This window comes from Polyodon spathula, chromosome 17 (genome assembly GCF_017654505.1).
Source record: "Polyodon spathula isolate WHYD16114869_AA chromosome 17, ASM1765450v1, whole genome shotgun sequence".
Lineage (NCBI taxonomy): Eukaryota > Metazoa > Chordata > Actinopteri > Acipenseriformes > Polyodontidae > Polyodon > Polyodon spathula.
This window is the reverse complement of record NC_054550.1, coordinates 36297496-36584628: the sequence shown is the minus strand read 5'-3', so window position 1 is coordinate 36584628 and position 287133 is coordinate 36297496. Positions and strand designations below refer to the sequence as shown.

Sequence of the window (287133 nt, the reverse complement as noted above, 5' to 3'; positions counted from 1 at the left end):
TCTGAGTTGTCTGCACACAGCGAGGCTCCCTGTACAGATGACAGAATAAATCAGAATCGCTGTTTTGTCGGTTAACTACAGCTGGAAGTGAGATGGCGGCTGCAGTCAGTGTTAGCTTTTCAATGCTGAGCCATTGCGCCTCTTAGCAGAACAAGGAGAAGCAGACAGAGCAAGCCTCCAACTGGCGAGATGGACTTTTTAATCTTACCAGTTGGCAAGTCTGTGGACGGAAACTCAGCAAAAAGCACCTTCAGAACGTAGCGCTCCAGTCTCTGGTATAATGTAAATCTTATTAAAAAGAGGTGAAAGACAATATAGAAAAACTCCCATCACATTAGCAGAATCATTCTGCATAAATTCCTTTATAATGACTGCATATGGCCAGTAAATACATTTAATCCGCCAATCATTTTGTGGAAATTGTCCCTTCTGTTAATGTTTGTGTTTTTACACAATCTAGGACAAGCAGAGGCTGTGCCGTGTGTTACAGAACAGATGCAGATTGGATTTAATGAGCCAGGTGTGCCAATTCCATCTTTATCTGCCTTGAGAGAGCGCCGGTTCTATTGGAACGGACTCCACTTATCCACGGAGCTTTGGCGTGCTTCCTTATTGAACACCACACTGTGCACTGAGGGGGTGTTGCTGCCTGAGAGAAGAGGAAGGTGGAAACCTATACTTTTTCCCCACTTGCATGCAGAAGTCTCTCTTTTTTTTTAAACTTCTTCAGTCTTTATTCTATTACTGAATGCAGACCTAGAATCTATCAAATAAACTGAAGATTTATTGACAAAAACTTGTGTATGCAATTGGGGAGCAGTGCAGTTCTCCTGTTCTCTTCTCTCAGACAGCAACCCCCTCACCTTATACCTGCTGGAGTTGCAATGCCCAATGCTGAATTCTCAATAAGTGGCATCTCCAAGCAGAAGGTGTAGGGTGCCCTCCAAATTACAGCGCCAAACTTCAACGTGATGAAGATTAAACTTACCAAATATAAAAACTGATCGCATAATTCATCCTTAACAAACACCTCATAGCTATGCTATTTATAGTAATCTGGGAAATAAACCATTGCATAACCAGCCATGCTTCACTAGAAGGGCCACTTTTTTAGTTTATTAACTGTTAACAAATGTTATTCTTTTTGAGCTAAGCGTTCTACATGAAGATCTGTATAAAGAGCCACAAGCAGTGTTGTGTGATGCAACATGCAATGCTTAAGATTTGTAGATTTAAAAGACATCTGATTAGAAACAAAAGATAAAGGCACACCCTGAATGACTTGTACTTTTAGAACAGATTGAATTATAAAATAAATAAATAAAGGAGATCACATGGGTAGAGATGACTTGAAGCCCTGCCTGCTTCTTCTACAGCCCTACACATGGGTAGAGATGACTAGGAGTCCTGCCTGCTGCTTCTACAGCCCTACACATGGGTAGAGAGGACTGGGAGTCCTGCCTGCTTCTTCTACAGCCCTACACATGGGTAGAGATGACTAGGAGCCCTGCCTGCTGCTTCTACAGCCCTACACATGGGTAGAGAGGACTGGGAGTCCTGCCTGCTGCTTCTACAGCCCTACACATGGGTAGAGAGGACTGGGAGTCCTGCCTGCTGCTTCTACAGCCCTACACATGGCTAACATGTTGAGATACCACAGCACTTGTAAGATGGCAAAACCATTATTTTAACCGCCAGTGTAAAAGCACCACATTTCAAAATCCATGCATTTCATTTCCCATGTTAAGAACAATTAAAAAAAAAAAATGAACTGGTCCTCCACCTGTATTGTCAATCGGCTGAACAGATCAATTTTCATGAAGCCGTTTCTGTGCAAGGTTTCTCCCAGCAAAGCTGGTTCTTCTTGTTGTTCAGCATGCTTGGCTCATCCCAGGCTCTGCATTGTGATTGAACCTTCCTACCTGCCCGCTATGCCTGTGTATCTCCAAAATGTTATCCCTGTGTCTCATTTACTTACATCTATTAATCATAGCTCCGTCTTTACTCCACGAAAAAATCAATGAGAACAAGTCCATAGTGCTCCGAACTGATTCCTGTTATTCCTCATTATTCTCATTGTTCCAAACCCCTGCTTCCAGTCTGGGGTTAGATATTGAGACACTGCATTTAAACAGTCCTTCCTCTTTGTTTGGACAGCTATCCTTTAATTCTGCAATCAATTAGATAAGAAACACACCACCGGTTTAAATGCTTTTTCTCACAGGCAATTTTATTAAGCATGTCCTGGTAACACAGCAACCCCCTCCCCTCCCCCCCAACCACCCCATAAACAGAAACGAGGAGGATTAGGGCTGCTGGGCAGATCAATAGCTCTGATATCCTGATCGTTTCACCATATAAATATTGACAGGGCCTATGGGTTCTCACCCCAGAGCTGGCGCTTTAGCAATCCTGAGAGCGCTGTGAAATCTGAATCCAAGTTTATACTTGCAGATTGCATTATCCCCGCTGTGGCCCCTTGCATACCCCGTGGATCCTATCAGAGAAGGACGTCCTTGCAGAACAGAACCCTCTTGAGAAAGCTTTCTTTGTTGGTCTTGAAATGAAGCCTTCTCCTGGAGCCCTTGTCAACAGGTCATTGATTTTTCATTGGTTCAGTGAGCAGCTATTCCTTTCAATTAGAGGACGAGATTAGGTTCGCTCTCATTAACTTTTAACAACCCATCTGCGACAGCAACAGGCAACACAGTGTTAGTTTCAATTAGATTTAATGCATGGAGGTCCTGTATTGTCAACATGTTATATACTGTATATAATTCACCACCTGATCTATATAGAATTCCTGTTTATATCAACTGCACAACTGCTTTCCCATTCTTGAAACATCAGAAACACTACAGAACATTCCTCTGGGGAGGCCAGTCTCTCATTGTCCCTGTTTAGAGAAGAGGAACACTGTCAGCTGTAGCTGTGATACAGAACATTCCTCTGGAGAGGCCAGTCTCTCATTGTCCCTGTTTAGAGAAGATATCAGCAGAGACAAGGTTGTGAAAGTCATTCTAACCTAGAAAATAGTTCCATTACTTTTCTCCTCCATGCACATCTATCTATGGTATGGTCTCAAACAGCAAGTATGTATTTCCCAGCAGCGAGAAGGCTTCTGTGTTGCAGAACTCTGTTAAGCATGAACGATGATCAAGGACACTGCCATTCTCTTTACATAAACCACCTTCTGCACACCACTAATAATAATAATCTTTTAAAAACAAGTTGCAGTGGCTGGATAATAAATCTAAAACAGTGACTAAAACAAAAAAAAGCCCTCTGGGTTTCACCCTGACAGCTATTGCTATCAAATTCAATGTTGGGTGATCTGGCTCATGAGTCACTGTGTTCTCGTATTGTCTTCCTCTGCTGTATTAATGGCAAGGGGATACTGTTGTCTTTTGGGCTCGTCCTATCTGTCAGGATTTTTTTTTTCAAAGGCAATGGTACATAAAATACTGTGTCTTCTGTGCAGCCACAATGAAAACGGCTGCATTTTTCAGTCTGATAGGCATCCAGCAAGTGGTTTGCGCTCTTTCTTCTGTTACCGGCTCCACTCAGATACAGCGAGGGATAGCTTTGTTTGTGCAGATATATATCCATTGTGTCCCAGCAGCCATTTAAAGATCAGAGGATCACTTCTCACCTCTCCCTTCCTCCCTCCTCCCCTTCAGGGTTATTGATGGAGTTTGCGATTGGAAAATGAATACCTTCTGTCCTCTACGCTTTCATAAGATTTCATTTTATTTGTGCGTTCCGTCCTTTCCGTTTATTTATCACAATGTTCTTTTTCCAACTTCTCAGTTGTCCCTTCTGAAATTTGTGATTTTTTTTATTGAGATTTTTTTTTCTATAAAACAGGAATTCTGCAGAAAAAAAATATTTACTTTAACATTGTTTCACCTTTAAAGAAACTACCATAAGTTTAAAATAAAAATTGCCCCATTCCTATCTGTGTCTATGTGTATTTAGTTCCATGTGTATCTAGTTCCATGTGTATCTAGTTCCATGTGTATTTAGTTCCATGTGTATCTAGTTCCATGTGTATTTAGTTCCATATGTATTTAGTTCCATGTGTATCTAGTTCCATGTGTATTTAGTTCCATGTGTATCTAGTTCCATGTGTATTTAGTTCCATGTGTATTTAGTTCCATGTGTATCTAGTTCCATATGTATCTAGTTCCATATGTATCTAGTTCCATGTGTATCTAGTTCCATGTGTATTTAGTTCCATGTGTATTTAGTTCCATGTGTATTTAGTTCCATGTGTATCTAGTTCCATGTGTATTTAGTTCCATGTGTATCTAGTTCCATGTGTATTTTGTTCCATGTGTATCTAGTTCCATGTGTATCTAATTCCATGTGTATCTCGTTCCATGTGTGCTCAGATGTGAATGTCTGCTCATTTTGAGATCATTCTTCCTGCTTTGCATCCATTCTGGAATTCTTTGCCCATGTTTTAGTATTTGTCTCATAATGGCCAGCAGCACACTGAATGTGTTTCTGAAGACAGCAATCCCATTTAACAATGGATGCATAACCACTGAGCCGTCCTGGTCAGGCAGGCCCCTCGATGTTTCTAACACTAACACCTGAAAGAGAATGCCATTGTGTTAATGAGGGCCGAGGTGACTATGAGCTGGGCTCAATCCATTATAAACAAGCCTACTTAGACTAGAAGGGACCTTGAGCCCGGGCTTCGTACTCAACCAGGGTACTACCTGCTGCTGTGGAAACAGCGGAATCTCTTCTCTCGTCCTTTGTGTCTGAGCTGCTTTGAGTCATGTGCTGTTTAAATTAACTTCAGCGAGAGAGATAAGGCAAAGATGGACTTGAAGACGTTAATACTGGAAGATGAAATTGTGGCAAGTGTCTCTTTTCTGTTCTCATTATTCGTTAACCCTAATAATATCCAGCTCTGTGTATAAAGCCAACGGGAGGTGAGGATAGGAAGGGTAATGCTGGCCCATAACATTATCTTCATTACTGAAATTTACAAAAGAGGATTGCAGATTCAATACAAACCCTAACTCAGGCAATGCTAGCCAGATAGCAAAGCCATTCTGTATCACCCTATGCAATGATGCCCTACAGACAGAAAGCCAGCAAGATGCTATTTGGTTTAGCGTATCCGCTTTACAGTAAACAAAGATTATGATATCTTTTTGTGAACGCTTTGTTTTGTGCTCAGCATGTGAAATCCTGTTAATTTCTTCCCCAGCCCTGCAGTTTGTGAATAGCAAAGCCCTGGTTATATAAACTGTCTCTTGGCTGCAGAGAATGCAAGCCCTGAGTCAGCATCAGAAACAACAGCAGCGTTCCCAATAAAGAGCCTTTTAGAGTCCCAGTGCATCGGCTGGCATTCACGTGGAATCGAGGCGGTCCGTCACGGACAGCCAAACACGGCCGCATCTCCAAGAAGCTTTAAAGTTTGAAAGCCTTCTTTTTTTACTACTTCCTTAGGGCCTGGGGGATTTTAAAAGGGAGGGCTGCCTCTCTTCATACAGACACAGACCAGCTCTCTCACGGCTCAGCTTCTGTCTTTCCTGAATCTGCATTCACTGTGGCAGTCTCTGAAACAACTTACTGCAGCTTAGCCTTAGGAACCAAAGCGATTGCTTCATTCATTGATGAATTCATCGTTTGATTGACTTCTTGTCCAACCCATCAGGATCCCAATTTGTTCTGTGCTCCGCCCATATGGGAGGCTGTATTCTTATTCAGGGACAGGGGGTCTGAGCCCTGTCCCTGCCAAACCTCTTCTACACTGCAAAACCTGGCTAGGAACTAGATGCAATATTTTACAACAGTCCTGTCAGACTGACATTAACAATAAGTGAATAGCTTGTCAAAGGTACTTTGATCTTCTATTCACACTACCTGAATAGAGCCTGATCATCCCGATTGGAAAATGGACTGTGAATGAAGTGGATGGCAATCCCATGATTTCAACACGTGCTGATTGTGGATTATTTAAGTGTCGCCAGGGTAGTAGTCAGGAATGCATGTCACTTCAGCTACTGATCGTTCATTTGTCCTGTTCCAGTGAGCTTCTTATATAAAGGAATGCTGGAACCAGTTTAACTGATAAATATGGCTATACTGTTCTAAAAATAAATGCCCGAAGGATGGTGCCTGTATTTCAGCTTAGCACCCTTGTCACTGCGTGTAACCCTCTTTATGATCCCACTCCATGGTGTTCAAAAGTAGAAAAAGCTGCGCGGATCAGGGCGCTACTCAGTATAGAAATATATGCCAGTCAGGAAAGCGTCCAGCACAGGGCTGTGAAGGCAGGCAATACATGCTGCAAAAACTGAATTTCATCACTCGTGACAGTATTGACGCTTATAGACACACGGCTAGATTGACACCTGGCTAGATTGACACACGGCTAGATTGACACGCGGCCAGATTGACACGCGGCTAGATTGATTAAGTGAAATTCAGCAATAACGGCCTTTCTTGCTGGCTGTCACCTCTGTGGAAATCCAGCCACTGACACAATGAGACAAGGTGAGAGGATGTTTTTTTTGTAAACACCTTTCAGCATAACAAGTTTTGTGATTTCAAGCTAATGTGCACTGACTGTCGATAGGGAATGACTGGACTAAATACTAACAAGAAATTCTCTTGTGAAAATGCAGATCAATCGGAATACCTTCGAAAACATACAGAGTGGGATGACGAGTACTGCTCTAGCCCTTTTCTGAGATCATTATCGTTCCTTGTATTATGAGCTGGCAAAAAGCAGGAGAGGGTGCTTTTGCACAACTGCTGGAAACAAAAATGCGCCTTGAAGAATCCTGGCACTAGACTGCCCGCTATTGTAGAGCGAACAGCACAAGTGCAGCTAATGGTCTGAGCACCTGAGAGAAGCGTTCTTTAAAGGTCACAGCCAGGAGGGCTTAACTCTTTTTTTACCTGTCTGTTTATATCCTGCCAGCAAGAAATGCATCTGCTGCCTTTTCACGCCCACGTTATTTCAGCTCCTTCGTTTCCATACGCTTGTTTGCACTTTTCTTAATGTCTCTGGTAGTCTGTCAGGTTTGTAAAGCAAACGGCCTTCCAGACTCTGTAGAATCTATCCCCCCACAGTGCAGAAAGCATCTGGCTGATTAATTCAGTGCAGCTCGGTTTCAGATGTACGGGTCTATTGAAATTGGCATTGGGATGCATACTATTTTAAAACATGACGGTGTTAGGAGCGTGAATGAGAAAGTTACAGATTGACAAAATCAAGAGGAAACTTAGAAGAAAGGCAAGTAGATAAGCTAACAAATGTTTCGGCTAGTTTTTTCACCCGTAAATTCAAAGCTTTTCATCCAGTCCCATTTTTTTTTTAAATTAAAAAACATCTATTAAACAACATAGAGAGTTTTTAGCTATGTGTCTGTGATCACTCTGAGTGGTTCTGTGTTTTCTCTGCTGTTTCTATTGTGTTGTGTTGTGATCACTCTGAGTGGTTCTGTGTTTTCTCTGCTGTTTCTATTGTGTTGTGTTGTGATCACTCTGAGTGGTTCTGTGTTTTCTCTGCTGTTTCTATTGTGTTGTGATCACTCTGAGTGGTTCTGTGTTTTCTCTGCTGTTTCTATTGTGTTGTGTTGTGATCACTCTGAGTGGTTCTGTGTTTTCTCTGCTGTTTCTATTGTGTTGTGTTGTGATCACTCTGAGTGGTTCTGTGTTTTCTCTGCTGTTTCTATTGTGTTGTGTTGTGATCACTCTGAGTGGTTCTGTGTTTTCTCTGCTGTTTCTATTGTGTTGTGTTGTGATCACTCTGAGTGGTTCTGTGTTTTCTCTGCTGTTTCTATTGTGTTGTGTTGTGATCACTCTGAGTGGTTCTGTGTTTTCTCTGCTGTTTCTATTGTGTTGTGTTGTGATCACTCTGAGTGGTTCTGTGTTTTCTCTGCTGTTTCTATTGTGTTGTGTTGTGATCACTCTGAGTGGTTCTGTGTTTTCTCTGCTGTTTCTATTGTGTTGTGTTGTGATCACTCTGAGTGGTTCTGTGTTTTCTCTGCTGTTTCTATTGTGTTGTGTTGTGATCACTCTGAGTGGTTCTGTGTTTTCTCTGCTGTTTCTATTGTGTTGTGTTGTGATCACTCTGAGTGGTTCTGTGTTTTCTCTGCTGTTTCTATTGTGTTGTGTTGTGATCACTCTGAGTGGTTCTGTGTTTTCTCTGCTGTTTCTATTGTGTTGTGTTGTGATCACTCTGAGTGGTTCTGTGTTTTCTCTGCTGTTTCTATTGTGTTGTGTTGTGATCACTCTGAGTGGTTCTGTGTTTTCTCTGCTGTTTCTATTGTGTTGTGTTGTGATCACTCTGAGTGGTTCTGTGTTTTCTCTGCTGTTTCTATTGTGTTGTGTTGTGATCACTCTGAGTGGTTCTGTGTTTTCTCTGCTGTTTCTATTGTGTTGTGTTGTGATCACTCTGAGTGGTTCTGTGTTTTCTCTGCTGTTTCTATTGTGTTGTGTTGTGATCACTCTGAGTGGTTCTGTGTTTTCTCTGCTGTTTCTATTGTGTTGTGTTGTGATCACTCTGAGTGGTTCTGTGTTTTCTCTGCTGTTTCTATTGTGTTGTGTTGTGATCACTCTGAGTGGTTCTGTGTTTTCTCACTCTGAGTGGTTCTGTGTTTTCTCTGCTGTTTCTATTGTGTTGTGTTGTGATCACTCTGAGTGGTTCTGTGTTTTCTCTGCTGTTTCTATTGTGTTGTGTTGTGATCACTCTGAGTGGTTCTGTGTTTTCTCTGCTGTTTCTATTGTGTTGTGTTGTGATCACTCTGAGTGGTTCTGTGTTTTCTCTGCTGTTTCTATTGTGTTGTGTTGTGATCACTCTGAGTGGTTCTGTGTTTTCTCTGCTGTTTCTATTGTGTTGTGTTGTGATCACTCTGAGTGGTTCTGTGTTTTCTCTGCTGTTTCTATTGTGTTGTGTTGTGATCACTCTGAGTGGTTCTGTGTTTTCTCTGCTGTTTCTATTGTGTTGTGTTGTGATCACTCTGAGTGGTTCTGTGTTTTCTCTGCTGTTTCTATTGTGTTGTGTTGTGATCACTCTGAGTGGTTCTGTGTTTTCTCTGCTGTTTCTATTGTGTTGTGTTGTGATCACTCTGAGTGTTTCTGTGTTTTCTCTGCTGTTTCTATTGTGTTGTGTTGTGATCACTCGGAGTGGTTCTGTGTTTTCTCTGCTGTTTCTATTGTGTTGTGTTGTGATCACTCTGAGTGGTTCTGTGTTTTCTCTGCTGTTTCTATTGTGTTGTGTTGTGATCACTCTGAGTGGTTCTGTGTTTTCTCTGCTGTTTCTATTGTGTTGTGTTGTGATCACTCGGAGTGGTTCTGTGTTTTCTCTGCTGTTTCTATTGTGTTGTGTCTGTGATCACTCAGATGGTTCTGTGTTTTCTCTGCTGTTTCTATTGTGTTGTGTCTGTGATCACTCAGAGTGGTTCTGTGTTTTCTCTGCTGTTTCTATTGTGTTGTGTCTGTGATCACTCAGATGGTTCTGTGTTTTCTCTGCTGTTTTTATTGTGTTGTGTTGTGATCACTCTGAGTGGTTCTGTGTTTTCTCTGCTGTTTCTATTGTGTTGTGTTGTGGAGAATCTGTTAAGCTGAGCTTGTGTGGAGACTGAGAGCAGCCTTCCTCATCCATTCAAATCACGTGACAGTGTGACCTTTCAACCCTGCCAGCCCCTCCCACTCTCTGCTCATAGCAAGCTCCCAGCAGGTGAAGGCAGATTTATTTCAGATGGATTTCAAACACAATAAAACATAAAAGAAACACAAATAAAAGTTCGACACAGTATTTTTGCAGTTTTACCCGTGCTTTTGGCTATGCTATGCATGTACCATTGCTTACCCTGGTTTACTTCTTACCATGTGCATTAGTATGCTTTACCGTGCCTCTCTATTCTTTACAATGCTTACCCATGCTTTATCGAGCTTTCACTGTGCTTTATTACATTTTGCAGTGCTTTTACTATAGGATAGTTTTGCAATACCTACTTGCTTTTGCTGTAGTAGTATTAATGAATATGAACCTGAATCTGTAGTGGAATTCAGGGGTGTTTTTGATACACTAACACAGTGACAATGTGCAAAAAAAAAAAAAATAGATATCGAAAACAAATTAAAGTCACATAAGTTTCATTTCAGTAAACCCAGAGACTTCATTTAGTTGCTGGAAATAGAAAGCAAATAGGCATGTTGCCACATTGCCATGCCAACCTCTATATAAAATAACTCCACTGTATCCGCGTCAGCCCCAGAGGCAGCCTCTCATCAGCATGTTTAGCAGGGCCTGGCAGTGCAGTAGAGTGGCTGCTGAACTCTCCACTGCATGTCTAAACTCAAAAAGCCCATCAGTGCCAAAGTAGGGCTGCTTGATTAAACTCAACGGTGCACTGAATTCCTGCTTAAAGCTTCGGGAAGTGCAGCTAGCTCATTCTGGGCTGGGGTTAAGAGGGTGTGTGATAAGGAGTGTGGAGAGTGACATCGAGAAGGAGCTCACGTCAAGCAGAGATGTTTGAGTGCCGTTTAGAGAGCGTGACCTGCTTTCTGATTGTAGCTCACAAGGCTAACAAGAACCTTAAACTGGGGACAGGATTCCCATCAACGTCACCACTATTAGAAGAATGTGCATTGCACATATTAAAAATGGGATGTATTAAATACAGCGGTCACTTAAAAACTAAAAAAAAATCTTTGATCTAATAATCAAAACAAAAAATATTGAGTGGGGAAAAAAGGTAGAGTAACTGTGCAATAGAAAAACAGCAGAGTCTCCTTGCTCTGACTTATAAAACATCCTGTGCTAGTCAGTGGACCGTTACTGGAAATGTGCACAAATATAGACACATGTGACCTCTCTTCCACAGGGAGGAAACGTTGGATTTGATCACCTCTCTGCTAAACTTCACTGGTTCTTGACAAATTATATAGAAACGCAGAATGATAAACAATTCTGCTTCTGAGCTGGGAATCCAGACCCATAAATAAATGGCTGGACCTAGGGACCGCTGCCCTGAGTTTCGACATGAACTTCTTTCAAATCTTTTTCTAATTCCATCAGTGATGTACATTCCTCAAGAAGCATGGGCGGTCGCTTTCATTGAGCTTCATGCAAGCCTTTATTTGTGTTTATTACATTAAGAACATGTGACACGATCAATGATGATATAATGATGATACAAAAAATATGATATATCATTTCTACAGGTTTATGTCTTACTCTGTACTATGTACTAGAATATGTTTTTAGAATTGTGCATAAGTGGTCGGAACGGAACTAAAGATAGCATGAATTCTGAAGGCCTAATTAAATGACAAACCAAACTTATTAGATTTTTTTTTTTTTTTACATAAGAATGAACGCTGACAGTAGCCTTTTAATCCATGTCTTTTTGCCTCAACACATTCCTCTCACTGTCGTTCATGAGTGTTATTCCTGGGATGTGACTCTGCTGCCACCTAGCTGTAACCCTGTGCAAGCGGCCTGGACGCAGCCTTAGACCCGATTCTAGCAATGATTGAAAGCGAAGGATCTGTTCACATTGTCACCCTTTTGGGATTGCTCATCATCCGATCCAGTGCGTGTTGCTGCAGACCCAGCACACACAAACTGCTTCAGAATGTATAGTCTCTGTGCTCTTATGGTTTGCATCAGAAGCGGAGGTCCGTTTCAAAAGCCAATGTCCACCCTTTGCCACAAATCACCCTTCCTGGACAGACTGGTAGATTAGGCAGCCCATTAGATACTATCTGATACCTCAGCCGAACATTTAGTCAAGAGATTAATCAGCTCACAGCAGAATCGGCCAGATCTAAAGGGGATAAAGCAGTTCCTTACAAGAAAGTGAAACCTAAACGAAAGCCACAGCTGCCTATTCAGTGGCATTGCAAAAACACGCCGAGGGGTTACTGACTCATTAGAACGGCTCTGTTTCATCCAGATGACAGCTTTTACTGTTTGAAAAAAAAGGTTGTACCCCCTAGATAATGCATGCTTCCAGGAGGACCTACAACTAAACCTAATGCTGATGTTAAAGTATATCTTGTATATCTTACATACAGTAAAGGGGAAACCGTTCTCGGCCTGTATGTCTTTCCTACAGATTTGTGAGATAATAATAATAATAACAATAATAATAATAATATTGTGAATACATGCGTGTGCAGGGGTTGCATGAATGCCATCCTGTCAGGGCATTATCTGGATAAATAATTCAATCTTTACTGGATCGGAACATTTGTACCACTGGCGTAATGGTGAGTAAAGAAACGTTTATTGTTCCGTATTCACTGCTGAAGTTGTCTTATCTAATATAATGCCATCTTATCAATCCAATGTCTACTGTACATTACTGTAATGATTGTAATTTATCGTCTTTGAAGATTTCAATGTCGTGGCCTGTGATCAGACACAATATAACACGGGTATTACAGGCCATAACAGACAATCGCTAAACTAATATAAACTAATTACAGAGTACAGACATTGAAGCGTGTATTATTGGTAATCAACACATTAGTTTTGTTAATTACACTCCCCATGCAGTGTTGCCGATCCACACAGGTTTTGCGGGGTCGCTGCCTCTTTTGATCAGTGGGACCCCACTGCCTCACTGGCGGTTACAAACTGTAGGGTTGTGGCCCATTCCCTAAAATAAACTGGGTCTTCGATTTTATCTCATGTTTTCATCGGTAGTTGCCATGTGTGTTTACCTCTCCGGATGTAACTCGGTTTCATTCCGGCCAGCAGTTTTTGAGTGGGTGTGGCCATACGCCACACAAAATCCATCCTATCTTTGTAGTTTATTAATATTTTTTTTTTAACCGCATAAAAACTATTTTATTTCTACTGATGAAATCTATACAGAAATGTCTTGGTGTGTTTGACCTGCAAGATACACTTTAAATCACAATTCTACCCCAAAAACCACAACCTTGAAATCACGATCAGATTGCACTACTGCTATTCATTCTCCCAGTAGGACTGAATCGTTCTTCTCCATACAGCAATACTGCTAAGTGTGGAGGCTCCCAGAGCACTTAGGTCAGTCACAAAAACCCCTCTTACAGCTGATCTCTATACTTACTGCACAGCTCTGTCTGCTTTGTGGTTTCAAGGATGCTCTTGTAACACAACTCCAGAGCACCAGTTAATTGAGAATGTAATTTCAGTTTGACCCAATGCTTTTAGTGGGTGCTGTGTATCTTTATGCAATGTTCATGTTTAAGCCCTCATTTACTGCCTAGCAAGGGTGGCCACTCCAAATACAGGAGAGCCATTCCACTTCACCTATAACTGGTAACACTACTAGATAATCAACTATTTCAGGGTCTGGATGGTAGTTTATTTGGTTCAATTAAACAATTTAGAAGAGGGTTGGAACAAAAACCAGCACTGATATAGGCCTCCAGGACCATGATTGGCCACAACTGGCCTAGACTAGAAGGATGCATTAAAAAATCAGGGGTTCCCAATCCCGGCCCTGGGGACCCACTGTGCCTTCTGGTTTTCATTCCAGCAGAGTTCTCAATTACTTCTTTGAACTATCCACTAGCTTAATTAGACCTTTTTAATTCTGATCAGCTTGAAAACGCAAACTTTTTAGGAGCTGAGAACAATTAAAAAGGTCTAAATAAGCACATAATTAGCTGAAATGGATCTGATGAAGTAACTGAACTTGCGTTTGAATGAAAACCAGCTGACACAGGGGTCCCCAGGACCAGCATTGTGGAAACCCTGCATGCAGTAGTTCAGGTTTCCAATCCCCTTACCCTGGGGAAGAGAATGAACTAACCCTCCCCTCTTCCTGGAAAAGTTGGCATGTAAAATAACAAACCTTTGTTTTATGGTAAACAGCCATCACAGGAACATCATTTCACTGGTCACCCCTCATCCCCCCAGTTTTATCTCCATTGGTAAGCAAGCTAGAGAAGGATCTCCACTAACATCCAGACACACACACAGGATGCACCATTGGGCTGAAACAGTTTTATTTAATTAACAGAACGCAAAGTGTTAAATGCCCGTCATACAGATGATCCTTTCCATATTTCCATGCCACTCTGGAGCTGCAACTCATCCAGTCCATTCCTTGTATTTAGTCAAGCTGCAGGAGATCAAAAACAAAAAAATGGGTACACATCCAACACACGTACACAATGCAAACAGCTACAAAAAATACTAGACACATTCAGAAGCAAGATAGAGACTGAAATCTATCAGTGTGTCTCACACAAGAGCCACACAGTCCGTGTCTGGATGGAAACCTCTGAAATCACAATACTTGCTAGACAAATTCAAGTACACAGGACACTGCTGAAGCACTCTGAACTGTGCAGACTGTCACATCCCACACAGCTGCACCTGTACTGCATGAAGCAGAGCAGAATTGCGTTTAGATTCAGCATCCTGTTCAATTCATAAAGTTACATCCAGTGCATCAAGACAACACTTTACAAACACCACCACTTATACAGGGGCTCCTGAAATTGACCATTTAAAAAAAAAATAAATAAATTTAACCACTTTCAATAACTGTGCCACAGGTGTCAATCGTGGTCCTGGAGGGCTGTTCCACTCCCGGGTTAACATGTAAAATGAACAACTTCAGGGTCTGGATGAAGCTTTCCTTGGTTCAAGTAAACCATTTAGAATCCTGTCTGTGATGTTAAAACTTGACTGAACTAAAATTTGCCATTACCGTTTTAAAAAGGGTCAAGTTTGTAGCACTTTGACCCACGCAAAAACCTCTACAACCTAAGAAACATCTTCTAATAAAGAACCTCCCTTACCTTGACAAAGCCGATGTCCTTCGCATACTGTCTGAAGCACTGCCGGCACATGTTCAGACCATACTTGCGGATCAGACCGTGCCTGTTTGAGCACACTCGGCTACAAAAAAAAAAATAAAAACAAAAATCACATGAAACGACCACAAACATTTTTATTGTGCGATTTCAACGCTTTACTCTAGCTGGACTCGACATGTGGCTGTTACACACACACAGCCGCCCTCCCCCCGCAGTCCACATACAACGGCCATCACCCGTCCAGCTAAGCAGAGTCTAAAGCAAGCAGCCCGGGAATGCGCGGATCATATAGCCCGCTGTGGGCTGGGTAACACCGGTGCGTTTCAGATTCAGCACTACTGATCGTATCAGTGGTCCAGCCACACAGAAACGCGTCCTGTAGGGATTCAGCTCTGGCAGTGCAAAGCGCCGCCATGTTCCTGCTCCCCACGCGGCCCGGGGTTTTGTTAGTGTTAGCCGGGGTATTTATTAAATATCTGCCCCGGGTTCGAGCGCAGGGCTGTAAAGGGGGTTCATTCGGCGGTATTGACGGGGTAACTGACCAGGAGCGGGAGCCCTGGCCGTATTTGCGCGGGTGACTCCAGTAGAGCTGCTGGTGGCCCATCTCGTCTCTATCGCTCGGATATCGAAAAGGAAGGCCGACTCGCACGCATGCGCTACTCAACCGCCCAGCCCCGCTCACTTCCTCTCTCAAGACTCCCACGGTGCACTGCGGGACATGGGAATTGTAGTTTTTTGTGTGTTTTATTTGTAGTCTCTCAAGCAAGACACGGGTAACAGCTCTCCTTGCTGCGGCAGGTCCCACAATTCAAGTTTACACTTACATGGCATTCACTAGCGCATGCTTCGTACATTACTCCATAGTTTAGGCTTCTGTGCAATTGATCTAATTTACCAGACAGAAGAGCCCTTTGCTTGTCCGGTTTGTTTGCATCCAGCAGTTATTAGCTGTGAACAGCTCTGTCGTGTGATATTAAATAGACTGTAATTCTCTGTTCCTAACTCACTAGTAAAGAAAGTGACGCGCCTGCCTGTGCAATGAACCGTGATCTCAGTGCGCCTTTCAGCAGACCACTAGGTGACGCGCCTCTCTTTCAGATTTCTCCCTACGATTCACAGGGTTTTCAAGTGTTTGGGATATTTTCTTTTTTTATGTATACCTTCTAAACACAGATGAAACAAATACCTCAATAATCGAGGCAAACAGATCTGTTTTTAACCTTCCTGCGTCAATTCAGTTCTATAACTTTTCACCAATCAGATTACTATGTTCGCGGTGGTGGCGTCGAGCGGGGCTGTAGCCAATCACAGAGCGGTTTATTGTTTCCTTGGCGACGAGCCAGTTTTTAGGCGGGTGTTGGTGTTTTGAATCGTGGATGATCGCTCTGTGTAATAAACTGGAAAGCTTTCTGTACCCCGTGCTGTGGGTATCGGTGAGCGTAAAGGTGAGATCGAAGCTGCGAGTGGCGTGCTGGCATGATGCAGTGTTTTTCAGTGTGTGTTTTTACAGACCCATCACAGTCTGAGTTGCATGTGAACACGCACTGTGAGCTGTGTACGATGCAGTGTTTTTCAGTGTGTGTTTACAGACCCATCACAGTCTGAGTTGCATGTGAACACGCACTGTGAGCTGTGTACGATGCAGTGTTTTTCAGTGTGTGTTTTTACAGACCCATCACAGTCTGAGTTGCATGTGAACACGCACTGTGAGCTGTGTACGATGCAGTGTTTTTCAGTGTGTGTGTTTACAGACCCATCACAGTCTGAGTTGCATGTGAACACGCACTGTGAGCTGTGTACGATGCAGTGTTTTTCAGTGTGTGTTTTTACAGACCCATCACAGTCTGAGTTGCATGTGAACACGCACTGTGAGCTGTGTACGATGCAGTGTTTTTCAGTGTGTGTGTTTTACAGACCCATCACAGTCTGAGTTGCATGTGAACACGCACTGTGAGCTGTGTACGATGCAGTGTTTTTCAGTGTGTGTTTACAGACCCATCACAGTCTGAGTTGCATGTGAACACGCACTGTGAGCTGTGTACGATGCAGTGTTTTTCAGTGTGTGTGTTTACAGACCCATCACAGTCTGAGTTGCATGTGAACACGCACTGTGAGCTGTGTACGATGCAGTGTTTTTCAGTGTGTGTGTTTACAGACCCATCACAGTCTGAGTTGCATGTGAACACGCACTGTGAGCTGTGTACGATGCAGTGTTTTTCAGTGTGTGTTTTTACAGACCCATCACAGTCTGAGTTGCATGTGAACACGCACTGTGAGCTGTGTACGATGCAGTGTTTTTCAGTGTGTGTGTTTTACAGACCCATCACAGTCTGAGTTGCATGTGAACACGCACTGTGAGCTGTGTACGATGCAGTGTTTTTCAGTGTGTGTGTTTACAGACCCATCACAGTCTGAGTTGCATGTGAACACGCACTGTGAGCTGTGTACGATGCAGTGTTTTTCAGTGTGTGTTTTTACAGACCCATCACAGTCTGAGTTGCATGTGAACACGCACTGTGAGCTGTGTACGATGCAGTGTTTTTCAGTGTGTGTGTTTTACAGTCCCATCACAGTCTGAGTTGCATGTGAACACGCACTGTGAGCTGTGTACGATGCAGTGTTTTTCAGTGTGTGTGTTTACAGTCCCATCACAGTCTGAGTTGCATGTGAACACGCACTGTGAGCTGTGTACGATGCAGTGTTTTTCAGTGTGTGTGTTTTACAGTCCCATCACAGTCTGAGTTGCATGTGAACACGCACTGTGAGCTGTGTACGATGCAGTGTTTTTCAGTGTGTGTTTTTACAGACCCATCACAGTCTGAGTTGCATGTGAACACGCACTGTGAGCTGTGTACGATGCAGTGTTTTTCAGTGTGTGTGTTTTACAGACCCATCACAGTCTGAGTTGCATGTGAACACGCACTGTGAGCTGTGTACGATGCAGTGTTTTTCAGTGTGTGTTTTTACAGACCCATCACAGTCTGAGTTGCATGTGAACACGCACTGTGAGCTGTGTACGATGCAGTGTTTTTCAGTGTGTGTTTTTACAGACCCATCACAGTCTGAGTTGCATGTGAACACGCACTGTGAGCTGTGTACGATGCAGTGTTTTTCAGTGTGTGTGTTTTACAGACCCATCACAGTCTGAGTTGCATGTGAACACGCACTGTGAGCTGTGTACGATGCAGTGTTTTTCAGTGTGTGTGTTTTACAGACCCATCACAGTCTGAGTTGCATGTGAACACGCACTGTGAGCTGTGTACGATGCAGTGTTTTTCAGTGTGTGTGTTTTACAGACCCATCACAGTCTGAGTTGCATGTGAACACGCACTGTGAGCTGTGTACGATGCAGTGTTTTTCAGTGTGTGTGTTTACAGTCCCATCACAGTCTGAGTTGCATGTGAACACGCACTGTGAGCTGTGTACGATGCAGTGTTTTTCAGTGTGTGTGTTTTACAGACCCATCACAGTCTGAGTTGCATGTGAACACGCACTGTGAGCTGTGTACGATGCAGTGTTTTTCAGTGTGTGTTTTACAGACCCATCACAGTCTGAGTTGCATGTGAACACGCACTGTGAGCTGTGTACGATGCAGTGTTTTTCAGTGTGTGTGTTTACAGACCCATCACAGTCTGAGTTGCATGTGAACACGCACTGTGAGCTGTGTACGATGCAGTGTTTTTCAGTGTGTGTGTTTACAGACCCATCACAGTCTGAGTTGCATGTGAACACGCACTGTGAGCTGTGTACGATGCAGTGTTTTTCAGTGTGTGTGTTTTACAGACCCATCACAGTCTGAGTTGCATGTGAACACGCACTGTGAGCTGTGTACGATGCAGTGTTTTTCAGTGTGTGTGTTTACAGACCCATCACAGTCTGAGTTGCATGTGAACACGCACTGTGAGCTGTGTACGATGCAGTGTTTTTCAGTGTGTGTTTTTACAGACCCATCACAGTCTGAGTTGCATGTGAACACGCACTGTGAGCTGTGTACGATGCAGTGTTTTTCAGTGTGTGTGTTTTACAGACCCATCACAGTCTGAGTTGCATGTGAACACGCACTGTGAGCTGTGTACGATGCAGTGTTTTTCAGTGTGTGTGTTTTACAGTCCCATCACAGTCTGAGTTGCATGTGAACACGCACTGTGAGCTGTGTACGATGCAGTGTTTTTCAGTGTGTGTGTTTACAGACCCATCACAGTCTGAGTTGCATGTGAACACGCACTGTGAGCTGTGTACGATGCAGTGTTTTTCAGTGTGTGTGTTTACAGACCCATCACAGTCTGAGTTGCATGTGAACACGCACTGTGAGCTGTGTACGATGCAGTGTTTTTCAGTGTGTGTGTTTACAGACCCATCACAGTCTGAGTTGCATGTGAACACGCACTGTGAGCTGTGTACGATGCAGTGTTTTTCAGTGTGTGTGTTTACAGACCCATCACAGTCTGAGTTGCATGTGAACACGCACTGTGAGCTGTGTACGATGCAGTGTTTTTCAGTGTGTGTGTTTACAGACCCATCACAGTCTGAGCTGCATGTGAACACGCACTGTGAGCTGTGTACGATGCAGTGTTTTTCAGTGTGTGTGTTTACAGACCCATCACAGTCTGAGTTGCATGTGAACACGCACTGTGAGCTGTGTACGAGGTGCTTCGTGTTACTCTGATGAAGACATGCCGTGTTTAGTGTGTTAGAAATACTCTGATCAAAAGGATGCGTGTTTTGTTGAAACAGCCTTTGTGGTTTTAGGATTATTATAAGCGCTTGTTTTGTTTTGCAGTCACAACAGACAGGTTGTATAATAATAAATAAAGACTACGGTGGTGTGCTGTGTGGCTACAGAAATACAGCCCATAATGTACACATTTTCGCTGCTAAGACCCTTGACAGTGCTCAAAGATCTGATCTTGCAAAAAGCATCAAGGCTGGGTTTTTGTGCATGACCAGTCAGTTTAACGGGAAATGGATGAACTAGTCAACCAAACCCACGCTGCGTCAATGTGACTTAGAAAAACAAAGTTGAACTGTGATACTGCACCAACAGCTAACGCTGGTCGGGTATGGTTTCGAGGAGTTGATGGTTATATTTATCAATTAAAATCTCTACGAAATATGAGTCAGGACAACGCGGGCGAGTGTGTTCCTGCAGAAATGCCGACCGGATGCAGCGGCTGTTTGTGAAGTGATTGATACGTGCGTGTGATTGAGGCGCTGTCATGCTAGAGTTGCAGAAGTAAATCTTTTGGCTAGGGGATTTGTTTGTTTGTTTGTTGGTTTGTTTTATAGTGGCTTTCAGTTTCCCCCAGGGCCAATGGAAACTGTTAATACTAGGCTTGTTTCAAAACCCCAATGTTTGAGTCTGTGACGTGCTGGAAGAACGCACACAGAGTGTTTTCAATGTTGTTTTTCCCCTTTCTGTAATGTACCCTATACCAACTCTCGGCTCGTTTCTTTGAAGCGAGACTGACGATGAAGCTTCAGTGTGAGGTGGAAGTTATCAATCGGATGCTGCCGACCTTTGGAATGAGAAATCGAGGCAAGGCAGCGAGAGCAGTGCTGTCCATCGGGAGACATCTGGACAACACGACCAAGATACAGAACATATTTCTCATGATCTGCACCTTAAAGCACAAAGCGGGCTGCAAGTACAAGGTTAGTTGCTTTTGCTGGGCTTGTGTTAAGACCTTCAAGGCTTGGTTGAGTCAGTATCATAACGCAACCAGTACATCAACAGCATACTGTCAAGAGCTCTTACACCATAGCGACACTCCCAGCAAAACAATAGCTTGTACTGTACTGTCAAGAGCGCCTCACCATAGCGACACTTCCTGCTAAACAACCAATTGTTTACTGTAGGAGAAGTGAAAACAATACAAAAACAAAGAAAACAAACAAACACAGACTGAGAGGAGAGTCAGGGTTGTTTCCTGTTATGTTTTTGTTTCCAGATATTAAAGGCTGGTAGTGTGATACAGTCCAGGGGACTTGCTGTATTATAGCTTTGTGGTGACAGTACTCTCAGCATGTTCATGTAGCTGAGTTGGGAACGAACATTTAACTGTTTGGGGGAGTGGTGCTCATATGCCAGCATTCCTGTTTCTGCTGAAACTGGGTTGCCCTGGAAATGGAAGCTGTATACTAGAGATGTGACAGTGACTTCTGCTTTCTTCCCAATACAGCTGAAGGAGAACATAGAACAGTTTTTCACCAGATTCGTGGAAGAGGGAAAGGCCACAATAAGACTGAAGGAACCAGCAGTAGACGTCTGTCTCAGTAAGGTATGCTCAATTTAAAGAGATTCTTTATAGTTTTATACTTTTCAGAAGGTTGTTTAATTCCCTAATTCATAGCTTAATGTCAATAAACTTTTGGAAAGGTTTTGTTTTGAGTGCACTAAGAGCTGAAGAAGAATGCACAGTAGTGCATCGATGCACTAGCTATAGTGTACTATTGCACATGATGTGTGATACTGCAGATTGAATGCACTAGTTATATTGTAATATTGCACATGATGTGTGATACTGCAGATTAAATTCACAGTAGTGTACTATTGAACATGATGTGTGATACTGCAGATTGAATGCACAGTAGGCCGGGAGATTTAAAATGTAATTATTATTATTATTATTATTATTATTATTATTGTTATTATTAATTGCATATTTTGTTTGCTTTCAATCCCATCTTTTCGCATCTAGAAATGTGAGGGGTTACTATTTCTTGTGTTTTTTATGAAAGGTGTATTTCTATAGCAGTGATGCTGAATCTACAGCACAGCCTTTGTTAGACTGCAGACAATAGAGAGCATGCTGCTGATGTGCTTGGGGCTGCTGTAGGACTGGCGTGACCTTTCCTCCAGATTCCAGGAACACAGTCTCGTTTCTCAGCGGCGCAGTTTTACCCTGTGTGTCGTTACATTACAGAAAGGGCTGCCGGGGTCTGCAGGGCTTGCACTAGGAAAGGGTTCCTTCTTATCTTCAGCATTGCAGTCATGTACTCCCCCTCTGCCTTCTTCCCACTCCCCAACGCCAGACACTAATCTTTGCTGAGGTTCACTCATCTCCCCCGTATTGGACGTTGCTCCCCGAAACTCACTCTATCATTTCCCCCCTCCACCCTTTCCTCCTTCTCCTCCCAGCTCCTCTCCTGCCCGCCTGCCTCTTTCGCCGCCGTTTCTCCTCCTTTCGCTAGCCTCTCCTCCTCCCTTAGACGCATAGTATTTGGTCTCAACTTTTTTCACAAGCAATTGTACACCCCATTGTTACTCGGTTGCCTCCTTGCACCTCTATTCCCAATATCTTTTATAAGTTCGAATGAGTGACCTCTCGCGGCGGGTTAGGCCGTATTCCGCGCACGACTACGCCAATTTACCTGCAAGCCTCGGATGACAATCCAAGATGTACCGCGTAGAATGAAGGACGGCAATGCTCTTCCCTTCTTCCTTTGCGTTTCCCCTCTCTTCCTTCCTTTCTCGCCCTTTTGTTTGTTGCCCCTGTGCATCGCGATCCTGTCCCACTTCCCGATTGCCTCCCTTCCCTCGACTCGCTTGTCCGTCACGTCCCCCCCCTTACTTCTCTTCCCCCGCTTTTCCCTGTTCCTTTCTCTCCCCTCTCTCTCTCCCCGCCTCCATCTCCCTATCCTTCGCATTTCCTTGCTCGTTCCTTTTCCCTCCTCTTTTTCCCCTTCATTCTTTCTCCCCTGCCTCCTCCCCATGTCTTCTTCTCTCCTCCTCCGCCCTCGTCGTGTTTTGCTTTTCCCCCCTCTCTCTCGTCCGACTACACTTCCCTCCCTGCCCCTTTCTCCTTCTCTCTCGTCTCCTTTGCTTTATTTTATTTCTTTTTGTACTTCATAGCACAGCATTTCGATTTTGGTGTTGTGCATTTCTGGCTTGCAGATCTTCAGACCTACAGACCAGTTTAACTGAGATTTAAAAGGAGAATTCTCCCGGATGGAAGGGGGAGGTGATTCTCAAGTGAGAAACCCTGCCTGGTATTTCAGAGCTGCTTGCTCATGCCTCATAACGCTGATGAAAGCACGTCTTGTTCACTGGGGGAGTTTTGGCTAGGAGTGCTGTCTGGAAATGAAATATTTACCTTGGAACTATGGCAGGGTGTATGATCAGAAGTGAACATGGCTAGTATTGCCACATCGAATCCTGAGGCTCCTTTGAGCGATTTCACACATGTTATGTTTATCATAACCAGGGTTTGAAATAAGGCTCCTGTTGCAGAGCAGTTTCAGCTGTTTTAGCCTCATCACTTAGATACAGGGTGAAAGTGCAGTTTTATGCTTTGAATGAACTTTCCCTAGAAGAACTAGACACCAGGGGTCTAATTGTGTGATTTAAGAGCTGTGAAAGAATATGTCTAGAGGCAATGACCTTGTTATTCCTCTGCAGTCTGAACACACTCACATCACTCACGTACACACCACACTCATTCAAGCATTTGAGCTGGCTTCAGAATCATACAGGATTTTCGCCTGACCCTCAAAGGAAGCAGCATTACACAGCCTGCAACAAGTAATCTCGATTTTCTGTTTCCTGATGGCTAGTTCAGTAACAAGGTCACTACTGATTTTTACATTCTCCTTGGTCTTGGATTACTTTAACCTGTTCCCAGTTTTCAAACCAAATAGTTATGAGGCCTCACGTTTGTTTAGTCGGGGTTAGGGTGGAAATTCATTCCTTCACTAGTAAACAACAATGGATCCATTCAGATAGTAAAATGTGTCACATGGGTGACAGTCTTGTTTGGACAGGAAATAATCTGTGACTAAGATGTTCCCAGACACAGCAATATGATTGATACAGTGATATGACTTGCAGGATGAAAACCGTTTTCTTTAGACAATACCTTTCGGCCCTCTGAGGTACCAGGTAGTTTTGGCAAGGTGCCTTGTGTTGCAATCTCCTTTCTTATTCCTAATAATTGTGTACTTTCTTTTCTTGTCAAAAGAATACGCTGTTCTACAGCCACAGGCCAAACAACACAGGTGTGGCAAATACCATCCACCTGGCTAGGAGATAAGTGTGTGAATAATTCTCATTTTATAGGCGGATGCCAACAACTTGAAGAACTTCCTCTCCGCTGCCAGGCTGGCTCACAGAGGGAGTGAAGTCGACGCGTTAGCCTTGACTACTCTGGCTCCCGCCCGGACCCGCGATGTGGAGAAACCCAAGAGCAAGATGAGCATCACCTCCAAGAAGGACTATCCGCTCACGTCCTGCTTCCCCTACTCCCTGGAGCAGCTGCAGGTGTCCTACTGCAGGCTGTCTCGGGTGGACATGCGCATGCTGACCCTGAGGAAACTGAGGAAGCTGGACCTGAGCAACAACCACATCAAGAAGCTGCCAGCCACCATCGGGGACCTGTGCTGCCTCGCCGAGCTCGTTCTGCACAACAACCACCTGGAGACCTTCAGCACCGCCCTGTGCCAGTCCACTCTGCAGCACTCCCTGCAGTACCTGGACCTCGGCCAGAACAAACTCCGAGCCCTTCCCATTCAGTTCTGCCAACTCCGGGAACTCGTGCATCTGAAGCTGGACGACAATGAGATGCTCCGTCTCCCGGTCAAGATCGGGCAGCTCAGTAAACTGCGCTTCCTCTCCGCAGCCCGCAACCAGCTGCCCTACCTGCCCACCGACTTCCGCAGGCTGTCGCTGGAGAACCTGGACCTTTTTGGGAACCCTTTCAAGCAACCCAATCCCCTGGACCACACTATTCAGTTAAAATTCCCCTTGACTTTGCTGGAGATGGCTTCACGGGCAGCAGTCAACTACAGGTTGGTATTGCATGGATTATTTCAGCTTTCCTAAATAGAACATAAAAAAGGATTGCTAAGGGGGGGGGGGGGGGGCGGCTCCTAGCGGCTCCTCTTTAATTGTGTATGTTTGTGCCTTTCTTAAATTGAACATAGATCTTAAACAGAGGCTCTGTGGCTTGGAACTTTGTTTCAGGGGACATGGTTTCAGGCCACTGCACGGCACACTAAGGGAGACTTGGGGTTTGATGCAGCCAAACTAGGTATCCTGTCTCCTGGAGCCAGGTTTCAAGCCACTGTAACGTCACATATCTATATATTAATCTGAAAAAGTGGCTTTGTATTCCCTCAGCATTATAATATAGATTTGAAGCGATCTAAGCAAGACGGTCTGGTGTTTTAGGATCTGAGCTATTAAGAGTTATTAGTGTGTTCTGTTCATGTTACAGAAAGAGGAGAAGTTGCACCACACTTGCAGCTGTTTAAAGATGCATAACAGTGAAATAAAAAAGAAAAAATGGTTACAGCTGTTGTCAACTACTACTGCTTGTAGGTATCTCCACAGAGCCATTCTTTCATAGGGTTGATGGCGTTTGCACATTTGCTTTCTAGTTTATCCAGATGCTGTCACTCAAGTGGCAGTAGCTAAGTGACTGTGTTTCCAATGGTATCCTCTCTTCACTTTCTAACAGAATACCATACAGCCCTCAGCTCATTCCTGCGCACTTGTGCCAAGACCTGGAAGTTTCCAAAACCTGCGATTGTGGAAACGCTTGTCTGAACTTCTACATCCAGACCACCGTCAGCATGAACCTGCACCACGTGTCCCACACCGTCGTCCTGGTGGACAACATGGGAGGCACAGAGGCCCCCGTCCTCTGCTATTTCTGCTCCCTGACTTGCTACTCTGAATTCCTTGACAAATGCTTGCAGCGCAGCAGGTGATCGGAGGAGCAGAATGCATTGCTGATGCCCTTCCAGACGAGATGCAGCCACACGGGCCCAGGGCAGCAGGGATTGACGTAACTGTGTGGTGACGACCATGAGACAACCGGGGAAGGAAATCTCAATGTTGGCTTCTTGTGAAAGTATTTTTTCTGGTTTGTATTCTGTAGTGGATAGACATGAACCTAGGCTTGTGTTCTGTAGATCTGCCTGCCAGGAAATGGACGATCTGCTATTACAGTATCCATTTACAAGAGGGGGGGGGGGGGGGGGTCATGCTGAGTATCGTTGGTAGCTGAAACAAGGGTCTGGTGTAGGATGTAATGTATTGACTGGTCGTTCGGTTGCTTTTTAAAAGTATATATGTATGTTGAAAAAAATGTGTGCATTTGTAACTCGGGCTGTTCCTGATTCTATTTGACTGCAGGACTGTTTGGGTTAATAATACTGGGATGTAGTAAGTCTTAACCAAGCCAGCTTTACTTATTGAAGATCTGTGTTGTTTTAAATTGAATATGCAGATGGTGAGTCTGGCAGTGGTACATAAATTAGCAGCAAGCAACATGACAGCACAGCACAGGCAGTGTAGCTAGGAGACACAGCATTATACAGTATGTTTGCATTATTCAAATGCAAGGATAATGCAGCATTAGAAGATCACTGAAATTATCTCAGTTAATGTTCAATCACTGTGCTTTTAACTTGGTGGGGTGTATTGCATGGTATAGTATCATTTGAACTCTTTTGATAGTATTTTGAATTGCAAAGGGACACAGTATTATTGGATATTGGGGTATTTTTGGTTTTGTGAGTTGTTTTTGAGGCCCAGGGTAATTGCAGCACAAACCAGGCAAGCATTGTAAATGAAGCTCTTGGAGTTCTGTAATTTTGGAGCAGCAGAACATTCCCATTAAATGCAGCTTGTTGGAAAGGGTGCTTAATAAACTGAAGTACCACCAAAACCACCTAGGTGGTGCTCTTGCACTAGCACTGACCTCCTTACACTGGCCACAAGCTGTGTAAACCGGAGCCCTGTGGCTTACAGCAATCCGCCTTGCACTGAATCCACAAGCTGCTGTATCAGGAATCGCATCAACAGTCCTCTTGTGATACTGATCACCTCCAGTGCTATCAAATCAGACCATACTTCATATCAAATCACCTACTGCAATATCAAGCATTTAACTATTTCAGCAATGTAAAAATGCAAGGCATTTTTGATATCCAGCACCTCATATTTTGGCACTTGATGTTAAAAGCACATGTCAGTATTGATTGGATCCAGCTTTAAATCTCTTTAGCAGTAGGAATCCAGCTTGCCGAGTCCGGCTCTGAACGCCCCTCAGTGTAAGGGGGTGTGTGTGCTTCGGGAACAGAGCCACAGTGAGGACAAGGGCTGCTGGCTTTCTTTTTTTAGTTTAGTCGGTTCTTTCAATAATATCTTGTAGACTCACTGTTATATGGATTGTACTGTTTGCTCAAGGTCTTGTATTAATGTTTCGGGTTTTCAATGCACCTGATCATCTGCATGACAGCTGATGTACTGTGTGAGTCTTTGTAACCAAATGCATTTCACCTCCACTAGCCAGTCTTTTACTACAAATTGAATGTGTGCAACGTGTAGCCCTGGCAGTGAATTCAATTATTTAATAAAGATAATAAAATATACTGGGTTTCTGTTTTTAATATGGGTTTGTTTGTTTTTTTAATTACTGTAACTAAAATCGCTTTCTATTTTAACAATGCTTTTAAAAAAAATGACACTTTTTTTGTAACACATTTGAATGCAGTAGCAATTTCAGATCTTAAGTAAGTTCTGTAGCTTGGTGACCATAGCGTGGGTTTAAGGAACCATAGCGTGGGTTTAAGGGACCATAGCGTGGGTTTAAGGGACCATAGCGTGGGTTTAAGGGACCATAGCGTGGGTTTAAGGGACCATAGCGTGGGTTTAAGGGACCATAGCGTGGGTTTAAGGAACCATAGCGTGGATGTTTTAAGGAACCATAGCGTGGGTGTTTTAAGGGACCATAGCGTGGGTTTAAGGAACCATAGCGTGGGTTTAAGGGACCATAGCGTGGGTTTAAGGAACCATAGCGTGGGTTTAAGGAACCATAGCGTGGGTGTTTTAAGGGACCATAGCGTGGGTTTAAGGGACCATAGCGTGGGTTTAAGGAACCATAGCGTGGGTGTTTTAAGGGACCATAGCGTGGGTTTAAGGAACCATAGCGTGGGTTTAAGGAACCATAGCGTGGGTGTTTTAAGGGACCATAGCGTGGGTTTAAGGGACCATAGCGTGGGTTTAAGGAACCATAGCGTGGGTTTAAGGAACCATAGCGTGGGTGTTTTAAGGGACCATAGCGTGGGTTTAAGGGACCATAGCGTGGGTTTAAGGGACCATAGCGTGGGTTTAAGGAACCATAGCGTGGGTTTAAGGAACCATAGCGTGGGTGTTTTAAGGGACCATAGCGTGGGTTTAAGGAACCATAGCGTGGGTTTAAGAAACTATAGCGTGGGTGTTTTAAGGGACCATAGCGTGGGTTTAAGGGACCATAGCGTGGGTTTAAGGGACCATAGCGTGGGTTTAAGGAACCATAGCGTGGGTGTTTTAAGGGACCATAGCGTGGGTTTAAGGAACCATAGCGTGGGTGTTTTAAGGGACCATAGCGTGGGTGTTTTTCTTTCGATGTCTGTATAAAGAAGGAGTTTAATAATTGGAGTCACATCTGTGGAACGGTTTCAGTTGCACTGAATTACGTACCAGTAATGCTACCCCTTTAAAAACACAAGAGTTAAAATGCATCATAACCCTGGTTTAGACACTGCTGGAGAATCTTGCTATTTGGAGCTGTGCTAGGGTTGCCACCTGGCCTCATAATTCCAGAACTCTGAGACAGAACAGGATTTTGAAGTTGCCTTTAAACTGAAGGAAATCAACATGTGAATTGAGCCCTAAACCTTGGCTAAATTGATTCTGGTAATTAATTATCTTGAGGCAGCATGACAATACAATAATAGCTTTTAACAAATGAAATGAATAAATAAGTACATCATCAATATTTATTTTATTAATAGTTTTAAAAATATATATTTTAAAGTTTCTTTATCTAATAGTATATCACCTTCTCCCACTGAAATCATTAATACTGAGCAGCATGAACACTGGATCAGTGATGTTATTTAATTGGGATAGTCAATGTAAATTAGGGCTATATTTTACTAATTAATAGGATATAAATAGCATTTTTTAAATATTGAGAACTGAAATATCATTTTGTTCAAAATAAAAATAAATATCTTGAATAACCCTACACGCACGTTTATTCAAGATGCTTTTTTTTATTTTGTAAGATTTGTATGATCACAATGATTCGGGTAATTAGGAAGCAGTATAAATTAAGCAAGTGCTTAGCGCTCAGTTCACGTGTTTATTGCTTTCAGTTTAAGGGCAAGTTAAAAACCATGTCCCTTCCCACAGTGTTCTGGAATTATGGGGCCAGGTGGCAAAGGTAAGCTGTGCGCAGACATGTGCTTTTCCAAGGGCTGCAGCGGGATGTATCCAAGGGCCACTCTTCTTTACTCTGTACGTTAATTATTGAGCGTAACACAATACTGCAGACCGCGGGTGATCTGCCCCTGTCTGCTGCTACACTGGACCTACATTAACAGCTGCGCAATCTCCGGGAATGTGAACGCGAAGAGCACACGCAACGCCAACGTGCGAGTGCTATCTCCATGGTGCAAATGCAGCATGATGCACACCACGGGAGTTACGTGCTAGCAGCACAGTGCTGATAAGACATAAATACAAGATCAGAGTCCCTTTTCACGTTCTCCACGGCTCACTGCAGGCTGCATTAGCACAGCCGGGGGTCTGCACCGCGCCACACTGCCTCGCCGCTCCAGCGAGAAGCCGCGCTGTGACGTCACGGACGGGCGCGCTGCAATCCCGGGTTAGCGGAGAGGCCCCGGCGGGCGCGGTGCGTTGTGGGATAGTGGAGCCGCTCGCAGCGGAGAGGAAGGGAGAGAGCTATGGAGGAAAGCGAGGGTATAAATACATCGCTCTGTTAATCACGGCGGAGCTCGAATCGGAGACGAGCTGGGTTTAGAGGTACGTGCGGATGTGATAACACGACAGAGGGGCTGCGGCGCGCCGTTGTGAGAGTGTTATCAGGTGGGAGCGGTTCAGGGTGCGCTTGCTGTCTGGACTGCGGGCATGTTAATAATGCACGGGGGGGGGGGTTCTTAGCACTTATTGAAATTTATTGTAGATGAAATGGTTAGTTATGCTTTTCACGGATGTTTTTATTGAATTCCCTGCACATTGCTGATATGTATATGTAGGGAATGTGTAATTGTGCACAGTGAACGACGCGTCAGTCTAACATTGGAAAAGGGGCTTGGTTAGAAATGTTGCGCCGCTTTTGTAGTTCTTGTAATTGTTCTGTATTTATTTATTTATTTATTTTGCGACATTACTGCTGTGTTTTATTTTGTTTCAAGACCTGGAGCTTCCAGTCAGTTAAAGAGGAAATGGCAAGAAACAAAAACCACAGCTTTACTTAATCACGTTCCGTGACAAAGGATTTCTTATTGAAGAACCAGCGCATCACCGAAGAACCGCCGAGTGCAGAGAGAGCTAGGCAGATAGATGATGGATAGGTGTCACGTTACCAGCGAGGCAGTGCGCTGTGCTCATTTCCCGAGTAAGAACATTTTAGAGGTTCAGTGATGTGCGTGTTCATTGTTCAAATTAGTCTTTATGTACACGTGTAAATATGAAGCGTGTCAATGATATGATTGAGGGTTGTGTTTTTTTTTTTTTTTGTCTCTCCCAGTTGTATGCATTGTACACGTTTTGAATGACAATGTAGTTTCAAAGTCCATGCTTGGACAAAAATAAACACCTCCGTGTAATGTGGCTGCCCTTTGCGTATTGAGATGCGAAGAAGTCTAAGGTATTGAGATGGGATCCGCTTGCCTTGTGCACTGGTAGTAGCTGCTCGGCTGGCAGGTGCTTCTGTACAGCAGTCTGCACATGTTGGCAATGCCTGTTGTACATGGGTGAGTTCATCTCCACGCTGGGCCAGGTTTTATTACATTAGTGTTTGTACCAAACTGTGAGCCATGTTCAGAAGCTGTTGTAAATACACCCAACACTCTATCCTTCTAAAGCTGGTCAGAAACGGTACAAAAAGTCTCAATCTGATGAGCAGCCCTTCACTATCCAGTGCTGAAGGGCAGGGCAATCTCTGTATGAAATTGGCATGCTTCTGAGTGCCTTGCACAAGGGGAACTACATTGGATTTTCCAGTCATGGTAAATGCTCCCTGCTTGGTTGAGCTGAACCTGCTATTAGCAAGTGCTCAAATCCATCACTAGCTCATCCATTACTAGCGCCTTTCATAGTGGACCACCATCACAAAGCATTGTACTGAGGCAGGCTGTGAACTGCGCATTACATGCAAAGGTAAAACTAATGGTAAAGACACAGATTAGCCAGTTTGTACTTTTCTACTTGACATGGCTTCTTTATAGCTTTACATTGTGTGGTTGCATGTTGATAAATCCATGGAATTTCAATTCACATTCTGCCACACTGCTGGAGGGTGGTGACACAGCACAAACCTTTACCTGTGAAGAATGATCCATGTCTGTGTTTTGTTTTTCAGAAATCGTCTGGGACTGGGTTATTTTTGCAAGCTTGCCTAATTTAAAATGAAACGGACCATGGACAACTGGATATGTTTTGCATCAACAGCCTACTCAGGCAGTTGGAGTCAAGAGTGAAGAAAAAGCAAGGATAAGATCACCTGTTTTTTTGTTTGTTTCTTACCCCATGTTGTAAACAGTATCTTCCTCCTTTGAGTAGAGCACCGCTCACCCTGGATTAGGGTGCTCATCTGCCTTTCTTCTACGTTTTTTTTTTTTTTTCTTGTGCTCTATCACTGCCTGCCATGAGGTTCCGAATTTACAAGCGCAAGGTTTTTATATTAACTCTGATAGTTGTAGCCTGTGGCTTTGCCTTCTGGAGCAATGGGAGGCAAAGGAAAGGCGAGGTGTTCACCAGAGACACCGAGGTGGAGAGAAGTGACCGGGGACAAAGCACGTCTGTCCACAGAAAAGCATGGAACGAGACGCTACAGGACAAGGGGCAGAAACCCGAGGTGGACAACATGACCTTGGTTTATCGGGGGATCGTTTACCAGCTGAACTTTGACCAGACCATCAAGAATGCGGAGAAGTTCACCAGCCGTCCGAAAGATGACCTGGTCTTGGTGGTCCAAGTCCACAACCGACCCGAGTACCTGAGACTGCTAGTAGACTCTCTTAGGAAAGCCAGGGGCATTGAAAACGTGCTGCTGATATTCAGCCACGACTACTGGTCCCCGGATATTAATCAAGTGGTCGCTACCGTCGATTTTTGCCAAGTCCTTCAAATATTCTTCCCTTTTAGCATTCAGTTGTACCCTCAAGAGTTTCCCGGAAACGACCCTAAAGACTGCCCAAGAGACATCCCCAAGAAAGATGCCTTAAAACTGGGCTGCATCAACGCAGGTTTCCCGGATTCGTTCGGCCATTACCGAGAAGCAAAGTTCTCCCAGACTAAGCACCACTGGTGGTGGAAGCTGCATTTCGTCTGGGAACGGGTGAAAGCCTTGAAAGACCACAGCGGGTTGGTTTTGCTCATTGAAGAGGACCACTACCTGTCACCAGACTTCTACCACCTCCTCAAGAAGATGTGGAGCCTGAAGAATGAGCAGTGCCCTGACTGCGACGTTTTTTCACTGGGCACTTACGCCCACGCCAGCTTCTCCAACAAGGCTGATAAAGTGGAGGTGAAAGCGTGGAAGTCGACTGAGCACAACATGGGCATGGCGCTGAGCAGAGACACTTACCAGAAGCTGATGCAGTGCACAGACACGTTCTGCAGCTACGATGACTATAACTGGGACTGGTCCTTGCAGTACGTCACCGTCGCCTGCCTGCAGAGGTTCTGGAAGGTCATGGTAAGTGAAGCCCCAAGGATCTTCCATGCTGGAGACTGCGGGATGCACCACAGGGAAACCTGCATGCCCCAAACCCAGAAGACCAAAATCATGAGCATTCTGCAGAGCCATGACAACCTGTTGTTCCCCGAGACCATCCTCATATCCAAGAGGCTGCCGGTAGCTGCAGTTTCTCCGCACGTGAAAAACGGTGGCTGGGGAGACATCCGAGACCACGAACTTTGCAAAAGCTACCGCAGGCTGCAGTGACATTCCTTTCCAGAAACTTCCCACAAAAAACCTTTTGAATTGTGTTTTTTTTCTCTCTTTCTTTACAGACTGTTTCCATACTTATTGGGAGTGAAGCAAATAAAGTACAATGTGTCTTTTAATAACTAAGTAAAAACAAAACGTCTTGTGGAAGTTGACAGCGGTGTTGTGGTTTTATTATTACAAGCATGCTATATAGCCTTTTGCAGTACTAGACCCTCCACCCCCATAAGCGATCCTCCTACCTTTCTGAATCAAGAACCCAAAGGCTAATCCTAAGAGGAATGTGAGCTGTGGTTTGGAAAGCAAGCCTGTGTGCAGCATTCCCAGCCTTATACATGCGTAGCTCATGTCTATCATTTCGCAGCAGGGTAATTCCATGTTCTGCAGTTTAAAACAACATTCTATTTAAAATGGTAAAGCTGTAGGCTAATGCAATCAGACAAACACAGTGGCATGACCTGCTACTGATACAACAGATATGTGCATTACATAACTGTAGGGACTGCTGTTTTTCAGCGCTCTTTAAGGTACCAAACAATCTTATTGTATATTTAAAATGAGTTTTGAAAGCTGTTCAAGGGTGTTTTGGGGTAATGGAGAGCTTTCTGAATTGACTGGCCAGTCCTCACTGTGTTTCTTCAAGAAGTGCTAACCACAAGTCTGACTTGATTTCTTCTTTCCACTCATCCTTCCTGCCTTTCTTTTTCTTGTGTTTTATACTTTAGTTTGGAATGTGCAAGCGGGTCAAAGACTATGAAACAGTAAAGCTGCTGCTACTTCCTGGTGTGAAATTGTCTGTCTGCAAGCCGGTCCAGTGACCAAACACCCAGGAAATGATTAAACACAGGGATGAACCCAAGACTCCCATTGTATAGCAGCTTGATCCATTTCCCAGTGTTGCTAGGAGTTTAATCAGACACACCTGAGATTGTTACATGCTGTGGCTGATCAGGCTCATGTGAAAACCTGGAATGGGGTGGAAAGTGCTATGCAATATGAGTCTTATTGCCATCCCTGAAGAAACCGTTCAGTTTGTTTTGATGCACGCATTGTTTCTGGAAAAATATCTGTTTATTAAAATATAAAATGCAACAAAGAAACAAAAGATCTTTAATACAGGAAACTAATGAGGGCAAATTAAAACCTTGAGTAGCACTCCTTTTCTGAGAGCTAACAGCTTACAGACCACTGAGAAAGAATAGCACTAAACAAACAACAGTGCAGTTCAAGTAAGCAAAAGGATAATCAACATTAACGTTAACAGTTTTCCACTGTGGGCTAATTACCAATGTCATACATGAGCTATAGTGGGGCCATTTTAGCTTTGATTTGCCCGTAGGGGAAAATAAAGGGCCATGTGTCTTGAATGTCAGCTGCTGACTCGAGAGCTACAGCTGAAGACTGGGTGAAACGTGGGAGAGAGGGAGTTGTGACCTAACCCAGGGACTGTGTGTGGTGAAATGGGGTAAGGAAAAAACACAAAGCAAAACAAGTCAGCTTTGCGCTATAGAACACTGTGGAAAATGACTGAATGTAGCATGACCTGTTCTGGAAAATACAATAGGATTCTAAATTCTGCACAAGCTTTCAGCCTTGAAGGATGGTAAGAAGCAAACGTTTTACCAGGAATTACGATGCCTGCTGTTCACAATGAGTTCAGGGTAAATTCTGAAGCTATTATGATATGGATGATTAACTCTATAGGACCAAATTGATACAATGCTGTTTAGAGAACATTACACAATGGGAGCTTCCTTTTCATTCATTTTTTATTATTAATATTATTGTAAATCAACACTAAGAACAATTACAAGGTAAGCTTTCTTTCATATCCATGGCTCACCAGTGAATTCACACTTTGTATTCTATGCAGTGTTTTGCCAACAGCTTGTATTTTCTCATTATATAAGACTTCAACATTTGTCACTACAAAGATTTTTTTTTTTTTTCACGCTTAGTCCAGTTCAAATAAAAGGCTATTTTGTAAAGAGAATGCAGAGCAGGTGGTGTGATTGCTTATAATCGTTACACTTCCATCTCTGTTAGTTTCCTTAAGGACGGGCAGGGCAGACATGCAGACCTCTGAACCCTCCTTCTGCTCCGTGGGCAGGTCATCCTCGTCCAGCCCACTCCCATCTCCCACTGCCAGCCTCTCCTCCAACCGGACCCCTTTCTGGGCTTTACTAGCTGTGCCAGTGTCTAATGCAGCGTCATGGGGAGGTGAGTCCTTGCTTACAGATACTGGCTCCCTTGGTGTTGCTGCATCCATGGTGTTTGGCACTGCAGGTGGGTCAGCTGTTGCAGAGCTGTTAGTTAACAATGGACCCTTTCCATTGGCTATTTGAGACCCTGGCGTAATTGCAGTGTCAGAGTTGGCAAGTCCGTCTGCTATGTGTGTGTGGTCCTCTTGCCCCGTCTCTTGGGTGAGTGCACTAGAGGATGATCCCTTGTCGTTCACATTGCCGCTGCTATTAGACATGACCACAGAGGCAGCTTTAGGTGTTTCATCAAGTATTATGTTATACTTGTTCGGAGATTGGTAGCAGATGCCAGGCTCTTGCTGAAAAATAAGTTATTAAAATGACTAATCTGGGAGACGGATAAAAACAGGATCATAATGCATCACACGTGATTTATAAATACAGACCAAAAGCTATAACGCTTGTACTTAAGTTTTGAATAGAAAATGTATTATTTATTTATTTATTTAAGTACCAAAGGGGTGCCAAGTCAGACAGCAATCTCTAGCATATCCAGTGTGTGGTATACTTTAGTGTTACCTGGGTTTTAAGGTTGTCTTTTGGGAACACTTCACTTGCAGCTTGGCAGTTTAGACTTGTCTGCGTGTCCACAGATGGTTTCAATGCATTTGCAGTTTCAATGTTGCTAAAAGAACACTCCTTAAATAGAAAAGGCACATGCAAGATTTAATAAAATACAACACATGCAAAAAAAAAAAAAATCAGCACTTCAACTTAAAAAAAAAAATTCAAACTGAAACTAAACTGGGCACAATGCCCTGAAGGTTAATTTGCACCCTTTCCTTCCTAAAAGCTCCTAACACCAAGGGCTTGGCGATGCAGTTGGGGCCAGTTCACAGTCCTCTAACACTGCCATGGTGGATTGCTTGCAAGCGCTCTCTCAACTTGTGATTTGATTGAAAGGCTGTAAGAGCAGAGGTCATTGCTTCAGATAGCTCCACTCACTTTAGGGGGAAAGAATGTGCTGACAAGGAAAGGAAAAGTTTAATTAACTACCAGGGGAACTAACTTTTCAAAGCAACATAAAATAAACCCAAGCCCAGAGAAGATAAAACATACATAGCACCAAAAGTTACTACTGAATGAAAAAACTTAAAGATCAACGATGTTTCCACAATTTCTCATTGTAACTTGAAGCATGTCAGTATTGTGTATCACACGGGTGCTGTTAATGCTGGCTTGGTAACTCTGGGTTTTAACTTACACAACAATAGCAGGTACAGTGAGCCAAGCCAGAAAGCCATTAAGTATTGAAATACTGTTAATCCAATACACTGGCACCTGTCTACCACACTGCATAAAACAATTACTGCAAAGCACATCTATCCCAAAACTACCAACCTTCATGTGTGTGTGTGTTTTATGAAACTAGCATGCAGGATTAAGATAGTTTTTTACAAGAAAAGTGCTTTCACCACAGGAACTGTAGGCTAATTATTACAGATTCCACTTGCCAACAGACCTTTCAAGGTTTAAGAAAAGTCTTTGCCAACCTCTTAAACAGATGGGTTTTGCACATCACTTTACAGCAATTACTCTGGCTAAGCAAAGTGGTAATTTAATGACAGCTGCTGAAGGGACTTTACTGCCTGGAAGCAGAAGCAGGACCCAGTCAATGCATTCTCACAAGATGAGTGGCATTAATGCTATTATTACTCCACAGCTGCATCACATGCCATTTACAGGGCATCAATAATCTCATCACTAGATTCTAGTGGGTTGATCAGTGACTGGAGTGAGAATAAAGGAATGCAGTAGATTAGGATCTACAGACACTCTTCTCAATGTCAGGGGATATTGCACCAGCCTGACAGGTGTTCAATAACTGCAGTATTGGTTTTCCTGGGTCTTGGGCTTCACCCTGCATTGCCAGTATCATTTGTAGAAATTGTAAGTATTTGGCCAAAGAAAGGGGGATGGAGTTTAATGAAATGTTTTCAATTTTTTTCTGGTTTCATATTTTGAGAGAGCTGTTTGTTTTAATTATATTGAACACATTTTGGTCTTGATAGGTGACTAACATAATAAATAGTGACCAGGCAGGGCACAGTTTGACCAGTCATTTTTACTATGACACATCTGAGCACAGTTTCCTGTCCAGATTTGAATTCAGCTTTGTTATTAATATTATTGGTTATATTTGTATAATTACCTGCAAGTCACTTTCCGTTATGCCAAAGCGAAAGGTTTGCCACAACCCAACGCTGTGTGGAGACTTGGACAACACCACACACACCGGAGCGTCGTGCTCACACCCAGCCGGAGCACTGTGACTGCTTTCTAAACGGCATGCTGGGGGGAACTGCAGAACCAGTGAATAGGAGGCCTTCTCCCACTCGCTTCCTCCAAAAGTAACTGTATACGCTGTAGCTGTAAGTGTGCTATTGAAGCTCTCGCTGACAATGCCTTTAACATCTATTAACAGAGTTACTGACGTATCGTCTTGACTCAGATGGAAAGGAGGGCATCGAGGCTCGCTATGAGACGGGCAGTCTTCCAAACTCTTAATATCAGAACCTTCAGCTTTAATTGGAGTCTGCAAATGATTGGGCTGTGCGTGGACGTGTTCAGAGGGGTGGGAGTAATGAGCCCTGCCCGCTGCCTCTTCGCTTTTCTTAACCGGGGTAAAGGCTTGTGTTTCATCACTTTCATATGTCGTATTAAACAGACACTTTACTCCGTCTGAACAGATCACTTCCACAGAGCCCTCGCTAAAGTCCACTTCCCCACCTCGGGCGAGCCCGCCTGTAGGGAAGGCAGGAAGCTCGCTTGTGTTTTGGTTTTTATTTTCAGGGGATGTGAGATTGTCGTGCACCTGGGAATCACAGGCAGGGGTTGTGTCACCGCTTCGAGATCCCGCCGTGTCGTTGCTGTCGCTCTGATCCTCCTCCACAGTATCGCCGGATTCACTTTGCACTTCACAAACCACCTGCCTGCTGGCTTCGGGGACCGCCGGCAGGACAGGTAACGTGACCACCAGCTGCTTCCTGGCTTTGATGAATGCAGCTGTGCCTTGGTTTTCATTAACAGGATAAGGCAGTGGGAAGTCCAGTCTATAAGCCGGTTTCTGGGACTGCAATAAGAAGCGGTTCTCGGTCACATCCAGATCTGCGTCCCCAGCACATTTAAGCAAAGGCAAGTCAATGGTAATGACCAACTCTCTGGGTCTGGTGCTGGGCGCAGAGTCTCTGGAGTACCGGTAATCTTGAAAGTCAACGAAAGTCCTGTATTTGATCGCGTGAGTTGGGGTGGTGGGTTTGTTTGGCTTGTCCGAGTCTAATTTAATTTTGCCCTTCGCGTTCCCCTCTTCATTTCGGCTATCCTTCACTCCATTGCCAGCAGCACTATTTGTATCACTGCCATAGGGGTACGGGAATTGCAAAGGGTCCTCGTCACTCGGCTCAGTTGACGGCTCCGCTTCTCTAGCACCGGGCAGCGGCTTGCGAATGACAGTCGGGTGGGGGGCGCCTTTGTAGTTCGTTTTCAAGGTCTTGGTGTTTTTCTTGTCTAGTTTGACATTGAATTGCTTCTGGATAGCCTCGATGGCCGTCTGATCGACCATTTTCTTAAACCTCTCGTTTTTCCCAGCCATGTACAGAGTATCCGGGTGAAAAACGACATCATAAATCATGCACCTCTCGCCTTTGGCGCCCATGTCTTCTCTCCCTGGCGCCAGACTGTATGGCAGAGACCACAGTTGCCCTGCTTTCCCGTCGCCCGCCTTCCCCGGTTTACAAACCGGCTTGCTGATAATGTCGTTGCTGCAGATGTTAACGAAGCACTTCTGAGCCCCGTTGAGACTGGTTTTCAGTGCGTGGCCCGGCTGCGGGTGAATGAATTTTACATCCACGCCTCTCTCCTGCTCCATCATCGCAATTTCTTGTTCGTATTTTTTTCTATTCTCCGGACTGGAGATTTCTTCAGCGTAGTCGCGCAGCAGCGCTCTGAATTTCTCATCTTTGAAGGCTTTGCTGAAGCGGTCTATTTCATCAGAGGTTAGGTTTAAATCTTCCAGTTTTGAACTCGAACTCATCGCTGCTCAGTTTACTTTCTATTCCCACTTCATTAGTCTGAAGACGCTTGACAGTTTAAACTTCCCTTCTTTTCAATGTACGCATATTCATCCGCCACCGCATAGGCGCACCTAATTTACGTATATAAACATAGCCATTAAAATATACTTAAACAATTTTGATTTATTACTTGATACAGCAAACCGATAATTCGGATAACAATGCAATTTTGTAACGTAATAATGGTATGATTTCAAAATATTTTCCATCAAATCGGGTGTCTATTTTCTAATGACGAAACTGCACTGCGACTGGGATCGGATTAATATTAGGCTAGCTAAGGAGTAACACGGTTTTGTGTTTACGTTGCCATGGTAGCAGCGCACCGCTCTTCGTTGCTAGGATAATCACGTGGTTGTGAAGGGCTTTCTTTTAATAAGAGAATGCATTTTATCTGACGTTGTCATTTTCCATTTAAAACACATTAATTGAAATACTATTTCTGAATTGACATTTCATAACGAGGTTACAGAGACCCTATCTGCATTTTTATTTATTTGACGGTTTTAATTAAGTTTCGTGAAGGGCTTGTTTTAAACCCCTATGTGTTTAATCAAACCACGTTTGCAGGTTATTAAACTTGTTTTACTGTTTTAGATGGGGTTGACAGTCTATCCTTGTTTAACCGAACAGACTGTTGACACGGGATTATATGGATCAGACAGTTCATGGCACAGAAAGAAGAGCCGTCTGAGAGAATACTGAGTTTAATATTTAAATCCGTTCTTAACCCTAACGGCTCAAAGACAACGGTTCGTTTCTTTGAAAGATCTTAACCTCTGTCAAATAGTTTTATACCTATCAATCTGTTCTAGACTGCAATTTGATCTACACATTTCCATCCATACAAAACGTTATTTAATATTTTATATAATCTAGTAACAAGTATAGTTTAATAACTTTTCATAGATATTCAAAACAGTATAGAGTCTGCCACATCGAAACAAAAAAAAAAGTGTTTTGTATAGTTTGTTTGTTTTGGGGTTTTTTTTGGGAGGGGGTACAGATAAACCGCCAGGCCTCTCAGGGTACTCTGTGTGTGTGTGTGTGTGTATATATATATAAAGTCGACGTGCACTTACAATGCAACAGTAAACACACAGGCACTTGTTTGGTCTGGTTCCTGGTGGTAGCAAAGCAGAGTGCATTGCATGTTGCATTACCAAAGACTGTTGAAAACCGTCGCCCAGAAATCAATGCTAGACATGCGGCCGGAGTCAGATTTCCATACCCTGCGGCATCATCATTAATAAAACGCTAATGTTCATTAAAATCACAGAGCAGAGACACGAGACCAAGCCTACCCCTTTCATTCATGGCGAACTAATATGGGCAACAGATTTTTTCAGTCTTTAAAAGTCTTCTTTATAGTCTTTATATTGGGACATACGGAAGACGCAAATACGTAACAGCCTAATATGAGCCCATATAAAGCAATGGAAAAAAAACATCTGAAAACACGTTTCAGTGAAAACACGTTTATTATGTGTCTAAAACTACTTTAAATGTTTGTTTTCAGTTATTTTCAATATTTCATGCGTGAAAGGGTTGAAACCAAAAAAAAATAAAACAGAAAATAAATAACCTATCTCCCTCAACAGCACGCTGATGGAGACAGGCAATGCAGTGCAAGCTATCGAGAGTGGTGGGAGGTGTCTGAAATGAGGGTAACCCGCTGGGACATGTGAAACAGATGATCTGGGGCAGTGGAACGCATGAAGGAGGGACTGCCTGGGGCCAGAGTGTAGAATTTCAAATCAGTAAGAAAATGAAAGTCATTACTTGGCAAGGCTCCTGTTCCAACTTCCAACTCATATCCTCACACAAACCTTGATTATGAAACTGCAGAGGGTCTTTCTTCATGTCAGTCTGGGTTACGTTTGTCATTGCAATGTGTCCTCGCTGATCATTAGCGTTGAGGAGTAAGTGTTTAGTTTATTATGAATAATGTACACGGTTTTGTCATTTTTCTGATTATTTCCAGCGTGTATGTTGTGTTGTGTTTAATAGTCTCTGGGTGTAAACATTCTCATTTTTGTTCTCAGTTTCGACTGGCCAGGCTGTTACTGCATGTCTGATCTTGGGAGTTCTCAAAATGTTTCCCTACAAGCATCCTACTGTATGACCCTTGGTAACATATATGCAACAGCACAACCTGTTGGTCTCACAGTTCTGTCCCAGGCAGTTTCATGTTATTCGTGGGGTTTCCCGGCACCAGTCCACAATGAAATCTTGTCCTGAACTTTGTGAGAAAGCTTCGGTGGTAACCAGGATAGCTGTTCCTGAAGAAGTCTGCCATTTTTTACCACGTAGTCCAAACACAATCTGTAACCGGAACAAAGAAACAGCCCCAGTCAGGCTCTGAAGCAGGCATGCTGCAGGCATAGAACCTCTTGTGGAACCTGGACAGGAATCTCGAGCATGTCAGAGAAACTGATTTCCATGTGACACCTTGTCACGTGCTTAATGGATATGAATTATAGTCATATCAGCCGTCTGGTCTGCATGACAACTCCAACACCACCCGAGCAGCTCTGTCTCACTGAATTAAACACAGCAACAGTGCACGCACTTCAATACAAACAAATCAGAGAACTACGAAATGATCTGTTACAATGTGAGTGAAGCCCAGGCAGCCTGCCCTGCAGTGACCTCCATGAAGAGCGTGTGAACTTTGCATGACTGTCATTTAATAAGGTTGCATCTCCTTTTCCCAGCCCCCTCCTACTCATACACTGTTCATTTGTAATACAGACAGTGCTCCCTCTATAACTCCCCATTCAACAGCTCACTGTTGCGGTTCATTCGCTGTGAGGCCAGCAGCTGTATTCGCCTGCTAAAGTGCCATCAGTAATCCACTGTGCTCTGACGCGCGAGTCAGACAGTGCAACGACGAGGGAGAGCCTGTGCTCTGACGCGCGAGTCAGACAGTGCAACGACGAGGGAGAGCCTGTGCTCTGACGCGCGAGTCAGACAGTGCAACGACGAGGGAGAGCCTGTGCTCTGACGCGCGAGTCAGACAGTGCAACGACGAGGGAGAGCCTGTGCTCTGACGCGCGAGTCAGACAGTGCAACGACGAGGGAGAGCCTGTGCTCTGACGCGCGAGTCAGACAGTGCAACGACGAGGGAGAGCCTGTGCACGCGCGAGTCAGACAGTGCACGACGAGGGAGAGCCTGTGCTCTGACGCGCGAGTCAGACAGTGCAACGACGAGGGAGAGCCTGTGCTCTGACGCGCGAGTCAGACAGTGCAACGACGAGGGAGAGCCTGTGCTCTGACGCGCGAGTCAGACAGTGCAACGACGAGGGAGAGCCTGTGCTCTGACGCGCGAGTCAGACAGTGCAACGACGAGGGAGAGCCTGTGCTCTGACGCGCGAGTCAGACAGTGCAACGACGAGGGAGAGCCTGTGCTCTGACGCGCGAGTCAGACAGTGCAACGACGAGGGAGAGCCTGTGCTCTGACGCGCGAGTCAGACAGTGCAACGACGAGGGAGAGCCTGTGCTCTGACGCGCGAGTCAGACAGTGCAACGACGAGGGAGAGCCTGTGCTCTGACGCGCGAGTCAGACAGTGCAACGACGAGGGAGAGCCTGTGCTCTGACGCGCGAGTCAGACAGTGCAACGACGAGGGAGAGCCTGTGCTCTGACGCGCGAGTCAGACAGTGCAACGACGAGGGAGAGCCTGTGCTCTGACGCGCGAGTCAGACAGTGCAACGACGAGGGAGAGCCTGTGCCCTGACGCGCGAGTCAGACAGTGCAACGACGAGGGAGAGCCTGTGCTCTGACGCGCGTGATGAGGCAGTGCTGTAGTTTGAACCACAACCACACAGCTGTGCAGCACGCAGCTCCAGGTTATTCAATCTGCTGTCTGTTACTGAAGTACAGTACTTGCCTGAGCAGGGTGCAAGGCTGGGTTTGGAAGACGAGTAAATCATTGCAGTGGCCCTGTTAAAAAATAACAAGTGCATAGACAGTGTTTAGATTCAAAACACTTTTTCAAACAATTTAATGCTCGCTGCTGGCATGAAAACAAGCTTACATTCTACTGACAGCGAGAAGGAACAGTTACAAGTGAATTATTCACTCAAAACTACAATTGCTTAAGGCCAAACGACATTCAGATTAGCAATGACATCAACAGTATGCTAGCTTATTGTACTTTATCACAATTTAACCATATTTAATGCAGTAAAAGGTAGCCAGAAGGTATCAGCATGCAACAATCTATGAATCTTGCATTTCTGTCACAACTATGCTGTGTATCCCAGATAAAGAAGCCATCCTGGGGTCTTTCTATACCAAGCCCATGTACAAGCATGCTTGCGCAAGCTGGACCATGCTAGATTTAGGAGAGCACTCTGGTGAAGAAGAACTACTGCTGTATTGGGGAGATGTTTTGCTTACTCTGTCCACTGAAAGTATGTCATCCTGGCTTCCTCCAAAAACAAACACTTCAGACTCTGTTCCTAGGCAGGCGGTATGCCACAGCCTGTAGGGTCAACATACACTTCAAAATAGTGGCATTCCTATGAATTCCTGTTGCTACCTGTCACATTGCAATCTACAGTTCCATCTGATAAATGACAGTTATATCGAGACACCCACACTGCAATGTCAGGATCGATCTAGTGATCTAGAGAAACATTGTGGAATACGGAGATCTATCTTGAGATTATCATATCAGAACCAAACTGAAATGTTTCGGTTCTGAACCCTAATACCTTGTGATCGCGATGTAACCAAACTGGAATGTAGAGCTAAGACTGCTGATCAATAATGTCTTTTTAAATAATGGATGTTATTTCTTACCTTGGCTTATTCTTGGGTAAATGTTGAAGTTGGGTCCATTTTTTCGTCTGGACATCAAATAACCAGCCATCATCTATAACAAAGTATTGGAATATTTTTTGTCTGTTACAAAAAAAGATTAATTAATAATAATAATAATAATAATAATAATAATAATAATAATAATAATAATAAAGCGTTTTGCATCAAAGACATTTCTATCAGAAGCTTTTAATGTTACTTGCCTAGAGGTTCGCTGTTAGCACTTAATCCACCGAATAAGAAGATCATGCAATCAGATACTGTGGTCACGGTGTGCCAGGAGCGGCCAACTGGCCTTCTGATAGAAGAGTGAATTCTACAAGGAGAGAGAGAGAGAATTCAAAAACAGCAAGCAGCTCTACATCCAAGAAGGATCAGGATCCAACAGGGTACTCATCAGTCACTAGAAATACTGAATGAAGAAGAAAAGGACCTGAACTCACTATTGTAATAATTAGTTGCAATGTTTTGGCTACTGCCTTCTTTAAGCAGCAAGGTAGAAATAGTTAGATTGACTGTTGATCTTTGCTCTGCACCTATTAATAACTTAATAGATATGCAAAGAAAACAAAGATCAAAATAGTTTGGTACTCTCAAAGTTTTAAAATCCACTACACTGTAATGAGATTCAATATTAGTCACTTATAATTTTGCATAAAGAAGGTATACAGGATACAGCACACAGGCTTATATATCATTTAACAAAAAAAAATAAAAATATCGTAAAACACTCTGTCATTTGTTGAAAATCTATTCAATTTATCAGAATCTGGTCTTCAAAAATGACACTGAGATTATTTCAATTTGAAAACGGAAAGTTATGAAAATCGCCTGCCTGTTACACATGACCTATGAAACGTATGTTACACATGTTAGACATACAAAGAAAGAGAAACGGGGCACTTACATTTCTGACCAAGCCCAGGTATCAAGGTCCAGACAGTGTATGTCATTAGTTCTGGTCCCCTAGTGTATAAAAACAGATGCCATTCTTTAGCAGGTTGCATAAGTAAAGTGCACAGAGAAATCGTGCTCTGGTCGTCCCCCCCGTTCAAATTCTATTTCTTTTTGTATACAGAATTCTCAAGTACAACATTGTAGATGGATCTTTTGTAAAATTAAATGATATCTGATATCTTTTCACATCCTGTATAGCAGCAAGATAGAGCCAGAAGACACAGCTTATAAGAGGTAAGTTTAAACCTGGTTAGAACACTGTAATGCTTCCTTCGGTGGATCTGCACCTACCAGCACTCTCCCTCCAAACACACAGCCTTTAATCTGCACCTACCAGCACTCTCCCTCCAAACACACAGCCTTTGATCTGCACCTACCAGCACTCTCCCTCCAAACACACAGCCTTTGATCTGCACCTACCAGCACTCTCCCTCCAAACACATAGCCTTTGTTGCCCATGGTTGTGCCTGCATGGGCAGCTCTAGGTGCTGGGTGAGTGCCCTGGGAATAAAATACAACTTTTCAGACATTACTCTATCTATCTACATAACCATGCCTTTCTTGCCCCTGTGCTTTTGACAGTACAGTATTTATTTTTTCTCTTTCTCAAAAACAATTTGATTTATTAATTTTTTTGATTGAATGAGTTTTGTTTTTTACTGTAATTTATATATATATATATATATATATATATATATATATATATATATATATATATATATATATATATATATATAATAGTCCAAGTCCAACATGAAAAACCCATGTCTGTTCCTGCACTTAAAAATAAACATTTAAAAATGAAGTACCTGAAGACACTGACTCCTGCTTATCTCCAAACAGACCCTGTACCCACACAGACAGAACCACTCCGGCCAGCTCAGTAAGAAATGAATTTCTCTCTGTGTGAGGACTTCTTTAGCTTCTAACTTGATAACAAAAATCTTTCCGTTAGCTTACTTGTGTTACTGGCTGGGTCCAGGTCTCTGTGGCGGGGTTGAAAACATGCACTTCATTATTCCACCCCCAAAACATCTCCCCCACCTGCAAGAGTGACGTGAAAGAGCACTGCAGTCAGCATGCTGTGAATGGCTGCTGATTTGCGAAGGGAACAGCAAGCTGTCATGGATAGAAAGAGCTGTGGAGACTCGTTACCCAAGACACTTCGTCTGTGTAGAAGCTCATGGAGTCGTTCACTTCATTCAGCTTCTTGCAGCCATAGCCACCGAAGTAGATAATCCTAAAAAAATAAATAACGGATTCGAGGCTCCTTAACCCTTTCATGCGCTGGGCCTTCATATTTATATACTGCATTTATATAGCACTTTGTATACAAAATAATCACAAAGCACTGTACAGTATATAGCAGAAAAAAAGAACAAATCACAATACATTTGTATAGTATGTTACACATACAATTGCCACAGTCAGACCATTTAAATAACAGATTTAAATAACAGTATACACTTAATGCAAAAGCAGCAATTTTAAAATTACACTAAAACCCACTAAGATTCGAATTTTATAAACGTGTGTATTTTAATCTTGACTTGAAAACTGTAACAGTCCCAGCTTCCCTGACAAATGAAGGCAGAGCATAATTTAGGAGCTCTAGAAGAAACAGCCCTCCCTCCTCCCATGTTGCTGACCCAAGGAATACCCAGCAACCCGCATCCTGGGGGATGGATTTTGCTGATGATAGCTATGTTAAATATACAGTGACGTTTTGTTATTCTGTTGATTTTACAGGCGTACCTGTTATCATACACCCAGCAGGACAGTTTGTCTCTTGGTGTTGGAGGACATCCCTTGAAATCTGTGACTTTCGTCCATGTGAATTTGCCATTTTTATCCTTTAGGTTAACACAGTAGAGCTGCAAAAAAAACAGGCAAATACCCCATCAATACTGAACTGAGCTTTACAACCCTTTACATCACATCACATCAATGTAGGAAGTACCTGCTTCTCTGGAAAAAGGGCCCTAGCTCAGCCCTGCCACTGACACCCTGCCTCATTGTGATGCCCTGCCACTGGCACCCTGCCTCATTGTGACGCCCTGCCACTGGCACCCTGCCTCATTGTGACGCCCTGCCACTGGCGCCCTGCCTCATTGTGACGCCCTGCCACTGGCGCCCTGCCTCATTGTGACGCCCTGCCCTGGCACACTGGCGCCCTGCCTCATTGTGACGCCCTGTGACGCACTGGCGCCCTGCCTCATTGTGACGCCCTGCCCTGCCACTGGCCTCCCTGCCTCATTGTGACGCCCTGCCACTGGCTGCCTCATTGTGACCCACTGGCCCCTGCCTCATTGTGACGCCCTGCCACTGGCGCCCTGCCTCATTGTGACGCCCTGCCACTGGCGCCCTGCCTCATTGTGACGCCCTGCCACTGGCACCCTGCCTCATTGTGACGCCCTGCCACTGGCGCCCTGCCTCATTGTGACGCCCTGCCACTGGCGCCCTGCCTCATTGTGACGCCCTGCCACTGGCGCCCTGCCTCATTGTGACGCCCTGCCACTGGCGCCCTGCCTCATTGTGACGCCCTGCCACTGGCGCCCTGCCTCATTGTGACGCCCTGCCACTGGCGCCCTGCCTCATTGTGACGCCCTGCCACTGGCGCCCTGCCTCATTGTGACGCCCTGCCACTGGCGCCCTGCCTCATTGTGACGCCCTGCCACTGACACCCTGCCTCATTGTGATGCCCAGGAGTCCCTCTATCAGGACGCTGGTTTAGGGTCATTGGCGTTGCCCACTTAAGCTCAACTAGGCTTGTTTGCATAACCTCTTTGAAGAGATAATCGTCCCCTCTTCAAAAAAACAGGCAAAGGGTTTTTCTAAGCAGTCACCCACTCGTGTGCACTGACTGCCGATGTAGAAGGAGTGCCTCAACAGAAGAGATTCCTTCATGTAATGTGGCAGCCAAGACAGCTATCATGTTCAGTACCCTACCAGTTTTGGGGGTATATAGTGTTCTATACAGCGTGTCACACTAATGTGATGTTGCTGCTCACTTTACATGCCAGTGTGTGTCTGCTACCCACACATTCCTACCTGGTTTGTATAGCCATTGTCATCATATCCACCAAAGATGTACATGACTCCATTCAGACAGGCTTCACAACCCCCAGACATTGGGGGTGGGATGTCTCCTTCCATCGAATGGGTTTCCCTACACAAATCCGCAAGCAACAATTTCAATCGTTGACTTAGTTCTTTTAAATCTCCTTGATTTCTGAACATCCAGAGTGCTGCTCCAGGGTGGAGGAGGTGTGTGTGCAGTACAGTGAATGCTCACATCAAGTCAAGTCCTGAAGTAACCAGCATGGGGGCTGCAGTACGACAGATCTGAGCCCCCCTGGTGTTTCCATGGACCTGCTTCAACATGCATCCTCCCAGCATGCCGGGGGTATGATGCACAGACACTGACAAGCTTGTACCACACCACCAGAACCAAGGGAGAAACCAGCCAATGCTACAGCAGGGGTGCACCACTCTGGCCTTGAGGGCAATTCTACTTCAGGTTTTAGAGGGAGGTTATCGGTTTTAAATAACAAACTGACTACTGATTTTTGCAATGCTTTTTGCTACCATGTAGGAATGAAGTTTCATTACCAGGTACGTCTTTTTAGTGTCCATTTTCAGAGTTTAAAGAACAGGCCAAAGAGGAGCTAGGGGGGCACCTGTGGGATGAGCTTGGGGGTACCTTTGAGGCAGGCACCCCCAGAATCTACATAGTGCGAAGAGGCATGCATCTGCAGTTAAAGGGGAACAACCTGGAATTGAGAGCAAGCAGCTTCGGCTTAATTAATGCTAATATTGGACACAGCCATCCAGGCCAGCAGGTCTTCCTAAGAAAAATTAATACAGCTACAGCTACAAACTACTGCCAGACAAAAAACAAATGATGGCAAAGAATCCGTTAAGCAATTTCTAAAACATTAGCAAAAAAGAGAAAGGGAGATTGCTAAAAAGAGCAGGAGACAGGACACTGTTAAGCACTAAGGAAACCTTTTTATTATTGATGATATCGTGGATCATTGTTAAATCTTTATTGTTAAAACAGATTAAACACTATGCTTGTATTCAGCTCTTACCCATACAAAAGTTTACTATGGTAAATGTGCATGGTAACTTTGTAATTATGTATATGCTTTACCAAACCTCTCTGTGCTTTACAATACTGAGCTGTGATGTGGTTTACCATGCCTTCACTGTGCTTTACTACACTTTGCCCTGCTTTCAATGTAGGAAGCTGTAATAAGGTTGATGACCCTCTGATATCTAAGCATGGCCTCGGATCTTGGGGCTTGTGTGGAAGATGGGGGCCAGTCCATGGGCATGGAGTTAATATGTATTAGCTTACCATATCCCCATGTCAATATCATAGGTCCATATTTCATCACTGGGTAGATACACTTCATTCTCAGCAATCGACTGCAGAAAACATGAAATGTGTTATTATTAATGAACCGATGTCACCGAGAAAGATTATACACATGTCAATGCATATATATATATACACACATACACACACACACATACACACACACACACATACACACACACACACACACACACACACACACACACACACACACACACACACACACACACACACACACACACACACACACACACACACACACACACACACATACACACACACACACACACACACACACACACACACACACACACACACACACACACACACACACACACACACACACACACACACACACACACACACACACACACACACACACACACACACACACACACACACACACACACACACACACACACACACACACACACACACACACACACACACACACACACACACACACACACACACACACACACACACACACACACACACACACACACACAAGTTTTATTTTAGTTATTTATTATTATTTTGCTGAAACATTTCATAACATTCGACCGTCACATTTGGAACAGTCCCCGCGACTTCAAGTTCTTCCTGTAGTGTAAAATATAATATTTAAGAAATGATATCCATTGCAAAAACGACCAAAACGTATAATATCGTTCTATTTTAGTTCTTTTTTTAACTGAAACTTGTCATCGTTTCAACAGACGAGTGACTTCTGCAATACCACCTAGATGCGTCTATAAGCTCTTCCTTATTGTGACAAAACTGTTCCGGTAACAATTATGAAACATTTGAAAACTTACCATATATCCCCCCCAAACATAAAGACAATTCCCATCTACAACGGCACAGTGGCCGCTTCTCTCCTCGGCTATCATGCGCTGCGACTCGGCCATTAAGACACTCAGCCCTGCGTGCAAGTTCAAACACACTGAACTGTACAATGCGCTGCTGTTAAGGTCAGGGCTGCAAAGAAAGATAAAGATTTTATTAATAATAATAATAATAATAATAATAATAATAATAATAATAATAATAACCCATCTGTGTGTGGAACCAGACTAGAACTCATTCATTTCATTACGCGCTCAACACAGCCTGCAGAAACCCGACCTGCTTTAGGACCGCGCCACGCCCGCTGACTCCGCGGGTTGCCTAGTAACGTGGACACGTGGTGGGATGCTGACTGATGCAAACGGAAGTGCAGAATTTAGCGCGAACTGTTTAAGATGGCGAGTAGCAAAGTAAAGGTTAAAGTTTCTTCATCTTTCAAAATGCGGGGTCTAGTGCTTAGACCGTGAGTATAACCGAGTCTGTGAAATGGCGGAACAGTGTGGGGGGGGTCAGTGCGCACGACGCGGTCTTACCTGGTGGTCAATGCAGGCGGCAGAGCAGAATGACTGGGCAGAGACAGAGCGGCGCCGCCCGTCATTGCACTACTAGCGGGTGTGCCTGTGATCGAGCCCGAACCCTTTGATAAACTCTGTTTAAACTAGCTTACACCGTTTGCTATCAGAGTTATTGTGGCAGGTGCATTGCCAGGTATTTAACTTGACCATCACTCACAAGATTGATTCACTTTTTATACAAATGCATGTCAGGCTGGTTTCACTGGCCATGCTTGGTGAGCTTCGGTGAAACCAGTCGATTAAGTAAGATCTGAAAGCACAGCCCAGGTTCTCATGTGCTAGTGTAACGTGTTCTCGTGTTGTTCCCAGCGAGGCCAGTAGGTACCTTGTGGAGGTTCTGGTGTCGGTCAGTGATCTGGAACTCGAAGATGTGATCGAACGCATCACCGATGTTGTTGAAAAGCAGCCCTGTGAGTACTATATAAAACACACAATATATATAGATATATATATATATATATATATATATATATATATATATATTCAATTTTAAGATATATATATAAGCGCAAAATCGTCAATGTGATTGTTGAACTGCTTTCACAGTTTAAAGTTTTGTTGCCTCTGTGAGAATTGAACGGAATACTGCTCATTGTGATCAGTGATGTGCTGGAATTGATTAGAAGGGGATTGGAACAGGGAATTGATTTTAAAAATGACCTGGAATTGAAAACCAGGAATTGACCCCAACTCTGCCTAAAGCGTTTTTATTTTTCATATTTCACTGGCTAGATGCAGTGTTTATGTCTTCCCTCCCCCATTGATTATCTTTGTATTACCCACTTAGAACCACTGTGTACCCTCTCTTTCTACCAAGATCCTGCTGATCGGTTCACACAGGACAGCACTGAATGATATTTACAGTGACAGCCTAGTTATGAGCACCTAATCCATTTAGCTAATTTCAACACACACTTTGATTACTTCTGTCAAAGTTGCATTTTGCCTTGACTCGGCACAAGTACTTAACTACCCCTCTTGCCCTGTATAAAGAGCTCTCTTATTTAACCTGCACTTGTGTAGTTTGATTTCAGCATTTTGTGTTTGTATTTGTCTGTAGTCTCGATTCTCTATTAATTTCTGTATGCGGTTGCTTTTCTAAGTGACCTCTAATATGATCGAGCTGTCGATGGTCGAGTCTGCTGTCCAGGAATGCAGTCAGTCTTGTGATGAAACCATGTGAGTAAAAGATTCCTTCTCTGCTTTCTGTTTTTCTTTGTATATTTTTGGACAGCTCTGTTTGTCAAACCTGCAACTGTTTGCATCCCTGTGTTTCAGAGACCACGTCTTCAATATCATTGGAGCGTTTGATGTACCCCGATACCTCTACAGTTCAGAAAGGAAGAAATTTGTACCGTAAGTACAGCAGTGCTCACATTGTAAGCAGAGCTCTCATTGCATGTGTGCTGCTGTTATTTATTAGTCATGTTAACGAATCATGACGAATAAGTCAGTGTTGTATTGAGAATCTAATTTACAGTTTTAAATGTATGCTAACAAATTGTTCATGTATTGTGATTATAAACACACCTCTTGTTCTTATCTTAGCATTGCTATGACCAGCCATCCTGCACCAAAGATATGTGGGGCAGCCAGGGACAAGGCTGAACTGTTCAGGGAGCGCTACACTATCCTGCAACAAGTGAGACCTTATTCAATTACTACAGAATTCAGCAGAACCAGTGCATGCACATACAGGGGGCCCCCATAATCTCGTAATAACCGCACAGGAATGGAAAGGCTGCTATTATTGGATTGCAGCCGAAATGCAAGCCTAGTGTGTCAGACAGACGGAGGTAGGGACTGACTGACGGGATCAGGGTGCATGGATCCCCAAAAGCAGAACTAAAACTCAACACTTTTTGCTAAAAGGCACTCGAGCAGTTCAAAGATATTCTGGATGGGGGGGGTGACAGTATGCTCTTTAAAGCATGACGAGCGACAGCTTCATAAATAATATCCAGGTTGTTTCCGTCAGCTGTTTTACACAAACAGGTCAGTCTGCTGTCTCACCCATGGCCTGCTGTTGCTCCCTGCCAGGTCTCATTGCCCTGCAGTGTATTCGTTCTGCCTGCCGGATCTGTGAACTGGTAGAGGTGCTTCTGAGTTGGCCTGTGCTCTTGTTACTCTAGATGTATTTCAAATTCAAGTTGTTGTTTCTTTTTGCTCCTCGCACCAGAGAACTCACAGACATGAACTGTTTACACCTCCGGTCATCGGCTCAGATCCTGATGAGGGCAGGAACAAATTCCAGGTGAGATGAAACCAGCATTGTGTTTCAGTGCATAAACATACGAGATAAAAAAACTATTTCCCCAACAGTTGAATCCCAGCTGATGTCAGCTACTTTAAACATTATAAAACCACGAAGCCAGATTTCAGAACAGTCTGGTACATCTTGCATAGCTACAAATGTGGCCTTGTAAACGATAGACTGTCACTTCCAACTGGAAAAAGAGCATGGATAAAGGCGTTGACTATACTAATGCTTTTAATATAACCCTGTCAGTCCCGTGTTATGTTTGTAGAGCTGAAAGAATGCAAAATTAAGTTATATCATTCAAAAAGGCACTCCTTTATCGAGTGTACATGAAAACAGGACAAAATTCTTGCATATATTTTGTTAAATTGGACCAGTTGCACAGTACTGTAAGAACTCCAAGCAGCTTGACGTCAAGGTGGGACCCGGAGGTTCTGCCAGGACTGAAGGGTTCGTGTGTACAGTTGACAGGACTGAAGGGTTTGTGTGTACATTTGACAGGACTGAAGGGTTCGTGTGTACAGTTGACCTGGTCTCTTGCAGTATAACAGCGTATATGTCCGTGACTGTTAAAGTCAGGTTTGTTAGAGTCGTTTTCACACTTCACATTTTGTTTTGTTTTTGGTTGCAGTTGAAGACAGTGGAAGCCCTGCTAGGCAGCACAGCTAAGCTTGGGGAAGTCATTGTTCTGGGTATGATCACACAGTTGAAAGAGGTTCGTCAGAACACATAGTGTAACAACACTCAAACAAGACACTGGACACAGTGTAACAGCACTCAAACAAGACACTAGAGACAGTGTAACAACACTCAAACAAGACACTGGCCATAGTGTAACAACACTCAAACAAGACACTGGACACAGTGTAACAACACTCAAACAAGATACTAGAGACAGTGTAACAACACTCAAACAAGATACCGGACACAGTGTAACAGCACTCGAACAAGATACTAGAGACAGTGTAACAACACTCAAACAAGACACTAGAGACAGTGTAACAACACTCGAACAAGACACTGGCCACAGTGTAACAACACTCAAACAAGACACTGGCCATAGTGTAACAACACTCAAACAAGACACTGGACACAGTGTAACAACACTCAAACAAGATACTAGAGACAGTGTAACAACACTCAAACAAGACACTAGAGACAGTGTAACAACACTCAAACAAGACACTAGAGACAGTGTAACAACACTCAAACAAGATACCGGACACAGTGTAACAGCACTCGAACAAGATACTAGAGACAGTGTAACAACACTCAAACAAGACACTAGAGACAGTGTAACAACACTCGAACAAGACACTAGAGACAGTGTAACAACACTCAAACAAGACACTAGAGACAGTGTAACAACACTCAAACAAGACACTAGAGACAGTGTAACAACACTCGAACAAGACACTGGACACAGTGTAACAACACTCAAACAAGACACTGGCCATAGTGTAACAACACTCAAACAAGACACTGACACCTGTCTCCTAGTCTTATATGAGGTCATCATTTAGTAAAGGTAACGCACTGTCTCCTAGTCTCATATGAGGTCATCATGCATTTGCATCTGCAAATGTCCCCATGTAAAGACTGGAGTTTTTTGTATCCACCTCCATGTGAGGTTGCTGTGCATGAAAGGGTTAAGGTTACCGAGTTTACCGAACGTACAGAAGATGATCTCATTAAATATATTTCTTGCTTCTAATGTGTGTTTCTGTTAAGATCCTGCTGACCAGTAATTAACACAGCCAGCATTGAATGATCTTTATATCTGCACCCTGTTCTTAGTACTAAATCATACATAGCTGTTGTATAAATATTTACCGGTGAAGCAATATTTCCTTAATTTAACAGTATAACTATTTTTAATGACAAATGATTATAAATTAAAACATCAATAGTTATTATATTTGATTATAATTTCTGGTTGGCATCACAATTGTGTAATCTATATATATATATATATCATATTATATATATATATATATATATATTATATTATATATATTATTTTATAAAAAATTTTTTTTTTTTAAAGGGGAAAGTTCTACCTGGAGGACCCCACAGGCACAATCCAGCTGAACCTCAGCAAAGCAATATCCTTTCCATGTGTGCATTCAAACCCCACACTTACCAACTGAGACCAGAGACAGGGTCCTGGCTGCTGTCAGACACGACGCTCGGATTAAACACAGCGCTCCTGCCTGGTTTCTTTATTATTGTCATTTCAGATTATTGGGGGTTTGAATTGATTAATCACACCTGTGACTGTGGCTGTGTTAATGCTTTGTGTTGGAGTTGTCTTTCAGTACAATTTCATATCACAGCAAACATGTCTTATTGTTATTTATTTCTTCAGTCTTGTGAACTTAACTGTGTTGGTAAATTTGGGGTCCTGCTGAATCTCACAATATTGAAGCCAGTGTTTACTGCATTTACTAAAAAAAAAAAAAAAAAAAGAAAAGAAATTGCCTTCTAAAGTATATTGTATTGGAAAAACCTCCAAACCTAACTTGTCAATTTGTTTGCTTTTGACTGTTGTTTCTTCTGTAATGAAAATAATATAGATTCTTTTCCTTAGCCTTAGTTCACCAGTTTCATAGTGGATTATATACTGAAGCTTGTTTTGTTCTAGCAGAAGGTAATGTGATTCACTTATATTTGATATACAGCATGTCTAGGCAGCCCATTCCATACCCTGGCCAGTATCTGAGTGAAGAAATGTCTCCTTCCCTCTTTTCTGAGTCTCCACTTCATTTCTAACTGTTTTCTCTGCTCCCGGTTTCTGTACTGCGCTTAAAGTAATGGGTTCAGGTTCAAGTTAACTAAGCCAACTACTTTTTAAGATGTCAAAAACTTCAGTCATGCTCCCCCTAGCTTGCATTCTCGGTGTGCAGTGGTAAAGGGCAGTCGTGTGAGGGGGGATCTAGGTGGCAGTCGTGTGAGGGGTGATCTAGGTGTGCACTGGTAAAGGGCAGTCGTGTGAGGGGGGATCTAGGTGTGCAATGGTAAAGGGCAGTCGTGTGAGGGGGGATCTAGGTGTGCAGTGGTAAAGGGCAGTCGTGTGAGGGGGGGATCTAGGTGTGCAGTGGTAAAGGGCAGTCGTGTGAGGGGTGATCTAGGTGTGCAGTGGTAAAGGGCAGTCGTGTGAGGGGTGATCTAGGTGTGCAGTGGTAAAGGGCAGTCGTGTGAGGGGTGATCTAGGTGTGCAGTGGTAAAGGGCAGTCGTGTGAGGGGTGATCTAGGTGGCAGTCATGTGAGGGGGGAACTAGGTGTGAAGTGGTAAAGAGCAGTCGTGTGAGGGGTGATCTAGGTGTGCAGTGGTAAAGGGCAGTCGTGTGAGGGGTGATCTAGGTGGCAGTCGTGTGAGGGGGGAACTAGGTGTGCAGTGGTAAAGGGCAGTCGTGTGAGGGGGGGATCTAGGTGTGCAGTGGTAAAGGGCAGTCGTGTGAGGGGGGATCTAGGTGTGCAGTGGTAAGGGGCAGTCGTGTGAGGGGGGATCTAGGTGTGCAGTGGTAAAGGGCAGTCGTGTGAGGGGTGATCTAGGTGGCAGTCGTGTGAGGGGGGATCTAGGTGGCAGTCGTGTGAGGGGGGATTTAGGTGTGCACTGGTAAAGGGCAGTCGTGTGAGGGGGGATCTAGGTGTGCAGTGGTAAAGGGCAGTCGTGTGAGGGATGATCGTCTCTTCTGCTGTTACAGGGTGGTACGAAGACGCTGTGTTTCATATCAATGCTTTTGGATTTCCACCGACTGAGCCCTCCAGCACAACAAGGTTGTTGTTTTATTCATGTCCCTTATCTTACTGTAGTATTTAAAATGATCTTGAATATGTGTTGTTAGCAATGTAAAATGATTGTGACCGGTTTAGTCATTTTGTTTGCAGAGCTTACTATGGCGATGTGAATTTCTTCGGCGGTCCCTCTCCCGCGTCGGTGAAGTCCTCGGCGAAGCTGAAGCAGCTGGAGGAGGAGAACGAAGATGCCATGTTCGTCTTTGTGTCTGATGTGTGGCTGGACAGCGTGGAGGTGCTGGAGAAAATCCACACCATGTTCTCGGGTACTTGCACTTAAACTGGCACAGCTCTGAAATATCCAGGCATGGAAATAAGCCTGCTCTTACATTGGCAGTTTCACCCATTCCAGATTTTAATACGAGCTTGATTAGTCGCAGTGTATAGGTAGCAAGCGCAGGTGTGTCTTATTAAGCTCCTGGTAAAACCAGGAATGGATGAGACTGCTATGCTGTGGGAGTCTTCTTTCCATCCCTGATGGAAAGTATCTGAACTAATGCACTGTTCTTCTTGTTTGGATTTGCTTTGTATCTCTGGTGCCTTTTTGAATCTCAGAAGTTTAAAGCACTCCTGTGACTCAACAGGGCTCTCGGACATTCTCTCTAAGTGCAGCCGGTACACCAGAGTGTAGCTGTCAACCTGCCTCTGCAACAGGACTGAAGCTCATGTTGTTGTGTTCCCTGCTGTGTCCCACAGGTTACTCAGCAATGCCACCAACCTGCTTCATTTTCTGTGGAAACTTCTCTTCTGCCCCCTATGGAAGAAACCAGATACAAGCTCTTAGAGGTGAGTTGGAAAGCCAGTCACTGCTTCCGTGTCAACACTGGACAGCTTGAGTTATACTAAACAACTTAGCTCTTCCAAAAAGTCCTCTTCTATCAGAGCTTTTTGCTGTCGTGCTCTTCGTTTGTGGAACTCTATTCCGGTTGACATTCGGCAGCATGAAACATTGAAAACATACTTTTATTTTGAATGTGCTTTTAAATAATTGGTTGCAGCTAGAGTGCATTGTACATATGAGCTCTCTTACTTTGTACAGCGCTCCGGGATGCCATGGCATGAAGGGTGATATATATATATATATATATATATATATATATATATATATATATATATATATATATATATATATATATATATATATATATATATATATATATAAAATATAACATTTGTACCGTAAATCACTAGGATGCTTATTGAATTGATTTCAGATTCACTGAAAGCCTTAGCAGATGTCATCTGTGAATACCCCAACATCCATAAAAGGTAGGTTCTTAAGCTGGTAATATTTGATTGCAGCTGCTGTGTTGGAGCTGGTTGTTGGACTGTCGTATTGTCCCGTGATTGGACTGGAATTGCTTAGGATCTCCAGCCCATCTCTAGGCAAGCTGCAAGCCAGGCAAAGGCAGCTTTCTGTTAAAATGACATTTGAAGTTGCATGCTCTTTAAGAAAGAAGTGTGGAAGAATCACATTCATATTTAGATGTTGGTGAACACTCTGCTTCTTGTTTAAAATGGGAATGAGGGGTGAGCAGTCCGCCGCTCCCTTGCTTGGCTGGCTCTGCAGTATTCCTGTGTTCTAATTCAGGGGGAATCGGAGGCAGGTCTGTGAAGGCTCACACCAGCTGCGACTGTCATCAGCTGTTTGCTGTCCGCAGCTTTCATGATTGATTTTTATACACCAGCAACGACAGGCTGCTCTCCAGATGAGCTTTTACATGTCTTACATTGACATGGATGGAAATAAGACTCCTATTGCATAGCGATTTCACCCATTTTGGGTTTTACGACAAGCTTGATTCGCCGCAGTGTATAGGTAACAAGCTCAGGTGTGTTCTATTAAATCAAGGAATGGATCAAACCACTATATAACGGGAATCTGATTTCCAGGCTTCATTTCACATTAATCTCGCCTTCTCCGTTCACAGCAGTCGATTTGTGTTCGTTCCCGGTCCCGAAGATCCGGGTCCCAGTACAATTTTACCCAGGTAATAATAATAATAATAATAATAATAAACGCATGCAAATAATTCTAAACAGACTCAGTTCCTTGAAGTGGATTTCATTATTCTGAACACTTGGCTCCCCTGCCATGTGCTTCCTTATTTTCTGCTTGGGCCACAAGTTAAAATGCTGCCTGCTGATTACTGGATTCAGACCATCTGTTTGTAAACCAGCACACATGTGCCATGCTTTCAGATGAGCTGCTCCATTGATTAAAAAAAAAAAAAAAGTGAAAGACTAAAAGAAACTCAGTAAGTTCCATGAGAAAGTTGAGACTGGAAGCCTTTCACAGTCTCTTCAATAGCATTGAAGTTCATTTCAGTATTGCTAAATTCAGCACACTGTTAATTGTTTTCATAGTTATGGAAAATAATAACATAAAATGTATTTGCAAACGTTAGGAGGAGGAGGAGGAAGAGGAGATGTTTTTTAAGATGTGACTCATAAGTATTGCTGTGTCTAATATGGCAAGTTTCAGTTGGCATCTTCCAGAACAGTTCGAGTTCTAGAGTGCAGGGCATCGCTCCGTGATGGATTTCATTGGAATATACAACATTCCGATCCTGTCAAGCCATGGCGTGCACTTGAGTAATTGAATGAAAGATTGCTCTGTTTAGCTGCTGTGTGTGTGCAGCCTGTGGCCAGTGTTGTAAACCTGCTCCATTCTGTTTATTTCTTTAAGGCCCCCGCTGGCAGAGCACATTACAGAGGAGTTTAGACAGAAGGTGCCGTTCTCTGTGTTCACAACGAATCCTTGCAGGTAAAGGTGGAAATGCTGTCATGTTCCCATCATGCTTCTGGAACATAATGCTTTTTCATGTTCGTTTTTAATGATTTTATATATATATATGTGTGTGTGTTGTGTGTATGTTATATATATAAATATATATATATAAAAACTATATAAAACTTTTTTTTTTTTTTTTTCTTTTTTTTAAAGAATTCAGTACTGCACCCAAGAAATGGTTGTGTTCCGGGAGGACCTGGTGAACAAAATGTGCAGGAACTGTGTGCGTTTTCCAAGCAGCAGTTTAGACATCCCTAATCATGTGAGTAGAAACATGTGGGACCTGAAACCCAAATTCTCTGTGCTTTTCATTGCTGTACAGCCCCTCTAGAGTTGGGATGGAGGCTCACAATTGCTGCCATGAGTCTCATCCCTGTTCCTGGTTCTCGCTAGAATTACACCTGCAGGCAACTGTGTGTTTTTGCAGGGCCTCGCGTTGCACACGATGTGGTTGTGACGACTGTTCAGACTTTCTTTATATTTTCTCAGCAAACCCATCCCTTCTTCTTGAGTCTTGACATGCACAGTGTGAGGTTTGCATGGCATTCACATGTAACAGATTCATTCATTACAGTACCTCCCCTGACCTGTTTTATTAAAGCATATTCATTACAGCAAGTTTAACCCTGTTTGTTTGTTTCACAGTTTGTGAAGACGATCCTGTCGCAAGGGCACCTCACCCCGCTGCCGCTGTACGTCAGTCCGGTGTACTGGGCGTTTGATTACACCCTGAGGGTCTATCCACTGCCAGATGTCATTGTTTTCGCAGACAAATACGATCCTTTCAACATCACCAACACAGACTGCCTCTGCATTAACCCTGTAAGCACCCCACTGTGTTTTAGCACTGTTGTGCAATCGGTGATTCGTTGTAGTTGCATTGTAATTGTAAATGTAGTTAAGCTTTGACCCACCTGTGTAATTGTAATTATCCCATCTCAGTGATCAATTACAGTTCAATTACACGTTTGTCATGCGATCGTTATTCTTGTATGGTCAGCCACTTTTGGTGACCCTGTTGGTTTTAAAGCACTAAGTTGTGTAGTATGTGTGTGTGTGTGATTTATTACTTGGTTATTAAGATTTATTAGAGTAAGCTTGTTAATGTAGCTGTTTGTGTTCTATGAAATCCCGGGAGACCATCCTCAAAACCGGGACCATTTAGGGAAAACCGGGACAGGTGGGATACGAGGTGTATGAGAGAGGCTGCTAGCCCCCCGCCCCCTGTAAAACCCTTCAACGCTGATTTAAAACGTGTTTTATATCATTCGCTCTCTGATTTCTAGGGGTCCTTCCCTAGAAGTGGCTTCACTTTTAAAGTGTATTACCCATCCAACAGAAGCGTTGAGGACAGGTGAGCAAACAAATTCCTTCTGGCAGTGTCAGTAATTTATTTTAATCAGTTTCTGGTTTTATTACATTCTAAACATTTAAACCACAGCTGGTTCTATAAAAAAAAAATATGCTAATATCTGCTTTTCATCTCCTTTTTTTTTTTTTTTTTTTTTTTTTTTTTAATGACTTTGAATCTGTTTCTAAGTGTTCGGTAGTTACCTCTTATCAAGCCGGGAGTTTCATTTGAGCGGCAAGAGAGAGTACTCTCTTAACATTAGAGGTGACCACCAAACACTTTCGAAACAGATTAGAAGTCATTCAGTCTAAGTAGAAGCACAGACGAGAAGCTGATATTCACACACTTGATGTGTTTTTCTAGAGGCTGCTTTGGTTGAGTTGTTTGGAATGCTTTGTGTTGATTTTGTGAGTGCAGATCTCCACTCAGTGGAATTTGAAGTGTAGCTGCTGCTGTTCGTTTCCAGTTTTAAAGTATTTAGTAAATGTGGTGTAAACAGGACAGTGTTCCAGCGTGAAGGTGCAGCAGGGTCTGTTTGCTGGAATTTTTAACCCATATCTAACCCCACCCTGGCTCTTATTTCTCAGTGTAACATCTGTATACTCCAGTAGAAATGAGCATTATGGTGTGTTATTACTGTTAGAAAATGAATGAATGAACCGAGTCCTCTTCCTTCTGTGGTTCACAATTGGCTATATTTTCCACTGTGTGCAAATTGTCCCCCCCCCCCCCCCCCCCCCCCCCCCCCCCCCCCCATAGTAAATGAATGAAGTGGGCAATTTACACAAAGTGGTTCAACCACAACTGTTATACAGAATAAATAATCAATGCGTTTGTTTTATGTTTTTTTTCAGTAAACTTCAGGGTCTTTAGTGTTGAGTGCCTTCAGAATTGCCCCGAAATTCAAACTGTGGAAGACGTCCTCCCTCCTGCTTTTCTGTATTTATTGTAGCTGTGTAATAATTCTGTATAAAATGTCAGGTTATTTTTGTGTTTTTAGCAATGCTTACAGTTTAAATGTAAGAAATGTGTTCCCCTGCACCCCCAAGTTCACAGCATTGTAATTCTGTTTCTAATCACAGACTCCATTCCATGTTCCTTTGACATTTATGTTTTTATCCAGACACAACGACAAATGGAAAGAATAATGTATTAAATATCATACAGTTTTTATATGTCTGTGTTTTCTTTAATAAAGTGTGTTTTTTCTGTGAGTAAAGTTTCTTACCTGTGTCAGACTCAAGTTATTAGGAAGGAACAGATTTGCTAAGCTAATGCTTCAGTGCAAAGTGGATTAAAATCCTGTTTAATAATAATGAATAATTCAGATAGAAAGGTTAGTAGCCCTAAGTACTAAAAGTTAGCTTTTCCTCCAGAGTTCGTTTCCAAGTGAATTCAGTTTGGTTAGTTCAGAAACAAACCCTGTGTGAGCAGGGCCTATATTAAAGAATTGCACACTCTGGACTGCGTCGACAGCCTATTGAAGGGAAGCCCCGGGATAGCAAACAGACGGCTAATGCAATGAAAGGGGTGCCCCAGTGCTGTTAAATACAATCCAGCTCTGGCCTATCTCAGCAGATTGTAGCTTGATCAAATGGACCCTGCCGTTATTAGTTTTAGCTCAGAATTTTTTTTATGGGTGATGTTATACTTGAGAGGACATACCCCCCTGTGTAATAAAGAAGGTTGTTTATGTAACATTGGAACACTGCAGCGGGTTTTCATCCAGGACAGGGTTGGAATGGCCTTGGACCAGCTCGCCACGCTTTGCCCTTCTCAGCATGGTGGCTCAGAAGACGCCTCCAACCCTCAGCAAAATGGCGAACGGTTTCTGACATCTTCGACATCACGTCATGTCAGGCCTTGCAGAGTGAAGCCTGTCTCTGCTTCTGCTTCCTCTGTAAACAAGATAAGCTGGAATTGTGTTGCAGGGTTTTCTGATACTGTTATATATATATATTTTTTTAGTGTTGAGTTCAGTGATTTGTGTGCTTTGTTTAATTAAAACGTGGTGACGTGTATATGTGCAAACAGGTGAAGATGGCAGATGTTGACGAGGATGATAATCACATGCAGGTAGAGGAGGATCCCGAGGAGGAGGAAGATGGTGATGATGCAGAGGAAATCGACACCGAACTGGCTTCAGCCCACGATGAGTGTGGAGCTTGTGCCTCCTCCGGAGCGCAGCGGACACGTCGCAGCGGCAGACGGGAATTGCATGTATATTTGGGGTGGATACAAGGTACAGTAAGAGACCATGCTGGATATTTCCGGTCCTGTGCGATTACGAGGATGGGCTGTATGTTTAACAACAGCGTATTTAGTAAGAACGTTCTCTGAGGTCATACATTCCGACTGGCAAAGTATTACCTCTGACCAGCAGAGCTGCACCAACTGTGTTGCGCTCTCCACGGAAATCGGGTGCTGCCAGTCAAGTGAGGCTCACTGGTGCCAAAGAAGCTCCTTTACCATTCACAGTGAAACGAGTGAAGAAGCAGCTGCTTGGGTTTGTGATGAGCGCTGCTTTTCTTCTTCAATTTGTCATTTTCACACATTTGTGTGTTTTCATAAATGTTGTTTTTTTTTCTCCCTTGCAGAATGCACAGGACACAGGTTTCTGTGTCTGCTATTTGCCAAGAAATGAAATCTGGATTTAGAAAATGGAATCCAGAAGATGGTGAGCCATTTCATAAAGGTATTCTGTGTTGTGTATATTAATACAGGTAACAAGCACGTTCTCTTCCAGGGTTTTCATTTTCTGTTTAACAGCAGTCATGCGGTATGTTTTTTTTCAATACAGAAATCTGTAAATTATCTAGGATTGTTCTTGTTCAGCACAGGGCTCAAATCTGGAAGTCCGGAAGATTACGTGTTTCACTTATATTTCACACTTTGTGTGAGTGCCCGTTGAAACAATGACATCTTAAAGGGGAAGCAATTTTAGCCACAGTGCAGGGTCTTCATTTTTCCACTGCTGTTGTTGTGTGCTGTGGTTCTAACCTTGACGTGCCGAGGCGGTGCCCTGTTGAACCCCCACGGTATGTCTTGCTGTCTGTCTGTCTGTCTGCAGGCTGTCTGCTCCCCCGCCTCCCCTTCACTAGCTGTGCAGCGGGGTCCCAATCTCCCCCCATGGACAGAGTAGGACCCCAGATCACTCCTCACTACACATCGTCCCGCCTAGGACAGAGTAGGACCCCAGATCACTCCTCGCTACACATTGTCCCGCCTAGCCCCTACCGAGTTCTCACATGTGTTTCGATCTGCAGGAAGAAAAGGGCCACCGAAGGAGATGTCCCCCAGTCCATGTCGGGCAGCTGTGCTGTGTGTGTGGACGGGGTGCTCTACCTGTTTGGAGGGCATCACGCCAGAGGAAACACCAACAGGGTGGGTGGGCCTGCGTAATAACAAAACAAGCCGTTCAGCACTCCAGCCATGCCAGAGCAAGCGGGTGCAGCCTGAGCTGACATCATGCACCACTGTGTGCAGAGGATCCAATCTGCAGGTTTTTCTCACCCGCAGACATGTTAATTGTTCATTTTTTGCCCCTTTCTGTCAATCCAGTTGCACAGGCTCCCTCTGAGATCCACAGACACACTTCACTGGGAGAAGATGAAAGAATTGAAAGGGATGCCACCAACGTCCAAGGACAACCTCGGCTGCTGGGTGTACAAGAACAAGTAAGAGTGAAAAGCCGAGACCTGTCAATGCTTCCGTGTTTCAATTGCTTTGTAATCCAGGCTCGTAATTGTAACGTAATGCTCCCCACCCCTACACCTGTGACCTCTCACTGTATTTGGTAGAATGGAAAAAAAGAGAAATGTTTCTGCTCTTGACCTTCTGGGGTTGTGTAACGTGGCAGGGTAGTGGTATGTTGCACAAGCTTTGCAGTTAATTAGCCTTGTGCAAGATTGCATGTGCAGGGCTGAGTGAAGGAAGTGCATCTCATGCATTGTTCTTTTGTTGCATTCATGGAAACCGAATAAAGCTGAGAAGCTACAAACTCACTCGCACTAGTTTTGTCAGTGCACAGTACTACATTGCATTCATGCCTTTGCAAGGGCTGCTGTATTCACAGCATGCTTATGAGCTTTCACTAGTGATTTTGTATGCTTCAGTGTTGTGGAGTACTGCATGGTAATAAACATACATTCTTATAGTTTAACTCAATGTATGATTGCTGAAGCCTAAACTTTGTTGCAAAGTTCTGAAAAAGCTGAGGTCCAATAGTTATTACTTGTGCCATATTAACAGAAATGCACATTTAAATTAATTAAATACGTACTCTGCACACACACGGACCTGTTTTTCCAGGAGCAATGCTAGACCTTTTACGATCCCAAAATCAAATTTAAATAAATAAATGCCTTTGGGTTGCAGCCATGGCTAAAGCGCTGTACTTAAATAATTGGGCAAGCGCACCTGTTTTACTTACCGAGACGTGTTCTCCTTTCAAGTTTTCTTCGGAGGATATGGCTACGTTCCACATGGGACACATCTTGGAACGTTTGAATATGATGTAACGTCCTTTTCGGTAAGACATTGTCCATGTCTGTCTGTTTCTATTGTATGAATAGCATTCTTCTATGAGCACTCGATGGAATTCTATTTAAACTTAAATCTGTTTTTGTTGTTTCAGGCAAATAATGCTGCTCGAGGTTGGAATAACCATATTCACGTACTGGACCTGGAGACGTGTGCCTGGAGTCAGCCAGTGACAAAGGTAAGCTGATTAGAATTCCAGTCATTCTTCAGAATGAAAGGGGGCTCTGACACCTGCTGGGAACATTGTTAACCTCCTCCACCTCTCTCCTTGTCTCCCAGTATGGGAATCTACCCCTTCCTTCATAGATACTGGGACCCAGAACATTGCTACTGATGTGAGTGGAGCGACACTTACTATTGTACCAGTGTGCAGTATGTATTGATAGTACTGACAGTGTTAACACACAGGTTCCCTTGCCTGTGCCTGTATTCTCAAAACTCTCAACAGCTAGCCTGTTCCTGTTGTTCTTAGTGTTATTAATGTTGATGCGATTGTCCTCTCAGGGGAACCCTCCTTCTCCGAGGGCTGCTCACGCTGGTGCCACGGTTGGAAATCTGGGTTTTGTGTTTGGTGGCCGATACAGGGCAGGCACACTTTACAAAGTAATACACGTTTCTCAGTTTGACAAAAAACTTTTCTTTGCCAAAATGCATTTTAATGATTATGTTTTCCAACCTCCCTTTGGCAATAGGAGTCCCAGCTGAACGACCTGTTCAGCATTAACATGGATACCTGGGAATGGACTGAAATGTAGGTCTAGAATACTGGAGGATGTTATTCATTGATTTATTGCAGGGATGGAAATAGACTGTGGTTTCATAGCGTTTGATCGATTCCTGGTTTTACTACTGTGAGTTTAATAAGATACCCGGAGCGTGTTACCTATTCACACTGCAGCTGATCAAGCTTGTATTAAAACCTTGACTGGGTGAAACTGCTGTACAGTAGGAGTCTGATTTCCATCCCTGTATTTGTGTGTGTTTTTAAACAGCTCTTTAAACAGGGACTGGCTCAGTAATAGCTTGTTTACATTGTACATCAGCAATGTGTTTATTTGTGTGTACACAGATACAGCCAATCAGCACAGTGGTGTTGACTGTGTGTCTCTGTCTCTGTGGGTTTGACGGTCTGTGTGTCTCTCTTGCCCCTTTTAGTATTGTACCACACCAGGGCCCCGTGGGGAGGTCGTGGCACTCCCTAAAGCCAGCGTCCCCCGATCATCTCTTCCTGTTTGGTGGCTTCACGACAGATAAGCAGCCGCTGAGTAAGAGTCCAGAGCAGCATCTTAACAGAGAGATCTGCAAACCCCTTTCTTTATTCTCACAAGTGCTTTGTTTTTTTTTACTTAGTGTTTACCGTCCTTATTTTACCCGTTCATGCATGAAATACTGAAAATAACTGAAAGTAGTAGTTTTGGACACAATTAATACATTTAACATTTTTCCATAGCTTTATATGGGGCGGGGAGGGGGAGTGGCATCCTCATATGATGTCATCATGCACCTTCCATGCATCCCCACATAAAGAGTTCTTTGTATCCTTCCCCACACGAGTTTGTCGTGCATGAATGGGTAAATATTTCTGCGGTGCTTGGTAGAAATGCATGCTGGGACAGACCTGTACAGAGAAGCTGGTAAAACACAGCAGCTTGTTTAATACTTGACCACACAGGTTTTCAGTCACCTTTTAAAATTTGTCTAATGGATATTTAAACCTTTAAAAAAAAAGTTTTTTTTTTTTTAAAGGTGATGGCTGGCTTTACTGCATTAGCAGGAATGAATGGAAACCATTTAAACACAACAATGCAGAGAAGCCCAGGTAAATTCACACACTTCCTTTCTCCTTTTATGTGTTTATATACCTTCATGATATTTACATGAAAGAAAAGCATTTGAGAGAAGTTCAGCTGTCTTCTTCATTCTACAATGTTTCTTCTGAGTGCCCTGTAAGATTTGCAGACTGAGTGAAGGTTTTGCATTGCGCTCCCTTTGATTTGCAGACAGTGAAGGTTTTGCATTGCCTGCTCTGATGTTGTTTCTCTGCCTGTGATGTGTCTGTAGGCTCTGGCACACTGCCTGCTCCAGCGAGGAAGGGGAAGTGTTTGTGTTCGGTGGATGTGCGAACAATCTGCTGTCTCATCACCGCGCTGTAAGTCGACACCTTTCAGGATAAAAGCCTCTTAATTGAATTCCATTCCCCTGACACAGGAGATCAATACGAAGTGTCAGGCTTCGCTGTATACTGAAGGGAGTCTGAAGCGGCTGTTGAGATTGTTCAAGACTGCACTGTGCTGCTTGTTGGCACAAGACTGGTCATTCTCAGCTATCACAAGTTCAGGCAGTGTGTTTTTCATACTGATCCAAATGAACAGATGCAGAAGTGGATGTTATCAGTGTCTTGGCACCTGCATCGCTGAAGGTTTAACTGCTGTGATCTGCTACCAGTTGATTTCGGAGAATGATGCATCATCGTTTTTAGAAACTCTTTTTGCTCATAGTTACAGGAGTGTAGATCTCTGTGTCTTAATAAAGTTTGCTTTATTTTGTTCCCGAGGTGTTTGAAAGCATAGGATTTACTTATTGTAAAAAATAAAAAAAGAAGACAACAGCTGCATTGTTAAGAGAGCCCAAGGGATTTTTTAAATTCTTTATTTTAAGTTTTCGTCATCTGCATCTGTTTTGTACAGTATATTGTGTGCACTTTTCTATTGGCGATTATGAACTAATTTTGTATGCAGGCAGCAGATGTTTCAGAATGTTTTGCAGTAACACTGTTCATGCTGACTGATGCTGGAGAGGTGACCCTACAGCACCAGCACATCGATTTCACGTTAATGAACGCGTGCAGGGGCAGTGCCCCACACTGGAGCCTCTCTTTCACAGCACAAGCAAAAGTGGCTTCGTTGGACATCCTGTTAAGCACTGGGGTGGGGAGAGTGAAGAGTGATTCTTTGTATAAATCTGTATTCTAATACAATGTTTAAGAACAGCAATCAAACTGTACTCTGGCTTTTTTTGTGGTGGGGGGTGGGGAAACAGAGTAGAGTGCCTTGTAAATCAAGCGGTATTAGTTTTAGAGTCTGTACAATTCTTACACTTTAGATGTGTGATGTTATTTTTCACTTTTTAAAGTTTTTTGACAGCGAAGTCCCCGGCGGATTTATTTCTTTTTTGCTGCCAGCAGGTTAGGCGCCGACACTTTGACTTTTCCAGCTATATTTCGGGATAAATCCGTATCCTGAAAAAAACAAAAGACAGTTTTAAAATGATTAACGTATGTAAAAAAAACAATTTTAATATAAATGATTCTAGCTCTTCAGAGATACAGCCCTCATTGCTGGTGCTAAGTCTAGCTCTTCAGAGATACAGCCCTCATTGCTGGTACTAAGTCTAGCTCTTCAGAGATACAGCCCTCATTGCTGGTGCTAAGTCTAGCTCTTCAGAGATACAGCCCTCATTGCTGGTGCTAAGTCTAGCTCTTCAGAGATACAGCCCTCATTGCTGGTGCTAAGTCTAGCTCTTCACAGTAATTGAAGGTTACCTTCACACTGCGGAACAGATCTTTCTCTCTTGGGGTAGCGTCTCTGGCGTGCATGAAGCTGTGCACAGCGGTTCTGGCAGCTAAAAAGACAGTTAAAACTGTTATTCGTGTGTATTGGACATGCGGAGGTGTGTTTTGTAGATACTGTAAAATGTATTAAAAGCAGAGAAACTGTTTCTCAAATGCTCATAGACTGTTCAGGTACCAGATCTCTTACCTTTTCCTTTCTTCTGAGTTCCAGGGGTAAGTTTCACCTTGTACCTTAAAAACAAGGAGGTAACCCACACATTATATCTCTACAGTGAGCAACTAAATGACACTCCTTCATTTTATCATAAAACCCACATTTCAGTGACACTAAAATTAAATGAGGTCTAATCATATATATATAAAAATATATATATAAAAAACACACATTTTTCTTACAATGCAAAAATGTTAATTGGAAATATTAAAATTATACCATACATTTAAGCTAACAAACGTAAATGTGGGCCAAAATTTCCTCTACATACCAACCTTTTGGAGCACTTAAAAATACGGCAATACCAGACCAGGTAGAAAGTGTGCAACTCAGGGATTCCTATGCTGGCACACAGGTCCCAGGGTGTTAATTTCAACTTCTGACTAACCCTGTATCTAAACAAAACTGTAAATTTAAAAATGCACCTTTTGTCTTAAAAGCACTGAAAGGTAGAAGACTCACTTGTAGTTAGTGAGTGCTGTATAGGGTGAGCACACAGGCACGGCAAACAGCAGCACATCCTCTGGGTGAGGCTGGCCCGTCAGAGAGTCAAGCAGGTTCTCCCCTTCCTGCAATGACACAACATGGGTTAGGGTTAGTGTTGTGTGTGGGTTAGGGGTTGGGGTTAGTGGATTGCCACCAGGGAGTCTCAACTCCAGGGTCAAGGTTTAGGGTTCAAATCTGCACTGCTTTGCAGTGCACGTGTGAGACATTTAAAAAGAGACACACGTCAAAACATCCCTCAGACCGTCTCAGCAACTGCTCTGTGTAGCTACTGTACATCAACCCCCAACTGAAAAACAATCAGCAAGCTTCGAGTAGTTCAATTATATTCCTACACCTCTGATCAAGAGCATCCATCTGAAACACATGTAACCGAAAGGCAAGCTGCAGCTCTTAAGCAGTTTACCAGCTAAATCACTGGAGTTGCAAGCACTCTTAGAATGATCAGAGGCAGCTCTCTGTAAGGCATTTTGAAGTGTAGATCAATGACTTACCTCTGGTCCTTGTGGCTCCAGATCTTGATCTTCAACATCCTGGAAAGTAAAATGGGTGCTTCTGTTACTTCAACACAAGCAAACAAATCTGTATAAGCTTTACAGCATAACTGACTGATCTGACTGTTTTATGAAAATAAATTGTTATTAGAAGCAACTTGTTACAAGCGGAACATTTGTAACCTCGCTCTGCGTGCGGCTGTGCCGTCGCTGGCCTCAGCCTGAACTCAAACTGCAGGACATGTAAAACACATTCCGTTCCATTCCACAACCCTGCATGCTGGAAATACGACTTCCATTGCACACCTTACCCAGTGACTCACTGGCTGCAAGCTGCAGGAAGGGGTACCTTGTCATCCTGGTCCTGAGCCGCACCCTCCAGAGTCACCTCTTGCATCTCCTCCACTAGTATCTGAACTGGTTTCCTCCCAGTGCTCCCCTGCTGGCCCGCTTTGGGTTTCTGCAGGTTTTTTCTAGCCTGCTCCTCTTTCGATTTCCCTTTTTTCCCTTTCTTTACTTTCTCTTCTTTATTCGACACTGCAGACTGAAGAAAACAAAAACACATTCACTGTAAATATGAACACTTGCAAAGAACATGCTCAGGTTATCACTAGGATGCGAAAGCCTCTGGATTTTGAAAGTGAAGGTAGAACGTATTTCCTTGATGTACGGAGAGGATGCCAGTTCATCCGGTGCTAATGCTCTGGGCTCATCTGTGCTTTGAATACCTTTGAATTGTACAGAGAATAATATTTCAATCATCCCGCTGTGCAACTGAGTAGCAATTTTGCAGTCTGATAGCAACTGGAAGGTTAGGATTAAAGTAAAGGTTTTGGGGTGAAATTCCTGGAAGTTCCTGCAGCATTTACCTCTGCAAGAAACAACAACATACTTTACTCAGGGCTTAGAAATCTGCATTATTTTAAACTGAAGTACAGAAGTTCTGATTAGATGTCGAGTTACAAACACAGTTGTAAACTGGACTGCGAGCTGCAATAGTATTGTTGTCTCAGAGCTGCAATAGTATTCTTCACACAGAGCTGCAATAGTATTCTTCTCTCAGAGCTGCAATAGTATTCTTCACACAGAGCTGCAATAGTATTGTTCTCTCAGAGCTGCAATAGTATTGTTCTCTCAGAGCTGCAATAGTATTCTTCTCACAGAGCTGCAATAGTATTCTTCTCACAGAGCTGCAATAGTATTCTTCTCACAGAGCTGCAATAGTATTCTTCACACAGAGCTGCAATAGTATTCTTCACTCACCCCCAAGAGCTTCATGCGGAGCTCCCGGTCTTCCTCATCCTGATCCTTATACTTCTCTTTGATTTTCTTCAGTTTGTTCTGAGTGAAGGAAAAACAACACAATTCTAAACACACTGCAATACAGCTTTCCTTGCATCAGTAAATGAAATGAACTGAATTCATGCTAGCTCAGTGCCCCCAATAAGCATTTAAGCAGCCTAGCGTGTAAGCAGAGTGTAATGATATGCAGCTCATTTCAAGGGGGTCCTGGTAAATGTGGAACAGCATTCAGACAGACCCTGTCCCTGTGGGTTCAGAGCGCTCCGTTACCTTCTGGCCTCGTTTCACAGCCGGCTGGGATGAGCTGGTCTTGGAGGTTTCCTGACTGTCCGGATTGACTGCTGAGGGTTTCTTACTCTTCTTCTTCTCCTTCTTCTCTTTCTCTGCTTCCTCCTCATCATCAAAATCATTCTGCTTCTTCATTTCTCTGGAAATAACAAACGATGCTGTCATATATTATGAGACACGCACACGCGCACACACACAGACACAGACAGACACGCACATGCACACAGACATGCACACACAGACAGACACACACACTTCCATAAAGCTAAGCAGTTTCTTCACCTTCTCTGCTTTGCGGAGACATGTTTCCTTCCCTGTGCTGTGCCATCATTCTAAATAAAAAAGAAAGAAAGACAGACTGTATTGATTTGTTCTGCAGACTGGTAATACATCTCACCTCTACCAAGTTAACCCATGCCTGACTTACAGAACATACTTCAATAGTGCGCATGTGGTACTTTCAGTTTGAATGTGAAGCACTGAATTATTCTTCACAGTTCATTGTTTTCATTTCAGAATACCATTCCTCCTTCATCTTGTTTATTGCAGGCGTTTCCAGTGAACTACACTGCACTGCGTGTGTAAACTGAAAGCATGAAGTCCTCACCTGGCTTGCAGGGTCGTCTTTACAAGTTTTAGGAGTTACTGAAATAGACCTGGAAAGAGTAATGGCAAAAACACAAAGCTTTAATAACTTGCATATTCAGAACACACCAGCATTAGTGTTTTCTTACAAATACAAAGGCCAGCCAAATGACTTTCTGGTGCAGACTTTCCTTTAAGGGCAACATTTTACAACACTGAAGCCCCCCAAAACTAACCCTGCTCCAGGCCTTACAATACAAAGGGACTGCAGTGTCAGAAAACAGGGGCTCTGCTGCTTACCCCCAAAGAAACGGAGGTTTCCTTCTAGAGCTTTGACACCACACACATGCAGGGACGGAAATAAGACTCCTATTGCACCAGCTTGATTAGCCACCGGGTGTATAGGCAGCAAGCAAGGTGTGTCTTATTAAAGTCCCTGAAACCCGGAATGGATCACACTGCTGTGCAATGGGAGTCTTGTTTCAAGCCCTGACATGGATTCCAGTGACTCTGAAGTGAGCATGGAGAGTGTGTGATAAACAGTACTGGTCTATAGAGGAGTTCAATGTTCAGTGTGCCACATAAAGAAGCTAGCCTTAGTGTTTCCACCACAGGATTTTCTTCACTGTCTTTCATTTATAATGAATTGATGCGTAGTAATTGATAGAAGAGATGGGAGGGCTTGTCTGATTGGTTACAAGCATTCCCGCTACGTTAACCCTTTGCGGTCCAATGCAGGACCAGGTCCAACATCATCAATAAGACGTCAAGCACAGGTCTCTAGTCATTTTTTCTCCGGAAAAAGCAGAGAAAACCTTTCAATGGCCGAGTGTGACAGATAGGAGGTGAATCAAAAAAAAAAAAACAAGGGGGGAGGGGAGTATCAGATAGCCCCATGCACCACAGAGATAACATGGACACAAACAAAAAGGACATAGCTGCTTCTGCATCCAGCGCTAAAAAGAATATCACGGACATTTGCAGTGAACAACGACTTGGATCGCATTATTGAGGAGTTGTGATAAAACGAGTGATCAGGAGAGAATTTATCAGTATGCACGTCTATAAAGAGGTATGTGAAATACAGCGAACAAGGGGTGGGACTTGGCTGGAGATGCAGTACTGAGTGTCCTTTTTCAATTCAGTGACTTAAACCTGTTTTACTCTGGGGGGGGGGGGGGGGAAATAAAATTAAAACGTGTGTGTAAAATAAACAGCGCGTGCAAAAAAAAAAATTGGACCTGACGCGCCTGACAAGTGCTGAGTAAATGGACCACTAAGGGTTAATGTTTGTGTGTGGATTCCCTACAGTTTAAGCGTTTAGGAAGTTAAGGGAGAGCCAGCAGCCCTGCGGTACCTCAAAGGCTGGAGATGCGACAGTGTGATGGTGGTGTCTGGGTAGCTGAACTCCTCTCCTTTCTCTTCCTTTTTCACATGAGCAGCGTTGTCTGCTCCCTCTTCCCCCTTCTCCTCCTGCAGCCCGGGTGCTGCTCCCTGCTCTGAGCGGCTGCTCTCCAGATGCCCCTCCTCCTCCTCCTCCTCCTCCCGGGGTCCGGACGCTGCTCCCTTCTCTGAGGGGCTGCTCTCCAGCTGCCCCTCCTCTCCCTCTGTATCAGATTCCTCTGTGGAGTTCTCTCCCGTCTCCTCCGGGTCCCCTGCCTGCCTCTCCTCTCCATCTCCCTCAGTCTGCCCCGCATCTCCACTCCCCTCGTTGCTGCTGTCGTCTCCTTCAGAGGAAGGACATAGAGATCTTTACTGCAAGCCCGATCACAATGGCACCCAGCTGTGAAGGTTTAATTGCGTGGAATCTAATAAATACCTAGCAGTTCAGTGTCTTCAGACAGCAGGTCAGTGCTGGTCTCGGTCTCCATGTCTTCCTCCACTGCTCTCACTTTCCTCTCTCCTCTGTGTCTCCACACACAGGGCTCGTCAACCTGGGAACCACCAGCAAACCGCATTCTCATTCACTGCAATACACTGGACCGCTGCTACTGTGCTACAAACACACAGACAGTTTCCCCACTCGCTTTAAAGTAAAGCCCATAAAAACTTTGCCAAGGCAAACTGATTCCCCAGCAAGCCGTACACTTCCCCATGGTGGCTACTCATGCTTTATTTTTCTGTCAAACCTTTCCAGTCTCACCACTCTGCTATTTCAATGCAATCCCTTAGTGTTGTCTTACCTTGAACAGGAAGCCAAATCCCATCATAAGATAGGAGGGAGGGAGGAAGTTCTTTTTACCTGCAATGAAGATCGCAGCGTCACCCCTGTTCAGGAGCCTGGAGTCATGCACAGCAATATACAAACAATGAACATGCCTGAGTGTACTCCACACATATTGAATGGATCTGAGGCTCACTGCGGAAAACAGTGTCCCCGAGCAGCAACAGTTCAGAGGGCAAGTGTTATTTTGCTCATATTTAGAATTATGACTGTGTTGTCTGCTGTGTACGACTCTAATCTACCCTATATAATCTTACTATACATATATATATATATAATCATCAATTACTATATACTGCTGATCACCAAAAGATTACATTTTTAATGAGTCTTTTCAAAAAGACACATATAATTCCAGACAGAAATGCAGGACGTTGCCACATTCCAACCACAAGCTAATAATAATAATAATAATAACAATAATAATAATAATAATAATAATAATAATAATAATAATAATAATAACAATAACAACAATAATCAACAAACAACAACAACAACAACAACAACAACAACAACAACAACAACAACAACAACAATAATAATAATAATAATAATAAATAATGATAATAATAATAATAACAGACCGTGGCTGTGGATCAATTCCTTGCACAGATGAGGAGCAGTGGTGTTATTGTGAAGCACACTAGATAAATGAAGAGCTCTCATTCTCACCTCTGATCATGAAGCTTCCAGTGGTCAGGTATTCCCCAGTGGGTGCGGTTTTGGACACCTGCAGGACAGATTGATAAGCTGGTTACGGTGCTACAGACAGCGGGTAGTACAGGGTGGTGAATGAGACTGGGCTCCGGGGGCAGTGTACCTGGTGATGGTGGACCCACCAGGCGCTGGTGATGACCTTCGCGTCCCAGGCAGCGCTGTAACAGACCGCCATGGTCCCAGCCTCCGTCAGAGTGCGAGGGGGGATCGGTTCTCCTGCAACACAGCACAGACCAGAACACAGCACAGAACACAGGAGAGATCAGAACACAGATCAGACCAGAACACAGCACAAACCTGAACATAGATCAGAACACAGACCAGAACACGGCACAAACCAGAACACAGGAGAGATAAGAATACAGATCAGAACACAGGAGAGATCCAAACACAGGATATGAGAAAAATGTCACATTCTCATTGTGAAATGGTTCCCACACAGGAGCTACAAGAGCAGCTCCTTCACCCAAGCTGGTCAAGGTTTCTGAAAGTCCCTCTCCACGTTACAGCTCCCAATTGCTGTTAAACACACTGTTTTAAACAGGCACCCACTGTCACAGAGGTCCCCGAACATCTGCAGCCAGTGTACTTAGACGAAAAAGAAACAAATACAAAGAATCACCGGAGTGGTTTTTGATGACACAGCTCGTAGCTCCATGGAGATCTGCATGCACGTAAATATCACCTAAAAAAAAAAAAAATAGGAATTAAAGATGGGACACGCATTGTCAAAGTGAATAAACAGCAAAGCTTTAACCCAGTGAAAAGAATATAATCACGTGCACCGAGCCCGTCCGCACGCACCTGCTCGCAGGTATCTTTTGACAATCATCTCGTTCTGCTGCTGGTCTCTTCCTGCTATTACGAGATAATTCTCTGAGCTGATAAACCACAGAAACTTTTCAAACCTGAAAGAGAAACAAAATCTTTGTGCAATTTAAAAATACACTGAATGCAATAATTTGAAATCATAAAAACGCATTCAAAAGCTTTCATTGAAAGACAGTCCCCTGACTGAAACGCACTGCTCATGGGATTGTACATCGTGCCCTAATGCAACTCCTCACCAATATACTTTTCTCGCTTTCTGGATAGTGATAACTGTCTGGACTTCTTTAAGGGTCTGTTTGGTTTTCTTCTCCGCAGACTTGAAAGCCTAAGATTAAAAGAAAGAAATCCGTTTCATTATTTAAAACTCTTAACAGTTCACATCACCACTCAACAAGTCATTATAGGTGTTGATATTCCAATGAAACATGCTTGTTGTTTTGAACATGTACACAGGGTTCTGCAGGGTGCGCGACTGTCAGCCTCGCAGGGTTCTGCAGGGTGCGCGACTGTCAGCCTCGCAGGGTTCTGCAGGGTGCGCGACTGTCAGCCTCGCAGGGTTCTGCAGGGTGCGCGACTGTCAGCCTCGCAGGGTTCTGCAGGGTGCGCGACTGTCAGCCTCGCAGGGTTCTGCAGGGTGCGCGACTGTCAGCCTCGCAGGGTTCTGCAGGGTGCGCGACTGTCAGCCTCGCAGGGTTCTGCAGGGTGCGCGACTGTCAGCCTCGCAGGGTTCTGCAGGGTGCGCGACTGTCAGCCTCGCAGGGTTCTGCAGGGTGCGCGACTGTCAGTCTCGCAGGGTTCTGCAGGGTGCGCGACTGTCAGCCTCACAAAACTAAAATGACAGCGAGTGCAGCGCCGGCTTCTCACTGCCTCTCATTACCTTTTCTGCAGCTTCGACGGTCTTCTGCTGTTTCTTGGCTGCATGGCGTTTATGATCGTAGTATCTGAAACACAGATTCAATAGTACATTACACCAAGGGGCCCCCAGAGCAGCTCTGACAGCAATCGCATCACTGCCAGACTGGAACACTGTCAGGATCTCCACCACCACCCTGAACATGTCATGCTTGCACAGGATAAACACTGCAGTGCAGGGCTACTCAACCCTGCTTCTGGAGGGGCGCGGTCCCTCCTGGGTTTTGTTCCAACTGTACCCTAAATTACTTAATTGGACCAATTAAGAGCTTATTAGAAGCTTAATTGGTCCAATTAATCATTTTATTGTGCAGTTAGAACAAAACCCAGGAGGGACAGCGGCCCCCAGGAGCAGGGTTGAGTAGCCCTGCTGTAGCGTGTAGGAATGTATTCAGTACATTTTTAATAAAGGAAGGCTGTGTTCAGGCAGACCAACAGCGGTAGATTATGTCTGTGTAGCTGCACACTGAATACAGCATGAAGCCATAAAACCCAGGGTCTTACTGATGAATTCACCCTCACCTACAAAACCCCACCAGGACTCTTACTTCTTGGCGTTAGCGTAGGCAGACAGGCTGAGGTCGATGTCCACCAGCACGGGCCTGCTCTTCTGAACTTTGTTTTTCGGCTGCCTGTTCTTGTTCTTCTTCTTCTTGCCTTTCGGCTCCTCGGTTTCCTCCTCCTCCTCCTCTTCCTCTGAGGCTCCGTACGGGTTCCTGCAGAGAGACAGCACCTTCATCACTTAATCCCTGGGAATAGGGGCTTGACTCAGGCATGCAAGCCACGGGCAGAGTACTGGAGGTGTAGCAGAGGCCTGTCATGGAACACATCCAGACAGGTGGGAGCCAGACAAGTCACATGACAGCATCCAGTGTGGTTTGTGCAAACGACCCAGCTGCCAGTGCACAGCTCAGTTCCAACCCATTCTGTAACACCGTTGTTTACAAATCAGCCTGCACATGTGCAATACATTACAAGGTGCCGTGCTAACGAATTGTGGCGCTTTCAAACTAATTAAGACCATTAAAATAGCTCCGGAAAGCACGTCACACATTGGTGGCAGGATATAAAAACACAGACCGACAAACACACAATCCAGCCCAAATCCAAATACTAGAAGGGTAATGAGCAGCAGACAGTCCTCTGGATCTGAAAGCCAATGTGCTGCTTCTAGAGCCCCCTGAGAGAGGGTGTTCCACGTACTTGAGCAGCATGGAGAGGAGGCTGGTTAGAGCCCCCTGAGACAGGGTGTTCCACGTACTTGAGCAGCATGGAGAGGAGGCTGGTTAGAGCCCCCTGAGACAGGGTGTTCCACGTACTTGAGCTGCATGGAGAGGAGGCTGGTTAGAGCCCCCTGAGACAGGGTGTTCCACGTACTTGAGCAGCATGGAGAGGAGGCTGGTTAGAGCCCCCTGAGACAGGGTGTTCCACGTACTTGAGCAGCATGGAGAGGAAGCTGGTTAGAGCCCCCCGAGAGAGGGTGTTCCACGTACTTGAGCAGCATGGAGATGTGGTTGGTGTCCAGCTTGAGCTCCTTGACGGCACACGCGACGGGGTCTCCCTGCTCCTGCGCCTCCTTCACGATGAGGCCGATCTCAGCCCAGTCCACCTGATTGGCCAGAGCGCTGCGCACCACCTGGATGGCCCTGTCCACCACGTCCAGGTTCATCTCCACCAGCTCCCCCTTCAGCCGGTCCACTTCCTGGGGTTCAGAGAACACACAGAGCATTTACTATAGCGAGTGATAACTGGCCTTGTCCAAGCAGATCTCAAGATGGAGAAAATATCATTCCACTGAAATAAGAAAACTTGTGAGATTTGGCTGCTCCTGTTTCTTTCACCACATAGTTAATCATGAGATCTGTTTCTCATGAACTGGGGAGTGATTTATTCATTTGTAATATGCTTTTTTGAGGTATATATAAATAAAAACATATGTTGTTGTTGTAAATCCTGATCTAAATTATACTTGCTATAAATGTTTTACTCTATTGTATTAATGTAAAACTACCAAAAAGTCATTAATAAAGTTTTCTTCTGAAAAGGATAATAAAACAACAAGGGAGCTCCCATTCCCTGCGTTGTCTTTCAGCAGCACTGTCTGCCGAGCCAAGCCGGTCCACAAACAAGGTCTTCTTTTTTGGGGTTGATGTAGAAAAATATATACACACTTTCGAGACCACAAAATAAAAACTCAAAACATAATAATCCTAAAAATAAAAATATTCTGAAATGAGTTGGAATAAAAAAAAAAGAGGATAGCTAGAGAGTAAAAAACAAAACACATCAGGGACCGAAGTTAGAATAATAACAGGATTAGGAGACACTGAGTTTTTCTTCCTGTTTTACCTGGGCCTGGTGAAGGGAGTCCAGTCTTTGCATGTGATCCTTGCGGACATTGTCCAGCTTTCTCAAGGCCTGCTTCTCCTGGTGAAGTGCCTTCACGTCGATCTTCTGGCTTTCCATTTTAGAGTAAAATTCATCGACGGCCTAGAAAACAGAAGCGTGGGTCAGTTCAGCCGCAGAGAGTTCTCCCGGTCAGCTCATCCGCAGAGAGTTCTCCCGGTCAGCTCAGCCGCAGAGAGTTCTCCCGGGCAGCTCAGCCGCAGAGAGTTCTCCCGGGCAGCTCAGCCGCAGAGAGTTCTCCCGGGCAGCTCAGCCGCAGAGAGTTCTCCCGGGCAGCTCAGCCGCAGAGAGTTCTCCCGGGCAGCTCAGCCGCAGAGAGTTCTCCCGGGCAGCTCAGCCGCAGAGAGTTCTCCCGGTCAGCTCAGCCGCAGAGAGTTCTCCCGGTCAGCTCAGCCGCAGAGAGTTCTCCCGGGCAGCTCAGCCGCAGAGAGTTCTCCCGGGCAGCTCAGCCGCAGAGAGTTCTCCCGGGCAGCTCAGCCGCAGAGAGTTCTCCCGGGCAGCTCAGACGCAGAGAGTTCTCCCGGGCAGCTCAGCCGCAGAGAGTTCTCCCGGGCAGCTCAGCCGCAGAGAGTTCTCCCGGGCAGCTCAGCCGCAGAGAGTTCTCCCGGGCAGCTCAGACGCAGAGAGTTCTCCCGGGCAGCTCAGACGCAGAGAGTTCTCCCGGGCAGCTCAGCCGCAGAGAGTTCTCCCGGGCAGCTCAGCCGCAGAGAGTTCTCCCGGGCAGCTCAGCCGCAGAGAGTTCTCCCGGGCAGCTCAGCCGCAGAGAGTTCTCCCGGGCAGCTCAGCCGCAGAGAGTTCTCCCGGGCAGCTCAGCCGCAGAGAGTTCTCCCGGGCAGCTCAGCCGCAGAGAGTTCTCCCGGGCAGCTCAGCCGCAGAGAGTTCTCTCGGGCAGCTCAGCCTTGCTAGCAATGTAACTGAACATCGTACATACCTTGTCAAAAGAATCAAATTCCACACATGGGCTCTTTGAATGCTGCGCAAAATAAAACGGGTGGAACTCCTCATATCTGCAAGAAACAGAGCAGAGGGTCAGTTTCAATATTTGAACAAGCCACGGACCTTAACAGAGCAATAACAATAATACTTTATTTTTAAAATAACGCTTTTCGCAATAAAAATTGCTGCAAAGCGCATCACGTGAATAAAAACATTGACAAATTAATACAAGAATACATGAAAAGCAATAAAAGCTAAAGAAACGCACAGAACAGTAAAACAAGGCAGAGAATAAAAGGAACATCCTTTCAGCATAAAAATGCTCCATTAGAAGAGTGTGTTTTTAATCTTGTTTTAAAAGCAATGACACTTGGTGCTTCCCTTACAGAGCTGGGCAGATCACGCAGAGTTCACCTAATCGACAGATGTGAATGCTGTGGTATTTATTTTGGAGAATACTTCTTTAACAAGTGGAGCAGGAATATCCCTGCCCTATCATTTACAAACCTACTTCACTGTATGTAACAGCGTTACAACAAAGTGCGTCAATAACTCTCCCTGGACATTACACTTAGCAAACATGCGCATAGCGGCACAGCAGAGCTTAGATTATCCAAACAGCCCTGGGTATCCTGCCCTGTTGAGTGCTGTGCTCTTCTGCCCTGCTGGCAGAGAGAATGCCCCAGCCAGCCCTCAGTGTCTGGTGTCACAGAACAGTACTGTGTGTGATATACCTCCAGGGGATGCTTACGTGAGCAGTTCTTCAGGGGGCTTGTCCAGGTCCAAACTGGGCTTCTTCTCTCGCTTCTGTATTATATAGCCCTGTAATGTGTGAACAGCAAGCGTCATGAAAGTCAATCTATATCACAATTCACATCCCAATTGAGACCTAATAGCAGCTGCTACACGTGAAGATCTCACACTCCATGACAGAGCCTTGTAAAGGGGCCAACCACAGCGGCTTCTTTCTCTTACACTTTGCATGAGACCCCCCTGAAACTGAGTACGAGAAATATACTCTCAACTTGATTAGAAGCATCCACAGAACACTTCTAAACATACAACACATGCACAGATAGACACAAAAAAACACAGTGTTCAGCTACAGATTCACTTCAGAAACCATTCTGCTTTTTGGAGACACACAAGCTCCAGTCGGGTTCTTAGAGCAAACGCTGCAGCAGTTCTTGAACGATTTATTTATTTATTTATTTATTTATTTTTAGCAGCGCAGGAGCCAGTACCTTTCCGTGAAAGTCAGCAGTTCGCTCCATGAACTCCTCAGCGTTCTGCAGAGCAGCCAGTACCTTCAGCCCCTCTGAAACACAAAACCGCGACTTCAATCAGAGCTACACTTGCTTCATGAGATTTGTGTTTCCACTGACTTCTCAGTGAAGTGTTTCGGTTTAGTTCAAGTGTTCAGAGTGTACACCCCCTTATAGAAAGCGTACCATGACGTCTTTGCATTTTTTTCTCATAGTTATTCTGTGCATTTACCATCGTTTACCATGTTTAGTAAAAAGCTTTACCATACCTCGCTATTCTTTACCATGCTGTATTACACTTCACTTTTAATGTAAAAAAACATTTATAAGTTACAGATGATCAAAACAGACAACGCATGCAGTACCTTGAGAGATGTCAAACTGGGCATCTATCTTGACAAAGCCAGAGAACCCAGCTCCGATCAGACAGTGTTCAATTAAAGTGGAGCCGTACGCTGAAAACCAGAAACATCGAGCAACATGGAAATCAATTCACTAATATCACATTTTAAACACACTGCATCGCCTCACCACTGCAATAGCTCTGTGTTAACCCTTCATCATTGCTTCACCACTGCAATAGCTCTGTGTTAACCCTTCATTGTCGCTTCACCACTGCAATAGCTCTGTGTTAATCCTTCACCCTCGCATAGAAGTCAGCATAGGGTTTAGAACATGCAACACCTCCACTAACAGTACTGTAATGAATCATGGGTCCCCCAAATACCTGCTGTGTGGGATTTATAATGATAAAACTAACACTGATTGAAACAGGTGCATGCCATGACAATGACATCCTGTACAGGACCCCTAAAGAAACAGATCATTCTTTTAAAGCTGTGGGTTTCCATTTGATTCACTGTCCAGCCTGCCAGCCACACTCATGAAGAAATACGAGCGCTTCTCTGCATCCTCGGAAACACTCAGAACAGCAGACTCACGGAGATGTGGATTAAGGATCCTCTTGAGCTGTTCACCCTGCGGCGCATTCGACAATATTTCTGTAAGCCTTGAAAAAAACATGAGAGAAATCCTCATTACTGTCATGACCTTTCCATTATTCAGAGCATCCGAGTAAGAGCAGTGGTGTGACCTCGTGACTTTCAAACAGGACTTTGTGCCAGGCAGGTACTTGTATTACTTTCATTATCAATCTGTGCACTTTCAGCAAGTTTGAAAATAAATAAATAAATGTGTGTCAGAAAAATGCACTTGAATTTTAACTTTAGACTTCAGTTGTAATTATAGAAGCACAATATTAAGCATGGTGATGGCACTTTTTGTAATGCTTTTGATTTGTACACAGTTAAACCCAGACAGTCTTTCCCTGAAAGTATGAAAACAATCTGATGTCAGAACTGAAACGGAGCGATTCCCTCTGAATCAACAGCTGAAGACGTGTCTGGAACAGAATCCCACAGGCTGAAAAAGCAGCGCGTCAATCCCCTGAACAAGAGCCACTTCCAGACATCAATACCTCTCCAGGCTCATCAGAGGCTGGGCTGCCTTGGCGTTTTCCACAGGGTAGCGCTCCCTCACAGCAATCTTCACGTCTTCTGCCTCTGCTGTTCGAAACCTCAGCAGGTTCAGAATGGTGTATTCGTGGTCTGTGAGAACGATATTCCCCTGAAACACACCCAACGACAACACGTCAGTGCAACACGCTGACGGCACAGTCAACCCTGCCAGTCTCAGGGTTAACTGCCCTCAGACAGTTTGGGACAGGTCAGGCTTTTCAACTCGCATCGCAATGCATTCTGGTATACTGTCTCAAGTGCCTTTCACAGCAGGACTACACTTACCAGATTGCACTGGGGTGAGAACTGAACAGCCTGAACTGTTGTTCTGTGCATGGAGTCACATGGTCACGCTAGCCAATCTGAAAAGTGCACTTGTAGGAAGTTGTGGCCGATTACTTGCAGATTGATTGGACTGATCGTTCAGGTTTGCTGAGCCTCACCCTGTCGTACAGCTCAACAATCAGGTGGTAGGCCGCCTCGTCTGAGCCGAACTGGAAGTCAACGATGCGGTCGACACCCAGCTGCTTCACGCAGACCAGCCGGCGGGACTTCAGGTGCTTGCGGCACTACAAAGAAAATATTCGAATAAAACAGAGAAAATATCTGGGAACCTCACAGAGAGGTCCTGCAGCAAGCACACCGTACACCTGGCTTCAGTCAGAACGGCACATGCATTAGGGTGACCATATGGCTCTGTCTTTAGAGAGACAGTGTGGGGCAGCTCAGGGTGTTCAAGTGCCATCGCACTGCATTCTGGTATGTTTTACCTGCCGCTTGTCTTACTTGTTGAAGAGAAGCAGGACTATACTTAGCAGGATGCACTGGGATAGGTGTTAGGAATCCTGAGCTGTCCTGTAAGCACGATCATGTGGTCACCCTAATTGTAATAAATACACAAGCCAGAACTGATCTCCAACAGCATGTGAACAAACAGCATCTTATGAGACGAATCTTCAGTTTACAGAACTGATCTCCAACAGCATGCAAACAAACAGCATCTTATGAGACGAATCTTCAGTTTACTTTCATGGCAAAGCCTGAAGGCATCATGTTCTTGGGCCATTCGAACTCTGTCGTGTGAATCCTGATCCCAGACTCAAGCAGAAGAACAGCTTTGGAGTCCGGTCTGCAAATCAAACACACCAAAATTCAACACGATCTTCCTCTAGTATGTAAATACAGATATACAGAGTATTTCAGTTTGAATACCTACCATTAATAATTATTATTATTATTATTTTTATTATTTTACTTGTCAAGTCTCGTTATTGACCTCTAAAAAGTTTATTGAACCACATTTGCGTTATCAAAATAGAATTTAAAAAAAATAAGTCTGAAATAAAACATTCCTTAAAAGAGCAAAACAGTCCTTCCAAGTTTTGTTTTGAAGGCCTGCAAAGCCCAAAAAGATCAAACTGGTAGAACAGGAATGGAAATCTGTAAATAACTCTCCCATCTCCCAGTCTGAACCATTCTCTGTTTCACTGTGCGTTCAGACACACGTTAGAGTCAGCAAGCTCGGACGTGTACGATCCAGCTCACAGCCTGAACGACCTCCCATTGCTATGGTATAGGACGGTGGGTTAAATCCCTGGATCTCGGTGGTGTTGGGAATGTGTTATCCGTGCAGTCTGCAGAAGTACCGGGTTACTGATGCTGTACTGAGCGTGTCTGTTCACAGTCCCACTCCCTGAATCTCGATCTTTACAGTACACCGTGAGGCTGGGTTCAAACACATATATACAGTGGCCTGGCTACAGGTCGTAACGTTGAGATAAACTCAACACTTACTTTTGCAGTCGGATGAGGTAAGTCTTGGTGTCAATATCGTATACGTTGTTCACTCTCATTCCAAGCAAGCTGTGAAAAACGGTCAAAACAATTTACAGCAAACAAAGTTACAGTCATGAGGAAAAGAATTACGCAGCAGAAGTTTCATTTAAAAATAAGGGTGCCGAACATATTAAACCAATTACAAAGATCTGATTAAGGGCAGAAACACTGCTGGGATGGTGTAAACTGGATGGTTATAGCAATGGCACTGGTAAAACAGTGTTTATATAATGAGTTACAGAATCCCCGCCTGCACCGCACGCACGGACAGTGCTCCTAACTGTACCTGCAGGCTGCCGGGGCAGAGCTCCTAACTGTACCTGCAGGCTGCCGGGGCAGAGCTGTACCTGCAGGCTGCCGGGGCAGCGCTCCTAACTGTACCTGCAGGCTGCCGGGGCAGCGCTCCTAACTGTACCTGCAGGCTGCCGGGGCAGCGCTCCTAACTGTACCTGCAGGCTGCCGGGGCAGCGCTCCTAACTGTACCTGCAGGCTGCCGGGGCAGAGCTCCTAACTGTACCTGCAGGCTCCTAACTGTACCGGCTGCCGGGGCAGCGCTCCTAACTGTACCTGCAGGCTGCCGGGGCAGAGCTCCTAACTGTACCTGCAGGCTGCCGGGGCAGCGCTCCTAACTGTACCTGCAGGCTGCCGGGGCAGAGCTCCTAACTGTACCTGCAGGCTGCCGGGGCAGCGCTCCTAACTGTACCTGCAGGCTGCCGGGGCAGAGCTCCTAACTGTACCTGCAGGCTGCCGGGGCAGCGCTCCTAACTGTACCTGCAGGCTGCCGGGGCAGCGCTCCTAACTGTACCTGCAGGCTGCCGGGGCAGCGCTCCTAACTGTACCTGCAGGCTGCCGGGGCAGAGCTCCTAACTGTACCTGCAGGCTGCCGGGGCAGCGCTCCTAACTGTACCTGCAGGCTGCCGGGGCAGAGCTCCTAACTGTACCTGCAGGCTGCCGGGGCAGAGCTCCTAACTGTACCTGCAGGCTGCCGGGGCAGCGCTCCTAACTGTACCTGCAGGCTGCCGGGGCAGCGCTCCTAACTGTACCTGCAGGCTAGGCTGCCGGGGCAGAGCTCCTAACTGTACCTGCAGGCTGCCGGGGCAGCGCTCCTAACTGTACCTGCAGGCTGCCGGGGCAGAGCTCCTAACTGTACCTGCAGGCTGCCGGGGCAGCGCTCCTAACTGTACCTGCAGGCTGCCGGGGCAGAGCTCCTAACTGTACCTGCAGGCTGCCGGGGCAGGGCTCCTGCCGGGGCAGCGCTCCTAACTGTACCTGCAGGCTGCCGGGGCAGAGCTCCTAACTGTACCTGCAGGCTGCCGGGGCAGAGCTCCTAACTGTACCTGCAGGCTGCCGGGGCAGAGCTCCTAACTGTACCTGCAGGCTGCCGGGGCAGGGCTCCTAACTGTACCTGCAGGCTGCCGGGGCAGAGCTCCTAACTGTACCTGCAGGCTGCCGGGGCAGAGCTCCTAACTGTACCTGCAGGCTGCCGGGGCAGCGCTCCTAACTGTACCTGCAGGCTGCCGGGGCAGCGCTCCTAACTGTACCTGCAGGCTGCCGGGGCAGAGCTCCTAACTGTACCTGCAGGCTGCCGGGGCAGAGCTCCTAACTGTACCTGCAGGCTGCCGGGGCAGCGCTCCTAACTGTACCTGCAGGCTGCCGGGGCAGAGCTCCTAACTGTACCTGCAGGCTGCCGGGGCAGCGCTCCTAACTGTACCTGCAGGCTGCCGGGGCAGAGCTCCTAACTGTACCTGCAGGCTGCCGGGGCAGCGCTCCTAACTGTACCTGCAGGCTGCCGGGGCAGCGCTCCTAACTGTACCTGCAGGCTGCCGGGGCAGCGCTCCTAACTGTACCTGCAGGCTGCCGGGGCAGCTCCTAACTGCTCCTAACTGTACCTGCAGGCTGCCGGGGCAGCGCTCCTAACTGTACCTGCAGGCTGCCGGGGCAGCGCTCCTAACTGTACCTGCAGGCTGCAGCAGGCTGACGGCTTGTTGAAGTCACTACGACACTCGTGTAAGTTGTCAATTACCTGCTGTTGAGCTCAGCGATGACAGCTCTGATGTCCACGGTGTTGAATCTGGACTTCATGGTGATGCCAGTAACACACCCAGTTAACTGAGACACGTCGCAGCTTCACAGGACCGACGATTCAAACCTCTGCCTGGGCAATGCTTACCCACGTAATGTAGAGAGCACCAGCACGCAGGCGCGTCGGGCTACGGAAAGCCAGCTGTTCTTCCTTTCTCCGCGTTTCTAAATGACCGAAATCATTACAGTGCAGATCGCCAGACTCCACGCTAGGGGGCGAAATTGTAAGCGTCTGTCGTCAGCGCTTCGCAGGATTTGCGTTTGTATTTGCAGCCTCGCTGCTCGCCGGGCGCGGTGGAGAGCGCCTGTAATCCTCGCTGCTCGGGAGGATGAGGCTGGCGGGTCGCTGGAGCTCCGGAGCTGCAGGCTGCAGCGGGCTGTGCCGAGCGGGTGTCCGCACTAAGCTCGGTACATCCACAGTGTAGTGCAGTCATGTGATCGCTAGGTGGCAGAACGCCATTAAGGCTCCAGACAGAGTCTCCGCTGGAGTGTGGAGCCGTAATGAAGAACATAAGGAAGCGATTGTGTTTTGTCGAGATTAGCGCACAGTACTGTACAAACTGCACCGAATAGCAATCTACTGCCCATGACTGTGTTTGATCAGTGCTTTGTGTTATCTGAACATTTAACAAACCGTTTCTGGCTAAACAAATTAAATGTTAACTCTTTTATATCGGAGATATAGGCGCACTGCCCCCTCTGCTGGACATTAACACACGCTGCGCACAGTACATCGCAGCGCAGACGGGCAGCCACTGAGGCGCACTGCCCCCTCTGCTGGACATTAACACACACTGCGCACAGTACATTGCAGCGCAGACGGGCAGCCACTGAGGCGCACTGCCCCCTCTGCTGGACATTAACACACGCTGCGCACAGTACATCGCAGCGCAGACGGGCAGCCACTGAGGCGCACTGCCCCCTCTGCTGGACATTAACACACACTGCGCACAGTACATCGCAGCGCAGACGGGCAGCCACTGAGGCGCACTGCCCCCTCTGCTGGACATTAACACACGCTGCGCACAGTACATCGCAGCGCAGACGGGCAGCCACTGAGGCGCACTGCCCCCTCTGCTGGACATTAACACACGCTGCGCACAGTACATCGCAGCGCAGACGGGCAGCCACTGAGGCGCACTGCCCCCTCTGCTGGACATTAACACACGCTGCGCACAGTACATCGCAGCGCAGACGGGCAGCCACTGAGGCGCACTGCCCCCTCTGGTGGACATTAACACACGCTGCGCACAGTACATCGCAGCGCAGACGGGCAGCCACTGAGGCGCACTGCCCCCTCTGGTGGACATTAACACACACTGCGCACAGTTAACACACGCTGCGCACAGTACATCGCAGCGCAGACGGGCAGCCACTGAGGCGCACTGCCCCCTCTGGTGGACATTAACACACGCTGCGCACAGTACATCGCAGCGCAGACGGGCAGCCACTGAGGCGCACTGCCCCCTCTGCTGGACATTAACACACGCTGCGCACAGTACATCGCAGCGCAGACGGGCAGCCACTGAGGCGCACTGCCCCCTCTGCTGGACATTAACACACGCTGCGCACAGTACATCGCAGCGCAGACGGGCAGCCACTGAGGCGCACTGCCCCCTCTGGTGGACATTAACACACGCTGCGCACAGTACATCGCAGCGCAGACGGGCAGCCACTGAGGCGCACTGCCCCCTCTGCTGGACATTAACACACGCTGCGCACAGTACATCGCAGCGCAGACGGGCAGCCACTGAGGCGCACTGCCCCCTCTGCTGGACATTAACACACACTGCGCACAGTACATTGCAGCGCAGACGGGCAGCCACTGAGGCGCACTGCCCCCTCTGGTGGACACACAGCAGTACTGCAGACAGAGGAGGAATGTTTGTAGTTGGAGTTGTCTGGTGCTCAACACTACAGCCGAATTAATTACGTTACAATTATTATTATTGTCACTATTATTATTATCACTAATACTAATACGTGTTAGAGGAATCACGGTTTTTGTGATTTCTAATGAGTTAGTAACAGGGGTGCAAACGTGGCTTCCGCAAGCGCCAGTCCACTAGACATGTTTATTTACATTCATTCATGTATTTTATTCCTTAGCAGCCGTAGATGATTACACTGTCATCGGGGCTGGACTGCACACGTGTCCCAGCCACAGTCCTCCACAAAACTCGAAACTCGTTGCACAGAGAGGGCGGTTTGCGCCCCCGCGCCTGCTGCACACCTGCATATTATAAGAGGTGTTGTTTTAAGCTTTTCTTACCTGCAGCAAGGTGTTCAGAGAGACAGCACGCAGCAAAATACTACGAGCTTTATGTAATAGTGACGCTCGTCATCGCTGCCTGGTGCCCGAGGGCGTGTGTTTACTCTGGTACAGAGCAGCTCTCCAGCAGTACAGTGAAACGATCCCATTTCTGTTAGAGCGCACAATATCGCCTGAATCCCATACGCGTTCAACTGTCTGTTTTTAACTAATATTAAAACGCAGTTCATTTAATTGTGGGTATTCTGAAGAAACGAAGAGTCCATTTAAAACGTGGAATATAAGAGAAATGAACGACGCCCATAACCAGAATTCGGAAAATTAATATTAATAATTATAAAATATATCTTTTTTTTTTTTTTTTTTTTTTTTTTAATCATGGCTGACCTTGTGGATTTGATGAAGTATGGACATTATCCCGAAAAACTCCGACGCATGCAAAACAAAGAATTTACTAATCTAACCAATATTCTCCGGAACAGAGGTGAGCGCTTATTTATCACCATGGCAACCGAAAACAACACGTGTTGTTGAAGTGGCTGAGTGTCATTAGCGGTTGGCAGTGGCATTACTTTCGCGAGTGTCATTAGCGGAGGCAGTGGCATTACTTTCGCGAGTGTCATTAGCGGTTGGCAATGGCATTACTTTCGCGAGTGTCATTAGCGGAGGCAGTGGCATTACTTTCGCGAGTGTCATTAGCGGTTGGCAGTGGCATTACTTTCGCGAGTGTCATTAGCGGAGGCAATGGCATTACTTTCGCGAGTGTCATTAGCGGAGGCAATGGCATTACTTTCGCGAGTGTCATTAGCGGAGGCAGTGGCATTACTTTCGCGAGTGTCATTAGCGGTTGGCAATGGCATTACTTTCGCGAGTGTCATTAGCGGTTGGCAATGGCATTACTTTCGCGAGTGTCATTAGCGGAGGCAGTGGCATTACTTTCGCGAGTGTCATTAGCGGTTGGCAGTGGCATTACTTTCGCGAGTGTCATTAGCGGTTGGCAGTGGCATTACTTTCGCGAGTGTCATTAGCGGAGGCAGTGGCATTACTTTCGCGAGTGTCATTAGCGGAGGCAGTGGCATTACTTTCGCGAGTGTCATTAGCGGTTGGCAGTGGCATTACTTTCGCGAGTGTCATTAGCGGAGGCAGTGGCATTACTTTCGCGAGTGTCATTAGCGGAGGCAGTGGCATTACTTTCGCGAGTGTCATTAGCGGTTGGCAGTGGCATTACTTTCGCGAGTGTCATTAGCGGAGGCAGTGGCATTACTTTCGCGAGTGTCATTAGCGGAGGCAGTGGCATTACTTTCGCGAGTGTCATTAGCGGTTGGCAGTGGCATTACTTTCGCGAGTGTCATTAGCGGAGGCAGTGGCATTACTTTCGCGAGTGTCATTAGCGGAGGCAGTGGCATTACTTTCGCGAGTGTCATTAGCGGAGGCAGTGGCATTACTTTCGCGAGTGTCATTAGCGGAGGCAGTGGCATTACTTTCGCGAGTGTCATTAGCGGTTGGCAATGGCATTACTTTCGCGAGTGTCATTAGCGGTTGGCAGTGGCATTACTTTCGCGAGTGTCATTAGCGGAGGCAGTGGCATTACTTTCGCGAGTGTCATTAGCGGAGGCAATGGCATTACTTTCGCGAGTGTCATTAGCGGTTGGCAATGGCATTACTTTCGCGAGTGTCATTAGCGGAGGCAGTGGCATTACTTTCGCGAGTGTCATTAGCGGAGGCAGTGGCATTACTTTCGCGAGTGTCATTAGCGGTTGGCAATGGCATTACTTTCGCGAGTGTCATTAGCGGTTGGCAATGGCATTACTTTCGCGAGTGTCATTAGCGGAGGCAGTGGCATTACTTTCGCGAGTGTCATTAGCGGTTGGCAGTGGCATTACTTTCGCGAGTGTCATTAGCGGTTGGCAGTGGCATTACTTTCGCGAGTGTCATTAGCGGTTGGCAATGGCATTACTTTCGCGAGTGTCATTAGCGGTTGGCAATGGCATTACTTTCGCGAGTGTCATTAGCGGTTGGCAGTGGCATTACTTTCGCGAGTGTCATTAGCGGTTGGCAGTGGCATTACTTTCGCGAGTGTCATTAGCGGTTGGCAATGGCATTACTTTCGCGAGTGTCATTAGCGGAGGCAGTGGCATTACTTTCGCGAGTGTCATTAGCGGAGGCAGTGGCATTACTTTCGCGAGTGTCATTAGCGGAGGCAGTGGCATTACTTTCGCGAGTGTCATTAGCGGTTGGCAGTGGCATTACTTTCGCGAGTGTCATTAGCGGAGGCAGTGGCATTACTTTCGCGAGTGTCATTAGCGGTTGGCAATGGCATTACTTTCGCGAGTGTCATTAGCGGTTGGCAATGGCATTACTTTCGCGAGTGTCATTAGCGGAGGCAGTGGCATTACTTTCGGCATTAGCGGTTGGCAGTGGCATTACTTTCGCGAGTGTCATTAGCGGAGGCAGTGGCATTACTTTCGCGAGTGTCATTAGCGGTTGGCAATGGCATTACTTTCGCGAGTGTCATTAGCGGTTGGCAATGGCATTACTTTCGCGAGTGTCATTATCGGTTGGCAATGGCATTACTTTCGCGAGTGTCATTAGCGGTTGGCAATGGCATTACTTTCGCGAGTGTCATTAGCGGTTGGCAATGGCATTACTTTCGCGAGTGTCATTAGCGGTTGGCAATGGCATTACTTTCGCGAGTGTCATTAGCGGTTGGCAGTGGCATTACTTTCGCGAGTGTCATTAGCGGTTGGCAGTGGCATTACTTTCGCGAGTGTCATTAGCGGTTGGCAGTGGCATTACTTTCGCGAGTGTCATTAGCGGTTGGCAATGGCATTACTTTCGCGAGTGTCATTAGCGGTTGGCAGTGGCATTACTTTCGCGAGTGTCATTAGCGGTTGGCAGTGGCATTACTTTCGCGAGTGTCATTAGCGGTTGGCAGTGGCATTACTTTCGCGAGTGTCATTAGCGGAGGCAATGGCATTACTTTCGCGAGTGTCATTAGCGGAGGCAGTGGCATTACTTTCGCGAGTGTCATTAGCGGTTGGCAATGGCATTACTTTCGCGAGTGTCATTAGCGGTTGGCAGTGGCATTACTTTCGCGAGTGTCATTAGCGGTTGGCAGTGGCATTACTTTCGCGAGTGTCATTAGCGGTTGGCAATGGCATTACTTTCGCGAGTGTCATTAGCGGTTGGCAGTGGCATTACTTTCGCGAGTGTCATTAGCGGTTGGCAGTGGCATTACTTTCGCGAGTGTCATTAGCGGAGGCAGTGGCATTACTTTCGCGAGTGTCATTAGCGGTTGGCAGTGGCATTACTTTCGCGAGTGTCATTAGCGGTTGGCAGTGGCATTACTTTCGCGAGTGTCATTAGCGGTTGGCAGTGGCATTACTTTCGCGAGTGTCATTAGCGGTTGGCAGTGGCATTACTTTCGCGAGTGTCATTAGCGGTTGGCAGTGGCATTACTTTCGCGAGTGTCATTAGCGGTTGGCAATGGCATTACTTTCGCGAGTGTCATTAGCGGTTGGCAGTGGCATTACTTTCGCGAGTGTCATTAGCGGTTGGCAATGGCATTACTTTCGCGAGTGTCATTAGCGGAGGCAGTGGCATTACTTTCGCGAGTGTCATTAGCGGTTGGCAGTGGCATTACTTTCGCGAGTGTCATTAGCGGTTGGCAGTGGCATTACTTTCGCGAGTGTCATTAGCGGTTGGCAATGGCATTACTTTCGCGAGTGTCATTAGCGGTTGGCAGTGGCATTACTTTCGCGAGTGTCATTAGCGGTTGGCAATGGCATTACTTTCGCGAGTGTCATTAGCGGAGGCAGTGGCATTACTTTCGCGAGTGTCATTAGCGGTTGGCAATGGCATTACTTTCGCGAGTGTCATTAGCGGTTGGCAATGGCATTACTTTCGCGAGTGTCATTAGCGGTTGGCAGTGGCATTACTTTCGCGAGTGTCATTAGCGGTTGGCAGTGGCATTACTTTCGCGAGTGTCATTAGCGGTTGGCAGTGGCATTACTTTCGCGAGTGTCATTAGCGGTTGGCAGTGGCATTACTTTCGCGAGTGTCATTAGCGGTTGGCAGTGGCATTACTTTCGCGAGTGTCATTAGCGGTTGGCAATGGCATTACTTTCGCGAGTGTCATTAGCGGTTGGCAATGGCATTACTTTCGCGAGTGTCATTAGCGGTTGGCAATGGCATTACTTTCGCGAGTGTCATTAGCGGAGGCAATGGCATTACTTTCGCGAGTGTCATTAGCGGTTGGCAGTGGCATTACTTTCGCGAGTGTCATTAGCGGAGGCAATGGCATTACTTTCGCGAGTGTCATTAGCGGTTGGCAATGGCATTACTTTCGCGAGTGTCATTAGCGGTTGGCAGTGGCATTACTTTCGCGAGTGTCATTAGCGGTTGGCAATGGCATTACTTTCGCGAGTGTCATTAGCGGTTGGCAATGGCATTACTTTCGCGAGTGTCATTAGCGGTTGGCAATGGCATTACTTTCGCGAGTGTCATTAGCGGTTGGCAGTGGCATTACTTTCGCGAGTGTCATTAGCGGTTGGCAATGGCATTACTTTGTTTTTTTCAGTCAAGTCCCGTCCATGTTATAGCGATATGGGGAGAACAGATTTCAAGTCTGTTTGGCTGCAGGTTGAAAGTAAAGGCATGCTTACATTGTTGGATTTAATTTAAATTATTGTTACCAGCAGCTTTAATGATTCTTTGCCAATGCATTTTAATCTTCAAAGCAAACACGCACTTTCAGCAAACGGCATATAGTTAAAGATAAACCAGCATTACCGATACAGCAATGAAGAAAACGATCCTGAACAGAACCCGAGAGTCGGACAGCTGCTCCCCACCACTGACATCACGATACAAGTCGGTTACATCACAGCTGCTCCCCACCACTGACATCACGATACAAGTCGGTTACATCACAGCTGCTCCCCACCACTGACATCACGATACAAGTCGGTTACATCACAGCTGCTCCCCACCACTGACATCACGATACAAGTCGGTTACATCACAGCTGCTCCCCACCACTGACATCACGATACAAGTCAGTTACATCACAGCTGCTCCCCACCACTGACATCACGATAGAAGCCCGTGCTACTTGGATGACGTGACTGCATTTGAGCACTTTGCTGAAGAGGTCGAAGTTGAAGCGTGCCTGGTTACCAAGGAGACAGTTACAACATGGCGAGTGCGTGCGTGGAAATGAAATGAAGAAGACAGCGAGGAAACACAGTCCAGTAGTTTGATAAGTCATTTTCAGCTGTGGCAAATGAAACGATGAAGCTCTGTGTTTGCTGTCGACACGATGATACGGGCCCTCTTCATTTAAACGGCGCTAGTGCAGATGAAAGGCAGGGATGGATAGTAAGTTGTGCATATCCTGTGCGTGATAGTTGCAGTGTAGTAATGTTTAGAGGCAAGGCATTATTATTGTCACCTGCGCTGCTTGTTTAGACCAGTTTAAGCAATCCCAGTCGGTATCTTGGGCGCGTTTGGGTTCATTTTTTCTTTCTTTTTACAGAATACAGAATAATCGGTAAAATCGGCGAAGGCACGTTTTCCGAAGTGGTCAAGGCGCAGAGTCTCCAAGACGGGGGTTATTACGCGTGCAAAAAGATGAAGCAGCGCTTTGAGAGGTATGTTTTAACAACAGGAAAAAAGAAACAAGCAAACCAAAAAAAAAAAAAAATAAAGATTTCTCTTTAACTTTTAGCGATGTAAAAGATGTCGTGCTTCATTTTTAGGGTTTGGAGAGGGATGTGTAGTTAACGCAGTGTCTTCTCATTGCAGCTTTAACTGTCTCTTGCTCGCGTTTGTTTCTGTCAGAGTTCCTGTCATTGATTCATTGCTCATTTCTCTTGTGATTATCAGAGACACGAAGACAGCCTGGTATCGAAACCCTGGGCTCTGGTCACAGAATTCTTTATCGCAAGTGCTTCTAAAATGTATCTTAGGTTAAACAGCGCTTTGTAAAAGCAAAACCATTTATAAAACAGTAAAAAAAGGTTTTATTAACTAAGTGCTGTAATTATTATTATTATTTATTTTATTATATTAATAATAATAATAATAATAATAATAATAATAATAATAATAATAATAAAATGTTTAACTTAACCTTCCTTAAAACAGTTGTTACATATCCTTTTGTCAGGGTGTCCAGTACCCTGTATTTCATATTGTTATGATCAGAGGCCTGGGCATGCATGTATGTATTTATTAATTCATTAATTCAGTGTTGTTTTTATTTAACACATGTCCTTCAGCACAGAGCAAGTGAACAACCTGCGTGAAATCCAAGCCATGAGGAGACTGAGCCCTCATCCTAATATCCTCCAGCTGCAGGAGGTGCTTCAGTAAGTGCATCTGCTCCCCAGGGCTGAACTGGAACTCTTTACAACACACTTACAAGGGAGAGCTTTTAGCTCCACAGTCGTCATGCGGGTTACTTTGTAACTTAGAGATTACTTAGAGAGTTGACCCTGAGTGGACACACTCACATGCAACAGAAGCCACTACTTAGCCCACAGTAACTGTGCTCCTCAGAGCAGGTGGGTTTAATAAACATTGAAGTATTTCACTGAAGGCTCTTCACTTGTTTGTTATTCTTCTCATTATTTTGTTCTCTCAGGATTTTTTTAGTTTTTTTGCTAGTGATGATTGAAGTAAATCACTTTGAGAATCTGGCTCATTGTGCTGCACACTCGTGTTCATTTGGTTAGCTCATGCATTTTGTATCGGTCTGTTCTCTTCACTCTCCAGCGTCTCCGACTGGTAAAGTTCCCTGGAGAAGGTCTTGGCATGTCACATGATCGTGAAACAGTTCACGTCTTTCTTTTTCAGCACATGCCCTGTCTCGCTGACCTGATCGAGTCACATTCAATATTCCTTCAATGACAAGAACATGATAAGCACGTCTGTCTGCTCTCACTATGTGAATACTGCACACAGACATACATGCGTTCCTGTTTATAGTGAAGAGTCTGGATAGTTAACTAACGATGGCGTTTCTGTTTGCTGTCGCTCATCTGCTCCATGTACCATGTCCTGCTAGGGTTACAGCGTTTGTTGGACTATTTCAATTTGAACATTGGTCCCAGCACTGCTTCTTTGCATAATGTAATTAACAGCAAGCTTCCTTTTCAATGAGGTGCACTTTGCATGAATTCAATGGGACTCTCTGAATCACTGCTTTCTTTGTGTTTAGCGATAGAAAGACGGGCTCCCTCTCTCTAATATGCGAGCTCATGGAGATGAACGTCTATGAGTTAATACGAGGTCAGTATGGGTTTGCTGTGAATCTTGCATTTCTGTTTTATGGTGTGCTTGTTAAAGATTGCTTTCAGGGGCTGTGCTGTTGGTATATCAGCAGAAACAGCATTGGAGAATGAGAGAGAGCCCACAGCATTGCAGAATGAGAATGAGCCCACAGCAGTAGAGCCTTACACAGTATTGGAGAATGAGAGAGAGATCCCACAGCATTAGAGCCTTACACAGCATTGGAGAATGAGAGAGAGCCCACAGCATTAGAGCTTTACATAGCATTGTAGAATGAGAGCCCACAGCATTAGAGCCTTACACAGCATTGGAGAATGAGAGAGAGAGCCCACAGCATTAGAGCTTTACATAGCATTGTAGAATGAGAGTGAGCCCACAGCATTAGAGCCTTACACAGGTGATGTGTAGATTCGATTTTTAAATTGTGAAGAAATAAGAGTCTCTACATTGACACATAATCAAGTATTACAGCCTTCCCTTGTAATTGCAGGACGAAGGGATCCTTTACCTGAAAATAAAATAAAGAGTTATATGTACCAGCTGTGTAAGTCTCTGGATCACATGCACAGGTAAGTACGGAGCGAAATTATTTTAGGGAGGAAGGGAGCCTTCTCTCCTGAACTCGGAACAGGAAATAGGGATTCTCTGCCAGGATGTTCCTATTTGAAAGAGTAAGTCTTTGCTTGCATTACTGCATTAAACAGGCGTTATCTGCAGAAGCAGCTCACAGTTTCTAAGCAGATTTTTAGTCTTCACTATATACTGTATTAAAACCTCTGTACAGTCATTTTCATGAGAGGACAACCTGGCAGACTGGCCCCCAATATGAGAGATCTGTCCATCTGTACACTGTTCTTGTGTGTGTGCAGCTCAGAGCACTGCAGCTGCAGTTCTGGCTCTATTGTTTCTCTCCATGTGTCCCTTGGAAACAAGATGCCCAGCTCGCATGCCCTAGTTAACTGAATAAACAAACAGAACCAGCAAGCATGTTTACTCAGCGATTATGTACTCAAGGTTGTGCTTAATGTGTACTTTTAGTTAATATTTCAAGTGACCTGTGAAATATAGCTTTAGTTTATGAGTGTTTTAATGAACTTAAGAAAATTACAAGTAGTTTTTTTTTTTAATAAAATAAAAACTTTTTGTTTGCTTTCTTGTTGCAGAAACGGAATCTTTCACCGAGACGTGAAGCCAGAAAACATCTTGATCAGGGTAAATAATAACTGTACCACTTCCCTGCACAGACATGCCACACACATAGCCACGTATTAGCTGGTATCTCCTGCACTGTCTCCATGATGAGGAGGAGTGGGGATCTAACACAGCCCTTCTCATACTCTGCAGAGAGACGTGCTGAAGCTGGCTGATTTCGGCTCCTGCAGGAGTGTGTACTCGAAGCCTCCATACACAGAGTACATTTCCACCCGCTGGTACCGCGCTCCTGAGTGCCTCCTTACAGATGGGCATTACAGCTACAAAATGGACATCTGGAGCGCTGGTTGCGTCTTCTTTGAGATCGTCAGGTACCTAGGGACACGGTCATTACAGCACAAGTACTCTGGCGTACAGTGCAATGCATGAGTTTGCATGTGATCTTTCCTTACATAAAAGTACAAGAACAGATTGAATAGTGTTGTTTATTATACTGACCTGCTCAGTGCTTTGAGCTCTTATACATTTTTCCTTCACAGCCTAAATCCACTTTTTCCTGGGTCCAATGAGCTAGATCAGATTTCCAGGATCCATGATGTCCTTGGCACTCCTGATGGTGCTGTTTTAAGGAAGTTTAAGCAGTAAGTGTGCTGCTTATATTTATTCATTCAAATGTAAAGGATTGTTTTTAGCTGTGAAACATGTCACACAATGGCAGAACTCAACATCATCTTCTACCAGCAATGAAAATGCACTTTGAAAAAGGAAATGCATTCCTGAACCCAGAATGAACCCTGTAACCCTCTGCATGGTGTGTTTATGAATCTGCAACAATGTATTACTGCCACTAAGTGTTACTACAGGAGCCCTTTTGTCAAAAAGCTCAAAGTTGTTGCAGGTGTGGCATCAGCGAATGTTACAGCCTAAATCCGCGAATCGTTCCACTCAGTCTGTTATCTTCATTCTGTTATGCTGATTGAATTTCATTCCCAGGTCCAGAGCAATGCGCTTTGACTTCCCTCCAAAGAAAGGCTCTGGGATCTCCCGTCTGATTCCCCGCAGCAGCTCCGAGAGCCTGTCGCTGATGTACGAGATGCTGCAGTACGAGCCGGAGGAGAGGACCAGCAGCAAGGCAGCGCTGCAGCACCCTTACTTCAAAGAGCTCAGGTAGGGGAGCCTTTCGTGCAAAACTGAAGCAGCAAAGTGCTAATGTAGCACAGGCCTCTCAGGTAGCTGGCTTTGTGATTAAGGAAAGCATACCAAAGGTGTTATACTTGTTCTGAAGTGTTGAGATAAGCTCTATACATACACTCAACACAACATGCAATGTGCTGAGCTGTCTGCATATTGAAAGCACTTCTCACGATGCAGCCTAACGGAGCAGCGGTATTCATACTGACAACATAGCAGCTCGATCAATCCAGCTGAGAGGCTACAGATCAGATTAGTCTGGCAGCATCACTTTAGTAGAATAGACTACAGTGCATCTCAGAAACCGTCATAGAGGTCTGCACAGTAGAGACCCCCCCCCGAGGTAAATTGAAACAATGCATTGAAGAAGCCCAATGGATCACTGGAGGGCTTCAGCCATCACAGAAATGTATTTAGATTGCAGTTAACAAATCATCTGAGGATTCTTTTTTTTTTACCTGATGAAAGGGCAGAGAGGCACCTGCTGGGAGCACGACACAGTCACTGTCATGAGTTGCTGGCACTGACTGGGCGCATTACAGTCTCTGTCTTGTTTCCCGTCCCTCACAGGGTGGCAGAGAAACAAGCTGCCACACTGCGGCGTGCGATCGGAGCCGTGCAGCAGGGTGAGAACAGCGGGACCCCAAACTCAATAGATAACCTCTGGAGAATTGCACGGCAAGGAAGAAAACCGGTGAGACAAACCGCTTACACAGCTTTTAAAATCCTGACCGGCTTCTAGCAAAATCAGTTTTATTTTCTATTGGAGTAATATGTCATCATTTCAAATAAAGAAAGAAATGTAGTGACTCATTGATTAAAGTAATGAAAAACCAAGCCAAGGAATGCTATCAGAACCCCATCCTACATTTCATGCTGTTCAAATTGTTTTTACACAGCTTTCCTAGGAGTGTTTGTATGTGAGCAATGCCTTTCTACTGCGAGTCAAACACAACACATAACTTAATCCCCCTTTAAACCGTTCCCTCTCCAGCATCATATAAGATATGTGCAGGAGCCTCTGGTGAGACGTCATGGTCCTCCTTATCCGCTGGAATTGCCAAAGTTAAACGTAGCTGCACCGAAGATCCCCACATACCCCATGTCCTCGCTGACGTCAGTCCTGTCACAGAACGTAACTCTCCCAGTGCTGCAGCCAACAAAATCCAATGCAAAAATCAGCAAGGTGCATGGTTCTGTTTATTTATTCAAAAATATATTCATAGGCCAAAAGATTATAAAGGACCTCTGTTTACTGGAAGGAAATACAAATATAAAGTTCCTAGCTGCTTTCCATTGATGAATTTTTTGTTTTGATACAGTAGCTCAAATCACTTCACCACAAACAACTGCAATAATCTATGTTCTGTTTCTCTTCCTGTTCTCCAGCAGCCTAGCAAAGAGCAGCCACTTAAACCTTGTTTGAAAACTTACCACATCCCACCACTGGAAAGAAAAGGTGGGGACTTGTGAAACTCACGTGACTCAGTCGTTGCATGCCAGACTTCCTGCGAGGATAGAAGGTGGTGCTGTCAAGTGATCAAATGGAAAGAGGCTCTTGTACTGCCAGGCATGCTGTACACTGGACAGCTCTTGTGCCTTCTCTCATTGACAATGGTCACATGAAGCAGAGTCAGGGAGGTGGACTGTAAGGCAGCACCTGATCCTGGCAGTGGAGGACAGTGTACCAAACTGCATTGTATTAGGGTATTTTAATGCACTAATATATATAAAGAATCTGTTTCTACAAGTGTTCTGAACTGTGTGCTCCTACCGTTGAGAAAACAACCACCCACACCCTACCTCCAACTTGTACTGGCATGTACAGCTGAAAGGAAGTTGGCAGTGTGCAGTGTTACCCCTTCTGCAACTGCCAGCATTCAGTCACACAACGGCTTCGCTACATACACAAGCCGTTTCGAATGTAATCACTATTTTTATACTTGGTTTATGTTTGTTACTAAGCAGATAAATTGTGTGTGTGCGTATCCCCTGGATACAATGGCAGCATTTACCAATAATTAAACAAACCAAGTGGAAGTACATTGTTATTAGTATTTTCTCTATAATGACACTTCTGGTCATCAATAAACTGGCACATACCAAACATGCATAAAACAAAAACTATCGGACACCGATGTTAAGCAATACGCCACCAGAAAACAAAGGGTTACACTTTTATGAAATGAATGTATGTTTTTAATCATATTTGTAAATATGATCTTTTCAGGAGCACAGCTGGCTTGGCATTATTTGAACGTGATATTTTATATATATTACACATACACACTATACAGAGAGTTTGCTGTTATGAGCTGCACTGAAAACAATGGGCAGTGTTTAGTATATTAATAGAGTTGCTGCATTAAACAGACACTTGCTATAAATAAACATGATCTATTACCTATGCCAAGTCTCTGTATAAGAACCCCCCCTCAATCAGAACTGTAATAGCAAGATCAAAAAACCTACACAAGAAAGGTTTCAGGTTTTTTTTGTTGTTTCTTCAAACTGTTTATAAAACATTTTGTACTTACAAGTTTTCATTGTAGTAAGTATCAGCATTTGTTGAGCATTATATAAGCGTGTTTTCAAATACAATAAAAGCTTCTTAGAATATTTCAAGCTGTTTTTGCACCAAAATAAATAACACGCAGTAGAATAAAATCTGAACCCTCGCTCTCAGTGAAAGTGACTTGCAGGGACGACAGGGATGTTAGATTCCTTTTAATTTCCAATACGTTCAAACTGGAACATAAAGGACTTTCTGTAAGCACTCGAAACAGCAACGACGAGAACCCCTAAATCAAAGTGCTGTTGCTTAAGAATGCTTCGCAACATGAATGCGTATGAGATTAAATGTGTACGTGAAAAAGACCGAACACGTCCTGAATACATGACCTCACACTGCACACAACCTTCTGTGTACAGCACTACAGCTGACCTCCAGCTTGCATGCATTTCTTCAACAAAGGTGAAATGTTTAACAGCTCTAAACTATTAAAACCCTAACAGATGAACATAATGCTTTTCCACTGGGGTAAAGTAGGAATTTCCCAGCTTTACCACCAGGAGGTGCACAGCGTACAGTTAAACTCTCCGATAATCTCCTGGAACTCTGATGCAACACGGAATCAAGATGCCAACCTGCAACCGGTTGAGAAGAGACATGCTGGACAGATTGTGTGACTAAGCCACCTCTATTTAAAAGTTTACACAGCGAAACATATAAAGTGAAACTGTATCCGTAACAAGGTTACAGCTCCAGTAATGCATACTAAAATTCTGAAGGTACAGTACATATATATATATTTAACCCTTTCATTTTATTTGGGGGGGGTGGGGATCAAGCGCTCCTTTTCAGGAACATCAGGTGCTAAAAGGGTTAATGAAATGAGTAAAACTTTATAGAAGTGAATACAAGTCTTAATAGAAATGGAAACACAGTTACATGGCTCTGCTGATAGAAAACCCCAGAGACAAATACATCCCTCTGAGCTGCAGCACTGTTAAAACCAATTAAAAAAAAACAATGATCCAGTGCAGTCCATTAAACGAATGTGTTCCCTAAACAGGCATTTCCCTAGACAGTCTTGTCTGTTCTCTGACGACACTCTTTATATAAAGCTCCATAGATTGAAAGAGACTTTTCACACAGCATGTTCACATTAACAGTGAGGGCATCAGACCGCAAGCCCTGCTCAACCTTGCACTGAAATATTCTCCAGCTTCATCGGTCCCTAGTGGCTGCTATTTCAATTTACACAGAACAGCAACGTTTAGAAAAAGTTGGTCTTTTATTAAATCTTTAAGTCTAAATAGACTTTCCTGAGCTTCAAATATTTGCCAAGTTTGAGCATTATTCTACCTAACAGCTGTATATAGTGGAACAATAAGGACACATTTAGCTTCAACTTGGAGATAATAGCATTCGATACAGATATCTCCTACACCAAACATCTAATTCAAAAATAGAGATCGGAAATGTTTTTTTTTTTTTTTGTACAACAGAAAAGAAAACAAAAACCTGCATATTCAAGATTGTTTTAATATTATTAATAATATGTAGAATTGCTTCTGCATTAGAAATCTCACTATTCTTTCTTTATAATGAAGATGCACTTCAGCTAGTGTAATGATCATTTGTTTGCCCCATCAAATCACTGAATTACAATATTTATACATATAATACAGAGCCGATTGTAATGTGAAACAATATTAAAATAAATGCTCAAGAGATACAAAGGAATTCTTTCTTTTCTCCGAGTCCTAGCTTTTCGGGAGTGCTTGCACAACCCACATTTTTAAAGCTGTTCTCCTCTAACATTAAACTATTAAGTGCAAACAAATTTTCTTTTTAAAAAACTATGATTGCAGCATCCAACCTTGAGTCACAATTGTTAAGCTAGAAAGTAATGACTTTCGATCCCTGACCAGTGCATCCAGGCTGTCTTCTAACACACACACACATTATATATATATATATATATATATATATATATATATATATATATATATATATATATATATATATATATATATATATATATATACACACACAATACACACACACACACACATATACACATACATATATATATACATATATATATATATATATATATATATATATATATATATATATATATATATATATATATATATATATATATATATATATATATATATATATAAATATACACACACACACACACACAGTTCCAATATAATAAAAATAAGAACAAATCAGTGCAAAGTACACAATGGTGAGATACTAATTCAAATAGATCATTAACTTATTGGGATTTTAAAGGATAGATTTTTTTTTCTTTTATACACAATATTACATATGATTAAATTACACCAAAGTTTGGAGAAATGGAGAAACATTAAACCAAGGAAAACTTAAAGTGGAAGTCTTATCAAGTTCTGTACTGCAACTGCAAAAGGGAAACTGAAAACATTTTCCAAAGAGACAGAAAGAAAAAGAATCCTTCTTGGGTTTGCAGTTTTAATGTTGTTGTTTTTTTCATTGTACCTCATCCTGTCCGTGCGTGCAGATTTTGCTACCTCTCACACTAGTCCACTTCAAAAAGAAAAACAAAAGCACTTCTAATTGTGTGTGGATGAAGAACAGCTCCGGGCTCTGGCGTCGTTACTGCTCGTCAGTGATGAAGGGCTCTTAGCAGCAGAATTGAGACAGCTATACAACAGTCCCGCTGGGAGAGTTCGCTTGGTTTTGGGATGAAAGTAAACCCTGAAAAAGGAAACAATGCAGTGAGCGTAGGTCTGCGTATGAAACACTGATGAGCATAAAACACAACTAATACCCGCCCACTTCTCACTGACTACACATTCATAAACAAGGCACTGCACACATGCATTCAAAAGGTGTTGGGGGCTCAGTAGGTGGCTAACTACTCAGCAGTCTCACTGAATACAAGGGCATTCGTTATCTACCAAATTCTCATCATAGGCTATGGTGGCTGATTGGGAGAGATTCACAACGAGCAATTCCATTTAGACCCAAAGAGAGTCTTCTGAAGTCTTGAAAGCTAGGGGTTTTATATTGTACTTAGTTAATCTAATGAGCAGTATTACAAATTCAACTCGAATATTACCCATAGCAAAAACTAACGTCTTTCAAGCAAGCATTGGTTTTAAAAATAAATAAAATCCTGCTTTGGTATCTAGACAACATATTGCAAACAGTTTTGTAAATCTAATGTACCAGGAAACAGACTCTGTCCTCCTTCATTACACTGGAAACACTGCTGGATTCCCAGGGGTGTATCAGGAATTCAGGATGAGCCTGGAGCGCCACGTGAGCTCCATGTGAGCGCTGCACACCACTCCTCTCAGAGGTCTGCACACTCACTGCTTATAGATTATAAGACATGACTGAGCTGAAAGGGAATCTCATTGCTTAAAGATTATGAGTCGTGACCGAGCTGAAAGGGAATCTCACTGCTTATGGATTATGAGACATGACCGAGCTGAAAGGGAATCTCACTGCTTATAGATTATGAGACATGACCGAGCTGAAAGGGAATCTCACTGCTTAAAGATTATGAGACGTGACCGAGCTGAAAGGGAATCTCACTGCTTAAAGATTATGAGACGTGACCGAGCTGAAAGGGAATCTCACTGCTTATGGATTATGAGACATGACCGAGCTGAAAGGGAATCTCACTGCTTAAAGATTATGAGACGTGACCGAGCTGAAAGGGAATCTCACTGCTTAAAGATTATGAGACGTGACTGAGCTGAAAGGGAATCTCACTGCTTATGAATTATGAGACATGACCGAGCTGAAAGGGAATCTCACTGCTTAAAGATTGAGACGTGACCGAGCTGAAAGGGAATCTCACTGCTTATAGATTATGATAAGTGAGCGAGCTGAAAGGGAATCTCACTGCTTTATTATATTATGAGCAGTGACCAAACTGAAAAGGGAATCTGGAGAAATTGTAGCTTCAGGTAAGAGCAGATCCTAACATGACCTGAACTACTGCAATGTGATCTTATGGGTCTGGAAACAGACCAGCACCACACTTCCTTTATCCATGGAGGGATATATTACATTGAAGATTCAAAGGAATGCTAAAGAGGAATCCATGTAGGGGAGTTCACAGTTAGAACACAAACCCTGCTGTCTGGAAATCATACAAACAGGACCCAATATAAATACTGCAGCAAGTCAAATCCAACACACAACTCGGACTGCTAGCATAACAAGCCTTCAAATCTGGCACCACTAAAAGGTGTGTAGTTTGGTTTAGATATTGTCATCTGAACTGGAATTTCTTTCAGTATCACAAGTGTTCCAACCAGAAGTCTTTTTCAATGTCTTCAGACTTCTAGTCAAAACATTTCTCATTGATTTTTAGTTTTTCAGTATATCTACTGAGTGTTTAACAGGATCGAAACATCTATGTAATAGGAGTCCTATTTCCAGGCCGACACTGTATAAAGATTAACAATCCCTTGTCTCCTAAAAACAACGTTGTGTTAGTTCTGTACAGTGTGTTGGGGGGAGGAGCACCAAAAAAAAAAAAAATACCATCAGACAACATCCACTTTTAACATTACCAATAATGGGATTTCTGCTAGAAATGTATTAGTTAATGAAAAGTAAAATCTGCATTTTCTGCGCAAATTCTGTACAGCTATGGTCAAACGTTTTGCATCACCTATAATCTTAGGATTGAGATAATAAAATAAAAACTTTATGAACATAACTCAGATATTTTATTTATGAAACAAAGAAACTACACAATTATATCACAAAAGTCTACCGGAAGGAAGCCACAGTAGTAGTGCAGTATTTCATGTTAGATTTCCAAACGTCACATTTCTACATTTCTCATACATGGAAAACTACAAAGCGGTATGCAATTCAATAAGTTAATGTAACATTGTTCAGAAGGTTACATTCAACTTTATGAATCAAACTCAGTTATTTCTATAGGGTAATGCAAAACGTTTGGCCATAGCTGTAGAATATACACCATTTGTTGCTAGCATTGCAATCTGCTAGCTTTGCTAGGCGAGTTCTTCAGTCACACAGACTTACCACTTTTCCAGGCCTCGCCCATGTGCAAATAAATCCCTCCTGACAGGCAGTAACTATACAGTCCTCAAGAAATATCAAGACAGCAAGTCTTTCGTGTGCTATCTTTTTACAGATGAGAGGCTCTAACAAGGGAACATCTTCCATTCGGGGACAGAGGGGAGTTCCCAGTGTCTTTGCAGGGTCCGTTTTAGTTTTAGTGACCAGGTTCAGTTTGTCGCTGCTTTTGCTGGTGATGTGTCCCATGCTGTGATTCCTCTTGTGGTCTTTCTCGTGGTGCCGTTCCTTGCGGTCGTGCAACGACAGCGTTGCAAACTTGCTGACCCCCGAAGCGATGGCACTGTCCACGGTGCTGCTCTTGCTGTTGGCGTTGGCTGCTGCAGAGTGCGGAAGGCTGTTGGAACGAGGAAGCTGGGGAGGTAGCGAGTTGCCTGGGGTGCTGCCACTGCTACTAATGCTGTTGTTTCCATTGCTTCCTGGGTTGGTACCGCCACTGCCTGCAGGCAGACTCGTGGCATTCATAACGTTTGTGTGTGTCCTCGTTCGGGAGAGGGGAAGATGGGGAAAGAGGATGTCTTCCGTGAGGTCCCATAAGCACAATTGCGTGTCCTGTCCGACAGAGCCAAACCTATACGTGACACTTACCGGACGGCTGTCTGTAGAATTCCTTTTGGACAGCCTAGATTGTGTGCTGTTTGCCCTGTCTCGACCAAACTGGATCTGGTCTTGGAAGTCCTCATCACTCCCACTGAACTCCATGGGGTCGCCCTCTTCCACGCTTGTAGTGTAAGGGTCAAAGGCCACCACACTTACCCAGGATTTATGTCCGTGACCCCTGGCTATTACTCTGCAGTCCAAAAAAGACCACACAGTAACCAAATCGTCCTCTCCACCCGTGACAATGTATTTGCCATCCGGGCTCCAACACACACACAGCAGTCCCCCGAAGTAGCTTTTCATTGTACCGTGTAGCTCCACCGAGTCGAAATTAAAAACACGGAGAAACCCGTCCTGACTCGCACACGCCAAGAACTTCCCATCGGGGGAAAATGCAAACTCATTGAGGGCCCCCTCGCCCACCGTCCATTTCAGCAAAGGGTTTCTGGTGGATTTGCTCTTGCAGGTGTGCACGGTGTAGTTTTCACCCTGCTTCAGCAGCTGGTAGTGTGGGGCAGTGGTGCCGCAAGTGTGCTCCACGTTATACAAGTACATATTGCCACTGGAGTGAGCTACAAGGAACAGGCTTTCCGAGCCGGGCACCCACTTCACACACGTCACTCTTGACTTGTCTATTAACCTCTACAGAAAGAACGAACAAAAACACAGGACCATTTACAAACAGATAGTGCATGCATATAATGTATTTTTATATATTTATATATATATATATATATATATATATATATATATATATATATATATATATATATATATATATATATATATATATAATATATATATATTTATATATATCATTTTCTTACAATATACTGCTCCACTTGAGCAATTTCACTTTCAAGTATAACTCTAGAAAGCTTTTAATTAGGAGTGCAAAATGACCTGTGAATCTGAATATAGTTTGTTTGATCAAAAGGGGCTAGCCCTGTACAGAATGTTAAACATGTCATTTCTTGCTTCAATGTCCTTGTCTCCTATAATTTTTCAACATTTCAAATGTACAACAATTCCTTGGCTGGTAACAGACTTGAATTTATTGTGCATTTGTCCTTTCTGTGTAAATCTGTTTCAAGCAGACTGATCCCTGTCTATGCGAGCAGTACAGTATTTAAAACACTTGTCTATCATCGAGTCATTTTGACATTGCTTGAATATGGGGACTTAATTTATAGATTTCCTACAAGCATGGTCTTGAGGAAACGGGATCCCCTGAATCATTCTTGATTTCTAGCCAACTTGTGTTGCTCTACATATCACTGTGATATAGACTGGCTGGCCTGGACTTCTAATCCTTGCAAAAGCATTGCTATATACATTGTTGATAAGGCTATCTACAAGGTAAACTCCCACACTACTGATAAATTACCACTAGTACCCGAACCCTAACCCTAACCCTATAACCTTCACCCTCAGACTGTTCTACATTCCATGATTCCTAAAGCTTTCTTGCACTATGGTACACTGGAGCACACTTCAATATATTATTTACCAGCAAGTGAATAGCTTTATTTTATTCCTGCTGATAATCAATAGAAACCTTCAAGTTTTATTGTGCATGGGAAATTAAGCAGAAACAGCAGTACTGATATATTCAAAACAACAAAAAACAAAAACCTCTAATCTAAATCAGATGTTACGTCAAACAGCAGTCCAGGTCAATAATGCAAGCCATACTGAATAAACAATACAATACTCACTTCTTCATTAAATAGCTTGCTGGTTTCCTTCTTTATAGGGTCTATGAGCTGGACCTGTCCAGCAGAGAATCCTACGAGCAGAGAAACACTCTCTGCCGTGGCCGTCAGGTGGTTGAAGTCATGGCAGGTGGGCTGTGTTCCCTTGTATATCCTTTTATCTATGGGTTTACTTAAATCAGCAGCCTGGAAAAAAACAAAGCAAACATTACACTCCTTAATAAAACAAAAACTAAAAAACATCTGCACTGCAAAATACACCATCAAAACTTTCCCAGCCTTACACCTATCAATCAGCAGCAACCACAGTCACTGAAATGAGAAGGAAGGCATCACATACTGAGATACAATATGGAAAGCATGTCAATGACGGGACTCTCTCCCTGGCGAGCGCACAAGAGAGTGGAACTGCTACGATGACATAAGGTAGTTGCAACTTTCACTTAGAACTACTAATTTAATACACTGAAAGCACGGGTCTAAAGGGTTAGCAGTAATACATATCTGGAAAGGATATTCAGTTTATTAGTTTAACGAAGCAAGACGTGGCTGGAAGCAAAACTGCGTTTATATAAATCAATCCACATACACAGCAGGGACCTATATATAGAGCTGAATAAATAAAGAAAGAGATATAAATCAATCTGACTGCAAACACACACACACACATCACTGTCAACAAATCAATCTAATATCATGCTTTCATATCCAGTATATGAATATTAGCCAACTTGTTCCTGATTGAGTGACAAGTCAGACTCGGGACAGAAACTCACAGCAGAGTGCCCTCCTCGAGCTGACAGTCTCTCAAAGGTGTTATCTGTGGAGCAGCAATTAGCTATGATATGAAAATCCCATTGGGCAAGCAGAATAAATCAATCAATGTTGAATAAAGGTTTCAAACTTAAAGCTTAGCCCAGTGGTTAAAGAAAGGGGCTTGTTTGTTACCAGGAGGTTCCAGGCTCAATCCCACTCGCTGTGTGGGACACTCGTGGGAGCAACTCACTTAACCTCATGTGCTCCGCCCTTCAGATGAGACATAAAACCAAGGCCCTATTGTAAGTGACTCTGGAGCAGCAGTTGTGAAGCATAGTTCAAACCCAAGTCCCTAAGTTGCTTTGGATATAATATATCCAATATATAATAAGCAAGTGACCGAGACAGCAAATTTTACTATTTTGCCAAATCATTTTTAAAAAGAGGGAGCCTAGAATGATTCATTTTGCTTTTCAGAAACAGGTAACTAATTAATCCCTTTTAAGCTAGAGGGAATTACTTTGTGACACAAGCATAATTACTAGATATAATAATCGTTTCAAAATGTAAGCCGATCTTTGAATTCATTTAAAGAAACTAATTTGTTTCCTGCAATAATATCTTCATACCTTCAGATGATTCCCTCTGCTTGCGGGAGCTTCCAGTGCAAACGTATTGCCCTCAAGCATGCTGCTGCCAAATGCTTGACTCAACCACTCCTAACTTGGGAAATGAGTTCAATAAAATGCAAACCCCAAAGCTATGGTTAACAGACTTTCATTTGTAAGCATTCCTGCACTAAAATCAAATGTGTGACCAGCATGCAATGAAGTTCTTCCTACACAAATCCCTCCTAAAACTTGAGTTGTTTGTGCTTCGGTTCTCAAGGTGTTCACTGCACAATGAACGTCTTGGAGATTGGCACAATCACCTAGGAAATAAATTAAAAAATAAAACCACACTACCTCAAATGTGCAAAATACTGTATGGCGGCAGCAGTGGCTTTCTAAAATGAAAGACACAGAAGTGTTCATTTGTCTGTACAATGGCCATGAGGATCCCAGAATAGGTTCCCCCCCCCCCCATTAAAGTTTCTGATGACATTACAGATACTGGGAGTGGTCTGGTTATTAGACCCTATTACAATAAAGGCTTTGCTCAATCTTTTAGAACATAAAGTTTATTTTTTTTATTAGTGCATTTCCAGCTGAGGGGGCTGAATTCAGACATTTAAAAGGGTGCAGCTGTTGAGAGTCTGCATCCATAGACCTGGCTCTTGCAAAACTGATAAGACAGATACGCTGGGATACAGTTGCATATTCTAATCACTACTTGGATTCATTTAGGCAGATCTGTCTGGAGAGCTCATGTCTGCCCAGGCAATCACTGTTGAGTGAAATTAATAAACAATTTGGAGGTGTACCAGAGCAATTGACTGGAAATCGAGAGAGGAGGAGGCTTTGTCTTCTACTCCTGTGCAGTGCTGGCATGAAAGGCACGCATCAACGAATAATGTGGAATATGGTGTCATGTTTAAACTCAGCATGTCAGACAGGTTGGACGCTAAGTGTTCATGTTGTTCTGCAGTATAATGCTGGAAGGTTTTCACTTGCATTTACCACATTAATGTGAAGGTGTTTCTAACCCTGCGAGCTGATTTTCATACAACCTGCGCTAAGAAATAAAAACTCATTCATTCATTTATTTAAGTTTCACTCCAGAGCATCATGTTCAATGATGTCATCTGTAGAGCACTTTATCATACAAGATGGATGCAACTTCTTGGTAACTTGAGTGCTTTCCACATTATGCACGAGGAGTATTCACCTCTGTTTATAATAAAGTCGTCTTACACACACCGAGTAACGCTACGCTGTGTGTCTCTTAGTAACACGGGACAGGCGTGCTTTAATCACATTTGGCAAGTCTTCCAATTCTTCTCCAGCATTTACGTTGTTAAAATACTGATCATGCTCCTATTTTGAAGCAAGTGCAAATACAGATTGCTGGGAGGAACAATGTTGTTCTATTATGAAGCTAGCAAGAGGGTGTTGGAAATACTTGTTCTTGGTCTGTGATTTGCATGACCTTGTGCTCGTACAGTTAGGATCATTTTGTGGGTGTTATTGTTAAAATAAAATAAAAAAAATGGTAAATCCCTAACTGAAAACACAATCTGCACTGAAGGATTATATCTTCTACCTGATGGAAAACAAACCAGAGCCCTGCCGCTAGTCCACACATGTATAGTAGTGAGCTAAAAGGTCATGAGGCATTTATAGCGTGCATGAATATACACTGTGATTTATCATCAGCAGCGTTGTTTATCTGACTAGCTTTGATACGAAGCCCTATTTAAAGATGCCATTGTCATGGTACGCTGCATGCTCATCTCTGCATCAGGGAGTAGATCTCCTTGGTGATATGCCATAGCACTGGCTCTCCTAATGCCGCTGAAGCGTCTCTAATAGAACAGCATCCCACACTGAAATGAAATCAAGGACCATTATATGAATGATGTATGCAACAAACTCTCAGACTGGCTGGAGGGTCTATGTACGGAATGCAGCGTACATTAGATTGTAAACAGCACACCTGCGACTTTTTTAATGATGGCAGCGGTACCTGATGCTTCCTCTTTGGAATTAATTGGAAGTTTAGGGAGCCCTGACAGTGCGCTACGCCACGAGCAGCTGTGTTCTGTTTTTAGAGATTACTGAAGCAAAATTGCTTGACACAGCTGCACACGCTTCTACAGGCTTTCTATAAAAGGAACCACTGGATGACACCGATTTTTTTTTTTAATTAATTTTTTTAGTTGATACATACTGTGCAACAGCAGCATTTCAAAGGAGTACTCGGATCATCCTGTCAGCAGACCACAGCTTCCTCCTATAGCCTAAAAGGAAAGGGCTGCTAACCTGCACTGTATTCAAGATAATCATCAAGTGTTGGATGAAATGCCATGTACCCCTACTGATCATGAGCCCACACACACGACATGTGATGGATAAAACACTTCTAAAATAAGCAAAGAACTAATTGCGGGACTCAGTAGGTAAATTACAGTTCTGTGAAGTTTCTTAAAAAATAATTTAAAAAAAAACCTCGAAATCTTTGGTTCCTCTAGAGTCTCAAAGGGTTTTGGATCTCCTTATGAACCATAAAGAAACAACAAAACAAAACTCGTTTTTTCAGTTTTCTGAAAGACCACTATCAGTTTCTACCACACAACAAACCTTAGTTGCCAAAATAACCCGCACCAGCTGCTGCTGGGAAGTAAAGTCTGATTCTCTGCCATGCATTAAAGGCTTCTTCCCCCTCGCAACAGGGTGTGTCAAATGTAATCAAAACTACTGTAAACCAATTGTAAGCTTATCCTGGGCTTTTGTTGTTTCTAGTCTGTGCGTGCATACCAGATCATTTCTGCCTACTAGGTTCTTGCACAAAACAACGTCAGTGGAGAGATGCGTTACTAAAGTCACTGGAGGCCAACAATCTGAGCAATCAGACCCCTGCAAAACATGAGCAATCAGACCCCTGCAAAACATGAGCAATCAGACCCCTGCAAAATAAGCAATCAGACACCTGCAAAACCTGCTGTCTACTCGGTACAGTATGCTTGTATATTTTAATACAGTTTCAAGCAGTTAGTAAGCACGAGCAGTGGGTTGGGAGCAAGCTGGTGCGCATAGCTTACCTTCAGCTCCCCCTACTGGTCACTCACTTTCTGGCTTCAGTTGCTTGGTGACATTAATTAGTTATTAGCAGACTAATATAGCTGTCACTTAGGCCCTTTTTACACATGGTTAATTTCTAATTGAACCAAATTGAGTTCACTTGGAAACTACCTGTGGAGAAAAATAACAGTTCCCTTTGTCTTCACAAATGCACTTCAGTGCACATTGCTGACCAAAGTGGAACAGACTCAGATATGAGCAGGTCATGTTTTTGTTTAACTAATACCTTTTAAAAGAATGAACTGTCCTCCTCAACCCACCAACACAGCTGCGGAGAGGCAGCACTGTTTCACAGACGTCTCAAAGGAATGCCACGTTTGCAGAGACATCAGAGCTTGCAATCAGGGGTGATCTGAAGGCTGTAGTTTTAGGGCAGATATTTTGCAAAGCTGTCTACTGAAGCCTTTGTGTTGGATCGATGGTAAAGGACGAGCAGAGCAGATACCTGCAGGGCACTGGAAACAGTCTTGCACTTCAGCCAACAGAAGCGAGTGTCAGCACAAAAACAAAGAGGAGGGAGGAAACAGTGATAAAGGAAGGTACTCTGCGGTTACAATTCACGCATACATCCTGGAATTCATATGGCTCTGCATATGAAACACCATTTCATCAGAGGAGGAGAAGAGTAAACAAAGTATTTTTCTCAGAAATAATTTGTAACATCAATGTGTTTGGACAAAATGTGCACAATACAACAAGCATGTCAATAACATACATTCCCCACCATGACTAGTCAGAGCAGCAGCGTCAGTAAGAGTAAAAACTAGCTGACCACGATGCACACACACACAGTAGCACAGAGGAACAAGTGACCATGATGCACACACACACACACAGTACACACACACAGCAGCACAGAGGAACGAGTGACCATGATGCACACACACACACACAGTACACACACACAGCAGCACAGAGGAACGAGTGACCATGATGCACACACACACACACAGTACACACACACAGCAGCACAGAGGAACGAGTGACCATGATGCACACACACACACACAGTACACACACACAGAGCAGCACAGAGGAACGAGTGACCATGATGCACACACACACACAGTACACACACACACAGCAGCACAGAGGAACGAGTGACCATGATGCACACACACAGTACACACACACACAGAAGCACAGAGGAACGAGTGACCATGATGCACACACACACACACAGTACACACACACACAGCAGCACAGAGGAACGAGTGACCATGATGCACACACACACACACACACAGTACACACACACAGAGCAGCACAGAGGAACGAGTGACCATGATGCACACACACACACAGTACACACACAGAGCAGCACAGAGGACGAGTACAGAATAGTCAAGATGCATGGAAACATGCGACAGACAGATGTTCAGAGAGAAAGCCACCTCCCTATGCCCCAGCAAACACTCCCACTACAGATTTATGCCGTGGTAGGTCACTAGCACCCAAATAGTGAGTATGCAGAGTAACATCTAGTAAAGCGCCAATCAGATTATGTTTAGTGCTTCCCTCTAGACTTCAACTGCTCAGACAGCATCCATTCTTTCTGAAAACCCAGACCAAACCAGTCACCCCACCCATACAACAAATATTCAAATATTAGGCTACATAGATATGAATATGATGTCAAAATAACGCACAAACAAAAAAATAACATCAATCTCCCATTTAGAAACCTGCAAGATGATGTGGCAAATTACGCAAGAATACAGCGTTTTCAATTAATAAAAACTAATAACAATAAAACAGTTTAGAGGTATACATGAAGTCACATGCACCCAGATTAACATTCATATATTTTAACTGAAGCCTATTCTATTCCTGTCCGGAACGAACTCAATGCTGCTTGTACACAGACGGTTTTACAACTTTATCTTTTATAATTAGTATTTAACAACAACAACAACTGTGAGAACAGTTCTTGTGAGCCATATGTTTGAGGAATACTGCAAGTCCCACCCCCAATGAGAAACCCTGTGACACTCGAATGACAGTGCATATTGCTGTGCACTAAACCCAGGTTCAATGGTTCTACATTAACGTGTCTTATTCCTTTAATCTAAGGCATGGCATAATGAATTCTGTATAGTTTTTTTCTCTCAATTAAACCAGAAAGCATGCACTTTGTAACGCATTAGTCAGCGAACTAGTACCAAGTCGTAGGACCAATGTGATGTCAATTTTTGCTACTTCGTCAAGTACCAATAGCAAAATATGACACGTATAAGCGTCATATTTTGCTACCTTGCCAAAATCTGCTACCTATACCAAATTTCACCTGTAACGATTATATATATATTATATATTATATTATATATATATATAGATATATATATATATATATATGCTCAAATTTGTTAGGTTGTTGAGTAGAACCACAATCCAACTCATCTCAAACAGACTGGTGGTTTTTATATGAGTAGAGTTTTATCGTAAAAAGACTAAACAGATATTCATAAGTAAAATAATGCATTTTAATTAACATGACTTGTCTTTAAGAAAAACATGATCGGAATTCACACCAGGAAAGATTATTCTAATATAATAATAATAATAATAATAATAATAATAATAATAATAATAATAAATACCTTGGCAAAACAATTTTACAAAAGCTGTAACTTTTGCAACTTTACAAAACATCTTCTTTCTCATCCAAAAAAATTGATGAAAGACTTTAGTGAGTTTCCTCGGGTTTAAGGAAAAAATAAGGACATGCGCAGTGCAGGGTTTAAAAAATCTGGGCATGCGCAGTACGCAAAGTAAGAACATTTGATAGGTAGCATAAATTGACGTGGACAGCGGCATTACAGTGCATTACAAATTAAACGAAGCAAAACAAGCACAGTAAGTGTCGTTTTGTAAAACCCCGAACCAGAATCGCTCTGCGCTTGCCAGCAACGTTTCTGTAAAGCGTGTTCTGCAACTGACGGTCGCGCAAAACTACCTAATACTAGAACTGTATTTTGACATCTGAAATTGCATACTAGGTACAGGAAATCTGCTTATCGCATCTAAGGGTACCACAGTACCAAGTCCATCCACTATGCATAACCATCAACTTTTACAATTCACCGACTTACTATTAACAGGGCAATACCCAGCCCAGAGCGCAGCGGTGACAGCGTGTATCTGTTTGAGAAGCCGCATTCTGACACAAACTACTCCTGCCAGACAATAATACACAACGAGGAAATAAAGAAGCAACACCACAAAAACAGCTACCGCAACTGTGTCGTTGACACGATGGGATGAAAAAAACACGCGAGCCGAGCTGGATCACAGCATCCGTGTCACGCAGGACTGTGCGAAACAGACAGAGCCGTCACAGCACCAACCAGCTGCGGACTAATAATAAAACCCACAGCTGCCATCAACTTGACCGAGGAACACGCTCAATGCCCGGCCAGGTCTGCGCACTGAACAACCTGCTGGTTAAAACGCATGAGCTGAGCAGCAGCACAGGCCTTACAGTTTGTGACACTTGCTATAACCACACACAGCACCACCTCACACCAGCCCTGACCGAGCCACACACTTCAACAGCCTGGAGCGGCGAACACCTTCAGAACTGCGTCACCCGCAGCCGGGCCGGGCCTCTAACCCAATCCAGACCCATTTGTAAATAGTCAGTAGCGCTGCGGGAGGACCCGTCGTGTTTACCTTCCTGACGCCTTTGTAGATGTAGAAGTAGATCTCCCGGCCCACATTGAAGCAGACCCTATCCCCGTTACCGGACTGGTCGTTGACGTTCACGAAGGAGACCTTCACCGGGTTGGAGCCCTGCGAATTGAAAGGGACCCGGTTGGGGCGGCTATATTCGGAGTGAGTGAGGAGTTTGTAGACGCCTTCCCGGGTGGTGAACTGACTTTTAATTTCGTTCATCTCCTTCCCTCCTCCCTCCGCCGCCATCTTGGACATTAGCATTCATCCTGCCCCGAGCCCGGATCTTCCCCGCGGAGCATGCGCGCTGACGCGCTCGCCCTTCCTCCTCTCCGCCGTCCGGAGGCAGCGCGATCACGTGATCGTCTTCGGCTTGCAAAACAAAATAAAAATAAAACAAATTTAAAACATTTAAAAAAAAAAAAAGTTTTTGTTCCGTTGCAATTTCGGAAAGGTGGGTGACAGGTACCGGGTCAGTTCCTGTTTTTTTCAATTCCATTTCCAACTGTAAGTGACCTCCCCAAATCAAGATAACAAAATATAACCCTAACCCTTTACCTGTAAATATAAACCACTCAGCACTGCTCTGTTCTGTTCTGTAATGAGCAGAGACTGGGGGCTGAAGAATGCGTTTGCTTTGGTTGCCAAGGAAGGGTTAATCAAGGATTTACTGTAAACAGCACCACCTGCTGTCCTACAGCAGCATTGCAAGGCTTTCTAAAAAAAAAAAAAAAAAATATTGAACATACAGCTGTCTCTCAAATAAAATCAAGGCATTGTGAATCGGTCGCCGGGCATTAATTAGCAAGACTTACATGGTAATACAAATATCATGATATGCACTTTTCTCAATTTCTGTGTAATAATAACCATTAATAATGATTGGTTTAAGTTTAGCATTGAGGCCAAGGTAGTAAAGAAATGACCACTAGGGGGCGTGACAATCTTATTTCTGCCCCTTCTGGAATCTTACATTCAGCGAACGTGCTGTTGGGGCAGTTATGAAATTGGTTGAAGTTCCGATGGGATATCCCTACCAGTCATTTCCACAACACCCCCATTTCAGACAAGAAACTTTTTCGGGGTCTTTTAAGAAGAGCCCCAGTATTGGAAAAGGGGCATTAGCGTGTGAGCCTGTAAATGAGGATTTAAGCAGGAACAGCAGTAATCAATTATACAAAGCATCAATTAAAAGGGATTACACTGGGGAGAAACCAAATATTTATACATGCTATACAGCCTCCCTCTACAGGTATGGGAATAAGACTCCATTTGCATAACAGTTCGATCCATTCCTGGTTTTAATATGACTTAATAAGACACATTTGTGCTTGTGACCTGTACACACTGTGGCTAATCAAGCTTGTAGTAACACCTGGAGCGGGTGAAACTGCTGTGCAGTCTTATTCCCATCTCTGCTTTAACACACTGCTAAATGAACGCAGACTTTGTTTGCCATGGGAAAATGTTCTAGGTTTGTTCTAGCTGGCTGCAATCATTCCCTGCCTCCCAGGAAGTGGTCAGATTCCTGAAAGTAACATCTTCATCTTTCTTTCTTTCAATTTGCAGTGTTGTATTGTAAATATAGGTTTGTATATTGATACATAAAGCATAACCCAGATGTATTCCACATATTAAGACAGGGGGCTAGTGATAATATTTTATTATCTGGGTTAGCCCTCCTTTAAGAGCGAAAGAAAAAGAATCCCAGTGCTTAACCTGATCAGACGGAAGTTGTGTTGGCAGCAGGCTGTGCCTCTTGGAGATTGTGCTGGAGCCAGCAGTTCACTTGAGAGAGAGCTGCTGTGTATAGAGGATGAGCCACGGCAACAGCAGCAGAGCCCCCTGGAATGGGACAGCAACAAACACACAGAAATCTTCAACCCAGTGCAGCCTGCAATGAAATCACAGAGTGCTCTGAATCAGGCTTGTATCGTTAGACTCCACTTACAGGCTGCGCTTGAATCACAGAGCTTGTAAATTACGTTTGTTTTCACACCACATGTCCTTTGAACTGGGGGGGGGGGGGGGGGGGGGGGGGGGGGGGCTTCACTGAAACTTACTTAAGGGGAAGTTGCAGATTCAGGCAACCAGCTTTCAAAAAGTTGCTTGAAAATCTCTGCTCCTGTCTCTGTCCGTCCGTCCATCTGTCTATCTATCTATCTATCTATCTATCTATCTATCTATCTATCTATCTATCTATCTATCTATCTATCTTCTATCTATCCTTCCTGACCACATTAACCCACACATACAGGCAGCTGTACCCAGTTTTCCAGCAGTGCACCTGTCACACCGCACCTGTCTATTGTAAGCAGCCATTCACACAAGTGTTTGACACACAGAGACACATTGACAGATGCCTTCTTACGACCAGATTCTGATGCTTAAAAATAGCTTGTGTAAAGTACTGTATATGCAGAGCGAGCTTCATCACAATTGGGTATACAACAAGAGATAGACCCTTTTCTAGGCATATGTAACAACTGTAGTGCAAAAAAAACAGTAGCACTTGCTATTACATTTTCAAAATACTGCAGGCATTCATTCCCCTGTTTGCAGAGAGCAGCTGATTGTTCTGTAATTATTTCTTATCTGTTATGACTCAGTCATTTAGCCAATGCTCAATCTACAGAATCAATAAAATGACGACAGTGCCAGTGGCTCCGGAGCCCACAGAGGCTAGAGAGGAAGTAGCTGGTGGGGTGGAGAAAATCTCACCGTCCAGTAACATGATCCCGGAAGTGAAAGCCCACGTAAAAGCAAGGCTTGCAAACAGAGCAGCAGAAGAACATGTGACACCTACATAGTGAATGGAAGTGCAGGACACGTGAGATTGAACACTACCGCAACCTTTACCAGATCATTTGAAATATGTTGCATAACGTTTGATTGTTACATCGAAGTTGAAAATAATATTTAAAAAAATAAATACAAAAGGCATATTATTAATGGCATAAAAAAGTTACAGATATATTTTTTACTTTTTTCTGTCTAGTTGTACAGCAAAATGCAAAGGCAGCACTGAGTCGTGCAATGTGACTGGCAGGGCCACACTGTGCCTCTGTAGCCCTAAAAGGAGCCTGTCTGACACTGACAGCTGCAGGAGATGCCCTGCTCGCTGTTGCTTTCTTTAGTCCCATGTTCCAATTGACATTCCTTCCAGGAGTTTCTGAATGAGAACTTCTAGAGAGCCAGCGTCATATAAAAGCAGGCAGGCAGAGCGAGAGAGGGGTCAGAATCACAGAAACGCAGTGGCAGAAGGAAGAGTCACAAACAAGAAAGAAGACGACTCGAGCTGATCACCCAAGGTCAGTAAGGCAGAGCCACATGGGCACAGCTTATACTAGATGCCTTTCCATCTGATCTGAATCCACTACAAGGTTTGTTGTTTGTTTAAGGTAGTATTAAGCGGTTCACACATATTTATTCTTTATGGTTTCAGATGCCGGAGCAAATGAAGAGCACCCAGTCAATGGAGGAGGAGGTGGAGACCTTCGCCTTCCAGGCGGAAATCGCACAGCTCATGTCCCTGATCATCAACACCTTCTACTCCAACAAAGAGATCTTCCTGAGGGAGCTCATCTCCAACTCCTCTGATGTGAGTTCACTAATGTTTTAGGAGCAGCACATGTATTCACAGCTCATCTCTAACTCCTCTGATGTGAGTTCACTAATGTTTTAGGAGCAGCACATGTATTCACAGCTCATCTCTAACTCCTCTGATGTGAGTTCACTAATGTTTTAGGAGCAGCACATGTATTCACAGCTCATCTCTAACTCCTCTGATGTGAGTTCACTAATGTTTTAGGAGCAGCACATGTATTCACAGCTCATCTCTAACTCCTCTGATGTGAGTTCACTAATGTTTTAGGAGCAGCACATGTATTCACAGCTCATCTCTAACTCCTCTGATGTGAGTTCACTAATGTTTTAGGAGCAGCACATGTATTCACAGCTCATCTCTAACTCCTCTGATGTGAGTTCACTAATGTTTTAGGAGCAGCACATGTATTCACAGCTCATCTTTAACTCCTCTGATGTGAGTTCACTAATGTTTTAGGAGCAGCACATGTATTCACAGCTCATCTCTATCTCCTCTGACGTGAGTTCACTAATGTTTTAGGAGCAGCACATGTTTTCACTGCAACAGTGGAAAACAAAGTTGCTGTATTATGAATGGGAGGGAGAAAAAAAAAACAACAACTCTAAAACCATGATTATCCAAAAATGTCGGATGATATAAGAAACATATTATTTAGACGCGTTTGGATTGTGATGCATGTGTTACCCTTGATAAGGGCTTCTAGCTGAAGCATTACTCTGTGCTTACTGTTATAAGGCTCTCTGGTGAGCGATTTAAAAAGTCCAGTAGTCAGTAAAAACACTAATGGATCTAATTTGACCCAAGAACTGTAAGAAGTAACCATACAAGCTTGTTTCCCTAATAAAAGTGTCCCATAGTAAAAATAAAAGCACAGCAAAGTGTAATAAAGCACAGTGCTAAAGCATAAGGAAGAACTGTAAAGCACAGAGCCACAGTAAACAGTATTAAAAAACATAGTAAACTAACCCATATAAAAGTTTCCCATAGTAAAAGCACAGCAAAGTGTAATAAAGCACAGTGAAAGAATGGGTAAGCAAAGAAAAACCCAGAGAGGTACAGCGAAGCATATTAAAAACATGTCACACTATAGTAATTAGAGTAATGTAGTGTAACCTGGGAATTATAACCATGGAAAAAGAATCTGAAAACGGGAAGATTACCGATTCATACTCTGAATGGATGTCCTCTTTCTAGGCTCTGGACAAAATCCGCTATGAAAGCTTGACTGACCCCAGCAGGCTTGACTCGTGCAAACAGCTGAAGGTTGACATAATTCCTGACCTACTGACCCGCACCCTGACCATTGTAGACACTGGGATCGGCATGACCAAGGCTGACCTCATCAATAACCTGGGAACCATCGCCAAGTCTGGAACCAAAGCCTTCATGGAGGCCTTGGCTGCCGGGGCTGATATCTCCATGATCGGCCAGTTCGGTGTGGGGTTCTACTCTGCTTACCTGGTGGCTGAGAAAGTGACCGTCATCACCAAACACAACGACGATGAGCAGTACCTGTGGGAATCGGCCGCTGGGGGCTCCTTCACTGTGAAACTAGATAATGGTAAGTTACAGCGAAAGTCTGATAGACCAGGGTTAGAAACTCACACCAACCCTGCACCCAAACCTGGGTTTCAGAACTGCCCCCCTTGTTTGGGTAGATTATCGAAATGACCAGGTGCCTGCAAACAAACCCCTGCTGAATCTGCTCTGAGCTGATGGTATTGATCACAGAATGAGTAACTCACCTGGGGGTCTATGGGCTGCTGTTAGCTGTTCATGCAGCCAGAGGGGGAGGTACAGATTATTTAAGTTTTATAGCACAAATTCATGTCTCCTGATCATTTAAACAATACATTTCTGATCACAGCAGAATGTACCATGTGATCCTTATCACAGTGAATTTGTATCATTTCCAGGGGAACCCATCGGTCGTGGCACCAAAGTTATACTTCGGCTCAAGGAAGACCAAGTGGAGTATCTCGAGGAAAAACGAATCAAAGAAATCGTGAAGAAACACTCGCAATTCATCGGATACCCAATCACACTCTATGTAAGTGTTCAGAAACTCACAAGAGACACACTGCACCATAACCTTGAGTGACTGCAGCAGCGTGGGAGCACTCAGAGAGTTATAAATAGATAGCATGACTCTAAAGGAAACTTTATACAGCACAACTCTAAAGGAAAGTTTATACAGCAGTGACCAAGTACCTAGAGCCAGGAGCCATGCTCACACAAATGGGGGACTGTCACAAGACCTGTCTTAGTTTACAGATCACTAGAAGTCAGGATGAACTGGTCAGTCACACTGGTTTCAATTACATTTTAATGTCAGCGTGTTTCAAAGTGATTTGAATGACTGAGGCATCTTCAATGAGCAGCTGCAAGCCTTGAGCTGACACCAAGGTTCAGTCGTCCTGAACCCAACTCAACTCAAATCCAACTTTTCTTTGAAGCACACAGTTAAAAGTTTCAGCACAATAACCTGCCTGCCATGACCCCAACGGCATGCTGATAGCTTTCGATATGCAGTTCTATGAACAGGAAAGACCTCACACTTTGTATTTTTGCAGGTGGAGAAGCAGAGAGAGAAGGAGGTGGACATGGATGATGTGAAGGAGGAGGAGCTTGAGAAGAAGGCGGAGCCCGAGGGCGCGAAGAGCGATGCCCCCCAGATTGAGGACGTCGGCTCGGATGAGGAAGAGGACAAGGACGGCAGCAACAAAAGAAAGAAGAAGATCAAGGAGAAGTACATCGACGCCCAGGAGCTCAACAAGACCAAGCCCCTCTGGACCAGGAACCCCGATGACATCACCACCGAGGAGTATGGAGAGTTCTACAAGAGCCTCACCAACGACTGGGAGGACCACCTGGCTGTCAAAGTGAGTCTTCATCTCATTTGAATGACACACCAGTACCAGTGCAGACAGCTGCAGGGTTATCACAGGGCACTGAACATTATTTTTTGTGAAAGGAAAAATATTTAAAGGAACATAAAGCCCCTTTATTCAGGAACGGTGGCTTGAAACCTGGTTCCAGGAGAACAGCATCAAACCCAAGACTCCCCTGGTGTGCTGTGCAGTGGCCTGAAACCTAGTCTTCTGAAAACAAATTCCAAGCCACAAACTTCCCATCAGCTTTAGGCACACTTTAAAGCCCTTTACTTAATCTTCTCTGCGTTAGATGTTTTAAAATCTTCTTCTAGTTTGATACAGTGCTTTAATGTGAAATGATGACTCTATTCAAAAGTTTTCTAAATAAAATATGAATGACAGCCTGTTGGTTTAATTTCCTGTACAGCATTTCTCAGTGGAGGGTCAGCTGGAGTTCAGGGCCCTGCTCTTCGTTCCGAGGCGGGCGGCTTTTGACCTGTTTGAGAACAAGAAGAAGAAGAACAACATCAAGCTGTACGTGCGCAGAGTCTTCATCATGGACAACTGTGATGAGCTCATGCCTGAGTATCTCAGTGAGTGCAACCCTTCACATGGAGCTCATTGTTAACCCGCTAGGCTTCTAATATCTGACACTCCATTTCCATGACACTCCCAACAGCGACTGGGTTTAGATCACTTTTAAGTGATCTTCATCCAAATTGCAACAGATGATATTAACCGGTTACCAAAATAAATTAGTTTGCCCTTGCCTGAACGGAAATCTGTAATTGTTAGAGAAAGTGTCCTTGATTCAGATGCTGAATTAATGATCACCCTCCAATGTCCAGATTTCATCAAAGGCGTGGTGGACTCTGAAGATCTTCCCCTGAACATTTCCCGCGAGATGCTGCAGCAGAGTAAGATCCTCAAAGTGATCCGCAAGAACCTGGTCAAGAAATGTATGGAGCTCTTCAGCGAACTCACAGAGGACAAGGACAACTACAAGAAGTACTACGAGCAGTTCGGCAAGAACATCAAGGTATGAAGCTGCTGCAGCATGTATGTTACTGGAACGCAGTGAATTAGCTGGAAACGGGCCTCCAGTCCCAAGAGCATTTCGGCATGATTGACGGTACTTTACATTGTTTGTTTTTCCAGCTTGGAATTCATGAGGATTCCCAGAACCGTAAGAAGCTTTCTGAAATGCTTCGCTACTACACTTCTGCATCGGGTGATGAGATGGTCTCTTTGAAGGACTATGTGTCCCGAATGAAGGACACCCAGAAGCACATCTACTACATCACTGGTGGGTAGCCCTGCTTGGTGTTCCTTAAGACTCCCCTCCCCCGATCCAGACTCTACCTAGCATGCTGTTAATGAATGCTAAGTGGATCAGTATAGTTTAGTTTAGTTTAGTTTTATAGTATGTTTTTCCCTAAATGATGAATTGTGCACAGACTGCAGCCCTGCTCGCGCCCTGTCCAGCGCTGTGTTAATGAACACGTCGGTGTGCTTGGTGCAGGTGAGACCAAGGAGCAGGTATCCCACTCTGCCTTTGTGGAGCGCCTGCGGAAGCACGGCCTGGAGGTGATCTACATGATCGAGCCCATTGACGAGTACTGTGTGCAGCAGCTCAAGGAGTTTGATGGCAAGACCTTGGTGTCGGTGACCAAGGAGGGGCTGGAGCTCCCCGAGGATGAGGCAGAGAAGAAGCAGGCAGAGGAGATGAAGGCCAAGTTTGAGAGCCTCTGCAAGATCATTAAAGACATCCTGGACAAAAAGATTGAAAAAGTAAGCAAGCATATTCCCTTTCATTGACTCTCAGCAGCACTACTGCACTAGCCCTGGTTATTACTGAGCTATTCTGGGTTGGCGGTACAAGGCATCTCTTTACATGGTGTAACCGGGCGGAGACTGGGTGTGAATCGGCGACCCCATGCTCCGCAAGCAAGCGTCTTAACCACTGTACAAAAGCTCTCACCCACAGGGGACAGGATAGACTCGCAGTGTATCACTGTATCAGTGTATCAGGATGTAACCGCAATGTATCACACAGCCTTGCCCCGTTACAATGGCAAACGCTTAGAATATTGAATATGCAACCGCCTTAAGAAAAAGTATACAGACTCTCATGGCTTACAAACTGAACCTAGTATTGGGTCAATTTTTAACATATTTACAGAAAATGATTATCGTCTCCATAGAATGTAACTGAAACACATATTCTAAACCGTTTTCTCTATATATTTGTCATCAGGTAACAGTCTCCAATCGCCTGGTGTCGTCCCCCTGCTGCATCGTAACCAGCACCTATGGCTGGACCGCCAACATGGAGAGGATCATGAAGTCCCAAGCCTTGAGAGACAACTCCACCATGGGCTACATGACAGCCAAGAAACACCTAGAGATCAACCCGGACCATCCCATCATCGAGACTCTCCGGCAGAAGGCAGAGGCCGACAAGAACGACAAGTCTGTGAAGGACCTGGTCATCCTGCTCTTCGAGACCTCGCTGCTGTCCTCCGGCTTCACGCTGGATGACCCGCAGACTCATTCCAACCGCATCTACAGGATGATTAAGCTGGGGCTGGGTGAGTCTCGCTGGAATGGCTTCGACGAGTTGCCACACACAGGAAGTGCTGGCCATGCTTTGTGATTCTTCGCTATGCTCCTAATAGTCGCCTCTTTTGGACAGCTTGCCAGGGAGGGCACAATGCAAATGCTGTAGGTTCCATGTTGAATCAGAGCTGTGTGTTGGGTTTAGTTTTCTTTGACTATCAGGAAAAGGCTTATTGAGTTAATGAACAGCAGTGTGCTTGTTCTGTGTTTGATGAAGACAGAGGTTCCAGTGCAGTGCATGACGAGGACTGCAGTGTTACTGAAGAGGTGAACTGCACGCTGTCGTGCCCTGGTCGGGACCTCATTCACTCTGTATGGTTTTTAAATGCTTGTGTGTTTTACCACTCTAGGTATTGACGATGATGACGCGATTGCTGATGAGATCGTCCAGCCTGCTGAAGAGGACATGCCTCTTCTGGAGGAAGATGGGAACTCTTCCCGAATGGAAGAAGTCGATTAAAGACAAGCCCATGCACACAATTACCAAGCTAATCATTACAGTTAAATGTTTTTTTTTTTTTTTTTTTTTTTTTTTTTTTTTTTTTTTTACTATTAAATATAGTTTTGTTACAATGGTTTACCTTGTAAAAGGCTACGCGATTGCAATATTTATTCTTTTTATCATTATGATATTTATTTTCGTTTTTAAGGATTCAACCCTTTTAGTTTTTCTGTGCTTTTTGTACTTTTACAGACTGACACTGCAGATGTACAGTGGAAGGAATCAAACTGAGTAAACCGATCATTTAGACACAACAGTGTTTTGTAACAAAAAAAAACAATAGATAATTCCCGTATCTTGTAAAATAAATGTATATGTGTAAAACTGTTCCAATTCTAATTTCTTTCTAATAAATGTCTTTGTACAAAACACTCAATGCAAGCCTGTGGGATTTGTAAAAAAAAATACAAACATAGAACAGCCTGTACAAAACCAAATGCATGTTAATTGCAGAAGATCTCTGAAAAATAACCAAAATTGTGTTTAGCCAAGATTGATATATTTTAAATGCAGCATTTTCTGAATTCATTTAACATAAATAGGAATAAGAATTACATTGAATAACACTGAATAGATCATCAGTTTGCAGTGTACATTCAGATAAATGTATTTTTCATCGAAACGGCTTTTTAATATTATGAAAAAGCAACTAAGGGGGGGGGGGGGGGGGGGGGGGGGGGGTGATAGTGTTTCACGTTTTAATGTTGGAACCTGCTTTATAAAAGCCTCCCACTTTTGATGATGAAACTCAGTAAAGGCGTGGCCTCGTTTAAAAAGTCCATTGTCCCCGCCCATGTATGCAAATAAAAAGAACCGACGGGGAAAGGCAGCCAGACATGATTGACAGGTTCCTAACAGGCTGGTGGTTTCGAAACGTTTCTGGAGCGCGCGCCGGGCTGTGTTTAAACCGGGGGAGGGGGCGCGCTGGCCGGGCTGTGTTTAAACCGGGGGAGGGGGAGCGCTGGCCGGGCTGTGTTTAAACCGGGGGAGGGGGAGCGCTGGCCGGGCTGTGTTTAAACCGGGGGAGGGGGAGCGCTGGCCGGGCTGTGTTTAAACCGGGGGAGGGGGAGCGCTGGCCGGGCTGTGTTTAAACCGGGGGAGGGGGAGCGCTGGCCGGGCTGTGTTTAAACCGGGGGAGGGGGAGCGCTGGCCGGGCTGTGTTTAAACCGGGGGAGGGGGAGCGCTGGCCGGGCTGTGTTTAAACCGGGGGAGGGGGCGCGCTGGCCGGGCTGTGTTTAAACCGGGGGAGGGGGAGCGCTGGCCGGGCTGTGTTTAAACCGGGGGAGGGGGAAACCGCGCTGGCCGGGCTGTGTTTAAACCGGGGGAGGGGGAGCGCTGGCCGGGCTGTGTTTAAACCGGGGGAGGGGGAGCGCTGGCCGGGCTGTGTTTAAACCGGGGGAGGGGGCGCGCTGGCCGGGCTGTGTTTAAACCGGGGGAGGGGGAGCGCTGGCCGGGCTGTGTTTAAACCGGGGGAGGGGGAGCGCTGGCCGGGCTGTGTTTAAACCGGGGGAGGGGGAGCGCTGGCCGGGCTGTGTTTAAACCGGGGGAGGGGGAGCGCTGGCCGGGCTGTGTTTAAACCGGGGGAGGGGGAGCGCTGGCCGGGCTGTGTTTAAACCGGGGGAGGGGGCGCGCTGGCCGGGCTGTGTTTAAACCGGGGGAGGGGGAGCGCTGGCCGGGCTGTGTTTAAACCGGGGGAGGGGGCGCGCTGGCCGGGCTGTGTTTAAACCGGGGGAGGGGGCGCGCTGGCCGGGCTGTGTTTAAACCGGGGGAGGGGGCGCGCTGGCCGGGCTGTGTTTAAACCGGGGGAGGGGGCGCGCTGGCCGGGCTGTGTTTAAACCGGGGGAGGGGGCGCGCTGGCCGGGCTGTGTTTAAACCGGGGGAGGGGGAGCGCTGGCCGGGCTGTGTTTAAACCGGGGGAGGGGGAGCGCTGGCCGGGCTGTGTTTAAACCGGGGGAGGGGGAGCGCTGGCCGGGCTGTGTTTAAACCGGGGGAGGGGGCGCGCTGGCCGGGCTGTGTTTAAACCGGGGGAGGGGGAGCGCTGGCCGGGCTGTGTTTAAACCGGGGGAGGGGGAGCGCTGGCCGGGCTGTGTTTAAACCGGGGGAGGGGGAGCGCTGGCCGGGCTGTGTTTAAACCGGGGGAGGGGGCGCGCTGGCCGGGCTGTGTTTAAACCGGGGGAGGGGGCGCGCTGGCCGGGCTGTGTTTAAACCGGGGGAGGGGGCGCGCTGGCCGGGCTGTGTTTAAACCGCGCTGGCCGGGCTGTGTTTAAACCGGGGGAGGGGGAGCGCTGGCCGGGCTGTGTTTAAACCGGGGGAGGGGGAGCGCTGGCCGGGCTGTGTTTAAACCGGGGGAGGGGGAGCGCTGGCCGGGCTGTGTTTAAACCGGGGGAGGGGGAGCGCTGGCCGGGCTGTGTTTAAACCGGGGGAGGGGGAAACCGGGGGAGGGGGAGCGCTGGCCGGGCTGTGTTTAAACCGGGGGAGGGGGAGCGCTGGCCGGGCTGTGTTTAAACCGGGGGAGGGGGAGCGCTGGCCGGGCTGTGTTTAAACCGGGGGAGGGGGAGCGCTGGCCGGGCTGTGTTTAAACCGGGGGAGGGGGAGCGCTGGCCGGGCTGTGTTTAAACCGGGGGAGGGGGAGCGCTGGCCGGGCTGTGTTTAAACCGGGGGAGGGGGAGCGCTGGCCGGGCTGTGTTTAAACCGGGGGAGGGGGAGCGCTGGCCGGGCTGTGTTTAAACCGGGGGAGGGGGAGCGCTGGCCGGGCTGTGTTTAAACCGGGGGAGGGGGAGCGCTGGCCGGGCTGTGTTTAAACCGGGGGAGGGGGAGCGCTGGCCGGGCTGTGTTTAAACCGGGGGAGGGGGAGCGCTGGCCGGGCTGTGTTTAAACCGGGGGAGGGGGAGCGCTGGCCGGGCTGTGTTTAAACCGGGGGAGGGGGAGCGCTGGCCGGGCTGTGTTTAAACCGGGGGAGGGGGAGCGCTGGCCGGGCTGTGTTTAAACCGGGGGAGGGGGCGCGCTGGCCGGGGCTGCGTGAGGACAGCAGGGGGAGAGCGGGAAGAGGGAGCAGCACCTTGAAGCACACTGATAATACAGGGGAGTTAGCAGACCCCAAGAACAAGGTAAGTCTGAGGGAAGGATTGTTATTTGTTATACTTTGTTCTTACAAACACCCTTTTTAATTAATGAATTGAAAGAAAATTTATTTATTTATTTATTTTTTGCAGTCGATATTATGTTAGTCTATGATCATCGATTTTATAACACCTGATGTACTTTGTAGTATAATTATACGGCTAGAAAAGAAGAAATATCTTTCTAAAATAATAATGTTAACTTTTTGAGAGATGTACAATATACAGTGAACATTATAAGGCTGTCGAGCTCGACCTTTGAGTGAGTAAGTTATTTGGTTAAGTTATCCTTGCTTGAAGTGTAGTTGAATTTGATTTTAATTGTATTTAACCAATTCGTAGCAGCTGTATATATTCAAGGAATGTAACACATGTCTTTCCGGTTAGGTAATCTCATCCGTGGGGATCAATATACAGTAATGTTTATGTAGAAGATAACATTATATCCTCGGAGGGAGACGTTTTATAAATGTCAATTTTAGTGATGAAAATGAGTGTGAATGAATTTCCGAACAGGGTCTTAATACAACCTTAATGCAGTCAACACAGTACAGTTGTGTATGGATGGAGCAGACAGTAGTTTCTGGAAGCTTGCATTCCCGTTTGCCTCCACCAGGGGGAGTTTCGATAACTGTGGCAATGCCTTGAAGACATGTCAAGCACATACGTATAGGTACAAGTCAAGGTTTAAAACAATCTCCAACAGCATACTCCATTTGACCATAGTGTTTTATTACTGAACCCCCATTTAATCCATAAAAAGGCTCAGGCAGCTGCTAATTATAACGGGTGTATGGAGGTCCCTTATGTTTTCAGTGTGTTTAACACTTTCACTGCTACCCTTGTCATTGTGGAGTGGATCTCATTTAATTTACCATGTCTCCAGCCCTCCCTTATAAAATTGTCCTAGTACCATAGTATGTCATGTTTTATGAATTTAAAAAAAACTTGCATGGGCTTTACAGTGCTTCCCTGTGCGTTACTTTGCATTCACTGTGTGCTTAATTACACTTTCCTGTAGGATGACTTTTATATGGGTTAGTTTACCATGGTTTGTGTTTTTAGTATGCTTTACCATACCTCTCTGCTTTACAATTATTTCCTATGCTTTATTACACTTTTCTGTGCTTTTACTGCGGGGAAACATTTTTTTATGAAGGCTCTTCTGCAGTTGAGTGCAGAAGGAGCTCCCTTTGCTTTCTTGTAATGTGCAGACCTGCGTACTGGTGCCATGCATGTCATGGGTGTTCAGTTCTGTTCAATTTCTTAAACTTAAGGATTGAACATGTTTTCAGTAAAATTGGGAATTGTCATTTACTTTCTCTTATGATGCAACTAATGTGTGAGATTGCAGGTGCACTATCTATGTGCACATCCTGCTGTTTATTGATGCAGCATGTCTCTGACAATGGTTGAACACTGAAGCTCGAAAAATCCCTGACTTGTTTCTCAATGCTCTGTTTAGATGCCAGAGGAAGCAGCGGCCGCTGCCACTCATGACCAGCCAATGGAGGAGGAGGTGGAGACCTTCGCCTTCCAGGCGGAAATCGCACAGCTCATGTCCCTGATCATCAACACCTTCTACTCCAACAAAGAGATCTTCCTGAGGGAGCTCATCTCCAACTCCTCCGATGTGAGTTCTACTCATTGGTATACTTAATTCATTACCACTCGGGACACCGAAGTCATTGGTACAACGGGATCCAAGTGTCTCTTTCCTGGCTTCAGGTCCCTAACCCCTTTGATCCAGTTCCGTCCATGTTTCTGAGTTTATTTGTTCATAACATTAAAAAATGTTAAGGTGTGGTGGTGAATAAGTTAATTATCTTAAGCATATCTTAAGTCAACTTTTTTTCCCTCAATTTTCTGTTAAGTTGATCTCAGCTGGATTACTACAGAGTTAGGTGTGTATAAATAATTGCTTGTTTCTTTATTGCTGTTAAGGCGCTGGACAAAATCAGATATGAAAGTCTTACAGATCCTAGTAAACTCGATTCTGGAAAGGACTTGAAGATTGAACTGATTCCTAACAAGCAGGATCGCACCCTGACCATTGTAGACACTGGGATCGGCATGACCAAGGCTGACCTCATCAATAACCTGGGGACCATCGCCAAGTCTGGAACCAAAGCCTTCATGGAGGCCTTGGCTGCCGGGGCCGATATCTCCATGATCGGCCAGTTTGGTGTGGGGTTCTACTCTGCTTACCTGGTGGCTGAGAAAGTGACCGTCATCACCAAACACAACGATGATGAGCAGTACGAATGGGAGTCTTCAGCTGGGGGCTCCTTCACTGTCAGAACGGACAGTTGTAAGTACCCAGACTGAGGAAGAACCTGGCACGTTTAACAATGGCTTGACATGATGGTGCATTCAATCATAAACCCAGCTTTCAAACTCGTTGGGGCCAATTTTCAAAATGCTCACTCAAAGAAATGTAATAAATTCAATGACTAGAATGAAGAAATTGAAAATGACTTGTTTGAAGCTTTTGTCACCGAATTAAGTTTCTTTTAGTATTTCTTAATCTTAAAACTTTGAGCACTTGCAGAAGTAAAACATGTTGCTTGTTAACTTGTGTTAACATTCAAACATTGATAATTCATATGAGCCTATAATGAAGTTATTTTTTATATGTTTATTAGCTGAGCAATGCCAGCGAGGGACGAAGGTGATCCTGCACCTGAAGGAGGACCAGACAGATTACCTTGAGGAGAAGAGGATTAAAGAGATTGTAAAGAAGCACTCGCAGTTCATTGGCTATCCCATTACTCTGTTTGTAAGTGTTCAGTTAGTCACACTTGACAGCCTTTTAATAAACATGGACTGTATGATAAAGTAGTAGCTTGGATATGACAGTCCTGAGTACTGTCAGTTAAGAGAAGCAGTAATAACTACTAAATACTAGAAGTACATTTTTAAAAAAGCTCTTCATAATTGCACAGTGCTGCTGTGTGGCCTGTCACAAAGTTCAGATACTCAGCCTGTGGCTAGTCTGTCAGTATCTACTATGCACTTCCATTGTTCAATACTCTGCCCAGCTGAATCATCTGATTGTCTATCCGCAAGATGCCTTGCAGTGCAACTGTGAACCCTGCACTGCTACATAAAGGATGTCGCTTGCAGTACCTTTGACGCACGGCTCATAGTAGGGGGTTGCTGTAACAGTGCTGTGACGTGTGGAGCGGCCCTCAGGGTTCATGTAAAAATGGTGTCCCTGGCTGTGTCACATGGCCTCAGTGCTGTTCGGCAGAGTCTTTATTCTTGCTGTGCAGGTGGAGAAGGAGCGAGACAAGGAGGTGAGTGATGACGAGGCAGAGGAGGAGAAGGACGGGGAGAAGAAAGAGGAGGAGGACAAGCCAGAGATGGAGGACAAGCCTGAGATTGAGGATGTGGGCTCAGACGAGGAGGAAGATGATAAGGAGAAGAAGAAGAAGAAGAAGAAGAAGAAGAAGAAGAAGAAGAAGAAGAAGAAAAAGATCAAGGAGAAGTACATTGACCAGGAAGAGCTCAACAAGACCAAGCCCCTCTGGACCAGGAACCCCGATGACATCACCACCGAGGAGTATGGAGAGTTCTACAAGAGCCTCACCAACGACTGGGAGGACCACCTGGCTGTGAAGGTAAGCCCTCCTCCACCCTATTAACAGTACCCAACTATTAACCAGATCTGGGGCTGGTATGAGCAGAGAAATACTGCAGCAGCAAGATTCCAGAAAAACTTTTAGAAACTGCTGTAGACTTCTCCCCTGTTTGAGTTAAGTGTACATAAGGTTACCCAGGCTGTCTGCTAGTTTTGAGTAATAATGAATTGGCTCATCAAGCACTGTACTTTTTTAAATTTTTTTAATAAAACCAAAAAAAGTTTGGCTTGTGTAAGTCAGCAGGTTCCGAAAAAAGTGCTTGTGCAATTGACTGCCTAACCGTGGATTTGAACTGAATTTGAATTCCTGAATTTAAGTGATTGAAGCAGCACCAGTGTTGTAGGCTTACCTGTTTTGTATGACCCTCCTATGGAACTGTTGCTCACAGTAAAGGTTTGAAATAACCCTGGGGGTGGGGGGTGGGCACTTGGTCTTAAAGCTGTTTGTTTTCCCTGCACAGCATTTCTCAGTGGAGGGTCAGCTGGAGTTCAGGGCCCTGCTGTTCGTGCCGAAACGAGCCCCATTCGACCTGTTTGAGAATAAGAAGAAGAAAAACAACATCAAGCTGTACGTGCGCAGAGTCTTCATTATGGACAACTGTGACGAGCTCATGCCTGAGTATCTCAGTGAGTGCAAGCCTTCACATGGAGCTCATTGTTAACCTGCTAGGCTTCTAATATCTGACACTCCATTTCCATGAAATGTATGGAGCTCTTCAGCGAACTCACAGAGGACAAGGACAACTACAAGAAGTACTACGAGCAGTTCGGCAAGAACATCAAGGTATGAAGCTGCTGCAGCATGTATGTTACTGGAACGCAGTGAATTAGCTGGAAACGGGCCTCCAGTCCCAAGAGCATTTCGGCATGATTGACGGTACTTTACATTGTTTGTTTTTCCAGCTTGGAATTCATGAGGATTCCCAGAACCGTAAGAAGCTTTCTGAAATGCTTCGCTACTACACTTCTGCATCGGGTGATGAGATGGTCTCTTTGAAGGACTATGTGTCCCGAATGAAGGACACCCAGAAGCACATCTACTACATCACTGGTGGGTAGCCCTGCTTGGTGTTCCTTAAGGACTCCCCACTTCCCCCCCGCTCCGATCCAGACTCCACCTAGTATGCTGTTAACGAATGCTGAGTGGATCAGTACATCTGATAGTATGAAAAAGGCAACCAAACAATACACAGCCTGCTGTTTTTATAGTATGTTTTTTCCCAAATTATGAATTGTGCACAGACTGCAGCCCTACTCGCGCCCTGTCCAGCACTGTGTTAATGAACATGTCGGTGTGCTTGGTGCAGGTGAGACCAAGGAGCAGGTATCCCACTCTGCCTTTGTGGAGCGCCTGCGGAAGCACGGCCTGGAGGTGATCTACATGATCGAGCCTATTGACGAGTACTGTGTGCAGCAGCTCAAGGAGTTTGATGGCAAGACCTTGGTGTCGGTGACCAAGGAGGGGCTGGAGCTTCCTGAGGATGAGGCAGAGAAGAAGCAGGCAGAGGAGATGAAAGCCAAGTTTGAGAGCCTCTGCAAGATAATCAAAGACATCCTGGAAAAGAAAGTTGAAAAGGTTGGTCAAATCATAAAGGGTTTCTTTGTATGAGGACAGTGGGTAGTGGAGATACAAAATATTGGAATAGTCTGTACAGGGTTTAGTCGCCAACCAAATCAGACTTGCATGTGTGTATTTTTTAATGTGTGTGTGTCTATGCACATATATATATATATATATATATATATATATATATATATATATATATATATATATATATATATATGTGTGTGTGTAATGTGTGACTAATCAAGATGTCAGCATGGTAGCTATTGTCTGTATAACTCAAACTGGATGTTGTAGGACTTGAATAGCTGTGAGATCAGTATCTCATTGTAAGGCAACAGGTGTTAGAAATGCATACATTGCCAAAAGTATAATCACATTGCAAACCATACGTGCATGTTAAACAGTCACTTACTGAATCCAACAGGTAACAGTCTCCAACCGCCTGGTGTCGTCCCCCTGCTGCATTGTAACCAGCACCTATGGCTGGACCGCCAACATGGAGAGGATCATGAAAGCTCAGGCTCTGAGGGACAACTCCACCATGGGCTACATGGCAGCCAAGAAACACCTGGAGATCAACCCGGACCATCCCATCGTCGAGACTCTCCGGCAGAAGGCAGAGGCCGACAAGAACGACAAGTCTGTGAAGGACCTGGTCATCCTGCTCTTCGAGACCTCGCTGCTGTCCTCCGGCTTCACGCTGGACGACCCCCAGACTCACTCCAACCGCATCTACAGGATGATAAAGCTGGGACTGGGTGAGTCTGGCTGATGCTACACTAGTTTGATTAGTGCTAAATCGATGCCTTTCTGTGCTTGTTTGGCAATGCATACAGTTCCTACGCATATTCTAAACTTCAGTGCATACAATAACCCTCAGTTCTGTGTTAACATCTGAGCCAATATTTAAATGTAATGTAATTACTTTCACTCCTTTTAATGCCCACAGACCATGCGAGTGCAGCTTTGCTTGTCATTGCACACAGGGACAGTATAGTATAATATATCTGTTAATGTGAGCTATGATTTACAATGCTGCTTATTACTGTGATTACTATTGAATTGCGGTTATCTTAAAACAAATGAAGTAGCTGAATGTGTGTGGGTTTTTTGTGTTCAAGGTATTGATGAGGAAGACATGCCAACAGAGGAGGCAATCAAGGAGTCCGTTGAGGACATGCCCCCCTTAGAGGATGAAGGCGATAGCTCCCGCATGGAAGAATTTGACTGAATACCTGCTGTTAATACCGTGAATACTAATGCAGAATGTACACTTCATTTATAAATACGGCTTTCCTGGAGTTTGGCTACAGTTAAGCGCTTGCTCATTGGTCTCGACTGCTTTTCTTTACATGAGAAAAGAAATTAAGATGTTCAGATGTTTTTTACATTCCAGTGCATTTGTCATGTGGTTTGCATGTGTTTTTATTTATTTATTTATTTTTTACTTTTGGTATTCTGTTGTGCTGTACATTTCATCCTTAATGTCAAAAGTATCCGATAAAATGTTCTGTGAATAATGTTGGTCTCTCCTGCTTTGATTTTCAATGTCAGCTGGATTCTGTACAGACTGAGTAAGTGGAGAAGCAAATATGCTTGTGATCATTCACCATGTAAATGTTCATAATATTCTGTTTATTCCACCCATGTGAATGTAACATGTATCATTCAGTTAAGCTTATTTTTGTTTTTCAACATCGGGATTGGGGAGGGGGGGGGACTGAAGAGGAAAAAGAATTGCATGTGACCTGCTGAAGCCTTATATAACTGTTGTATTAACTTGAAATAAAAAATGATATCTGCTGGAGTATGAGTGGCTGCAGTGCAACCAGGGTTAATTGTTCATTTATGAACATGCACACAACATACTGAAGAAAGGGTAGAACACAACACTCAGCAGAGACTTGCTCTATGAACACAAGAAACACTGAAAACCAAGATTCCCAGAATAATTTCAACTCTGAACAGTAACTACTACTGCAATGTGCTCTAAGCAAGCCAGCCCTCCTGTCGATGTGCACGAGGTCTTCCAGTGATTCTGAGACCACAGCGTCCAGGAGCCTGAAGAGCCAACTGCTGTGGATTTGGGGATCCTCACAGAGTCTCCTCTCTCCACTCCGGAACAGTGTGCTTACGTGAGCCAGACTCCGGCCAGGCTGACCGAGAGCCCCACCTCCAGGGTGAAGCACAACATCCCCCCCCCCCGCCCCGGACACTATGCCAAAGCGCAAGCTGGGTTTCCCGGGGCCAGACACAGCAGAGCGTCGTCACACTGGAGATACGGAAACCTCTGGGTTTCATTTATCTAGGTCTTTATCCCAGTATTGAGAAACATGTAGAAGTTGTGCACTAATTCACCTGGCTTGGAAACGATGGTCGATAATTGCAGTGCTCAGGATTGTGCTCCCTGGCAGTGCAGCCTGGTTGCTCTTGCTCAGGACTGTGTTCCCTGGCAGTGCAGCCTGGTTGCTCTTGCTCAGGACTGTGTTCCCTGGCAGTGCAGCCTGGTTGCTCTTGCTCAAGCATGCAGTTTGTTTTTCTGCTGTTTGAACTGCTCTCCACACACACACACACACACACTCACTGCTTGCCTGGAGCTTACTGGATTCAGCCACAATTCTGTAGGCTGGTGATCCTGTGGGTTAGGGAAGCTGGCTCAGTCGTGGGATTGGAGGACACCTACTGTCTTTGTTTGTCTCATCTCCACATGCTTTTCTAGAGAACTAAGGACCAGTCCAACAACCAGCAAGAACTATGCTTGCTTTAGTTGCAAGCAATTATAAATATGACAGAAGATTGGAAAGTATATTAAAAAAAACAACAAAAAAACTAACCCTTCAAGTACAAACCTATTGGGGCTTAGAAGATGTACCGGCAGTTTTGTCACCATGTATGGACTAGACAGCACATCTGCAATTCATGTGCTTGTGTTTGGTGAAAAGGATGAAAACAGCAGCAAAAGGTAATGGGAGACATGCTTTATTATGGATTACAACAGTACCAAAACACAGGACACCACCTCTCTTCCTTCATAAAAATACACATTCACATACCTATTCCTTCTTAAAAATCAGTTTGACCTCCTTCTATTCCTCGAACCACATCCAAACCACTGGACTCACATTTCTCAGACCTTTAAACAAAATGCAAAGGTTCTGTAACCCTGGGCTGTTTGAACAGCTTCGCCATGCTAGGTACTACTACTGCTACAATTCTACTGGAAATGGGGTGTTATTTATTTAGGGCGCTGGTCTGTTACGCTCTTGTTCACTCCGTGCACAGCACTGCGACCCCACGCTCGTAGAAGCTGTGCGGACCCTCCTTGGTCGCAATGTCGAAGTCCACAGTGAAGATCAGGTCAGCACGAGTGAAGTTCAGATACACCGGCAGAGTAACCTGGGGAGAAAACGCACGGTAATGAAGTCACTGCATTGGCAGAGTAACCTGGGGAGAAAACGCACGGTAATGAAGTCACTGCATTGGCATAGTAACCTGGGGAGAAAACGCACGGTAATGAAGTCACTGCATTGGCAGAGTAACCTGGGGAGAAAACGCACGGTAATGAAGTCACTGCATTAGACCCCCCAATAACAAAGCAGGATTGTCTAGCATCATAGGCAATATACAATATAAATAAATACACACATTTGTGTTTGACTCACAGGACTTATTTCAAAGTTTATCTAGTGTTGATTTCCATCAAGCAAACAAGTGCAGTACAGTACACTAGTCTGCTGTATGCTACGTGGATCTGCAGGTAGAACGCAGTGCAGTACACTAGTCTGCTGTATGCTACGTGGATCCTGCAGGTAGAACGCAGTGCAGTGCACTAGTCTGCTGTATGCTACGTGGATCCTGCAGGTAGAACGCAGTGCAGTGCACTAGTCTGCTGTATGCTACGTGGATCCTGCAGGTAGAACGCAGTGCAGTGCACTAGTCTGCTGTATGCTACGTGGATCCTGCAGGTAGAACGCAGTGCAGTGCACTAGTCTGCTGTATGCTACGTGGATCCTGCAGGTAGAACGCAGTGCAGTGCACTAGTCTGCTGTATGCTAGATGGATCTGCAGGTAGAACGCAGTGCAGTGCACTAGTCTGCTGTATGCTAGATGGATCTGCAGGTAGAACGCAGTGCAGTATGCTAGATGGATCTGCAGGTAGAACGCAGTGCAGTGTCTGCTGTATGCTACGTGGATCTGCAGGTAGAACGCAGTGCAGTGTCTGCTGTATGCTATGGATCTGCAGGTAGAACGCAGTGCAGTGCACTAGTCTGCTGTATGCTAGATAGATCTGCAGGTAGAACGCAGTGCAGTACACTAGTCTGCTGTATGCTAGATGGATCCTGCAGGTAGAACGCAGTGCAGTGCACTAGTCTGCTGTATGCTAGATAGATCTGCAGGTAGAACGCAGTGCAGTGCACTAGTCTGCTGTATGCTAGATGGATCTGCAGGTAGAACGCAGTGCAGTGCACTAGTCTGCTGTATGCTAGATGGATCTGCAGGTAGAACGCAGTGCAGTGCACTAGTCTGCTGTATGCTAGATGGATCTGCAGGTAGAACGCAGTGCAGTGCACTAGTCTGCTGTATGCTACGTGGATCCTGCAGGTAGAACGCACGGCACTCACCGCGTTGGCTTTCTTCTCGGTGCTGGTCTGCTTGAGCCAGTGCAGCTGTGTGAGGGGGAGCTCAGTGGAGATGGTGCTCGACAGGGACAGCTTGTTGTTGCTGCATGTGGCTCCCTGGAGCTTCAGGCCTGGACCGGTGGAAAAAAGAAAACGCTTTGTCAGTGCAGCAGAAACACGCCCTATAAATGGTTACTTTACAGCATTAATACAGCACACTTTAGAAACTGAAATAAAATGCATTTATTCATTTCACCACTGATTCCCAGAGTTGCTTTTGTAATCTCTGTATGTGTGAATTGGATGCATACATCAAAATTGCCAAATCCATAGTAAATCTGGATAGTTACCATGTTAACTTCTCAAACTCCCTAGAGTTCACACAAACCGTCTTAAAATTCCAAAAAATTTAAATAAAAAAAAAAAAAAAAAATCGTAACCGAAGGGCTTCCATTCATGACTCAAACAGATGGTGCAGTTTTTTGCCTGCGTTTTCTACTGCTAGAAATCATAGCTCCTTACCTTTGATTCCAAAGCTGCAGGCATCCAGCACAGTGTTCTGGGAGGTGGTAACATTCACTTCCAGGCACAGCTCCTCCAGAGACCAGCTGTTGGCCTGGGCAACGTACTGCCTGGTGGCTGTGATGTAAGCCTCGGGGACAAACAAGCCACCGAGACACACGTGGATGTTCTGAAGTAAAAGAGACACAAACAATCAGTACTCTCTCAACACATCTCTAACTCAACACCACATTTAAAACAGAATACAAAGAAAATCACATTCAACAGCACTGCTGGGCAGAACTGATGCACCAGAGACATGTGGACACTGAATATTAAAATAGATGGCACCTGTTAATATAACACCTGTTAATATATGCACACACACACATATATAAAACTGACTGTGGTTGTACTCCTAGCTCAAGACTAAATGGGGCTTTGCCATCAACGGTTTTCCTTTTTCTCCCATAATACATTTTTCATTGATCGTTCCCACCTTGAGCTCCTTGGCTCCTCCACTCGCCGCTGCCTGAGAGATCTGCTGCAGTTGTTTAATACGATCACTGAAATCAGTCACCCACTGGATCACAGTCATGGAGGCTGGAACAGTGTAGCGAGACCAGCTGCGAGGCAGGATACCTTCATACAGGAGAGAGAGAACAAATGCATTAGGTAGACGGCTTTATCCAAGGCCACTAACAAGTGTTACAGAGCAGTACAAGGTTACAAGCTCTGATGGGCCGAATGGACTCCTCTCATTCAGAAATGTTCTTGTGTTACGAAGGGCGCTTCAGAACAGTATCTCTGATGCAGGTTATGTGCAGCTTCACTGACTCCATACCTTTGACAAGCTCGTTGATGAGAGTGCGCAGGTTGTTGGTCTGCTTCTTCTTGCCCTCACACACCTGGATCACGTCAGTCAGGTCCTGCCGAACATCCTGCAGCATCCGGGCCCCCATCTTGACCTCTCGCTCAAAGAACCTGAACAGAGGGTCCTGTGAGAACAGGGGCGCTAAGTTACTCTTAAAAATAAGAATCCCCCTTCAATAAACTGATGTTATTGTTAGCCAAATGGAAGCACACCAAATCAAATAGTGATACTGCATGTCTGTTTCATCACCAAGCAGTGGGATTTAGGACAGCTGTCTTTGGTTAGCATCACCTCGGCCGTGCGTTATTGGCCTCCCTGCTGTAACTCAATAACGGAACAGCTGACGTGCACAGAGAACAATGAGAGAGCAGCGTGTGGTTGTTGTTGTTTAGCTGCTGATAAAGCACAGGCGCTGTCTGGAGCGATTGCTCACCTTGATGTTCTCCACGGTGCGTTTCAGGTGGTTCAGGGTCTGGGGGATGAGCTGCAGCCAGTTGCAGGCAGTGGTGTGCAGCGTTCTCATCCAGGCGGGCTGGCTGTCCGAGGTGGAGTTGGTTCTCTGTTTCTTTTCAGTCTCGTAAGCCAGGTCGTCCTCGTCCTCAAGCAGCTGCATCTTCAGCATTTTTCTGATCATGTCAATGCCTGAATCACAAAAGGGGAAATGGAGATTATCTCTCTCAGAATGTAATTAAAAAAAAAAAAAAAAAAAAAAAAAAAAAAAAAAAGTGTTCAAATCACGCCATGGTTAAAGAAAACTAAAAGAAAGCGAACAGAGTCCTGGACCAATTGAAATGCTCCTTTACCCTGGGTGGTGAGAAGAACCTTCTCGGCGTTGCTTGGCAGACCAAGCCAGGATGGAGTCTGTGTGTCAGGGAGCATCTCAACCCAGTGCACAAACTCCTCACGCCTGGGTTAAAAACAACAAGACAGTAAGAGTTAGAAGAGCAGGCCTGCCAAGACCAAACACACAAATTCACAACTACATTCCATTAGCGAGACTGCGAATACCACTTGCCTGATGCCGTCGGGCATCTGGATATCTTTGTGCCCGTCCACCTTGCAGGCCAGTTTGAATTCGCTGTCGAAGCTGCCGGTGGTGAAGATGCGCTCCAGGAAGGTGTTGAGCAAGCGCTGGTCGAACTCATTGTCAATGCGGCCGCCGTAGATGGACTGGGCCATCAGGGTCTTCAGTGCAGCCCATGGGATCTTATCAGGGGAGATGTTCTGGCGGCCCTACAATACACAACAGCAACTTTTCATTAATAAAAACCTGCTGGGACTGCAGTGCCCCCTCCAGCTGACACACGTGCAACACGCCCTTCAAACCCAGGATAGCCAGGGACTTGCCCTTAAACGCACCCTTCAAACCCAGGATATTCAGGGGTGTTCCCTTAACAAAAGCACCCTTCAAACCCAGGATATTCAGGGGTGTTCCCTTAACAAAAGCACCCTTCAAGCCCAGGATATTCAGGGGTGTTCCCTTAACAAAAGCACCCTTCAAACCCAGGATAGTCGGGGAGGGGGGGGGGGGGGGGTCTGTCCCATCACAAAGTTAAGATCCCCACTGAAAACTATTTCCATTTTACATGTTATAGGCATATTGATAACAGTAAAACAAAGCCCCTATATGCATTCAAAATGTAATCCCTAGAACAGAGAGAAGAGAAAATGCTGGTGTCCATTAGCCATGCTGCTCCTCCCTCCCTCCGCTGCGCGCTCACCTTGGCGGTGTCATCGAGCCAGGTGTCCACAGTGTCACAGGCAGAGCGCAGGTCCGACTCTCCGAACTCGTACTTCTTGGACCAGCCCAGGGGAGAGTAGCGCAGCCGCTCCTGAATGATGGCATGGAACCAGGCCAGCAGGAAGTACAGGCGGGCTCGCTCATTCGGAGCCTGCAAGGCAACAAGCACAGTGCTTATGCTATTACATTAGGATTATTATTGGATTAAGTTTCAAATTTATGAAACTCTTCTCACCTGTTTGATACACTTTATTGGTTTATTCCCATTTAATCTAACAATGACTAGAAACAAACTTCCAAAAACATACCTTAACAGGGCCCACAGTTTCAAAAACAGTACATTTGTATGATTTTTTTGTCTCCAACAGTTACTGATCTCTATGAACACGGTCGGGCTGGTACCTTGCACATCCGAGCCACAGGGATACTGCTGAAGGTCCTCAGCATGTTGGCCTTCACTCCAGGAGGAGGTTCGAACACAAAGATGCGCCCGGCACGCAACAGGTTCACTGGAACCTGGAGAGAGGGGGAGGGAGAGCAGAGAAAAGACAGCAGTCAGAGTCCATTACTGACCGGCAACAAGGAAGCATGGATTGGGTAGATCAGCAAAAGCATCTTTATAAACCAGGAACTAATAAAAACAACTATACACTTACAGAAGGTCTCAGATATCTCATACTATCAGTATCCTACAGCACAAGCTCACTCTTGACAGAAACTTTTATAGTGCTATCCTTCTTAAATAGAGCTTTTCCAGTGCATGGGTTTATTTCATCCTTCATCAAAAGGTCTCACTGACAGTGAGGTAGAGCCCCAGCAACCAGTCATATTCAGAAAGCAAGCAGTAACATTTCAATCACACAAAGCAGATTTCTAACTAAACATTAAAACATTACCCACTGCGTTCTAAAGCTTAAATCATTAAAGCACTGAAATGATTCAACAATTGTGCTGAAAAGATAGTTAGATACAGGCTGTTGCTCATTCTTAAGTAAAAGAAACAAACAAAAAAAAGCAGAGTTTAAAAAGCATGCGGAGCAGGAACCTTTGCTTTACCTTGGGGTTGATTTCCATGGTGAGGAAGAGGCGGAAGCAGGCGTGGGGCTGCATGGAGTGCAGCTTCTTCTCCAACTGCATTAGCCAGCCAGGGGCCAGGTGGACATTCTCCAGCATTACCCACCTGTATACCAAGAGCACAGCACTGTCAGATACAGCGACCCGATTCACAGCACAGCACTGTCAGATATAGTGACCCGTTCACAGCACTGTCAGACACAACGACCCGATTCACAGCACAGCCAGACACAGCAACCCGATTCACAGCACTGTCAGACACAGCGACCCGATTCACAGCACTGTCAGACACAGCGACCCGATTCACAGCACTGTCAGACACAGCGACCCGATTCACAGCACTGTCAGACACAGCGACCCGATTCACAGCACAGTCAGACACAGCGACCCGATTCACAGCACAGCCAGACACAGCGACCCGATTCACAGCACAGCCAGACACAGCGACCCGATTCACAGCACAGCCAGACACAGCGACCCGATTCACAGCACAGTCAGACACAGCGACCCGATTCACAGCACAGCACTGTCAGATACAGTGACCCGTTCACAGCACAGCACTGTCAGACACAGCGACCCGATTCACAGCACAGCACTGTCAGACACTGCGACCCGACTCACAGCACAGCACTGTCAGACACAGCAACCCGATTCACAGCACAGCACGCATTACTCCATGGAAAATTGGATTTGAAGAATTTGAAAGAACTAACATGGTTGAGATTTAATAAAAACACATAAATGTATACTTGATAAATAAAACAAATTATTAATATAGTTCTATATATTTACAAACCTTCCAGACTTGACTGCTGTGTTGATGTCCCTGTCTGCTTTGTTGAATCCCTCAGCAGAACCTAGACAGAAGGCATGGGTGAATTTTTTAGTCGCGATTTCCCCTTTTATTGTTATCAAGCCAAAATAGCTATTTTCCCCTTTTTGGTATAAACATATGTTATGGAATATAAGTATTTAAATTGCTCGCAAGACTCAATGAAAACAGGTTTCAAAATCTTTCTGAGGAGAACACCTAGTTACCCAGAGTTCAGAATGACAGCTGATCTTACCGATAGAAACGGAGGTGATCTGTTTGTTCTGTTCAGCTGCTAAGTCCCTCACAAGACCGCTCGCATCATACCCAGGTACAGAGCACATCAAGACCGGGGTGCTGGGCTTCACCTAGAGGACACAACCCCCCCCAGCCCCGTCTCGGTTAGTACAACAACTGGACCTTCTGCTTCATTAGGATTCTCAATAAAACCACCGTGTTGCTCTCGGTGAGGATTGAAAGGGGTTACATTCCTCTAGCTCGGGGACTCTCAGAGGCTTCAGGGTGGTCCTGCAGAACTGCTACAAATTACACGACGGTTGCAGTGCCTTGCACATAGACAGTTATACAACGCAGACAGTTTGAAACTCTTACCATAATTACTCAATACAAATACTAGTAATAAAACCAAAAACAGACACATGACAGTATTCTTCCTCCTGTATTTAATTCAAAACAACCCTGTACTTTAGATAGTTCTAACATTTTTGTAAGAAATATTTGAATATTAGGTAGGAGCGTGCTAGAGGGTGATCAAAACCACACAAACCTATGCTTTCCACTGTGCTTCACTGTACTTTGCTATACTTTTCACTGTGCTTCATTGCACTTTGCTATGCTTTTCACTGTGTGAAAGTGTGTGAGCAGCCTTGCTCCAGGTAGTTACCTCACTGTCCACAATGCTGCCTAGGTCCAGTGGCTGATCAATGATGGCCATGAAGCTTTCTCCCAGGACTTTGGCCACGAAGTTGTGAGACACGGCCAGGAGGCGGTCGGGGCGGAAAGCCTGGATCAGCAGCAGCTGATGAACTGCCTGCCCGATTGGAGCTGGAGAGAGAGGACAAGGAGAGAAGTGTGAGCAAAACTAGTAAAAACATCAATCTCCAGGCTCCGACACAGACCCAAAACTCACTTGCTGGTTTCTCTTCAGTCCACAGATAGGGCACAGTCAGTTCGGGAGAGCTGCTCTCCAGCCAGATGAAGATTTGCTAAATGAAATAAAAACACAAAATCAATGAGTTAATAACAGCAACGACAGAACAAATCCCAAGGCCACATTAATACCACACACATTAATACTGTATATAAAACAATAAATGACAGAACAGCCAGAGTATGCAGAAACAGATATTCAAAACACAAGAGGAAGGGTGCACTGAAAACACTGACTTACAGCAACACTGAATACTACAACTTAATGCAGGAGCAGCAGGGTTTTACAGCTCGAACAGGTAATGGCACTTACCTCGTCAGCCTCAACCTTTGAAACAAGGTCCTTAAAGGCAGGCAGGCGACTCAGACGGACCATTGCCTCAGCCTGGTCACTGGTCAGTTCTTTGACCTTGGGCACAGAGGAGCCGGTCAACACAATCTCCTTCCCTCTGAGGAAATGCTGGAACTCTGCATCATACGAGGGCTCACTGCAATACACAGGTAAAGACACATGCAAAAATATCTGCATTAGACATTGCCTTAGTGAAGCAAAACTGAGTTCTCATCATTGATTTAGTTTTTGGAGGGTTAGCTTCTGATTGCGCTAGAAAAGAAAGCCTGCAACACATCTACTGCTCTCCAGCTGTTCATCTAAAACTTAATTACAACCAATGCAACAAACGCAAATGTTTTCATCTTTTCAAATGAAAACGAACCTGAAAATCAATTGGAGCAATTGAATCCAGTAATAAACCTTTCACCTGTTTATCCCTTTGAGGTAGATCCTGGCCATCAGCATGGCAAAGGTGATGTGATCGTGATGCAGCATCCCTCTCGCCACTCTATTGAAAGCGATCTGTTGGGGTAGAACACAAGTGGACGGTTACACACGTGGATCTGCCCGCTGTGACCAGAAACAGCAGTAAGCAGTCGGAGAAGGAATCCGGACCTGGAACAGATCTTTGGTGATGATGGACAGGCGGTGGGTGTGGTCAGTGATGCCCTTCAGGTTGGTGTTCTCATACAGCACGGTGTGGTAAATATCCAGGAAGAGGTGCAGAGAATACTGGTAGAGGAAGTGGATCTGGAGAGAGAGAGAGACACAGAAACATCAAAACCAGTCACAGCTAGCATACACTGAGTATCTTTACTATGGAAACAAAATTATTAGTGGGCTCCCTGGGTAATGCAATCCTAAATAAAAGGAGTGTGTGTGTGTGTGTGTGTGTGTGTGTGTGTACTTCTAGTACTGGGTTTGTGTTCCAGTTCTGCCACCTAAACCAGCATATCCAATAAATAAATAAGGACAGCATCTTCTAGACTTTGTTTATGTAATACAGCAAATTGGACGGCTGGGCATGTCAGCAACGTGACAATCAACAGCCAAACTGAAAAACTCCACTATAAAACACACACACATAAGCATTGTTAAGTAGCACTGTAAGGATGGTGGGCGTACACATTTTATACAGCAGTCTTAAAATCATCCCACGTGCAGCTGTGGCCGTGCGGCAGCCTCACCTGGTTGAGCGCCTCCATGGTGAAGTAGATGCTGCTGCAGGCTGTGGACAGGGTCAGGTATTGTTGGGACACAGTCTCCACCTCCTGCATGACGATGTCAGTCTCCTCCACCTTGCGGGTCACCTCGGCCGCCTCCTTCTTCAGGTTCTCCAGAGTGGTGATGATGGTGTCGTCGTCCAGGATGCGACCCTTCACCTCGTTCAGGGCCTGCAGCAGGGACTTCTCGAGCTGCCGCAGACGAAGCTGGAACTCGCCTGCCGATCGATCGGAGAGGAAACACCCATTAACAGGAGGCACGCCCGGTCGGAAATGAAGCAAGGCTGCGTTTGGATTTGTCGAGCCTCACGCCAGCATTGGCTTGTTAACAGGGGTGTTGTTATACTCCATTCAAATCGTTTAAAAGGTTGTCAAGCATGCATGTAAATAAATAAATGTTGGCCTTAATGTTTATACAGCAGTAACTGTACAGTGTTTCATAGTCCATCACGTGGTACTAACATAGTCTTAAAAGACAATGATACTGCAATCACATATTTTAACCCTATCTTTGCACTGTATGAAATCCCATTGGAACCTCTTGTCCCAGTCCGAGGTTGTGTAGAAATATGAACAAAACATCTGTACTGTTGCCTTGTGCACATGTATACTCAATAAAAGGAGTTCCTTTTTAAAATGACAACTTAAATCTCACATTCTTCAGCTCGACAAAAAATTCAGGATTGAAAGTGTTAGCATCCATTGGGAGTACTTCTAGTTATTGGTTATCTGATTGGCTGCTGACTTTCCAAAAGATGTTTAAACGCTTAAATCAAATCGGAAATGGACACCCCCCCCCCCCCCCCCTTGTTAAGCCTCCAAATCAAACCCCGGAGCTCTCAGTCCCAAGGCCCACCTTGCAGTTTAAGGAGGTCTGAGCGCTTCTCATCCACGTCCGGCCTCTCTGCTTTCAGCACCTCATTGAGACACTGGCTCTGCAAGCTGCTGCGGGTCACGGTGAAGTTCACGAAGGTCACGCGAGAACACAGGTCTGGAGGGAACTCGACCTGGAAACACACCCATCAATGCAACAGTAACAATCAATCAATTACTTTCACACGCACTGTTTATTTTACACCCACTGTTTAAAATATCCCTCCTCCCCCTCCCCAGAGTAAAACAGGTTTAAAAAAGGCACCGAATTGCAAAAGGACACTCAGTACTGCATCTCCAGCCAAGCCCCTACCCTTTGTTCGCTGTATTTTTCACATATCTCCTTATAGACGTGCGTACTGATAAATCCTCTCCTGATCACTCGTTTTATCACCAAACTCCTCAATAATGTGATCCAAGTAATTATTTTATTACTATAACATCTCAGTGAAAAAATAAAAGTTCATCACCATTCAATTTCAGTTCACTTACCGTCGGGTCTCTGGTGGAGAGGAAGATGACGAAGGAAGGAGACAAGTCGATGTCCTGGTCCCCGAGAGTGATGAGGACTCGTCCCCCAGTCCTCCGTACTTCTCTGTTCAGGACTGGATTCAGAATGGGGTCGTAACTCTCCACGTCCTGCGATTTAAAAAAAAAGTGGTTTAAATAGTCAGCAATCCATGCCCACTGACAGCGTGCTGGAAGCTGCACCCCACCCAGACAGCGTGCTGGAAGCTGCACCCACCTGAACCAGCAGCGGGTTCCCGAATCGCAGGGCGCTCTCCAAGTTCTTCCTGAAGGCATCGTCCAGGAAGCTGGTCCTGGTGATCTTGCGCTCTTTGTACTCATTCATGATGAACTCTGTTGCTTGTCCAGAGGGGTCGATGATAAGCGGGTATCTGCAAGACAGTTACAGGTTAAAAAAAAAAAAGGAGTGGGTAATTAGCTTACCAGTTGCCCGTATTGTATCTTTTCTTAGATAAAAATAACAAACCTATTGAATCTCTTAAGCATGATGGCATTCTCAGTGCAGAGGTCGTCAGCAGGCAGGGAGCTGGCCTGCCAGCGCAGGCGCTCGTCAGCGTTCGACAGGTACTCCGTCCTAGCGATGTCTGTGCGGAACTGAAAAGAGAATGCAAATTCATAGATAAATGCACAAAAATAAACCTGGATCTCTGTCAATGTTGTCTACCTCAACCTACCTTTCAGTATATCGACAGTGAGAAAATGCTACAAATGCTTCAAAAAAGTACCCCACAAGGCTGAAGGCCAATCATTTGAACAGTATCATTAACTTCTGTTTTTTCATCCCATTATTTGTCCTGCTACTTCTAGACCGTCCTACAAATACAGACAGCCTCCATTATATTACACTCCAGGAATACCCAGAGGTGCTGAGAAACGCGCGTCTACCTGAATGTTGGCCTGCTGCATGTGGTGTGACCAGGTGGTGAACAGATTCTGACGCATCTGCTGATCGAAGTACCCGGCGTAGGCGATGAAGGCCGCGGACAGGCAGCAGTCTCCAGCGATGGTGGACATCTGGTTCTTAAAGGTCTCGCTGGTCTTCTCCCAGCGGTCACGCTCGGCAGACAAGCTCTTCAGCAGGGCTGTGCTGCGGTTCACCTGAGGGTTATTGGAACAAGCTTACTGAAAACATGATAAATAGATAGAGATTATATATATTATATATCTATCTCCCCATGATGTTCCAGAATCACAAGGTAAATATTGCATTTCTCTAAATATTCAAGCTCCTTTAAAATAGTAGATAAGCCTGCTTTAGGGAGCTGAAATTTTAGGTTTGTTTGGTTTTTTTTTGTGTGCTTTAGTTAAAATAATGCGTGTCCCCCACCTTGGCCTCAACGGCGGCCAGGTCAGCCTTGATGGCCTGTGCCTCAGAGATGAGCACAGCGTACTCCTCCTTGTAGCGGGCGATGCTGGACTCCAGGTCGCGGATCATCTGCTCCACCTCCTCCGCCCTCGACTGGTTCTCCATGGCGTCGTCCTCCAGCTTCTGCAGCTCGTTGCGCAGGGGCTCCACCCTCTTCAGCACGTCCGCGTAATTCAGCTGCGGAGGAAGCAAACCAGCACACTCGTTACAAATACATAAACCCTGCTATGGTATGCCTGTCTGCAGCCTTTTAGATTCCAGGTATGGAAATAAGTAAGAATCCCATCGCATTGCAGTTCAGTCTAGATTAATGAGACACACAGGCACTTGAAAGGGTTATTATAAAAATAATAAAATAACCACTTACACATCTCTCTATATTGTTTTCATTCTAATACTACCACTTGCCCTGTAATTTTGCATTTGTTTAGACTGCTGTCACCAGCTGATGTTTCTTACAATCAAGTGAATTGAACTGTCACACCTGACGCCAGCAGTTCAAGATGACGGACGGAAGACTTGCTGTAGCTTCTTTACCTGAGCGATGGCCCATTTCACCATAGGCCCACAAGCCAGAGACGCCCTGTTCACAAGCTCGTAGTTGAAACTGGGGTTTGACATGTAGTTCTTCTTCATCTTTTCACGGATGGAATCACTGTGAAAAACAAACTCAAATCAGAAAAAAGCTGACGGGCGAAAAAGCAGCAGGCTTGTATCATTCAGGCTGACCGATGCTGTCTGTTTATTTGATTTCATACACAACAGGATAGAAACTGATGCAACGAAAACATAGGGTTCCCGAATGCTCACCCCCATTAAGCACTTCACTATACTAACCAATTCCAATCTATTAAAAGTGTATTTCCACCCATTCGGGACACCTGCAGAGACAGGGGTGCAGTTTAACAGTGCGGGTTTCGGGTTTCCCCTCTGTCAGCAACAGGAACCTCTCAGACAAATTAAACATCCATCAGATACAGCAACACCTGCTGCGGACGCACATCACCACAGTGATCCAGGGGACTGGAGACCCAGAAACCCGTCTCGCTTGAAGTCCATCTCCCCTATTACTGGATATTTGCCACATACAGAGTGCAGATTGTTAAAGCACACCACACTAGATGGATGAAGCATGCAACAAATGCATTCCCGTGCATCAGCAGTTCAAGCAAAGCAAATGAAAAAAACAAACAAACTAAAAAAAAAAACAACCAAACAAGCGAAAATGGATACCTTAAGTCTTCTGAAACAAAGTTGACTATGCTGGTGATGAAATTATCTCTGATAATAACTTGTCTGATCTTTTTCCAGTCATTAGTCTCCTCACCCAGCAGGAGGCAGATTGACTCTAAAGCCAGTTTTACTGCAGCTGGCGGGTTGGCCATGGCTCTCACTTCGACAAGATGATGCTTCTTAATAGAGCTCACAGCTAGTGGAAGGGTGACAAGAAATGGGTTGCTTTTTTTTTTTTTTTTTTTTTTTTAAATGCAACATGCAGAGAACGGGGAGTGCAACCACTGCTGGGGTCGGAGAGAGAAACTGGGGGAGCTCCCTGGCTAGCAGAATAAAGTGATTGAATGATTCACGGCAATGGCAACGTAAAGCACGTGACAATCGTCACAGTGGACTTCAAATCTGCTTAATATTTTGAATCATGTATTGGTGTATAATCCTCACAAGCAGGGGGTTACCCATTTCAAATCTGGAATCAGATGTCATTTCCACAGGGAATAGTCTACTGTCAATAGAGAAACAAGTCAAGCCAGTAACAGGTTTAAAAGGAAGCCAGTATCATCAGCTAAAGCCAAAGGTTACACAAGACAGCCTGGTCTTCAGCAGCAACTCAAAACAGACTGCAGTCCCTGCCGAGGACAAGACTACCCAAGACGCAATGGCGTGGCTAAAGTTTCTGTAAAATCTAGAAACCACAATATTACACTGGCGTACGTTTCTGTAACTATTTATTTATAAAAAGGTGCCTCCCTTGCTTGATGAGAAGAAGTAGGGAAAAAAAGATTTTCTTTTTGATTGGTTGCTTTTGTAGAGTTAAAAAAAAAATAGAAAATTAATAAGCAAAACAAAACAAACACACATCTGCTAGCCAACACAACAATCAGTTTCATTCCCAACACTCAGCAGTGGCTGGACTTTACCCATTTTATTCACCTGATCTCATCGGCAGAAAAGTTAACAATGGTTGGGATGAAGTTCTCCCTCATTATGATGGAGCGGATCTGTTTCCAGTCAGTGGTGCTTTCTCCCAGGAGCAGACAGATGGACTCCAGAGCCAGCTTCACTGCACCAGGGGGGTTGGCCATTGAGCGGACCTCTACCAGGTGCTGCTTCTTTATGGACTTAACAGCTAAGAGCGGCCAATAGAGGGCGCCGCAATGCAGAGAAAGAGAGCATGAAATACAGGGTTGAAAATTCAACAGATGATTTGGAGGAGAAGGAAAAAAAAAAAAAAGAGCAGAACAGTACACGAGGAACAAGGTTGAAATACAGAATTTAAACTAAAACAGGTTTTGAAAAAACAAAAATCATGTATTTAAATAAAACCAGATACAATGCTCTTGAGCTAGTAGTCCTGCATTGGGTCGGGTGCCCGGTGGTGGAATCCAAATTTTTTTGCAGTTTGTGTTTCGAGTGCGGGTCAGAAAATGTCGAGGTCAGGCTCGGGTGTCAATTTTCAAATCACCAAAAAACGTTTTCTGTCCATGCAGCGTACTTGTCTGTAGCCCTTTCCCAAATAAGGTATTAGAAAGTAAATGTCTAAGCAGTGTTCTCAGTTTGTATTGCTGCTTGTTTGATAAGTCGTAAGATCCTTTTATCATGTCTGCTTGGTGATATTAAAAACGTATGCGGACGAGGTGAAACAAAAAAGATAGTGCAGGTTTAAATCATGCAGTGGATTACAGTGCGAGAGGTAAATCACAAGTGTGGAGTTATTTTGGAATCATAGCGGATGTAAATAATAAACATGTCACTGGATTTGTTGCTTGTAAAACCTGTCATGTTTCTGAACGACAGCCACAAAACTGGCCCATCTACTGAATATATATATATAATCTATCTGTAGATATTGTGAATGTGAGAGCGTGAGAGGCAGTCGACGCAGGCAGCAGGTACAGGACAAACACTCACAGGTTCGGGTCGGGTCACGTAGTTGCGTGTCCAGGTTGGAAGCGGGACTCTGGACAGGGCTCTGTCTTCAGCAACTACTTAACTACACTAGTGATTGCAATAAGACTCCAATTTAGTAAAACGTGGAACGGGTGAAACTGCTATGCGACAGGAGCCTTACCACCGTCCCTGCACACTGTTACAGACACAGGAGCCTTACCACCGTCCCTGCACACTGTTACAGACACAGGAGCCTTACCACCGTCCCTGCACACTGTTAGACACTGAGGTTGCCCATTCTTAAGCTGTACTTGTAATAATATTAGTTGCTGGACACTTACCGTTCTGAGCTTCAAGCACAGCAGGCTCCACCATGTCCAAGTCTTCTTTCACTCTCATTTGCTTGTCTTTAATAATTTCCTGCTGCTTGTAAACCGACTCCTGAATCTCCTGGCTCATAACCTGCAAGGTAGAGCAACCCACACCAGGCTTAGAGTAGTGCTCCATCAGGCCAGCGTTAAATAACACAGTGGGGATAAAAACCACAGCCACACACACTCAACAAAACAGGGACAGACTCACACAGCTTCTGCTCTAGTACATAGTTTTCGGCACACATTTGTTTCAGTTAACGCAACTGGATTTGAGCAATAGTGCTACAGGTGATTGATTACTGCACCCCCATCACCAGATAGAGAGACCAGTTTTCAGGGTTACCTTTTTCTTCTCTGCTTCCTGTTGATCCTTCACCATCTTCTTCAGCTTGTCGTTGGCTGCCACGTTTTTCACGTCCAAGTCCTGGCTCTTGATCCTTAGGTCCCGACGGAGCTCCTCAACCTAAAGGAGCAACACCATGGAAAAACTGAAACACAGCTGATGCAGATAGCTTACATGCTGCATGTTTAAAACACTATCCATTGCAATGCCTTTTGACTGGACCTGCCTCTAGTGAAGACTCCCAGTTCACACTGCTGCCAATTCATATTCATTCACAGCACTTAAAGGGATACTTGACCTCTAAAATCAAGAGCCATACTGTGGAGCTCAATCAGCCATCAGTTGGCAAAGAGCTATCAGCTGGACCACCTTGCTCTAGCACAGAATGAAGTTCCTCTCGGGAGGAGTACCGATGTCAGTTACCTGGTCCACAGTCTCCTTGATCTTGCGCAGCCCCACATTCAGGTGCATCTGTTGCTCCTCCAGCTCGCTGCGCTTCTCATTGAACAGGTTAGCGTAGTGGTTAATGAAGTCCAGGTAGTGTCGAGGGGTGATGGCCATGGTGCGGCCGCCACGCTTAGCCAACCGGTTGTTTGCCTGAAAATGGAGAAAAACATCTGTAACAATAAACCTCATTAAACTCCTGTAGCGCAGTGAGGTGAAACAGTCCCTGCTGGCTTTGCCTCCCTCACCCACGGGCGCGTCAGAGCCAATGTGACGCTCCTTTCGGAGTTCCCAGTGAAGACCGGCGACTTCACACAGCCAGGATGTGAAGCTGCACTGTACAACTCACCCAGCACACCGCTCGGCTGTGTAAACTGCAGTTTTGAGAAGGAAAGAAAACAAAAAACACAAAGCAAACTGCTCTGGGCTGTAGTGTTCTGCTGCTTACCTGGTGCAGAGTTTGATGCACAAACACACAGCTGTTGACGATGGCCTCGCGGTGGGAGGGAGGCTGGGGGAGCTTGTCGTACACGATGGGCATGTAGTCGGGCACAACGTAGTTCGGCTTCTCCAGGTCCATCTTGCTGGTGAACTCTTTGCCCACCTGGTACAACGCTTCTGTAGACCAGTCTCCGAACCAATTCAACACACACCTAGACAGCGAGGGGCCACAATTAGTGCTGGCTGGGGCTGAAGACGGATGTCTGTCACTATATTTGATTAAGTTTCTTCTCGTATTTCTAAAAGGAAGCAGGAGTGCTAACCTGTTGAAGAGAGCTGGAGAGGTGGCAGCCCTGTCCTTCAGCCCCTCGGAGGATGGGTTCATGGTGAACACCACGTGCAGGTTCCTGATCACCTGGCTTGTGAACCACTTGTACAGCTCCTCGTGAGTGTCCAGCATCAGCCCTTCCTTCTGCGCTCCCTCCTTGCACTGGGTCATCAAGGTGGCATACTCATCGCCTTCAAACAGACCAGGCACCTGTGCAGTACAACATGGACACAATGACATTCTACATACACCCTCGAGAGGGCTGGTCTTCACTACAGGACCATCTTCCAAAAAGCATCACCCCCCGTATGTATAGATTATGTACAGAAGCACACTAGCGAAATGTTTTCTACTTACCTCGCCATTGGCCAGCAGTGTGTTCATACGTTCCAGGAATCCTGAATCCAGCACGTTAGACTCATCCATGATGAAAGCGATCTTCTCATTCTTGCAGCCAGAGCGACGCAGCACCGTCCTCAGGTCCTCATCAAAGTCTTCCCCTGTGTACTTCCTATGCACCTGCGCACACAAAACCAGCATTACAAGACTTGACAGAGAGATTTACAAATGGAAAAAATAAACACAACAATACACCCCCTTACTAAGCTAATTGGTTAGGTTTCATCTATTTCACACACAAAGTATTGCTAAGGCCCGCTTATAGGATGGTACCTTGATCTGATAAACGCTGAGTCCGTTCATCCAGGCAACAAAGCGGGACAGGGTTGTTTTTCCAGCACCGCTGACTCCGATAAGGAGCAAGTGACCCTGAGGCTGGCGGAAGATACTGAGGAGACGACAAACATGGGTGTTTATAGGCAGGTCATCCAGAACTATTAAAATAGCAACGGCTTTAAAAATAAAAGAAACGTGATACATTCAATGAAACTTCTGTGAAATGAAACTATTCAAAGGGACTTCTGGTCCAAATGCTTAGTCGTTGAATTATACCAAGTTTGATTTCAGTGTTTCTAAAATTAAGAAATGGTAGTAAATCTAAGTTGAGAGTTGAAGTTTGTGTAAGTGATCGTTTACCATTAAAATAACGAAGCGTCAATTATTACTGCTGCTGCTTTCCTTAACATTTTAACCTACCGGTCAATCCTTAATACGTGATCCAAGACTTCGTTGAACAGAACCAGAGGCACATCCAATTCCTCCTCGTAAAACACTTTCAGTCTGGCTTTGACATAGTCTCGCAGCTCTTCCTGATCCACTGGCACGTAATCCTAACACACAATGAGAGGAGTCGTCGAGAACCAGAAATGCAAGTCATTTTAAACCACTTTAAAACCTCCCCCAAACCACTCACAGCTCCACGTACACTCACTGCCCGTTTAATCCTGGTGCAACAGAAGTCCCAAAACTCTGAAACTCCTACACATGCACTACAACACACATCATGATGATGGGCTGGCAGTGGCTACCTTGGACAGCCAGTTGCTGTACAGGATGGGTTTGTTCAATGCTTTTTCTTTGTCGATGTTGGGGAAATGCTTCAAAGCCACCATATCAATGTTCTCATCTGTCCAGCGCCTTTCCTCATCCTCTACTAGCCTAAAACAAAAAATAACAAGGCTTATTACTGGGAAAAAAAGCGCCACACATTCAAAGATTTGTATTTCTATGTGTCTGAATTTGTTCGTTAACAGATAGAAGTCAGTGCTGCGCCCACCTGTCCTGGAACAGGCGCAGTGCTTCATGAGCCCAGATTCGTATCAGCCCTTCCACAGCCAGCGTCTCCAGGGGCCTCAGTGCTTCAAAGATGCCTCTTACCCACCGGGTCATTTCTCGAGGGGAATAGATGTAGTGAGGCTGGATGTCTTGGGTGAAGCGTTCCTGTATAAAACCATCATTGAAGTACAATTTCACCAAACTCCTGTGATCTTCTGCTCGCTCGTCACAGACAATGCAAACATTATGCTTCCGTTCCTTACAGAACAGTACGGTATTTAAGTTATGCTTTTAGACATCTGTATGTTCAGATGTTTCAAGAGTAGCCTGATCAAGACAGAAATCCCCCCGGAGGCTGCTAGCCAAGACACCAAATTTAACAAAGTAAGCTCACTACTAGAATTGAATGGCATGTATTAGCAACACCTGCGTTAGTGTTGTGCCTGACCTCACCTGTGACATTGTGTAGAACTCCACCATGGCAGCAGTGAGCGGCTCTGCGTATGTCCGGAGCGATGGGATGAGTCGGAGCATGGCGCGGTTAAACGTGCCGTAGATCTGCGTGAGCGAAGCCGGGCCCGGATAATCCACATAAACCACCGGCACGTGTCGCAGGAATCTGAAAACGTACAGAAGAAAAACAAAGTCACTCCGTGTTCCGAAACACAGAAAACAGAACGAGGGGAAGTCGTTATTAGTCACTTCTGTGTCGTGCTTTACCGGTGAGTGAGGGGTTTCCTTCCAGGGTCTGTAGGAGGATTGCAAGCACCCACAAACTGGATTCTTTCCAGTTTAACCCAGGTCTGATCCGAGGTGCGGTAGAAACCGCCGTGTTCCACCATCTGCAATCGCAAAATGGAAACTGCATCAGGAAGTAACCAGGCTCGCTTTCACTAACTCACTTGCATACACTGATGACAGCCACAAAAACAAAGTGTTTTATGAAGGACTGTGTAATTGAAAGATGCGATGACTGCATGGAAGGCCTCCCCTTCCTCACCTGTCTGATGAAAGAGATGACTCTCTGGGTTCCATACTTGTCCATGTCAGGCAAATTGATTTCATCGCAGAAGAGCACCAGCCACTTGCCGAGCTGCACCGGGGCCAGCACCACCCCATTGGGAGTGCGCCGGTACTCACAGTAATGGTCAAACGTCTTCAGAAGCAGCTCTGGAGTGGTGGCACTGGAGAAGTTCAGACCTACCACCTAAAACAGTGGAGAACGATTAGACAAATGGACGCAGAATTTAAAGAAAAAAATAAATAAAAAAAATCACACCAATTTAGTCTCTCTGCAAGACAGGCTTTTTACTAACTTCACTTCCACAGCCAACCCATAATCCTAAAATCAATGTGGACTTCTTGAGTTAACACTGGGGGTGCCTAATGTAACCCCATGCACCTGTCGAAAAGCAGACACAACGGTGTACCATTTTTGAAAACTTCTTGTCCAAGGGACAACATGCTAGAGAAATCTACTTTCCCTCTCCCCAATTCCCAAAGCTTAATAAGAAACCCTGCAACATAAATCTTGCTATTATTTTGCGCCCCAGATTACGATGGCATGCAAGCTCTGTATTATATAAAATAAAAAAAAAACAGCCTAGCATTTAAATGAATCTTACCTCCATATCTGGCAACGCCCTGAGGGCGCAGAACAGTGTCATGGTTTTGCCAGAACCTGGAGGGCCACACAGCACCAAAGGCTTGTGCTCAGCTAACCACGTGTACAGGAGGGCCTCGTGGCGGACCGTATCCAAGGTAGGCACCACGACATCGGGGGCGGCCACTTTGTGGGTCTCCACTTCGATCTGGGGGACCTTGGCCTGCCAGGACTGCCATTCCCCTGTGATTGAAACCTGAGGAGCGGGACATTATTTGGAGAGGACACAACATGGGCACCTACATAGCAAATAATGTTAAAGAAATAGAAAGAAACACTACCTCGTAATCAATGATGGGAACATTTGGCGCAGTGGGCAGAGGGATGGTAGTGATACGTCTGATGTATTCTCCAAGTTCTGCTCTCATTTTCAATCTGCTGTCCCCAGAGAATGACCACAAAATAGCATACACCAGGTACCGCTGTAAAAACATAAAATAAATCTTAGGTTATTAGTGTTTCTTGCCCGCACCCTCTTCATGTTGGGATATCAGGTTCTTGCCCACGGAGCTCAGAAATCAAGGCAGCTGGGTGCAAACCCTGCAACCGTGCACAAAGCCAGCGAGAGTTCTAACCACTATGCAAAGAGTGTGTGACCCAACACCGACCCGAAACACACAGCTGTTACTCTGAGAATCAAGCCCCTTCCTGCAGTGCGCACCTGGATGTAGCGCTCCAGCTGGTCGATCTGCATTGGGAAGTCGTGGTGGTTGTTGTTGAACTGGGCGATGTTGCGACACGCCTGGTGGCACATGGAGAACAGGGAGCCCAGGCAGCGCAGCCGCGTGAAGTCCATGATGTGCTCCATCTTGGAGGCATACTCCAATGCTTTGATCACCAAGCCCGTCGTCGTGAAATAGGGCTGCATGATCGCCGCAGCGTCTCTTTGGATCTTTCATTTGAGACAAGATGACAATGTATATATTTTTACTATTTATTACATAGCAAGTTCTATTAAACGAAGTTTGAGAATTGGATTTGTAAATGAAAATCATTTAAAAATAAAGTTAATTTCCAATTAAATGCAAATAGATATATAAAACATGCTTTAGGGTTTCTTTAATGCCCATCTACATAGATTTCAAACTTCATTAAAAAAAAAAAATATATAATAGTTTTTGCTCCCAAACGCGTCCATTTTAATTACAAACCAATTTTTACATATTATGATTGACATATGTTCTTTCTTAAAATCAGTTCTTTAAGAATTGTTTGAGAATCAAGTCCATAATATTTTACCTGGTCAACCTTTGGTGAGCAGCAAAACCTTTGAAAATGAATGAGTGAGTTTACCTGCAGCATTGGAGAAGCAGCCTCGTCTCCCTCCTCCTCGGTGCCCTTCCTCATGCGCTGGGCCTCGTCCTCCCCCTCGTCCAGAGGGATGTTGCGCAGCCGAGCCAAGAAGTGGTTAGAGATCATGTCCGTGCTCAGGACATCTTCACTGAACCACACCATGCCACAGCGGGACACAGTGGCCAGCGTGGCATACTTCAGATCCTGCACTTCAAACATGATGCGCACCTAAACAGGACACCACAAAAAAGGGGTGCAAATGAAGCCAAGAAGGACAAGCATTGCCTCTAGCTGTATTCCAGTGCATCGCATTTCATCACTTATTAATTTAAATATTTATTAAAACTATATTTGTATCATTTTTAAATGTACAGAATACGCGAAGGGGAGAAGGTCCTACATTGGGCGGCAGACTGAGACGTTCTCCGTTGGGCAAGGTGAGCAGCTTGTTATCATCCAGCACGGAGTTCAAGTTCTCAACCCATTCAGGATCCACATCTCCGTCGAAGATGATCCACTGGCGCTTCTGCAGCTCTCCCCTCACGTTATCAATAATCCTGGAGGATTAGAAATAACAAGGTATTACACAGGAACATTCTCGCCAACCCACCTGCAGCCCAATCCATTCTATTTATGTTTTTTAAACCAAGATGTTACCTTTCGATGAAATACAAACAGCACGCCATTCATGACATGCACTTGGAATTAATTACTGCAAAATGCAAACAACTAATTAAAGTGCTTGCTAGTAATTATTTTTCGTAAAGAAAATGGACTAGGTTCCTAAGGTCAGCAGAAGAAAAATGAAATCCACCATGTCCTGAAACTTGCTTACTTTCTGAGCACATGTGTGAACAGCCCATCAGTCCATTCTCTGGTGTTGGGATCCAGGGTTCCATACAGGTGATCCTTGCTGATGGCTTTGGGGTCGATGATGTGGGCCACGCCCTCCACTCCCTCAAGCCTCTCCAGTGCTTTCAGCAGGACCCTCCAGGCCATGGTCTTTCCACTGCCAGATGGGCCGACCATCATCAGCCCATGGTTGATTTGAGTTATCTGGTACAGCTGAAGAACCTAAGAAAAATAAATATATATTCTTTATAAAACTGTCCGTTTTACAGTTCTCTTCCTTCATAAGGCAGCCCTTTACACCGAGGGAACCAGTTATAAACCAGCACAGTTTTGATTCCTTTTGCCATTCCTCTGCACTTTCAGTCTCGCTACACAAGACTGATAAATCGCAGCTCAGGGGTCACTAACTTCATTCATTTTTAACCACAATTATAAAATGAACGTTGACATTTACCTCCTCTATGCAGAGAGGAAGTGGTGGCTATGCTAACCTACCTTTTCCACCCACATGCCGCCAACGTCTTCCCCTCCACCGTAGGTGAGGTACATCTCGGCGCACACCTTCTTCAGCTCATCCCGCAGGGCGCTCATCTCCCCACGGTGGTACGGCACCCCTGGGAACACGTCCGAGAGCAGGCTGAAGAGCAGCGGGATGTCCTCCGCCACCAGCTTGGGCACCATGGTCTCACACACGCTTTGGATCAGGATCTGTGCCGGGTTAAAACCAGAAAAGGGACTTTGTGAGCAAAGCCAACACAACCCTAAGGGGTGTGCCAGAGGGAAGGGAAACCACGAAGCAATACAGAAATGTGACATGAATGTGTATCAGCGATGCATCCAGAGGGTTAAAGAACACAGCAGCGAAGATGTTCATTCATACTGGGCACTGCCTGTAATGGGACTTTATTGAGAGAATCACAAACATTGCATTTGCTGCCTTCAGAAGCAGAGACAAGAAACCAGCAACACATTTTTTTCTCTCTCTCTCTCTCAATTGAAATTCTCACACCCGTTTTCATGCAGGTTGGTATATAAATGACTAATTTTGAGGTGTTGTAATAAATGTGCACACTGGTGTAAATGTGTGTATATATAACGTATTTCACCTCTTGCTCTGGCAGATTCTCTGCGATCTCTCCCTCATCCACCACCTCTCCGCGCTCCTCTGTCTCCCTCTTGATCTTCTGGATCCGCTCTCTCTTCACGTTGCCGGCGCTCACCAGCACGCTCTTCAGGGCTCGCAGGCCGAAGTCGTAGTGACTCTGGGAGGACAGCTGCTCGTCACACAGCCTGCAGAGAAACACAAATCACAAGACCAGAAACCCTTTAACCTGTGCCCTCTCAACAGCCAATGAGACACCTGAAACACTTGTCTAAAGATGTGTGTGCGTGTTATCCTGAAAAAATGTATTCCTAAACAAAATAGGCCCAATAAGTGTTTACATATTGCAAAGATTTTGTCATTTCGTATGCTATCTGTAAAAATTCACAATCCAACATGCAAACTGACTCCTGGCTGCAGAACCTACTTGAAGAAGGGCACAATCTTCTTGGCGAGGATCTCCGCAGTGCGGAAGCCCTGGGAGTACAGCATGACCTGGGCAATCAGCTGCCGGTCTGGCTTGGTCATGGCTAAGCTGCGGAAGAGCTTCTTCAGGTTATCGGGCAGGTTGGACCTGCCAGCGTAGCCAGGGTTCATGGTGATGAAGATGGCCATGTCCGACCGGACCTTCACCTGTTTGTTCAGGAGCTCGCAGGTAATCGTTTTGGTGCCTGCAATATTAAATGAAACACACACCTGTATTTAACAATGCCTGTACTCCTAGCTTAAGCAGAGATTTAAAACCCAACACCTCATCTCTCAAACTCTTATCCAGTAAGACTGAGGTAGCAGCTGCTGGAAATGTATGATACAACTCAGTATCTCGGTCAACGTCTTGTATCCAAGCGTTTTCCCAAATCCTTCCAAAGGGAAAGTCATACAGAAAACAGCAGCTATGACCGCAGTCTTAATGTGGTTTGTTAAACTTGCATCAGTTCTCTTAATTGAAAACGTGAGGGACAGAATGTAAAAGACGACAGCTGGAAGGCAGGGCAGCTTACTCCTGTCAGGGCCAGTGTTGCAGTGCTCACGCAGAGCCACCTGAATGAACTGGACCTGCTGGGACACAGCGGACAGCATGCGTTCCTCCAGCCGGTTAAACTCGTCAAAGCAGCCCCAGGCTCCCACCTGGCACAGACCCACGAAGATGCGACCCATAGCCTGCACGCAAGAGCAAAAAACAAAGTGCTAAAATAAGGAGCATGCTGTAGCAATGCTATCCGGAACCATAAGCAAGACTATAGATGTTGCATTTAACAGATTTAAAGTTTAATCATTCCTGTTGTTGACCGCGTAAACCGCCATACGCGTTTTGAATGAAACGTTACAGACTTGATTCACTATTTGTTATTGCCAGGTTTACATTTCATATTTATTCCTGACTTAACATTATTTTTCAATCACAGTGGATTGCAATGCATCAAAATGCCATAAATTAACTTTGTGAAGATATTGGGGGCGGGGGGGGGGGGGGGGGGGGGGGGGGGGGGGTAAAAAAAATGTAAATCGCCGTTTTGTTCAGGATTTAAATGTTTAAACCTTTACACGGGGACATTTGTGTGTGCACACAAACACATTTGTGACTGCAAAAATGTACCACAGAATAGTATATGAAGACTCATCTCATGTCTTCAGGAATCCAGCCAATCAGACAAATCCAGTTAAGCAAACATACCTGGAAGTCAAAGGTCTCGTCACAGTTAAAGACCAGAACAAAGCGACCAAGCTGGTGACCAAGAGCCTTGACAGACTCTGTTTTTCCAGTGCCAGCAGGACCTAGGAAAGAAATGCGCATCGATAAACACTCCAACATACTGTACACTGCAGTAATACGCAGCAGGAGACAATAGTGCAGCATTCGGGAGCTGCAGCTCCTACTTGTCCCTGCCTTATAACAAGAATGACAGTGCTGGGGGAATGCGGTTACTGCTGTATCGGGGAGGGGGTGGGGTGGAGTTGCCTTCACGGTTTTACTGGGGTTTCAGCACAGAAGAGGAGCATGTGCAAGTCCAGACACCCGAATCTCTCCACTCACCGAATGGGGATCCTCCCAGTCTGGCCTCCAAGGCCTGGGTCATTGTCAGGTAGCAGCGGTCAGTGAGGGGTGTCTGGACCAGCTTGTCCTGCACTCCCAGGTACTCGAAGCCGTAGTTAAATTTAGCATTGGCCATCTGGATGGAGAGCTGCTGCAGGACGTCCGTCTGCTTGGGGTCGAAGTAGAAGCGCATCTGGCTGAGCCACTCGAAGGACTTGGGGTTGTCAATCTTGTTTTTGATCAGGGTCCTGGTCACGTCCCTCTGGTGCACCAACTCTGTGATCTTGGAAACAACAGGAAAGGGACACGGCAATTTAGATGCACATTCATTTATTTAATTAAAAAAAAAAAAAAAAAAAAAAGCATCACATTTGGACTTTACACAGCAGGTATCTGTCAAACCCTAAAGAAGCATGTTAACAAAGCAGTAGGGGTTTAATGATACACTAAGACCATGACACAATACATATTACGACATGTGTCAATACATCTAATGGTCTTCTTAGTATGTGTATAAGACAACCAGATAAAATAAAAACACAGATTACTCTGGTAAGAATTTTTTTTAAAATAAGAATGGGAAGACTATGCATAAACACCAAGCAAATCATCATTCAAGAAACGTTTGGTGGTATTACATGTAGCTATGCCTTTGGTTACTATACAAGTGATACACGCTCTGTTACAATACAAGCAATTGCATGTAAACAAAGCACCACGATTCATTGTTACACAGGGCTAGAAAAAAGACTTCCATTGCACAGCAGTTTGATTCATTCCTGGTTTTACTGCAAGTTTAATAAGACACCTGCGCGTGTTACCTATACACACACTGTATCTAATCAAGCTTGTAGTAAAATCCAGAATGGGTGAGCCTGCTAATCACCAGGAATCCTGTTCCCATCCCTGCTAGTACTGACCAGGTGCTCCAGTTTCCTCCGGCGGATGGGCGGCTGCTCCATGAGCACAGTGTCCGCCAGCACGTTCAGAGTGGCCTGCACGTTGCACAGGACAGCCTGCACAGGAGCCTGGTCCCCATCGCCGGCGCTGGCAGTGACGTTCAGGGCATTCTCTACATTCTCAGACCAGGCAATCTGGGCTGACAGGACCACAATCTGAGCCTGAAATACAGAGAGAGAAAGACACAGAATAGTAAGACTTTACAATTCACATTATTATAGACAATTTATTAACCAATAAATTAAACTGTGGAATACAAAAACTCAGTACCAGAATAAAAAGAAATAAAACAAAAACGTGGTTTTAATTGCAAAACTCTGCTAAAAATAGAAAGAGACAGAGAGGGAGACACATTACAATGTAAAAGCTTGAATGCCCACCTGATATCGGTCGATCCAGTCGATGTAGGCTGCGAGGTCGATGGCGGTCCCTTTGTTGAAAACTCCCACCTCCGTGACGGACTCGGCCAGGAGTTTGGCGAGAGTCACCCTCATCTCCTTCTCCACCAGAGTCAGCCACTCGTTGATCTTCGGGTGCTCAGTGATTGACACAGGAGTCTTGTACAGAATCTGAACAGGAGAAAATAAACACACATTTACAAAAACTGATTAAACCCTTTAACAAAGAAATCAAACCCTGTTTGCAAAACTGCAGGATTTTCTCTAAACTGTAAATGTAGTGGAAAGCCCCTAATTTTAATTAGTCTTGCACCAGTGCATTACAGGTCAGACCTACACTTGTGCTAACAGAAGCCTTTTTGATGGTTCTCCACAGACAGCTTCACTAGCTAAACATCTATGAACGTTTTCCCTAGTTCTGTAGATTCAAGCAGTGCAGGTTAGTGGATGCAAGGAAGGATTCTCATCCTCCTCCATGGCCCTGACCTCTTCCCCTTCCCGGGAGGAGATTCCCAGCACTACAGTGCTGTCCTCGTTCAGGATGATGCTGGACACGCCGGCAAACATCTTCTTGAAGTGTTTCTGCAGTTTGGCCACATTCTTGCTGTTACCGATGATCTCTAGCAAGTCTTCATCACCAACAAAGTAGAACCTACAACATTTACCAGGACAATTACACAGGTCAGAAAAGCAGCTGCCAAAACACATGTACCCTACAGACAAAAAGAATGGACCTCCACTATACCACACACGCGTCACAAAGACTGCATTGTATTAAAATTACATTTTTTACTACAAATTAAATAAAACAATAGATTCTCTGTTCTGTGAAACTGCAGGATTTTATATAACTATGTGATCTGAGATGCATCATTACCCCAGGCAAGTCTTACAGGAGAGATCAATATAAAATCTCATATATAGTGCTCCGTCATAATCTGCTGTCAAGACGGCCCAACAGTGAATTAACCCTATCTGTGAAAGAACGAAGGAGCACTGGATCCCAAAAGGCTTGGCTTCTGTACCGTGGGAAGGACGATCGCTCCCTCTCCAGATACTCTCCCAGTGCCTTCTGGATCTTTCCCAGGAGATCTGCCAGTCTCTCCAAGGATCGCTGCACGCCCTGAATATTCAGGACATCCATCACGAGGGGAGACTTGGACACTTTCTTCATGAGCGCCAGGAACTCTGTGCTGATGCTGTGGAACGACAACAAAATAAATTATAAAGTGAAACACAGATGCATTACTCCATCCCGAGCTGCAGGAGAATCAAATCAAATTGCTTGGGTGCTCCCTTCATTACTAAAATACTACCAAAACCGTCAGAGCACAAACTTCACTCTATGTATTCTCTGCGGCTTCACCTCTGGAATCTCTGCGTTTCCACTGGAAGCAGGTGTTTGATGTCCGCGCTGCCGGTGAAAATGCCCTCCAGGTAGACCCAGCGGCGCTGCACGTCGATCCAGACATCGAAGAGAGCCATGATACGATTCAGCTTGTCTTCCCAGCTCAGAGCATCCTCCTCAAACACCTGGAAGAGAGAGAGAGAGAGAGAGAGAGAGAGAGAGAGTCATCTAAACACCACTCAAAAAGAAGAACCAAGCATCATGCAGGATAAAAGCAGCCTCTATTCAAACTACCAATTAAAAGATCTACGAATTACTGTCTTTTGAAAATTAGCAGTTTGAAAAAAAAAAAAAAAAAAAAAAGGGGAGATACATTTACCAATATACAACTTGCACGCAAAAAGCAAAAAAAATCCATCTACAAGGGATGCGGGATGGACAAAATGTAATTTGGCAATGCCTAATTAAAAGCAAGAATTGGAGGGATAGCAAGACTGACATGCAGAATTAACACAACTGTGCAATGAATTCAGCTTCAAATGAAAGAGTTATTGGAGGGTTGGAAACATTAAACACTCACTTAAGAAACAGTAAGGGGGGGGAGGTTGTAAAGAACAAGTTCAAGGGGTCAGTGGAGGACCCACCTTGTAGTACGGAGAGAGCTTCATGGCAGAAACACTGTTGATGTGCTCCCGGACCCTGTTGAAAAGGTCGTCCCATCCTCGGATCAGCCGGCACTTGTTCTGGTAGTTTATCAGGTCAAGCTCATAGCCGTTCCAGACTTCCCGAATCTGTTGATGCACAAAAACACTTAGTCTGAGGTAAAGTGTGCGCTTACCATCGTGGGCTGAGCAGAAGGGGAAAAGAATAAAAAACAGCTGGTAGGCTTTGTCTAAAGACGTACACTCCCGGCATTTTTTTTTTTTTTAAATCCAAATGCAATAGGTCTGATCTTCAAAGTACTTTGAGAAGTTAAAAATGGAGAAAAAAACCCACCTGTTACTTAAATAAATAAATAAATAGATAGATAAAAATAATAATAATAATCAAGCTAGCTCATTTTTATTCTTCTAGTTTTGTAACTTGAAAGGCTGCTGTGATGTACTCTGGGAGTGAGAGGTTTTGTAAAAGCAGCTCCACTGTGCATCTCTCTTGTATCTGGCAATGCAAGGCTGCACAGGGAGGGGTACCGACCTGCTTCAGGAACTCCTCCAGAGCCATTTCTCCCTGGGCCACCAGCAGCACGTCCTTGACAATGGCCTCGTTCCTCTGCAGGTCCACATCCCAGATCTGTCCCAGAGTGAGCTCGGACAGCACCCAGTTCACATGCAGTCTCTTCATCAGCTGCTTCCAGTGGCGGTCCTTCAGAGCCTCCGATTTCAGCTCGATCACCAGCATGTTTATCTGCCAAAGAGACGCCGCCATTAAACACTAGCACGTCCTCGTAACATTAAAACTCCACTTCAACAAGTACACTGTACGTATTATTAAAAGAATAGGATTACAGCCGTACAGCTGGTCTCACCGACCCGGATTAGCACTAATCTTGGACTACCTTACCCAACAGAATTAGGTAGTTCAAGATACATGCTAATCTATGTCTGTGAAACCATCCAGTAATGTGTAAATAATAATAATATTTTCCAAGGCTGTCCAATAAGATAACCAAGTAATTTAAGCCTATTTTAAAAGAAACATGCAGCCCTCCTCATTAAATACACAGGCAAGAGTCCCTGAGAGAAGACCTGGCCTCTTAATGGTCTAGGGTCTTGATCTGCTCTACGTTTCCAAGGCAGCACAGAGACTCACCTTCATGTAGCCCTTCAGCAGCCTCTGCACATATTCATAAGAAGCATACTGACGCAGTCGAGCAGGGAAGTTCTTGATCTGGTTCAGCAGCCCATCCAAGTTCTGCCGGAGCTAAAGATTCAAGGAGAAACCTTTGGTATTAGCAGCAGATCAATGTACTGGTTTCATTACCCTGGGCAGTTCTGTGCACATCACACTCTACATTTTTTTTTCTACTTATGAAGCAAACTGCTTGTCCCAATTGTGATGGAGCTCCAGTGTACGAGACTGTGGGGATAAACAAGGTGCCTGTATGACTATACATGTGTCCACCTGCTACTGACACACCTGTCTGAACAGCAACTCTCAAACTCAGATTACCCTTACCTTGCGGGGCTGCACTGAAACCCAGGACTGCTCTTTCATCTGGTCCATCTGCTCCCACACCTTGGAAAGCTCAGACCAAACTCCCTTTAGGTCTTGCAGCTCCTCCAAAGCAACCTAGGGATGGGATTAAAAAACAAAGACAAAAAGACAATTATGCCCATTTGATCCCAGATGGTAAATGGCGATTTTTATTTTGACGGTACTTCAAGTCCACACCTGCACTCGTTCCTCACTGCCACTCAGCAGCCCAGTGTCAGTCAGTTCCAGGGCTTCCTTTGCTTTGGCACATTTCTCACGGTCGTCCTTCAGTCTGCTGAACTTGCCCTCGTAGATGGTAAGGGCTTGAAGAGCCTCTTCTGGGCGAAGGCTTCCCTGCAGACAGGGATACAAAACTAAATAAACTGCACAACCCAAGACCATTCTGCTGCAGAAAACCAAAGAAAGTGGTCAAATCAGATACTCCCAGAAGTCATTTTAAGAAGAAAACACTAGAGTAAAAATGAATGCAAACGCCACTACATACTGCGACAGGCTTGGTCTTCTCCCAGTCTGTCAAGAGATCAGTGGTACGGCTTTCCACAGCCCGGTCCTCCTGCACGATTTTCATCTGGAGGTTAGCCACCTGCTCCTGGATGGCCGTGTCCTTCCTGCGCATGATGTCACTGAAGGCGCCCCATTCGCCGTCGATGTTATCAATGTACAGCCAGGACGGTGGGAACTGGAACCGCTGCTTCTCAAGCAGACGCTGCCCGTTGCGGTACAGCTACAAACAGCAATTGCAAGAAAAGGAGGAATTCAGCTGACCCATCACACCAAACACATGCACAACTAAATGCTACCTAGTTGGTCAATTTCAGTGTAAGTCAAGGAATATTATTCTGGTTCCTCAATTTTAAATAAAGACTAACGTTGCAGCTGCCCAAGTTTAAAACACATTTTTTAAAATGTGTGTTACTTATTCTTATTTTTACAATGGGCAGATTAAAGCACTTTATGATGCATGGGACTCTTCCTTACATCCACTTGCTTCTCGAAGTTCTTGATCTTGCGTTTCAGGGACTGTACAAATGTGATGAAGGTCACAGCGTCCGAGGTGCTCGCAGTGTCCACAGAGTGCTGCTCCAGCTCCACCCGGGACTGTGGAGACAAGCAAAGGTCAACACAGGCTCGCTGCGGACACTCCCATTTCAAGGTCTTCATGACACACACACACACTTAGACCTTGTTCAAACTTACCTTGGAGATCTGAGAGTGGAACTCCTGCATGTTCTGCCCAAGCATCTGTCCAAATTTGCTGAGAACCTCCTTGTGCCAAGAATCATACTTGAGGTTCACCTTGGACTGGACCTTTTATTTTAAAAGTAGAAAAGCAAAAATAAAGAAATGTTAACAAGTCAATTTACACTTGTTTTGGAGTCCTAACCCTACATGCAAGTACAATAATAGAATACACAGAACCAACAAGACAGCAGTCAAAGTAACAGTTTACACCAAATTACTGCACCAGTAAACTAACACAACTGAACAGAAACACAAGGCAGAGAGACGAGGCAAGCTATAACCCAGTCCTGCACAATTATCTTCTGCTTTCTTTTAAAAATCAAATCAATCAATTACCTTGCCATAATCAATGATGACAGGCCCAAACTCCTTCCTGGTTTCGGCATTATCGAAGGTTCCTCTGGCTTTCCTGATCTGGACCAGCAGAGCCTGCCACTTGTTCAAATCCTCTCCCAGTTTGTTGTAAATGTTTTCAGCCTGCATGTCCCACAGACACTGGTACTGCAGCCAAACCTGAAAAAATGGGGGGGGGGGGGGGGGGGCAAAAAAATCAAATAAAATTGTACAAAAAGAACTAATGGTTAATGATGCACTACGGCTAGTGTGGCGAGGGCACAGGAAGATAGAACATTAGATTAGACTGCATTCAGTGAATAAATGAACAGGAGAGTTGAAAAGTTGACATACCTTTACATACTGCTCCACCTCATTGACGTTCTGCTGGACAGCTGAATACGCCTCTTGCAGTGCGACTGGCCCGTCTGGCATCCTGGTCAGTGCGTTCCGATAGAACTTCTCCTCCTCGGACAGCTCGTAGTGTACGCCAACCTGAAAGAGCAGCGCAGGTTTGAAACAGCTAACCCCAATACACAACCTGACACAGCAGCACAGGTTTGAAACGCCGCTCCTAGCCCCATTACACTGTGGCACTGTGCACAGTTTGCTCAATGCGGTACTGCCATGCAACTAATGAGAACAGCAACATTATTACTGCAAAAATGGATCCAAATGCATTGATAAATAATTTATCCAGATGTATTACTGATTTTTTTTTTCAGTCCTGCTATCTGCATGCATACAATGTTTGGAAATACTAAAACAAATGTAATATATATCTTCAACCTGGTATCTTTGACTCTGAATCCTGGGCAGAGATAGGATGACCGTCTTCCACGCAAACATTTCCTGGTACAGCTTGTACCTGCAGTCTTCAATAGGGGGGTTCAGGTAGATCACTTGGTTTGTAATTCTTAACTCGTGAACGACATTCTAAAAAAAAAGAGACCAGTCACAAAATAAATCTGTCGTGACAAGACTATAAAAAAAAAAAAAGGACACATAATAAAACAAACAAAAAAAAACGACACAGCAAGTAACCGTTCCTTAACAGGGGTAACGTAAGAGATCAACTGTCCAAACCGTTTTATACTCTGATAACATTTATCAACAGGGACAATCCATGGAGAATATTCAACAACAAAACGTGGTTTGCAGAAACACTGTGCTCGTACCTTGATTTTCGGCTCCCCGCCAGGTTTGTGACTGACTTGTGGAGTATCTGTGTCCATATCCACATCTGCTTTGTCCTCCATTTGTCCCAACAGAACCTGTGTCCAGGCCCTCAGTCCAGCCTGCAAGCGAACTCCCAGGATCCTCTCAATCTGTAAAGACAACAGCATGCAAACTGTCATCTAAAACTGATCAGCAAGCATGTGCATACTTACACATGACTTCAGTGACAGCAGAGACTACACAGGTGCATTCGACTGAGCAGAACATGCAAACACCTGCCCTGTACTACATCTATAAAAGGACTCCTTTTCAAACCGAGGCAGAGTTATCAGGAGCGTCCCCATTCTTCCTGTAAAGAAGCATTTCGTTTTCTAACCCTAATTTACAAGCACCTTCAAGAGACACGATCCGGAAGTACTATCAGTGTCAAATTTAATTAACGCCTTTGGGAGCAACAGACAAAACAGCTTACCTCCATATCCAGCTTGTTTACCCAGATGGGCAGGTTTGAGTAAGAATGGAGATTTAGGTCATCTACAGCTTTCTGAACCCTGTTTAGGATCTCTGTGAAAGTCTTGTGGTCATACATGCAGGTCTCCAAAGAGCGGACTTCAAGGTCAATCTTTTCTTCAATAATGAGAAGATCATCCACCTGGAAAGCAAGGATTGATCAGATTCAAACCCCACCCCGTTCACAGAGCAATGCTGTAAAGGAGAACCTCATTTCAACAGTCTGTGTTAAGTAAAAGGAAACTGACCGATTACATCTTTAAAAAAAAAATTAAAAAATCAGCTGGAGATGAATCTTAAAAAACAGCAATAAATCTGAGAAATACAGCTCATGACAAACCTTCTCCTGGAAGTTGAAGACCGTTTCAGCCAGTCGCTGCACGTAAGGGTCGAGCTTGTAGGACTCCCAGACCAGCGCGATGCCTTCCGCAATGAGAGCCTGCACTTCCTTCTTCAGTCCGGCCACCAGGAGGGAGATGGAGATCCTCTCCTCCACCTTCTCGCAGGTGCGCTCGTACGTGCGCACGCTCTCGATCAGGGAGATGGCGAAGGGGTACAGCTGGTTGGCTTGGTGGGCCTTGTTGACGATGGCCAGGGGCACGCGGAACCCCAGCCACTTGAGGTTGCGGACCTCCTTGGAGAGCGTGATGATCTCCGGGAGGAAGTTGACCTTCAGCTTCAGGACGTTCCCGCTGCGGCCCCGCGCCCGGGTGCTCTCGATGGCGAAGATGCGGCCGGACACGCCCAGGTTGCGCTGCTGGACCTTCCGGGCCCAGTCGTCGAAAATCTCCTGGGTGTTCAGCTTCATGCGGAAGCTGTCTCCATCCTGCTTCAGCTTCAGCCCCTCCACATGGTTCTCCCAGCCCTTGCCCAGGACGTCCTCCACGCGCTTCATGTAGGCTGTGAGCTGCCGGTCGATCTGCTTGGCCCAGATGATGGAGCCAGAGACTGGGGGCAGGTCACGCACGTGGCTCATCTTGCAGGACTGGCTCTGCGGGTACTGCACCTTGAACTTATCGTGCAGGGACTCAATGTCGTCCTTCACGCGCTGGATCAGCTGAGTCTGGTACTCGCGGATGGCCCCGCGGATGTGCGGCCGCACGAACAAGGCATTGAAGCGGGAGAAGATGCGGAACATCTCATTGGCGTTCTTGGCCGTCCCGAGCTGGTCGCGCAGGCGAGCGGTGATGCGGGTCTCGACCCGGTCGATGCGCTCGTCGTACCGCTTCATCGCCGCCTCCCAGGCCTCCATCCCCTCTTTGGAAACATCCAGGCCGTCCACCTCTTTCACGTTCTCGTAGGCCAGGTTCACTTCCTCAATAGCATTGGCGTCAGCGGCATCGAACAGGACTTCAGCGACTTTCAGATCTGGGGGCTCCACAACCTCACCTTGAGACAGCTGGGGCACCGCCGATACCTGGAACCAAAGTAGACTTATGAAATGTATGCTAAACAACCCTGCATTGCACAGACTAAAATAAGACTGCAGAGCAGCTTCACCCATTCCAGAGTGTGTGGGTAACAAGCACAGGTGTGTGTTATTAAACTCATAGTAAACCCAGGAATGGATCAAACTATTATGCAATAGGAGTCTTACTTACATCCCTGCATTGTCTGGCAACAGGAACAGGCAAAGGAAAAAAGGTTAATACCTACGGTCAATGGCAAGTAAACGTTCTATGTTTAGAAGTCAGGTGTTTAACACAATGCCAGGAGCCCTACCTGGGGTCTCAGGACCCTCACAATGACGGCTCTCAGCTGCTCGTGCTGCCTCCTGAACCTCCGCATGTGATCCAGACGCGCCTGGAGCTTGCGGTGCGCTGGGTTAATGCGCCACACCATCTTGAGATTCTCCTCCCTCTTCCTCTTCACAATGTCTCGAAGCAGCACCTGCAGCTTCTCATACTCATCATCCCAGGTCTGGAAAACCTCGAAGCACGCCACCATCACCTGCCAAGCAATTCAGAGAGAAGGGCTTCATCAATAGGGTGGGCCAGGCTGGCACGCTGACTAACACAGCCACTACTGCAGCACTTATATTGGACCCTTTCTAGGTCAAAATCATTCGGAGACGAGTTTTAATAACAGGAATAGCTTTGATACTCTTTATTAGATTAGTGTAAGTGGATATTTAAAGAAACGGGCATCATTGTTTCCACTGTTTTAACAACTAGTCTTAAATAAAAAGGGCACGACTCTGATATATAAAAGCAAATGGTAAAACGGTGAGGAAAGCTTTGCAAACTGCATTGCCTTTACAGACTGTAGGAATGCCGCACATGTAGATAACTGAACACATGTATAATTGAAAAGCACAGGTAATCTTGCCTTCTCAAACTCCTCATAGGCGACGTGCATCAGCTTTCTCGTGCCCAGGACCTTGAGCAGCTGGGAGCTCAGGTCCCTGGAGATAGCCTCCACAAGCCGCAGGGCTCGCTGGATCGGGTACTTGGTGTTTCGGATCTTCCGCAGATGCATGAAAATGGCGACCAGCGCCTGCCTGATCTTGTCCAGTTCAGTGGCAGACAGGAGGTCGTTGAGGGGAAAGTCTTTCATCAAGGGGTTGTAGTCGTTGACAGTTTCCACAGCCTGTTTCAGACCTGGAGAGGTAAAAGTGTTACTAAAAGATACTGAGCAAAAAATAAAAATCACACAGTACCTAAAAAGCTAACAACATTTGTATAGAATTGTGAGTTTATCAGATTGTAGCTAAATGAGATCTGAAATATCTATGGAAGGCTAGGACTGTATGAGTTCCCCCAAACATATGTGTCCTGTACTTTCATTGGCAGAGTCAGTTCTGTCTCGTTTCAGGTTCATTAGCCTCCCTTATAAGCAAGGGCATTAACAGCTGTCAGACACACTGAGATATACAGTACATGAATAGCAGGTCAATTTATCAGCACTCTGGAATCCTCAGACTTGTATGGAACGTACCAGTGTCTGTGTCGAAGCTGACCGTTGCGTGGAAGCGTTTTCCATGTTTCAGGATGTCTAGAGTGAGCAGCACCTCTGGGCTCTCTCTCTTCTCCTGAATCCGGTTCAGAGCTCGCTCCAGATTCAGCCAGAAACTGATCTCCTGCAGAGCAGTGCCAGACGCGGGGTCTCGGTCAAGTTTTGTTACCTGTGGGTGAAGAGAAAAAATAAATAAAAAATTCCAAAAATATGAGTTTTGATTTATCCTTGCCGCCTTATTTTTTATTTATTTTTTTAAAAGAAGAAATTGAAAAATACCTAAAATGTAACAGTCAAGACAACTTCGAAATGTAATTCAAGGCTACAGCACTAGACAGGTCACTGGAGGGACTGCCACAGCTGATAACCCAGTGTGGCTGTCTCTTTCACCTTTGAATCCAGTAGGACAGTGGTTCTCTGACATTAATTCCATGCACACCGGTTACATGAAGCCCTCACTATATGCCAAAAGGAAATTCTCTCAACACTCCAAGGTTGGGAACCACTTTCACCAGCAGGTGGCACTATAAGCCACCACTGGACAGTCTTCTTTTAATGACTAATAAGAAAAAATATTTTGAGGCGGCCATGCATGCAGCCCACCTATGCTGGTCCAAGTCCTAGAGGTTGACTGATCTCAAAACCCTGTCAAGTTTACTCTTCAATTTAAAAGATTCATTGAAGTGTTGGAGAGCACCGTGGCGTGCTCCAGGCCTCACCTTCTGAATCTCTCTGATCCAGCGGTTCACTCCAGACTGCAGCTGGTTCAGGAAAGTCGGGTCTTCCACCTTGTCTGTGAAGTCCGTCACCTTGGGCTTGTCCCCGCGCTCGTAGCACTGCTTGGCGACGTTGGTGATGATGGGGTGGATCAGCAGGCTGATCTCTGGGATCTCGATGTTCTGCTGCAGATGCAACAGCCCCATTTCCAGCTCCGCTATCTTTTTCTCCACAGAGGGTGCCATCTTATCACCATCCCTGGAAAGACAGAGGAAAAGCATGAAATAAACTGTGCAGTTTTGAAAAAAAAAAATCAGGAGGTAAAGTATTTTATTTTTTATTACAATTTAATTGCAATTGTTCTAATTTATTTTTTACAAACTAGCTTTTTATCTTGTTTTTTCTACATTACATTTTGTATCTCACATCTGTTCTATAACACTTCTTATAACTGTTTTCAATTGATTTAAGCTCTTTGGGATCCTGGTGATGAAAGGTGCTACAGGAATGTGTTTTGTATTCTAGTGTATTTACATGGGCATTATTAACTCACTGAAAGCATTACCTGTCAGCTTTGCCCGACTCCTTGATGTAGGATTTGAAGAACGGTGCCACTGCATTGCTGATGAAGGAGTGCAAGGTCTCGTAAGGGGAATCCTCACTCAGGGTCAGAACCCTCAGCTGGCTGGAAATGGGCTTGTCTGCGTCGATGACGCCAGTCCTCTTGATGAAGGCCAGACTGCAGACAAAACAGGATCCAAGCCAGGGACAATCAGCCAAAAATACTTTAATAGCTTGCACACCGATCACATGAAATCATCCTGCTCTACTGCAATACTGGTTTACTGCACCTGTTGGACTTGAGCCCATAATGGATGTCAATGCTGATGTTGTAAGAGATGCACTCTTTCTCCTCTTCCCCCTCATCTCCAACATCCTCTGCAATAAAACAGAATGCATCAATCCTTGCACACCGGTACACAGACACAGCACTGTTTATAAAATACCTTCAAGATTTCTGGTACATTTTGAAACAATTAGCCACCTTGAGTTTATATTTCAGCCACCCCTCTGCTTAATTATAATACACGACATGTGAAAATGACTATTTCTGCTTTGGCTTGCATAATGCAAATTTTTCTTTCTGTTTTTTGTTGTTGCTTGTTAAAAATGTTCCATTTAATATGTTGCTAGGCAGCCTCACTAACATGGGCACAGCATTGTCAGGAGGAAAGGGCCAGGACCACAGCACTTTACTGAGCAGCACTGGCAATCAAAGCTTATCCACGGAATTAAAACACTTTACAACCCAGTCAAAGTCAAACACTGGGTGGGGCCCCTTTCTGTTAAAGATACTCATCTCCCTGCTCAGACAGAAATCCTTTGAAACGTGCCACAGAAAGCAAAGAGAGTTCTACACTCGATTGCATGGGATGACAGTCCTGGTTTTGAAGCTGTTGTACATGTGTATGTCGTGTTCATCTCTGAAATGGAAACGCCCTGGCGCTCAATCCTGCTCTTGCGGCGGCTGGCACTGTCTGGCATCTTAAATAAATAAATAAATAAAATACTTTGTCTACAAAGCGCCGAATTGAGCAAACACATTTGCATTATTTAATGATTTGCATAAATGAACTACTTTTAATTACGATCAGAGATCGTTCACAGTTTAACACTAAAGTGCGGTTTTATTTGAACTAGTGTAAAAAAACAATTACAATAATTAAAAAAATGAAGCGAGGTAAGAATGTTATAATGCAGTCTCCTCCAGCACTATCTGGCTGGGAAGTGTGTTGCTTAACATTTATTGTGGGCATGGCGTCAGAGCTGTTATTTCACCTCATAAAGAATCATTACTGGATTCAACTGCAAGCCATAAATACCAATCTTTATCAAGGAATGGACTGGATGAATTGCAGCTCCAGAGTGGCGTGGAAATATGGAAAGGATCATCTGTATGGCGGGCATTTAACCCTTTGCGTTCTGTTAATTAAATAAAACTGTAGCAGTTCAAAAAAATAATAAAAACTACTACTACTAATAATACATTCACACGTGCACATCAACACAACTGAACGAATCTTTTAATATAACGCTTTAAAACGCGTCTCCCTAGTACACTGCTTTGTCTGGGTCTGTCTCTCTCGTCCACACCCTGCTCTGTGATCCTGTCATCTCACACAGACAGTGCAGTGCGGTCTATTGTTGGGACTGGGGGCAGGGAGCTAGGGAATGAATCCTCGCTCCTGAAAACCTTCTACTTAAATTAACAGCAGCTACTACAAATGCACTCGTAACAAACCTTTGAGCGAACTCCTCTCCACCAGGATCGTGTGAATCTGCGGGTCGGCGAGGAATTTCCTCATCTGCTCCACCGTGCTCTTCTCCTCCAGGGCGGTTTCCAGGGAGGCCGGGGCCTCGCCGCCATCTTCCAGCAGCAGCGGCACCAGCTTGCGGATGTGTTTCCGCAGCACCGAGGCATCCGCCACGTTCTGCACCGCGGCAGACACCTCCATGGCGGCAGAGCCGTCGTCCCCTCCGCCTCCTCCGGGGTCGGACATTTCCTAAGCAGTCTCCAAAGAGAGAGAAACGCGGGGCTTCCACAGCACACAGTTACTCAGCGAAACTCAAAGCGACTGGCCGCTGCTCCTCCTCAATCCGCAATGAAGTGAAGTCAGGTGACAGCTCCCAGTGGGTGACGTAATGCGTGAGGAGCCTTCAGAAATTAAATCGATTTTTTTTTTCCTGCCAAGAATAAACGAAACTTTTTATTATTTATTTATTTTAAATTCTGACTTTATACGATATACAAACGCTTCGACTTGTGTCCATCAGTTAGATAATATCTTTCGTGGTCTGGATAAACCCAATTCAGACTACAATCCCTAAATGCGCTGTAATAACTACAAGTCGTCGATTTCTGCAAATCATTACATAATGCAATTTCTGTTGGCTCATTTCAAAGATGGCTTTTGCAAGAGCAGGACTGCGCGACGGGGCGTTTTTATTTCCGACGTGAAACACCGACATATACACTCACAACGAAACAACTGCAAGGGGTCTTCGAATAATGAAATATCCAACTGCATTAATATGCATTTATTAATAGCAACTAAGCACGATCATAATTTGTATTCTTTTGATCGGTCATACTGTACCATGTACATACCAATAAGGAGTTATGCTAAATATACTACTTAAACAGTACATGCCATTAACTATTATTTTGGGACACAAGGCACTCCGGTGTTGTCTCTATGCTTGTGTATCTGTGGTATCGCTTCCTATCTAGAAGTAGGTTTTCTTGTATGCACTGCGTTCCGTGTTCTGCATGCTCAGCCAGCATTTTGATTCAGCAGGGTTGGTACTACCAGTAACCTTGGTGTATTGTGCATTTTACAACACTAGATGGTGATATGAATCTGTTTACTAATATTCAGTCTTAGGAGGTTGTGTCCTTCTTTTGGCTGTCCATAAATAAATAAATAGGTCTACTCCACATAGACCGTAACAAAATAATTTAACTAAAGCTTTCAACAACATATAGAAGCTTTTGCAATAGCTTTAAAAATGGAAGCCTATGCTAACGCACACACCTACCTACCTACCTATCTATCTATCTATATATATATTCATTCCCCTATCTTAGATTGTAAGAACACCAAATAGGGATTCTAATATGCATCAGTAATCTCATCAGTTAATATCATGTTTCGTAACTGTTTTAGTATGTTGTGTCAGACGACCCACCCCCAGCCCCATCATATTAAACATCTAAGTGACATGTAAGAATTTCAGCTTTCAGACGCTGTACAGTATTCTGGTACAGAACATTGCAAGTAAAATATCACTCCATTTCTTTTAGGATGAAAATATAAAATCCACATGTTCTCTTTATTTCTTCTATATAGATGTACACCACTTGAATAAAAGCACTCAAATTAAAAAGCTAATGCATGAAGATTTCCTTCACAGACATTTCAATGTGGAAAAAAAATCTTGAATTACAAATTGATAAAAATATTAATTAATTTTCAACTTTAACATATTTCTAAATGCACAGTTACAGATATTGTAAAAACAAAGAAAGAATCTGTGCTGCTTACTAGCTTTTGTAGTTGTTATTAATGTTTTATTCTGTACATATGGTCATTTTGTACAAAATATGAAATCTACTGTTTAATAGAGAACACTACATAAAACAAAAGTACATTATATGTACAATATTAAATGAAGCCATTTAGTACAAGTCTCACTTAAAGGACACTTGTCATGTTATTGTATTTTGGAAAGCATACATAAAACAAAAACTTGCAGAAATGTTGAAGTAAAGCCATGTATTAAAAAACAACAAATCACCAAAACATAACTTTGCTTTTTTTTTTTTTTTGTACTATTTCAGTAATTTGTGCCAGTTCTGTAATGCCAAAATTCTCAAAGCGATCTCACCGAGATATATATATATTTTCCTCAAACTGCCAAAAAGAAAATCTGCTTGGTGAGAGTTGCTCTTTAAAAAGGAAAAAAAGAAAAAAAGACAAACTCTTCCCATGGTGGTATATTTTACACTTTGCACACTCAACCAAACATTAACACACACAGTTCAGCAGACAAAGAAAAGAATTCAACCCTCCATAAACATCTCACGCAAACACTGAACACCCAAACCTAACAGACGGTTTCACAAAGCTAGCGGCTCTAGAATGATGGCAGTTCAAACAATGGTATACGGATAGATATGTATATCTATCTATTTAAATATCTGTTATCTATTTATACATTATATATAAAGAACATAGAAAAAAGCACCCTTCTATCCTTGGTAGAGGCGCATATTGGGACAACCTCTGTCAAGTGAAATGGGATAAACACACGTGGACAAATGACTTCGCCAAGCAGGACGGCTTCACCTGGGACCCTTAACATAAGCTTTAAACAAGCATAAACAGGAAGTGCTCAATAAGCAGTTGAATAAGCTGTTGTGCATGTCACACAATTCATAGACTTCAGCTGTATGACAGCAGATCAGATGCTGAGTTTAAGGGTCATGGGGGGGGGGGGGGGGGGGTGCATTCCCAATCACTACAATGAAGTGTTTATGTACATCGTTTTCAATGGAATCTAAAATAAAACAATGGAATTCACCAATGTATTTTATACATAAAGGCATTCTATGAAAGACCGTTAAAATAAAAAAAAATCATATTTTATATATAACAGTCCTTTGCACACTACATTGTGTTACATTTTCACTTAGATAGTGGCCAAATCTGAGAATCATTCTTTAATTCAACTACAGCCACAGTGCTTTGTCCGTGTCGTTGTATTCAGTGCATGGATACAGATGATCACAACTGCATTATGTGCATCACAAAGGAGAGTACTAGCTAGAAATAGCAATGGGCACAACCATTGTTTCCTCGGCCTTGTATAAATGGCATGCGAGTGTGTGTCTCTGGAATGCACAGCACTCGGCAGCAGCATTACCGGGGCTGCACAACATGTGCATTCGATCTATCACATCAATCTAGGTCAACTTCTTCACCAATTTACACTGCAACTAGGATTCTCATTTCATGATGACCCAAAGGGAAATCAACATTAAATTGTAGGCTGATACAAACAAATGTAATTTCAGTAAGAATCACTTGAAAATCCTAAATGTGTCCAATGGAAAAGAAAAAATGGCAAGAACAGGTTTCAATGCCATGCTGATATTAAACAGGTTTCAATGCCATGCTGATATTAAACAGGTTTCAATGCCATGCTGATATTAAACAGGTTTCAATGCCATGCTCATATTAAAATGGGTTTCAATGCCATGCTCATATTAAAACGGGTTTCAATGCCATGCTGATATTAAACAGGTTTCAATGCCATGCTCATATTAAAACGGGTTTCAATGCCATGCTCATATTAAAACGGGTTTCAATGCCATGCTCATATTAAAACGGGTTTCAATGCCATGCTGATATTAAACAGGTTTCAATGCCATGCTCATATTAAAATGGGTTTCAATGCCATGCTCATATTAAAACGGGTTTCAATGCCATGCTCATATTAAAACGGGTTTCAATGCCATGCTGATATTAAACAGGTTTCAATGCCATGCTCATATTAAAATGGGTTTCAATGCCATGCTCATATTAAAACGGGTTTCAATGCCATGCTCATATTAAAACGGGTTTCAATGCCATGCTGATATTAAACAGGTTTCAATGCCATGCTCATATTAAACAGGTTTCAATGCCATGCTGATATTAAACAGGTTTCAATGCCATGCTGATATTAAACAGGTTTCAATGCCATGCTCATATTAAACAGGTTTCAATGCCATGCTCATATTAAAACGGGTTTCAATGCCATGCTCATATTAAAACGGGTTTCAATGCCATGCTGATATTAAACAGGTTTCAATGCCATGCTCATATTAAAACGGGTTTCAATGCCATGCTCATATTAAAACGGGTTTCAATGCCATGCTCATATTAAAACGGGTTTCAATGCCATGCTCATATTAAACAGGGTTTCAATGCCATGCTCATATTAAAACGGGTTTCAATGCCATGCTCATATTAAACAGGTTTCAATGCCATGCTCATATTAAAACGGGTTTCAATGCCATGCTCATATTAAAACGGGTTTCAATGCCATGCTGATATTAAACAGGTTTCAATGCCATGCTCATATTAAAACGGGTTTCAATGCCATGCTCATATTAAAATGGGTTTCAATGCCATGCTCATATTAAAACGGGTTTCAATGCCATGCTGATATTAAACAGGTTTCAATGCCAAGCTGATATTAAACTGGTTTCAGTGCCATGCTGATATTAAACTTGCACTAGGCAAATGTGCAACTTGGGACAATCTTCTGCTTTTTAATAGAAATCTACCATTGTTTGAACTACCAGGATTTGAACTGCATTCTGGGGAAACTTATTGCTGGACTGGATTTAAAAAAAGAAGAAAAAGGTTTTGTTTCTGTGTAGAAGAAATTGGTATGGCACAAAAAGTAAGAACTCAGTCCAGAAAAGAGCTTTCTTTTCTCTTCTTTACAGCTTCACTCCGGTGGAACGAACAGCTTAATCAAACATGCCGGTTTTCTGCACAGAGTTTCCTTTATCTGCAGCAAACAACAAAAAGAAAATCTGCACAGTATTTTGGTACATTCTGCAGAACCCTTCCACCCTCAGCCAATTAAAAAAAATAAAAAAATCAAGCTTAAAATATTAAAATGTTACAATCTATACAAAATGAATAACACTAGTGTTGGCACTGGCAGCTATCCCTGGGCTGAAAGGTTCACTTCCAAATTCTGTTGCCTACACCAAATTGTTCCCTTACACAAAAAACAAACAAACACAGACGCACCATCGCGCTCAGGTTCTGCTTTCTACCTGGCTTTACAAGATACAAGAGTATTAGTCTTTTTTAAAATAAACAACAACAGACCAACTGAAAAGCAGACGGGTGTCAGATAACATTCAGAAAACATCCTGAGAAAGCAGAAACCTCAAAAGAGTAGAGCCCGGGTACGGTACAACTCGGGAGACACACCCCCCTGGTTTCCATGCCAATGTTTGACGTAACAGATTCTGCATTCTTTTTGTGCAGAGCAGAAAACCGGCGTGTCTGCCTAATGTCCATCATGAGTTGTCAATATTTCTTCAGCACGACGATGGGATTCCAAGGCTTTCACGGTGTAAATATCCTGAGGCAGCTCGGACTTGCGGCGCACCAGGGGGCGTTCCTTTCTCTGATCCCTCTGCAACTGCAAGAGAGGACAATTAGACCCCGGAATGAAGAGCGAATCCGTGCCCCAGCTTACCCAATCTAAAAGCAGCCACAATGGGGCCATGGCCAGTCTTGATTAAAACATCCTCCTAACCCCCTTCTCTACTTTATGAACCTACCACCTTTCAAACAAAATACAAAAAGGGCAGCATAGTAATACAACACCAGATATAAAAAGGCAGACCTGGTATGAATGAGAAGACAGAGCTGGCAGTTATTGGACAGAAGCACCACCACCACCACCACCAGTTAAGATCATCAATACAACCTGTTCTCAAAGGGCGTGCATGACCTCGTCACTCAAGGTGCTGTAGAGATATGGACCATCCCATTTTCAAAGCCATCCTGGGCACGCAGCAAATGACATTGACATACATACACACACACACACACACACACACACAATTCTGCAGCAATGGCAAGATGAGACTGTCAAACTTGTAGCCGGATTTGAAGCCAGGCAAACACTGCCACACTGAACAGCTCCACAAAGTAAAGTGAAAATGCAGTACATGGGAGTTAATGGAAACGAGCAACATGCTTGGGTGTGGCAGGTCACTCCACCCTCAGATGCATGCAAAACCTTGCATCCTACATAATGTAATTGATTCCAGTGCTCAGTCCTTGGCCTGCCATTAAGAGGCTTAGCGGCAGTTACTTTTATCATTAGAGGAGGTTCATATAAAACGTCAGAACTTGCTTTTACCTGAATAGCTTCTTCCTCTACAGTCTTTTTTAACATCTGAACATCTTCTATCAAGGGACCATCTGTCTCCATTGCTACTGGACTATTGAGGCCAGAGGAATCAACACACACAGTGTACTAATATAAAAGAAAAGCAAAATAAAAATGATCAGTCGCAAGCAAAGAGAAGGCCAGAGCACTCAAGAGGTTAAAACAAGAGAGAGAGAGAACTTAAAACGGAATGCAGAAACCATCTTCCATAAGTATACACAGTGGAAGAGATCACATTCACTGATGGGTGGAAGACTAAAAATGACCGTTTGAACCAGGATCATTTGTAGAAGCCTGGCAACTAAGATGAGGAAGAACATTAGTCTGAACTGAACAATTAGCATACTGCTGAAAATGATTCTTCTTCTTAAAATCGACGTGTAGCTACCTAATCAACCATTTAAAAAAAAAAGGGGGATTTAAATTATTCTATTGCCAGGAATAAAACAAAACCTGTATGTTCAAAAATAAAATGGCACATGCAGGCTAATTTATACCCACTGCTCATAATTCATGGAATACGCTTATTTTGGTAATGCGGTGCATTCAGTATGCGGTAGAAATGTACCTTGTCCTTGGGACACCAGTAACCTGCTTTGTACAGCTGGTGATAAACCTGCATTCTTACAGGGCTGCTAAAATATTATTCAGCATAGCCAAATCCCAGCCTGTTTGCATCACACACATGCTCCGAGACCATTGGGCCCTCCTCACACTAGACGCGTGAAGTGTAAAATTTCCTTCACTCACGGCGTCACACCAAACTGAAATCAACATGAGACACGCACTCCTGAGGCAGACGAGACAAAACCACTCTGTCCCTCGCTTCCCAGCCGGCTTGACTGCTCCCTGGGCCTCAATGCATTGCAGCTTTGTGCTCTCGTCACTCATCCCGTGTGAGGAGGACTGCAGCGATCTGTCCAGCGCCAGGGAGCGGGTATTGTGGGGTGATGGTCTTCCCTCATGGCTTTACTTGCCGTGTAGCTGTTCCTACTGTGACCACTGAAATGCACACAGCCCTGCCAGTGTGTCTGAAGCAATCAGGAGCCTGTGGCTGTTCAGTCCATAACTAACACATTCGGCTTGTTGCGTGAATTATGAGCAGTAGAATTAAAATAAAAATAATAATAATAATAATAATAATAATAATAATAATAAACTTCAAACTAAAATTTCGGCAGTATATATTTCCTTTAAGGAACAGACTTTGGTTGGGCGAGCATACTAACCTGCTCTGCACACTTGCCTCTCTTCCTCCCTCAGCCACCCCTCTTCAGCCTGTAACGTTTGTAGCCTTGTCCAAGCCCCAACGGTTTGTAGTTACAACTTTTCAAATCTCAAGATATTGTTTATTTATGGCTTTGCATTTTTTCAATTGCCAATATATTTTTTTTTTGGTGGATGAATAACCCTAACCAAGGCTAGAGAGGGATTCTGTAGTTTATTGTATGCATCTGTACTAATTAGATACAAGTCTGTGTAACTATGATGGCTGTTATCACAGATCTCCATTATCGCTAATTTTGGACCATAATCGTATTGCCAATTCTTATGGAGTAGTGAGGCTGTTTTATGAGGATTTATTTAGAAAAAAATAAAAAATATAAGGATTGCAGATAGAGAAGTCAACATAATATAATTTGAATAGTGCAAAGAACTAGCTTGGTTTGCTGTCACCCACCCACAGTTTTAACCTCACTCAATATCTAGGGTACAGTCAATTTCATTACAAATCAAACAGACAGCTTTAGTTACAACACATCGACATTTAAGGGATAAAATCAGGAGACACTTGCTTTAAACGTTTCCCCGATTAGTGTCAGTCTGGATGAAAAGCTGCAGAAACAGAGTACTTTAAAAAACAGGCAAATAAAATGTTCCTACACACCTGACCCACCTGCACCCTGCATACACACCTACCCCACCTGCACCCTGCATACACACTTACCCCACCTGCACCCTGCATAACCCCTGCCCCACCTGCAACCTGCATACACACCCCTGCCCCACCTGCACCCTGCATACACACCCCTGCCCCACCTGCACCCTGCATACACACCTGCCCCACCTGCACCCTGCATACACACCTGCCCCACCTGCACCCTGCATACACACCTACCCCACCTGCACCCTGCATACACACCTGCCCCACCTGCACCCTGCATACACACCTGCCCCACCTGCACCCTGCATACACACCTGCCCCACCTGCACCCTGCATACACACCTGCCCCACCTGCACCCTATATACATACCTGCCCCACCTGCACCCTGCATACACACCCCTGCCCCACCTGCACCCTGCATACACACCCCTGCCCCACCTGCACCCTGCATACACACCTGCCCCACCTGCACCCTTTATACACACCTGCCCCACCTGCACCCTGCATACACACCCCTGCCCCACCTGCACCCTATATACATACCTGTGGGTTTGATTTGGCTAGATTTTCTATCTTCACCCAGGCCTCTTCCCGTTCTTTTGATTTTAGTTTCTCTCTAGACCAAGCAAAACAAAAAAAGAGTGTTTCCGATTTTTATTCTCAGGACAGTAATTAAAAAAACTGTAAGCAACACCTGAATAATATTTCCCACAGTTGCTCTACAAATCTTCCCTGCGCTACTTAATCAGCTTCACTGGTTTAAGGGGTCTTGCAGATTTAATCTTGAACATTTTAAACCATCCCAAATGTTTTACTTTAGAACAGCTTCATGTTCAAATGCATGGAAAGACAGCAGATGCTTATGTTTAACGCACATGGTACAATAACTGATCAACACACAAAACAATGCAGCTGTAGACACAACTAACAGAACTCCCCTAGCAAGCCCCTTTATTAAGACAAATTGGCGCTCCGGATAATCGAGGTTACATTAAAATTAATTAACAAGACATTCATGCTGAACTGCTGAAAACAAATGACTGAACTCACTAACTTGCAATACATGAGCCTATGAGCCACATACAACGCACCTTTACTACAAGGCAATGAAGACCACAAAAGCAACTGCCAATATCTCTCATGAATAGAATATTCTACTTACTTATTTTTTTCTGCTCTAAACTGTTGAGTGCAATCATCAAACAGTTTCTGATTCATCTCCATAAAGAGCTTCAGAGCATTGTAGATCAAACCATGAATGGTCCTGTAAATGAAACCTTTGATGAAACCATAACAGTATTCATGCAGCCTCAACGAAAAACAATTAAAAAGAGCAAAGCACAGCTGCAAAGGGGCCAACAGGACTGGTGTGTCAAGAGTGCTGCCCCTTCAGTATGTGAGGATATCTATGCATTCATCCATCACATTATGGCTAGGGATGAAACATGCAGCCTCTCCACCCTGATGGAGGACCAGCACACTTCAATTACAGCGCTCCCTCGTTATTTCATGATCTAATAATTAACAGTTAGATCAGACTAAACTGCCATGTACTCCCCCCCCCCCCAAATGATTAACCATTTTCAATATTTCACTATTTTTCGATGTGCAGGTCAGATAGCCCTGTAGTGTATTGTGGTAAACAGTGCACAACAGGAAGTCAATTTTACATTGGTTTGAAAAATGCTAAAGCTGGCTGCACTGGACAAACAGAACACATTAAAAGTCATCTTACTTGTTCCAGTGAGTCTTTGAATTGCGGTACAGGGAGGGGAACATGATGGGCAAGATCTTGGCTGCATTGTCACTGATCAGACTCATAATGTACTCATTATTCCAATAGTACAATGCCCTTTCTGCCACCTAAACAAAAACACATTTCTTACCCTGTAAATACAACAGTCAACATGCAAGATACAACGGCTGGTAAAACTACAACACAAACGGGTTTGTAACACATTCACATTTATGGCCACTTGCTAGTTTAACATATATTTTAAAAACAGTTTTAGCACACAATAAATACCCTTTTTAATTCAGCATTCTGTCCTTGAACAGTTAATGTTCAGCTTGCACAAAAGAAAACTATAAATAATGTGGTTGCACACAAACTACTGTATTAAATGACATTTCTCTGCCTACAAGCAACACAGACAGGATGTTTATACAGGAAGTGTGCAATGCAGACACTGCTTCGCAGCTCTTATTGTGCGCTCTTTGCAGTAACACACACTGCTTTTGGGAGTGGTTTGTTTTTTCGTCTTTATTGTTTCTGCTCTCAGTAGAAAGAGTTGCCTGACTGCACTTCCGGTCTCCCTTCAATATTAAATCCTGGAACACAAACAGTACAAGTGCTGGCATTTCAGTGGCACATTTCTAAATAAGCTGACCACTGCATACTGCAGGCTTGGTGACGAACCTGAAAATGTGGACTGGAAACACATTTTGCCAGCTGTCTAAACAGAGGCTCCATGACCTTGACAAATTCTGAGGGTTCGATTACATCCAATATTTCCTCGAGTTCATTCAGATACATCACTTCCTTTGGACTGTGAGTCTTTGGCCAGTATTTTAGAAGTGCCATAACCACCTAAGATAAAAAAATAAAATTAAAAAAATTAAAAAACATTTCAGTTCTTAAATATAGTGCAAAAATATTTTATCCTCTCTAAATGTGCACCGTACATTATACCGTATTCCTTCGAATTTAAGACGGTCTCGAATTTAAGATGCAGCCCAGGTTTCCCACCCTTAATTTGAGGGAAAAAAATAAATAAAAGATGAATTTACAAAAATACAAGCTCAAGTACGCCTGTAAGAAAATGATGTAGAGAGACAGTTTGCAGGCATCTGCTATCACACACAGCATTACAGTTATGAGCTGCTTCTCATTCTCAGTCTGCTATCACACACACAGCATTACAGTTATGAGCTGCTTCTCATTTCCAGTCTGCTATCACACACAGCATTACAGTTATGAGCTGCTTCTCATTCTCAGTCTGCTATCACACACACAGCATTAAGGTTATGAGCTGCTTCTCATTTCCAGTCTGCTATCACACACAGAGCATTACAGTTATGAGCTGCTTCTCATTCCCAGTCTGCTATCACACACACACAGCATTACAGTTATGAGCTGCTTCTCTTTTCCAGTCTGCTATCACACACAGCATTACAGTTATGAGCTGCTTCTCATTCCCAGTCTGCTATCACACACAGAGCATTACAGTTATGAGCTGCTTCTCATTCCCATTCGTGATTACTCACACCCGTTTTTCTCCCTTTTTGTGAACTGTGATATTGCTTGGCAGGTTGAAAAATATTGTGGTCTGATCAGCATTTCTGCTCTGTCCAAGCTGGTACTGTTGGTTAGAATGGAGTCTAATAATGAAATGCTGAAACTGTACGCGCTTCTCTTCGAATTCCTCAGGAAGCTAATGACGCTTCTTTGACAGCCAGTCACGTTGCTGTTTGTTTACGCTGGCAGTCGCGTGTTTTGTTGACAAACTGGTTTCAAAATTGCATCTTAAATTGGAAGGAATAAAGTAAGTTATCTCTTCACTGAACTCGGGTTTAACTGAATCACGAACATATTTTAACTTTGGGATGATCTCTGAGCAAGCCCAAGCAAGGTGGAATTTCTGCAACAAGGTCAGTATAAAAATGACCACTAGGGATGCACTTTCTGCAACAGCGAGTCTGTCAAGAGATTTTGCATTAGAAATAGAAAGGGCTTCATATACTAAATGTTTTTCCCTTACAGTAAGACAGCTCTACTGATGTTGTCAAAAAAGTGTCATTAGCGAAACTTCCTTTTGCTCAACAGCACTAGGCGCTTCAGCTTTAATACCAACAGTGCTGTGCATCACTATGGTAAACACTTTTGGGAGCTTGCATGAGAACCTGCTCTCAGTCACTGAGGCTGCTGGTATTTATGGAGATACTGTACTACCAACAGAACAAGATATCAAACCAAAACTACACTCATAGTGTATAAAACACAAGCATGACTTCCTCTTTTACAAATACATAATCACTGAACGATAAAATTGTGTGTTTGGAGAATACTTTATTCTTTATTTTATTTTTATATAGCGCCTTTCATAGTGGACCACCATCACAAAGTGCTTTACAAGATATGAGACTAGGGTGTGTGAACTACGCATCGGTTACAGAGTCACTCTCAACAACGTCTCACCCGAAAGACGCAGCACAAGGAGGTTCAGTGACTTGCTCAGGGTCACACAATGAGTCAATGGCTGAGCTGGTATTTGAACCCGGGACCTCCTGGTTACAAGCCCGTTGATCACTTCAACCAGATGCAAATGTAGTAATCCTACATGAGGCCAAATATAGCACAGTGACAGCAGTCGGCTTATCTTAGAAGCAGAAGTATCTGCAATAAGGTCTGTACAAACAGGGCTGTCATTTTTAATAGCGTTCTATTTTAAGGCACAATATTTTTGTTTCTGCTTCAGCCTGCATCCAGAGATAAAGCACTTCACTGTCAGCGATTGCAATTATAGACGGGGGAAACCACCGCGAGGCAACTTGTCTACAGTGTTCTTAAAAAAAGAAGAAATTAAAAGAAAAGAAATTAAAGAAAGCTCCATCGTGTTTGTTTTACTGCAGTTCCAGCCTCCATGTTAATAAATCTGCTGCTCTCAGAAAGGTGTGAAACTCAGAAAGCGATCTTCCAATTTTAATAACCCTATCTGAACTTGCCTATAGATAAATTAGGTTGAACTTAGTAATTTTTGCGACTTGTTTCTACAATCTACGTAATATACAAGGAGTCAAATATAACAGCATGGATAGAATACACAAAGCAAGGTTGTGGGATCCAAGACAAGAGTTTAATTACAAAAGCAAAAACTCAGTAGGGAAATAAATACCTTGCAACTCAATCCTGGAAGTAGATTCTCTACATTTACAGCGAAGGCTTTGGTATTATAAAGTTGAAGAATGGTCCTAGCACACCCTTTCGTATTTTACTACTCATCAGCTAAATATCTTTTGCTACAATAAAAAGAATCACATTTATTTTTCTAATTTATTCGATGCTGCCAGGATGCCTGCAAGTAGATTTTGTTTTTAAATTACATATAAATAGTAGAATTCAGATAAAATACACCTGTGTGTAACACTGTCACAGCCAGGCGAATTTCATGGTCTAGTGTCACACCGCAGGAAAATGTTAAAACCATTACAGGCCTGTCTCATTTCCTCCCATTGTCTCCAGCTGTACCGAAGCCATTTCAAGACCTGTGCATTACCACTCAAGAGATACTTTCACTAACCTTAGGCACGAGAGGGTTGTCCAGTAGTGTACTGTCATTTAATGTGTTATCTGACACGCCATGGTAGCCAAAGAAACCAGAAACACAATTACTGTATATAAACCAGCTAGCTTCCAATACCATTATGCTTGTGCCAAAGCACTTCACTTAAATGATTTTGTTAAACAGAACATGGAAATAGTTCTGATTAATTCACCCATATTAGACATTCACAATAAGTACTGTAGCAAATGCATACAAACTGGCTTTGGCACTCGCAAAGCCAGATGATAAATCCTACTTTTTATTCAAGAACGGATGTATCTGATATTAATTAAAACATCTCAAAACTGCATTAGGAAAGAGAAGAACAAAACCAAACCAGAAACAAACTTACTGGTTCAGTGAGTGTGCTGTCCTTCTCTAGAAACTGAACCACACAGTATGCCAGCTAAAAGAAAAAACACAAGCAATATTAATTGTAAAAGTCCAGCAGTACATACAGTACTGTATATTACAGCAGTAACTGTAGTCTAGCACTTAGTCATTTAAAAAAATAACATCTGCAAAATCAAGCAGCTAGACACAATGCTAATCTCATCTATATAAGCTTTCCTATCATTTTAATTTGATCAAATTCCACCCTAGACATTTAAAGCTGTTTTTAAAAAAGGTACCAGTGTGAGTTTAATGCCATTTGTGTGAGGCCACACTCTATCCACAGATGTTAGAAGAGTGGAGCATTACTTAAGGGGTAAGACTCTGCCTGACTGAGGTGAATGTGCATTTCAGTATTGTCCAGATAGAATGTTGCTAGCCAATCAGAGTGCTCCCTCAAACCATGCAGTTGCATAACCCTAAAGATACTCATTCAGCACTGCAGTGCAATGAAGAACTGATGGGAACAGACAGCAGGCCACGCTGACAGAAGCACACCAAGGTACGGGTTCCTGTCTGAGATGCACAGGATCAATACACATGGAAAGAATCCCATGGAAATGCTACATGCTGTGGGTTTTTATTTTACCATGTGCAGTCTCTCATTTTAATAGTCTTTACTCCAAGAGAAGGAATAGAATTCAGCAACTAATAGCATGAAGTTATTGTGCACAAAAAAGGAAGCGGTTATATTCTTTCAGTTGAAATAAAATGCCGTTTCTAAACTTTCGGCAATCCAAGGATCCTGCAGTGAAAAGCCCAGTCATGGCTTATTTATTTGCATTACCTGTGGATGGTAGACACTAAGTGACTTGACTTTGTGCAAAGGCAGCAAAACTTTCAACAGGAAAATCTTGTGTTCCTCTTTTAATGGCAAGGCAAATCCATTGATTATACTGTAAGGAAAACAAACACTAAATTAGATACAATTTCCCACACTTTCCTGAGCTGATTGTTATATATCTGAAGCTGATTAAATGACCTTGGTCCTCCTTCCATCTTCTTTATTGCAGAACTGTATTTTAGCACTTAAGAGTACACTTGATACATTATGCATCATTCTCGGTTGCTAAGATCAAGCTCCAGAGTTACACAACCGTTTCAGCTGCTGATTCTTAGATTCGACAACTTCTTTCTACGGTGGCATGAGGGCGAGTAGTGGAAGTCTAAAAACCACAAGTTATAATAGAGGATAAAATTAGAATGCAGGAAGAAACGCTGCTGTCAATACCTAATGCATGTGAACAACTGGCAGAGGAATAAACAAAATACAAGACACCCGAGCAGAGAGACGTCAGAAAACAAAACACAATGAATGGATTCAGAGTCGAGTGGAAACAATCAATGGACTGGAAGAAATAAATCAGCTACAAAGCTCTCCAATGCAACAACAACTTTTTTTATTTCCATATTAAATATGGAAGACGGCAGAGTTTTTAATATCAAATCTTCGTGCCATTTAGGCAGTTACAGCAGAACAATTTGTTTGTGTATTGCAGGTAAACTGAACCTAGTTTTACTTCCTGACAAAAACAACACAGAAGGATACTTGCACTATTTTAAAGAGAGCAAATACAGTCTGCTCTCTTTAAAATACTTCACATCGTGCCGTATGCTTTATGCGTGCTTTTTGTCCCTAGTGACCAATTCAATTACAGATCTTCAACTTACTCAAATTGGTCAAGTTCAGACACAAGTAAGCATTTTGTAACAGATGATTAAAGACACACATCTCTATTATACAATAAAGCATTTGATAAGCAATAGTAACCATCCTACCTTCCCAAAATTTCCAGTAATTCTGCTATACCATTGTGATGTTCCGTTTCATAAATAAACCTAGAAAACAAACATACTTGTAAAACAGCATGAATTTGAGCCCATAAAATTTTAAGTTTTCAGTTTCTTTCGGGATACAGCAGTAGACTAAACCAGAAATTAAAACAATCACAAACACTGCAATACATCATACATTCTGCAACTCATACATTACTGCTATATTATGCATTGTGCTTCTTAATGTTTTTTTTATAAAAAGGACAAGTGGATTAGTAGCAGTTACCCTTTTTGCTTTTTTGAATGCCAAAAATGGTGTCATTGATTTTGTATGAGCCTGAGCATCAATTAAAAGAAAGATAACTGATTGAACAAATCCTCCGATTCTTACGAATTACTAAAAAGCAGGGTTTTGTGATGCAAGTTCAGGAAGCACCAAGTATGAAACCCTGAATCCCTATTCACAGAAACTGGCAGAATAACAGCCAACACATGTGCAATTCTCCAGCACATCCTCTAGGGCTGTGCTAGAAAGGGCACAAGCGACACAGAGGACCCATTCCTTGCTGGTATTCAGTGCTGCTTCATTGTCATGCTCGGCTGTGCACTCACCTATAAAATATATTATTGATCTGTTTCCTGATGTACGCACGCAGCCCCAGAAACTTCCCATAGATCCTATGCAGTGTGGTTTTCAGGAAGTCTCTCTCACGAGGGTCTTCACTGTCAAACAGGTCTAGAAGCTACACAGGAAGAAAACGCACAATTATCTCAATAAATTGACATGAAAGCAGAACTCTTTCACAATAGATTCAAAACGGACAGTAACAGTTTTTGAAACCTTACCTGCATTACAAATTTCTGGTCGATATATTTTTTTGCGATATTTGGTTGGAAATCTGGAGACTCTAAAAACCGAAGGAAAAATTCATAGACGAGCTACAAAAAAAAAAAAAAAAAAAACACAAAAAATGATTCATATAATATAAAAACACCACAACACAAGCAGTTTCAGTTTAAAAGAAATGACTCATTTAATAGAAAAACACCACAATGAAACAGAAATCTAGGAAGAGTCACAGTGAACTTCTTAGGACGTGTTTCTCCACTGATCTATTAACCCACAGTAGGGAGCTGGCAGCTGCAGTACCTGTAGATGTGGCCATGCTGCTTCCAGCGTGGGCTCATCCTCTTCAGGGTCGAACTCTGCCCCTGTGGGGTTGGATGAGGGGGGTAACGTTCTGAACATGTTCACTGCAAACTGAGACAAAACAGAAAAAACACACATGAGAAGACCAGACATTTACAAACTCCCACTGCTTTGCAAAGCATGCTTGTGGGAGAACCTCTTGGGGCTAGACATTTCTGTATATTAAAGCTGCTCTACATTCACAATATAAATCCCAAAATCGTGTTTTACTAACTAGGCAACTGAAAATCAGTGACTGGTAAAGTTTTATTTAATTATTTATTAATTTTAAGAGCTTTAGTGCTTTAAACAAAACAGCTTTAATAAAAACTTCCTTTTGATGACAAACACTGTTCCTGATGCTGTAAAATGTAGTGAGGAACAGGACTAATCTCTGTAGCCTCGTCATTAACCACAGAGGGACTTGCATTCATCAGCAACTTGGATTTCACTTCAATAATTCACTGTTTCTTTGTAGAAAATGGGTAAAGTCCAACATTTATAGAAGTAACTATAATAGAATTTGAAAGTGTAATGCAGGACAGCCAGCCTCCTTCAGGTGTTACTGCCTTCTCGAATATAACATTCTCTCTCTACACTCCATTTCATTAAGACTCACTGACCTGAGCAATCCAAATCAGATGCAAAGTGTCATGTGAACACAGGGGCTGAGCTGAGAATAACAGAAATCCTTTAATTCTGCACATTAGGGCAGCTGGGACCAGAGTCACACTGCAGCCCCAAAGATTAGCACTGGCCCTTAGCAGCATGAACTCATTCCCCTGCAATACCATTATCTACCTTTGAATTCACACCGCAGCGTTTACTTTAATTTGGTAAAAATAGCTGCAACAGTAATTCACAGTAATACTGTACTTATCAAAAACAATCTAATGAAATCAGGCAAATAAACAGTGTGTAAAATCCTTACCTATATGCTCAAATAATTTGAATACCATAAAGCCTGAACACGTCCCAGAATGGGAACTGTGGGAAATAGACTAATAAAATAAATACATCCCTTCTTGTTCTTCGTAGCCAACATTGACTTTGTTCTGCAAGGGAAGGATAGCTTGCATGACAGTCTTCACTAACAAAGACATGCTTCTGCCAGAGTAGAAGCCAATAAGCAGATACATAAATTGGCATTTGTATGAAACATGAGGCTTTGATGCCAAGAGTGGTACTTCAAAGTCAATTCATATTCTAACAAGAAAAAAAAACAAAAAAACAAAAAAACAAACAAACAATCTAACGGTGGACAGCATGTGTTTATTTCACAGTGGTTAATATAGTTCCTCTGTTTGCATTGATCTAAGAAATGAAAGTACATAGGCTATGATCTGAAAGGGATTGCTATATTTAAATCTTGTACAGTCAAGTCTGCCAAGCAAGAAAATGAACAACGATAAAATCAAAAGGGCTGTGATTCGTCTGCTTAACGGGGTTATCTTACGATTTTGCGTGGCTGACTGCAGCTATTGAATAAATCCTTTACAGGTACACATAAGCGGGTTGGTTCGCATGGGATCCAGCCATAGGAAACGCTGTGCAGTGCGTCGTCTTCAGTTTGCACACACTTACCACGTGAACGGCCTCCGGGTAAATGGGCTCTGTGATGACATTGCGATTGTGCGTGATGTATTCCACCATCTCACTCAGAGCTGCCCTTTTCACCTCCTTCCACTTTAAGTCACTTAAAGGGTCCGAGACAAAATCAAACAGGACGCAGCACTGCCGCAATTTCTGAACAAACAGCTTCTCTTGCTCCGCAGGAGGGGCATCTACAACATTAAGAATTACAAAAATGAAATGTAATTAAATACGAAAGAAAGAAAGAGAGAGAGAGCTTGTGCATTTCAGTCATTTACCACCACAGCGCTAAAACATCTGAGTCACAGCCTACAGTGAGCCGTGCAACAGGCATTTTATGGAGGAGTGTTTGTCGTTATTTTTAAGAAGGAACACATTTCTATCCCTGTCCAAGGGACTTTTCTGTTAAACATTCATTAACCCTTTCAACACTGCAAACACGAACAAAGGGTTAAGAAAAAGAACTCAAAATTGCCACGTAACTAATCTATTAAGAAATCACACACCCGTGCTATATTATTTTCTCTCAACACTCTTAAGAACATTAACACATGTCAGCTTAAACACATGGCTGTGCATAATGACTGTGCAAGTGCTTGCTGTGAAATCATGGAAATCTCCACTATAGGATATATTTCCCCACATAGAGCTACACGTTATTACTTCCTAAATAAAATTAAAATAAAACAAAAGAAAACTGTTTTAGATTTGAATAGCTCTTTAAAATGAATTCTGTGAAACGCAATTTGCCCCTTACAAGTTAACCGTTACAAACTGAATTGACACCTTGTAGCTGGAGCCAGAAGCACACCAGAAATTAACAGAGTATTTCATCAAAGCAGGCTACACTCAATTACAGTTTTCTACAATGTTGCTGGGAAACAGCCATGTCACAGACCTCTGTTTCTGCGGAGAAGGTGCTGAATGACAGGTCCTGAAGATTGCTGTGCTGCTCCCCCTTTCTGCAAGATGGAAGCGGCAGTGCGAACGTTCCAATATCCGAACAGGTTTCACATACCAGGCGCACTCTTTGCTCTTTTCATAGAAGTGTGCCAAACCCACTGCCTGGAATGTGTTTGACTGATTAAATCACATCCACACCATTCTTTATGCAGTGTAAAAGTGTAATGACTAAGTAGAGACTTATTTTCAAATAGTATTGCATATAGTTTTACTGTAAATAGTATGATGTTGTGTTGCGCAAAGTGACACTCTTGGAAATCAAGATCTCTCTCTTTATTGCTTGATGATTTAATATTATCATAGCATTCAGATTACGAGAACAGGTTTATTTGGGGTTGTGAAAAGCGTTGAATTCATGACAAAGGCTCTAGACAATAAGCATTCCCTAAATCTCTACAGAACCAGGTTCAGCAATGCTTGCCAGATTGCCCATGGCAATAAAATGTGGACTGCTAGTCCGAATTATAAATCAAGAGAGGTGATCAAAAAAAGTTATTTAATTAAAACTACAGTACACAGTTCCAGCAGCGTCACATGATGAAACACAAGATCTCCTATACCATTTTAGGTGAGAGAAATATCCGTTTGCACGCCTTACTTTCAGGTATGTTTGCACTTCCTGGGTCATTTCCCCAGCAAAGCGGAACCGTCTACACACTTCCAATGCCTCTGTCCGTCTGTATGTCTCACCTGAAGACTGAACCTGACTTTCATGAGCTAAAAACCCTTTAAATGAATAGCATGTTTTCACACCATTATTACAAGCTGTGCCACAGTCACAAGAGTGACAAAAGACAAAAATCACACTAGGCATGAACTTTTTATAAAATCAGCAGAATAAAGAGCAACCACATAACCTGCGTCAATGTCAAGTCAAAAGAAAGAGTTGGTCTGTGTGCTGTATAAATGTTCAGATCAATTTAGAAATGGAAACTCAAGTCTTGTGTTTTCAAAAATGAATTCCAGAAACTGTTTGCAGTCATAGAACCACCAATTGTATAAATATTACTTCCAGTAGCACAAGGGATGTTTCATAATCGGTGTATCTGTTATATCGTGACAGGGAAAGGATTAAACTGTTATTGGCCTAACTGCAGTAGTTTATATTTTCTATTGGGGTCAGTGTACCACACAGGCAAAGGTGTCATTACACCTAAATGTTTAAATGAAAACTGACTAAAAAGGCTTGTGAATGTTTTGAAATGTTGAAAACACACACTCATGGTTTACTTACAGTAGATGAGAAACAATTTGTCAGACAGACTAAAACTGATTGTATAAATTTGTGACAGGTAAGCATTTTATGCTGTACACAAATAAATTAATTGTGGATTACCTTTAAAACATTCATGATGTAGGCCCTATGCTACATCATCCCAGCTTTTAATTCTTTATGAAGTGAATAAGCTCACCAAGAAATGAATATTCTGCAGTATTGTACTTTCAACACACAAAGAACGTCCGATTTCAGGAGCTAAAAATCATCTGGGATGCTCCAGTGTGTACCAGAAAGCTACCTACAGCACCAGGCTTTATCCACATGAGAATGGATGAGGTCAGACATACAATCAGCTCCCTTACTGCAACAGGAGCATCTAAGGTATCGATTCCGAGTATCGACAATTTCTCCATATATTGTTCTAAAGCTTCTCTAAGACTAATCCTAGTAATTAAACTTGTGATTTTTTTTTTTTTTTTTTTTTTTACAAAAACACAAAGACATTTTCATTTCCTAACAGAACCCAAAATGAACTAGTTTAAAATACAACGACACACCATTTGCAAAGTTTCATGGTAATTGGAGAAGCAGTCCTCCAGATAAATGCTAAAATGTGTGACATACAGATGCACACACTCCCCTGTAACTCCATAGGGGATTCTCTATCCCGTAATAATGTTAATATAGGGTTCAAGAAACTTGGACAAGCAGTTCTGCAGACAAACCAAAAACCCACTGTGTAAAGCACACACGTGCCAATGCACTGGTCCTCTGTAATGAGTGGGGCACTGCCCGAAATAAAACTAAAAGCACTTGCAAAGTCAGCCGCTTGTTCCACCTGCAGGTTTCACTGCAATGTATTTATATGCAACTACCTGTAACCAACGTATTCCAGTCTTAAATGAAAGTTTTTACTTTCAGATGCTAACTTTGTTAAATCTGTGTTTAATACAAGGTTTCCAAGGTTGCAGCACAACACTGCCTGCCTGGTGAAGGGTCAGCACATGTTTTTATAGGAAATGGGAAGTGAAGCTAAAACTTTTTCTACAGGAAATATGCCAGGTCAAGGACACAAGTTTAGAACCCCCCCCCAGCTTTCCAAAGGATATCCTCCAGCTGAACTTACGGAGTTGGGTGGTGCTGTAAATACAAGTCAGCAGTGTCTCTACAACGTTCTCCAAAGTGACAGTGCCTCAGATCGCTCCATACTGTTTCAGCGAGTGCACTGTGAAAGTGTCTCAACAACCAAAGCACTCGAATGGCATGTTTGAAAGTATGGGGACCTTGTGCTGCATTTCAATATGAACCATGAACTGGGCTTTGAAATCACATCTCATATCTCTTTAGGGAGGCCACCAGCCTGCAGTCTACAATCCAATACACAATATACAAAAGCACAAGCAAACAGGACTGCAAACCCGACACTTACTTTTCATGACTAAATCAACATACCAATGTTTACAACATTTAAGCAGCAGCCTTAATCATTAGTGAAATCATACCAATATATGTATAATTTATGTAAGGTTACCAATGAAAGTTGCTGTTTTTTTCCTTTCAAATTAATAAAACAACCACACATTCTGCACATGATTGATAAACAGCCCTGCTTACACCATGTGCTGCTTCACACTTACAACAATGTGAAAAGGTGTGTGCTGACATGACATGAGTTACCTATCACAGCGGTGCAAGCGTTTCACTCAAAAGCAGGCAGTGTATTTACTGTATTAACAAAACAGGCAATAGAAATAAAACTAGTCCAGTAAGGCATACTCTCAGGAAAGTTTGTTCCCAGACATAAAAACAAACAAAAAAACCCAAACAGAATGAAAACATGTACTTAAAAACCTGCCAGTTTAACTGAGACTTCAATCCGTTACACACACACTCCAAGTGCACAAAATACGATCCTATTGTTGTGCAACACACAGTTCTGTTTAAACATTTCCTTGCTTTTGAGCTGCACAGACACCCCCTGTGGCCAGATGAACTTGCCCTTGTCTGTAACACTAACCACAGTGCTCAGCTGAGAATGCACTGCCCAGCCCCCACACGCTACCACTTGAGGGCAGTGACTTCACTTCCTTTGACATCACCAGTGCTTGGTGGGGGGATGGGGAAACGAAAGGCAGAAAGCAGTAAAACCAGCTTTTAGCTGTGCATGCAGTGCTTCGGCAAACCCTGGCATTCATTAACTAGCAATACAAGAACACAAGCTTCACAGTTCGTACCCATATATCCTGAAGACAAAAAAAACAAAAGCACAAAAACACACAGAGGAAACAGCTTCCCGTTCGGCTCATCCAGAACCACAATAGCCCCTGTAGAAGCAGAACATATATGGCAACAATCTATTCTTACAGACAATACAGGGGGAAAAAGCACTCACCTCTGAAGTGCATAAGGGCCACTGGAAGGAAAGGCCCATTGGTATTAACTGCATCCATTATCATTCTGCTGCCAGCTTTATTACATGTCAACATCCGTGCTCTACCAGAAAGACAATCCTCTCCTCAAGGCAAGGAAGCAGCCTCCATTTTAGCACAAAACCAGACCAGAAAATGAAGCTCCCTGCCTGCTGGAGGGAACTGGCTAGTTAGTGATGTCACCAGCCAGGGGTAAGCCGATTGGCCAGGCACAAACTACATTAACATGACACCAACAAACTGCAAAATGAAAACTCCTGGTGATTGGCCATCACACAGTGAATAGGCAGTACATTTAATCAGATTAACACTCTACCTCCATTCATCTGTGACTTCAAGCACTGGCTTCCTCCCACCCCGAGGAAAGGGATCGAATGATTCAAACCCTTTTACTGGGTGCAGAAAATACTATGCAGAGCTCATCCTATTAAACCTGAATGACAACGACCGCAATTCCTGCTTTGCTCCGGTTTCTGGCATTTACTCCAGAGCAAGAGGAGGCTGAACAGCAGTTTGAGTTGTGCTTCTCTGTCTTTTTAAATACACGGTAAATTATTACACAGCACAGAGTATTGGATGGATGCAACAAGTGAACTAACATTCTGACATCGTCATTTGAATGTTTAGTAAATTGCATTTTTTAAAATGTCTGGTACTGAAACAAAAACTACATTTTAGGAATAATTAAATATTTAAAAAGTAAATAAAATGTCAGTTCCACTAATAGAACATTCAGTACACTAACCCTTCTGTCGCCCCTTTTTAAAAGGTGGAGTCCATTTCATATTCATTAGGGTTTGATGAAAATAAGCCAAGCTTGCACTGTTAATAGAATCATGCACAGCTGATTTGTCCAGGCTGATCTACATAACAGCAGGGAGTCCTTCACTTTGTGTAGCCCTCTACAGGGACTTTCACACTACAACAATCTCTTATTTTTTAAAGCAACCACTTTAAGTTTTGTCATTCTAAGCTGTGCTGAAAGACACCAAACAAGAATCTTACAAGCTGTACCACATTTGGCCGACGTACGCAAGTCTGTAAATATCCATGTAAATATAACGTCTCCTATTTACATGTTTGAAAGATCAATAAGTCTGAGACAAAAAAAAAAAAGTAACTTTGCAGCTCAGTACATTTGCTAGTCTCAAGAAGCATAGGATGCAGATCAGTGAAAACAACGTTCCACACTGTTGCACCATCGCTTCCGTATACCCATCTGGATTCCCATGATATTTAAACAAGTATAGCATTTTAATAGATAGTCATTGAAGACGTTCTGTTGGACAAACGTTGCAGCATTGTGCTTTCAAATAATGTGCAAGAATATTTCAGTATATGTTGGTTTTGTTTTGTATATTTCTCCTGTAATAACTGTCACCCATTTTTCAAATACACATAGTAAACATATATCTATGTCCATATATTATTGGGTGACTAGCAATGACCAAAAGGAAGTACCAAGTCCAGATTTCAAGAAAGCAGACAGTGTGTATGAAATAAATCTGAAGGTTGATTTTGCAAGGGTAGCTTATACATTAATCAAGAACCAGGGTTCTGGAAGGAGAGTTCAAGAGTAGCCCTTTGAGTTCTTGTTCCTGACCACATCACTGTAGAAGATGAACCCTGTGCAGTCTGCAACAAAGGCCTGGAAACCACACCACACCTATTTTGGATCCCAGCCCGACAAGCACAGCTGGAAGCTAAACTTCTGACCTTTTTTGGAAGCGCAGGAGAAATGCACTGGTAGTAGAGCACCAGTATACAGAATGGTTCCCCTTCAGCTCATACTGGGGCACTGACCTAAACAGTGATCGAATGATTCAAACCAAATACTACTGTCCTTTAATAATGACTGAACACAGCAGACAAGGTATTAGGTGGCAGTGTTAGGATCCTTGCATTTGTAAGACACACAGTAGCAAACTGAAAAATCCAACGATCAGGTGGAATCAGAATAATTTTTGCTGCAGTCAGAGTCAGACACTCACTTTGCATTGTGTTGCTGTCACAGTTAAACAGTAGAGATTACGTAAATGCAGAAAAGTCACCGTTTTATTTGGTTCAACCTCAACCGTTTGATACTAATAGTTTACAAGAAATGACAGATACACTCGCGGGCCTGTGCACCTTTGAAACGAGGTTCATACACAGACAGGAAGCCACACCAGGGCTTTATTAAGTTACGTCAGTAACCACAGGTAGAAACTGAACAAGCGGATGATTAGAAGTGGCACAAACAGACAGTAGGAGCAGTTTAACGAACATTCATTTTTTATTACAATTTTACTGGGATCACTTATGTTTGATCACAAAATAGCCTTAGAGGAACACCTGCTGCAAAAAGGCTGCAAACAGAAATGGCTTTCTGACTGGATTAAGCATGCATATTTCAATACTCCAAGCAGCAGTACTATGTGTTTTACTGTAGCACTAGAACCACACAAAGCCTAATGTAGCACCTAAGTAAGTTTGCCAAGTGTCACCGGCTGTGCTAATCTTGAGCACATCAGGGAAGACTCGCTGCCTCAGAGAAGTATGTTCGTAACATACTGCCCAGACAACAGCAGACAAAATGCAAAATTAGAGCAATCGTTATTATGAAAAAAGTAGATCAGAATGACCGGCATTTAATATGCTAACAAAGTGTAATCACAACTGGATAAGCGGTTCTGCAGATCCAGCCAGTGCAGTAAGCTGTACCTGACTGTGATCTACTGCATGCACAGAGTATGGACACTGACACTGATCCAGCACGGGACAGTATCAGAATTCTAGGGATGATGTTACTCTGCTCATACTGGCCCACAATCTTATGAGAAAGATACGTTTACACAAAGCTTTGTTTAAAGAATGGTTTTATGAAATCACTTAAGATATTTGTTAAACCTTTACAGACTGTTGTTAAAAAAAAAAAAAAAAAGATAATTATTTAAATAACTAAGGAGTTACAGCTTGGGAATAGGAACCACTACTTTATAAAAAAAACAAACCAAAAGATGAGCTTTTAAATAAAAACATAAAAAGCTCTTTCATTACTTTTCCTTGACCCATGCGGTGGCGCACAGCCTTTTTATATCGCTGTTTATGTTATTATCCTTGATTTCTGTATAGATATTGTGCTAAAATTACAGTCTTGCAGCAACACCACCATGTCTTTTAAAAGTTTGACCTGGTATCTGGTTCCCTTGCCAGAAACAGAAAACAGCCCTGATTTGGGTTTTGAGACTGAAACAACAACAAGCCCCGTGTCTCACTCCAGCAGCTCTGAGGATCATGCGCACAAGATGAAAACACCAAGGGCAGCTGGCAGCACTAGGGCACCGATTATGGGAGGTCAGGTTTGTTCAGTTAAGAGGCACTGCGCTTCATAATGAGGTTTCTGAAGTGCGCTATTTATCATGCTTTTACTGTTACTGTGCTTCCTTGGAATGCAATAGGAGGGACTAATTCAACATGTTAACACAAACAGAACAGTATCACACAATATATTTTAACCAATTTCTTCCTACAATAAAAGACACAACAAAACCTAAAGACTGTCACACCCTTGTACAGGTTACCTGTTGCATTTCATTTGTTTTCAGGAAAACATCATTTGTGGTTTTAGAATCCGTTTGGGCTTACCTAAAGAAGATATTGTTATAGCAACACTGTGGCATAAAAGCAAGTCAACGGCCAATAAGAATGCTTGCAGTTCTCGCTATCAGGGGAATAACCCGACCCAGAAGGTAAAGGAAAGACGACTCCTTCCATGCAACACAATCTCAAGTGATGCCCTAGGGCTGTGTCATGGTTCTGTGACACGGGCAGCCAGAGTTACATCTTCCAGACACCACAAGCAGGCCACAGCATTCAAACGATCAGCATGCTGCAAGCAGGCTGCAACGGCTCGAGGGAACAATCATCTAAATACTTGATGGATAATGAGTAAGTGCATGTGACTCTGAGAGCAGCTCTTACATGCGGGTTCATTGTCATTCGAGCACCTAATGGTAATTCTGGAATAAACACACAGTGGGCTGGATTCAGAAAACGCTGCACCGTTATTCTACCGGCACCACACTTTATGGGCCCTTATTTAAAGTGCTACTTACAAACCTATAGTGACACGGTGCCCATGCTGCCAAGCTACACCTTCCTTTGGTCTGTCATTGAAATGTCTTTCAGTCCAGCCAATCTGCCTTCATGCAGTCAGCGCCACTTAAAACGGGGAGCTTGTGAGCCCAGACCTGTATGCAACACCTGGAGAATAAGGGGACAGTGATGAAATACTAGTACAAAATATTTACTGCAGTTCAACAACAGGGGGCAGTATAGTCACAGAAACTGCTTTACCACGCTTCACTTCTCACTCCAGAAGATGCAAAGCAAGCCTGCCTGACGAGGCTCCCACTGCAATACCTTCCGATCCAAGAATCAAAAACTCTTACAGCATCAATGTGAAGATAACTGTTCATGAAACTGGAACTGAAGCAGAGTCCCCTGTGATGATCTCAAACATAATTTCAGCCATGATAGAGTATCGGCATCCTCCTTCACTCCTCATCAACCCACACACCACCTGCACTGCAAAACTGCTTCACAATGATGCCACTTCAAATCTCATTAATAGAGGTAACTGGATCAAAACCATAAGACTGGGCGAGCTCCACATCTACTCATCACAACACTGTAGTGATTTCTACACCCTGTCAAATATAAGCCATTAGAATACAAACAAGTGGAGTGTCAATTGCCAATTAGCTGGTTTTGAGCAGCGCAACAACTACTCCACAAGCTGAAAATGGCAAGCTTTATTTTTAAAGTTAAAAGTTTATTCATACTGTGCATGCAATGAATTCTGCACAGTGGTTAATGAATCATTCATCTAGTCGGAGCAGACTGCTGCAGGACAGCACAGTAAAATCATTACTGAATCTAACGAGGCTCACAAGGAACTTGGCACATGCCACCTGGCACCACTTAATCTGAAGCAATGGGAGACAGGGTCCCATAAGACCAGAAAAAAAAACAGGAGTAATAACAAATCAAAAAAGTAATCCTTTACTGTAAAAGCAGAAGACCCGTCACAGAGCTGCACTAACACGCTTATATATAGATGACATGTATGTCTGTGTGGAGAAAGAAACCTTGATTACATAGATCACAATCTACAGCCCCAATAGCTCATGCACTAGGAGGGACAAAATATGCCCAATTAAAAAAAATAAAATACAATCACTAACTAGCTAGCTAGCTAACTAAATATAGATTAAAAAATATCCAAATGAACAAGTGGTGTACTGCGCAAGGGCTTGCATTACATGACTCAGTGACATGAATCTATCTGACCTATCCAAACACTGGCGGATTTAAACACAGCCTCACTAAATCTTATAAACCAGTTTGTTTGCAGACCTCCTTTCACTGTATCTGATTGCATGCACTGTAGCAAAGTTAACAAGAGGTTCACTAAATCCGCTCCGGTAGCAAAGCAGCATTAACACAGTTAAAGACAGAGCAGTAAAGCAGCATTAACACAGTTAAAGACAGAGCAGTAAAGCAGCATTAACACAGTTAAAGACAGAGCAGTAAAGCAGTATTAACACAGTTAAAGACAGAGCAGTAAAGCAGCATTAACACAGTTAAAGACAGAGCAGTAAAGCAGACCCAACAGCCAGGACTACTTAACCATGTAATATGGGCTTCAACAGTGCCTCCTTCAGCTTTTTTTTATTTTACTGCATCATTGCGTTCCGTGGCTTGTTCTGTTCCAATGTTAAGGTAGCCCTGGCTAGATAATTACTCACAAATAATTACTCACTAAACTGTGTTTATTGTAAAGTGATGACTTTTAATTTTTTTAAAGTGTGATTGGGGTTAATGGGTTAACAAAAAAAAAAAATTAAGTGAAAAAACTAGAACTCTGAGGCATCAGAATGACTGACTGCACACATCATAAAACATGCAAGAGGGGTAAATGGCCTGTGCAGCTCCAGTATATGCACTTTAATATGCAGCTTGCAAACACAGCACAGGTGTTGCTCTAATAAAATGCACAATTAAAATGAAAGCAACCGAGAGTGGAGCACCGTGCACCGTTTGTGTTTCCATGATGATTGAACTTAATAAAGCAAGCCTGGAACAAGCGTTAGAAAAAAGCTCTCTTAAAACAGGTGCTTTCAATCCCACCCACGCTGGTACACTGTTTTATATTCAGAAGCACTCCCTCCAGAGTGACAGACTGAAAAGAACAAGAGCAAAAAACTATTCAGAGCACACAGGCTTAGTCACGTATAAGATTAATGTATGTATATTTTATTGGGAAGCTTTAAAAATACATTCATTACATACAGTTGTGTGTTCATTTTGAGCACTGTTTGTGTACTAAACGTACATCACTCAGATACTGCTGCAAAGGGATGAATCTTCCGCCACCATTTTAATTGATTTTCATGTAATGCATTACAATTTGCAGCTCTGTTTGAATGTAATCCACTAGTTATACTTGTACAACTAAAGCAAAAAATATTTTTTTGCAAACAGACTCTTGCGTCACAAGCTGTAAGTTTGTCAGTTACAGTGTAGCCAGTCAAGTTTTTCAACCATCTTTTTACATATCCTTTGCAAGTCTCTCCTGTCAAATGTATTACTATGTACTCATTTAGCAGACGCTTTTATCCAAAGCGACTTACACAGACCTGGATATGAACTACGCATCAAAACTGCTGCAGAGTAAGTTACAACAGGACCAAGCTTTGACGTCTGGTCCGAAGGACGGAGCACAAGAAGGTTAAGTGGCTTGCTCAGGGTCCCACACAGTGAGTCACTGGACCACCAAGCCTCCTTCAACCACCTTTACATAGTGTAAAAGGATCATCAAACAGGCTAAATGTAATATCAACCCTTCTGATTACAACAAGATTACTACACAACGCTCTAGCTACATGAATCCGGCATGCAAGAGCTGCTACTGAGTCCCAGCAGTGGAGCTCATGTGTGATGGGAAGGCACTGCGTTTGTGCCCAACAGCCAGGTACAGTGTCCGAGGAGGACTTCCGCTGAATGGTGCTCAAACACAAACAGACGAGGTAAGATCAAGCACTGCCCCTAATGCTTTTCAATTTTTCAGCAGGGTATCGTTAGTAATTATAGTGGTTTCTTTTATTCCTAAAATGGGTAAGGCACACCGCAGAATTAGTTTCATGTGAGCATCACTAATCTCTCTTCCTCCCACACTGAAGCCAGTAAATGTCAACGCTTTCATTTGTGTAATAGCATGAAGTCTTCATGTTCTAACAAGCTGTAAAAGCCACAGCATGAGAGCTGGGAAAGACAGAAGAGGCAGAGAGAGAGAAAGAGAGAAGTCCAATGCTCTTTACATTATCTGAGGAATACAGAAACTTCCTCAACCAAAAGAATGAAGGGTAACCAGCTTGTCGTTATACACACATATACACACACTAATAGCGGTATATGGGTTGAACGTGTATTGTAGCAGTGTTTAAATGCACTCTGCTCTATTCATCATGTGCTTGCCATACACAGGGGTGTACAAGCTCAAAACAAAAGCACTATTGATTTGATTTGAAGGGAAAGGCATTCACTGCTGCCCCACATTATGTTTCTATATTGGATCGAATACAGTATGATGTTACACTCGCTGTTTTGTTTGAAAGGGTTCTTAAACCCTGTTCACAACGTAAGCAGGGTTTGAAAGCACTCCAGGGATTTCTCTATAAATACCCTTATGCCCAAGGACTTGCACAAATCTGATTTGGCTTGCAACTGTGTATCAAAAAAAAAAAAAAAAGAGAGAGAAAACCTTGATCGTGTTTTTGGCAAGGAGGGGTATTACACATATGCTGTAGGAGAAGCAGAACAGTACAGATATAACTAGTTGAGAGCTTAAGTTTCTTAAAAAATTTTCTGACCGAGAGAGAGGCGGCGGCGGGGTGCCCCTCCGGGAGGGGGAGGGGGGACTATCCCCGGGACTGGACAGTCGGCAGTCTGCTGACGACGCTGCTTGATCCATAAGGCACTTAGAAGCCTGATTGTTCAATAACAGGTGTACGGTACCTATTTCTTGACGGCCATCTTTGATTGTGCTGAGATTTGTTGTGTTGCAACACAGTGCACGTGTACGGTCACAGTGCAAAACCGGTCAGTCATACCCGTTCCTATAGAAACAACAAACATTGCAAAGCATGCATACAGTTGTTCAACCTGTGCCACAAAAAAAAAAAAAAAAAAACATACCCAGCTATAATGAAGACATGCCGAGATTCTGGCTTTCCACAGACCAGAGTTCTGTTAAAGCTTTGAATAGAAGAAAATGGGACGCAACGTGTTTTCATTGTAACTGAATCTGCAGCAATTATTTGTTTTAAAGGTAAACGATAATAGAAATGCAGCGTATTCTGCATACCTCTGGTAAACACAATGAAACGGTTATACAGAAAGACAACCCAACATAAATAAGATTGTGTTTGAATTCAAACTTAAACACAAGACTTAAAAAAACATGCAGCCTAATCTATCATCATCACACAGTACATATGTGATCTATCATCATTAACCAGTACATATGTGATCAATTATCATCACACAGTACATGTGTGATCTAGCATCATCACACAGTACATATGTGATCTGTCATCATCACACAGTACATATGTGATCTGTCATCATCACACAGTACATATACGAGTCCATTTATTCACATAATGGATAGCTGTTATGAAAACAAGGGCAAATGTTAAAATCTATGTTTCAATTCCCTTCAAGGTGCTCTAGTTTAGATATAAATTAAGAGATCAATTGTGCAATTCCAGTGCAAGTCCTTTGTAAAGCAGTAACCCTACACTGACTGTGAATCCAGACTGGGGCTGTGTGACCCGTCCTGAACGCCAGTGATTCCAGTGCAAGTCCTGTGTAGAAGATGGATTTTAACACAGGTTAGTACCTTTAAAAGCTGGAAGCTTCTGCAGCTCTCTGTGGTTGCTGAGATTTACCCTGCTGGAGCTCTGTCGTTTCTCCTTCTTCACTGCTGTCTGGGGACCGGGCAGCTTCACTTTTGATACCTGTGTTGTAGGTGGCGTATTGTTGCTGTTTTTTTGGTTAGAATTCTGGAACACAAAGACAGAGGGAGAGGGGAAAGGGGAAGGGAGCAGGCATGGGTTAGGTTTTCGTTTCCAACTTTGACATTTACCGAGTTTCCTCTCTTTGATTTATTCTTTTGTTTCTGCTATGAAAATGAGTCCTGATCCTGCAATGTCAGGCTTTGATGTTAATTGTCTGACTAAAAGCAATTGTGTAGGTGTTTGGAATAAACGCATTTGAAATATTAAAGTACATTAAAGAAAAAAACCATACCATGCCCCCCCCCCCCCCCCCCCCCCAATTAATTTTTAATTCAGTTTTCTATTTTAATTAAACAAACACTGACAGAAGATTTGCAGAGTTCTACTTTTCTGCCACCTGCATCACTTTGATTTGCACCATGCATACAAATCATGGTCATGTTAATAAAAATCCACAGTTAGTATTTTCAATATTTTTAAAGCTGTTTTGGGATTTGAAACTCCATTGCAATACAATCATGTATTCCTACTACTTTCTAAAAAGCAATGTTGCTACAGTAGAAGACACAATGTGTGACTCCATGGCCCAGCATTAATTAAATGATCTATCTGAATACTCCCATGCATCAATAATAACCACACATGTTCTGTGCTCACAGCACACTGATCCCCTAAGATTGTTTCGTGACAAACTTATGACGTCTGCACTATCAGATCACATTAATAAATTACATCTTCCTGCTGATCACTTGCTTCTGAATTCTGATTCTCAAATGCACAAACAACATGCAAAAACTCAAAGAACCATAATCGTGATATAGGAGTCACTTCAAACCAATATATTTCGCTCAGGTATCTGGTACTGTATTACCGATAATGAATACATTTTTGGAACTTGCTTTCACACTGTTGTGCTGGATATCTGGGAATGCAGTATACATTTTAACGGTGACAGCTTGAAACATTATATTTAGAACAATAGAGGAAAATAATTTCGTCTAGGATTTATGTGATGTCATAAACTTTCACATAAACACGAGACGGAATTATTTTCCTTTAACTCACTGAAGCCCATCTATTATTTTTTAGAAAACACGGATATTATCTGTGATCAAAAAAAGACAAGAAACAGGTGTTAACGTTCAAATTGCAAGTGAATTTAATGAATAATAATAATAATAATAAAGTAAATTAAGTCAATATTAAAGAATCTTAAACATAATTTTGTTTTTGATCATTCAGGAACGGTGAATTAAACTTTGCAGATAATGAACTGCAAAAAATATTTTTAAGGATAAATGCTGTTCAACATACCAGCCAGAACGATCAATAATTTGAATTAGCAGACAAGTAGAAATACAGTGCCTATCGTCACACCATAATATTAAGAATAGTACACCCTTTTCTGAACCCTCTATTAAATGATAATTCTTAGAAGAAAAAAATACACTGAACAAAAATATAAACGCAACATGTAAAGTGTTGGTCCCATGTTTCACGAGCTGACATAAAAGACCCCAGAAATTTTCCATACGCACAAAAAGCTTATTTCTCTCAAATTATGTGCACAAATTTGTCTACATCCCAGGTAGTGAGCATTTCTCCTTTGCCAAGATAATCCATCCACCTGACAGGTGTGGCATATCAAGAAGCTGATTGAACAGCATGATCACTACACAGGTGCACCTTGTGCTGGGGACAATAAAAGGCCACTCTAAAATGTGCAGTTTTGTCACACAACACAATGCCACAGATGTCTCAAGTTTTGAGAGAGCGTGCAATTGGCATGCTGACTGCAGCCACCCGGACAGCTGATGAAACTGTGGGTTTGCACAACCGAAGAATTTCCGCACAAACTGTCAGAAACCGTCTCAGGGAAGCTCATTTGCGTGCTCGTCGTCCTCACCAGGGTCTTGACCTGATTGCAGTTCAGTGTCGTAACTGACTTCAGTGGGCAAATGCTCACCTTCGACGGCCACTGGCACGCTGGAGGGAAGTGTGCTCTTCATGGATGAATCCCGGTTTCAACTGTACCGGGCAGATGGCAGACAGCGTGTGTGGCATCGTGTGGGCGAGCGGTTTGCTGATGTCAACGTTGTGAACAGAGAGCCCCATGGTGGCAGTAGGGTTATGGTATGGGCAGGCATAAGCTACGGACAACGAACACAATTGCATTTTATCGATGGCAATTTGAATGCACAGAGATACCGTGACGAGATCCTGAGGCTCATTGTCGTGCCATTCATCCACCGCCAGCACCTCATGTTTCAGCATGATAATGCACGGCCCCATGTCGCAAGGATCTGCACACAATTCCTGGAAGCTGAAAACATCCCAATTCTTCCATGGCCTGCATACTCACTAGAGATGTCACTAGACATGTTTGGGATGCTCTGGATCGACGTGTACGACCGACAGTGTGTTCCAGTTCCCACCAATATCCAGCAACTTCACACAGCCATTGAAGAGGAGTGGGACAACATTCCACAGGCCACAATCAACAGCCTGATCAACTCTATGCGAAGGAGATGTGTTGCACTGCATGAGGCAAATGGTGGTCACACCAGATACTGACTGGTTTTCTGATCCACGCCCCTACCTTTTTTTTAAGGTATCTGTGACCAACAGATGCATATCTGTATTCCCAGTCATGTGAAATCCATAGATTAGGGCCTAATGAATTTATTTCAATTGACTGATTTCCTTATATGAACTGTAACTCAGTAAAATCTTTGAAACTGTTTCATTTATATTTATGTTCAGTATACAAAAAAGCTAAGAAAAAGCTGGATTTCAAGTGTGATTTTAAAAAGTCCCTTGACAGGCAGTGCATTTTGTGTCATTGCTCCACAGTGACACAAGGCTGTTTCTCCACAAGAGCACGGCTAGTCTTGGCAACCCACAATAAACCAGCATCTATACAGTGTGAAGGAAAGAGTCTGGAATAGAAAGTCAACCCTGTTGGGTATTAGCAGCCTGTTAATCAGGGAGAACAACTTAAACCAGTGGGGGTGTCAGCATTAAATAATAATAATGAACCCAGTGTGCAGCCTTGACCTAGCACCCCACATGCTGGAATGAAATTAAAATGATGGTGCTGCCATTACCAGTACAGTACATTCCTGTGCTATGAAGTTAGATTTATCAGGTCAATGCCACACACTGCAAGTTTCTATCTATCTGCTACACCTCCATATCCTCATATTATTACATGAAGATCTTACACCATAACTTTACAGTACTAATCATTGACAGGCATTTGAAAATGAAGAACAGTTAAGACAGAAAACAAAAATTGAGTGTGCAGTCTCGTTGTGGCACTGTCCCTACCAGAGTCTGCAACAGAAAAACAGTAAACTGACAATGCAGCACACCTACGCGTTGCGAATCTATGGCATAATTACTGTACCTCGTGTTCTGTGTTTTCTTGCCCATTTTTACCTCCGCTGGTTTTGCCAGTTTTTCCAGATTTCGCAGGTTCCTTAAAAACAACAAGCAAAAAGTGAAGTTAAGACTTCCATTCTGCCATTACTTCGAAGGTGAAGATTTAACAGACAGATAGATAGATAAACAGATTGATCGACAGATATAGATATTACGTGTTTCAAAAAGCACAACACTATTGAAATACTGAAATATGAAAACAAATAATCAGACTTCGCATTTAAAAGTGAAAACTGTCGCAAAATAAAAGTAGAAGTAAAAAGAGCAGTAAAACTTTGCCAGTACAGCAGCAACAATACAATGTATTCAAATCAATCACGACTGGGGGTACTCTGGAACTGTTAAGGTGTTTACAGTTGTACAAAAACAAGAAAAGAAAATAACTAACAAGCCCAACGCGTCCCCTGCATGCACACAGTTAAACTAAAACAGTTTGTATGAAACAAACACAGCGAGTCCAAGAAGCGTTAAACCCGAAACACGCCGCTCTGTACCAGTTCAGGAGTACGTGTTGACAGGACCGATAGACAACAGCACCAGCGACTGAGCTCAATAACCCAAACCGACACCAACACCAGTACCAGTACCAGTACCAGTACCATTACACAGACTTCAACTGGACAAGATCAGCGACAGTGCAGCTCCAGCCCGGCCAATGGGCTAGGCCTCGGCTTTACATTACTTTATAACAAACTCACATGAGCTTATACAGTTGTTATCCCTGTCGGCCACTGTTTAACACCCGGCGAAGTAAAACTCACCTTCTCTTTCTTAGTTTTATTCGGCATTGCAGTGCTATAGCCGCCCTCGCCCCCCTGCCGACGCTCTCCAGTCTCTGATATCTCTTTTCTGTCACTCTGCTGCGGGTCGCCTCCGCTCCATCGCCGGGGATTGGCTCAGGGCGCTCACGTGTCTCAACGTCCTCGACTCCCATTCTGCACAGCGGGTCTTCTCAGCGGGGGGTCCAAAGCTGTAAAGAGGTTCGGAATGCAGCTGAACCCGAAGAGTCTGGCCAGAACCGCAGTGTGTGTGCGCTCTGTACATGTTTCATGAGTGATCATCTCAGCGGGCACACCACTGAGGACTTCACGGAAACATCTCAACCATGCAAGCTTGAAAAATCTGATCCTCAACCATGCAAGCTTGAAAAATCTGATCCAAACACGCCCTTTTCTTCTTTTCATTCGCTATATCTTTTACTAAACGCTGGGACTTGCAGATTAATTGTGAATATACGGCTAGTTTATTATTATTATTGTTATTATTATTATTATTATTATTATTATTATTATTATTATTTATCTGTATTATTAGTAGTAGTATTAGTAGTATTGGCCATACCATTTGAGATTTTGGTTTCGTTTGAGTGGACTGCAAGGACAATCTGTAGCTTTGGGTAAAGCAAGAGGTCTAAATTCATGCAAAGTTTAATGAGTACAAAACGACAGAAGACGAGTCCTGAGTGTAGTTGCTACTGTTTAGTCAGCTTGGTCTGTTAAAAAGAGAATATTTATTCACTTTGAACCCCAAGCTGATGAGCTCATATTTCTACTTGTGATAATAACTTAATAACCCCTGTCCTGTAATGAATAGCTATTGTCTAGTTATGCAGTTATCACAGACACATAAGCTTAAACTGCTATGTTGCCATGACCCTGCCTGAAGGGTGTTGTATTCTGCACAGATCACAGACACAACACTGACCCCAGCATGCATATCAATGATCCAGATCACAGACACAACACTGACCCCAGCATGCATATCAATGATCCAGATCACAGACACAACACTGACCCCAGCATGCATATCAATGATCCAGATCACAGACACAACACTGACCCCAGCATGCATATCAATGATCCAGATCACAGACACAACACTGACCCCAGCATGCATATCAATGATCCAGATCACAGACACAACACTGACCCCAGCATGCATATCAGTGATCCAGATCACAGACACAACACTGACCCCAGCATGCATATCAATGATCCAGATCACAGACACAACACTGACCCCAGCATGCATATCAATGATCCAGATCACAGACACAACACTGACCCCAGCATGCATATCAATGATCCAGATCACAGACACAGTACTGACCCCAGAATGCATTTCCAGGGAAGAACCTCATTTGTTCATGTAAACGTGGAGAACATGCAGCAGGGCACTGGGGCTCTGACTAAATACACTTTAAAAGGCACTTCTTGGCTGGCCACTAGAGTCAATATTTACTGAGCTGTAGAAGCTGCGTAATCAAACAAACCTAGTCCTATAGCAACACCAAACAAGAAACACATGAAAGGACTAGGGATACAAACACGGGGACCTGCCTGCATGAAGCAGTAAAACATAAATCTAACGACTGCTCGTACGCGAAAACCACAACTACTCCACATATTGGGCTTTTATATTCAGTTGAAATACTCTGTGCCATATTGGGCTATTTATTTATTTATTTTAAATCGTTGCATTTGCCCAAACCTTCAGTTTTGCTAAATCTGAGCTGACCATAGTTTTGCACTTTGCAGATTCTAGTCCAACGTGGAATGCAATAAAAACACGTGGAATAAAATGCGCATGTCAGTAAACAGCAGCGGCGCAGTCGATCGACCCGCTACTTTTTTTTCTTACAGACAGAACCTTAATTACCTTAAGAACATTGTTATGAAAATGTTTATATGTAATCCTTTCCGTTGAATACGCACAGAACAAAACAATCACTGTCCCATTCCCTGCATACCGGTTTTGATGGCACTGGCGCGTATTTGAAATTTCAAATCTCGCCACAACACTTGTGATGCAATGAAGAGAACATTAAGGACTTATATTACAAACTACATCACTACTTTAAGAAGGCTGACCATTGTTTTTAGTAAAAATGCAGACGAAGACAGCCGACAGCAAAATTGCATCCTATGACTATAGAGTTTAAATCTGTTTGTACAGAGACCTGGGCATTGGATTGGACTGCCTTGCTTGTAAGATGATATATATATGTATGTGTGTGTATGTGTGTGTGTGTGCGTGTATCTCGGTTCCCGCAGGCAGGCGCCTCACACAGGGTGAGGGCGGGCGCGAACACCCGGGACCTCTCGCACTGAATGTCTTTGTGTGTGATTACGTCACCTACCAGCCCTGCTGCTGCCTTCTTCAAATCAGCATTTTAACATCTACTCTCATGTAATGCAAATCAATCTTAAATTGATGACGAATAAAAAAGAAGCGAGCGTTTAAAAGACGCGGCAGGGCGTGATCTGCACAGGCGTCGTGCTGACTCAAGAGTTCTGCGCTGCCGGTGACATCATCGAAAGGAACAGAACAAAAACATGCGTGCTAAAGATAGCCAAAAGATAAGCAAACCACCAGACAGTACTTATCCGCTAGATACTTTCAAAACAGGTCCGATTTAGCTGGAAAACGCCAGTCTGGCAGCACTGGGGAGTAGCCTAAAATTGGCATGCCAGAGGCATGCATCACTATTACTGTAAGGGTTACATCAAGTTCAATGCAGAAATAAAACGCGAGTTCGCATAATTTGTTTTAGAAAATGTCTGTTTTAATTGGCGTTCTGGTACTTTCAGATTCAAGGCTACACCGCTGTTTAGATGCACCATTGCTGTCCCGACGGGCGCATTGAGCTCCCTACAGCATATTCAATGTGTGTTCATTTTGTTAATAAAGTTGTTCCTACAATCCTACCGGTGCTTGTAATTGTGTGGGGCAAGAGTGTGGAAACCCTGTGTGATCAGATCCCTTCCCCAGGAAACCAATCCAGCTTGATTACTGTCATTTGTGTGCATTTCAAACTCTAGATTTCACTGGGTAGAACCTGAAAGAATGAGATGTGACAACTCGTGCCCCGGGGAAGCCACCCCCAGCACGCTCCCCGCATTGCAATCCCTAACCAGGGCGCACTCTGCATGTGTGACAGGGCTCCGCTGTGAAGGGGTTGTATTTCTTACCCTTAGGGATATCGGGTCCTCTCTTTATCTTTCTGTGGGCGCTTCACTGAGTCCTGCTGCCTGTGATGCAGTCCATTGTAACAATGACTCCACGTGCTCACATTGCATGTTGAGACTGGATTGTGTTTTCTGTTCCCGGGCTCTTCTCCAGGGGCCCTGTCTTGTGGTGCAATAATTGGAGGCTGAAGCCTGTGCTAATGAGGATATAATGATGGATTATATTGACGCTACTGTAGTACAATTAACTTTCAATTAACTGAACACTGCTGTGCTCCTTTTACACGTGTTCATCCTAATCCAGCGCGCGCTTTAAACACGTGGCTGTTCTTCACTTACCAGCACCGGGGATGGTCTTCAATTGACAGACACGTGTGCACTTCTTCACTGCTGCATGGTTTGTCCAGTATCATTGGCTTGCACTTCTGTATGAAATAAATGACTCTATATTTTTGCACATAAAACAATGTATTGAATTGTTGCAGCAGCCTCGTTTCACAGTGTTCAGTGTGCGGTTGACGTGCATGCCTACGATTAGTTCCCCAGGTGATATAGACACCGGCTCTACAATATCCGCTGGACGCTGTTGCTTAAGATGCAGGCACTGCTACTTGATATCCGACACATACAGAGATGAGGAGACGGTTAATTAAAACCCAGCACACGATGCACACATAACTGGTTAAGTGTGCTGTACACTGTGAAGTGCGCTCCGCCTCAATTAACCCCTGCTTGTGCTGCGTGTTCCTGCCAGCGCGCTACACTACACGATGTTGTGTTCACTCTGCGCTGCTTGTTTCCTGCAGGTGGGTACAGTATATGAAGGATGTAAATCACACATCTTGAGGCGTTCTAATATGTTCATCTCTAGTGGCCACTCAGTTCTTGAAATGTCCCTTTGTGCACGTTGCTCACTCGTTTCTATTGAAATGACCCTTTGTGCACGTTGCTCACTCGTTTCTATTGAAATGTCCCTTTGTGCACGTTGCTCACTCATTTCTATTGAAATGTCCCTTTGTGCACGTTGCTCACTCATTTCTATTGAAACGTCCCTTTGTGCACGTTGCTCACTCATTTCTATTGAAATGACCCTTTGTGCACGTCGCTCACTCATTTCTATTGAAACGTCGCTTTGTGCACGTTGCTCACTCATTTCTATTGAAACGTCGCTTTGTGCACGTTGCTCACTCATTTCTATTGAAATGTCCCTTTGTGCTTGCTGTGCTGAAGCGACACCAGCTGGTATCTTCGCGTCATATTCAGAGTTTCTTTCAATGGGATAAACGAGAGACGATGCCCTCTTGTGGCCTACTATTGTATTAACACTTTGCAGAACAGTCTTTTGTCCTGTCGTTTGGAGTCTGTCTGAAAAATTATTAACAACCATCCATCCTTTTGAATTGGATCCATTTTGCTACTGTGACTCCTGGTAACTTTGTAACTCTTTCACTGTTTAGAGAGTTGGGTACACCTGCCCATGGGCTCGGCTTTACTTTCAGCACAGATTAGGGGCAGAGCTCTTAGTTAAATATGTTCATTAAGTGACGTTCAGCACACACAGGCACAGGCACACACAGGCACTCAATTCTCATTGAGTCGGTTTGGAACACGATCCCTCTCCCATGCACATTCTCATTGAGTCGTTTTGGATTTTGTTCCCCATAAAACAGCCCAATTCAATGTGTGTGTGTGTGTGTGTGTGTGTGTGTGTGTGTGTGTGTGTGTGTGTGTATATATATATATATATATATATATATATATATATATATATATATATATATATATATATATATATAATGTTTTTCATGCAACATATCAAAATATACCAACCAAATATACACAGTGTTTAAATATGATTGATTTAATTCTGCAAATTCATGTGAGATCAGAATCCCCCAGACTGAGCAATTTATTAGACAGATAAGCAATCTTAATTCTTGAATTATTGTATATTTCATATGTAGTCAAATGAAATCGACAGCTCATGTCTGTATGTATTTACATGCGCAGAAGAAGCTCCTTGATGCGCGCGCTGTACAATAGAGACGTGAGGAATGCAGTTCAGAGGGAGGGCAGCCCTGTCCACAACAGAAGAGATCGTGAGCATGCAGCCAGTATGCACCATGCACACAGTTTAAGCACCAAGCACACAGTCTAATCACCATGCACACAGTCTAATCACTATGCACACAGTTTAAGCACCAAGCACACAGTTTAAGCACCAAGCACACAGTCTAATCACCATGCACACAGTTTAAGCACCAAGCACACAGTCTAATCACCATGCACACAGTCTAATCACTATGCACACAGTTTAAGCACCACGCACACAGTTTAAGCACCATGTTGGATGGTATATCTACTCAACTGGTCAACCCTTCAAAACGAACTGCATACCGTTTTGTCTATAGCGTGTCATTTGCAGCTGCCCAGACCTGTATGCTTTCCTGTTATTAGTGTCGTTTTGTTTTTAATATGACCAGCGCTGAGATGAATCGCTTTAGAAGTCTAAGCGCATTGCTGTTTAGTATTTTTCTACCCAGTCACATTACATACAGTGGACGAGTAGAAGCTGGCTGTCCCGACTCCTGGCTGAGTGCCCAGAGGAGTCTTCTTGGAACACATACCAGAGAATAACAACGCGACGTCACAAGTTCACTCAGCGGAGCACGGCGCCAGTGAGGTAATGCAGCGAGGTTAATACAGGAGATGTGAAGCGGGGTTATTTCGGGTAATGCGAGGCGCTGTTATATAAGGGGGTGTGTGGTGGATACCCTGGCCTGCAGGTCAGTTTCTTGGAACTACATCTAAATCATCTCAGCAGATCAGGCCCGTGTCAATGCCATCTGCATGATACCTGCTGATACATTAGCACGAGGATCCTCACATTTCAGATCTCGCGATGCTGTGAGAATTGGCCGGGGTGGTGCTGATTCTCACGTTACCATCCGCATCTCAGGATAGCTCGCGATGTACAACATTGCGTTACACCTGCGCTGCAAGTGTTGCAGTGATTACCATGAGCTGCACTGACATGCAGGAGAAGCAGTAACTGCATTAGGATATAATAAAGCATTCGAATTTTAAAAACATTTCTAAACAATACGAACACAAATATAGGGCCAGATCCTCAGCTATTTACTCCAAACCATTAATAACGTGATTTTATTTTTTTCAGAGAGTGAAAACCCACCAAACAATGTTACGAGAGTAGAAATAAACCCCTCAGGCATTTCATGAGGGGCTTGTGAGGATCCAAGGGGTTTATTATTCATTTCAGAAATGCGATTTTTATTTCTTTCAGAAACAAGTTGGATCATTTGGAGTAAATAGCTTTGAGAATCCAGGCCACAGTGTTCGTTTTTAGGGACCTCGTTCAAAAAGCGGGGTTCCTTATAATCTGATGGCGCGCCTCTGTTTTTAATGAACGATGCACGTCGTTTAGTTTTGGGGAAACTCACCAGAAAACGAACTTCAATAGCAATCGATTCCCTGAAAGGTGGTTTTAGCCGTGGAGACACAAGCTGGTTTCCTCCTTTGTAATCTGCAGCTCATTATGTCAGTCTGTGAGCCAAATAATCATGCTTGTGCCACGTACAGGAATTCAGTTCTTTAAAACAGAGTATGTGTGCCGCAGCTTCACTTTGCAAATATATCTCTGTGGACGTTTGCATTGCAACAGATGTGTGGGTATGCAGGAGCACTGAACATAAACTCAATAAAGCAACAATGCTAATTCAGTCACATGTAGAGTTTTAACAAACGCTCATTTTATGAGAATACTTGCTACCACACATTCCATGTTCTAGAGTGCTCCTATCAAAGTGTAAGTAACACTCCATGTTCTAGAGTGCTCCTATCAAAGTGTAAGTAACACTCCATGTTCTAGAGTGCTCCTATCAAAGTGTAAGTAACACTCCATGTTCTAGAGTGCTCCTATCAAAGTGTAAGTAACACTCCATGTTCTAGAGTGCTCCTATTAAAGTGTAAGTAACATTATTTTTAATAACAAATGAAAATATAATTCCTTATATCAATGCACTGATTATATCTCCGCTCAATCAATGATTTGAAAATTGTCGTCCTGCAGTGCAAAACCAGTGAGGAACAAAATCCAGCTTCCAAAAACCAGCGAGGAACAAAATCACAAACCAAAGCACAGAACAGCAGCCACAGTAATGACAATATTTAACTAAAAACAAAAAACATCAACTTGAGGTCACGCATACGTATGCTTCAGGACACCCCCCCCCCACTCCTCCTCCTCCTCCTCCCCCTCCCTCCTCCTCAATGCACTGAGCAAAAAACATCAGCTCCAGTACGAACTGTTTCAGGACCCCCGTCCCCCGTCCCCGTCATCCTCACAGACTGATTAGATTTCCTCTTTGCAGTTTTTGTAATTGGATTCTCTGAGCTCTTAGCTTTGTGTTTTGTAGTTCATACAATTTGCCAGCAGCCACTCGTGGCTTCTTGTAGCTCTTGTTATGCCTATGAGAGATTGAGGAGCTGGAGCTGGCAGTGACTGCTTTGCCAGCTTTTCAGCAGCACAAGCCACTTGTTGCTTAGTTACCTGGGTACTGGTGACAGTGCTAAAGGTGCTGGGCACCTAGGGTTAGGGATAATACACAGTAATAAGAGACACTCAATGGAAAGTGTTCCCTTATTGTACATGACTATGTTATCTTGCAGACCAGGCAGCAATGTAATGATTCAGTTGGCCAAAGTTGCTCCTGAGCATTATTTGGAGTCAAGCAGGATGTTATCGATGCTGTTCCAATATTAGAGGTTTAACTGACCTCTATAGCTTTATAAAGGACCAAGGGCTGTTGTGAAGTGCGATCACATGGGCTGGCAGCGCTGTGGGGTCATGCACCACAAAGCAGGTTCAAAAAGACTTATGTGTTGGGAGCTTTTTAAATTGATGTCCCCAGCATTTAATTTCTGTGGATGTGTAGAAACTGGACCCAACTATAATGAAAATTGATACAGTAAACGTGGGAATGCACATTCACATGATAGTGACTGGAACTAAACGATCAGGATCTCCTATGTCCTGTGAAATGAAAGCTGCTAATGTCTCGTACAGCATGGGGAAGTTTTATTTGACGTTCACAAAGTAATAGGGAAATTTTGCAGACATGAATCCAGCCCCAAGAATAGCATCGAGGCGAAACAGAAGCTTTGTGACTAGGAAGCTCAACGGAAGCTGTCTGGTTTCAAGATGACCATTCAGAAAAGCTTGACAAGAAAGAACCGCGGTGCCCCAATTGGCACAGGCAGAGGAAGATCGTCATTTCAGCTAAACAGCATGAATACTAATAATGGAGAGTTTCAAAACTCGTTTCTAATCACAACATAACCTGCATATCCACACTGATTTTCATGTACTGAGAGCTTTCCTCTCCGAACGTACAGGAGAGGCTCTGTCTCCTTATCAAATGGAGGTTCTACAATTCAGCCAGCAAATCAACAGTATGGGTTGTAATCGGGAACACTGCTTACTGTACTTACTGTCATTCATACTGAGATACTACTGAGTGCCCCATGCCAAAGACAATGATTGTACACCTACATGGGCTGAACTGGGGCTTGGTAGCCTGTATACCAAACGTGTAATTCGTACCATATTGCTGTAATTATATAATATATATATATATATATATATATAAATAATATATATATATATATATATATATATATATATATATATATATATATATATATATATATATATATATATTATATAGTTTATGGGATCTGTTAATAAAAAGACAATAGAACCGCCACGGTAGTCATTTGACATTTGTTTTAGAATGCAAACACTTACGTTTGTGAACCAATGGGGGGGGGGGAAAAAAAAAAATTTTTTTTTTAAACGGACAACCGCACTGCATTGACAGTATGCAGGTTCGTTTACATTTTATATCGCATGAATCCCGCAGCGGTTTTGATGTTAAAGCCTGGTAAACCCATCGAAAACGTGGCCCTGATTTTGTCCACTGTTTAACTTGTTTGGTACGGGACTCTGGTATTCGTGCTCTGATCTACACTAGAAAATGTGTGGATCAAATCATTTAAAGAACAAAGAATTTAAAGAAACAAATACTGAAAAACCAAGGTGCCATTCACAGACATTCCCCAGCTGTCTGGGAGCAAGAAGCTGCTTCTTCTTCTTCTTCTTCTTCTTCTTCTTCTTCTTCTTCTTCTTCTTTTCTTCTTCTTCTTCTTCTTCTTCTTCTTCTTCTTCTTCTTCTTCTTCTTCTTCTTCTTCTTCTTCTTCTTCTTCTTCTTCTTCTTCTTCTTCTTCTTCTTCTTCTTCTTCTTCTTCTTCACAAGCAGAACATGTGTGCAGGATTTCACACGCGAAGACAGTGTAGCTGTTTGGCGAGGTGCTGAAATGCGTGGAGTGTCTGTTCAAACCCGCGCTCTGGCATTATTTTGCCAATACTTTATTAATTAAAAATAAAAATACATCACAGGCACTGAACTCAAAGCGACCACGTTTAGAAAAGGCTATGTTTTAGCTTGTATTCATCCGGCTAACTTTCACCCCCATGTAGCCTGTTCTTATTCTCACCCCGTAGTGACATTCAAATCTCAGGCGGGAGCATCAGGCTGTGACAGCGGCCACACTGTCCACTGTCAACGCGGCGCATCATCCTACTGTAACAGCGCCTGAAATATCTTCAGGAATGACATTGCACAGAAAATGAATACGCAATGTATTTATTATGATATAGAGAAACACATAACCGTTATCCAAGTGGAACAAATGAGACAAGCGAACAGCAGAAGCGAACCAGGCGCAATCTACAGCCAGGCGCGTTTCCGAAACGCAGCAGCGTCTGTCAATAATAATAATAATAATAATAATAATAATAATAATAATAATAATAATAATAATAATAATAATAATAAAATTGCCGCACAGCTTCACATGAATAAAAACATTGACACGTGTGTGTGTGTGTGTGTGCGTGTGTGTGCGTGTGTGTGTGTGTGTGTGTGTGTGTGTGTGTGTGTGTGTGTGTGTGTGTGTGTGTGCGCTTAATTTGTGGGACAGTAAGCAACTTGGCATTCTGTGATATGAGTGGCTTCTAGGAATATATGGGATTAAAAGATAATTTCAATACGATGGTGCAAGGCCATTTAATGCCTTATAAATTAAAAGCAACACCTTCAAATCTGTCCCTAATCAGACCTGAAGTCAGTGCAGAGATGCTAGCACAGCAGTAATCTCGTCTCTGAGTTGCAGTTGGGATATAACATGGCTATGAGTACCAGGCAATCGGGCACTACAATGATCAATTCTAGAAGATACAAAAGCAGGCATCAATCTCTCAGTATCTGAGTGGGAAACAATACTTCTCAGTTTGGCGAATGGAATGAATGGAGCTGTGCTAACTGTAACCTCGCTATTTAATTATAACACGTGAATGGAGCTGTGCTAACTGTAAGCTCGCTATTTAATTAGAACACGTGAATGGAGCTGTGCTAACTGTAACCTCGCTATTTAATTAGAACACGTGAATGGAGCTGTGCTAACTCTAACCTCGCTATTTAATTAGAACACGTGAATGGACAATACCTTTGCTAAGCCATAGGGAGCTATAGTCTGTATGTAACACTATACAATTGTTTCTTTATTGAACCTAAAGGTCTCTAGAATAGCCAGGAACCCCTGTTTCAAATGACGCGCACAATGATCCGTGTTATCACATTTACAGCATTATTTTTTCTACCCAATTCACACCTGTTTTAAACCTATCTGATGATCCAACAGGATTTAAACGCTAATGCTAATAATGACTTTTGCGCAAAGTGCGTGTGGATTGTGCACACACGCTACGCTCTGCAAAGCCCTCTTTATATTTTAACTGAGAAGCTTTGGTTTATATGTCCAGAGGATGGGAAAGGGCTGTTTTAAAATGCCGGTAGCTATTATTTTACCAAGACTAATGTATTCCAGTGTTCATGCAGTTTAAAGTTTAGTCTTTTTTTGTGCGTAAAACAGAACAGCTTTCCCCAATGAGTAGTATCACTAGAGCATGAGTTGTGCTGAAGCCAAGCCCAGCCAGGACAGGGCGCCAGCAAAACAGAAGCAACAACAGTACAACATTATGATTGGGAATTGACACAAATAATAGAATAATGCAAAATAAAATTGCAGTTTTTGATTTCGTAACCGCTTGGATAGTGGGAGCCGATAAAGCCGTGGCTACTGAATGCGACGCTTGGAGTAGTTCCAGATGAAGATCCGGTATCGTGGAGAGCTCTCGTATGATAAACAGCAACAGCACGTGTGCCCCGTTCTATCCCTGGAATCTTAGCGCAGGCGTTCTCGAACCACTTAATAACCAATGGAAGAAGATCACACACGCTGCACATACAATCTTTAGTTTTATTATAAAAAGTTATCTTGAATAAAAAAAAAAAAAAAAAAAAAAAAAAAAAAAAAAAAAAAAAAACGATGTATAATTTACAAAACATATAAACTCGACTTTTTTTTTTGTTTGTTTTGTTTTGTTGATCATCTGGGCAATCCCTTGTCACAGAGTGTTCCAGTATCAGAATACATCAGCACCGGGTTTCTGGTGTAAAACCATTTCAAAACCGAGCTTCACAAGAATACTGGAACACCAAGCAGGGCCAGCGCTCCTATTTAGGCAAACACGCTTCTGAACAGCATGAAAACAGAATAGAAACATAACCATGGCATAGTTTATAACTCCACATTTACAAAATGTACAACGAACCAATAACACTATTGAAAGTACTGCGGTGAGGCTGGAATAAAACGCCGAGCATTCTTCAATTATTACATGCAACGGACATCATTATCAACACAAACTACATACCCAACCCCAACGCGTTTCTCCAGAGTCCAGAGAAATATAATACTTGTTTACTGCAACAACAACAGCACGCACATTGCAGGGACGCGATGGTTCACATCAGCGTTAACACTTGAAATGATTCTGTCTGCTTCATTGTGCTGTTAAGAAGACCACATACACATCGTTATAAACGAGCGGTTCAATAATAAGCACCATCATTACACGTGGATAACGACAGCTGTGGAGTCCTGGAGGCTGTTTCTGTAGTGAGCCAGCCATTCCCTCAGTTCCGATATCCTGTAACCTTCTGGCCCCCTGCCTCCCTGGTAGACAATGCTCTCGTCCTGTAGTATGTACAGTCTCTCGAAGTATGCTCCGTACGCATTATTAGATGGATTGTCCATAGTGTCTGCTACAACAAGGCATTCGGGGACCTGCTGGTTCATCACCCGGGCGGCTTCCAGTCTGTCCTGCAGACACCTGTGCTTGGGGATTTGGAAAGGGGCGTCGGAACTCACCCAGCCGTCCGAGGGGTGCGCTTCTTCAATGTACACCAGGAGAGAGTCCGCGATGTCAGCGTATTGGCTGACAACTCGCTGGAACGCCTTCAGCCGAGTCATAAACGGGGGTCAGGTACAACTCCCGAAGTTCAGGATGAGGGGTCTTTTCCCCTTGGCGTAGTCCAGAATGCGCCGCTTCCGCTCCCCCCCGAGCTGCACAACTTCAGTGTTCGGGGCGAGGTAGCCCACGTGAGCCGTTTTGAAAAAGTCCAGTTTCTGGCCGTGCCATACAGCTTTCAGCGACTCCCAGGTAAACATGCGATTGGAATCGGACACGCAGAGAGGTGGGTCATCGGGGCTCGCTTCTTGTTCCCTCATTTTCTGCAAGACCTTCTTCCTTATGCAAAGGAAATCCAGCAGCCACAGCATCAGGACTGCCACGAGAAAGCGAGGCAGCAGCATCAGGCAGGCAGCTGCATTTTTCAGCGCGTTGATTGTGTGCACACCGGCTGATTGTTGCATCGCTGCCAAAGTCTCTCTTCATCGGACCAGGTTTAAACTCCGGTCGGTCACTCTTCTCATCTGCTCTGATAGTCTGTGTTTAAGTTCTCTTTTTATAGGCCTAGCCAAGGATTTGAATGAAAAATACCCCGCCTCCAAACCCCGGGACGCCTCCTCACATCAAGGGATTACCTTCCATCAACTCCTGCCTTCAACATATTTTCAACAGTGAACCGGCACAGGGAACTTTCCACGTACAACCAGGGAGGGGAGGGGAGGGGAGGGACACTGACAGGGACGGACATTGCGACACGATCTCAGTGTTTCGTCTCCAGAACGGATACACATGTCATTCCAAGTACAGTAATAAGCCAAACGCCAAACGAGTCATTCCACAAGCAAATGCAATCGGGCCAGCATAAAACTGAACAGCAATCAAACACCGGTCTGTTAAGAGGCACCGGTATACCAGTAAAACACACACTACTTCTTATAGACTGTGCATAGGCTACTCTACGGAAAGACTTGTTTACAATTTGGAACTGCTTCTGCAGAGCTGCGTAAAGACGTGCAGGTTCAGGTGCTGGTTAGCATTACCCATCAGAACAAAAAACATATTCTAAAAAAAGGGATTCTGAGCCACCTTTGGGGGGTGGGGGTGGGGGGTTGTGAAGCTAGCATTCTCATGATGACACATTTTATAGGGAAACTGTGAGTCATCAATCTCTGGTAAATAAACCTCATAATGATAATGCCGTTTTATTAATAAAACCCGTGTTTGCACTGGTAATACCAAGGGTTATATATTTAATAATAATAAAAAGAGTAAACACCAACAAAACTGTTAAAAGATTAACCCGCTGTTCTGTTCTTTACGCAGCAGCCCCTTGCTCGCAGCGTGGTTCTGCGCGCAGAGCTGGATGCACGGAGCAGGGAGATGTTAAGCGCTACAGCGCCGCTAGTATCTCCCCGAACAGGGAAGTCCTTTCAAGAACTCAATCACCCACATGCGATCCTCTCAACGAGCTCATCCAAATGCTGACATATATAAGGGTTCCGCGCCAGCTAACATGGTCATCATTCGTTTTAAAGAACGCGTTTTCACCTTCCTGTGCAGCCCAAAACGGGCTTGTTTTTCTAAGAACCAAATCATCTGTCAACAGTGTTTTGGGAAAAAAAAAAAAAAAAAAAAAAAAAAAAAAACTTTCTTTGTTGCATAATTCCCACTAGAAGGCGCTCTCGCCTCTAGTTGTTACGCCCGACTGTAACTTTGAACCGATAGGCTGTTTAAGGACGTGCCCTAATTGAACGCAGTAAAGCAGTGCAGGGTTAACGCATATACGCCGTTCATTGGAATGGAGGGGAAGGCAAAGCGTTCACAGATAGTGATTGATATTTTGGGTTTTCATGTGAAACGGTCTGTTTGACTAAATTAAGACAATATTACAAATAATAACCTGCATAACATTGTACCGCTTGGCAGCACGGTGGCTGTAATTATTATTTCACTAACCGTGTATTCTGTAGAGGAACGCTTCAGGCTATAGGTAGCAAACTAAATTAGCTGCACGCATGCTGCAGAGGGGGCGGTATTAACACATCAATTAATTTAATGAGATCGGAGATACCAGGCTAGAATAATAAGGATTGAATTTAATGAGAACGGAGATACCAGGCTAGAATAATAAGGATTGAATTTAATGAGATCGGAGATACCAGGCTAGAATAATATGAATATGGATTGAATTTAATGAGATCGGAGATACCAGGCTAGAATAATAAGGATTGAATTTAATGAGAACGGAGATACCAGGCTAGAATAATATGAATATGGATTGAATTTAATGAGATCGGAGATACCAGGCTAGAATAATAAGGATTGAATTTAATGAGAACGGAGATACCAGGCTAGAATAATAAGGATTGAATTTAATGAGAACGGAGATACCAGGCTAGAATAATAAGGATTGAATTTAATGAGATCGGAGATACCAGGCTAGAATAATATGAATATGGATTGAATTTAATGAGATCGGAGATACCAGGCTAGAATAATAAGGATTGAATTTAATGAGATCGGAGATACCAGGCTAGAATAATATGGATATGGATTGAATTTAATGAGATCGGAGATACCAGGCTAGAATAATAAGGATTGAATTTAATGAGATCGGAGATACCAGGCTAGAATAATATGGATTGAATTTAATGAGATCGGAGATACCAGGCTAGAATAATAAGGATTGAATTTAATGAGATCGGAGATACCAGGCTAGAATAATATGGATATGGATTGAATTTAATGAGATCGGAGATACCAGGCTAGAATAATAAGGATTGAATTTAATGAGATCGGAGATACCAGGCTAGAATAATATGGATTGAATTTAATGAGATCGGAGATACCAGGCTAGAATAATATGGATATGGATTGGTTCCCACGTAACCGTTTTCTTCGTCTTTAAACTAAACGAATACAACCTCAGGCTGGTCGCTCAATGGTTTTTAATAATTCTGTTATCCCTGCAATGGATCACCGCTCCCGGACCGGCGGGTTTTCTGCGCGTGTTCTATACCGGTGTGCAGTACACGGGCTTGCAAGGAAACTCAGCGAAGCTTCGATTGTTTGCATTGAAAAAAAAGAGTAATTTTTCTAAGTGAATTTCTCACCCCCCCCCCCCCAAAAAAAAAAAAAAAATAAAAATAAATCTTACATCTTTTAATGTTAAACCCGATGTCAGTTCACGTGCATGTGTACATGTGTACATTAAAAGAAGAATGTACGGATACAGTAGTAACACCATAACTTTGTCAGCTATTACCTTAATACAAGCTAACGACAAACTAACTAAACAAACACAATAATAAAGCATCTTTATTTCAGTTCCGATTGTTTTTCTAGCCCTATGTAGTAAATCTGTGTGCACTGTACTGGTTAAAGGCGCAGTCAGGCGCAGCAGCCAGTAAGCACTGATACGCGCACTATTTGTAACTGTACAGCCTGTATGTGACAGAGACAACTGTGCAGACCATGCAAACCAAACCCAGGGTGATGTGATGAACTCCACACCCTTCTCCAGTTTCGCTCCCGGCTTTGTAAGCCAGAACGCCTCTTACCTTCATTTAAGATGCATGCTGCCCTATGTGCTTCTATGCAGTCAACGCATTGTATTGCATTTTAATTTCATTTAGTTTCTAAACGTTTTCTTACGATTACAAACATTAATTACTACACAATACTGCAGCAACCGGGCATAATAAAATGATGTATAATTATGACACCAGCGCTGGGGGAGGTCTAGCTCCTTCTCAAGATGAAAGCTGCACTGCTGTGTTCAAACACACACGCTCTTACCTCATTCATAAACATTAAGGACCCACTTTCAGTGGAAACTAGTTTAGCATGGCCTGTCTGGAGATATGATCTACGTAAAGAATAATACTCTGGAGGAGAGCTCGAGACTCGTGGAGTCACCAAAACACCCGTCTTCAAAAGCGTCACATCTCAATTTCCAAAAGATTCGAACAGTGTATCTCGGCAGCCTGGATCCCCCAACCATACTGCACGGCGAGAGCTGCACTGCTGGAGGAAGCAGGCTGCAGAGATACCCCTCTCGGAGGATGCAGGCTGCAGAGATACCCCTCTCGGAGGGTCCAGGCTGCAGAGATACCCCTCTCGGAGGGTCCAGGCTGCAGAGATACCCCTCTCGGAGGGTCCAGGCTGCAGAGATACCCCTCTCGGAGGGTCCAGGCTGCAGAGATACCCCTCTCGGAGGATGCAGGCTGTAGAGATACCCCTCTCGGAGGATGCAGGCTGTAGAGATACCCCTCTCGGAGGGTCCAGGCTGCAGAGATACTGGAGATGCAGGCTGCATACCCCTCTCGGAGGATCCAGGCTGCAGAGATACCCCTCTCGGAGGATGCAGGCTGCAGAGATACCCCTCTCGGAGGGTCCAGGCTGCAGAGATACCCCTCTCGGAGGATGCAGGCTGCAGAGATACCCCTCTCGCAGGCTGCAGAGATACCCCTCTCGGAGGGTCCAGGCTGCAGAGATACCCCTCTCGGAGGATGCAGGCTGCAGAGATACCCCTCTCGGAGGATGCAGGCTGCAGAGATACCCCTCTCGGAGGGTCCAGGCTGCAGAGATACCCCTCTCGGAGGGTCCAGGCTGCAGAGATACCCCTCTCGGAGGATGAAGGCTGCAGAGATACCCCTCTCGGAGGGTCCAGGCTGCAGAGATACCCCTCTCGGAGGATGCAGGCTGCAGAGATACCCCTCTCGGAGGGTCCAGGCTGCAGAGATACCCCTCTCGGAGGATCCAGGCTGCAGAGATACCCCTCTCGAGAGGATACCCCTCAGAGGGTCTGCAGAGATACCCCTCTCGGAGGGTCCAGGCTGCAGAGATACCCCTCTCAGAGGGTCCAGGCTGCAGAGATACCCCTCTCGGAGGATCCAGGCTGCAGAGATACCCCTCTCGGAGGGTCCAGGCTGCAGAGATACCCCTCTCGGAGGATCCAGGCTGCAGAGATACCCCTCTCGGAGGGTCCAGACTGCAGAGATACCCCTCTCGGAGGGTTCAGGCTGCAGAGATACCCCTCTCGGAGGGTCCAGGCTGCAGATATACCCCTCTCGAGGGTCCAGGCTGCAGAGATACCCCTCTCGGAGGATCCAGGCTGTAGAGATACCCCTCTCGGAGGGTCCAGACTGCAGAGATACCCCCCTCGGAGGATGCAGGCTGCAGAGATACCCCTCTCGGAGGGTCCAGGCTGTAGAGATACCCCTCTCGGAGGATGCAGGCTGCAGAAATACCCCTCTCGGAGGAAGCAGGCTGCAGAGATACCCCTCTCAGAGGGTCCAGACTGCAGAGATACCCCTCTCGGAGGATGCAGGCTGCAGAGATACCCCTCTCGAAGATTCTGCCGAACGCAAACAGGATTTTTTAAAATGTAATTTCAGAGCGGACAATATTTAACACAATGTTTCCTAACACTCTACGCAAACAGCGCAGCAGTTAAATATATACGGAAACGAGGTCACGTGGTTTGTGGTTGAAAACAGAAGGTCCCGCACCTGTACGAATTACCTGTGGATCGAGTTTAACTAGCTCTAGCCACACCTGACAGAAAAACTATGCTGTCTGCAATGAATGATATGAATTCTTCAAATCGAGATTCACATGTGCTTGTTGCATACAAAATAACTCAGGTTTATTTAATTATCCAATAATTATTTCATGTAGACAACAGTTAAAATGTAATAGCAATACTTATAATAGCGTTTGAATTGGTATTGATTTCTAGTTTCTATGTTTGTACAGTTATGTGACTCGGGCTGTCGTGCTGTTACGCATGCAGGTGTGATATAACTATTGAATTAATGAATGAATAGATGCCTTTAGCTGGTATCCACGGCACATCTCAACGAGAGTTTCCAGCTAAACGTTCAAAGTGAAACAATAATACAAAATAATAAAACACGAAGTTCTGGATTTCCGCATTTGATAAAATACACAAATCCTGGAACTGGAAGCTTGTAATCTAGAATCTGAAAGTGAGGCTGATTAGGGTTGATAATGCTGTCATAGCCATTTTCAAAATTGAATTAGTTTAAACAAATGCAAATACATTTAGCTTTTAACAAGAAAACACATTTAAATGGCAGTGCGGTGGAAAATTATTATTATTATTATTATTATTATTTTATTATTATTATTATTATTATTATTATTTGAAAATAAATATAAGTAAAGCGGATTCTTTAAATGTAGGTCATTTCATTTTGGAAATTATAAACAGCACTTATTGACTGATGGAAAACCACATTTAGGAAACCGCCATATCTTATCATTGTCTTGTATACAATGAAGGCAGATACGATGGAGAGCAGGCGGGGCTATCTGGACCAGGGGAGAATTAGCCATTCCAGCGGCAAATAATAACTGACAGGTAATAAACCAACGAACTGCTTTAGTAACCGGGCGGATGTTTAATTGTTTTCAATGAAGTCGTTAGAAACATGGCTTGCTGAGTCCATTCCTGCTTTAGAGATTTCACAGACTCGAAGAAACACCGGTCGAATGACAAAATGAGAGGTCTGGCTTTCACGGAAAGCCACCCGGATTAAAAACGCATTATTTAGTACACGTTTCAAATCTATGGTACACGTATTGATTTGGACCAATCAGAATACATGCGTTGGGCTGGTCATTTTACAGCAGTACCTGTTGGGCTGGTCATTTTACAGCAGTGGTTGGGCTGGTCATTTTACAGCAGTACCTGCGTTGGGCTGGTCATTTTACAGCAGTACCTGCGTTGGGCTGGTCATTTTACAGCAGTACCTGCGTTGGGCTGGTCATTTTACAGCAGTACCTGCGTAGGGCTGGTCATTTTACAGCAGTACCTGCGTAGGGCTGGCAGTACCTGCGTAGGGCTGGTCATTTTACAGCAGTACAGTACCTGCGTAGGGCTGGTCATTTTACAGCAGTACCTGCGTAGGGCTGGTCATTTTACAGCAGTACCTGCGTAGGGCTGGTCATTTTACAGCAGTACCTGCGTTGGGCTGGTCATTTTACAGCAGTACCTGCGTAGGGCTGGTCATTTTACAACAGTACCTGCGTTGGGCTGGTCATTTTACAACAGTACCTGCGTAGGGCTGGTCATTTTACAACAGTACCTGCGTAGGGCTGGTCATTTTACAACAGTACCTGCGTAGGGCTGGTCATTTTACAGCAGTACCTGCGTAGGGCTGGTCATTTTACAACAGTACCTGCGTAGGGCTGGTCATTTTACAGCAGTACCTGCGTTGGGCTGGTCATTTTACAGCAGTACCTGCGTAGGGCTGGTCATTTTACAGCAGTACCTGCGTAGGGCTGGTCATTTTACAACAGTACCTGCGTAGGGCTGGTCATTTTACAGCAGTACCTGCGTTGGGCTGGTCATTTTACAGCAGTACCTGCGTAGGGCTGGTCATTTTACAACAGTACCTGCGTTGGGCTGGTCATTTTACAACAGTACCTGCGTAGGGCTGGTCATTTTACAGCAGTACCTGCGTAGGGCTGGTCATTTTACAGCAGTACCTGCGTAGGGCTGGTCATTTTACAACAGTACCTGCGTAGGGCTGGTCATTTTACAGCAGTACCTGCGTTGGGCTGGTCATTTTACAGCAGTACCTGCGTAGGGCTGGTCATTTTACAGCAGTACCTGCGTTGGGCTGGTCATTTTACAGCAGTACCTGCGTTGGGCTGGTCATTTTACAGCAGTACCTGCATAGTAGTGACTGGTTACTTTACAAGTATTGTAAATCACCTTCTGGAAAACATATTTTTAATTTCAGACGTTAACAAGATACAGAACTGTTTTGTTTGTTTTTTAATTTTCCAATTATATTTATTTTCGTTTTACACTAAAATATTGGGTTACTATAGCTAATATTAGATGACATGTCAGATCTTTCAACGGTTGATTAAAATGCCATGTTAGTTCTGGTAGGGTTAAGCTGAGTGAAAGTGAGGCTCTGACACCGCTGGTTGATGCTCGTCTCGCAGGGTCCTGGTCTATCTCTCTTTCACTACACTTTACCAATGCCAAGTCCATATACCGCCAACGAACTGGGCGGGAACGGCAGATGTGAGGCAACTATTAATTGGATCATTTATTACACATACTATTTTCTTTAAATTAATTGGTTCTCATTTAATTTTCATTGATCTGATTGGCCAATTAGTACATGTAATGATTAGAATTACAACACATACTAAAGTTAGATTACAAGGTGTACTAAATATTTGAAACGGTGTAGCAAATAACTCGTCTGACCCGGGTGACCTTCCATATTCTTTACACAGCCAATGTGCCCCACTAGGAGTTTTGTGATGAAACTTGGCAGTGTTAGGCACTGGGATATATAGAGGAACCCATCCTTCTAGCCACCTGGCCATGGCATGTGACACTAGCATGAAGTTCACAGCCATCTGCTCTTTCATGCAGCTCTAAACCAGGGATCGAATGTTTCAATATTACAAACACAACGATCATGTTCAATGGCGTTACTGGGACCCACTAACATTTTACAACAGCTTATTATTTTTTTTATACTAATACTAGTATCATAAATACATAAATAAATATCCTAGTTTTTTTTTTAACATACTATAAAAGGGTAGAGCAGGTAGGAGAATCGTCCAAGCAGCTACAAAAAAAAAAAAAAAAAAAAAAAAAACAACAAAAAAAAACAAGATTAAGAGCCAAGGACTTAAAGAAAGATTTAGAAGCTAACTAAGAAATATTGATGAAAAGATACCTGTAAATCCATTGTTTTCTTTGGATTCAAATTAATCTATCAGACAAATCACGAAAAAATCAAGGCACTCTTGAAAACTTATAGGTAAAAACCTTTTATTAATGGAGCATATCCAAATAGGGAATATTAAGAACAGAACCCTTTATTAATGGAGCATATCCAAATAGGGACTATTAAGAACAGAACCCTTTATTAATGGAGCATATCCAAATAGGGACTATTAAGAACAGAACACAAGACTATTTGTCTTGACATCACTAAATTGTTTATCTTGCAGAATATTTTTGCAATGATCGCAAACCCACATCTGAATGTTCCTTTTAATTGTCCACAAAGCCAGGAACTCTGTTTCTTATCCTCTGATAGGTAACTATGAAAAAGTCTGTATGACGATTGGATTGTTATAGGTGAAGGGGCGAGGTCAGTGTTATTATCCCTCTTCAAAAGTGAGAGTAACTTTGAATGAATTCACAGTTTGTTAATATAGTGTCAAACATATAATAGTGAATACCTCCCTCAACTGGGTGGTCACTCTGTATGGACGAGTTGGATAATTAATTAACACGGGCAGGCGAGAAATACCTCTCCAAAGTGGGGGTCACTCTTATATGCATTCACAGTGTTGTATAATTATCATGGCGGGAAGTGAATAACTCTTGTGTGAATCGTTTCTCTCAAAGGGCGGTCACTCCCCCCCCCACAGTTTGTCTGATAAGTTATCACCCAGGGGGGGAGAGTTACGGGTCAGTGAATATAGTAACCTCTTACTCTCCAGTGGGGCACTCTTTATTAATCACAGTTTGTATTAAGTGTCAATCATTATAATAGGGGGGGGGGGTCAGTGAATACCTCTCTCAAAGTGGGGTCACTCTTTATTATAAGTGTCAACACAGGTTGTATAATTATCATTTCGCAGTAGGGGGGGGGGGGGGGGTCAGTGAATACCTCTCTCAAAGTGGGGTCACTCTTTATTAAGTTCAAACATTGTATAATTATTATCATGGGGGGGGGGGGGGGGTCAGTGAATACCTCCTCAAAGTGGGGTCACTCTTTATTGTTCACAGTTTGTTAATTATCATGGGGCGGGGGGGGGGGGTCAGTGGAATACCTCTCTCTCAACTAGTGGGGTCACCCCAGTGAGATTTATTGTCACACATTTGTATAATTATCATGGGGGGGGGGGGGCCCCCCCACCCCAGTCGTGGAGGACCTTTCACCCCAAAGTGGGGTCAATCTTTAGGGTCAAACATTTGTATAATAGTACAGGGGGGGGGGGGGGGGGTCAGTGAATACCTCTCTCAAAGTGGGGTCAGTCTTTATTAATTCACAGTTTGTATAATTATCATGGGGGGGGGGGGGGGCAGTGAATACTCTCTCTCAAAGTCAAACATCAGTATTAATATCACAGTGGGCCGGTCATAATTTATCACAGTTTGTATAATTATCATGGGGGGGGGGGGGGGGGGGGCAGTGAATACCTCTCTCAAAGTGGGGTCACTCTTTATTACTATAATTCTCGTAATTTTGGTGCTTCTTTCTTTGCTAAATCGAGGGACAAAATAAGTTATTTGCTTATTTATTTCTTGTCGTTGTTTTTTATGCAGAAAATCTGTTCTGCTGAATTGTTTTGCTTTATTGCAAGCCTTATCAATCATTCCATGTCTATATCCCCTCAGATGAAATCTATTTTGCATAGCTTTTGATTGCATATCAAATTCAAAAATGCGTCTTAATCGTTGGAATTGACCGAAAGGAATACTGTTTTTTAACCAATTTGGATGAAAACTCTCAGCTCTTAATAGAGTATTTCTGTCAATATTTGATCTATACACAGAAGTGTGCAAGAATCCTTCGCTATCTAAAAATCTAAAAATGAACATGATCTTCGCTGTATGTAATATACACAATTTGAGATTGTTATTAGTACTATTAATATATTCATGAAATGACAAGAGCTCACTCTCTGTACCTGAGCAGATAAGAAAATATCATCAATATAACGTCCCCAACACTTGATTTTATCCAAAAGAGCATTATTAGAGGATTTGTATATATATATATATATATATATAGATAATCTATATCATATATATATATTATATATATACTGATATATTCTCCCAGAAGTCCAAACATAAACTGGCATAATTAGGAGCAAAGCAAGCGCCCATAGCTGTACCCTTAGTTTGTTTCTACAATGTCTCTTGAAACAAAAACACATTATTTCTTAAAGTCCATTCAGTCAAATTCACAATAAAATCATTGGGAGGTCGGTCTTTCTTGTAAATAATATTTTAAAGCTGTCAAACCTTCATTGTGATCAATGTTAGTATAAAGAGATTCAGCATCCAAAGTAACCAGAAAATAAGGTCTCACATGCCCCATATCCTAAATCTTATTTAAAGTATGTGTTGTATCTTGAATCTATGAAGATAAGGAGGGCACAAACAGCTTGATAAAAAAAAAAACAGCATCAGACACGACAGAGCATGAAAGAACTGTAGAAAGGCACCTGAACACAGAAGAGTTACATGCATGTAGACCTGCGAACTGCAAACCTCTTTCTTTTACCTAACAATGGACCACAGTACAGTCAAGAAAGGAAAAGTCTTTCAATGTGGAAAACCTTGTACCTCCAGGTAGACATGGAGGGGGTTTGATTATCATATTGGGGTGTTTTAGCAGTTCAGAGATATTCATGCACCAGCATTGACCCCGTGCAGTAATGACCTGAGTTCATGCACCAGCATTGTGATTGGTTAAAACCTCATCATAGGAGCAAAAATAGATTGGACTATTGCCCTAACATCCTTATACCATCAGACAATAGTCTCCCTCTGACATGTGATTGGTTCACATCACTGGCAGCCCAGCCCCTTGTCAAAGGAACGCCCTTCACTTCCACTCCTAACAACAAGAGAAAATGCCTGAGTGAAAAAAACTGCTGAACAGCAATTCTGTGATTTAACGGGAAATCAATTACAAAACATCAAAACATACTACAAAAGCAAGATGCTCCAAACACTACAATGGTGATTAAAACATCACTGGCACTGTTTTCTGACTTTCTGAAATTCAAACAAATTCAACTCGACAATGTAAACAAATATGGCCAGGATGTAAATTGTAATATGCAGCAGTCAGCAAGCCAGACGCAGAGCTGGATGCCAAAAACACTCCGGCTTTGGGCTTTTTAGCCCCCTGTCAGAGGCAGTTGATGTTGTTTACAGGCCATTGAAGAATCTGACTGGATTGGAAGAGCTTTTTGTTTCAGCCTAAATGAAATCCAAACAAAGCCAAACTTATTTTCATTCAGTTCTCATGACAAAACATTGTCAGCATGTTTCCTCTTTGGCATTTCATCATTAATATTGTGCCAGACCCGCATATCTCTTTGAACAGAAAGTGAACCTTAGTGAGACATGATCATCTGATTTAGGAAAAGAAGCTTTATCCAGGCTAATTGAAATTGAAATCATTGAAAGGGCTCTGTGTTTACAGGGAGAGGGACCTTGCTTTATCCAGACTCATTGAAAGGGCTCTGTGTTTACAGGGAGAGAGACCTTGCTTTATCCAGACTCATTGAAAGGGCTCTGTGTTTACAGGGAGAGGGACCTTGCTTTATCCAGACTCATTGAAAGGGCTGTGTGTTTACAGGGAGAGGGACCTTGCTTTATCCAGACTCATTGAAAGTGCTGTGTGTTTACAGGGAGAAGGACCTTGCTTTATCCAGACTCATTGAAAGTGCTCTGTGTTTACAGGGAGAGGGACCTTGCTTTATCCAGACTCATTGAAAGGGCTGTGTGTTTACAGGGAGAAGGACCTTGCTTTATCCAGACTCATTGAAAGGGCTCTGTGTTTACAGGGAGAGGGACCTTGCTTATCCAGACTCATTGAAAGTGCTCTGTGTTTACAGGGAGAGGGACCTTGCTTTATCCAGACTCATTGAAAGGGCTCTGTGTTTACAAGGAAAGTGGTTGGTATCCATCTGTATAATTTGTACTGAACAATAGCAGGGGTATAGGTTCCAAAAAATAATTAGCAACAGGGATGGAACTCTGTGAGGATTCTAAAGGGATTCTAACCTGCATGTACTGTATTGTGAATTCAGTGCTAAATTAATTCCTGTGCGTTCCAATGGAATCACTTCCATTCCTGTGGTGTTCTAACTGATATTCATCATGCAACAGAGGCCATTAGTAGTTATCTCCATAGCTAGAAAGTGCATGAACTATAAAACCTTTTGGAAATCACATGCTGCTCCTATGAAATCCTATGGCATTCTGTTGAAATCTGTCTTCATTTATATTACTTCTACCCTCCCCTCTTAACCCTGTTTTTGCAACATTAACAGGGGTTTATTTTTCTTCCAAAGAAAATGGCAAAAAGACCATTCAGTATTCAAAATCATTGACCCTAAACGAAACAACACAATTCAAGGTCTCTCGAGCTGTTTGTTTCTTGTGAGCTCGGAATTTCTCCTCAGTAAAAACAATTTCATAAAACTCAGGCTGGTAAACCCTTTGAAAAAAATGGCATGTGAAAAACACTGAAGCACTGAAACGAGCCTCATCATTTCAACACTTACTGCAGGTGAAAGCTCCCATAGGCACGCCCCCTCTCCCTCCCCCAGTGTACAGGCTGAGCTCACTAACATGTTGAAATTGCAGTGACCTGGATTTACCAGAGCCGTGTCAGGCTATAAGGGTTTCTGCTTTGTGACCTTTTAAACGCTTGCCTCGGCGCCCAAACAATTGAATAAACTCTGTCAATGAAGGCTTGTGCACACACAGCAGGACCTCCCCCTCGCTTGTGAGGATGCAAACACTGACACACTGGCGCCAGCTTGCACAGGAAAGCCAAGTCATGTAAATACTACTCTGTTAACATATCAGCAACAGAGCAGGTTACCAGAGTCTTTACATTTCTTATCGCTTCTAAAAAGAATGCAAGGTCACCAATATTGTTTTATCAAAAAACAGATGTTTATGTGACAACAAGGAGCTACAGTTCAGCTGCTATACTCTTTGGCATCCACAATCATAAATAGCTGGGTTTTTTTTTGTTTTTTTTTCTTCTTGAACACAGAACACAGATACAAGCATAAGTATCTATAGAGATAAAGCACTCTCTCCAAGGGCACAGTACTGGCGCTAGCAATGGGTTAATTAAAGGGCAGATTGCAGTGCCCAGTGATACAGATTAATAAAACACTACCTTAGAAAGACTAGAAGAACGCTTTATTCAGTGACAGGCATTTCCACTTCAAGTCCTTCTTGGTGTCTCTTCCGAGTTAAGTTAAGATTTTGTGTTTTTGAATTCAGCACTTTGATGTGTTTAATAGTAACAGATGATTATAATTCTTCTGAGAAACACACCATTGCAGGAACTGTAAGGTCCAGTATTGCCCTGGAATGAATGGCTAATGCTGATGTAAATCACATCCAGAACAGCACTGTAATATGAGTGCTAGTTGGGAAGCAATAGAAAAGAAAGTCGAGGAATGTTATTCTTTTTGTTGACGAAGCAAATCCTACACAGGCATTTTGTGGGAGGCTTATACAAGTTCCCCAGAGTAAAAGCATATCTTTTTTATTTGCTATTTCTTTGTAACATTACTGTGATCTCAGGCTGTACATAAATTTGACTTTCAACCTCGTGCCACAGAGACATGACACTGTGGTGAATGAACAGCACAACCATGGAAAACCTGCAGCTTTAGTGTGCAAGAGAGGGCGTGTGGAGAGGGTTCAGCAGGGAAGCAGATCTGTGGAGGGACTGTTCTACAAGCTGCTTGCTAATCATAAAAGAAACTGAACTGTAGACGCTATAATCGATTAAACGAAGAGCATTTTATTTACAATCGTGCATCCTCACATTCACTGAGTCCAGCCTCCCCTGCTGTGCCCACGCGAGCCAATCAGCAGGCATCTGCATTTCAGATCACTGCTACAACTGAACGTGACAAGATGAGCCCTTTATTTTAATATGACATATCCAACAGTAAGCTTGTATAACACCTGGGGAAACTGGAATTCTTATTGGAATGTTTTGATTGGGTGCTTCAGTTTATTCCTGGATTATCTCCATTGCATTCCATTCCAGAACAGGTCTGGTGTCACAATTAAAGAGATATTGTCTAATCAGATATCATATAAAACCATGAAACAATACAAAAAACTACGAAAATGATTTCAGCAAAGCGATTCTTCAGTGATAATGCCAGCGTCAAAGGCTGATGGTACTGAATCATTTCCTAATATAGACTATAGCTTAGCAAATATTTAAAGCAAACTGAATCCAAGACAACAGGGTTTAAATACATGCAATCTGGAAGGTTCATGGAGAGGCCTATCATACAGGCCTCAGCTGAAAATTATTCTTCAACATTTCAAGGAGCAAAGACTGCCCTTATGTCACCCATTTGATGCTCAATCTGCAGTCTGTCTCTGTATCATTTGCTACTTAAAGCTAAATACGTAGGAGACGCAGGAAAATCGCTCGATATTTCACCAGATTTCTACAGCATGGGTAACTGCACCACCAGATCAAACATCAGTTTAGACAGCCTGGCCACACAGACTTAGACAATCACACACAAGGGCCTGTACTTCACTGCTAACACAGTCTTAGACAATCACACACAAGGGCCTGTACTTCACTGCTAACACAGTCTTAGACAATCACACACAAGGGCCTGTACTTCACTGCTAACACAGTCTTAGACAATCACACACAAGGGCCTGTACTTCACTGCTAACACAGTCTTAGACAATCACACACAAGGGCCTGTACTTCACTGCTAACACAGTCTTAGACAATCACACACAAGGGCCTGTACTTCACTGCTAACACAGTCTTAGACAATCACACACAAGGGCCTGTACTTCACTGCTAACACAGTCTTAGACAATCACACACAAGGGCCTGTACTTCACTGCTAACACAGTCTTAGGCAATCACACACAAGGGCCTGTACTTCACTGCTAACACAGTCTTAGACAATCACACACAAGGGCCTGTACTTCACTGCTAACACAGTCTTAGACAATCACACACAAGGGCCTGTACTTCACTGCTAACACAGTCTTAGACAATCACACACAAGGGCCTGTACTTCACTGCTAACACAGTCTTAGACAATCACACACAAGGGCCTGTACTTCACTGCTAACACAGTCTTAGACAATCACACACAAGAGCCTGTACTTCACTGCTAACATAATAAAGATGACAGGAGCAACAGCTCATAGCACAGCCACACTATGGCATGCCAAATGATAGAGAGATCTCGAATTCATTCAGGCCTACAGATATATTCAAATATTTAAGATGTCTCTTAATGGCTTCCTGTCTATTTAAAGAGATCGCAAATTAATAGTAAGATATCTGGAAATAACTTCCTGTTCATTCAGCGATATCTCTAAATGGACAGGAAGTCCATTCAAAACATAAAGCATTTTCACAGGAAGTCATTTAGCGATATCTTGAAATTATCGGTTCATTTTTAGATATCTTAAAATAATATACAGATATCTTTAAATGAACAGGAAGTCATTTTGAGATTTGGAAAAATAATTTACAGATATCAATAAATTAATCTGAGATATCTCTATTTCATTTTTAGATATATCTAAATTAAATTAAGATATATTTAAAATGATGTATCTACAGATATCTCAAATTCATTTAAAGATATCTGCAAATGATTTACAGATATCTCTAAATATTTCAAGATATCTTAAAAAGCCATACGAAGCTGACAGCCCTTCCTACCACACACTGTTCTCCATCACTCAAAGAACCTGACAGACAAAATTATGCCATTGAAGTTCACATCAATCACAGATGATCTAAAAAAAAAGGAGCTTCATTACTATTTCAAAATAGAGCTGAGATTAGTTGGAACAGAAGCTTTTATGAGGAACAAAACCCTTGATTTGGTTTAACAGTCCTGCATCCCCTGTAGTGCAGTAAGAGATTAACTGGTCACTTTGCAGCTCACAGGCTTCACTATAAATCACGCTAATACAGACAAACCATTCAGTGATCCACTATTAATATATTTGTAAGGCATGTGCTTAGGGGGAATAAAGGAAAGTTTAAAGACCATATTTGGAAGACGGTGGATCCCGTCCTCAATCTGTATCTGTGATGTTCTTACACACCAGGAAACATAGATTCATTACCCACAATCTGTATCTGTGATGTTCATACACACCAGGAAACACAGATTCATTACCCTCAATCTGTATCTGTGATGTTCTTACACACCAGGAAACACAGATTCATTACCCTCAATCTGTATCTGTGATGTTTATACACACCAGGAAACACAGATTCATTACCCTCAATCTGTATCTGTGATGTTCATACACACCAGGAAACACAGATTCATTACCCTCAATCTGTATCTGTGATGTTCATACACACCAGGAAACACAGATTCATTACCCTCAATCTGTATCTGTGATGTTCATACACACCAGGAAACACAGATTCATTACCCTCAATCTGTATCTGTGATGTTCATACACACCAGGAAACACAGATTCATTACCCTCAATCTGTATCTGTGATGTTCCTACACACCAGGAAACACAGATTCATTACCCTCAATCTGTATCTGTGATGTTCATACACACCAGGAAACACAGATTCATTACCCTCAATCTGTATCTGTGATGTTCATACACACCAGGAAACACAGATTCATTACCCTCAATCTGTATCTGTGATGTTCATACACACCAGGAAACACAGATTCATTACCCTCAATCTGTATCTGTGATGTTCTTACACACCAGGAAACACAGATTCATTACCCTCAATCTGTATCTGTGATGTTCTTACACACCAGGAAACACAGATTCATTACCCCCAATCTGTATCTGTGATGTTCCTACACACCAGGAAACACAGATTCATTACCCTCAATCTGTATCTGTGATGTTCTTATACACCAGGAAACACAGATTCATTACCCTCAGTCTGTATCTGTGATGTTCCTACACACCAGGAAACACAGATTCATTACCCTCAATCTGTATCTGTGATGTTCATACACACCAGGAAACACAGATTCATTACCCTCAATCTGTATCTGTGATGTTCCTACACACCAGGAAACACAGATTCATTACCCTCAATCTGTATCTGTGATGTTCATACACACCAGGAAACACAGATTCATTACCCTCAATCTGTATCTGTGATTACCCTCAATCTGTATCTGTGATGTTCCTACACACCAGGAAACACAGATTCATTACCCTCAATCTGTATCTGTGATGTTCTTACACACCAGGAAACACAGATTCATTACCCTCAATCTGTATCTGTGATGTTCTTACACACCAGGAAACACAGATTCATTACCCTCAATCTGTATCTGTGATGTTCCTACACACCAGGAAACACAGATTCATTACCCTCAATCTGTATCTGTGATGTTCATACACACCAGGAAACACAGATTCATTACCCTCAATCTGTATCTGTGATGTTCATACACACCAGGAAACACAGATTCATTACCCTCAATCTGTATCTGTGATGTTCCTACACACCAGGAAACACAGATTCTTCTATAACCCAAGCACACTAAATGTACCTTATTCAACTGCAGCCTGGTATCAAAACACCTCCACACCACATCTTCACAAGTAAACAAGGCTGTAGGATCGATTTCTCACTGGGAGCATCTCCTATGTGTATATGGAGTTCACAGGGTCCTGTAAAGTGTTTTGCCAGGAGACTCTGCAGCTAATGTGCTCAGAGCATTGCCATGTGCAGTGTCTGTGTGTGTGTGGCAAAGCTATTGCGCTTACATCTCCAAGCGGCTACACTTAACCACTGCATGGAGGTGATGCACCCAAACTGATACAACCATTATGAATGCCCTGGTGTCGTCCTGTAACACAGCTTATCTTGCAAAACTCATTCACATGGCAGTGGTAGAAAGGGTGCAACAAAATAATAAAAAAAAACCAGCACCAATAATGTTGAAGCTCACCATTCCCCTCCCCTGAAGTCTTTCCTCACAGCATTGCTACCGTAGCTACACTTGCAGCAGTAGGGACTGACAAGTCGTCTGCTGTTGTTTTTGTGGTTCTATGCATAGTGGCGGATTGCCATGCCAGACTTGGTGAAACACAAACAGAATTGTTTATTAGGTTCAAGGAAATGGCACTGATTGTCACATGCCTTTTAATTTGATGGATTTGTTCTTTCTTTTTCTCATATCCAGCTTGGACATGGCCACATTGACCCACACCATTACCCGTGGCGATGAGATGGAATAGCATAACTAAATAACTTGTAACTTCCTTTAAGAGTAAACAGAATTCTTTCATGGAATTCATGTTGTGCAATGCAATGGCAAGCACACATCAGTGCAGTGATTTACAACAGAATTAGCAGCTGCTATTATCATAAGGAGGCTGTACACAGCTACAACAGAACTGTGGCTCCGAACCAGAACCCATAACTCACAGCTCTGTCTCAGACCCTGCATTTGCATTTGGTACAATAAATCATCCCTGGGGTTAGTCTGCTGTTTAGGAAAAAACAGAACATAGCCTGGTAATGTTACATAAACGCTTTGAAGGGATATATAGAGGATACTCTGTGTAGTTAATTCCATGGATGAAGATGGCAGAATAACAGACAAACCCTAGAAGGGGTTGAGTGGGTTGTTTGCAGTGAAATCAGCAGCATCCTGGGAGACAGCATGCTTTTAGGAAAGGGAGATCGTATCTAACTAACCTGCTCGACTTTTTTGAACTTTTTATATCGACAATGGATATTTGAAAAGCATAGGCTTATTTAGATTTCCAGAAAGTTTTTGACAAAGTCTTGCATAAACGATTAATTCTCAAACTGAACGCAGTAGGGATTCAAGGAAATGCATGAACATGGATTAGGGAGTGGTTAACATGTAGAAAACAGAAAGTACTGATTAGAGTAGAAACCCCAGAATGGAGTGTGGTAACCAGTGGAGTACCACAGGGATCAGTATTAGGTCCTCTGCTAGTCCTAATCTACATTAATGACTTAGATTCTGTTATAGTAAGCAAACTTGTTAAATTTGCAGGCAAAAAATAGGAGGAGTGGCAAACACTGACGCTACAGCAAAGTTCAAAGACCTAGGAGTTTATGCTGACTCAGAAATGTCTTTATCTAGGCAATGTGGGGAAGCTATAAAAAAGGCCAACAAAATTTTCAGATATATAGTGAAAAGTGTTGAATTCAAATCAAGGGAAGTAATGTTAAAACATTACAGTGCATTAGTAAGACCTCATCTAGAACATTGTGTTCAGTTCTGGTCTCCTCGCTACAAAAAGGATATTGCTGCTCTAGAAAGAGTGCAAAGAAGAGCGACCAGAATTATTCCGGGTATAAAAGGCATGTCATATGCAGGAAGGCTTAAAGAAGTCTTGAACAAAGGCGACTACACAGTGATCTGATTCAAGCTTTCTGAAATTCTGAAAGGCATCAACAATGACGACCCAGGGGAACTTTTCGACCTGAAAAAAGAAACAAGGACCAGGAGTCACAAATGTAGATTAGATAAAGGGGCATTCAGAAAAGAAAATAGGAGGCAGTTTTTTACATAGAGAATTGTGTGAGTTTGGATCCAACTCCCCATTAATGTTGTTGAAGCTGACACCCTGGGATCCTTCAAGAGGCTGCTTGATGAGATTCTGGGATCAATAAGCTACTAACAACCAAACGAGCAAGATGGGCCGAATGGCCTCCTCTCGTTTGTAAACTTTCTTGTGTTCTATAAAATAAACCCAGCAGCACACCATGAAGGTTCATTGAGTATTCTTTCTGATAATATAACTCCTTTAAGGCAACTGATGCTTTCAGTTAGACTGAACTGGCTTCAATCACTCTCTTCTTGGTTATGCAATTGTATCTCATTATTCTTAGCATTGGAACTTGCAGAACCAACATGTCTTATTTTTAGAAGTGCATCTGCTAGCTGTGAGAGCCAATTAAATACCACCACGTGACTTGAAATAAAACAGGATTTCTTCACCTTCACACCTCGCTTCAGCCTGGAATCGAGGAAGTGCTGCTGGAAAATCTTCTTAGTTTTTATCCCTTCAATGTAGTTGTGTGCACATTCCATTCAGGGAAAGAGTGTACGTTATATTCTAAAATGACAGCTATCGGTCCTCTGTTCCCTGATGTAAAGCCATCTCTCCTCTCTCCAAACCGTAATAGTACCAGTTACCAAATACTCCCAGGGACCACGACTCCTCCCAGCTATTTCTGGGCTGTATAGTGTTGGCAGCTGGAGGAGAATGCTGTAAGAGCATGAGATGTGAACGCCTCTTCTTGGAGGAGTAATAAGTAATGTTCCTCGCTCAAGACAGCCTCCCCCTTCCTCCAGTCACACTTGCTTAATAATAGACAACGTGCCGTGTGCCTCGAAGCTGAAATATTTGCATTATTATTATTTTATTTTTTCTCTGACTCATCGTCACTTTGCCTATTTGCCTGAAGTTACCCACATGTCAGCTGTTACTAAACTTTAGTGGATATAATTTATGAGCAGCTGCCCTGCCCGAGTCATGTGAAACTTGACTGTGCAGAAAGGTTTGACTTGCATACTCAGAATGCTAAGAATGCCATTAGATGTGCTCTATGTGGTCAAGAACTAGAATTAAAGATACAAAAACATAGCTTACCAAGAACCAGAGATACAAAAACAACCAGAGATACAAAAACATAGCCTACCAAATACCAGAGATACAAAAACAAGACCCAGAGATACAAAAACATAGCTTACCAAGAACCAGAGATACAAAAACATAGCTTACCAAGAACCAGAGATACAAAAACAACCAGAGATACAAAAACATAGCCTACCAAATACCAGAGATACAAAAACAAGACCCAGAGATACAAAAACAAGAACCAGAGATACAAAAACAAGAACCAGAGATACAAAAACATAGCTTACCAAGAACCAGAGATACAAAACAGAACATAAATATTGCAGCACATAGTAACCCTTTCTATTAAGCACAGTAACAGAGTCAGTGTACCTGGAGAGTAACCTGGATCGTCTTCTTGTAACATGCCTGGTAGTTTCCACAGTTTTTGTTTTTTCTGTTTGCTGAATGTATTGCAAATGTGAAAAAAACAAAAAACAAAAACAAACAGTAACTTCCAGTCTCGTAATAACTCTTTAAATTACCAACGGCAACAGAGTCAGCTACTTCAAGACCGGAAAGTCCAGCCCCTGCTCGCTAATGATTGGTTAGCTGCAGCGGAGGCAAATCTCTTATTGGTTAAATGCACCAAGGAATCTTCACCAATGCAGGAGGAAACTAATGATGGGCCCAGAGGCATACTTTTTATTGTTAATACTGCTAAAAATACAAATGCAGTACAATCAAGTTGATTCATTTCAAGATACAATAAACCCTCAGTTTTGTGCGCAAGCACCACACACGAAAGTATAAATTAAACCTTTTATTTCACAGATTGACGTTTAGGTACCACAAGCTATTTGCATGCTTCATTAAGTTTGGCACTAGGAGCCGTTCGTTTTGCATTATTCAGAGATGCGTCAGCGGTTCATTGCATTTTGTCTGTGTGATTACTTCCGCTATTATTAATGTATTTTTATGAACTTTCGATATTATAAACAAGATCTACTTTTAAAACATCAAAACACATCTCAAAATAATGCAAAACTGGGCTCGACAACGTACTTAATACTTGCGAGGTGTTGTGAGTCAGCATTTACACACAGAGCAGCTTTAGATTCAATTACTTCGGCAATGGCTAGAAAACGATCCCCTCCAGATGCCTGGGCACAGTGAAGTACAGAAATATTTCGGTTTGAGGCGGCTGATGATGGAATAGTGAAACAATAGAACTAGACCTTGTTTTTCTCCAGGGATATTGTGAAGCAAAGCTCCACTCAGTTAAAGTCAGTTATTGCTTTTTATATGGAAATATCTGTTAACGTCTATATATGTGTCTATATATGTATATATGTTTGATATTTCAATTGTGTTATTATATTTTTCTGCATTTGGGAAGACTTCGATATTATCAATATCGATTTTGAAATACATGCTCAATATCGATATACAATTTTCATATCATTGCCCACCTCTAGAGAAAACCTTTTTTCAATGTAAGTGATCAGAGTCAGATGGCTGCTGCTTTAGTGTGGAATAATGATGTGAGTGGAACGGGGTTGAGGTTAACTCTAACCCTAACCTTAACTCTAAACCTAACCCTAATCCTTTTCTGATACAACTGTGTACTTACATATATCTTGCAAGTACATTGTAACTATGCATAATAACATGGTAATTGTGTGTAAGTACACATGTATTTACTAAGTAACTGCTATGTAAATACACAGTAATTAGAGACACTTCATGGAAAGTTCTGCCAAATGTTGGCAGATTTTGCCATTTAGAAAAGCACAGAGCCCATGTTTGAAAGTAGGCTGCTTTGGCGTCTTCTAACTGAAAATACTTCCAAGGTTGTATTGATTTGGAAACATTCAGTTTATTCAAACAGCATGTGAACTTGGTTTGCTGCAGCAGAAACACGATTCCCCTACAACTCAATGGAGCAGAGGGTTCAGCACGTATAACCCCACAGAGAAACCTCCTTGTGACTAATGCTTATTTACCCGAGGGTGTCCTCTCTAATTCTCCAGGAAGAGAGAAGTGTTTTAATGTGGGGATTAGCCTTGATATTATTTTCACAATTGCCATGGCAACACACAATTGTGGTTTAACGTTGCCATTGCAGTGATTTTTTTTTTATAATACTGCATTAGCCAAGACCATTAACTCCCATCCAGTTCCTATTAATACTGAATCTCACAATTTCAAAATTATAGCACTACCATGGCCATTATAAAGCATAACGATTATGCCACCATAAATTTTGCTTGAATTCAGGCCAGGATCCCATACAGTACTTGAAGCTATTTAATAGCTTGCTTTATTATATTGTTATTCAATAGTAACAATGCAGGTGGAGAGGCAATAAAACCCTGGCTTTCACAGGGCCTTGGTTCATGTATCTGATCCTGTGGGTCTGACTCTATCAAGTAGTTTAAAAACAAATACAAAATGCAAAGGCGAAAACCTTCCTGTTGCCAAAGACTGAAGTGTCAAGCTCTCTACTGATTCATTTTCATGATTGTTTAAACAACTAAGAAAAAGAGACATTATCGGTTTGTACTGCAGTGTTCTGTTTTTTGGGTAAAAAGGGTTTCAAGTCACAGTATGAAAAAGCACCTTTGTTTAACTTTTGTCTTATTTTTTGAAGGGCATTAGAGGATCAAAGACTTCTGACCAGATGAAGAAGAGGGCCACATTGCTCCCAGAGTTCGACTGATTTCTGGGTGCAAGGACTCCCGCGCCTGCCTCTCCAGAGGGAACCCTTCCTGGGGAAGGCTGAGCATTAATAGGGAGCTCTGGGGAAGACATGGCACGCCTAGCTTTACAGGTCAGTTGAGTTTAGTTATGCAGCCCAACTTCCAACACCATGTATGCCCTAATTGGCTGTGCACTTGCATGGTATCCCAGCATCCTACCCCCTTGGTGCTCCATGTCAGCAGCACTGACAATCCCAGAGTGTTTGTAAGCGGTTACTCTGCACTAATTCATAACACACTGGTTTAGCCAGGAAGGTTATTTCAGGGAGCTGAATTTCAGAGCTAAGCTGCACCAGCTCCTTTTCTTGTTCCCTGCACATCAAATCCTGTGCTGGAATAAAGAGCAGCTTTGAAGGTTATCCAAGCTCCCCAGCAGGTTAGACAAGAGCTTTTTCAAACCTCAAGCACAATATGGACTGTAAAATAGAGAATGCCCTCAGAGAGGGAACAATGTTATTGACTGGAGGCTGCGGCCAGCAGCCTGGGAGGGGCGCAGTTGGATTTGGTGCACATGTGTAGCTGGGAAAGTGAGATCTAACTGCTGTTGTCAGAAAGCAACTGGAAATACAAGTAAGTGACGTCAGAACAGGGGATGATCGGAGCCTGGGGGGGGACGGACGAGGGAACTAAACACAGCGCTGATGAGCTTACTAAACAGTGTCAACAAAGGTCAACAAATAGTCATGATGCGGTGCGATGAATCAGCGCTTGGGAGGTCGTCCATCAGCGGGAGGTTTGGCTGCAGGTTCGAGGAGAGGCCACAAACACACAGACATGCAGCGTTTCAGGTAATCCAGCTTAACAGTTTCATTATATCTCATGAGTTAACATAGCTGAGTTCACTTCTGTAACAGTATCAATCCTATACACATATAGACGTTGGGCAAACTGCCTCTACATCGATAACATAAAGGAGGAACGGAGCAACACAGCACCTCCACTTACACCGAACTCGCTCTCTCTCTCCTCTCATTGCAGCCTCGCGTGACCTTTAGTCTCTCACAAGGGACACTGTGATGTCTCAAGCCTGATTCGCACAGGCCTAAAAATCACCAGATAAACAGATGGCCTTGGACCTTTTACTGATATATCAGTGAAATGCAGTTCTGTGCAAATAATCCACTTGTTTTTATCCCTGATCATTTTCTTGGAGGTCCTCCAGTTTTTTTTACAGCATAGTGGGACCTGGTGTAAAATTTCAAACTCAGGCGTCCTGTGTCTTTTTAGTCCTGTGCAAATTGACCATGTCAGGGTTATGCTAGAACTGATAAGCATTTCTGGGGTATTCACCTCAAAGCAGTCTTGAGCAGAACAGTCAAAAAGGAAAGAAGAGTTGGGGTGATCAGGAGGTCAGGGCTTGTTGTAGAACGCAGGCAGTGGGGGCTGAAACAAAAGCTCAGAGGAGCATTTACCGATACAGCTACATTACCCTTGAACTGCCATCCTTCAACACACAGGAGATAATGGAAGACAGGACGAAACGCTTATAACACGGAATGTATGACATGGTTCAGGCCTGTTTTATAAATGAACCCCTTCATTTCTATTAGGAGTCTGGGAGCTCCACAAACCAAAGCCAGCCTGACTACTCTCTCACAGCTGTTAGAGAATAGGCCTTTCTGATACCCGACAAGCTCCAAGAAACTAAACAGAAACATCCACGCTTGTTTCAATACACAGAGCCAACTCTGACCAAACTGTTACGTGTGCTATCAATCATCTTGAAAAGAGCGATACACGGAACATGAACTCCTTTTTCAAAGACAATTGCATTTTATTTTTCATCTTAAAACAGTTTTTTTAATCTTTTTATTTGTAGCCATTTTTTGTTGGTTCAATAAACAGCTATCATCAGACACCTCAATTATAGTACATTAGTTAACTTCAGACACCCGACTCTACACTTTACTGTGCAGATCGTAACATTACAGAATGAAATACGCCACCCTATCAGTGCCGAGCAAGCCTTCACTGCACGGCACAGTTTCCATTTCAGAAGCACTTCTGGATTTGTCTGTGAATGCAAGATCACAAACCCTGCTGCTTCCTCTCATTCCTTTTTTCAAGCACGTTTGAGGACTCACTGCTCATCACTATGCATTTGCTTGGCCTGCTGTCATTGTGTTCTTTATGTATTTAAACAGAGCCCCCCCCCCCCCCCCCCCCTTGATATCTGCTGATAAAGATTATTGAGATCTCTCTGCTTACCTTTCCTTGCTGAAGGATTGCTGCTGCTGAAGCTCACTCACTGTTGGCTTCTAACCTGTAAACTGTGCTGGATTCTTGGCACAGCAGCAGGGTCATCTGAGGACATGAGGAGAACTGGAAAAACAGCCAATGCCTCCCGCATGATCATGACAGTGCTCCAGGACTCAGAGCTGATAGTTTATCAGCAAGACAACCACCACAGAAAGGGTTACAGCAGAGCCTGAGGCTGGCTCCTTCTCTTAGCATCTCTGTATATATATATGTATATATAGCTCGTCTCTAATTACTGTGTATTTACATTGTTGTTACTTAGTAAATGCATGTGTACTTATCCATAATTACAATGCATCATATAACACCTTACAATGTTGGAATTATATCAGCTCTTTAGACATTTCCAGAAACAAAACACCATTTAGAAAAAAATTATTTGCACAAATAAGGAGTTAGTCTTAATGAGAACTGATTGTGTGACAAGAGCTTTGTGATGATGGTCCACTATGAAAGGCGCTATATAAAATAAAGATTGATTGACTGATTGTGTGTACCAGGGACGGCCAAAAGCCCTGACCCTACGAGTCTCACACCAACATTTCCATACAGCCGAGAGCCGCAAGACACACACTGCGTGCGAGTGAGACGCTTTAAATACTAGTATTGTTTTAAACATGTTTTGAATTGTCTTGGACATTACAACAGAATCTTGCCCTTACTCTGTACATTAGTTGTTATCTCTTGATGGCAGCAAAACACACAAGAACAAGAGATAGAACTTCACAGAGCCTTGCAGCTTCCTTTGATTGTGCTGCAAATCCACAGTGTATTAAACTTTAAATGTAACACTGGTGTTTTTCCATTATTTCTGTTTGTACTGTATGGATTACTCACTTTAAATAAAACATATTAAGTTATTATGAAGCAAAATACAATAACTGCCCTGATTTCACTAAAAACACCACATAAAAAGATACATTTGTGTAAGCATTCTTTTTGCCAAACTTTTTTTTATTTGTATGACTGCTGCATGTATGAAATACTTCTGAGAGCTTTGTGGATGACAAACGCACTGTATTTACAGTGAGAGGGATTACACTACCTGCTCATGATGAGACATAAGATATGTAAATATAACATTCATTTAGACATGCAATATAACATTTAAACATGTCTAGCGCCAACACTCCAATTTTATAAAAAGATTCATCTGAATTAGGACGTTTGGCATGAGCAATATTCCATGCTATACAAAACTTGATTGAGGAGCATCTGCTGACTGCTGAGTCAGCCTGCTTCTCCTCAAGTCTGATCCAGGAGGATAGTCAAAATTTGTTGTGGTTTGTTTCATAGTGACATTTGCAGTTGGTCACCTTGTACAGACTCCAGACACATGTAAGCATTCTGGTTTAAAGCCTTCTGCTTTCATTTATTTACACATGGAAGGTTTGCTCAGTGCAATTCTCGCCATGAAACTAATGAGCACTTCATTCAAAATTATGAAATCTACTTTCAACTGCACACCCGGCTTTCACTTGAGGTGCTCACTCGCTGTCAAAAGTCATCAGGTGACTAAATGTCCTTGAGGTGAACGTGCAGGCTCAAAGAGACTGAATAGAGAGAAGGGCAGAGAAGGGGAGCGAAAAAAATAATAAACTCAAATGAACACAGAGAACATGAATAATAACTTTGCTGTGTTTAGTTTTTACTTGTTCTCTCTTCTCATTTTTGTTTATTATTTTTTCTTCAGTTCATTGGAGCCGCAAAGTGGGCGTCGCTCAGCATGTCACTAGGAGCCACGCGTGAACTTCGCGGGAGCCGCATGGGGCTAACGAGCCATGGTTTGGCCACCTCTGGTACATATATGAGTGTTCCTTCCAGGGAACTTCTAAAAATACATTGGCAAAAACAATTCACATCTCTGCTTTACAGTAGAAAAAAACAAAACTTTCTTTTATGATTCTGCGCCAATTCTTCATTTTCCTGGAAATAATAATAAAAAAGCCTTACATTGACCAAGCTCGTAACAGTTCAGACCGTGGTGAAAACTCATTTAGACTTTACATCTGTGTTCAATTACCGGATTACTGAACGTTAACTGAGAACTTTGTAGGAACGTGTTGCTGGAGTGCCTCCAATGTCGGCAAGTCAGCTTGAATAGAGCTAGCTCTAATAATTCACTCTCAAATTCAACTGCTTATTGTCAAGAGCCAGTGGTGGAAAAATCACAAGTGCTTGAATCCATCTCCTTTACTCCTCCTCATATGACTGAAGTTCTTCCTCCTTAATCAGATAAATAATAAATGAATATCATTAGGGCAAGGTCTCCAACTCCTTCAATCCATCAATAGGCAATAATCAATGCCTTTCTTTCTTTTAAACTAGTGTAAGAGAATGATTAGAACAAAAGTATAAAATTATAAACAATAAAGTTCACGTTTTTTATTATAAGAACACAAGAAAGTTTACAACCGAGAGGAGGTCATTTGGCCCATCAGCGCTAGTCCGGTTCCTAGTATCTGATTAATCTCAAGCTCCATTCAGCCCATCAGCGCTAGTCCGGTTCTTAGTATCTGATTGATCTCAAGCTCCATTCAGCCCATCAGCGCTGGTCCAGTTCCTAGTATTTGATTGATCTCAAGCTCCATTCACCCCATCAGCGCTGGTCCGGTTCCTAGTATCTGATTGATCTCAAGCTCCATTCAGCCCATCAGCGCTGGTCCAGTTCCTAGTATCTGATTAATCTCAAGCTCCATTCACCCCATCAGCGCTGGTCCGGTTCTTAGTATCTGATTGATCTCAAGCTCCATTCAGCCCATCAGGGCTGGTCTGGTTTGATCTCAAAACTTTGTCAATTAGTTCTGAAAGGATCCGCGTGTTTGCTCCTCAACAACATTATGTATTTGTTATTATCATTATTATTTATTTATTTATTTACTTGACAGACACCTTTATCCAAGGCGATTTACAAGTGTTACAGGGCAATACAAGGTTACAATGCAAAAACAATACTTAAATACAGGCTAGTTTACAATAAGTGCCAATTATACTACTCAAATACAGCATAAGATAAGATGCAACAAGTTCTGATCAAAACCATGCACACAGTAATCACACTGGAAACATGTGTAAATACAATGCCATTTCTGTAATGGACATGCTGTTGCATTGTAACGCCAGAATCATATGTGGAATGACTGTGTTACTACAGATTAATAACTCTGTAGTACAAGACACTTCATGTAAAGTTTCCCAGACTCACACTTGCATTTTTAAAAAATAAAAGCACATTGGTAATGTTACAAATGCCACTTTCAGGTTTTAAATGATACATGGTTTTACAGAGTGCATCATATACACAGGTTAATGAAAGCATCAAACACATTCTCACTGGATTCTCTTTACAGCTGGATCAGCAAGTTTCCTGCACTGTCACCTGTATTAAAAATCATTAGAAAGCAAGGTTAGACAAAACAATACATATTAAAACACTGAGAAAGCTGACACAAAGCTCAATGCCTCCAATGGGAACGCAGTATTGTTTCATGTAGGTGCAGGGAAGTCAAGCGAACAGTAGAGGGACAGTCAGAGGAAACAGTCAGAGGAACCATAACAAGTGGATTATCTCGTCTTCATTACGTGAGGGGCACTCATTTTGAACTCTGCTGTGCTTTTAACTGAATTAAATATAATGTCCCCCATGTAAATATGACAGTGTGAGCCTATTCTTTGTTACAGGCTAAGCTTACGTAACAGATGACCCGACAGTGCAGTCAGGATGCAGGAATATGACTGACACATTAGTTACACTATAGTTACCTGTTCATCCTGTAGGTTTATCTGCTGCTTTGTTGCTCAATGTGTACAAAACAGCTTCTTCCCCAAAGTTAATTGTAGCGAGCATCTTAACGATTGTACAAACGAGACAAGCTGGTCTGCATTTGTGGTTTTACAGCGTTTAACCTCATATCATGTCATCGACAGGGGGCCCAATCTGTAACGGCTGCAAATCACAGAACACTGCCTGTTACAGAAGCACTAAGTAACTTAGCAAGAACACATCCGTGTTACCTCTTATATGGAAACCATTTCATAGAGCGATGATCTACTGTTGAGTGCAGTTATTTTTCCCAGATCTCTTTTAAGTTTACAAAGTCATGCATTTCCTTTTTTTTACTAGACTTGGCTTGCAGTATAAAATCAAGGGTGCAGATTCAACACAGTGATTATAATCACAAACAGACACCAGGCAGAAGCCTGTCTGGGGCAACAGATCTAAAATATATATGTGTGTATATATATATATATATATATATATATATATATATATATATATATATATATATATATATATATATATATACATAAACAGCAAGCTGCTTTAATAGCCGTGGGAACACAATGACTATTGCATTGTAACAGCAGTTCTAGAGTGAACTCCCCTCCACACACATACAACACGTACTGATCATTCAATCCAATAAGCAGAACTTTACAGTGGAAACACTTCTATACAGCTATAGCCAAAGGGTTAGCATCACCCTAGAATATTAGGATTGAGGCATACTTAAAAAAATAAAACTCTATGAACATAATCTACAATGTACACATTAGATACATTGTAACTATGCACAATAACACTACAATTGTGTATAAGTGCACATGTATTTACTATGTAACTACTATATAAATACACAGCAATTACAAACACTTCATTTTCAATGTTAGGGTCAGGGTTTTGGCTTTTGTTTGTTTGCTTGTTTGTACTGTGCCTACAATGACAGGAATTCACCATTCTGGTGTGAGTTGATCAACTTTTCTTTTCCAGCATTAGACCTACAGCTATACATATCCACTTCACTAGGCTTAGGGACCATCTACAAACTCCCATACTTTTTTTTAACCGGGACCCTTTATATTGACTCTCATTATGCTTTACATTACAGACGGGACATTGTTTCCTGGAGGGGGTCCCTCAGATGTCTGCGTCATGGCATGCAGTGCAAGGTAACCCCTGGGCTAAGCCATGTGCTTTTTGAAAGGCTGTTGTACAGCATGAGTGGGCAGCACATGCCAGGGCTGCATTTCTCTCCTCCAATGACTCACCAATGCTAGTGGGAGCATCGAGGACACTGAGCGACAGGAATCTTTAAGATGCTAAAGGTTTCTCTTCCCTTGGAGCTACAACGCAATCGGTTCTTGATGACGCCACAAAGCCTGCGACTTCTGCATGATCTGAGGGTTACTGTAAGGTCAAGATGTTTTTTTTTCCTTTTTTTTCCCCTGGGAGCCAACTGCCTCCTACACAGCAACTTGAAACATATTCACTTGTTAGTGGATCGAATTCTGAAGAAGGCGTACAGAATGAAAAATAAGATTCTCATCAAAAGCAGTTGCACTCTGAGTCTCATCACTACAGTAGAGCAATGAAAGGTAAAGAAAGTTTCTCTGAAAATTCAAAAACAACTACAAAATATATTCAGAAGCAACTCTTGTGATCTGAAAGACGAGATTCATTTGTGGCAGAGAGTGTGTTTTTATTGAACTGAACAGTGAGAGGGAACTGTCTTAATGTTTTTCCTTTTTGTGATTGATCAAAGGCATTGTGGTCTTGAAAGCGAGTGCATTTTAAAATCCATATTCAGCTGAATAAAGATAAATGGCTGGTATGACAGCAGCCCCTCAAAGCCACACCCTCATCACACCCCTGGGGGCGTGTCCTGCACGTCACATAAAGATAAATTGCTGGTATCACAGCAGGCCCTCGTTTGAAACCACACCCTCGTCACTTCCCTGGGGGTGTGTCCTACGTGTCACATGACACACACACAAAGGCCCTTTCCTCTGATGGGGACTAGACTCACCCTTCTAATATGTGACCCAGCATGGCTTATCCTGCTCTATAGAGGGTTAAGCTGGAATCTCTCTCCAGTTACAAAGCTAGATGTGGAGCTCTAGTTTCAGACAGTCTTGCAGTAATGCAGTGCTTTGCCAAAATAAATCAATAACATGATTTGAACATCTTTAATCATTTAATAGTATGATTTAGGACATCTGTACTAAAAATACTCTTTAAAGAAATTTAAAGATACAGTAAGAGAAGAGAATTTCACCCACAAGAGAATTTAGTGAGAGCATTCCTTTGTGAATCTGGGGACCGGCAGGAGTGTTCAAAGAGAACACTGGAGTGTTAGTGCCCATCCTAAGTGTGTTGAGGTAATGTCTATTCACATTGAGAAAGGGCAATCAACCCTAAACCTAACCCAAACCCCAATCCCAACTCTAACCATAACCATAATCCTGGCCCTAACCCTAACATGAACCTAAACCCTAACTCTAACCCCAATCCCAAACATAACCCTAACCCTAACCCTCGAACTAGCCCTAACCCTAACCCTAACCCTAACCCTAACCCTAACCCTAACCCTAACCCAAACCCAAACCCAAACCCCAACCCTAACCCTAACCTCAATCCCAACCATAACCCTAACTCTAACCCTTTAGCAAAAACCCCTGTCTTAAACTTAACCCCGACACCAACCTCATGTCACATTCACACCTGTTTCTGTACTGTAGCTTTTAGTAAAAAGGTGATTTTAAATTATAGTCCTGTTGAGTTTGGCAATTTCACTGTATGAAGGGATAATGGGATTAAAGCTGCTTACCATTTCTTTACCTTTGATTAGCAACGGCATCTGTGTTATGTTGCTATAATTAAAATCATAAAACCCCTTTTTTATTTTCAGCCAAATAAGTATCTTAGTGAAAGCTTGACATGCCTCAGATGGTCTACCCTGGCTTAAACCGAATAAGCCAGACTCCAAATGTTTTCAGTTTCTTACAATGAGGGCTTTCTTTACAGGAAATAAGAAAGCTTTGAATTCTGAGTGCTCTCTCCTTAGGTGACCTCTCAAAAAAACAATCGCTATTCATACCACTCATTTCAATCTGCAGCAAACTCTGCACAGATGTAATGGGATTTAGTAGAAATAACCCAGACTGAAATCCGCTTCTAAAAATAGTCCACACTGCTAAGAAGCCCACAGGATTAACTACAGCTGGGCAGTGGAAAGCAATTCATTTCTTAAAAATAAGGGTCCTTCAGAAGAAAGGTAACAAATCCCTTCATGAAAGAAAACTCACCCTTCTTCCCTAAACTGATACACTCACCCCCTGTACTACTCACCCCCTGTACTGCTTGGTATGTGAATTGAACAGAGAAGCAAGGACTGGATGTGAACCGTTCATCTCCAGGAGGTGCATACACAAGCTTCTTACAATTAAACTAAACCACGTCATACTGGTGTCATGAACTCCTCAACCATGTGGAGCAGATCCATTACATCATGCAAAATCAATAATACCAGTTCAACTAAACCACGTCATACTGGTGTCATGAACTCCTCGACCATGTGGAGCAGATCCATTACATCATGCAAAATCAATAATACCAGTTCAACTAAACCACGTCATACTGGTGTCATGAACTGCTCAACCATGTGGAGTGGATCCATTACATCATGCAAAATCAATAATACCAGTTCAACTAAACCACGTCATACTGGTGTCATGAACTCCTCAACCATGGGGAGGAGACCCATTATGTTGTTCAAAATCAATAATACCAGTTCAACTAAACCACTTCATACTGGTGTCATGAACACCTCAATCATGGGGAGGAAACCCATTATGTTGTTCAAAATCAATAATACCAGGTCAACTAAACCACTTCATACTGGTGTCATGAACACCTCAATCATGGGGAGGAAACCCATTATGTTGTTCAAAATCAATAATACCAGGTCAACTAAACCACTTCATACTGGTGTCATGAACACCTCAATCATGGGGAGGAAACCCATTATGTTGTTCAAAATCAATAATACCAGGTCAACTTTTAGTGTGAATACAATTTTTCACTCTTGGAATCCATTTTCAAAACTCTTTTTTGCTCATCAGTTTCTATAATCAAATCTATAAATCTTCTTTACTTTTGGTTTTCAGCTTAAATGTAATCTTCTGTTCAGCTCAGAGAGGTTATGTTGTGTTTGTACAGGGCTAAAGAATGAATGCGATGAGATACGAGGCTGGGATGGTGTGGTGATAGTCCTGGAGGCCGGGAGAGGCTGAAACAACAAACAGGACAGAAGAAAGAAGGTGTTTCCAATTCAGTGCTGTGGTCGGTCTGCAGCTCTGTTTGTATCTTTGCATATCTACAGTGAAGTGCCTTGGGATTGTTTATGATGAAAGGCTCTACATAAAGGTTAAATACATTAAATCAATCTTGTGTACCTTGGATCAGTGCAGGACAATTGAATTTAAAGTGGCCCTTATCTTATCTGCTCTTATCAATGTGATGTCAAAAGAATATATCACACCCTGCACCAGAACACCAGTGACAGGTCAGCAATTGGTTTGTTTGTATTCAGCCCTCTCCTTGATTGCTGTCCTGTCCACCTGCTGCACCACACTTCATTTAACCCTTTAAGGACTGGGATCGTGTTAACATGATCATATTGAAGTGGGCTTCTAGGACTGATCATGTAAACACAATAAAAAACACACTGGTTTGAAGCACATATCATTGGATAGGGGAGGGCTTGAATTTTCACTACCTGATAGTTTTTTGTGAGACGTCACTAAGAGGGGCATTTAGTGTCTAAAGGGTGGAGAATGTTTTGGCAAAGTGGAGGGAAAAGACGTCACAGCCTGCTTCAGAGAAACTTGTTTAGAGGTAAGAAGGACAGAGATGCCTGCATGTGTAGTTCTTACAGGAAATAGCCATCCCTGCATTCAATGTATATGTATGGGTTCAATGCTGTAACAGGCATCCGTCTCTCAAACACAGCAGGGAAACAATATTTGTCAATAAAGGACTTGCACAGCTCCTTACTGGCTCACAGTGGACAGAAATCGTATTGCCAGCTGGCAATTTCCGGGACTTCTTTTTTTTTTTGTTTTATTAAAATGTACATAGTTATTTTTATTTTTTATAAAGTGTGTGTCAAGATTTTGTATGCCATAACTTTGTTATTGTGTGTATGTTTCTTATCAAATTTGGTTCTTATGTTCAGAAGCAATACAAGTTTCATTTTGCAGTGTAATCTTGTCCTTGTCTTTTGTTCTCAGTGAGTAACAAAATAAATGAGACTTTTATGTTATGCGTTTTTGTTTTGGGGGTAGTTTTTATAATATATATCAATAACTGCTAGCTAGCGAGAAAAATAATTGTGTGTCCTTTCATTTGATGTGTGTTACATGCTTGTAATCCTTCCAGAACAAGAGTTAGGAGGGAGGCAATACAAACAGGCAAAACAAGACAAAATTAGGGTCGAGTTTAAGGGCTATAGGATCGTCTGACACGTCGCATTACCAAACACATTTGCAAACACTCTTATTTACATTCTCTAATTTGTTTAATTTATTTTTAATTAAATATCTCTGCAGTCCACAAAAACCTAAATGTACTGTGCTTTTGATGCAAAAGGAAATGTAACCTGGTATCCCGGTCTGATTCTGGATCTGTAATGTTTCAGCTGTATAAGTGTTGCCAAGAAAGAGTTCCAGACAACTGAACACCAGTGAAAACAAAACAAGAAAAATGACAACATGAAAAACACATGAACATTAAAAACTCACAAGTAAAAAAACTGAGCTTGAGTGTGCGCTGTTAGGGTTTCAGAAAGCAGAGAATGTTCAGATCCCTCGTTGGAGTTTAATGGGTTTCACTGATAAGAGTGTAAACCTCTGTGCCCTCACACAAAACTGCCCTTAACACTTAGGAATTTGGATCTGTATGTAGAGCAATGGTTTTTTTTGGTCTCAAACGCAGTTGTTGAATATCTCTGAAACGGCATTCAACCTGTATTTCCACCTCTTCAGTGTAAAAGCTTTGGGACATTAGGAGGATTGTCAAGAGGAATTTAAAAAAAAAGAATTGTTTTTATTTGGAAGTGTTTCATTTAGAAGGGACTTCGACCAAGCCCTTTCTAAAGAACACTACAAAGCGACTGCCGAAGTAAAATTATGCTGTAATTAAGAACATAAGAACATAAAGGTAAACAAATTTATGAAAAGGAGAGGCCATTCAGCCTGTCTAAACTCATCTGTTTCCTAGTAGCTGGTTTTAATTGGGGTCATGCGAGGTAGTCGGCAGTATTCAACAATCCTGCCACTGAGAAACAAAAAGACTCATCTGTGCATACAGAAATATATACCCTGTGCTTTTAAGAGGATATACATGGTGTTTAAAAAGAAGGGGTTTATTAGGCTCAAATCTTACCTGTTATACATTTAATTGTGCTGTAAAATTTTATTAACCCATTAAGTACCAAATCCATTTTTCTTTGAAAAAAACGCAAGCTGTATTTATTATTTATTCCCATTTATATACTGCTTACATCACATGGACCCCAAGGAGCTTCGCACAAAGTAAAAAATCAATCCATTGCAACAGTTAAATACAGAAAGAAAGCCAGTTCACATAAAAAGAACAATAAAAACAACATAGCAAGAACATGAATCAAATTTGAAATTAGAAATAACAACAGAAAAAAGCAGTTATATTGAATAATACATTTAAATTAACATTTATGTAATGCAATGGATTCTAAGTCAATATTTCTTCACAGAAAGCATTTAAAATCCATTTAACAATGTTATTATGCATAGTTACAGTCTAATGTATACAAGTGGAGCAGAAAAAGGTTAGGGTTAGGATTAGGATGAGGATTAGGGTTATATAGATTTACACATTAAGTACATGTGAACTATATATATATATATATATATATATATATATATATATATATATACATACACACACACACACACATATATATATAGTATAGTATTTAGATATATATATATATATATACTATATAAATCATGTTTGATGTGGAGTTTGGGGTGCTGGGCCACATTTTGAATGTATTAGAAAGGTAGGATATGCAAGGGTATTTGATCCCAATCTGTTTTCTTCACACTGCAGGAGCTTTGTTTCATCACATCGCTCAGTCCTGTCTTTATTACAGTTCTGTACTTGTCTTTGGTCTGGCAGCCCGGCAGCCCACTCTTTCAGGTCAGTTCTCATGCATCCCGCTGTTATTAACGCTGAGCCGAGCCCTTACCATTATCTACACATAACATTCCTGTAATGAATACATAGCATGTTAACACATTGCTTCACCTGCTGCTTATCAACATCATCTGAGATAAAACAACGAACCTGAGTGGCAAGGCTACTGTTTCCTAACACTGGTATGGAAGCCGCTTTAGAATCCGAGAGCGAGAGCGAAGTACAGGCATGCTTATGGTAAACAAGAGTGTGACAATTTATGGAATTCCTGCTGGGTGAAGGAACCCATCGTTGAACCCAATGCTATACTATTAGTTAAGCCCTGAAAACACAAAGTGCCCTTCAGTGTGTTTTCCTGTTTGAGAACAAGCACGGTGTGTTGCAAGGCCAGCTTGTTTGTGTCAATCTTTAACTCTTGAAGCAGGAACAGCAGTGGAAGAACTGGGTGTTTTTATTATTCATATCATATCAAGTATATTTAAAATAATGATAGAACTTAGTGATTTAAAACTACTGGCTGGACCGCAGGAGAAAATATATATATATAAGAGAGAAGGGCATGGAAGGCAAAATAATGTTACAATAATATAATAAGAATAAAAACAAGAATAAGAACAGTGAATAGTCCAAGCAGGTTGGAATGTACGTTTAAACCTGACATTTTACAGTATTTCTCCACTGTTTGAAAGCATTTTTGAAACTATGGTGCTGCTTTTTGAAATATTTGACACTAGACACAAAAATCTGTTGCAGTTTGAAAAACAGCAAATGCAGTTGCAAAATGTACTTATTTATTCAAAACTGCAAATACATTCTAAATAAGCATATAATGCTTTCATAACAATTAATGCAAGCATAAATATTTCTTTGGTCAAGCAAACAAAAATTCTCTCCATCATTCAAATAATCTAATCAAACACAAGCATTCATTGAAACCAACAAAAGGTCTATTAGTCAATGTCTCTTCCTACATTTATGTCAGGCCACAAATTTTCATCCACGTCACACAAAATATTTTCTCTGGCCAGATAATGTGGAAAATAACGGCTGGTATGTTGCATGCATGCTTAGCAGGCCTCAGCAGTGATGTCTTCACAGGCTGCATCCATGACTTCAAGGAGTATGGCCTGGTCATAGGAACGGTGATCATAAACTTTCCAATGCCAGGCTGAAAAAAATTCCTCAATAGCATGAGGAAAGGAGAGTATAGTGGGAGGAACACCGTGGACATGCACAGCTGGGCCTGGAACCATTCTCGAACGTGTGCACCATGGTGGAAGCTCACATTGTCCCAGATGGTGACAAAGTAACTGAGTTGTTGCCCCTCCACCACACCCTCTTCCCCCAAGAGTCTGTTAGCAAGTTCATCCATGAAATTCAATCATCGGTCCCCATTGTATGAGCCAATGACTGCATGATGGTGTATTACTCCATTTTGTCCAATGCCTGCATACAAAGTGATGCTGCCACCTCTTTGTCCCGGGAGCTCCACTGTTGCCCGTTGTCCTCCACAAATACTTATTGATGGGGAGTCGCACTTGAGTCCAGCTCCATGATCCTCTGAAGAAAGATAGAAAGTGCAGTATTACAGTAGTGCAATACACTATGAAAGTATACTGTATAAGGATGGAGGAGAGTTTACATTACAATACATATAGTACACAATGAGAAAAAAATGCCATGTATAGAAAATCTGTATTTACAGACCTGAGCATACTGCCCCCCCGAGCTCCTTCACCCTGTCAGTGTTCCTGTCATATGGCACCCTGTACACTTGTTTCGGGCTTACTGCATTTCTCTGAGTAATCTATCTGTCATTGTGAATATCAGCAAATATGTCATTGTCAGCAATAATCCTGTCTCGGATTTCCCTCAGCCAGGTAACATTATTTGCCCGCACCATATTTACAACGGCAGTTTCCTGGTGTTCTGTGAACATGTGTTCTCGGCCCCCACTGTGTGGTCTTCTCTCAATCCTAGAGGAGACTTTCCATGAACAACAATGTCCATTACATTACAGGGATTGTACAGTACAGTCTGCTGTAGTACAGGAAGTGCATACATGCATGGCGCACAATTACATTACTGTAGTGTAGTACCCATTTTCTATCCTAAAGATTCTCATGATAGATGAAACTGTCGATCTGGATAGATTTGTTTGGACTCTTCAACCAGCTTCAGCCATGCTCTGTTTCTCTCTGAGCTTTCATCTTCTCCTGCCTTCCCTGAGGCTTTCCTATATCTCCTTATATAGATGACTTTGGGCTGATTGATCGATGAAGGATTATATGCTATTGTGTCTGCACAGTCGCTGAAACAATGAACACAATTGGAACTAATGTCCTTAAATTGTGAACAATGTGAACAATTTGTAGGCACAGCATTCTCAAGTGAATCTTGCAATCACTGAAGACATTTGTGATAAGAGTTGTGCAAAACAATGCTAAGGATATGCTATTCATGTACAAAGAGTAGAAAGGATTAGACCTTCTGAAAATGAGTTTCAGAAATTGAAAACTGATGTCATGAGTTAGATATCTTTGACCATAGTTTCCAAAAAAGGGAGTTAGCGGTTGAGAAATGCTACAATAAACCACACAAGTACCTCATAGTCTTTGACTAAAGAAGGTCTTGACCTTCTATTTCCCTGAATTATATTCACTTGTACGGCTTCCTGACAGAAGTTTGCATTGCCGCCACATGTTCAGGGTTCAGATTCCTATTTTTGTTTGTAATAACAATGTAACAGCAGAGAGCCATGTGTGTGAGTGTGTGTGTGAGTGAGTGTGTGTGTGCGTGTGCGTGTGAGCGTGTGTGTGAGTGTGTGTGCGTGCGTGTGTGAGTGTGTGTGTGTGCATGTGTGTGTATGTGAGTGAGTGTGTGTGTGTGTGTGCGTGTGCGTGTGTGTGTGTGTGTGTGTGTGTGTGTGTGTGTGTGTGTGTGTGTGTGTGTGCATGTGTGTGTGTGTGAGTGTGAGTGTGTGTGTGTGTGCGCGCGTGTGCGTGTGTGTGTGAGTGTGTGTGCGTGCCTCAAAGCCCGACATGAACACAAGAAACAGCTCTACATCGGTCAAAAAGTAAAATTAAGCAACCACATCCTTTGTGTATTGCTAAAGGTAGCAGTTACTGGTAAAGGCTGAAAATATAATGTGTGCAGCATCATAGAAATATCACATCACACTGTCACCTTAAATATGGCAACATTTTACATGGTGTATTTACATAGCAGTTACTTAGTAAATACATCATGCTTATTATTATTTTAACAGACACTTTTATTCAAACTGACTCATAGAGACTAGGGGGTGAACAATGCATCAACAACTGCTGCAGAATCACTTAAAATAGGACCTCAGTTTTCTTCCAAAGAACAGAGCACAAGGACGGTAAGTGACTTGCTCAAGGTCACACACAAGACAGTGACTGAAAAGGGATTAGAACCAGGGACACCACCAAGCCTGTCTATTTACACATAATTCCAATGTTATTATGCAACCTTTGAAATACATACATCTAATAAAAAAAGAAAAAGTAAATTACATTTTAAAGTACATTTTGTTTAATTAAAAAAAAAAAAAATATCCACCAATGGATAACCTATTTTTCCTTGATCAGCAATTTGAAGTATTTGCTGATTTTTCATCATCAGAACAGGGCCATGCTGTTGATTGGGAGTAAGGAGAACAGGACAGGATTGCAACATATTCCATCAGTAGAAAACAATGTTTGGGAAAACATCCTGCTTTTGGGAATTATTAATAGTTGGCAACAAATTAACAACCCATTTCACAATTCTTGCTGACTAACATTTTGCAGCGCGTTAAGTTTCGGAGCCAGGAGTAAACGTTAGTCTATAAGCATGCTCACTGCGATGAAAATGGGACGCCTATAACATAAAGTGGGATAAACATGGAACACAGCTGGAGTTAATGACATGATTAGCACGTGTGAAGTGTCAGAAACATGAAGTGCACCAGTGCTCTGAAAATGAGAGTGGACTGGGTACACTCTGTAAGTGTGAACATTTAAAAGGAGGAAATGTTGACTCATGGTATTAGAGATAAGGGTAGCCCCACTGTATGCTTCATTACCTTGCACTGTAGATGTTGCAAACCTAAAAGATAACAGTTTAAAAACACTGAAGAGCCATTTAGTTCAATGTGTGGTGCTGCAGTTAAAGAGAGGGGCTTGTAGCCAGCCTGGCTGACCTAGTCCTCCCTCCCCCCTGGATGGTACTTGGCCAATTGTGTGGTGTCCCCTGGGAGCTCTCATCCTTCGTTGGCAAAGGAATAACCTGGATTTGAACTAATGATGTCCAGGCTATGGAGCGCATCCAGCACGCCATGCAGAGTGCCTTTACTGGATGCACCACTGGGAAGCCCACAATTTTTAAATTTATTTTTTTAATTATTGATTTATGTTTCCAGTATTTCCTCTGGCAGGAGAATACCTGGACTACCCCTGTAGTGCACAGCATTCCATGCCGACATTCTGGAATTATTTGGAAGGGTTCTGTCATGACTTCATTCTCATCATTATGCACGGTTGCCAGGGATCACTGTTGTATGGTGTCATCACACAGACACTCCTCTGAGTTCAGGGTCAGGAGGTATTATCTGTGTTGTTCTGTAAACAGCAGGCAGACTGAGGGAAGGTCTAGTTACCCTCATTACCTGGTTAATCTCTACAAGGCTGTCTCCGCAAAATACCTAATGGTACAAAGCACTCGTCCAGCACAGGAAGGCTTCAAACAGGCTGACGGCTTTCTTGGTCAAGGTGCATGCAAAATCACCTTCTGGTCCTTGCAAAAAGTGCAGGCTTAAGTTTATTTTGGTAACACTTCTAATACATTTCCATGAAGTTTGGCCGTTTGACTGGAAACAAAGGCAGCTCTTCAAAGGGGTGAGAGGGGTGATGCTCTTAAATCTTCCACTATCATTGACAACACTTAGAAATATTTTTGACTTCTTGTACGCAGAAGCCCTCCTCTTTCCATTCATCATAGAGCTTTATGGAGCCACATGGTGTGTTTTGGCCCACAAAAGTCTTTTCAGGCATCTTACTTGAAATGCCAGAGAATTGCATTGGTTTCCTTTCATCTGGTACAAATTAATAATTTGCTCTGACTGGGTCACTCAAGGACATTTGCGTTTTTGTTTCTTAGTCACTCCAGTGTAGCTTTGGCTGTGTGCTTTGGGTCGTTGTCATGCTGAAAGGTGAACTTCTGTCCCTGTTTCAGCTTTCTTGCAGAGACCAGCAGGTTTTCCAGAAGGACTTCTCTGTTCTTTGCTCCATTCATTTTCCCTTCTATCCTGACAAGTTCCCCAGTCCCTGCCGATGAGAAACATTCCCATAACATGCTGCTGCCACCACCATGCTTCACAGTAGGGATGGTGTTCTTTGGGTGATGCGCTGTGTTGGGTTTGAGTCAAACATAACGCTTTGCATTTAGACCAAAAAGTTCAATTTTTCATCAGACCACAAAACTTTTTTTCACATGGCGACGGAATCTCCTGAGTGTTTATTTGCATACTTCAAACAGGATTCAAGGTAGGCTTTCTTGAGTAATGGCTTTCTTCTTGCCACCCTACTATACAGGCCAGATTTGTGGAGTGCTTGGGATATTGTTGTCACATGCGCACTTTGACTAGTCTTCGCCATAAAAGCCTGTAGCTCTTGTAAAGATGCTATTGTCTTCTTGGTAGCCTCTCTGATCTGATCTGCATGCGTACATGCATGTGTGTGTATGTGTGTGCATGTGTGTGCATGTGTGTGTCCAGCACAGGAAGGTTTTAAACAGGCTGACGGCTTTCTTGGTCAAGGTGCATGCAAAATCCTCTTCTGGTCCTTGAAAAAAGTGCAGGATTAAGTTTATTTTGGTAACACTTCTAATACATTTCCATGAAGTTTGGCCGTTTGACTGGAAACAAAGGCATCTCTTCAAAGGGATGAGAGGGGCTGATACTCCTAAATCTTCCCCTATCATTGACAACACTTAGAAATATTTTGGGCTAATGCAAGAAGTGGCCACAGTGAACTCCCCTATTACCATGCTGCTTTAGCGCACACTCATTTCAACAACAAAAAACTGATCTGTATTCTCTTGAGCTTTGTGTATTATTCCATTCCCTTCTAACTCTTCAATCAAAATGAATATACATGCTGCCTCAAAATAATCAGGAAAAAAGGCTAAATGCACACAAGAGACAATGTGACTGTCCCATTGCCTTTGTGTATCCACTCCTGTCTTTCCTCAAAGTTTGAGCTTTGAGCTCAAGCGTGTGTGCATCATTCCCAGGGTTCTCTGCATAAGGGAATCCAGTTGGAATATGATTCATTCATCAAGCAGTTACATGAAGCACTTAAAGGGTACGCAGCGCCCAAGGAGAGACAGGTGTTGTCATGTTTTGAATACTGGGATTATGTTGTTTAAAAGCTCAATGCATGCTTGGTAGAAAGAGATCTGCCTACACACTGCTTTGAAAATGTAACCTTGTGGTTGCACTGAGAAGTCACTACCGGTGCACAGCTGACTGCCATTTCTACATTAACGGTAAACAGGCACAATAGAAGACAGTCTTGAACTAACAGCAGTTTATCCTGACAAAAGAGCTGAATGATCTTTCTGAAGAGCTCATTCAGTTAATGTCCCTCAACACTAGGCATGGCTGCTTTGTCATCCGCATGTGGATTGTTAATGTAACAGTGATCTGACCTTTCTGTGACACTTGCATTGCTGAGAATTGGATTCACATGAACTTGATCACAGCGCACATCAGAAGGTCACATCCGACTGAAAGAAAGAACTTAACAGAGTACAAAAAATACAAACAAACATGAAGAGCTAAAGTGAATATTGAAAAGTGTGCACATTGTTTAGGGTGCAGTTAAAAAACCATGAAAAAAATACAGTAATCCAGACCATTTAAAGCATATTCAAAGCTGTCAATGGAGTTGGGTAGGTGCCTAATATGGTCCTCATTCATCTCATTGAAGGCTTCATTATAAAAGGCATTTCTATAGCTCACACTGCAGTTCCTGGATTGCAGGGATGATATAATTAACATGGGAACATCCAGAATTTGTTCACACAGCGCTATTAGGAAAGCATTTTAAATGCACAAATTCAAGCACACAGTCTGACTGGCGTGGGTTACATTATTTGCTGAAGAAGGATTTATAAGCACTGCTATTAAGACAGAAATGGCACTAACACCAACAAAAAACAAGTAGCAAATCGGGCACAAAAGTCAAGCAAATGTAACTAATCTATTAAAAATTAATTTGAAACATTTCTTCCACATATCCTGGTCCTTCTTATCTCAACAATGGAGCTACATGAGCAGTGTAGCCTCCCACTGATTTGCCAAGGGAAACATTCCTGTCATAATGAGTTGAATGATTTGGATTTACCTAAAGAAAGCAGTGCCTGTCCTCAGCTGAACCCTGGTGATGCAGTCAGTAGGCACATGGGGACCAGACGTCCTGCTAGTCTGTGTTCACCGAAGTCGTTAGAGGGTACAGCTCCCAGCACCTGACTGGGATTTTATTCTGAACGAATCTCTGCACTCACATGGTCTGTGTGCTTGAAAATGAGAGATAAGCTATTAATAAATCCCATTGATGTCTAATTGAATTCTCCTGCTGGGATTCATCATAGGACAGTACCTGTACTCATTACACACCGGCTATGGGTTCAGCATTAATTTGCTAATGTTTCCTCCAAATTATAATCACAATCTTTTCATCTTGTTCTGAAATAAACATGCTTGTTTTCTTGTTCCCTGTTTCCTTGGTGACAGACTCCTGTCCCATGTGCGTCACAGTTTTTGCAGTTTCCTCGGATAAAGAAACGCAGACTCATCTGTTGTTTGTGCTGCTGCAAATTGTGTCTCTCTCTGTTCTATATGAGTCAGGGCGTGATGTCACAAGGGGCGGGGTTTAGGGGCTCTGACTCCAGCAAGGACCAGTGCTCCTTGGTCAGAGACCAATTATTGTTTTAGGCCAATTGCTGTAAACGTCTAAGAGTGACTGGTTGTTGTCTATAGTGAATCTACTGTAATTGCTGTAAACCAGTGTCCGGGTTTATATACCAACTGGGTATCCAGGAAGAAAGCAATTCAAATGGGTTACAAATACTGGAAGTGAATGTTTCTGTATGTCTTTCATCTCTGACACTCAGACCTTTCATGTACTAAACTGCTGCATATTAATGCCACTGTAACCAAAAACCAGTCAGTGCTCCCCCTCACATAAATTCAAACCTTCTGTACTTGGGGATTCGCCAGTTTACTTCAGGTGCAATACATACAGTAAGAGGCTAATTGTATACAATTGTATCCACACTGGATGTTTGGTGGAATAAAAAAGAACAATGCATTCCCACACAGTCCTCTAGTGAGCTGTGTTGTGTGTTTATTTATTTAGGAAGCAGGTGGCTGAGTTTATTATTAAGAGCTCAGTGTGTTTATTTAGGAAGCGGGTGGATGAGTTTATTTAGGAAGCTGGTGGATGAGTTTATTATTAAGAGCTCAGTGTGTTTATTTAGGAAGCTGGTGGATGAGTTTATTATTAAGAGCTCAGTGTGTTTATTTAGGAAGCGGGTGGTGAGCTCAGTGTGTTTATTTAGGAAGCGGGTGGATGAGTTTATTAGAGCTCAGTGTGTTTATTTAGGAAGCTCAGGTGGGATGAGTTTATTATTAAGAGCTCAGTGTGTTTATTTAGGAAGCGGGTGGGAGTTTATTATTAAGAGTTTATTATTAAGAGCTCAGTGTGTTTATTTAGGAAGCGGGTGGTGATGAGTTTATTATTAAGAGCTCAGTGTGTTTATTTAGGAAGCGGGTGGATGAGTTTATTATTAAGAGCTCAGTGTGTTTATTTAGGAAGCGGGTGGATGAGTTTATTATTAAGAGCTCAGTGTGTTTATTTAGGAAGCGGGTGTGAGTTTATTATTAAGAGTCAGTGTGTTTATTTAGGAAGCGGGTGGATGAGTTTATTATTAAGAGCTCAGTGTGTTTATTTAGGAAGCGGGTGGGTGAGTTTATTATTAAGAGCTCAGTGTGTTTATTTAGGAAGCGGGTGGTGAGTTTATTATTAAGAGCTCAGTGTGTTTATTTAGGAAGCGGGTGGGTGAGTTTATTATTAAGAGCTCAGTGTGTTTATTTAGGAAGCGGGTGGTGAGTTTATTATTAAGAGCTCAGTGTGTTTATTTAGGAAGCGGGTGGGTGAGTTTATTATTAAGAGCTCAGTGTGTTTATTTAGGAAGCGGGTGATGAGTTTATTATTAAGAGCTCAGTGTGTTTATTTAGGAAGCGGGTGGTTTATGAGTTTATTATTAAGAGCTCAGTGTGTTTATTTAGGAAGCGGGTGGATGAGTTTATTATTAAGAGCTCAGTGTGTTTATTTAGGAAGCGGGTGGATGAGTTTATTATTAAGAGCTCAGTGTGTTTATTTAGGAAGCGGGTGGATGAGTTTATTATTAAGAGCTCAGTGTGTTTATTTAGGAAGCGGGTGGATGAGTTTATTATTAAGAGCTCAGTGTGTTTATTTAGGAAGCGGGTGGATGAGTTTATTATTAAGAGCTCAGTGTGTTTATTTAGGAAGCGGGTGGATGAGTTTATTATTAAGAGCTCAGTGTGTTTATTTAGGAAGCGGGTGGATGAGTTTATTATTAAGAGCTCAGTGTGTTTATTTAGGAAGCGGGTGGATGAGTTTATTATTAAGAGCTCAGTGTGTTTATTTAGGAAGCGGGTGGATGAGTTTATTATTAAGAGCTCAGTGTGTTTATTTAGGAAGCGGGTGGATGAGTTTATTATTAAGAGCTCAGTGTGTTTATTTAGGAAGCGGGTGGATGAGTTTATTATTAAGAGCTCAGTGTGTTTATTTAGGAAGCGGGTGATGAGTTTATTATTAAGAGCTCAGTGTGTTTATTTAGGAAGCGGGTGGAGTGAGTTTATTATTAAGAGCTCAGTGTGTTTATTTAGGAAGCGGGTGGTGAGTTTATTATTAAGAGCTCAGTGTGTTTATTTAGGAAGCGGGTGGTGAGTTTATTATTAAGAGCTCAGTGTGTTTATTTAGGAAGCGGGTGGATGAGTTTATTATTAAGAGCTCAGTGTGTTTATTTAGGAAGCGGGTGATGAGTTTATTATTAAGAGCTCAGTGTGTTTATTTAGGAAGCGGGTGGATGAGTTTATTATTAAGAGCTCAGTGTGTTTATTTAGGAAGCGGGTGGATGAGTTTATTATTAAGAGCTCAGTGTGTTTATTTAGGAAGCGGGTGGATGAGTTTATTATTAAGAGCTCAGTGTGTTTATTTAGGAAGCGGGTGGATGAGTTTATTATTAAGAGCTCAGTGTGTTTATTTAGGAAGCGGGTGGATGAGTTTATTATTAAGAGCTCAGTGTGTTTATTTAGGAAGCGGGTGGATGAGTTTATTATTAAGAGCTCAGTGTGTTTATTTAGGAAGCGGGTGGATGAGTTTATTATTAAGAGCTCAGTGTGTTTATTTAGGAAGCGGGTGGTGAGTTTATTATTAAGAGCTCAGTGTGTTTATTTAGGAAGCGGGTGGATGAGTTTATTATTAAGAGCTCAGTGTGTTTATTTAGGAAGCGGGTGGATGAGTTTATTATTAAGAGCTCAGTGTGTTTATTTAGGAAGCGGGTGGATGAGTTTATTATTAAGAGCTCAGTGTGTTTATTTAGGAAGCGGGTGGATGAGTTTATTATTAAGAGCTCAGTGTGTTTATTTAGGAAGCGGGTGGATGAGTTTATTATTAAGAGCTCAGTGTGTTTATTTAGGAAGCGGGTGGGATGAGTTTATTATTAAGAGCTCAGTGTGTTTATTTAGGAAGCGGGTGGATGAGTTTATTATTAAGAGCTCAGTGTGTTTATTTAGGAAGCGGGTGGATGAGTTTATTATTAAGAGCTCAGTGTGTTTATTTAGGAAGCGGGTGGATGAGTTTATTATTAAGAGCTCAGTGTGTTTAGTGTGTTTATTTAGGAAGCGGGTGGATGAGTTTATTATTAAGAGCTCAGTGTGTTTATTTAGGAAGCGGGTGGATGTGTGTTTAGTTTATTATTAAGAGCTCAGTGTGTTTATTTAGGAAGCGGGTGGTGAGTTTATTATTAAGAGCTCAGTGTGTTTATTTAGGAAGCGGGTGGAGAGTTTATTATTAAGAGCTCAGTGTGTTTATTTAGGAAGCGGGTGGAAGCGGGTGAGTTTATTATTAAGAGCTCAGTGTGTTTATTTAGGAAGCGGGTGGATGAGTTTATTATTAAGAGCTCAGTGTGTTTATTTAGTTTTTATTTAGGAAGCGGGTGGATGAGTTTATTATTAAGAGCTCAGTGTGTTTATTTAGGAAGCGGGTGGATGAGTTTATTATTAAGAGCTCAGTGTGTTTATTTAGGAAACTGGTGGATGAGTTTATTATTAAGAGCTCAGTGTGTTTATTTAGGAAGCGGGTGGATGAGTTTATTATTAAGAGCTCAGTGTGTTTATTTAGGAAGCGGGTGGGTGAGTTTATTATTAAGAGCTCTCAGTGTGTTTATTTAGGAAGCGGGTGGAGTGAGTTTATTATTAAGAGCTCAGTGTGTTTATTTAGGAAGCGGGTGGATGAGTTTATTATTAAGAGCTCAGTGTGTTTATTTAGGAAGCGGGTGGATGAGTTTATTATTAAGAGCTCAGTGTGTTTATTTAGGAAGCGGGTGGGTGAGTTTATTATTAAGAGCTCAGTGTGTTTATTTAGGAAGCGGGTGGTGAGTTTATTATTAAGAGCTCAGTGTGTTTATTTAGGAAGCGGGTGGATGAGTTTATTATTAAGAGCTTGTGTTTATTTAGGAAGAGCTCAGTGTGTTTATTTAGGAAGCTCAGTGGTGGAAGCGGGTGAGAGTTTATTATTAAGAGCTCAGTGTGTTTATTTAGGAAGCGGGTGGATGAGTTTATTATTAAGAGCTCAGTGTGTTTATTTAGGAAGCGGGTGGATGAGTTTATTATTAAGAGCTCAGTGTGTTTATTTAGGAAGCGGGTGGATGAGTTTATTATTAAGAGCTCAGTGTGTTTATTTAGGAAGCGGGTGGATGAGTTTATTATTAAGAGCTCAGTGTGTTTATTTAGGAAGCGGGTGGATGAGTTTATTATTAAGAGCTCAGTGTGTTTATTTAGGAAGCGGGTGGATGAGTTTATTATTAAGAGCTCAGTGTGTTTATTTAGGAAGCGGGTGGGATGAGTTTATTATTAAGAGCTCAGTGTGTTTATTTAGGAAGCGGGTGGTTTATGAGTTTATTATTAAGAGCTCAGTGTGTTTATTTAGGAAGCGGGTGGATGAGTTTATTATTAAGAGCTCAGTGTGTTTATTTAGGAAGCGGGTGGATGAGTTTATTATTAAGAGCTCAGTGGTGGATGAGTTTATTATTAAGAGCTCAGTGTGTTTATTTAGGAAGCGGGTGGTGAGTTTATTATTAAGAGCTCAGTGTGTTTATTTAGGAAGCGGGTGGATGAGTTTATTATTAAGAGCTCAGTGTGTTTATTTAGGAAGCGGGTGGGTGAGTTTATTATTAAGAGCTCAGTGTGTTTATTTAGGAAGCGGGTGGTGAGTTTATTATTAAGAGCTCAGTGTGTTTATTTAGGAAGCGGGTGGATGAGTTTATTATTAAGAGCTCAGTGTGTTTATTTAGGAAGCGGGTGGATGAGTTTATTATTAAGAGCTCAGTGTGTTTATTTAGGAAGCGGGTGGTTTATTATTAAGAGCTCAGTGTGTTTATTTAGGAAGCGGGTGATGAGTTTATTATTAAGAGCTCAGTGTGTTTATTTAGGAAGCGGGTGGTGAGTTTATTATTAAGAGCTCAGTGTGTTTATTTAGGAAGCGGGTGATGAGTTTATTATTAAGAGCTCAGTGTGTTTATTTAGGAAGCGGGTGGGTGAGTTTATTATTAAGAGCTCAGTGTGTTTATTTAGGAAGCGGGTGGATGAGTTTATTATTAAGAGCTCAGTGTGTTTATTTAGGAAGCGGGTGGATGAGTTTATTATTAAGAGCTCAGTGTGTTTATTTAGGAAGCGGGTGGGTGAGTTTATTATTAAGAGCTCAGTGTTTATTATTAAGAGCTCAGTTGGATGAGTTTATTATTAAGAGCTCAGTGTGTTTATTTAGGAAGCGGGTGATGAGTTTATTATTAAGAGCTCAGTGTGTTTATTTAGGAAGCGGGTGGATGAGTTTATTATTAAGAGCTCAGTGTGTTTATTTAGGAAGCGGGTGGATGAGTTTATTATTAAGAGCTAAGTGTGTTTATTTAGGAAGCGGGTGGATGAGTTTATTATTAAGAGCTCAGTGTGTTTATTTAGGAAGCGGGTGGATGAGTTTATTATTAAGAGCTCAGTGTGTTTATTTAGGAAGCGGGTGGATGAGTTTATTATTAAGAGCTCAGTGTGTTTATTTAGGAAGCGGGTGGATGAGTTTATTATTAAGAGCTCAGTGTGTTTATTTAGGAAGCGGGTGGATGAGTTTATTATTAAGAGCTCAGTGTGTTTATTTAGGAAGCGGGTGGATGAGTTTATTATTAAGAGCTCAGTGTGTTTATTTAGGAAGCGGGTGGATGAGTTTATTATTAAGAGCTCAGTGTGTTTATTTAGGAAGCGGGTGGATGAGTTTATTATTAAGAGCTCAGTGTGTTTATTTTAAGAGCTCTGTGTGTTTATTTAGGAAGGAAGCGGGTGGGTGAGTTTATTATTAAGAGCTCAGTGTGTTTATTTAGGAAGCGGGTGGTGAGTTTATTATTAAGAGCTCAGTGTGTTTATTTAGGAAGCGGGTGGATGAGTTTATTATTAAGAGCTCAGTGTGTTTATTTAGGAAGCGGGTGGGTGAGTTTATTATTAAGAGCTCAGTGTGTTTATTTAGGAAGCGGGTGATGAGTTTATTATTAAGAGCTCAGTGTGTTTATTTTGGAAGCGGGTGGTGAGTTTATTATTAAGAGCTCAGTGTGTTTATTTAGGAAGCGGGTGGATGAGTTTATTATTAAGAGCTCAGTGTGTTTATTTAGGAAGCGGGTGGATGAGTTTATTTATTAAGAGCTCAGTGTGTTTATTTAGGAAGCGGGTGGATGAGTTTATTATTAAGAGCTCAGTGTGTTTATTTAGGAAGCGGGTGGATGAGTTTATTATTAAGAGCTCAGTGTGTTTATTTAGGAAGCGGGTGGATGAGTTTATTATTAAGAGCTCAGTGTGTTTATTTAGGAAGCAGGTGGATGAGTTTATTATTAAGAGCTCAGTGTGTTTATTTAGGAAGCTGGTGGATGAGTTTATTATTAAGAGCTCAGTGTGTTTATTTAGGAAGCGGGTGGATGAGTTTATTATTAAGAGCTCAGTGTGTTTATTTAGGAAGCGGGTGGATGAGTTTATTATTAAGAGCTCAGTGTGTTTATTTAGGAAGCGGGTGGATGAGTTTATTATTAAGAGCTCAGTGTGTTTATTTAGGAAGCGGGTGGATGAGTTTATTATTAAGAGCTCAGTGTGTTTATTTAGGAAGCGGGTGGTGAGTTTATTATTAAGAGCTCAGTGTGTTTATTTAGGAAGCGGGTGGATGAGTTTATTATTAAGAGCTCAGTGTGTTTATTTAGGAAGCGGGTGGATGAGTTTATTATTAAGAGCTCAGTGTGTTTATTTAGGAAGCGGGTGGTGAGTTTATTATTAAGAGCTCAGTGTGTTTATTTAGGAAGCGGGTGGATGAGTTTATTATTAAGAGCTCAGTGTGTTTATTTAGGAAGCGGGTGGGTGAGTTTATTATTAAGAGCTCAGTGTGTTTATTTAGGAAGCGGGTGGTGAGTTTATTATTAAGAGCTCAGTGTGTTTATTTAGGAAGCGGGTGGGTGAGTTTATTATTAAGAGCTCAGTGTGTTTATTTAGGAAGCGGGTGGTGAGCTCAGTGAGTTTATTATTAAGAGCTCAGTGTGTTTATTTAGGAAGCGCGTGGATGAGTTTATTATTAAGAGCTCAGTGTGTTTATTTTGGAAGCGGTGTGGCTCATGAGTTTATTATTAAGAGCTCAGTGTGTTTATTTAGGAAGCGGGTGGGTGAGTTTATTATTAAGAGCTCAGTGTGTTTATTTAGGAAGCGGGTGGGTGAGTTTATTATTAAGAGCTCAGTGTGTTTATTTAGGAAGCGGGTGGATGAGTTTATTATTAAGAGCTCAGTGTGTTTATTTAGGAAGCGGGTGGATGAGTTTATTATTAAGAGCTCAGTGTGTTTATTTAGGAAGCGGGTGGGTGAGTTTATTATTAAGAGCTCAGTGTGTTTATTTAGGAAGCGGGTGGTGAGTTTATTATTAAGAGCTCAGTGTGTTTATTTAGGAAGCGGGTGGATGAGTTTATTATTAAGAGCTCAGTGTGTTTATTTAGGAAGCGGGTGGTGATTGAGTTTATTATTAAGAGCTCAGTGTGTTTATTTAGGAAGCGGGTGGATGAGTTTATTATTAAGAGCTCAGTGTGTTTATTTAGGAAGCGGGTGGGTGAGTTTATTATTAAGAGCTCAGTGTGTTTATTTGGATGAGGAAGCGGGTGGATGAGTTTATTATTAAGAGCTCAGTGTGTTTATTTAGGAAGCGGGTGGTGAGTTTATTATTAAGAGCTCAGTGTGTTTATTTAGGAAGCGGGTGAGTTTATTATTAAGAGCTCAGTGTGTTTATTTAGGAAGCGGGTGGTGAGTTTATTATTAAGAGCTCAGTGTGTTTATTTAGGAAGCGGGTGGATGAGTTTATTATTAAGAGCTCAGTGTGTTTATTTAGGAAGCGGGTGGATGAGTTTATTATTAAGAGCTCAGTGTGTTTATTTAGGAAGCGGGTGGATGAGTTTATTATTAAGAGCTCAGTGTGTTTATTTAGGAAGCGGGTGGATGAGTTTATTATTAAGAGCTCAGTGTGTTTATTTAGGAAGCGGGTGGATGAGTTTATTATTAAGAGCTCAGTGTGTTTATTTAGGAAGCGGGTGGGTGAGTTTATTATTAAGAGCTCAGTGTGTTTATTTAGGAAGCGGGTGGATGAGTTTATTATTAAGAGCTCAGTGTGTTTATTTAGGAAGCGGGTGGATGAGTTTATTATTAAGAGCTCAGTGTGTTTATTTAGGAAGCGGGTGGCTCAGTGAGTTTATTATTAAGAGCTCAGTGTGTTTATTTAGGAAGCGGGTGGATGAGTTTATTATTAAGAGCTCAGTGTGTTTATTTAGGAAGCGGGTGGATGAGTTTATTATTAAGAGCTCAGTGTGTTTATTTAGGAAGCGGGTGGATGAGTTTATTATTAAGAGCTCAGTGTGTTTATTTAGGAAGCGGGTGGATGAGTTTATTATTAAGAGCTCAGTGTGTTTATTTAGGAAGCGGGTGGATGAGTTTATTATTAAGAGCTCAGTGTGTTTATTTAGGAAGCGGGTGGATGAGTTTATTATTAAGAGCTCAGTGTGTTTATTTAGGAAGCGGGTGGATGAGTTTATTATTAAGAGCTCAGTGTGTTTATTTAGGAAGCGGGTGGATGAGTTTATTATTAAGAGCTCAGTGTGTTTATTTAGGAAGCGGGTGGATGAGTTTATTATTAAGAGCTCAGTGTGTTTATTTAGGAAGCGGGTGGATGAGTTTATTATTAAGAGCTCAGTGTGTTTATTTAGGAAGCGGGTGGATGAGTTTATTATTAAGAGCTCAGTGTGTTTATTTAGGAAGCGGGTGGATGAGTTTATTATTAAGAGCTCAGTGTGTTTATTTAGGAAGCAGGTGATGAGTTTATTATTAAGAGCTCAGTGTGTTTATTTAGGAAGCGGGTGGATGAGTTTATTATTAAGAGCTCAGTGTGTTTATTTAGGAAGCGGGTGGATGAGTTTATTATTAAGAGCTCAGTGTGTTTATTTAGGAAGCGGGTGGTTTATTATTAAGAGCTCAGTGTGTTTATGAGTTTATTATTAAGAGCTCAGTGTGTTTATTTAGGAAGCTGGTGGGTGAGTTTATTATTAAGAGCTCAGTGTGTTTATTTAGGAAGCGGGTGGATGAGTTTATTATTAAGAGTTCAATGTGTTTGTTTAGGAAGCGGGTGGATGAGTACTTGACCCATGGGTGCATCTTATTAGTGGAGAGAGATATTAAATGCTGATAAGAAGGTGATGTTAATAACACGGTCACTTAAACAAATGACAAAGTCCTACTGTACTTCTGACCGGTCAAGTGGCACAATTACAGCCCTTATTTAATACATGCTGTGTCAAGTATTCTGTTCCTTAAAGTGACCTGAGCGCCTCTGAACTAAAGTGTGTGATGCACAGCATGATCAATGTACATGTCCAAGTGAAGCTTGTCAGGATAGTCGGCTGTAAATAGATTATTATGCTGATCACATCACATCCGTTAACATCTTTAACTTGAAAATAAAAAAAAAATTATACAAACTCGGTTTCAATAGATTTTTATAAGTTGGGTTTCCAGTAAGGAAACAGTAAATGTGTGTTTCACATCCCAACAATATGAAAAGCAGACAGCAAGGCAGCTCCCTGTCTTCACAGGGAACTGCCTTGATTTTTTATCTCCACCCAACCCCAGTGTCTGTAGCCCGTTTTGGGATTGCATTTGACTGTAATCCGATAAACTATATTTTACACAAATTTTTGTAACTTTTTAGGTACCGAAGAGCTTGCTGGGAGATTATGGGGACTTGTGTGATCCTCGTTTTTATAACTTACTTCACCTACCCTAAAGAGTTTACATATCAGCCCTGGCTTTCCACAGCTGTCTCACTCAGTTCACAACAGCAAACATACGCCCTGTGCCGAGCAAAGCAGAGGCGCTTAATTCTGTGCACTTGGTTCTGAACTGCACCAGCAGATGACAGGTACAGTAATTTGGGTGTCTTTATCCACAAGCATGCCGCTGGAATGATTCAGTGCAAACGTCAAGCTATGTTCTGTGTCTAATCTCGTGCAAATGGCTGTTAAAGTAATGCTGACCACCTTGCAGAGTTAGACTGAGCTGCTCTTCTGCTAATGTGCTATTTCAGCGTACATGCTCCGCATCACTAATCATACAGAGGATTCACAGGAATCTGGGGAGCTAGAGAGCACACTGTTTGCTGGGCCTCTGCATTCACAAGTCAAACGCTTGTTTTGTTTTTTGTAGTTGGCTGAGTTTATTGTTTTTCACATAAGCATTTTTTTTTGATTGTGTGTTTTAAAGTTGTATTAAGAGTAGCAAAGACCGTGAAAGTACTTTTAATCACTTAAATCTCCTGGAACTGCAAAACAAAAACAAAAAAAACAGCTGTGTATAAAGTTGTGAGCAGAGATTTCCATGCAGGAATATCTGCATGGTGGTATAACATGGGGGATACTCTAGAGTCAAAGCTGTGCCAAGTATGTCTCCTATTTATAAATGCCATTCTTTAGAGCTAAATAGATTTGAATGATACCCTGGGGCGCCAGAGCAGTTTAACTCAGGTCAGAGCTGTTAAGCACTTTAACAACAAGAGCAAATAATCCCAGGATTGGTGGGAGGCCGTGGTCACAGGCAAGGCTTGTATTTATCACAGTCTATCCACAATTTAAAGGACGCTTACGTTTTCATGCTATTGTTACTGAAGCATTTAATAACAACAAGATGAGAAGAGAGCTCATCTGTTTGTAATCATGTTGTTGACTAGTTGCTGTAGACTGATTGTGAACAATAATTAGAAAATCATGAAAACAACATGCACTTGTTATTATACATGCACTTCCATAGTTATTAACATGAACATGTTACAGTACCACTTTACATGAAGTGTATTTACATAGTAGTTACTTGGTAAATACATGTGTACCTGAGCCTTTATCAGAGGAAGCTGCAAGAACTACGACGTGCATGAGACAGGAGACTTTGTCACCAAGGAAACGGGAACAAACAAGCATGTTTAATTACTATGTTATCATGCATAGTTGCAATGTGCTTAATGTGTAAATCTTTTTGCATGATATATGTAAGTACACAATTGTATCAGAAAAGGGTTCAGGGTTAGGGTTATAGCGTGTGAAAAGATGTACACATTATGTGCATTGTAACTATGTATAATAACATTGTAATGATGTGCAAGTACACATGTATTTACTACTGTAAGTAACTACAATGCAAATACACAATGCACATAGGTAGAGACACTTCATGTAACTTGTTTCCCATTTTCCAAGGTTCCTCTCCTGCCACAGTGGCATCACAAGGATGTTGAAAAGGGGACCACTTGTAATTGCCGTTGTTACGGGAGTCATGACTTCGATCCCTGGACAGAACTGCTCAGCCAGTAATCTTGTCTAAAGCTGGAGGGGACTGTACACTGCAGCATGTTCTCTTTTTTTATGGACGGTGGATAGTTCCCACTTAATTATGATACAGCACGCTGTATATTTAATGCACAAAAGTTTAAAATGGATTACAGCTTAATAGCATCTTGAATTCAGCAGCAAACAGCTGTCAGGATGTCTGAAGAAGGCTGTTACCCTGCAGAGGGAAAGCTAGTTTGTTTGCTCTCCTGCAAGCCTCATGCACTCCACTTGGAATGACTGGCAAAGGGGGTACTTTCTAAATGGCTCCTTTTAGATATTTAAGAAGTTTAAAGAAAATTTTAACGAGACAGACTTTGAATTGCTTCTATAATGAAAGTATCACGATGCTTTCAACGGGATTGGCATTTCCTGTTTACAAAATGAAAAGCCCATTGTAGAACTGCCAGTTCAGCTAACAGCCAATTGAAAACATAATGATGCTCTGGAGTTGAGTGTTGAGATGAGGTCCCAGCTCAAGTACAACATGCTTGCTTTACAGTGAGTATTCCATTGCTTTACAAGGGGTATTCCATTGCTTTACAGTGAGTATTCCATTGCTTTACAGTGAGTATTCCATTGCTTTACAAGGGGTATTCCATTGCTTTACAGTGAGTATTCCATTGCTTTACAGTGAGTATTCCATTGCTTTACAAGGGGTATTCCATTGCTTTACCGTTTGTATTCCATTGCTTTACAGTGAGTATTCCATTGCTTTACAAGGGGTATTCCATTGCTTTACAGTGAGTATTCCATTGCTTTACAAGGGGTATTCCATTGCTTTACAGTGAGTATTCCATTGCTTTACAGTGAGTATTCCATTGCTTTACAAGGGGTATTCCATTGCTTTACAGTGAGTATTCCATTGCTTTACAGTGAGTATTCCATTGCTTTACAAGGGGTATTCCATTGCTTTACAGTGAGTATTCCATTGCTTTACAGTGAGTATTCCATTGCTTTACAAGGGGTATTCCATTGCTTTACCGTTTGTATTCCATTGCTTTACAGTGAGTATTCCATTGCTTTACAAGGGGTATTCCATTGCTTTACCGTTTGTATTCCATTGCTTTACAAGGGGTATTCCATTGCTTTACAAGGGGTATTCCATTGCTTTACCGTTTGTATTCCATTGCTTTACAGGGGGTATTCCATTGCTTTACTGTTTGTATTCCATTGCTTTACAGGGCGTATTCTATTGCTTTACAGTGTGTATTCCATTGCTTTACAAGTGATATTCTATTGCTTTATAGTGTGTATTCCATTGCTTTACAGGGGGTATTCTATTGCTTTAGAAAAAGTGTCACTGAAATAAACCCTGTTATTTACCAATCACATTCCTCCCTGCATCCAGCATTACTGGTCTAGGTTTAATATAAGATGATTGGATTTAGGCGATGAGCTTCAAAGGAATTTGACGTACAAGTTACTGAAATGCAGGGAAATCAAGAGAACACAGTGCTCATGCTGGGAAGAAATGTCAAAGGTGATGGGAAATGGGGGCAGTGCTATGATGGACACAGTGCCACATTCACTCAGAAACTGGTTGCATTTGCTTTTGTTTTGTCAAAATCAATCTAGTTATCATCGCTGTTCCTAACACAATCTTAGCTGATCAGAAGCATGCTAATTAAATTAGCTCTCAACATGGCTGCACATTGAAGTCCTCCAATTACTGAGTCCCAGTGGTATTGCTCTATGAACTCTGAAGGGGTTACACAATCCAAGGTCTGGACAGGAAGTCCAGCCAATCTCTACACTCCCTGTGAGAGCAACATTAGGCTGTGTTTTGCTGTTGAACGGACTGCAGTGTGACAGTAATTGTAAAATAGATTGATATATCAGGTGACTTGTTTTTAAGAATGAGATTTGGAGGTTGAAATCCACCATATGTTAATAATTGAAGAACTTGTTTTTCATATTTCTTGGAGCTCCATGTGGGTGCCAAACAAGACTTTCTGGTGGGTCTGTAATCTACTGTGCTATATTGTTTTTGCCATTTACAAGCCTCAGTGTCTGCGAGCCTCAGTGTTATATTCCTGCAGGTTTTGGGTTGACAGAGTGCAACTGCAGCCAACACTGATTTATATTGGCAAAGCTTTATCTCTAGGCCAATAAATCGCAAATTAGGAACACAGTGAATACTGCAGGTTATACTGACCTGACATGTGCATGGCATGATGCCAAAGTAGGCACCAACAGGACTTGTTTCATTTCTTTACCTTTTTAACACTGATCGAGTCCCATCACGGTTTGTTATTGCACTTCATGTCAATGTGAAGAGCAAGCGGTTCAGTTAGTGTACAGTGGACTGCATGGAGCATGAAGTCTAATAAAACTAAGCTGCTGTTTAAAATCGGGCCAGTGGGGTCCAGCTCTTTAATTTAACCACTTCAAAAGGCTTTTCCCTTGACAGTGCCAGCTTCATGTACGCTCATGTGAAAGCCCTGCCAGTGCATGTGTGTGTGTGTTGGGTTTGCAGAGAAGGGTTACATTTCTCTCTGTCAAAACACGTGAGAATGTGGCTGGAGCCATGAATTAAATCAATGAGTAAATGATTAATTAAGTCTCAGCCACAGGTGTATCACGGATGTTGGAGAATGATTGATGAATTTTGCTGGCATGTGTTGTGTGTTTCGTGCTGTCCCGGCTATTTATGTTTTTGTGCGTTTTGTTAAACTTGTTTATTTTGGCCACTATGCCTCTTGTTTTGTTCCAGTGTTTTGCTTGTTATTTGTGTTTATTATTAAAGTGCGCATTGGCGCATTTAAACCTGCAGCTTCTGTGTCTCTGAGTCTCCTTCCTGGTTTAAACAGCTTGCCAGTGATGTTGCCCTGTCACAGGGGGATTTGATCAAAGCTTTAAAATCTGAAAAGTAGTGGTCAAAGTTAACCCTACACAATACTTTAAACTCAGCATAGGAACCAGGAAGAGAGAACTAAATGAAGTGGAGGCTAAGGATGCACTTATTTACATAGAGAGTGGTGAGGGGATGGTATAGCTATCACACTTCTTTACACTAAGAGTGGTGAGGGGATGGCATGGCTATCACACTTCTTTACACAGAGAATGATGAGGGGGTGGCATGAGTTACCAAGCCATGATTTTGATGCTTAATCATTGGGATCTCTTGAGTTGATGAAGTAATGGGATCAGCCAGCTACTTAGAAGCAGACGAGCACTGATGGGCCGAATGCCCTGCTCTTGTTCTCGTTTCTTGTGTTCGCATGCTCACTGCATCTTTTAGCTATTTTATTAACAATAGCCCACCTGTACGCCTCTGCTTGCCCTCTTCAACTTCATACTCTGCTATAACTCTGCAGGCACATTTTCAGTCCCTTAATGAACTTCATTATTCCCAAAAGATCGAAGCCTCTGTTTGACAATAGCATGAGTATTTTCAAGACTGGGAGACGGGTGCATTTCACATGCTGGAATAATAGAAGCAGGCAGCTACCTCTGTCAGGTGTCACCAATGACTCTCTCT

General features: G+C 43.2%; 13 protein-coding genes, 1 long non-coding RNA gene and 1 pseudogene across 30 annotated transcripts; 7 read left to right on the top strand and 8 right to left on the bottom strand.

Annotated features, from left to right (window-relative positions):
* Positions 1–13969: 13969 nt before the first annotated feature.
* Positions 13970–15455, bottom strand: LOC121330151 (40S ribosomal protein S29). The gene is made up of 3 exons (XM_041276460.1): positions 15348–15455; positions 14788–14887; positions 13970–14102 (listed from the first exon to the last, which is right to left on the bottom strand). The coding sequence occupies exons 1-3, from the start codon at positions 15407–15409 to the stop codon at positions 14094–14096; spliced, it is 171 nt and encodes a 56-aa protein (XP_041132394.1). The 5' UTR covers positions 15410–15455; the 3' UTR covers positions 13970–14093.
* Positions 15456–16161: 706 nt separating this feature from the next.
* LOC121330150 (leucine-rich repeat protein 1-like) lies at positions 16162–27180 on the top strand. Of its 2 annotated transcripts, XR_005951835.1 has the most exons (6): positions 16162–16250; positions 20264–20457; positions 20985–21083; positions 23861–24588; positions 25017–25116; positions 25260–25344. XR_005951835.1 is itself a non-coding variant. In XM_041276459.1 (5 exons), exons 2-5 carry the CDS (start codon positions 20275–20277, stop codon positions 25510–25512), a joined length of 1263 nt encoding a protein of 420 aa, XP_041132393.1. In that variant the 5' UTR covers positions 16162–16250; positions 20264–20274; the 3' UTR covers positions 25513–27180. The 2 variants fall into 2 exon arrangements, 1 of the variants encoding a protein (XP_041132393.1); XM_041276459.1 differs by lacking the exon at positions 25017–25116 and having other exon boundaries at positions 25260–27180.
* A 2164-nt stretch (positions 27181–29344) lies between these two features.
* Positions 29345–32921, top strand: LOC121330054 (alpha-1,6-mannosyl-glycoprotein 2-beta-N-acetylglucosaminyltransferase-like). 4 transcript variants are annotated; one of them, XM_041276305.1, is made up of 3 exons: positions 29345–29620; positions 30013–30215; positions 31182–32921. In XM_041276305.1, exon 3 carries the CDS (start codon positions 31467–31469, stop codon positions 32766–32768), a length of 1302 nt encoding a protein of 433 aa, XP_041132239.1. In that variant the 5' UTR covers positions 29345–29620; positions 30013–30215; positions 31182–31466; the 3' UTR covers positions 32769–32921. The 4 variants fall into 4 exon arrangements, with proteins under 4 accessions (XP_041132239.1, XP_041132238.1, XP_041132242.1 ...); XM_041276304.1 differs by lacking the exon at positions 30013–30215; XM_041276308.1 differs by lacking the exons at positions 29345–29620; positions 30013–30215 and adding an exon at positions 29650–29667.
* An 82-nt stretch (positions 32922–33003) lies between these two features.
* Positions 33004–39214, bottom strand: dnaaf2 (dynein axonemal assembly factor 2). Its single transcript, XM_041276303.1, has 3 exons — positions 37185–39214; positions 35552–35671; positions 33004–35331 (listed from the first exon to the last, which is right to left on the bottom strand). The coding sequence occupies exons 1-3, from the start codon at positions 39063–39065 to the stop codon at positions 34726–34728; spliced, it is 2607 nt and encodes an 868-aa protein (XP_041132237.1). The 5' UTR covers positions 39066–39214; the 3' UTR covers positions 33004–34725.
* Positions 39215–40623: 1409 nt separating this feature from the next.
* On the bottom strand, positions 40624–50438 carry LOC121330358 (kelch domain-containing protein 1). 3 transcript variants are annotated; one of them, XM_041276823.1, is made up of 14 exons: positions 50331–50438; positions 50094–50256; positions 49255–49325; positions 47943–48060; positions 46647–46765; positions 46047–46131; positions 45852–45935; positions 45312–45392; positions 44842–44900; positions 44138–44250; positions 43914–43986; positions 43509–43593; positions 42997–43049; positions 40624–41430 (listed from the first exon to the last, which is right to left on the bottom strand). In XM_041276823.1, exons 1-14 carry the CDS (start codon positions 50360–50362, stop codon positions 41298–41300), a joined length of 1269 nt encoding a protein of 422 aa, XP_041132757.1. In that variant the 5' UTR covers positions 50363–50438; the 3' UTR covers positions 40624–41297. The 3 variants fall into 3 exon arrangements, with proteins under 3 accessions (XP_041132757.1, XP_041132758.1, XP_041132759.1); XM_041276824.1 differs by lacking the exon at positions 50331–50438 and having other exon boundaries at positions 50094–50272; XM_041276825.1 differs by lacking the exon at positions 43509–43593 and having other exon boundaries at positions 41310–41430.
* Positions 50439–50485: 47 nt separating this feature from the next.
* On the top strand, positions 50486–62108 carry pole2 (polymerase (DNA directed), epsilon 2). The gene is made up of 19 exons (XM_041276822.1): positions 50486–50587; positions 51009–51109; positions 51803–51878; positions 51978–52055; positions 52248–52341; positions 52879–52953; positions 53591–53674; positions 55008–55064; positions 55561–55609; positions 56667–56739; positions 56851–57023; positions 57454–57543; positions 57972–58026; positions 58689–58748; positions 59447–59524; positions 59705–59813; positions 60197–60373; positions 60838–60905; positions 61757–62108. The coding sequence occupies exons 1-19, from the start codon at positions 50520–50522 to the stop codon at positions 61773–61775; spliced, it is 1584 nt and encodes a 527-aa protein (XP_041132756.1). The 5' UTR covers positions 50486–50519; the 3' UTR covers positions 61776–62108.
* A 4042-nt stretch (positions 62109–66150) lies between these two features.
* LOC121330044 lies at positions 66151–67997 on the top strand. The gene is made up of 3 exons (XR_005951833.1): positions 66151–66709; positions 67191–67263; positions 67506–67997. It is a non-coding gene; the product is annotated as an uncharacterized LOC121330044 (long non-coding RNA).
* Positions 67998–68370: 373 nt separating this feature from the next.
* LOC121330043 (nuclear export mediator factor NEMF-like) lies at positions 68371–87568 on the bottom strand. The gene is made up of 32 exons (XM_041276281.1): positions 87073–87568; positions 85008–85076; positions 84240–84342; positions 83657–83782; positions 83174–83322; positions 82638–82705; positions 82062–82151; positions 81676–81749; positions 81183–81253; positions 80427–80502; positions 79439–79579; positions 78583–78791; positions 77638–77805; positions 77055–77118; positions 76414–76502; positions 76151–76254; positions 75969–76031; positions 75450–75562; positions 75302–75359; positions 74586–74644; positions 74222–74336; positions 73760–74129; positions 72425–72473; positions 72100–72149; positions 71800–71956; positions 71491–71568; positions 70577–70771; positions 70228–70266; positions 69692–69798; positions 69203–69246; positions 68986–69065; positions 68371–68682 (listed from the first exon to the last, which is right to left on the bottom strand). The coding sequence occupies exons 1-32, from the start codon at positions 87129–87131 to the stop codon at positions 68605–68607; spliced, it is 3315 nt and encodes a 1104-aa protein (XP_041132215.1). The 5' UTR covers positions 87132–87568; the 3' UTR covers positions 68371–68604.
* A 1885-nt stretch (positions 87569–89453) lies between these two features.
* LOC121330421 (MAPK/MAK/MRK overlapping kinase-like) lies at positions 89454–103536 on the top strand. Of its 4 annotated transcripts, none has more exons than XM_041276938.1 (12): positions 89471–89887; positions 94940–95054; positions 95685–95774; positions 96626–96696; positions 97187–97265; positions 97860–97908; positions 98041–98219; positions 98388–98489; positions 98842–99015; positions 99610–99733; positions 100034–100225; positions 100432–103535. In XM_041276938.1, the coding sequence occupies exons 1-12, from the start codon at positions 89782–89784 to the stop codon at positions 100510–100512; spliced, it is 1362 nt and encodes a 453-aa protein (XP_041132872.1). In that variant the 5' UTR covers positions 89471–89781; the 3' UTR covers positions 100513–103535. The 4 variants fall into 4 exon arrangements, with proteins under 4 accessions (XP_041132874.1, XP_041132872.1, XP_041132871.1 ...); XM_041276937.1 differs by having other exon boundaries at positions 89479–89887; positions 100429–103534; XM_041276939.1 differs by lacking the exon at positions 89471–89887 and adding an exon at positions 94585–94782 and having other exon boundaries at positions 100429–103533.
* Positions 103537–103772: 236 nt separating this feature from the next.
* On the bottom strand, positions 103773–117447 carry LOC121329613 (WD repeat-containing protein 20-like). The gene is made up of 4 exons (XM_041275279.1): positions 117153–117447; positions 108988–109170; positions 106616–107911; positions 103773–104296 (listed from the first exon to the last, which is right to left on the bottom strand). Exons 1-4 carry the CDS (start codon positions 117414–117416, stop codon positions 104243–104245), a joined length of 1797 nt encoding a protein of 598 aa, XP_041131213.1. The 5' UTR covers positions 117417–117447; the 3' UTR covers positions 103773–104242.
* Positions 117448–120356: 2909 nt separating this feature from the next.
* LOC121329610 (heat shock protein HSP 90-alpha 1-like) lies at positions 120357–126786 on the top strand. The gene is made up of 11 exons (XM_041275278.1): positions 120357–120463; positions 120598–120753; positions 121954–122320; positions 122676–122809; positions 123333–123641; positions 124060–124225; positions 124481–124671; positions 124791–124938; positions 125155–125423; positions 125890–126223; positions 126602–126786. Exons 2-11 carry the CDS (start codon positions 120598–120600, stop codon positions 126709–126711), a joined length of 2184 nt encoding a protein of 727 aa, XP_041131212.1. The 5' UTR covers positions 120357–120463; the 3' UTR covers positions 126712–126786.
* A 4551-nt stretch (positions 126787–131337) lies between these two features.
* Positions 131338–136328, top strand: LOC121329612 (annotated as a pseudogene).
* Positions 136329–138045: 1717 nt separating this feature from the next.
* LOC121329733 (cytoplasmic dynein 1 heavy chain 1-like) lies at positions 138046–178383 on the bottom strand. Of its 2 annotated transcripts, none has more exons than XM_041275463.1 (78): positions 178027–178383; positions 176576–176663; positions 176290–176463; positions 175727–175982; positions 174990–175176; positions 174381–174652; positions 173775–174002; positions 172393–173469; positions 172015–172194; positions 171542–171691; positions 171153–171299; positions 170718–170858; positions 170367–170543; positions 169986–170096; positions 169767–169886; positions 169273–169512; positions 168966–169121; positions 168750–168863; positions 168384–168494; positions 167769–167978; positions 167219–167365; positions 166593–166759; positions 166252–166425; positions 165713–165878; positions 165209–165397; positions 164789–164989; positions 163869–164151; positions 163509–163609; positions 162835–162994; positions 162261–162504; positions 161838–162021; positions 161227–161439; positions 160715–160953; positions 160280–160436; positions 159880–160107; positions 159248–159478; positions 158868–159008; positions 158549–158782; positions 157924–158130; positions 157644–157765; positions 157377–157542; positions 156925–157088; positions 156677–156806; positions 156345–156478; positions 155922–156036; positions 155607–155768; positions 155245–155459; positions 154929–155133; positions 154460–154633; positions 154037–154156; positions 153661–153781; positions 151430–151625; positions 150734–150851; positions 150158–150373; positions 149716–149928; positions 149297–149424; positions 149048–149201; positions 148795–148941; positions 148286–148436; positions 147394–147647; positions 146822–146956; positions 146634–146728; positions 146186–146360; positions 145853–145928; positions 145607–145767; positions 144959–145070; positions 144688–144748; positions 143874–143997; positions 143220–143333; positions 142798–142968; positions 142092–142309; positions 141880–141983; positions 141510–141718; positions 141047–141200; positions 140702–140844; positions 140224–140392; positions 139705–139832; positions 138046–138478 (listed from the first exon to the last, which is right to left on the bottom strand). In XM_041275463.1, exons 1-78 carry the CDS (start codon positions 178283–178285, stop codon positions 138350–138352), a joined length of 13947 nt encoding a protein of 4648 aa, XP_041131397.1. In that variant the 5' UTR covers positions 178286–178383; the 3' UTR covers positions 138046–138349. The 2 variants fall into 2 exon arrangements, with proteins under 2 accessions (XP_041131397.1, XP_041131396.1); XM_041275462.1 differs by lacking the exon at positions 151430–151625 and adding an exon at positions 152363–152558 and having other exon boundaries at positions 178027–178382.
* Positions 178384–182439: 4056 nt separating this feature from the next.
* LOC121329871 (serine/threonine-protein phosphatase 2A 56 kDa regulatory subunit gamma isoform) lies at positions 182440–214430 on the bottom strand. 7 transcript variants are annotated; one of them, XM_041275841.1, is made up of 16 exons: positions 214299–214430; positions 213503–213574; positions 209976–210138; positions 196409–196608; positions 194786–194896; positions 194482–194574; positions 194248–194378; positions 193639–193698; positions 192647–192755; positions 191819–191872; positions 188562–188732; positions 187878–188005; positions 187305–187406; positions 186686–186758; positions 184221–184343; positions 182440–183497 (listed from the first exon to the last, which is right to left on the bottom strand). In XM_041275841.1, the coding sequence occupies exons 1-16, from the start codon at positions 214323–214325 to the stop codon at positions 183363–183365; spliced, it is 1752 nt and encodes a 583-aa protein (XP_041131775.1). In that variant the 5' UTR covers positions 214326–214430; the 3' UTR covers positions 182440–183362. The 7 variants fall into 7 exon arrangements, with proteins under 7 accessions (XP_041131775.1, XP_041131769.1, XP_041131770.1 ...); XM_041275835.1 differs by having other exon boundaries at positions 182440–183491; positions 184227–184343; positions 214299–214428; XM_041275839.1 differs by lacking the exon at positions 184221–184343 and adding an exon at positions 186053–186092 and having other exon boundaries at positions 183429–183497; positions 214299–214427.
* An 11534-nt stretch (positions 214431–225964) lies between these two features.
* On the bottom strand, positions 225965–227558 carry LOC121329498 (thyroxine 5-deiodinase-like). The gene has a single exon (XM_041275082.1). It carries the CDS (start codon positions 227362–227364, stop codon positions 226561–226563), a length of 804 nt encoding a protein of 267 aa, XP_041131016.1. The 5' UTR covers positions 227365–227558; the 3' UTR covers positions 225965–226560.
* Between the last annotated feature and the right edge of the window lie 59575 nt (positions 227559–287133).

Coding starts and splice junctions, on each gene's coding strand:
- LOC121330151 (XM_041276460.1), bottom strand. CDS start 15,409: ATGGGCCACCAGCAGCTCTACTGGAGTCACCCGCGCAAATACGGCCAG. Junction 14,888..15,347: donor GGCCAGGGCTCCCGCTCCTG/GTCAGTTACCCC, acceptor TTTTTTTTGTAG/CCGAGTGTGCTCAAACAGGC.
- LOC121330150 (XM_041276459.1), top strand. CDS start 20,275: ATGAAGCTTCAGTGTGAGGTGGAAGTTATCAATCGGATGCTGCCGACC. Junction 20,458..20,984: donor AAGCGGGCTGCAAGTACAAG/GTTAGTTGCTTT, acceptor TTCCCAATACAG/CTGAAGGAGAACATAGAACA. Junction 21,084..23,860: donor TAGACGTCTGTCTCAGTAAG/GTATGCTCAATT, acceptor CTCATTTTATAG/GCGGATGCCAACAACTTGAA.
- LOC121330054 (XM_041276304.1), top strand. CDS start 31,467: ATGAGGTTCCGAATTTACAAGCGCAAGGTTTTTATATTAACTCTGATA.
- dnaaf2 (XM_041276303.1), bottom strand. CDS start 39,065: ATGAGTTCGAGTTCAAAACTGGAAGATTTAAACCTAACCTCTGATGAA. Junction 35,672..37,184: donor TAACGGAAAGTGACTTGCAG/GTAATTATACAA, acceptor TTTCTATTTAAG/GAGTGTTCTTTTAGCAACAT. Junction 35,332..35,551: donor AAGACAACCTTAAAACCCAG/GTAACACTAAAG, acceptor CTTATTTTTCAG/CAAGAGCCTGGCATCTGCTA.
- LOC121330358 (XM_041276823.1), bottom strand. CDS start 50,362: ATGAGTTCTAGTCTGGTTCCACACACAGATGG. Junction 44,901..45,311: donor TGTTTGGAGGGAGAGTGCTG/GTAGGTGCAGAT, acceptor TTTATACACTAG/GGGACCAGAACTAATGACAT. Junction 43,050..43,508: donor ACATACTTTCAGTGGACAGA/GTAAGCAAAACA, acceptor ATTTTTTAACAG/GGCCACTGCAATGATTTACT.
- pole2 (XM_041276822.1), top strand. CDS start 50,520: ATGGCGAGTAGCAAAGTAAAGGTTAAAGTTTCTTCATCTTTCAAAATG. Junction 57,544..57,971: donor CCAGATACAAGCTCTTAGAG/GTGAGTTGGAAA, acceptor AATTGATTTCAG/ATTCACTGAAAGCCTTAGCA. Junction 59,814..60,196: donor GTTTAGACATCCCTAATCAT/GTGAGTAGAAAC, acceptor TTTGTTTCACAG/TTTGTGAAGACGATCCTGTC.
- LOC121330043 (XM_041276281.1), bottom strand. CDS start 87,131: ATGAAGTCCAGATTCAACACCGTGGACATCAGAGCTGTCATCGCTGAG. Junction 79,580..80,426: donor AATTTGATTCTTTTGACAAG/GTATGTACGATG, acceptor TCTGTTTTCTAG/GCCGTCGATGAATTTTACTC. Junction 74,337..74,585: donor GATTTGGCTTCCTGTTCAAG/GTAAGACAACAC, acceptor GGTGGTTCCCAG/GTTGACGAGCCCTGTGTGTG.
- LOC121330421 (XM_041276937.1), top strand. CDS start 89,782: ATGGCTGACCTTGTGGATTTGATGAAGTATGGACATTATCCCGAAAAA. Junction 89,888..94,939: donor CAATATTCTCCGGAACAGAG/GTGAGCGCTTAT, acceptor TTCTTTTTACAG/AATACAGAATAATCGGTAAA. Junction 99,016..99,609: donor CCTTACTTCAAAGAGCTCAG/GTAGGGGAGCCT, acceptor CGTCCCTCACAG/GGTGGCAGAGAAACAAGCTG.
- LOC121329613 (XM_041275279.1), bottom strand. CDS start 117,416: ATGCTAATGTCCAAGATGGCGGCGGAGGGAGGAGGGAAGGAGATGAAC. Junction 109,171..117,152: donor TCTACAAAGGCGTCAGGAAG/GTAAACACGACG, acceptor GTTTTTTTCCAG/GCTGCTGATTTAAGTAAACC. Junction 107,912..108,987: donor GCAAGCTATTTAATGAAGAA/GTGAGTATTGTA, acceptor TTCTTTCTGTAG/AGGTTAATAGACAAGTCAAG.
- LOC121329610 (XM_041275278.1), top strand. CDS start 120,598: ATGCCGGAGCAAATGAAGAGCACCCAGTCAATGGAGGAGGAGGTGGAG. Junction 122,321..122,675: donor CACTGTGAAACTAGATAATG/GTAAGTTACAGC, acceptor TATCATTTCCAG/GGGAACCCATCGGTCGTGGC. Junction 122,810..123,332: donor GATACCCAATCACACTCTAT/GTAAGTGTTCAG, acceptor GTATTTTTGCAG/GTGGAGAAGCAGAGAGAGAA.
- LOC121329733 (XM_041275463.1), bottom strand. CDS start 178,285: ATGTCCGACCCCGGAGGAGGCGGAGGGGACGACGGCTCTGCCGCCATG. Junction 176,664..178,026: donor GGAGAGGAGTTCGCTCAAAG/GTTTGTTACGAG, acceptor GTTTTATTGCAG/AGGATGTTGGAGATGAGGGG. Junction 162,022..162,260: donor AAGATTGTGCCCTTCTTCAA/GTAGGTTCTGCA, acceptor GTTTCTCTGCAG/GCTGTGTGACGAGCAGCTGT.
- LOC121329871 (XM_041275841.1), bottom strand. CDS start 214,325: ATGCCGAATAAAACTAAGAAAGAGAAG. Junction 213,575..214,298: donor ATAAAACTAAGAAAGAGAAG/GTGAGTTTTACT, acceptor GTTGTTTTTAAG/GAACCTGCGAAATCTGGAAA. Junction 186,759..187,304: donor TTTAGAGCAGAAAAAAATAA/GTAAGTAGAATA, acceptor TGCTTGGTCTAG/AGAGAAACTAAAATCAAAAG.